The sequence below is a fragment of the Nelusetta ayraudi genome, unplaced genomic scaffold (genome assembly GCF_046127955.1).
Source record: "Nelusetta ayraudi isolate G7.1 ecotype Tasmania unplaced genomic scaffold, CSIRO-AGI_Nayr_v1 ptg000135l, whole genome shotgun sequence".
Lineage (NCBI taxonomy): Eukaryota > Metazoa > Chordata > Actinopteri > Tetraodontiformes > Monacanthidae > Nelusetta > Nelusetta ayraudi.
In genome coordinates, this window is record NW_027466185.1 from 17,907,563 (window position 1) to 18,195,000 (window position 287,438).

Consider the following 287,438-nt stretch of genomic DNA (forward strand, 5'->3'; position numbering starts at 1 on the left):
CCTCCTCCTGCTCCTCACCCTCCTCCTCCGTCGACAAGCTCGCTCTCGTCTGCAGCCCTGTCTGACAATGTGACAACGACGGCGTGCCGTGGTGGTGGGTGAGATGATGCGTTTTTTTTTTTCTTTTGTGAAGGAAAAAAAACCCTCAGACAAAAGAGCTTCATGAGATGAGGACTTTGCATGACAGCGGAGGTTGTCAGCAAGTTTGTCTTTTATTTTAAATTTCCAATGTTGTCCCCTTTTTCTGATCAAGCAGAGCAACCTCACTCTGAGAGATGTTACCCCATCCAAGGTCCAGTAAAAAAAAATTTGGCTTGATTTATGATTTGTATATTGGTTAAAGCTGAATATACTGCTAATAGAAGTATATAATCATAGTACAATAAATGAGCTGCCATCTTGCACCACCATATTTTTAAGGAAGCCTGGTGTGGGCAATCCAGTCCGCCGAATAGCGCATTTCGTAATTATGGTGAACGCTCACATTTTCACATAAACGGGTTTAATGCGCAGGCCACCTTGGTTCACTGGCAAGCTCAGGAGGGGGAGAGAGGTTGAAAGTCGCTGCAATCTAAAATTGAACCACTTGATGTCACTGTTTGTTCTTCAAAATCTCAAAATATTACACGCTTAACCTTAAACTACACATAAATATGGGGTCATTTTGACGTCACCCACTGGTTTTCGATCTCCCGTTCCCAAGCCTGGAGGTTGATTTCACGGTCAACACCGCCTCGAAATTTCAGTTTTTTTGTTTTTTTGTTTTTTTTAACTGGAACATGCCAAATTTGGAATTGTGGGTGGTAGGTGAGCAATGACTGGCACATGAGGGAAGCATGTGACTCAACACCCGGCCATCCACTGGTAAGCTGACTATGCTTGGCTACAACGTTAAGAGCAATTTTACACAAAAGATTTAAAATGGACATCACAGCCTATTTAACGTTTTCTCAACTGGCAATTCAGACCAACAACAACCACAGAAGCAGTCTGTAAAGGTACAACTTTAGTGCTCCTGTATTGACAGCCACACATTTTTAGTCCTTTTTTTGCAACCATTTTGAGCGGTCCCTGCTGGCCAAGTGACAGAATGCAGGTTTTTAGGACTTTCTAGTTGGTTTCTGTTTTCAAACCGGAAGCTCCATCCATCTTTATATACAGTCACTGCGTTGCACGAGGGGTTACGTCAGTCTGTGGCTTCTGGTAGGGAAGATTGACAGGAAGGTCTCCCAAACATTGCACTCAGACAAAATGCAATAATAGGTATGAATTTTCCAAAAAATCGTACGAGAATTGTACGTAGAATTGTTGCGCTGATCGACTGCATTTAGAGGCATTTAGAGGCTGTTTAAACACGACGAGCTTACGCTGGGCAATTCCAATCATCTCGCTGCTGGATCTTCATCGTTACCTTGAGATTGGGATTCATTTCAGAATGAAACACTGTTCTCATGTTGCAAGCCACCATCAGCTTTACCACTTAAGATAAAGTATTAAGTAAAAACCGGGCTGCAGAAATGCACCAAAACAGGCTTGTTAAAAAAAAAAAAAAAACTCTCCAAGACAAAACAAGGCAGAAGAAAAAGTCAAACAGCCTGAGGGCATGAAGAGGCAGAAGAGCTCGGCTGATGGAATGAAGGACTGTTGTTCTGGATATAGATTTTCAGGGCTGAGGGGTGAGAAGAGTCCCAGGAGCTGAACGTCTCCATAAATTGATGCTATTGTCAGGGGCCGAAGTGGCAAAACAAACTGAAGAGAGGAGCAGACGTGTCCCGGTGCCCTCTCCTACTGTCTTGTGGTCGGGCTTTGCCGAGGAAACAACCTGAGATAAGACCTTTAATCAAACGCATAGAGGAGCAATGACTTTTGAAATTAAAGAAGACCAATTTGTGGTGTTGGAGCGATAAAAAATCTCAGCAAATTGAGGAAAGTTATTTTCTGTCTGCATATTTATGCAGATTATTTTTTATTTCTAATTATACAATGTGTTCTCGATCCCACTGGGCACTCACAACAATTCCTTTAATAAACAGCACTATTACTTGAGAAACAAGTGAAAGTGTCTACAAAGTGTGAACAGACAATGGGCTACCAAGTGCTTCGCCATCCTACAAAGCCCCTCTTGCAATCGTCTTATATAGTGGGGTGTCATCGTTCTGGGGACCCTCTCAGTGTTAATGATCCCCCACGGATGGCTATTTCCTCTTACGGTTCCTCAGTGCCGTGCCATTTTTTATTTTATTTTTTCATTTTTAATTACTGACTGTTTCTGGGGTTGGAGGTGGGGGCGATAACCTCTATGTGTAATCTTTACTTTTATTCTACTTTTGATTGTTGTCAAGCACCTTGGGCTGCATTTTACACATTAAAGGTGCTACACAAATACAATTTGATTTCCTTTGATTTGATCGTGGAAGAGAGATCACGAAACAACTTTTTCCACCATTAAACTGTTGAGTGAGTTCTTAAATCAAGAGATCAAGGTGCCGCCATCAATAAATGGCTTTGAGTAGTTCCTATTGAGGGTTCTATGTTTTGACTGCTCATCAGTTTGTAACTGTTGATGCCATGCTTTTATTTTGAAGACTCTGACTTCCTTCCAATCTTCTGATCAGCCTGATGAGCTGGATCTGGCCTCCACGAGTCGGTCCTTCTTTTTTCCATCCAAAGTTCACGTTCCTCCTCCTCTATTGCAGTTTGTTGCTTTCAGATATGCTAATTGCCTTGGCCTATTTTTTTTCGTTTTCAATTACAGTTTTGGGATTGCTTCTTCTTCCAGGTCAGGTCAGACGTTTGTTTGTTCGGTCACTGCTCTGATTCAGTTTTAAGTTGAAATGTCAGCATGGGATTTTTTGGGATCTTTATGTTTATATATATATATATATATATATATATATATATATATTTACATTTTTACTTTTTTTTTTTCCTCCTGTGAAGTACAGAAACTCTGTCTGAGAGAGATGACTGAAGTGTTGCTCAGGAGCGTATTGATTGTTTTTATCTTTGGGAGGGCATGGCCAGAGATCAGGGCTAATCCCAATGAAGTCTTTCAGAAAAAAAAAGATCATTGCACTTCCTGCATACTAAGAACCTCCCCTGCAGGATTATGTGACCTACCCTTTTCTTAAACAGTGGAGCCAGAAAAGCAAATTACATTCAGGCTACTATTCCGGTCAGGTTTTTAACATCAGCCCTCTGCATTTAAATGGATGCACCGGCGTATGAAGTGATGAAATTTCACAGGCCTTCATCCCGCTTCTATAAAAGTCAGAGAGAGTAAAATGAAATGCAGTCCCAAGACAAAATTTCAGGGTGAAATTAATTAGACAGTGTTCAGAAAAAGACTCTCAGAGCAATTCAGCCCACTTTATTAATCCTCCATTTAATAAAGGAAGCATAGCCTAAGTGTGAAGGATCATTGACTTTTGTTAATTTTATTTGCAAGCCCACTTGGCAAGGATTAGGGAAGGACTGGGAACTCATGGGGTCAGAATGCAATGCAAGGTCTGCAAGAACTTGTTCTTGGGCCTCGCCTCAGCCCCAGCGTTCGAGTCCCTTTTGTGTGCATTTGCATATTTGCTTCAACAATACAATATTAAACAGATTGAAATGACTACACACTCACCTTGTTAGCAACAGTTGTGTTTTAAATGGGTCAGTGTCGTGATAGTGAGACTTGTTGCACATCTTGGATGTAAACACTGGTTATTTGAGTTGCTGTTGGTTCAGCTCAGTGGTCTAGTGGTGCCCTCGGTTTCTATCACCGTCCTTGTCCTACATCAGCAAACTGTAAGTCTTTCCAAAGTTGCCATGCCCGCAAGGCTGCCACCGGGGGGGCCAATTTTTTTGATATGGTTTGGCAACTCCGTGCTTCTCTCGAGGATTTCATCCGTCCCAGAACGGGCTCATTGCCCGTTGTTCTGATAAAACAACCTCTTGTCTCTGGCTGCTTCTTTTTTCTTTTGTTCAAAACGCCACCTGCACAGAAATTCTATTAAATTGAGGTGGTTGGGTCCTGCGTCCTCCCGCCACCATCACCGATCACAAATGTTCGGAGAGGTCACGGCTGCAAGACGCTGAATGTTTTGACACAAAATGACACGGGGTTGGATATTTTCTGTGCTGTGGTTCCATCAACCCGGGCCGGCCACCGTAATGAGGCGAGGGAGGCTGAGACTGGTTCCTTTCACAGGTCAGTGGACTGACAAAGCCCAGCGTCGCCGTCTGGATCCCCGGCCATCTGTATTCACCTCCATACCCCCCCAGCCTCCTCACACACCTCCCCCGTTTTAATATGGGCTGGCCACAGTCTCGCCCGATATCACCTGGCACCGCCGAGTTCATTCTTGCCGAGTGTTTTTATCAGCCCACCCCCCCCTCCACCCCTCACCCCTGGGGGTCCACGTGTAATTGCTCCGCGCTGATGAGAACAGCCAAGTGCCATCTCGCACCGCAATTACAGCCCTGGGTGCATTGTGGGGGGGGGGGGTTGGGACAACAGGAGGAGGCAGACTCCTGCTGAGCAGCCAGAAGTCAGCCTCCTCCTTGGGGGAGAAGGAGTTTTGAAAGGCCTTGGTTCTCCGTCCGCAGATGATTGACGTGAATGTCTGATGTTGGGAAGGGCTCCGTGTTCAGGTTTCCAAAGCAGCACTTTTTGTGTTTGTTTGTGTTCGCTGTGCCAAGGCTTGAAGCAACAGTGGTTTTTGCCTTTGGGAATAGATTTGAAAAATCATGATTTCTGAGTGTAGTAGGAAGGAATGGGGCACCGCAACTCAATACATCTGACAAAAGTCCAATCTTGAATTGTATTGCAGTAGTGTTCCTTCTCAACATGCCTCCAACTCCCATGATGCATCAGAATGCATCAGCCCATGGATTAGGATTGAAAAACAATGACTTACAAATATACAATAAGAACATCTGTCATGAACAATGACTTTGGTCGTGGACTTTGGAGGTGTCAATCGTTGCATCGGTTTTTAGTTTAGTAGTGCTGTCTATGTAAGAAATGCTATTTAGGCTGAACTACCTTAAGTGGCCACTGGGGGGGGGGGGGGGAATGCTGTGCCACCATATTGGAAGTCCAGCATCCAGTTTTTAGAATGCATCCATGAGAAGCACCACTACCCCGATTCTACATTTGGTATAGATCCAATACCAAGTAAATACGCTGCTAGTTGTGCCAGTACAGTACTTTTAAATAGTTTATTTCAGTTGGATGTATCTTGTTTTTTGCTAAATATGGATACGCTAGCGTTGTCCACAGCATTCACAGCATTTCTCACCTTAGCAACAGTTTTCATAAAGAGACAGCACTGAAAGATCTGACCAAATGTTTGCTGCCATTTGATGATGGGGCAACTCGTCAGTGTGGCAGGACAGTGGGATCAGTTGAAGGCTTCAATATCTGAGTTATACACAACCAAGACAGCCAATGAGGTTGGTTCAGAGGAATCTGAAAATGAGGTGAAGATGGTAAACACAAAGGTCTAATCGTGGACTACCCATTGTTTTGCTATCGTATGCCGTGGAAGTACAACCTCCTGACAGACTCGTACGCACACTTGGCCTTGCATCCATTGCTCACCTTGTCAGTCACTCAGGTAGTATGTGAGCGCAGCATTTAAAATTCATCAAGGACAGGCTCAGGAGCACTCTGTTGCAGCGGCACCTGGAGGCAGGTATGCAGATGACCACTCAGCAAGACGCTCTTAAGATGCTGGATTGTGAGGACGTCATTAGCTGCTATGTTTCCATTAACACTAAAATTGCACAAAGCCTAAATATTGCAATAACAAAGTGGTCATGGAAACTCCTAAACTTCGATAAACTTCTCAAATATGGCTCAGCGGTTTTGACGCTCTCATGAGGGTTTTTTTTTTTTTCAGACATATCCATATTGAGGTATATCACAAAAGTGTCTTGGAAACACTTTCCATTTTGATTTACACGTCACCAGACGTGATGTACGGGGTCACGTGACCAGTTCACGTCAAATAGCTGCTCCAAAACGCAAAATGTTTTTTATCTCCATCCCCCTCAAAGTGGGGTCAGCGGGACGAGATATTACGAGAATTATGGCTGATGCGCTTCACACCATTCAATTGAAACACCTTCAAATCAATTATAAGCAATTTTACTTTGTGGAAATTTTCAAAATAGTGCTTTTATTTTGCGAAAAACTGTCATAAAAACGCAGCTATTGATGGTGTTGCAGAGAGAAGTGTGCTGCTACTTCAGTAAGGTGATAATATGTTGACTATTATATTATGATCATTATTAGCGTGAGTTCAATGTTTGCCAGTCTTGCCACTATTAAGCAACTGTTGCAGACTATTTTAAGAAACTCTTATATATTTGTTCTAATAAAGGCCTCAGGTTAAATGGACTGTTATTATTCCTACAATAATGTTTGCATGCATATTTTTTGTCTCCCACATTTATGTGAACATATTTATTCCCCCTCCATCACCTGCCTCCCGCATCAACCAGCATCCACCTCCATCATCCGCCGCCATCATCCATCATCCGCCGCCTCGGCCCCTGAGTGGAGCAGTCAGGTACAAAATTCCCACGCCAATGTTTTATTTAGCCCCAACCCAAATCTATGGCTCATACCTGAGTCATAGGTTCCAATAAAAGGCTTTATTGAAACAACGCGGTTCAATGGTAAATTGTAAATTAACGCCCTCTCAAAATGATGATTAAGAATTTTCAGAAAAGATAAAAAACTGAACCAATCCATCGTGAAATGATATGGGGGAAGAAAAGATGGAAGGGGACAAAATGTATTACATTTTTGAGTTGGCTTAAGTAATAAATGACCAGTTGCGCTTTGAAAATTGAAATCAATCGACGCCAAATGTGACTGAAAGACCTTTACCGCGATTATACCTGGATATTTCCCGGCAGACTGTGAGGATTCTGCCAAAGACCTCTGCCTCCGGCGCTCCTCTTTGGCTCTGCCGTTCTCTCGCTCCTTGCACACCGTCGAGCCCCATTGATTGCCGGTGCGGCGCTGGGTCACGTGGCGGTACAATATCCAAACACAGCAGGAGCGGCGTGATGAGCGGCGCTCACACGTATTGAGGCAGCCTGCTCGTCTCTCCAATAAAGCCTGAGGAGAGAGACTGAAACTCCGGTATCGATCTCATCACGCTGGTATCGATTCATACAAATGCCAACATTATCGATATTTGGATTGACTTGAGAACCATTCTTCTGAATTTATGAGATTGAATGGTGTTCTTTTTTTTTAATGTAACAAAATGACTCATACAATTGATGATGATTGACAAGGCATACAGTCGTATGAAACGCAGGATCATAATTATATTGCCTGCATAAATCTATACCAATATATTTTATGCTGAAGGCTATATTCCCTCTCATCCTTGAATTGCATGCTGTATATAATTTCCCTGTATACCGTGTGGATATCTAGATTAACATGCGTATATATATTTTACTGGATATGAGGGAGGCTCCCATGTGTCCACACCCCCGCGCACTTCACCATCATTCAAACTAATTAGATGTAGATGCTTAAATTGTCTAATTTTACTGCTTTTTCTAAAAAAAAAAAAAAAAATTCAAGAAACTTGAGTTCAAAATGTGGCTTGTAAAAAAAAAAATCACGTTTCAATGGCACGTTTGTTACAGCCTGTAAAACTCCTCTTCTGAATAGTTTTTTTTATGAGGGAATTTACTTTGTGTATTAGCTCTCCAACTGTATATTGCAGTGGGGAATCCCTCTATGTCTTCAGAGAAGGCCTAGTCATTTTCTGGACCAAAAAAATAGCAGTCTAAAGTAAAAAACACAATTATTATTTTAAATTCTATAATAATAATATAAAAATTCAACTTACATTTATTTAATATTATAAATTCAATACATTTTCTCTCATTTCCTTGAGCTTACTGCCAAGTTCACATCAGAACTGAAAGGATCACTGTCCTGAAAACATGTTGTCCAATCAGAATCGTCCAAATGATCAAGCCCCGATAAGCTGGCTCATTCATCGGTTCGGACTTCATGAATCCTGGCGACGCGTGTGTGTGTTGATAGCTGATGAACTTCCTCGCCCAGTTGTGATGCCAGTTGACAGTTCACACTAGTCTGCCTATGAATGTTTTGGTGAAAGCAACGCAGTGTAACACATCTTTCCTGCCAACACAAGTCACACTCGTTATTTCCACACCGTATTCATAAGTAGCCTCCGTGAAAATGATGTTTCAGTTTAGCATTTTCAATGTGATGATGTCATTTGTTTTGGCGGTGATGGCTGGCGTGAAGGCCCAGCTGTGGTGCTCCTGGTTCTCCACTGGTGCGCTGCAGAGGTGGGAAGTAACAAATACTTTCTTCATGTACTTAAGTAGATTTTTCAGGTATCTGAACTTAACTTTACTTTTAGCCAGTACATTTGTACACAAATATCTGTAATTTCTAGTCCTCACATTGGAAAACCATGCTTGTTGCTTTTGTGTTTTAAGAATACAAATTCAAAGGAATCTACTTATCACTATAGTTGTTGCTTGAAGTGAAGCTTTTTGAACTGCGCTGTTGTGTAGTTAAATATAAAAGTGGATCATAATTTAGAGGGAGATCATTTTGGAATACCTCGGCTTATAATTGCAAAATAATGAATAATTTTTTCTTCTGACTTCTGTAGGTTTCACAAACTGTACTTTCTTCTGACTTTTACCTCAGTATAGGAGTCGTATCAGCACTTTTACTTTTACCAGAGTACTTTTAACACCAGTATCTATTCTGTACTTTTACTTAAGTACACTTAAGTACAATAACACTTTTTGCCACCTCTGGTATATTGTTCTGGCCTCTTGCGTTTGTAAGTCTTACACGCGGAGCGGCGGCTCACGCGATTGGCGCTCGCGGCCCGCCGACGCCCGCTCGCCCTCAGCTCATGAAAATAAAGGCTGACAAGTGTGTGTGAGCTCGCGTCGGGGGGGGGGGGGGTGGATTGATGGGGGTAGTGGAGGGGGTAGCTGGGGTTGTCAGGCTGGGAGGAGGGACGGCTCTCCCCGGGGGGCTGACAGGCCGACGCGCCTGGTTTGCATCGAGATGCAAAGGCCTCCGCAGCCTGCGGCTCGCCGCTCCCTGGAGCCCTGCAGGGGGAGCCGGAGCAGAGCCGAGGACGGGCGGGGGGGTGTAGAGGAGGGAGGGGGCGAGCGTGGCTCTGGGCCAAGGCAACACGTCTCCCATGATCGGCCCGGCGTGACGGGCCGCTGATGCCACCATGATGCTGCGATACTTCAGAACCGCTCGCGTTTCTCTCTGTCACCGCGCTCCTTCTCGCAGGCTCGACTCTGCTTTTGCATGCAAGGATTTTTTCATTTATTTATTTATTTTTGCTGTTGTTTTTCTCCCTTCACACTGGTTGTCAGCATCTGACTGTTGTTGAATTTTTGAGCCGAGCCTCCGCCAGACACTCTCATCGATGCGCCCTGAAAAATTGAACGTGTAGACTGAGCCCCTGCGTGAGGTTTTCTGCAAAACAGAAAAAAAAAAAGAAATCCAACTCATTCTTAAGCAGCTGCCACAAATTTGCACCGCCCGTCCCGTCGCTTGATAGGCGATGATGCAATATATCATTCATGAGTGTTCGGCGCTGGTAAAAACAGGTCTGCAGACACGCGTACGCTGCGTGAAGCTAAATGTTTGAGATCTGCATGTCTGATGTTCGCCGTCTCGGAGTTCCCTCACTGAAACGGTTGCACTCGGAAAATGCTTGCGAAACGCAGCAGCTGCCCGTTTCTTTCTTTCACAAACCAAAGATGTCGTAAAAATCAAAACATTGTTCCATGCCAGGATTTCTCCAGACGAGTTGCTTCAGAGCAAGAAGGTAGAAGGTCTCGGGTTGGATGGTTGTGTTTCTCTCTGTGGAGCCCTGTGTTAAGAAGTACAAGTACTTTGTTACTGTACAAAGTACTGTACTATACTGTTGACCTTTCAGGTAATTGTACTTTACTTGATATCTGTACTTTGTACATCTTATATGGGAAATACATGCTTGAAACTACGTAGTTTGTGTTGTCATTTCATCATTGACCGCCCGTACGCAGTGCAGTTGGGCTCTTTGCTATTTAACTATGGCGAATCAGTTGGTATCAAAGTATTTCCTTTCCCTTTCACTTTTAGTCAAACGTTTGTGGTAAAACTGTGAGTTTGCCGAGCAGCTTGATGTTATTGTTGCACTGTGCTGCATTTTAATCGTGACGGAGGATTTATACAAACTGAGGCGGCAAATTTTGACATTGAGGAGCTCCGGTTGCACGTACACGCAGGTTGTGCCAACTTGACACAACACCGTGTGACTTGTGTGTTTTTCCGTTGTCGCAGCGCGACTTTGCGGATCCGTCGCGGGGGAAAAAAAACCCGAAAAAAAACAACAACGCATTCTTTAAAAGAATTACCGGCGTGTCCCCCTGCCAGATGTTGCCTCACAGTGCGCTTCGCTGCTATCAGAGAAAAAAAAAATCTATAGTCTGCTGAGTGGACCGAATGTCATTAAACTCCATTAACAGTGATGAGTAACTCTGTACCAAACAGTACGCTGGGACAAACTGCAGTCCACAAGCTGTTCTGCTTGATAAATAATGTGTCAGCTGCTTGCGCCTCTGTATCCATTAGACACGCCAAGTAAAAATGGCCCTTGACGTGGCCAATAGTTGGAAAACAAAGTGCTCCGCCAGGCCGGGGTGATGCATTTTCACTGTTTTTTTTCCCCTAAGAGCTGCCTTCAGCTTGATGTGAATGCACACAGCGGAGAACACTTAGTTGCACACATGGCGTGCATACAAAACTGTGCTATCATACATCAGAGCTAATGAAATGCTCAAACTCTTTAAAAAGAGAAACCACTGACTGTATATAAAGGGGTTGGGTTGGGGGTGGCATGTGGTTTCAAGGAGGAGGCCGACGGGGAAGTGCCATACACCTGCATTCTATCATTTTGCCAGCAGGGGCCGCCAAAAATGGTTGCAAAAAGACTAAAAATGACGGATGGAATTTTTTTATTTTGGACTAAACTGCTCATGATAATACATTTTTCAATGGGCCGTGAAGTGAATTTTGTTCTGTTTGGTCTAATTTTCAGTAAAAATGGAGGTAAAGTTGTGTCTGTAGTCGATGATGATTTATTCATTCTCAGTGCTGCTGTGTCTAAACCAGTGGTCCTTTACTAGTGGAGTCTCAGGACCCACAATTTTTTTTTTCCTTGTCATGAAGTCGCAACCTAATACTATTCTACAGCGCTCAGATTTATTCCACAAAAATAAAAACGCTGGCTCACTTTCTATCGTGACGAGTAAATAAATTGTGAGTCCTGCAAAATAAATACCCACTCGATAAATATATATATTTTAAAATCCCTTTTTGAAAACAGGGATACTGGCCACAAAGCTGCAACCCACTTTTGGGTCGCGACCCACCCGTTGAGAAACGCTGGTGTAAACAATACAACGACCGACCGTGCTCAGTGTTTTTCACTGGAAAAAATCTCCATCAAAGTCGTTAAAAGAAATCATTGCGTTGCAGTGACTTAGTTCCAACATTCCTTGTTTCTTTTCAAACTGCCGTCAAAATGTTTCGAAGCATACGTAGTTCTGTCTGGCTGCACTCAGAATGGCAACTGTCAGCTGACTGTGAATGTCACATTTGTTCATGACGCTTGTGCCATTGTTTCATACCACGCTGCTAAAAGGCCGTCGCTGGTAAACGAGTGATGTCCAAGTCACTCGTGAAAATAAAGTTAGCTTTTTTTTTTAAATGGTCTTAATTAAAAGTCATTATCTACCTGCTTGCAGCAATTATTATTTTTCAATTTTCTTTTTTGTTTTATTCAAAGTGCATTGTGCACAACATTCACTTCAGTCTAATAAAGGTTGATTTATTATACAACAAGCCCCTCCCCCATAATCCTAACACCTTTAGGCCTAAAGTGCTTTAGAATCACATTCTGCTGCTCCTGATTACCCGGCGCCACGTTAGCCTCCTTTACGCGCTGCCTTGATTTCTTTCCTTTGACACTGATTAAGTTGGCCTGCGGGCCCAACGTGGCTTTATTGGAAAATGAACGCGTGGGAATGAAAACATTGTCCGCAAAATGCCACATAATTACAGCATTGACTTAATATGGGGTGGTGGGGGGGGGGGGGGGGGGTCGCTGAGTGGGTTGCGAGACACTAGCTGAGCAGCGAATGCTTGAAAAGCTTTAGACTGTGTTGCTCTGTGCCAACTTTGGTAACCTTATTGATTCTGTGTTCAAATTTCTCTTAGGTTGCCTATTGCCAAGAGAGGTAAAAAAAACTATATAAAAAAACGAAACAAAACCCCAGCATTGTATAGTAGCGTTGCCTTGTCGCGTTGGTGTTAGAAATCACATTTATTTTGATTTGCCTGAAACTGTGACACTTCAACTTACAATCAGTTTTGATCAAAGTTCATTTTGCACAAAAAAGCAAATTATGCTACATTTTATATAGCCTTTCTAAAAAGTGTACATTGTGTGTCAGGCCTTGCAGTGAACTCCCACACACAGGCCTCCGACTAGTGTGTGCTGCTGATGTGAGCCCACGCACGCACGTGGACGTTTTAGCAAGTGGACAAGACTCCAGCCGTATTGTTTGCAGTTTAATCAGTTACACATCATTCGTGGGTGTGAGAGTGAGTGAGTGAGTGAGAGTTATCTCCAGCATTTTATTTGTATCATTTATTATGGCCATTAAACTAAAATTATACTCAAGAAAAACAAATATTCTGACCCTGAACCTCAGTGATATCGTTACACATTAGTGTGCACAAAACCTGTTCTTGTGGTTTGTGAGAAACTTTCCTTCAGCGTTTTAGCACAGTGACAAGGTTTTTTTTCGATGAGCAGGGAAATGAGCGCAGAGTTTAACGCTGGCAAACGTGGGACCTTCTCTTGAGGAGGACTGAACAGCTTTTCAGAAACATTTGCTTCCACGTCTCTGCTTCCTTCCATAGTTATTTATTTATTTTTTTAGTTCATTTTGTTCTATTGTTTAACATTTCAACAATTTACAGTCGCAAACTCGGCACCTTTAAACTCACTTAAAATCCTCTTCCTCCCCGATTCTGATGCTGGCTTAGTTCTGCTCTCGGCTCCCACTAGATCACAACAAGCGTCTGCATTTGCTGTGATGTGATGGCCAATTAGCCGGCAGTGTAAATGATGTATGGGCGTGAACTGTTTAATTTCTAGCATACTACTATCCAAGCTGAAAACCTTTTTGTTGCACCTCATGTCAATGTTAATCCCCAATGCACATCAATTCTCCCTGTCAAGAAGTTCAGATTTTCTTTGTTGAAATAGCTGAGGAACATGGCAGACCTGGGGAGTCGTTCTCCCAGCCAACAGGTGACTCGACGGCATTAAAAACGATAGCGCTTGTTTTTCAGACGAACGTACGCTAATGAGAATGAATTATAAATGCAGCGATCTGCACACAAATCCTCATTACATCCTACACACTGGGCTTTTAATTAGATCTCACAGGGCTTGATGACTCGGCTGCATTTCTGCTGCGCGCATATAATTCGGTGCATAACGATGTAAACTGTCAGTTTGGCGGAAGAAAGAAAGCGAACGGTTCAGATGAGGGCAAGTCTCCCATTTCTCTGTTTAGTCAGGATGCACGCTGATGCTGTCCAGTGTGCAGGACGAAGTACCTGATGATGAGGTCATCGAAATCACGTCAAAGTTTCCTGGTGGTTGCCCCTCCCCCCGCTGCTCCTTGGCAGGGCAGCTGGTCAAACACGCAATTCTGAATTTGACAGGAGAACCAATCAGAAGCATGAAAAAAGAACCACACTTTCATCGGTGGGGGGGGGGGAAATTGAAAAGATGGTGCTTGTGCCAGTCCAGAAGAAACATTGTTGTAAACATTTTTTTTGTTAAATACAAAGCCCAGCAATTTTTTGGGGGGGAAAAAAAATTGGAAATTAAAAATTGTAATCATGAACAATTCAACAAGTAATTGTAATTACAAGTAAAAGTAATTTAATGACTTTTTTTCCCCTAGTCATGTGACTGATGATTTACTACTCTTTATTTCGAAATTGAATCGCATGACGACGTTGCATGTAACAAGCTACACGTAACACATTGCATGTAACACATGACTCCACCAGCACTGCATGCAGGTGGTACAGTGCTGTCCAAAGTTCAAATCCACGCTGTGCTTCACGGGCTGGCAGTCAGCTGAGGTTTCCCCCCCCCGCTCTGATGTCCAGGCAGATGCGCAACAATGGCTCATGTAGGGCGAGAACTTGTGGGTGGTGAACGGGTCAAAGTGTCAGCGAGCCTCTGGAACTGGCGTACATGAGGAAAACTTCACCTACCTGCGGCCGTGCGTGTCCTCTGCCCCCCCCGCAGACAGGTGCGAGTGCGCTGGCTGCGATCGCACAATCCAAGCCTACCTTTTTCAGGCTTCGCAACCAAACCTGCGGGAGAGGGGAAGTTTTCGGCCCCCGCTCAGCCACGATGGAGGAGCCGAGGAGTGTCGTTTTTAAAAGCGTGCGGTGGATTAAACCCAAGCCACCTTTGACGCGCTAAAAATGCAAATCCCCACCTGTAATGAGGGGACGACGGAGTCTCGGCCGCTGCCCCGATGAATTATGAAGCGGCGCAGGCCTTAAGTCGACCTGTGGCTTGTAACAAGTAAGCTGCTTGTGTACGGGACGCGCGGCGGATAATAACGCCGCTGATGCGAGCAAGGCAACGGCAACAAAGAGGAAAAAAAGTGCAGCAGCAGCAGCAGCAGCAGCAGCAGCAGCAGCAGCGGAAGGCATCCTGCTTGCTCCAGAGCTTCCTCCGCAAGTCCCCATTTATCTTTCAGCTCCCATTAGATCACAACAAAATGTAACGCTTACGACCAAGCAACTGTGACAGCGCCTCCTTCTGCCACAGCTCCCGCCTCGGCACTGTACTGCTGCAAAGTTGTCCTCATTTACCATGTCTAGCAAATGTAATTGCTGAAGAATTTAGATTTTTTTTTTTTTTATTCAAGTTTATCCACAGTATAGTTTGTTTGCATGTAAGAGGAATGTTCTCCAAGCCTGCCAGCAACAAGTCGAGTATGTTACGTCATGGTGAAATAACTAATGGTTAAATTAGTAAAGCCTAGAAGAGGCAAATTATTCCCATTTAAAACAAAGAACTTCTTCTTATATAGTGCAAGTCAACACTGTAGCAGGGTTTCCAGTTTCAACAAAGCTAAAATCAAAGCTGTGAAATGCCCCTTCAATGGTATCGCAGTTACTGGCATTACGAAGCCATAACACTCGTTTAAGAACAATAGGTCAGTTATGGAGTCGCAGAGCTTCACATCGCCTTTGTTTAAAGTGGAGGCCAGTTAATGTTTGCACAGTCAAGTGAGATCAGTCGCAAAGCAAAGTAAAAGTAAAAGTCGCTCCATTTAATTGACATTATGAAGCACACTATTTTCAACAAGCAACGCTCCAACACCCAAGCCAGCCAAGACGAGAATAGATTGGATGATGTTTCAGCTACGTGCGGTGTATTGACTCGCTTGTGACTGTGCGGAAGGTGATTAAATCATATTAATAGTGCAAGAAAGAGGCGCTGGCGAGTTAACATCGGAAAATCCTATTGGACCCCACAAAGCAGAGACCAGCAGGACGTGACACATTGATTCCCTGTCGATTGCTCGACTGAAATTGATTGCACGTCTCGACTGTTGGGCGGCTGCAACTGAGTTTGTCGCCAGCGACTGATAATCTTCAGCGAGGGGGTGTCGTCGAGTCTGTCGAGACAAACTTTGTGTTTGCGCCTGAGACAGAAGGAGCTCCATTAGCTTGATACTTTTTGAATGGCGAAAGAGAAGGGAAATCAAATCTTCGCCTCCGTCGTTCCTCGTGCGTTCGTGGCTATTGATTCACCGGAATACCAAAATAGAATCGGCCGACTGCGGAACAGAATAAATTGACGCGTCCCTCCAAATGAAATTGATTTCGGCGCCTGCCGGTGGGCGTTGCGCCTCCGCCACCCCCCCCCCGCCCCCAGCAGGGCCTCGGGGTTTACCACCTTTTCTAATTTCCAGCGCTATTACCGCGTGACATGGCTGACATGAAAGATGGCAGGATTAACACGGGCAAATTAACCGGTTATATAACTTTGCAATATAAGCGCTTTATGAGCGAGCCGTTAAGGTAAGCGGAGAGACAGTTATTGGATCCGAAGGGGGCGCGCGGCCTCGCCGTATCGCCGACGCCGATACATCAACCTCGCCCAATAGTTTGGAAATTCTCATTGAATTATTGCAGCCTGGCAAATGAAGCCGGCTCACAATATGCCCCCCCCGACCGCCGTCCCTCCGAGGAAATAAATATCTCCCAGACACCGTTTAAAAGCCCTGAGGCTACAGAATCAATATTTCATAGGCAGGAGGTGATAAAGAGTCCTGATCCGGCTCCTCCTGTCTTTGAAGCCACCGGTAGTCCAGTCAGCGAGCGAGCAGCGGGGATGGCCCGATGCCATCTGAAAACCGCAGCCAAGTGGATTTGGGCCGCTGCACAAATTTAACAGGTATGGGAGAGACTTGGCTGCACTTCAACCTGCACTGTGTTGATAATTTTTTATTTATCTATTTATTTCCCCCCAACCCCCTTGAAATGAAAGCCTGGGTGACCGTGACTGTGGGTGTGTGTGCTGTCACTCTGGAATTACCCTGTGGAGAATCAAAGGCCACGTTATAAAAGTGTCCTGCCCATGCTGGGTCATTACTGCACCTCTGTCCAAGTCACTGCAGCAGCGATCCAAGGGCAGTTTGGACCGAGGCTTCCGCTTTGGCCGACTGTGGCAAACTGGGATACAAAGAGGAATGTGGATCTTCTGCTCTCTCACGATTTGATTTGATTCTGATTCTTGGGGGCCACGATTTATTTCAAAAATCGATCCTGGATTCAAAAATTGACATGGTGCAGAACGCAGTTTGTACAACATATGATTTTTAAATTTGAAAGTTATCTCAATTCTCATGACGTAGATACACAGAACTTAACATTTAGTCGCGCTAAATTTTACACAAATAACATTGATCTTTCAGTGTCAGTGACTCCAAGAACAATTTCAAGTTGAATTTGAACTTCTGTTACACGTTACATCCTTTTCTCCCAGAAGCTTGCAAAAACAAGATTGTACGCACTTAACACAATTAAAAAGCGTTTTGTGTAATTTCTTTTAGTCAGTCTTCTCAGCTACTTATTCAGCTATGACAGGATGAAGTTTGAGATATCCTACATAAAAATAAAATTGCTAAAGTGAAAGCTATGGCTAGCGGAGGCAAGCTAGGAGGCTTATTTCAACTCTGGGTGGTTGTGTACAACCTGTACCCGGGCATTTGTCGTGCTTACAAAGTGCCTGACTTTCATTTTGCAAACCTTGCATATTGAATGACTCATGTTGAGTGTCTGCAGCGAGAGCAACTTAACAAAGTTAACGACATTGGGTGGAAGAAATGTTCATAAAGATTGAGTTTATGAATTCCAGAACAGTTCCAGAATCGTAGAGGATGAGAATGGCAATACATTTCATTACGTTACTTGATAAAAAGTAATTGTGGACCCTTTGTTGAACAGGTGACGTCATGTCTTGTCCGTCTGTCTTGTTGACATTGTTACTCTGGTGACAAGACTTGGTTTGCGGTCATGTGATCTATGTTGTCGTCATTTCATAATATTTCAGGAAATCTCCTTTTAAAAATGCAATGATCTGGAAAAGATGAACGAAACAAACAAACAAACAAACAAACAAAAAAGAAAAACAGCGGATGTGTCCATTAGGGGACCGCAGCACATCATCTGCCTGTGGTCCCTTGATTGAATTTGTTTGCGATTGTTGCTAGTAGCGACGCTGTGCGCCCTGTACATCATGTCCTAGCAGGCATTAGCTGAAAGTGCACCAATGATGAGGGAAATATTTCAACCCTACCTTTATAAATGTACTTTTTGCAAAAAGCTCGTGTATTATTTTTTCAGCAACCTGAATTTAATTTGCTTACTGACATGAACTTTATGTTTGGCTTTCTGCATTAAAAAAAGAACGCCCTGCCAAAAACACAAAACAAAACAAAAATAACGCGCTCACCCAACTGATCTTATTTACCTCCAGCAGGAAACATCGTCAGAAAAGATTCTAAAACCAGCCACTATTTTTCTTTATTTTACTTCACACTAAAATAGGGTTTACATAGCGTTGACTGAAGCGCGGCATAAGTGTTGCAATCTGGCCTCTGTAGCCTCATAAAACTGCTAGCCTAACTGCTGCGACAGAGATTAGCACCACAGGTGCTACTGGACGGGTCCTTTAATATATTTTCACTTTTCTCCTACTTCAGTTAGTTTTTGCACCTCAGTATGCTTCTAATTTCCCCTTTCAGGCTTGTTGGAGCAAAGTGAAAAATCCAAGACACAATGACTTTACTCTTACCAAAGCTAGTGCTAGCTAGCACCTCATATTTGCACTTTTCTCCTCGTAGCTTTGATTCAATATCTTCTCTAACTAATAAGAGTATGTCCAGTCCATTCCATTCAATTTATTTCTATCACACATTTAAAAAAAAAAAAAAAAAAAAAAAAAAAAAGCAATAAAGACACAACATGTATATAAAATTAAATAGCTAACAACGACATAAATGTGGCGACAACGGTCATAGCTGCTAGTGAATTTCCCCTGCACTGTACTTGGAGGCAAAGAAGAGAAACTGAGGTATTGTGCTTCGTGCTTACGCTTGCATTTCCAAGTTAGCAAATGTGCAGCAGCATTCTAAACTACCTGCCCCAGCCAACACGGAGGAGCTTTGCTTAAAAAAAAAAAAACAATAAAAAAAAAAACACAAACTAACAACAAAAAACAAAAACAAAAACACAAACTAACAACAACAAAAAAAAACAAAACAAACAAAAACAAAAAAAAAAACACAAGTTACCTCTAACTGGCCTGAACTGGCAGTAAAAGTCCGTTTCGTCCACATTATTATTTTGAATTGCCCGATCGCCTTCCACGAGTTATTTTAAAGGCTTCCTCCATGGCTTCCCGTGGTAAATTTGCTGGATTCTGGAAATCTTGGGAAATGTTTTCATGGTTCGGTGTGCAAAAAAAAAAAACTTTTGAAAAGCGAAAGACACCGGCGGAACGTGACAGCACTGTGACGCTCTTGACGTCTCAATCAACCGCGCTTGGCCTCAAGCAAAGACGACTCGGGGTTTGAGAGCGGCGAGAGTTGCAGTTCCCCTTTTCGGCCACGTGGAGGCGCCGCTGACCCGCAATCTCCCCCCACTGTCGCCCCGCTTGACGGTGCAAAAAAAAAAAAACAGAAGAAGAAAAGTAAGCAGAGCCGTTACGGGTAAAGAGAAGGGGGGCGGAGGAGGAGGAGGTGGTGGTGGGGGTCCTCTTTTTGAATTGCTTCAGCTGGAGATCAGATCCTCCCTGTGCGGGCTGCGGACTGGAAGCAGGCAGCCGGGTGAGCAGCGCTCCTCTGCGGCGGGACTCGGCGGTTGATCGGAGCCGAGCGGTGCGCACAACTTCTCCACTGCGCCGCTGCTGCTGCTACTGCTGCTGCTGCTGCTACTATCACCGGTGCTGCTGCTGCTGCTGCCGTGGCTGGACTTCTCTCTAGGATTTCCCCCCCCACACACCTCTTGTGACAAAACAAACCCAAGTGGACTTTTGTTTACTACTTTTCCCTCCGCCGACATGAATTCCGCAGCGCTGCTACTGATGCTGGTCGTCAGGATCTCCGCAGACAACGTAGAAGGACCAACAGGTAAGAAAGAGAACGAAAGACAGACAGACAGACAGACAGAAAATGGGGTGTTTGGTTTTGAGCGAGCACGCACGTTGTTGTTGTTGATGATGCTGTTGTGCGTGTTTTTTCTTCTTCAAATGTTGCTTTTAAAAGTTGAAAGCGGGCTCGCAACCTCTATTAAAAGTTGGTCTCCTTTGAACGAACGACTGACTCGGAATGGGAAGACGCGTTCACTGCCGTCAACTTTCTCCCTGCGCGCGCACCGCGTCCGGAGCGCGCGTCCAGCAGCAACAACGGGTGCGCCACGGTCACCCGCTGCGAGATGAACCGCCGCAAAGTTGAAAGTGAAGCCAATGATTATTCATCGATCGTGCCACTTTGTAGCTCCGCTTCCCGTTCTCTTGTCGGCGGCCAGGCCAGGCTGCGGCGCGTTGCACGCAGTCGGATCACATCATAGTAGACGCGGCGCCGCTTGGCGGCGGTGCGAATGAAACCGGACTTGAGCTGCGTTTTTGATTCTACTGTGTTTTTGAATCGGACGGTGTGCAGCTCGGTGGAAGGGACGGTCTCGCCGTCAGTGGTTCACTTCGCGCGTCTGTCTGTCGCCACGGTGGAGACGGACAGACAGACAGACAGACAGACAGGTGTAGCAGCGCAGCGCAGCGCAGCCAGCAAAGTCCTGCAGCGTCGGGTGAAAGCCGTGCGAGTCTTTTCTTCTGTGCGCGCTCACCGGACTGGAGGTGATTGACAGGTGCAGGCAGTTCGGGAGCGCGCTCGCAGGGGGGAAAAAAAAAGAAAAAAGTCGTTATCCGTGAAATCCAACACTGCCTTTAATCTGAGGCAGGAGTTTGAAATCCCTTCCACTTTGCCCTGTGGCTGCTTCAGCATTTGAATGAATGGATGAATGAATGGATGGATGTATTTTGGAAGATTTGAGAATCTCAGACCTTTTGCTCTTTTGAGGAAATGTGAAGAATGTGCTAGATTTGTGTTTCTCCCCACCACCACCACCACCAAGAGGCCCTTCTGTTACATGAGTCGGGTGAAAGTTGACAGTTGTTTGTCTCAAGAATGCTTCGCAACTGGTGTGTGTGTGTGTGTGTGTGTGTGTGTGTGTGTGTGTGTGTGTGTGTGACACAGAGAGAAGGAGCTTTTGCTCCCCAGTATAGATACTCCTGTGCACGGGTATCAGTTACCCGCCGACCCAGAAGCAGTTGCTGGACAGACGCGCAGTCAGCCCCTCCCTGCTCGCCGGGCGTCAGCTCGGCTTCTGGAGGTGAGACTAAGTGGAACAAGCCTGCCGTCCTCTGACATTACGCGGAGCAACGTGGAGGAGAGGCCGTCTCGGCTTCAGTCGGCCGGCTCTCCGCTCTGGTCTGTCGGAGATTCTGGCGGAAGGCAGCGATTTGACTGGTCGAGACCCAGGCGGCCTGCGCTGGACCGCTTTCTGCTTTCATTTATTTACTGTTGTCCATGTGTTCGTCGGTGTTGACTTGAGTGACGGCGGCGGGGGAAAAAAATAAATCTTCAGGTCTGCCACGGATGCCTCTCTCGTCGTCAGCTGTGCAAATCATGTCACACAAACAAACAACCAACCAACAAAAATGTCACTGCAGTCCAGCCGAGACCACAGCGACGTCTTCAGGTTGCTTATTTCCTGTTTGACACTCCAGCACAGTGTTAGTATACAGTATCTCAACAACCAAGATACATTTAAAGATTTAATCAACATGTTTTTCCCCATCAGAAAAATGACCCAAGATCAATAAATCATACAAGTAACATACCTTAACCCTCCTTGTGTGGTTATGGGTATTTTATAGGCATTCATACACATCAAGATTCATTTTATTTTGTTGTTCTTTCTGATGGCAAATCATAGCATTTTGTTTGCCGTTTTTCTTCTCAATGCTTCTCAGTGCTTCTTCTCAGCGCGCGCGTGCACATGTACACACTGTTTCACTGTATTGGTGACTGTACAATGGCAGTGAAGTGCCATTCAGTTCTATTCTATTTTCAAGATTTCATTTGTGGAGTTACAAAACCTTCCCATTATCAGCCGCCGTGAAGCTGCACTCCTTATTAACTGATTGCGCAAAGGGTTCCAGATGTGGCCGTTATTTTTAGAACATGCACAAAGCCCTCACTGCTCGCCTGTATTTGGCCATTCTACCCTTTCGTTCGAAGTCTGTGGCGAGAAGAGTGAGCGCAGGCCGGCCTGTGAGGCAACACGTCCTGTATTGGCAAAACGATTTCACGTATTCAGCTGCTCTCAAATCGTTTTGTGATGCGCAGCGTACCGCGCTGTTTGAACTCTCGCAGCGGGGTCTTTCTCAGATTAGCAGGTGTGAGCAAATAAGACGTTGCATGACTGATTGAAAGAAGTCATATCAATTAAACCGTGTGGAGTAATCCTGAGTCTTGAGGAGTTGTCCGATTTAGATCCTGTGATATAGAAAAGAGTGCATAGAAAACAGAAACGCACCTGCGTATCTTTTGGATTGTGTTGTTCATAAGGCCGCGTGCAGCCCGGATGATGACAATGCTGACTTCAGCTCTATGAAAGGACGTGTCCAAGTGTTATAGTCAAACGATTTCCATGGAGAGGTTGAGACAAATGTGCGGCGAAGGCCTGATTGGACACAAACTGGTGACTCCATGTTTTGTGTTCATCGTTTTGTGTGTGATGCATCTCAGAGTCCAGTCTGATTAACCCTGAGCAACTTTGCCCGCCATCACTTGCAATGAATGGGCCATTGTGTAGAAGTGCCAGTACTTTATGAGGCCGCTGCATTTACACCTTGTCCCCCTTCCACAGTTTGTCGTTCTGTCACCACACCAGCAACACTGCCGGACACAAAGGACTGTGCTGCGGCCTTTTTGGTGACATGATGCTGCGGTTGAATCTTTTTATAAGCAACAAATCAGCCGAGAATGATATACCAGACTGCGACGGGAATGTGTGTAATATTTTGCATTGTTAATTTAATCGGGACGTAATCGGCGCAAAGGATTTCATTTGTGTTTCTCTAACTGTATGTTATTTGATTTTATGATTTAACAACAGCAGGTAATAAATAGTAATAGTAATTTTAAATGGCATTTGACTTGCAAAACTTGGACTTCTCTGTTTTTGGTTGTGCATTCTTACTTCAACCACGGAGAACAGGGTGTTCCAAACATCATTGTTCGCCAATTGCTCAAATAATTTCCAATAATAATAATAAAAAGAAAATGCTTTCAAACAATCTCTCCATGTTTTGGGCCCACCCCAATTTTGTTTCGATTATTTAATGTTCGAGTGCGTTTGTTCCGACGTGGGGCTCGTGCAATTTGTCTGCAGCTGAAACATCCAATCCTGAGCTCCTGCGACTGGCCGTTTGCTGAAGTACATCAAATGTACCTCCACTTGGAGGTCTCCTGCCTTCTGCATCCCTCTCTCTTGCCCCTGAAATGGTGGGGAAAACCTGCCCCTTTGTTTGTGTGCACGCAACCCCGTGCCCCACCTGTTTGCAGGAGACCTGAGGAGTCGGAGCCCAAGGATAATTTAATCCAAGACCCACCCGAGTGAACCCCGCCAGCACCACGGAGAGCCCGAGACTGGAGGTCAGGAGGAGGTTGGCTTGAAAAGACCAGGCTGGGACGGTCGACCGACACGGGAAGGTGGACCTTTCACGGGCTGCTGGGACCATGTAGACAGGGGTCCTCGTTGTGTAGCGGCGTGGATCGGGCTCAGCGCTAATCCAACAGAAAAATGGCCCGCCGCGCTCGCACACGCGCACACGCACAGACACACACGGCTCTCCTGAGGCGAATGTGGAGGCAGTAAAATGGAGAAAATGGAGCGTATGCTCGCACAAAAGGGCCATGATGAAATGTGGCCGCTCTGGAGGAAATAACACAAGACCCCCCTTTCACGGAACAAAAGTGAATTGTGTAATGGCAACACGTTGTTTCGGGGGGGAAAAAATCAGCATGGTCTGTAATTACAGTCGGTGATAATGAGATGCCCATGAACAATGGTGGGAGGTTTTTTTTATATAAATTTTATCGATGGCCATTTAATAACGGAAGAAAAACCACAGAGGCTATCAATAACCGCATCGCACCACGTACCAGACAGTCCAGACCGCAGACGACTTTTAAGTGTCTGCTTAGCTTCAGAGAGGCGGACCCAATTAAGCTCAAAATGAAAAAGAAAAAAAAAAGATCAGTCTAAAACGCCTTTTGCGTCTCACCTCTCTGAACTGTTATTGGATGGATTGCCCGTTTTTGTCATCTCGGTTTAAACGGATGGGCCCAGGATTGAAGGTGTGGACACATTCGATCATTCCAAACAGCCCCGGAGGGTCGGAGGGTGCAAAGCAGCCCGGCTGCTGCATGGCAGTCAATAAGGCCTGCGGTGAAACACTGGCTCTGTTGTTGGTTGCCCATTTTGATCATCTTGGAAAGTGTCATGTTGACTTTCACGCTAAAGATTTTCTCAAGAACTCGACTCTAGCGAGTTGAGTTCTGAGAGACATGCAAATCTGGTGGGTTAATTTTTGGAAACCTTGGACGTCATTTATTTTAATTGAATTTCTTTATTCCTTTTTTTCTTTGGAAGAGGTTTTCTCATTATCACTGAAGATCAGCGCGGCTTCTGCCCTGTAGGATTTTCTGCGGGTGACATTATTACTTTTTCTTATGCGTTACCTTTCGTTTAATTTCCTGTGTCCTCCGTAGTCCTCGCTCTGCCCTTCTATTTTAATAAAATGTGGTGAGAAAATTGTTGCCATTGTCGCGTTGCGTACAGTCGATCCGCTAATGCAAGCCGGACTCGAGCGATGGAAATTGCCAAAGACACTGGAATGTAATCTGTACTTTTTTACTCAAGATTGTTAACTGATATTGTGATTCATGCTGAATATTGCTCTGGATTTTGCAAACTTTTCTTTACCAGCAGTTTCCCTGCAGTGGTACTTTGAGAGATACTCAATTACCATCTCGTGGACTAAGAAGCTAGTTGTGTATAAAGCTCCTGTGCAAAGAAAGTTCAGTTTGTCATGTGTTTGATAGTTGGCGCCTTTTAATCAACATAATATGGTTACACAAAGCTTAACGGAATGGTGGCCGCCTGCCAGAAAGCCATTGAACAGTTGACGTTTCTGCTGTGCCTTTTGAGGCACTTTGAAGATTCAAAGCCCCTCGCAAGCAGGTCAGCCATATCTGTGGTGAAAGGTTGCCACTTATTTATGAAATCCTGAATGCTGTAGTCAAGGGAACAGTTTGGGTAATTTGGATTCAGTCATTTACAGACGCCATAAAGCTTTTTGAAGGGATATAATTGGCCTGGAATTGCTGCAGAAAGCCAGCTGTTAGAAATTGTCAGTGTTCACTATAATGCACATAAGTCTAATGTGCATGTATAAGTCCATTGTACTGAGACCCCGAAGATCTTGAATGAGGATTGAAGGAAGTGAGTGCGAGGTTGGCTGTTGCAAAAGTAGCCGAGATGCTGCGGAAGCAGCTGATTTCTGTCTGTCTGAAAAAGCCCAGATAAGAAGAAGAAGGATAAGGGGACACTTAGCTTAGCGTTTGTGAAGAAAATGGCCTGCGGACCTGAGGCTCCATCCAAACGTATCTGTACCAGATGCTTTAATCTGTTCATGGAGAGGTATAAAAGGTGCTCAGTGGAACGTTGACGTCGCGGCTAACGTTAGCAACGACTACTTCGACAATCTTCTCCGTCCAATTTTTTGCTCAATTGTGCATTTGCGTTGCAGTGGTCCACTGCCAAAGAGAGACCTGGCGTGCATACAACAGCGTTTAGTATCACTTTTCCAGATCATATTACACTCCTATAATAACTAACATCTGTCATTTGGACATATAGCTGCCAGTCATGCTTACTGGCATCAAGTTAAAAATAATACTTTGGGAGACACTTAAACAAAGTCAGCAATTAATGAAAAACATCAATGTTGAAAATTAAATTAATCTTCCCTCCAGCTTATACTAAATGCTCCACGCTGAGGGTGTGTATTGCTACGACCTCACCTCTCTGCACCACTGTTTCTTACATTTACATTTCATGACTAATTCAGTGGGGCCTTCTTGGATGCCAGATGTCGGTCGGTGATCAGATCACCTTCATTAACACCTCGACAATATGCTGATGATGCGGCGCCGTGTTGCGTGTGCCTGTCACCTGGACCGCGGTACAAGTGGATGTGACGGCGCCGCTGCCCGGGCCCACGAGGCATCTTGACTGGGGCCGTCTTCTTGCCTCTGCAGGTGTTGGAAATCTGTTGTTTTCCTCCACATCAACAGCGAGTCATTATGGAAACAGATGGAGCTGTGCCAGGAGGTGTCGCACTGTCTGTCACGCTGATGGCGAAACGTGCTTGGACAATGGAGTTAATTTGCTCACTTTTTGGCATCCTGTGCCGACATCCCATGGACTGCCGTAGTAAATGCCAAATGCCAGTTACACAGGCTGCCATGGGCCACTATTAGCAATACAAAGTGAGGCAATGGTTACCTATCTTACTGCAACCCCTCTCATCATGTAGCGACATTCCCAAGGAGTCTGTTGAAGATGAGAGAGGGATGATTGTAGTTGCTGTGGCTCGACTTATTTCAGCCAGTTCGCTGCTCCATGAAAACGCTGAATAAATTCACAAAGGCCACCACTTGCCAGTCAGCAGCTGGTGGAATCGAAATGTTAAAATCTACCGTCTGCCGCGCTTTCTTTTTTTTTTTTTTTCTGTGCGCTGCTAACTGTGTGATTACAGTCCCAGAGGACTGACTTGCTGCTAGGGGGACCAAAGTCAAGGACTCTTTAAACACAGACATTGACTTGCGTTTTTTTTTTTTTTGGGCAAATCTTTAGAGAGAGGCTCCAAGTGCCTGAGATCCATCTCTGAGTTGTGCCAACGGCCCCTCTTGTTCTGCGGAGGGAGAAGAAGAGGGGCCGTCTGCAGCGTAACATGTCTGAAATTGTCCATTGGAAGCTGATTGTTGCAGCCTGATGCAGGGCTGTAGATTGTGGAGAGGTAATTGTGCTGGCAACTGTATTTGTCTCTGGACCATGCGGTGACACAGGAGAGCCTTGAGTCTTTTAACAGTCTCAAGCGAGGAAATATAGGGCGCGGAGGAACGCTTTTCTGTTGGTGGGGTGATACGGAAATGTTCTGGGTGCTGTCGTAAAACCACGGAGCACATTCTGAGGTAGGAATACATTTTAAAAAAGTAAAACTTTTAAAACAAACAAACAAACAAAAAACTTTTAACCATTGTCAATTGTAAAGCAACAAATGCCAAATTTTCTTTGAGCTCTTGCGAGACATTTTGCCAACAGACTTACCTGCTGCGAAAAATAATCAGCGGTTTTAAGGTCAAGGCAGCCCGAACTGAAACTGTGATGAGGCCCGTCAACGGCGAACGGCCCCAGACGTCGCATTAGCAACAGAGGCAGGCGAATCACCGCGACTCCTTTGTGAAAATTTGAGCCCAGGAACGCACTCAACGTGACAGACTAATGATAGATAACGCTACGGAGTTTGTGCGTGAGGAGGTTTTTTTCCCTCCTGCTCTACAAGGATGATTTCCCCTGAGGGATTGAAATCATGGCTTTCGCTGCATCGCCGCCGCCTTGTTGCGGGCGTGACGGCTGTGATTGATGATGTCCGATCCCGTCGGTTGTCGCTACGACTTTGCGATCGTATTAAGGGCGGATCGGACACGGCTAGCGGCCTCGGCGACAGTGCGACTGCTCTCCGGCCGCCGGCAGCCCCTTCATTTAGGCGGCTCCCCCTTCTCGCGTTCGCCCCAGCCGCAGCCGTGAATAATCCTTATGGATATTCCCTCTTGTCACCTTTTACCCGCGCAGACGACTGTGTGTTTTCACTCTGTGCTGCCGACCCAATCGCCCGAGCCGCCTCCACCTTCCTCCAATCCGTGAAACTCCGTCGTGGCGGATCCAGCCCCGACGGATGATGGGCTGACGGACGCGAAATATGTCGCGCGGTTAGCTCAGATGACCGAACAGCAGATTCAGCAGACGGCAGAAAGGGGTCAGCAATGGGATGATTTTTGTGTGTGTGTGTGTGTGTGTGTGTGTGTGTGTGTGTGTGTGTGTGTGTGTGTGTGTGTGTGTGTGTGTGTGGCGCTGTCAGCAAGTGTCGCTTTAGATTGAGATGACATCTGGGGCTGCAGGAATGAAATTTCTCTTGCTTCCCTTCCTCTGCAGTTTCTTGGGGGGGGGGGCCCTTGACGCTAAAAGCTATTTCTCCTTCAGCTCCGGTAGCTTCTTCTCGAACACCCGCCCACCCCTCCCCTCCCTCCCACCCTCCCCACCTCCCTCCAGTCGTTTTCGCTCCGAGGCTTATGTGCTCAGTCCCCCGTGTCATTAAAGTAGATGACCATAATGCTGATAAACTCGAGTCATCACAAACCCCCCCTCAGTCCAAATTTACTTTCTCGCTCCTCATTTCGAGAAAGATACCAAAAACCGGAATGGGGCGAAGAGAAGTGGAAGTGAAAGTAGAAGAAGAAAAATCAGCGATACGGAGCAAGACCGGTGATGTGGAGGTCCCAGGGTAGCCGGAGATATTGCACTTTTTTTTTTTTTTTTTTTTTTTAAAGTAGCTGTTTTAAGTTATCAAACCTGTGGGCCCTGGAGCGTCCCTGTGGCGCACAGGAGATATTAAAAGTTGGAGAGAAACTTTTAAGGAAGACAAAGTTTTAAAAAAAAAGAAGTTCAGATTATAAAATTAAATAATGTGACACGTCCCCCCCAGCGGCAGCGAACAAGGGCACTGCGGCGCCGCCGCCTGTCCACCCTGTCAAGGTTAGCAGTGACCCTTCTGTGCACAGCAGGGAGGATTATTCGGCACGGCCGGCAACACCTGCGCGTCTGCTAGCGCTGCGGGACGTCGGTAACACCGCCACCGTTTCCTCCGTTGCACCCCGCGCTCAGTCAGCCTGGACTTGTGCCACTTTTCTGACTTGATGTTGCTCTTTTTCCTCTGTGCGCTATTTCTTTTCTTTTCCCCTTGCAACGATGCACATCAAGCAACCGAGCAGCTGTGTTTTGTTTTGCGCGCTTGCAGCTTGTGCGCAACCTCTCCCTGCTGTGATTGTCGATGTTCCAAACCGTAAAAACTCTTGCTGACGTTAGAATGGAACGCCGTCAAAGCTCTGTTACGCCGTGCACCTCATCCTTTTCTGTGGTCATGGAATGACGAAATGATTAATCGATTAATCAACTTGATTCAAAATAAATGCCTCCAGTTTTCTGATCCAAAGCTTTGTTTCCCACATTTTACAACTGCTAAGCATCGGTTCCATTGTTCTTGCGATGAAATCGATTTTTTTTTTTCATTTTTAATCACCGGTCTTATAATTTGATTGAGATTCCATTTTCAGGACAAAGAGGAACCATTATTCAGATCGTTCTCAGGGGGTCGCATGCGAGGCACCGGTTGTGTCACTTCACGGAAACACTCGTAAAAGTTTAAGTGCGCTGCAGAGACGCCTTTCTGCATACCTCAGTGGTAACCACTAGTTATCTGAGGTTATTTGTTCTCCAACCAGTCTGTCCATTCTGAACTCTGACCCCTGACATTAAGAAGACATTTTCCTCCCCCTTAACCGCTGCTCACTGGATCTTTTCTGTTTATTTGGGACCACTCTTTGGAAAAACCGGACTATATGGAGAAAATGATAGTTGCTACTTTTGCAAGATGTCGAGAAAAAAGGAGCAAAACGAACATCGACGTACACGCAGAGGGAACTTTGCTTTTCGTCCTGTTCCTTTGCAAAGTGATGAATTACACGCTGAGCTGGCGTGATCACCCAAAAACCAAGTCACCCGCTCTTCATCTCGTTAAGAGCCGTCGCGTCTCATTCGCCGGGCGGACACCTCGGACGGAGAACTTCCATCGCGGCATCAGGAGGACGCAGAGAGGCGCCTTAGCCGGTTGCCGCGCAATTTTTCACAACTTGCGTTGCTCCCACCTCGCTCCCGAGAAAACTGCCAATTTGCCACGCAGTGTGTGAAGGCAGCCGCCTGATTCCTCCCCGGCTTTTGACAATTGTGACAGGGAAATTAATAAACACTTCCACAGTTGACTCCCTGCTGGCCACCAAAAGTGTAATTTTAGTGCAATCTTGATGGCTGCCTTCCTCATCCTAATCATTTCTACGCTCTCAACTCACGTCTCCTCTCGACGCCCCCCCCCCCCCCCCCACCCACCCACACACACACACACACACACACACACACACACACACACACACGCACACACCCCTCCCTCAGACGGGGGCCACCTTGGCAGAGATTCAGAGCGTGGCTGCGTTCTGGCATTTCTCAGATTTCACAGCACCTGGGCCAAACATCTGCTCCGTTCGCCCTCCAAACTTCCTCCGCTCGGCGGCAGCGTGCGCGGGGGCCGCGGCCCCCTCGCGGCCTCCCGAACCGACACAGATAAGCGTAAAGGATTACATTCACGAGCGAGGCGGCGGCTGAGGAAACGCTCCCTGCATGGGAACGAGGGAGCCGTGGCGTCTCGGCATTCGAGACGCGGCGTTGTCGGCCCCGGGGTCGGCACGATGAAATACATGGATATATGTACACACGCACACGCACACGCACACGCACACGCACACACACGCACACACACACACACACACACACACACACACACACACACACACACACGTTCAAAAGTTTAGGGTCACTGACTCATTTCTGCATTGAATTTCATTCAATGCACCAATTTTACTAAATAATGATCTTGAATGCTCTGCAGTCATTAACAGTGCACAGTATTATTAATATGGAAAAACTTTGGTCTTTATTGAAAACCATTTGCAATGTCTAATTAAAAGTGACTGAGTGAATTCCAAGTGTACAAAACTCTCACTGGAAGTCGGCTGTTCCAAAGAGCCTGAAATACAAACCACGATGCTATGTTGACTCTTTTATGCTTTAGCACACACAGCGCACTACAATACAAAGCTGTGCTTTAGAAATGTTTTTTTCAAGGCATTCAGCCACTATAGTGACAGCTGCATACTGCACACTTGATATTCATTCTCGAAAATCACATTCAATTAGACATTCGAGGCAACAACTGTCAAAGCCAATCATGTGTTCAGCTCATCCTTGCTGATTTTCATGCCAGTAATCAGTTTGTTTAATTTGGACTTAATTGTCACCCTCTGATGCACCTGCCGAGGAAACAGATGTGTGAAGATTTTTGCCTTTACGGAACTCAATACAGAAATGAGTCAGTGACCCCAAACTTTAGAACGTGTGCGTATATATGTATATATGTATATATATATATATATATATATATATATATATATATATATATATATATATATATATATATATATATGTATATATACATACATATATATATATATATATATACATATATATATATATATATATATATATATATACATATATATATATATATATATATATATATATATACATATATATATATATATATATATATATATATATATATATATATATATATATATATATATATACATATATACAAATATGTAAATATATTTATATATATATATGTATATATATATATTTATATAAAAAACAATCTCTCTCTGTTTTGGTAAAACTAAAGTTTGCTGCCACTGGAGGAATTGGATGACAAATTCAATAAGCGAGCCTGGTGTGCGGGTTCAGGAACGCGCAGACGGAAATGTGAAGAAAAGAAGAGCGGCGACCAAAAAAGATAATCGATCGGGGGGGAGGGGGGCGCAGGTGGTGAACAGCATGGAAAAAAATCAGTTGGCGGTCCGTCTCTCTCGTCTTTTCTGCTACCTTGAGCGTCGCCATTGATTTCTTCCCACCACCGCCCCGCCCCGACCGCCCCGCTGTCTGATGCGGCAAAGTTTTTCTGAGGTGAAAGTGACTCAAAGGCTGCATCTCCGCACTGGCCACCAGACACACACACACACACCCTTCCCTTCCACGCCCCTAATCTGGGCTTTAATCGAGTCGGAGCAGATGGCCGCGGCCGCCCACAACCACACGCGCTAATAATGGGGCGAGGGGAGGATGATGAAGCCGACCCAGACGCCAGAGGGGATGATGCCGGGTTGACCTGAGCGGAGTCTGGAAGCCGCTCCACTTTGTTTACCTTTTTGTTGCGTAAGGCAGCGGTTGACATATGGTGTTTTCTTTCTCGCGGGGGTCTGTGAGAAACGTCGACGTCGTCGACCCGGAGTCGTTCCCATTTCCCGTCCTGTCACTGCTGTTGAAGTCCTGGGAATGGAGGTGCAAAGGTCTGCCACAAAGAGCTGAAGCTTCTTGTTCACTGTATTTGATTGCAGTAGGATTATAACAATAGTAGCTACTGCTTTTACTTTATTTTATTATTTTTTTTTACGATGGTTCAATTCATCAGGTGAATCATTGTTGGTGATTATTGCTAATGAATGATGAATGTATGGGTGTACACATTAGGATTAGTATTTAATTGATCCAAATGTGGATGGCAGCAAAAGGATATAAAGTGAAGGCAAGGAAAACAAGTGTGTGTGTGTGTGTGTGTGTGTGTGTGTGTGTGATCCTAATCTCTTCGACACCAATCTCCTGTCTCTAAAATTACAAAGTTGTTTTGGCCAATTTTAACAAAAAGTAGCCACGGAAATAAAAGCTCGATGATGTTTTTTATTTCCTGTGTCATACACACTTATTTTCGGACCTTTAATTTTCCTCCTAAACTCCAGTGGGGCAGCCTCGCACTATTATCATCCCCCAAAAACTCCACTTGTCTCCAGTCAGACCGTCAGAATATTTAGCCCTTTGTTTGCTGAAGGGCATGTTTTTTAGCGTCCCATTGAAAAGGATGGTTGGGCCTCCTTGTGGGGGCCGAACCAACACGTGGCTATCAAGTACCGGATTGACGTCTCTTATTTCACTGACAGGTGCGAGGCGGTCAGTGATTTTAACATGAGGCTGGAAAGTGAGAAGTCATCAAGCGCCCGTCACTGCCGAGGACGTTACAGTTGTGTTCAGCGGAGCAGAGAGGAGTGTGTATGTAGAACAATGCCTGACACATTTGTCATTGTCGGTCCCGCAGGATGTGGGTTGGGGAGGGGGGTGCACATAGATTGGAATCTGTGAAGCTACGCCCACTGGGGGGGGGGGGGGGGGGCTTGGCTGCAGGTCCCAGACATCTCTAATTATATGCGCAGAGAATTAGGCTACGTATTGTTTTCATATCTCTTCAACCTCCCTCATCCCCCTCTCCCTCCCCCAAACTCCCCACTCGCCGACTCCGGTCACCTACTTTTCTGCCACAGGACGGCGGAGCAGTTGTTAATTAAACCTGACAATCACAATAGGGAAGGGGCAGGGGAGTGTGAGGGGTGGGAGCGAGCGGGGAGCCGCTCTGCGGTGACGGAACCGAGTCGCACCTTCATTTCGGAGGCGGCACCCAAGGACGTCGAGTGTGTCTTTATCCACACGGGGCGCCCCCCGGTGGGGGAGGTGGGGAGCAATTAACGGAGCGAGTATGTGGGCGGGATCGGCGGGCAGATTAGGGCTCCCGTCAAAAGTGACGGCTCTTCTTCAGTTTGTCTTTGGAGGAAGGAATGAAGGAAGGAGGTTTTTCAGTCACCAGGAGCTCCAGTGCAGCCCGGCACGCGGTCGTTAGGAACCCGGGGGGGGGGGGGGTTTGTTGTTTTTTTTGGTCGCTGCCATTGACCCCCATGTGTTTGCCGTGTATGATTAAAAATCAGCTGGAGAGGGATTACGGTACAAGGTCTGTGGGGGCCAAACAGTGAGAGCCTTAGTAGAATCACTAATTGAAGGCTCTAAGTGTAGCCGGACGGTTGCGCACAGAGTGGGTGCCGTGGCCTTTGGGCTTGGTATTGACAGCGCCACCCACTATCAGCAGAAAACTGCTGCGTTTTGTTGTGGTTTTTTGGTGCAAATCCTCGGCTAAGTGGTCGACGACAGACATGCGTCTGACCACCAGAGGCTCTGGACAACTGCAAGCTCTTATAATGTAACAACCATGGATACAGAGACCCTGATGATGATACAGCTCAGTGTGGCCTCTCAGGTCAATGCTACTTCCAGTTTCTTTGTCACCTCCCGCATTGGCTGGTTGGTTAGTTAGTTGGTGTGTTTCCATAAAATGTTGAGCCAATTTAAAGGTCCAATGTGTAAAATCTGGCTTCATTTATCATTTTTCTATTGCTAAAAGTTTAACATAACAACCAACAAAGTAGAAACTGTATCCAAGCTTCTGCTTGCAGGTCACCGTAGTTCACCGGCATGTTCGGGAGAGGGAAGGTATGAAGTCCTATTAGTGAAAGAACGCTGCAGTCTGAAATGTGACCACTTGATGTCACTGTTTAACTTAAAGACATCCAAATATTACTCACTTAACCTTTAAAGGGAAATTTCACTTTCAAGCTAAGTTTTGCTACTTGGCCCAGGGTTCCGTCATTTATAGATGAGGTATTTCACCGTCCGTCTCATCTACATTTCAAACAAGGAACCACTTCAAGTCAACGTAGCAGTAGGAGTCCCGGTTCCAGCAACGCAAATGCCAAAGCTAAAACCTTTGTTCGCCAACGCATTTGGTTTCGACTGCTGACACACGCAGTAGCGACCTGAGGCGACCTCCGAGTACGCAACCAAATGTTGCAGTAATATGAACAAAATAATAATAATAAAAAAAATAAAAAAAATAATAATATATAAATATGTATGTGTATATATATATGTATATATATATATATATGTATATATATATATATACATGTATGTATATATATATATATATATATATATAGATATATATATATATCTATATATATATATATATATATATATATATATATGTATGTATATATATATATATATATATATAAAAATGACGGAGCTCTCGGACAGAAGAACAACTCTGCCAAGCGCGAGTTGAACGTCAGAGTGTATTCGTCAAACTTGTAGCCATAAAACATTTTTATGCATCAGCCCTGATTTTTAAGGGAGGCTGAGGCCATTTTCTAATGCGACTCGTTCCTAATGCGCATCAGCGGGGACGCGTGGAGCAAAAACTTTGAGGCTATCTTTAGTTGCTGGGGAAAGATGCCGCATTGTGCCTCATTTACCCGGTGCTGTGTGTGTCTTTCAGTTTGGATGCTTGACAGTTGTTTTTTTTTCCTTCATATTATTATTATTGCTGGTCTCCACCAGCGCTGATGCCGCTTGCACACAATAATTCCCTCAGCGCTGCTCCTAAATTCTGCTGCCGCTACCACTAATAATTATTCGTTCCCTCCTAATACGACTAATTCCGGAGCTGCTGATGCTGCGCTCCTCTAATACCGCTGCTGCTGCTGCTGCTGCTGCTGCTGCTGCTGCTCCCCCTTTTACTAATGCACTTTTGATAAGATTCTGATTCCAGGCTCTCAAAGTGAGTGGAGGCCGCTCTGAGAAAAAAAAAAAGCCAAGCAAAGCTCGGCACCGCGGGAGGCAAATTAAGATTGCCTGGCTTGACGTTTCACTCATTTGCTGAGCGTAAATCTCTGTATGTCTTTGGCGTTTCACTTTGGTTCGAGGCTGCAGTGTTTTGCCCCACAAGTGTCATCGGCGTCGCTGATGGTTCAGTGACACAGTCACTGGGACTGAATGCGAGAATAAAAGCAACCCGTTGAACATTTTCTAGTTTACAACACACATTTTCAGTTCTTTTCTTTGGTTTTCAGTGGAGCCGCCTTGTTTGATAAAATCTCTGAAAGTGCTCTATAGACTCCTATTTAGCCCCGTGTTTACAGCCGGCTGTTAAAATCCAGGGTTTTAGCTTCCTGGTACGGCGGATGCTCTGTTGGGCAAAGTGGCAACATAAACAGAGGATGGAATGAAAAACAAGCTTGCACCCTATAGAGAGAGGTGCCGGTGAGGCTGGAGTGCCCGTTGTGACATCACAAATGGCAGAGTTCCAGAAAAGTGCTTTTCTGAAAAAGTGGAGCAAGCAAACAAATCCGAGGCTGGATCAGACGCACAAGGGGGCGAACTTTTCGCCTGCGTCCGTGCCTGAGCGCCCAGATTTCCAAACCCATCCCACCCCGACCTCAACAAGCCCCACCCCCCCCCACCCCCCACTCCCCCCCCCCCCCCCCCCCCCCTGCGGCCAGGACACCTGGGCACCTGAACTGACCTCCAACTTGTGCTGATGCAAAACAAGATTGTGTCGGCTTGTTTGGGGGCTTTCGGGGAGGCTTTGGTGGGTTCGCCAGAGGGTTGAGTCGGTGTTTGGTCTGTCTAGACACTGGCTCGGTGCGTGCGTGTGTGTGCGGAGGCAGGGGAAAGGGAGCCGCGTCTGAGTTTTTTGACCTCGCCTCGGGGCCCTGAATAGAAATGTCCGGTAATTGCCTGATTCTGTCACCGAGATCGTTACTGCAGGTGTTGCAGCCGCAGCAGACGGGTGGAGGGTGGCGGTGGTGGGGTGGGGGTGGGGGTGGGGGGGCAGGAAAGCAACACCCGTGTTTATTTTCCCATAAAGACATGTCATGGGGGTTAAGGGGAGGGGGGGGGGGGTGCCATCGCATTTTGACGGCCGGCCTTAATGACACTGACATTTCAAATATGCTGGGGAGGGAGAGTTGTTCTGGGAGAGGGCGGCAATCAACCCCCCCTCTTCCCGGAGTGTTTTGGTGAGCCACCTCATAGGAGGAAAAAAATAAATCATGAGATATGTGGAAAACAATGAAAATGAACCAAAGTGTCTTTGCAGCCCCGCAGTGTTTAGCTCCTTATTGAAATGACTCTTTAAAACACTGAACAAATGGATGAAATGCAGCTATTTTATGACTTACTTACTATTAATATCATTTCTTTAAGTTCGGCAGGCCGGATTAAAAAGCTTCAGGGGCCGCATATGGACCCCGGGCCGTAGTTTGGTCACGGCTGTTCTGCTGTTCTGGTCGATCAGGCAGCTGGAATCATCTTTTATGAAGGCAGAGGATGGGAGGGAGGACGCTGAAGACCCCCCCCCCCCCGAAGGCCTTCCTGGGTTCACCGCCGTGGCGCGTGCACGGGCAGCGGTGCCCCGGGTTCTCCGGGAGGCGAGGCCACAGGCTCCCCGGATTTATTCCGGCCCAGTGGGCCGCTGCAGCGGCGGCGGCGCCGCCGGAGGATTTCTCTCTGCCGCCGACTGGCAGAGAAAAGCAGGGGGGGAAGGAGGCAAAGCTCGTTATCACAGACGACGGGAGGCCGAGGCTGCGGAGGGAGAGAAAGGAGAGGGGGGAGGGGCTGGGCAGGGTGGGGGGGGGGGAGGGGCGGGGACGAGAGGTACGAGGTTCGGACGGAAGGAACTCGGAGGGACAGAGGGGGTCGTTGTCGGGCAGCGGGCAACAGCGGCGCCACTGTCCTGCAGCTGCGACAGGCCGTGCACGTCAGAGTGCACGCACGCACACACACACACACACACACACACACACAGGGGCCGGTATCGAGGCTCCTCCTCCTCCTCATTAACGTGTACGAGAGCTGCTCGTTCATCGAGGTGCCCGTCGCAGATCGAATCCCGTTCGCCAACCTCGGATTCCACAGACGCTTAACACTGCGTTTCTCAACTGGTGGGTCGCGGCCCAAAAGTGGGTCACAGAGCTGTGTTGATTGGGCCACGGCCTCCCAGTTTCCCTTCTTTTTTTAAAATAAATAGATATTTGCAGAGAAAATGTTGTGCGTTTATTTTTTGTCAGGAAAAACAATTCAACACATTCATTTCAATAATTGAATTACTGCACATGATATGAAGTGGGCTTGCATTTTTTTTTATTTTTGTAGAATAAATTTGGGTTGCGACCTCATGATGAGGAAGAACAATGCGGGTCCTGAGACCCCACCTGGTGGAGAAGTAGTGTTTTTAAAAGATTGTCGCTGAACAAACTCCCCCTGGTGGTAAAGGTGGGAAGAAAAAAAATCGTTCTTCACCGCGTGAAGGAGAGCAAAGTCTATTTATTCTCGCGGCCCTGCGCTGCCTCAACCTTCTGTCAAGGCTCCCCAACCCCCAAGAGAGGTGCTTTGTTTTTTTTTTTTGTTTTTTTTTGTTTTTTTTATAAAGCAGGTGCAAAAAGACACAAAGATGTTTTTTCCCGCTGTCTGCCGATACATGTGAAAGTTCAGCCGAGGATGTTGCCCCCCCCTTTTTGGTCTTTCAGGATGAGCTCAGCTCAGCCAGTTTTCTGGGGCGTCCTCCTGCAAGTTCCAGCCCTCTGGATGGAAGCAGCACGGCGGCAGAGAGCTGTTTTATTGGTGGGTGGGGGGTGAGGTGGGGGAGGCGGGGTCGGGGTGAGGTGGGGGAGGCGGGGTCGGGGCGGGGGGGGGGTTCTGTCTGCCGGGCCGCCACGGGATCAGCGGTGATGAATAGACGGGAGTCGAGCACCGTGTCGCAGGGTCGCAGCCGGTTCTTTTTTCTCGCGGGTTCCATCGCGGCGTAACCTTGGCCGGGGACGCGGCAGAGATGCTCAGCGCCGCTCTGATTGATTGTCTTTGGGCTTGACCTTTGACCTCCATCCAGTCCGAACAGCAAGGTTTTTTTTTTTTTTTTTTCTGCATTTCTGAAACACAGCTTTATCATGCTGTAAATAACAAAACGGCAGACTTGCAGAGACGCAAATTTGCGTGTGAAAGGCTTTACACTGGTGGGGAAAAAAGTTTTTGGACACCTCATGATTTGTCCCCCACTAACAATCAGTCGAAAGTCTCCAAGTGCAGTTTATTTTAGAGTGTAGTCGTTCAGAACTGGATGTTTCAACAAGATGACGTCGCTTGCAACACATCCAGAGTGGAAGAACTGCAAGAATTCAGTTTGTTTATTTTTGTCTTATTTGAGAACAGTAAACGACAAATTTGCATGTGTTTGTGCCTCTGATGCAGCCAAACCTTTTGAAACACACACACACACACACACACACACACACACACACACACACACACACACACACACCAAAATTCTCCTGCAACTATCTAATGAGTAGAATCTTGAGGTTGTTGGAAAACTTTTTCCACTGCTGTCTCGACAGACTCGCCGGCCACTTTCTCGGGTGAAATGTTTCGTTACTTGCAACACAAATAAGATTCAATTTCGGTCACCCAGACGCGTTGAATTTCGTAGCGTCAACAGGACAGGGAGAGGAAGGGGGTCGAAGTGACTTTCAGCGTGGATGTTGGCGTCAGAGAGGCTGTTCTGAGTGTTTGACAAACTGACGATCGAGTGGGATTTCCAGGCACAAGTGTCTTCATCTGGCAAAAACCAACGCAGTCACACGTCTCTCCACATGACTCCAGAATTTCCACTTTCCCCCTGGTTTGAGTGTTTGGGGATTTGATGCTTGTGGGCGAAGAAGCTGGAGGTGGAAGAGAACCACCTCGCCACAATTAAAGAATAAATAGATAAATAAATAAAATCAGAAAATTGCACCAAATTGCTAAATGTTAGCTTTTTGCTCAAACAATATGATGACGTACTTCCAGAAAGCTTTTAATTGAAAATGAAATCAACCTCTTTCTGTAGACCAGCTCCTCTGACGACCTTCAGCACGTCCGTGTTCCATATCCTAACTTCCCACTTCCCCCCAAACGCAGCGTGACTTTTTCACCTCCCCAACTTCGCACTTTCATTTATTTACTAATTTCGACTCCAGCCGCCGCTCCGTGTGCCGCTCCACTGAGTCCAGAACCCGACTCGGTGGCTCGTCCAGCAATGAGCCTGAGTACTTGAGCCACTGGCACAAGCGGCTCTGATTGCCAAAGACCGTCGGCCGTGAATGAGGGTGATTACATAGGGGGAGAAGAAGCGTTGAATTGCGCACAATAGTGGCGGCATAATGTGGCACTGATTTCCAAGTTTTGCTTTTTTTTTTTTTTTAAACTCATTTATTTATTTGATTTTATTTCCTGGAACGGTCGATAATAAGAGTCCGGCTCCGACGGATCAGCGGTCGAGACTTTTGAGTTTTCTTTCCTCCCCTGAATCTGAAATTCTGGACCCCATCAACGTGTGGGATGGCGGGTGGGCGTGAGCGACCATTATTGACGCTTCATTAGAAAAGTGATGATCGCCACTTGTTAAAGGAGCTGCCGGTTGCCGCTTGGCACGTCATCCCTCTTTGAAATGAATGAGCCACTTTCTCAATGACTCATGTACAATTGGCTCTAATTATAATCGTCCTCAGGAGGTTTTACTTTTCTTTTTTTTTTTTCTTTGGAGGAATGCATTATGTGGCTAAGTGGGCCTTGCCCGTGCTGAGAGACAGGAGCTGCGTTTCCATGACCCATAGAATTGTGCGAAACCTAAATATGGCAATAAAAAACCGGTCAGGAAAACAGCTGAACTTGGAAAAACTTCTCAATGATGGCTGAAAGGTTTTGACGCTGTCATGAGGTGCTTTTTCAGACGTGTCCACATGGAGGTATATCGCAAAAGCGTCATGGAAACACTTTTTTCGCGTTTACGAGTCAGCGGACGTTCACTTCAAGTGAAAATGGTGCAAATATGTTTTTCTTTTTTTTTTAACAAGTAATCAAAGAGAAAAATATAACAACCATTCTTGACAGAAAACAAACGTATTTCTTGTAAAATCTCACGGGACGAGATTTTACGAGAATTACGGTTTATGCACTTTGCACCATTCAATGGAAACACCTGCAAATCGCAACTGTACTTTGTTTAAATTTTGGAAATATTGCTTTTATTTTCAAATAACTGTCATGGAAATGAGGGAAAGAGAGAGATCCCAGGACGATGAGCGCCGCCCTGTTGCTTCGTGGTGGTCATCGCGCCCACCTACCTGTCGGTCCCACTTTGGCTTCCCCCTCTCCCTGCGATGTTTACAGGAAATTCCAGCCAATATCTTTGGAGCGGCATCGGGGGGGGTTGCGGGTGGGGGGGTGTTTGTAGAAGCCATCGGTCTGCTTGAGCAAAGTGTCTCCTGAGTGTCTTCACGCTCATTTTCCTCCCTTACTGCCAAAATGAAAGAAGACGCACAGCTCTGTCTGTCTGTCTGTCTGTCTGTCTGCGTGCGCATTATCCTCGGGGCTTAGTTTCTCCTGTCTTCTTTGATGAGATTGAGGTTGTGTGTCTGTGTGTGTCTGTGTGTGTGTGTGTGTTTCTTGGTTTATATGAGTCTGTACCTATCCGGAATCGCTGCACGTTTCAGCCACTGTGCTGACACCTTGCAGCAGCTGTCATGGAAACCTTGTGTCACACCTGGCAAAAAAGTCATACAATTATTTGACTGATGGGCTAATGTTCACAGCTCAAGTATTCCACATGTATTTTTTTTGGTTTTGTTAGAGGATGTGTTTGTGTCAGAATTGGTGGTAAATTGCCCGGCTGTGGAAATTTGCATGGTCTAGTTATTAGTCTAGTTTTCTGAATTCTACCCACAATTGCTTCTTTCTTTCCTTTCTTGTTCTTGCCCTTTTCAGAATACTGAGGGTGAAAAAAAAAAAAGCAATAATAGGCGCACACCACTTACATTATTCAGCGTTTATCATTTCAGTGGAAGCCAAAATGTGGTTTTAAAAAAAATAAATAATAAAAGAATGAAAAAAAACCTGTGAGGCCCACATCTGCTTTTAAGAAACAGCAAGCCGGGAGAGAACTATGGGAAAAAAACTGGCCTTGTTCTTTCCGCTTTGTCGTATTAAAATGACTAAACTGGAGACATTCATGCAGATGAGCGAGTCTGAAGGCGATCGGGCAAAGCTTGTTCAGCGGTAGGTAGCACTACACAATGTGAATGGTTCAGAGGGCAATCAAACGCACAAATGGCCTTGTGAGGCTGAGTCGAGTGGTTTTCAGTGAACGGCAACGGTGGCGTCTCTTCCACAGCCGTCATATTAGCATTTAGCACAGCGAAAGCAAATCGCCGGAGCAATTGGAGCAAAGAACCCTTTAGGTAGATTGTAAAAGCATTTGTAAATGTTATTTGTGAGTTAAACTTTAAGCAGTAATGTTCAAGGGATAATTGGAGCTAATTGTTAGCAAGAGCGGAACGCTAGAGAGATTTTCTCTTGAGCATCAAGCTAGCAAAATAACTTTTTCAATAAGCGTTGATAGGAGATAAAATGTCCCACAGAAAACCAAGGTCTTAGAGCTATGGAAACAAACTGCATCAATAAAACCAGCAGCTTTATTTCAGTTATAAGGACACAACAGACAGTAGCTGAGTTTCCATTACCCAATAATCCAATTATCCATTTTCCATTAATTGCGCAAAACCTAATTATCGCAATAAAAAAATGGTCATGGAAACACCTTAACTTTGAAAAACTTCTCAAACATGGCTGAAAGGTTTTGACGCCCTCATGAGGTGGTTTTTCAGACGTGTCCATATAGAGGGACTCGCTTTTAGCCTTGCCCTCTATGTTGTAGCCTGTCTCCCTCGCACTGCTCCCCCCCCCCCACGCACGCTACTGGCATTTGCAGCCAGCTGATGGATGGCGCCATGAGCGACTTTCAGCTGCGGAAGCTAAAACGTCTCGCTGGCGAGCCGCGCAGCAACAGTGACAAAGCAGCGTTTCATTACAGTATTTATCACCACGTTCTGCATGCTTGACACGGCTCCACGGCTCGGTTTGGTCTCGGCTGCCGTTTGCCACAGCTGTTTAATTTGCCACAGCTGTTTAATTTGCCACGTCGCCCTGATGTCGGCCAAGCCCGATCCTGCCAGGTTAGGTGTTGACCTGGTTCTTTTTAATTAAGGTGAATGTATCATCACAGCTAAATCTGAATGACATTTCTGTGATATTTATTTATTTTTTCTTTGGGTGGGGGGGTGGGGGGGACTCAGAACAGAATTTGGGCATTTTAAGTAAATCGAAAATACTTTTGAGTTGGTTGAAGAGCCGGTTGTTGGTGCTGCTGGTTGTTGTCCTTGACGTTGTCACAATCATCTCACGAGACGGAACAAAACAAACAAACAAAAAAAAACCCCTTTTTTCCAACATAATGGGCAACCTTCTTATTCATAGGTAGCAATTATTTTGTACAAATGCAATATCGAGATACAAATCAATGTCACTCTCGTCACACTAATATCGACCGATGCACATACCAACATTGGTGGAGATATTTGGATCACTAAAGGTCGGTCAAAACCACGTCTGACTAAAAGACAGCTCTAAGTCGACGCCCACTACTGGTGCCGCCGCTCTGTTCTCCTTCAAAACTCGACGGGCAGTGCGGCATCACAACATTTAGAAAACATTAGCTTCCTTTTTTTCTTTCCGCCCCTTGAGAAACAAAAGTTGGAGCAGCTGTCTGGAAGAATCACGCACGAAGCCTTGAGATGGCCACTGGCTCTTCTGTTTGTCCACCCCCCCCACCCCCACCCCCACCCCGCCCAAGCAGTGGTTACCTCGAGGATCGCCGCCTCATTCGAAGCGTGCTAATTGATCAGCGGCGTTGGGCCTGGACTCCCCCCCCCCCCAACCCTTCACTTCACTGCGTGGCACTCTCCCTCTCTTCTCTTGGAAACAACCAGCAGCCTGACAAAACTCCAGGAGGCAGCGAACAGGAAGAGCTGAAGGCAGTTTCCTCCTTCTCCTTCTCTTTCTTCCTCACTCGCGCCTCCACACGAAACAAAGTCAAATCCACACACGCCAGCGCACAGCCATTATTCATTTCTTTCTTTCTTTCTTTCTTTCTATTATTCGCTCCCTCTCTCTCTCTCTCTCTCTCTCTCTCTCTCTCTCTCTCTCTCTCTCTCTCTCTCTCTCTCTCCCGGAGCGTTGTTGTCGCCCACCCGCCTGGCTCGTCCCCGCTCCGCCCGTCCTGGCCGTCAGTCAGCCGCCCTGTCGCGCCACCGACGTGACGGAGGAGCCGTGGGAGCGTCTCAGTCAGGGAGAGAAAGGGGGGGGGGGGGGGGGTTGTTTGACGCTGAGGCAGAGTGGCAGAGCGACGGGGGCGAAGGCGCCAAACAAGCAGCCGGTAATATTGTCCTGTCCTTTCGCTTTCAAGCCGGAGTGATGACAGAGTGAGGGTTTGGTGGGCGGGAGCGGGGGGGGGGGGGGGGGGCACAGATCAGTGGATCATTTCACATTGAGTGAGTTCCCTGCTGTGTTTTTTTATGACGATACTGATTGCATACTGTATGTAATGATTCTTTAGTGACGCACTCGAGGTCCAGACATAAAAGACACACACAGAGTACAGACAACCCGAAAAGATGAAACATACGCACACACATGTGCCCCTCAGTGATTGAAACCCATACAAGTGTTGAGTCCAATATGTCCGAAGGGATGGATAAATATTGTTTCTTTGTTTGTTGATTAGTTTGTTCTTGTGGCGCAGCTTCAAACCGAAATATTGGCAAACGGCCAAACCGTATCCCACCCGTTCGGTGTGTGACTCTGCGAAGTCGTGCCCCCCCCCCCCCCCCCCACCACCAACTCCACCACCTGCACCGCTGCCACCCCAAGCGCACCCCCAAGTTACGCACACAGCTCCGGGCGAGGATTACGTCCTCAAACCTCCCACCACCACCACCACCACCAATTGTTTCTCAGCGCACGGCTGCATTGATGCGTGCGTGTCGCTAAAGAGGACGGGCCGATGCGCAGAGTCGCCCGGCCCCTTCCCTCAATCAGGGCCTGGATGATCCGGGATTACTGCAGATCGCATCCATCCATTCATTTGTCAACCCCCCCGCCCCCGCGGGACCGAAGATCTCCGAGATGTCCTGCCCAAGTTCGGACGCACTGATCACTGCAAGACTTGCGTTGGGGAGATTTCTAGGGGGAAAAGGGTGCGAGTTGTGATTTTCTTTTCTTTCTGGTTATTAAAAATGAACATTTTTCTTTTGTTCCAGGTGGTTTTGTTCAGGGAGATGCAATCAGTAGCAGTGTTCTAAATCTGCAATGTTTTCCCTCCCCATGTGCTTTTGGAAAAAATAAATCCACCTTCAAAGCCACGTCGACTTGCAGTCAGACTCCCAGTTTTTACACTGGAGGTTCAGAACGTCCCTCACTGGGTTGACTTGTTTTGTTTTTTAATTTCCAGACCATGTGACCGAGCGACAGCAGCAGCAGCAGCAGCAGCGACTCGTCTCTCCGGGTTATTAGGGCACAAAACAATTAAACCGCCGTGTGCCATTCTACAATTTACCGTGGAAAATCAGCCCCCCCCATTTCATGTTGTAAAGTCGCCATTGTCTTTCCGCTGAGTTGTGTTGAGCAGCGACAAAAGAGATTAGCGGGGGGGGGGGTTGGATGATGGTTGGGGGGGCTAATTCTCCTCAGAAATCCACTGTGGTGCTTCCAGAGGATCTCGTCCGAGGGCCGGAGCTTTTACATCCATGTAGCCAGACTGACCCCCCCCCCCGACTTCCCCTAAACCCCCCCTCAGCTTTACATGACAGGTGCATCTGATAGCGCCCATATGGGGCCGATGACTGGGATTACTTGACAAAGACCTTTTCCGGCTCCTGGAAGAGCTTTCAGGTTTCGTTTTCGTTTTTTTTTTTTTTTTTAGACGTCCGGAAGCCTGTAAAAGATTCACCATCCATACTAATGTGGAATAAAAGTGCATTATTCAATGGACTGCGGCCCTGGTTGCGCACTCCGCCGTGGCCTTTGACCCCGGCATCTCTCTCCCGAGCAAGATCCCGCAGCCACGCCGCTGCTATTTCTTTTTTCAGAAGTGTCAGTCTTCTGACTAAGCAGCCTTGTCCACTGACTCCCCTCTGCTGAGTGCAAGTGCCGGCGTTTATCGAGCCCTCACACAAACAAACAGGTTAACGTCCCACTGAAAGAAATTTGTCCTCCCCATCAGCAGCGGTGCTGCGCCCGGCAATCATTACGTGATCAAAGCCCACAGCCTCCCAGTCTTTGACTCACACTGTACCAGTAGGGCAATGGTTTTCAGACTGGGAGCTGCCAGTGAGGCAACAGAAAAAATGTGAATAAACAAACAAAAAAGATACGGAATCAAATTGTCTTTTAATTATTTTTTATTAAATACAATGAAGTTATTGTTTAATCATTATTATTAAATGTAATTAATGGTGTTGTGTGCGTGTTTTTGACAAAAAGACCAAAGGAACAGGCAAGCAGCCCAGCTGTGATAGACACTAATGCAAAAGAACCTAAGAATTGGACGACTAAATTAAGAAAATGTGAGGCAGCATGTATGAAGTATGGCTTTACAGCCATACAGAAAACTGGCCATGATGATCAACATGTCCGTTGGTGGTATTCTTATTCTAAACAACTAACACTCACTGAATATCAAATAGCAAATAAAACTGTAGCAAATAAAAGTAAGAAGAAACATTCAGAAAGTTGATGTTTCTTTCTTCTTTGTGAAGGCGGCCAGAAGCGAACGCTGTCTGGGGGGTCCGTGGCGTGGAAGAGTTTGGGAACTCCTGAGCTAGGACCGCCGCTCGCCACGCCAGCAGTGAATTATTCCACCCTTAATCGTGGTGGAAAAGTAGGAACGCGTCCTCTAATTGAGCGACGCCGGCGTCAGGCAGCTTCATAAATCATCTCTTGGTCTCACTTCAACGTATGAATCATACGGCAAGAGGAACTTAAACATTGTTCCGCCGTGTGGATCTTTGCATGGGGGCACCCGTGGCCGTGCCGAATGCTTAACAGGTATTTAATGGACCCTTTGGCGACGGCAGGTACTGCCAGCGGAGCCTCTGGGCCCGAGCCTCCGCCTCAGCCCGCCTTCATCCATCTTCTCAAAACCGAGAGTCGTCCTCTGTAGAGCCCCTCGCCCAGCAGTTCTTTCCCTCCGAGTGGGAGTGAATCATTTTGTTTCGCCGGGTGCTCCTTCTGCCTAAACGCAGCGCTCTGCTGGCAGGTGAGCCCGACGCCGCGCTCCTCTCCCCGCGGCTTCACCGTGCGCTCGCCTGAGGCGCGCGCACCTAAGTGGATTAGAAAATGCACTCACTGAGACAACGCCGTATGTTTCGGAAAAACCTGCACATCCTCTTTTGCTTTCACCGTGCCCAAGCACAGACGGGCACGTGCGCACGTGCAAAATTCCCACGTACTGCAGTTGAGGGACCCGCGCACGGTGAGGTCGACCTCTTACGTAAAAGGGTTTTTCGCTCTCAAACTTTTTTTATGGCGTCTGCGTGGGCTCACATGAACACCGCAGACAGTTTCAAAATGGCCTGCTCTGAAAGGTCCAGTGTGTCTTTTTAAGAAAGCCTGGTATTTAATTAAGCTCACCTGACAGTGCCCTAAATACGAAACTAAAACTAAATACGAAAATACGAAGCTTCCTTTAGATTTTTACACACTGGACCTTTAAGTTTCCGGCTGGTTGGTGTATCTGTTTTTCACTCTGTCCTGTCTGCCACCCTGGCTTTCTCTCTTTCTCTGTCTCTCCTCTATTATTGTATTTCACCCCAACTACTCATAGGCAGATGATGGCTCTCTGGAGTCTGGTTCTGCCCTAGGTTTCTTCCCACAGGGGAGTTTTTCCCAGCCACTGTCGCATCTTGCTTGTTCCGGGGGCCCGGTTGGTTCTCTCTGATTGTATAAAGCGCTTTGAGACGCCATTGGTTGTGATTTAGCGCTGTACAAATAAAGTTTTTTTTATTATTATTATTATTATTATTATTATTATTATTATTATTATTATTATTATTATTATTATCTCCGTATGCACTCAATCACTTTCAAACGTCACATTAGACTCACTTTGTCCATTGCTTGACTGATAAAGTGCATCTAATGGCAAGTTGTTTTTATCATATTTCATTGTCTTACAGCGCGCGTCAATAGCTGCGTTTCCATTACCCCTAGAATGGCGCAAAACCAGCTAATGTAGTTCTATGGTTCACCACTGCGAAAGTCAAAGCGAAAATCTTCGTTAGCTGATATGTTGAGTTTCACCGGCTAGCGGTGAAGACTTGCGTATTTCCTACATTATCGATCAAGCGGTGGATGAACGTGTCCTTTAACTAAGTCTGGTAGGGGGGCCTTTATTCTCACATCGCTAATCTCTAAATGATAGAGCAAGCAATTTGAATGAGGCCAGAGCCTTAGTGAGTGTGGCCATAAATCCCAGCAGGGTGTTGCGGGAAGCCAAGTGTGTGGCCTTGGACTGCTCCTCCAACCTGGAGCAAAGGCAGCAGCGCTGGCCAGGAGACTCAGATAATGCTCCGGTACATGTTGATTGTACTTAATTATTAATTTTTTTTCCACATTGTTATTCTGTCTGCCCTCGAGCCCTATTCCACAGGCATGCCATTAGTGGAATACGACGGTGGCCAAAGCCAATTTTTTTTTTCCTCCATGTTACAAATGTGATTCAATTTGCCCCCCCTCACCCCTCATGTTGCATCCATAAAAAAAAAAAAAAAATAGAAATGTTTTCATGCCCAGCAAAAGGAAGCATCATTATGAAAAATGTCCTATTCGTCCTTCGCGTAGTTTCCAGCAAGGTCCTGGCGGTCCTGGCGCTGTCTGCCTTAGACAACATATACCCAATGGCTCCCACGTACACAAAGGAAACACATTCATTATTTCACTATCAATGCCGCCTACCTAAAAAAAAAAGCCTTGTGCGCATTAATATGTGAGTGGGTGGGTTTTCTGACGTGGCGCGTCCTCAACCTTTGGACAGCGCTAGACGGTGGAAGGGCGAGAGGGGGGAGGAGGGGGCTTCACTTTATTCATTGACCTCATTCTTACATCTTGTTTACACGTCTTCTTCCCGCCGCTTGCCGAGAACCCCCGTGCGATGGCGGCCGGGGATAAACGCCGCTCTAGGGGGCGCCGGCGCCTGCTCCTTATCGCTCGTCCTTTACCGGGGGAAGGAAAACAAAGCAAATGTTGCGTCGGTTTTACTTTACATCTAAGGCTACAAAAAAAAACAAAAAAACGAAACTCAAGCGAGTCCTCGCCGAGCGGGTTTTCAAACTCCCTACTCGGTGATTGGCTGATTTTAGTGGCTGCATATCAATACGGTGCCCCTCCCCGGTGCTCACAGCGCCGGCGGCGTGCTATAGGATATCCATACATTGAACAGGCGGCGGTGGCTAAGCCAAAGCCACACACTCCCATTAAGCCCCATCACGAGGGAGAAGCAGGTATAGGTCACGTCGTCCGGCGGCTGACAGAGATTAATTGAGGCCGAGCGACTTTGTGGCCCCGGCTGGGGGGCCCTCGGGAAGCATCGCTGTCCCTGCCCTTAAATAACCTCCTGGTACCCAGCCACCTTGCCGCCAGTAACAGGTGAATATTTTATGAAGCCGAGGGATTTGATTGTAGCCGCCACCGTTTTTCCTCCTTCTTTTTTTTTTTTTTTTCCTCTCCCGTGACATCTAATGGCCCCCACCCGAGGTGAGGTCGGAGAAGTGTCGCAGTTTACTCTCAGTCAAGTCGATACAAAGATTCGGGTATCTTTCTTTCCGCAGGCAGTGGCGGCTGTCTCTGCTGTTCCAGTCCGGCCCCGGTGCTGGAGTTCTCCTCTTTTTCTTCCACGTCCGGGCAACTTTTGCAGATAAGAACACAGCAAACCTGGCACACAAGCGTTAAGTTCCAAGAGAGGCGCAGATGGTTTCCTGCCGAGGAAGCGTAATTGCGAAAGGGGAGATCGGAGCCGGCGTTTGTTTTTCCAAATCATCAGCTGTCTGGGACTCGGTCGCCGTCTGCTTATGTCAACCTGTCTGGTGCTGACGAATGCTGGGGGTTCGGGCCTCTTATTGTTTGCTGCCACAAAGCTTTGTGGTGGTGGTGGTGTGTTCACAATGGGACGTGGTGATTTTCTGTCACCAGCCCACGCGTGAAAAGACTTTGATCACACCCACACGTCATGCGTGGACCCGGCGTTCGACGCGTCCGATTTTGGAGTTCCGTCAGCCAATCTGAGGTCTTGGAGTGACGCCAGCATTGATTGGCTGATGTTGGTGACTGGTTGGAAAGAAATGAAGCCTCTGTATTGTTGTGTTTCCTTCACAAACTTCAAAAAATACTGGTTAAGACTGGATGTGGAACCTCTATTGCTGAACCCAGTGGTGCACTGTTCCAATTAAGAACATCAACACGACATTCGATGTGGGACTTAAATGCGTTAATTTGAAGGCATTTGCAGGCTTTGATTGTTTGTTTCAGGGCTCAACTCACTTGTCGGACCTTTTCGAGCTTTTTGGACTTGACTGGCCTGGTTTCAGACTCAATGTAGCAATAGAGCATGGCAGTGTGGGAGTTCAGATGTTGATTCAGGTTCAGGTTGAATGGCTAATCATGTTGATTTACACAAACATTATGTGACTCTGCCTTGAATCAACATCTGCATGCGTCTGATTCTGCCTGAAATGGCCCTGAATGAACTGGTCCGCAACGGCTAGACTGAAAATGGCACCCGTGCTCCTTTTAGTTTTATGTTATTATAGTGCGGTGGTAGAATCTTTAGTGTGCTTCAGATTTGAGTGCGCGCTGACAGGCCCGAGCCTTGAATCGACTTGTTCAGAATTTGTATGCCTCTTCTTCGTTTCCATTTATTTTCTGTCCTCATCTCTTACTTACTTACTTATCCTTTTACTCTGCTTGGACTGGTGCGCCTACTGCAAGGGTTACCAACGTGGTGCCCGTGGGCACCAGGTAGCCCCCAAGGACCGCATGAGTAGCCCGCAGGCCCGTTCGAAAAATTGTACAATTCGTTGAGCTGCGTCTAAAATTCCACTTTATCCAACCTTGTTAAGTCATCGTTGATAATTATTGAGAACTCATTAACTTCATAAGTGTCTTTGCATAGATGAGTATCATTAATAATATAGAACTCAGAGAGTTTGTTATTTCATTAGAGCCTAACAAACTGGTCGCCCTTCACATGACTCAGGACTAGGGATGTTAACAATCAATTGATTATCGATTAATTGTTGATTAAGAATTTAAACTATTAAATTACTCACAACTAACTGAACATTTTTTACACCGTTTTATGTTGCTGCTTCTCAATTCATGGTAAATCGATCGATAACGTCAATCAACTAACAAATAATGAATGAATTGATAATTTGCATACCTACTCAGGACCCATGAAGTAGCTCTCAGTGCTATAAAGGTTGGTGGCTCCTGGCCTATTGGTTATCTTGTTGGTCTTGGCTATAGCAACGGCTACTGTATGTCCCAAATTATTATCAAGGTTTTCCCTGCAATCTCTGTGTGCTGCCCTGGAGTATCGATCGATCGCCGTTCCGTCCATTTTCAAAATAACAAAATCAGGGAGTTGAAGTTAACCGTCACCTCTGCAGCAGAATATTTGACCCCGGAGGAAAAGAATTTGCCTCTGAATCTGCTTTCCTTTATTAAGCTTGCAAATGTCTCGACAGCGGCTGCTCTCACTGGCGCTGACAGGCCCACCAGAACGGCAAGCGAGGTCAACATGTTCACATTTTGAACACCATCCTGCGGTTTATCAAAGAAAGTCTCGCTGATCGTCTGCCTCCGCGTGCTTTGCGTGCGCGGTCCCATTTGGGCAGTGCGTTTCCACGTGCACGTGAACAGTGCGAGTGCGTGCATTTTTCACCCCGGCGAGGCGATGATGTGCACACGCTTGCCGACTAAACTGTGCGTCTTCGCACAGCTCCACGCCGTCAGGTTGCGGCGTTATGGATGTGTGTGCGCGCGCGTGCACGTGCGTGCACGATCCCATCTGTCCCTGTATGAATAAATCCTCGCTTTTTAAGATTACGCTCCATAAATGTCAGTGCAGAGAACATCAAAAGGCCCATTGCGCCCCAACACCCCTCCCACCTCCCCCACAGGCCATTTTACCTACCTGCTGAAATTGCGACCCCCCCCCCAAAAAAAAAAAAAAAATATATATATATATATATATATCTTGCCTCCATTCAAACTGAATCACCTTTTGTACACAAAGATGCGACAAGTCGTTGCAGGCGAAGCATCTCCGGTTTCATCACTCTTCTCCAACGACTCCTGCGGCCGTCCCCCTCCTCTCTTTCTTCTCTCTTTTTCTTTTTCCACCTCTCTCTCATTTCCGTTCTGATGAGCTGCGGGGGTGATGAAACCCGAGGGAGGAAGAAGGGAGGCGCGTGGATGGCGCCGCGCCGCAAACGCTTTTACAGCTGGGACGGCGGAGATGGGATTGTTCCTGCACGGTGGGAGGTTACGAGGATGGGAAGTTTCTGCTCGGCTTCGTGGGGTTTGTGGGCGGGCCGAGATAATTAGACCACATTTTAAAGGCGCGGGAGGTCTGTGGGGAGTGGCGGAGGGGGGCCATGAAAGGCTACTTTCCGCTGGTGCGACAAGATGGAGGTTTTTGCTGCAGAGTACAGAGAGCGATCTCGCTGAGAAATGTCCCCCGGCTTGACCCTTGGTGCGCAGGTGGTGCTGCCTTGGCTGCAGTACAGTGGTGCTCCACTAGGGAGCTTTACCTTTGAATTGGGTTTGTTGAAGTTAAAAGATAGACGAGACAGCACATGGAAACCCCAGAATTTCAAACCAAAGACACCCCTCCTGTGAAGCCGCATTAGCCTAGCCTAGCCAAGCTATTTACAGAAGGCATTTCTTGTAAGTAACTGCAATGGACGCTTTGTTCTTTTTCTTTTAAACTGACAAGAGGCTCACATTTGATGGCTTGCTTCAAGGTGAAGGGCATGTGAAGTATTTTCAAGTCCAATCCTTTCAGCTGTTACCTTCAGTGGTCGACGCGTTTAGCCTAGAAAAGGTTTGTCACACCAGATGCCCTTCCTGACGCACACCACGAGGCCACTGCCACACGCACAAAAAAAGAACAACGCTCATACGGACTCATGACAGCCTAGAGATGCAGCTGTATGTCGAGACTTAATCCAGCGCGTAAATATGACTAAGCCCAGAACAAAGCTGCGCGGCGATTAGCCTGAGAGGCGGCCGGATCAGCGAGATCAATAGTTGTGTATCGTTCATGCCGGGCTTTAAGTCGCGCGCTTGTAGGCAAAGTACAGAAATCGAAACCAGTCAGCTGGAGTGTGTGATTGTAAACAGTGCGGTAATATGAGTCAGTGTGTGAGGTTTGTTTTCTCCCCCTGTGTAACTAACTGACTGTATTGAAGACGAGTCGGACGGCGTTTGCTGTTTATTCAACATCGTTTTTTGCTTTGCTCTCGAACGAGTCACAGTTGAATGAGTTACTCGTGGTTTAGCAGCGTGCTCACGATTAATATGATTACCGCTGAAACAAATTGTTTCTTTAAATCTGACACTCTGAAAAATATCTTGCGGCTTACAACACCACGACTTAAAAACAGAGCGAGATACCAAATATTTAAATTATCATCAAATAGCATTACGTATACTATGTAATATAGATTCTTCAAAAAAACGAAAAGGAATAAGACAGAGTTAGCGTTCTTTAAATTATTTCATGGCCACATTACAGGCCTGTCGTGCAGATGCATTTTTGTTTTACAATTGGAGAATTGCAAAAATCAGATGAGAAACATTTCTGATGACAAATGAGGAGCTGTTGCTTCAAGAAATACCGAAAGAAATGAACCCCAATCATTTTCAGCTCATTAATTTATTCAGTAATTGGCGCAGTAGCGGTGGTCCTCGAATAGTCCCGCGCTTGTTGCATCATTTTCCTCGCGAATCATTTTCCTGCTGATTGCTCCCTCAATTAATGAATCTGCGCGTGCATCAAAAAGAAAATCACGGCAACGCGACGCAACGCTGTCTTTGCTGAACGCGCGGTATTCGTACCGACTTGAACTTTTCCGACCCGGCAGCTGCGGAAAGCCCCGGCCTCTCGACGCTACAAAGGCGCTCGAACTCTCCCGTGATGTTGCTTTTAACAACCGGGGCCGACTTCCGACGTCTATTCCCACACGACCCGAAGGCGGCTGCTGCTTCACTCTGGCGTCGTTCTTTCCTCTTCACTTCCTCTCATCAAGCTTGTTTCCCCACTCCTGACATTTCTGCCTCTGAAGATGACTCCAGCTCACCTGCAGGAGGCTCCCCCGAGCCCTGACCTGGCGCGTCGCGAGGGCCCGTCACTCTCTGATCTGCGTCTGTGTGTGTGTGTGTGTGTTTGTCTTAAGTGTCACGGCCTGAGTAAGTGTTTGTCGTCAGTGGAGGTAATTGCGGTCGTCGCCTTGGGGCTGGAATATTTTTAATTTCCTGCACACGAGTGTCCTCCATCTGGAGATTGGGTTGGCTAATCTAAGCAGCGCTCCTCTTTGCACTCAAGTCGCAGTCTCAAGCGAATAGCTGTAGAGGAAACAGGGCTTCTTTGATAGCATAGGTGAGAGAATTATTCCATTATTTGATTATTTTACAGTTTGATAGAGAAGATTTTTTTTTTTACCCAACTTTTGTAGTCATTGCTTTCTTTTGTTTTCAAAATGATCTCAGGATTAAACTTTTCAACAAATGTTCAATTTATGTTCACCATTGCACAAGCCTGATTCTGGGAAATTTGTCACTTTGATTAGCAGACAAACAATTATCAAAATAAAGTCCCCAGTGCCAAGCGAAAGTGGTGTTTTTATAAACTGCCTTTCAAAGTTTCCAACCATGTCTGCCCACGCTGACCTCTGACCCCCAGACGTCCAGCCAACATTCTCCGCACAGCTGCCGCTCACTGGATAGTTTCTCGTTTTTGGGGTCTTCCAACTCCAGACGATGGTTTTGCCTGAAACCAGAGCAGCAGTTTGGGAACCACTTGCAGCCCGTCTGGCACCAACGACCACATTCAAAGTCACCTCCTTCACCACTTTCTTCCCCATTCTGATGCCAGATTGGAACTACAGCGGGTCGTCTTCACTGCGTCTGCGCTTGTTGCTGTTGTACCTATTGAGGTGGTTGGCGACCTCACAGCGCCCGTCACCTTCAAAAGCAGCTTGTCCGTCTTGTTCAGTCAACCACATCATCGGAACGGAGCCTCACAATGTCTTTTGTCTCCACGATGTTCTCTGCACAAATATATTTTCACCATTTCGTGTTATTTATTTTTTTCTTATTGGTTTATTCCTTTGGCATTTTGCTGCAGCAGTGGCTCAGTTTACTCCAGGCGATCATGAAAGTTTCATCTGAACTCATCTGGTCCTCCTCCTCTCTTTCCCCTCAAAGAATTCGCCACATTCCTTTTCGGCGTGCGCACAGCTGAGCAGCGGCGCGGAGCCGCTTCAGAGGATGCGCCCGCCGAGCTTCTCAGATCATCGCGTGGCGCCGGGTTTCTGCCTGACATAGCAGAGGGAGGGTGTTTTTTTTTTTTTGGAGGGGGGGCTGGCAGACTCGATGATCCTCTGGGGGAATTTCTTTCCCGTGTTCTAATGGGGTACAACAAAGTGAAAATGTAAGACTGCAGTGTGCGAGCGGGCCTTATTTATTTTTTTTTTCTTCTTCTTTTTGTCTGTGCAAGCGCGTTCAGATCTGTAGCATCAAGCTGCCGCTCGGCGAATGACAGGCGAGTAAACAGTTTAGCTATTGAAAGGTGACTTCGCAGTGGTCGTGATTCCAATTTGTCAGATTAAAAACAGAAAAAAAAAGCTTAATCGTGCAACTGCATCGACTGGTTCTTCTTTTTTTTCTGTGAGGTAGGCAGTAACTGTTGAGCCCCGGGTGCTCTCGAACCAGTGACGTGCAGATTGGTGCCAGTTTGAACACTGTGTGACTCGGGACGACTGACTTTCTCCAACTCTAAACTCTTCGATCATATCAGCTTCAATTTCCCCCTCAATTCATGACTTGACTTTTGCATTTGAGATGATTGCCAAGACAGCAGACCTTGTTGCGTGACCACTGTATCCTCTGGTATTCTGATACTCAGCAAACTGCCATCAGCAAATTCAGAAAATAAAAATGCACGGAAAGTTTATCGGCCCGACACAAGTCGAGTGAGACAAAACTCTTTTTCCCGCTCTCTCGCACCCTCTCACGGACTCAATACCTGCGGCCAAATACCAGCATCAATAGTTGAAGTTATAAAAGTTTGATAGGCCACGACAACACACAATATTTTTTTTGTGTTTTCTGATGAAAAATAAATGTTATCTCCTCTTGCAGTTATGCTATGTTGTGTCATGGAGACCTTGTTTCTGTACTCTCTATACTCGCTGCTCTATTTTTTTTTTTCTATACTACAAAACTTTCTGTATTAGTTTCACATGCACTGCTCACAAAAAAAAAACTTTTGGCTGGATTGCTGAAAAATGTCAAATGTTCATGCTGCAGTGATATTATAGAAGCTTCATCTTACAGACTTTATTGAAACAAAAGCTAACAGTGGTGGGCAGAAAAAATCTCTGAAAATCCGATTAAAGAAAAAAATCTCAGTGTGTGTGGGCGAAATCGCCGTATTTGTATAGTTGAAAGGCTCAATGGTGCAAAAAAAAAAAGAAGCATGTTTTGAAAAATATCAGCATAGGTGTAGCCTGGGCCTTAGTGAGTATACGGTATGTATCCCCCCCCACACGTATGCGTGTACACAGTATATGCATATATGAAATGGAATCCCACCAGCCCTCGATCCTCTCTCCTGGCAAAACTTCATTTTGTTGTTGAGGAGCGAGAGCTGCAGATCTCATCACGCGGCGTTTCATCCTGGAAATGAAGACTGCGGCGTTGGAGAAATGGAACGCTCACATGAGAGGGGCGCTGGGAGCAAAGTCAGATTAGCTTTTCATTCAAATTGCCAAAGAAAGAGGTTTAGGGCTTCAGTGGGAGTGGATTCACATCCTGAGACGCTCACCAATATGTTGAACAGGAATCTTGTTAAATTAATCATTTTCAGGCTTTCTATTATTATTATTATTATTATTATTATTATTATTATTATTATTATTATTATTATTATTATTATACCCATAACATGGAAGGAAATAGTCAATCCTATCTGAAATGAGTTTCCACCTTTGATCACTTTATTTGTAGCAGGTATGCCACGGTTGCGCGCATTACATTTGCATACTAAGACATTTGATAAGAGCCCAGGGAGACGAACACGCGGTGAGTTTTGTTTGTACACTTTACAAAGAGTCAGATTGTCGCAATAAGGGGGTGAATTCATCCTCGGTGTGTTAAGAGCAGCTCTGGGGCTCACGTTGGTCTCGCTGCCTCCACATCATCGCCTGGCTTTCAAGCGCATTGAGGGAACAAAGTACTTCCACTTAGCAACGCAGTCAGATTCTGGAGGTGTGAAGCGAGCCTGATAAAGCCAACACTCGTTCGCCTTTCATGCCTATTGGTGCACGCTCCTCCTCCTCATCCTCCCCCTCCATTTCTTTTTTCTCCTCCTCACACATACATTTCCCTCTGAACTGAGCTTTAGAAACCAGTCAGCCACTTCAGAATGAACCTGAACTGGGCCGTTTGGACTGATTAGCCTTTGGAAGAGGGGAGCGCTAATACCCTCCCTGGTTCCTTATTCTCCATGTTCATCTAAAGCTACTTCAAGTTCGCTTGTTCCTCCCCGACGCCTCTCGTGCTCACTCTCACATACAAAAGAGGTCCTTCTCTTCAGTCACACCGACAGATGCGCGTGGACCGCTGGCGAGCGCTCAAGCAGATTATAGACGTGGAGGAATTCATGCAGTCTGAACACTCGGCGATCACAGTCGTTGCTGATTGTAGAGACGTGGGGACAGATTTTCAGTTGCATTTGTCCGAATCATTCACTGGCTCCAAATAACGATGACTGACTGAGCCTTTGTGACGTCGCCCATTGTTTTGCGAATACCTGTTTTGAAAGCTGGAGATTGGTTTAACCATCAGCGCCATCTTGAGTTTCTCATCGGTTTTAAAGTAGGAAGATTCCATCTTTGGATGTGTGTGGATGGTCCAGGAGGTGAGCAGTGATTGGAGCAGGTGCCCAAATGACTGCCCACCCGCCAGTAAGCCGCTTACAGTTGGCTACTGAACTTCAGCTATGTCCACACAACCAAATCTGACAAAATGGACTTAGGAATGGAATTAGGTCTGTTTATTTATTTTTCTTTTGATTTTGTGATTTGGATCAACAAAATGTTTTAACTGGTTGCAAACAGTGTGGGCCTTTCCGGATTGACAACCAGTTATTTCTTGTCTTTTGGCAACCACGTTTGGTGGCCCCCGCTTGCCAAACAATAGAATGCACTTTTGTTTGTGTTTTTTGGCACTGCTACATTGGGCCACTAACTTGAAACCCAAAGTTCCATCACTCATTTTGATGATATCAAAGTGACATTTCTGAAGACGGAAGAGCTCGCAGACACTTCTTGCAGAAATAGGCATGCAGAGGACGACTAATAGCAAAGGTTGAGAAAAATACTGGCTGAGAATACGAGAGAATACAGAAAATACAGAAAATAATATACCAATATCTAAGGTGTTGCAGGTGAGAACTGTTGGCTGTTTTCTGAAGTTGGAGGACGTTGAAGTACAAATATGCGACATGTTTGACATCCATTCCATTCCAGTTCGCTCCAGAGCTCTACTGTTTTGCGAAGGTGAAGGTGGGGGAAAGAAAAAGAAAAGATGGGGGGTGGAGGAATAACAGCTTTCATTGGAAATGATCTGCCTCCACGTGGTGATTAAGAGGACCCACGGGTGTCAGACTTGTGCGGAGGCAGAAAGCTTTGGGTTTGTTTTCCTCCTTTGGAAGCGCAGATCAAGACTGGATTGACAGCTCCTCCCGGTCCCCTCTCACCCCGGCTCTTTTTCTCAATGGCTCAGAACTCCTGGCCCCCCTCTGCACTCGCCGTGATGCACCCGCGGACAACCTCGGTCCGACGTGTCGTTACTGCCCGCAGGCGTTCCAGCGGTGCTCCGAGAGTCCTCTTCACCTGTCTCTGTGTTGCCAGAGTGCGAGCGAAGCCTCTTTGAGTCGGCAGTTCCTCCGGGCCTCTGTGACGCCCCCGCGGGAGGAAAAAAAAGACAAATCCGGTTGCTGCAGCTCCCGCGGATCACGTTCAAGGGTCCAGATCACTGGGACACCGAGGGTTTGAGCTGCTGTTGGACAAAAAGGAATCCGACATGTTGTCACAGTTTGAAACTGGAGAATATCAATGGCGGGTAGAGTGGTGATTCTGCGCAAGCCTCGGCAACATCGTGAAACAGCACAGCATTCCACGCTAAGGCTACAATGCTGAAGCACGAATAGCCACTCTTCCCACTGCCCCGACCCCAACGGGACTCGATCCTACAAAAACGTTTGCATTTTACTTTCCAAGACCTCTGTCTTTGTGACTCTTTGTCTTTGCAAAATAACCCAAATTGCATTGAGAGAATGCTAAAAGTAATTTTGCCTTTACATCACAGCTAAAGTGTCTGACCAAATTTGTGTGTGTCAAATTACCGGTAAACAAGGTGCTTCCCTCCACGGTCGCTCAGCAATTTGAAACGTAATCTGCAAAACGCAGACTACAATGCAAACAAACTCCCTGATGATGTAGTTAATCTCACCAATGACTGATGAGGATTTCCCACTTTCTATGTCTGAAATGGAAATTGCCGAATATACAAATGTGCAACAAGGCTAACATGTCCCGCGCTTTGACAGTCGCGTGCTTTTCCTTTTCTCAGATTCATTTTCAAAATAGTCAGCCCTTCGCAGATTTATTGACTGTGCGGGGCGGCAATTTGCAGTTAATCGTGCTGCAACGCGTCAGAAGACGCCTGCGGGAGGCAGCAGTAAAACACGAGAGACCTTCGAAACTCTGCTCGCTCACTGCAGTTCTCGCACCGCTCATTTCACGCCTTGTCCACGCTTTCGCACGTTCCGCGCAGGTGCGCGCCTGAGCTGGTTGCGTCGGCGGCCGTACTGTGAAGCTCGGAAAGAAACGCTCGCGCTAGTCGGATAATGCTGGCTTTGGGGGTCAAATGTGCTTGGGCGCATTTCGGATTTCCTAACGCGAGTGTGCCCCCGAGGCAGGATATAGAAGGAGCTCTTGAGGTGCACAGCTGAAAGAATTATTTATGACCCTTCTCACCTGCTGTACAGGGAATTTGAACTTTTAATCTATGAATCTATGAAGCTATTGAATCTTTAACCACACCTCCAAGGTAGATAACCCAAGGCCTGGGGTGGAGGCATCCATAAGAAATCTCTTCCAGGTTTCTTAGCGATTTACATAGTTTAAGAAGGTTATCCGACTTTGCCCAGTTGTTCGATTTGCAAAGAAAAAAAAAAATCTATTCGGCGTTTATCAAATGAAAGTGTATGAAAAAGAAAAGCGGGGCGCATTCGTCGTATTCCGTAATCCACAGTGCAGTGACCATTGCATACAAGCTTGCGGTAGCTTCATCTGACTGTCCCGCCTGATGAGTCTTGCAGTGAGGGCCATTCAAACTTGAAAGCTCAGCGTTTGATTGTTATTTGTTCACTTCGCGTCGCGCTTGACAGCTGATGTCTGTTCTTTATTTAGCCAGCGGCAATAATTTGTGTTTCATACATTTGAGTCCAGCCCTGTAAACTGTGTGATGTTGCAAGTTGGCAGTCTAATTAGGAATCAAGCGTCTCTCTGCATGCTTTTAAAGGTCATCTCACTTTAATCGCCAGAGACATAGTTAGTAATCAACCCACAGTGGCCTTTCTAGTTTTTTGATTTTTGTTTTTCAGTTGCTGTTTTTTTCTCCCTGTTTTCTAACTTCTCTGCTTCTGCTGCGATAATTTGGAATTTGTGTGACTCCGTTCCTCTTGCCTCGAGCGTTGAAGGTACCGAGGGGAGTATTTCTGTGGAAAAAAGCAGTCAAAATGAATATTGTTTACTCCATTATCATCCGTACCTCAGGGATCCGGCTCCGGATGTGGCCAGCGCGACATTAACCTCATCTGCTCTGCTCTTGCAATTTATGATGTGGTTCTCCCAGACGGCGGCTGTATGCAATGTTTACGCGGCGGGGAGTGGTCGAGCCAGTCTGACCCTCTCCGACAGGAGGGCGGGTATTTAATGGGAGGTCGTCCTCCTTTTGGTTTGACCGTTGACACGGACAATCTGAGCAACGGAGAACATATGGACGAGCTGTTTCCTCGCATCTTTTTTTTTTTTCCTTCGCTCTACCTCGGGGCTGCACGCTGTCAAGATGCCCACAAGCTCACCTTGGAAGGATGTCGTGCCCCACAAGTCTTTTCCAGGAAAGTATATTGGGGCGCATTTCGTATTAGAGAAAGCCTTTTTTTTTTTTTTTATCTTTTTTTTAGGGGGATTCAGTTGAATCAATGATTTTTTTTCTCCCATATATTAGAAATAGTTAAAACATAACCTGTGTTCAATGATGAAATATTAAATGCCTCCTGCTCAACTATTGAGATTCAAAATGAGTTGCTTTTGGTATTTTCTTCATCCTCTTTTGTGTCTTTTAATGGAAGCTAGCAGCAGTTGCGTCTCCACCGAAGTTGAATTGAATATGAAATATTTAGAGCAGCAGAAAACGCTGTGTCTAGAACCTTGGCAGGATGGATGAGGTCACATTTTAAATTTGGAATCGCAGCTAGCCAACTTAGTCACTGAATTTACGAAAAAAAAAAAGAAGGAAAGCCACAATTCCCACCAGTGCCAACCTATTTTTTGTACGTCCTATCGCACACTTGTTTTCCGAACCAACCGCAGCTCTCTGAGGTAAAGTGTCTATTTGCGTAACCGCTTTGTGACATCCTGGTTTTTCCCGTGCGTTTGTGAACAGTGGGTATTCTTGGCCACAAAGTAAGAACTTAACGGGCTTTGCTCCGCATTGCGACGCCCCCTCCCTGCTCCATGAACGCTGGCGGCTTAATAAAAGGGTGAATGTGAAATGAGGATGGGGTCCCGGGCTGCTGTGCCTGGGCGCCGGTGCTCCCCCAGCTGATGTATCAAGACTTCCAACATATTATTAGCATGGCAGCTCAAGTGGCGCGTAATAGTTATTACTACATCGTAAACTCTCACTCTGCGCCCAATGCTCCGAGGACCTACGTGTAAGCCTGCGCGCATGCCTGCACACAATTCGTCTGGGCTGGTGCCACAAGCGCACACACACACACACACACACACACTGGCATGACACAGGCTTCCAGGATGTAGTTAACCTCGACATGGTCCCAGTTGCACTCTTAGGGAGCCCAGATGGCCGTGTGGATGGCTGGGCCCGGCCTCAGTATTGACCACAATTATTATGCAGCACAAATTTCCGGCTCTTGTGATGTTTTTTTCTTTCCTCACGCTTGCTGTGAGGTTTTTTTTTTAACTCCTCCCAATCGAGTCTAAGGGCCTTAATATCTGATGGGCGCCTCTTGTGCGACCACGGCTAAGTACCTAATTATCAGCTTATACCGCCCTGCAGTGGAGGTTATCAGAAGTCGTTGAGCTGGGTGTGTTTTGGGGTCGGGGGGGGCGAAGGCAGGGCCAACATTGTCTTTGCCCTCGCGGCCGCTAAGGGTCCTTGTGAGGCCGTTGAGTGGGGGGGGGCTCTCTGAGCGCACAAGTGCAAGTGAAGGGGGGGCGGTGTGTCGCCGTAATTGCGGAAGCAACAGCATTGCCGACATCTCGGCCGCGATTGTTTTGCCTCCTCGTTCACGGTTGTTTTTCTGTGCAACGCATGTTGTCGGTGAAGCCGTTGGCGTGCAACGCCTTCAAGTGGCACATTGCAGGGAAATGCTTACCAATACTGAAAAATTAAGCTCGTTGACATGATGTCATCGGGGTCCCAGCACACCGAGAGTACACGGCACAGACGGATTTGTCAGAGGGATAAGAAAGCAGTGAGCTTGTTTTCTGCAAAAAGCACAGATTCTTCTGTGAAAACTGCCCCTGGCCAGGAATTCATTGACCGTTCACCTTCATTCTATTGACATTTGTGTGCCAGCCAATGCTTCTGGGTGTTGACTAATTTCAAGTCTGGCCAACCATCAACACTCTCACAACCAATCAGCATGTCTCTCTGATGGTGACGTTAACCAGGAAGTGCAAAAAAGTCTCTTGGTTTTGCTTTTTGGTCCTGACAGACCACAGCAAGCATTGCGTTGTCGTGGTGGCCCAGGACGAGTCACCCGTGCTGGTCTTGTAATTTCATTGTACATAATCTACAGTATGTTGACAGCAAAACTGCTTTTACTTTGCTTAAATAGACACCAAATCACCTTTTCAAATGCTTCCTTTGGCCTCTTTAACTGATGATGCAAGATGAACCCAACTGATTTAGAAAACCTTTCATCTGACGTGCCACGTTAGGCCACATTTGTGTGTTGTGAAAAAACAGCAAAAAATAAAAAGCACAAAATTGTCTCTAATGGTGGAAAGAGAACTTGTTTCCTTTTTCCAGTTATTTTTCTGGTATTAACCCTGGAAGTAACTGCTGCACATGAGTGTTTCATCTTTGTGCAGCTGTGAAGATGTCCCATTACCAATATTTTGAAGATGTTGCTGAGACAGGCTAATGGTTGATTTTCTTTTCTTTTTTTTTCTTTGTTTCTTACTGCTGTGGTGTAATGATGAGCTCTGTGTGTGTCGCAGTGCCGAGCCAGTCTGCCTCAGCTGTGTTTAAAGAAAATGTTCAAAGTCATCATGCCGCTGCACACGCTAATAGACGCTGTGTCGCACTCTAATGAAATGCTGTGCGGCGCTGCAGCCATCGCGTCGCCCTCTACAGTCTAGCGGATGTGAACTCCAGCGGCAGCATTTCCTCCCTTGAATCTCGGACTCCTAAGTTGCGGCGGCTACTGTCCACACTGTGGGTCATCAAGGATCCCTGGGAGCCAAGGGGAATCTTCCCCTTTGGCCCCGTTCACGCTAAGCCAAGTTTTCCTGAAAATGCCGAAATATCGGTTTAGTCGTTCCATCTTTACGAAACCGCACGTTTTTTGAACTGGGTTTCAGAGTGGCAAAGTTTGAAAATGCTGCCCCGTACCATTTAGTCTGGGAAACAATGTTGCCATAGCCCCATCATGCAAGTGTATGCGCATGTTCCACGTCTTTGTCACTGGTTTTGGGAAGTAAGTAACCTTACAGTGGTCATCTACGAGAAGCTTCACAGCGCCACATAAGGCCTCGCATAAGTACTGCAGTGGTTTGAGTCGTTTACAGTGGTTCCATCTAGGCGCAAACATTTTTGGAAGCGACTTTGTCCATACAAAGCTGCTTTTTTTTTTTTTTTAAGAAAATAGTCGGTTTGAAAAAATACTGCAGTTCTTCGTGTGCTCAAGACCTACAGTAAGTCCCCCCCTTTTTTTTTTTTTTGTCTTTTTGAGGAAATCCAGGACGGAGCAGTAAGAAGCGTGGGTGAGAAAACAGAAAGGTTTTCTGTTTTGGGCTGACCTCCACTCTGCCTTGACAAGTTCCATGAGTTCAACTCAGAAGCGTTAAATGTGTCATTCTCAACCCGACGCTCTCGGGGATTTCTTGCTGACGCAACCTCCTGTGTTCCACTCGTATTGTTTCGTTCCATTGTTATTCCATCAAGTGGGAACACAGCCGCAGCGCCTCCTCTGAAGCGTCGCACAAAAGAAACATAGTCTGTCTTAAGCATTGAGACGGAGAATTCTGAGCAGAAGCTCGGATGAAACATTTTGTTTGTTCTATTTGCCGCCGCAAAACAGGAAACAAAGCCGGGGCGACGTGTTGCTGCAGCGGTTTGCACGCTCGCCGACGCCGGGTTCCATCCCCAGACGTGGAGCCTCGCTGTGTGGAGTTTGCATTTTATCTCTGTGTGAGCGTGTGAGGGTTCTCTCTCGGGGTAACTTCAGCTTTCTTCCGCAGTACAAAGGCGTGCGCGCGTTCGGTTAACGGGCGTCTCTAAATCGCCCGTGAGCGTGAATGTGGATTGTTGTTTCTCTCGCTCTGTGGCCCGAGGCGGCTGGGACAGGCTTCCAGCACAGCGTGACCCCGAGTGCAAGAGAAGTGGTGATAGACTATGGATGGATGGATGGATGGATGGAAATAATGCTGGTGCTTTCATACCTGGGTCCAATTTTTGAGAAGAGTGCTCTACGCCTCAGCCAGCAGCTTCAGTCGAGCTGCCAGTTGATTAAAGCCAAGGAGGATAATTGATGGACCAATATCGGAATGACAGCAAGTCAGTTAAAGTTTGTCCAGAGTATGCATCACCACAAAGTATCTCATTTTCTGACACTGAGGTACATTGCTGGCGTACGGCCAGCAAGGTATTGGTCGCGGTCAATACAGCCTCGTCACTGTGAGGTTGCATGTGGTCAAGTTCGGAACAAACACTTGGAGTCCAAAGGGGCAGCATCACTTTGTCTCAGGATGAATTAGCATCCGAATAACCGTCTGATATGACGGTTATTCATAAAAACAATGTTCTAAGCAAGAAAACAAGAGCAACAAAACATTGTACAATAAAATATTTGTTCCAGAGCACTTTGAATTATTGCCCTTAAAAGTCGAAAATAGGAGACAGATGGAGTCATCGTCAGTATTCAGATTTTTCTCTCTCTCCTACTGGCTGAAAGCATTTCCAACTTTTATAGCAAAAAAAAAAAAAAAAGATTGTTTTGCAGCAAACTACTTGTGATGGCACCTCCAAACAACATTAATTCAAAGGAATTCAATTGCAAACTGGATGCTAGACCGAAGCTCTTACTCTCACTATTCTGGCATCAAAATCTTTTGAGTTGTTCTCGGATCACAGGAGTAAGTAAGAATGAGTCAGACTCGGAGTAAGCAGTCTGTGTGTGTGTGTTTTTTTTGTTCTTACTGGCAGAACACTTGGCTAAGTTTAGCAACGCTAGGTGGGGAGACAAACGCAACACCTAACGAGTGTCAGAGTGAGACTTGTCCTGTGCAGCGTGAACATTTTTCAACAGGGAGGACTCTCCAGTCGAGCGTCCCTCTGGAAATCCTTTATGTACCAACATGCAACGAGCGGCGACAATACAAGGTCTATAATAGATGATTACGGTCAATGTTTCACCTCCGAAGCCACGTTATCGCTCCAAGTCTCAATTCTAAAACCTTGCTTTTTGTGCAAGTACGAATCATTTAAAATCGGGACGGAGGCCTTGGCATGGCGGTTCCTCAACAATTGGACCAATGAATATTCATTCCGAATGCAAATCGACTTGTCATTGCACAGTTATTGGCTTGTGAATTGCGTGGCATGTCCTGAATAAAGAGGACGTTGATGTTTTCCCAGTGCGCCACCACTCCGTCCCCTCCATCCCTCTTTATTGTTTCCTCCGTGGAAACAGAACTTCCTCTAAATAACTTCCAGGCATTATGTCCCCGTGTGTTGGAATTAAGTTCCTCACAAAAAGCCCGCTAAAAGATTGAAGGGCAATTATGCCTGCATCTTGGACATTTGTGTAATTTATATATATATATATATATATTTTTTTATCTTAATAATGGACTGTGCTCTCACTGCTAAGCCTCTTATTACAAGTTCTCATTTAAATGTATATGGCATCGGAGCGGCACCGCGCATAATGTGATGTAAAGCCTCTTGTTGCTGAATAACACTTGGCGTCAACCCGGCTTAGCGGTAGCGGCGCGTGCGGCAGAAGCGGAGCAAAACTCCTGGTTTTTTCGTTGGCGTTTTCCGGCGCGAGTGGGGTGAAAACGGGAGAGACGTGAGAGGCGGGGAGGTACGGCGAAGGCAGGAAGGGGCTTAGGAGGAGACAAGCAAAGCGGCGCCAATGCAAGAACGGATCAAGTGTTCCGCGGGGCACCGGAATCACAGCCCTCGATTCTTCTTCTGCGGTGAGAGTGAGGAGGTGCGAGTTGTAATTAAGTCGGTGCGAACCGCCTCCTTCTGTCTAAGTATCCTGTTAGTTGGTTTACCATATTGTTTGCGCTCACTCACGGGGATTTTTTAACAGAGGGTGGTTCAGAATTTGGCACTGCAGAATTTTGATTTTGTGTTGCGTTTTGAGGGACTCATTTCTCAGCGGCAGCAAACTTCTACTTTGCTGTGGTTAGTAGCGTCGCGTAGTTTGGATTCATTTCTAACATTATTCTATCAGCACAGACCTTTAAGTCGATAGCCCAGCATTGTTATTTATTATTTATTATTTAGGGTTATTTTTATTGGCAGGATAGCAGAAACCATTGACTTGCACTAGCGAGCACCAGCGAACTCTGTTAAACCAGGAGGACTGGGTGAAATTTGTTGCAACAGTCCCAACTGATGAAGCACGCTTGCTAACTTACAAATGAGGTCCAATGTCCATAATTCTGACCCACCCCTAAAGTAATGGCTAAAGTAAGCTACTCCAACCGAAGCTCAAACCAAGTGACGAACAAAAAAAACACGTCTCGAAAGTGGATCGTTAAAAAGGAGCAGTTTCCTTTCCTGACCTCCCTTCCTTCCTTTATTTAGTCAGGAGTGAATGTTAAGTTTTCAGAGACTGTTCGTGTTGGCATGAAAAAACGAACGCTTCCGTTTTTGACATTTGAAAAACAACATTCGCTGTCAGGCTAAATTATTAAACAGTGGGGAAAATACAGTTGCCAACTATTTTGATGACGGTTATTTAATGTCATTTTTCCTCTTTTCTCAGGTACGAATGCTTGCTTGCTCTTGCTTTTGTAAACATTGTCACGGTAAAAGATAGACGAGGCTTTCTTCATATTTGTTAAATGAAGATTAATTTTAATGAACGCCACTGATGGATGATCCCAACGGATTATATGGCGACCTCAAGAATTCAATTAAAGTATATTACAGACCACAAGAGGACTTTTCTTCACAGAGGCCCCCAAAATGTTTTTGCATGAATTAATCGAATTTTATAAATCTTGCTTTTCTCCATACCGAAGATGTCCCCTAACGGACTATATAAAGTATTGGCCCTGCACCCTACGATGAAGGACTAACGCAGACTCCTCGCATGCAGTTATTGTTCGCTCAGTACTGCACCCACACTTCTACTCCAGCTGTGATGTGCCAACACTCATAAAGATTCAAACATAAACACACTTTTGTGAGCTTAAAATTTCGCTCAACACAGAGGCCTGATACAAGACACCATTAAAATTCAGGAAATGATTTTGGTTGGGTTTTCAAAAGGTGCTGCTGCATGAAACAGACACAAACAAATCCTAATAAAGGAACCAAAAAAAACCAAAACAGTTTTGACCTGGACAGAACAGTGCACACGCAGACGGGAGCATGTGCTCGTGCTAAAACTTAAGAGTCATTCTTAATGCGATGTGGCACAAATCCATGCGTTCCAGTGTTCAATTTGTTTTTCAGCCAACACTGTACGTAATTTCAGATCTAATACTGGCACATTGAGCGTGTCAACAGGGAGTTTGTCGGAGAGCGTGCAGCCTTGGCAGTGGGGATGAGGGCGGCGGGGAGGCTGTGCAGTCAGGGGCCTGGGCTCAGTAATAGAGGTCAGTACCGTGCGGCTGCTGGGAGAAACCCCGCGGGACCAGCTGCTGCAGCCCTGTGGCGCAGTGAAGTCGGAGAACGTTTGTTCATCCGAGTGTTTCTGGACACGTTCCCTTTTTCTGGTTCATTATTGACCCCGTCGTTGTACACAAACGTTCCAAGCCTAGCGAGGACGCGCGCAGCAGCATGGGGTCAGAAACTGCAGATGAGCAAAGAGCATGGATGCCCAGGGTCCTTTCCCGGATATTTTCCAAATATGCACTTTCGGAAATAAAATTAGTATCAGCCAATGGCGATAGTCTGCCTGACCAAGCTTGTTGTCAGCAAGAGCGCTAGCCAATGGCTAATTGCTAGCTAGCTAGGGTATACATTCTACCCGTAGACCACTGAGCTGGTCTGACCACTGAGAAGGAAACTTAGCTAAGTGTTGAACTTCAGCGTGCTGCCGCCAACGCGAATGCACATCAACATGATTGGATGGAATGTTGATGGAACCAATGGCTTTGCCCAGTCAGAATCCAGGAAAGTCATAACTTTGGTGTTGACAGAGTAGCAAAACAGCACAGACCTTTTTGATTTGCTATGTGTTTAGTTAAATTAGACCAAAGCAAATGGTCCCTCGGCGTTTGGCGTTCCCTTTAGAGATACGCACAGTGATGTTCTCCCAATAACGTTGTGAGAGTTCAGTGGTTTTCTGACCCCATGCTGCGCATGCATCTCTTCTTTGACGTTGCACTCGAAGGAGTCTATTTTTCCGTGCATCAGGCAAAAATAGAAAGAATAATAAAGAAATACCGGCATACAAATAGAGTTCCTGCGGCCAGCCGCCCGCCGCCAGCACCGGCGCTCGCTGCATTATGTATTCTGCCGTCGACATGGAAAATGAAGTCACCAATAAATAAGCGCCGCCGTCGCCGCCTCGTCCGCGGGTTTCCGCGCGACTGAGTTAAGTCGGCTCGGAGCCGTTCCTTCCGTCCTTCCTTGCGTTTTAACCGGCTGATTGGATGGGAAGGGACGTCGGAGCCGGCGGGGCCGTAGCGCACGTTGTGAAAAATCTCCGCGCAAACATTACCATGTCCCATGACGCGACAGACATTCGGGAGACAGCACACGCATCTCGAGCCTTTCACTTATTGATGGCGCTTCTCCCTCGGCTCGTCTACTTTATAACCTCGACCGCTAAGGAGTCGCGAGCGACTGCAGCGCCGGCGGGGGGAGCGATAATTTTCCCCGGCGTCGCCGCCGAACGCGGGACATAAAGCTTTCAACGAATGCATTTAGGTCAGCCCTGACATGAATTTTTACCCCTGTATTGCGGGGGTTGGGGTGCGGGGGGCAGAGACGACTTGACACAACCGCTTAATACGGCTTTCCACATGAAGGTGGGTGTGGGGGAGGTTTTTCCTCCTCCAGCACTCTTGATTAAATTTTCATATGTAACAGGAGCCGAGCGCGTCTGTCATTTTCCTCCCTCTGCCGTTTAATGCAGGTGCGGGAGAGGGAAAAAGCCGTCCGTCTTCGTTAGCGAGACTCGGACGAGACTTTTTTTTTTTTTTTTTTTTTCTTTTCTTTTATTCATCAGCCCTCCATTCATGCGACCCTCTCCCGGTGACATCTGCAACAATAGCATTAACTGGCTAAGTGGTTCCAATCCGCGAGATTGCGGGGAGACGGGGACGTCGCGGAAGCGGGGGGGCTTTTTTGAGGCGCGGGTCGGAGTGACATCAGGGGAGGCTGGAAATGAAACGAGGAATGAAAGGAAGAGCGTCCGCCCTAATGATAAGTAGGTCTTGGTCCACCCAGTGGTGCTTTGCGGGCGCTTTCTCAAGGCCCAAACAAATTCCTGGTGGAGGATTATCCGCCGTGCAGGACAAAAGGCCCGAGCGTATCTTCGCCGGAGCTCTTTTTTTTCTCTCCACTCATATCTATTTTTCCATCTCGGGCCTGCTGGTATATCATGCTGCCGCCGCTGCTTTAATCAGGCTTCGCAGGGGGAGCAGCTCATCTGCGCCGAGGTGTCAGGTCAAATTAAACCGATACTCTTTTGGCAGGGGGAACAAAAAGCGCAAAGAGACTTATTTTTCTCTTTTGAGGGAGATTCACCACATCTGACAAAGCACAATAGGTAAATCAATGACCCCCTCCTCCCCCCATTCAACTGTGGAAGGGGCGGTGTTGAATACTTATCCAGTTTGTGATGCAAGTCTTTTACCTGCAGTTAGCCATCCCCATTCATCTCGAGGTATACAAAGTTCTATTTGTGTCCAGTTGATAGAAACCGCAACCCAAATTTGCAAAAGTGCCATTTTAATGTCACAATCAACTGTGCCGGACAACTTGTTTTGGAAATCCTTAGAAAGTCCTGGACGTATCCCAAAGCAGGTTGAAAGGCCACTGCTTACTCCACAGGAACAAAGACATTTGTTCTCTCTCTCGGCTGCCAGAACAGAATGATGTCATTATCTTCTCGCAGCTTTGTTCTCAACAAGTCACCCGGGCAGAACTTTCCAAGGTGCTGCATCCAGGAACTGTTTGAAGTGGGCGAAAAATGGAAACATTGTCGTACCGCAATAGTTAATGCACGTGGCGCACGCTGCAGCCTTGAGGCCGACTTCCCAGGAGTTCTGCACTGGAGTTTCTCGTGATGTATGAAATGTCTGGAAGGAACCTCGAGAAAACAAACAAATTGCTCTCTGCTTGGAAAGCACGGTTCCGGCTTGATGGAGGAGAGAACGTGGCAACAAGTAGAAGGAGTACCGCTAGTAATGATGCTGGAAAGAACCTGCTGCTCGAACTTTCACTGTGCACTCCACCGAGGGTTCCCATATATCCAGTACAGCTCTCTGTAAACTGTACATAAAACAGGTGTCAACCAATACCAAGGTGGCAATGAATTTAATGGCAAAACTAACGCAAAGGCCAAATGTGGAAATACGGTGTCGTGCTGAGGTCCAACCATCTGTCTTGAATCCCCGGCTAAAACTTTGGCTCAGTCAGATCCCCCATAAGATGGTGGAGATCACCTCGTCTTATACGCATTCCGAAAAAGGTTTTGCGTAATCGAGCTGTAGTCAAATCCAGGCCATTTACCGTCGAGAAAGATGTTTTAAGAGCGCTCATCGACTTTTTCGAGGCACTGGCCTCGAAAACCTGGGCTTTTTGGGCGAGATGCAGCAAGGGACTGGAACCACTGAAGGACCAGTAATGAAACAATTTCACACAACAGCATATGCCCCGCAGTGCCAATCTTGCCACCCGAGCAGGAAAATTGCAGCACGCGCTTCGGAAAAAAAAAGGAAATTAGATTTCAGGTAGATAGGTAGATCGATGGGTCGGCGCCGCCGAGCAGAATGAAAGCAAAGAGGCACGCGGGCACGAGGGGAAGGACGAAAAAAAAAAAAAAAACGCTGGTCGGGAGATGCATGGTTCCCCCCCGATTTAACGAAGACTTATGTCCAGGTCGGGTCGGACGGCCGCGCGGGCCCCTGCGTCAGACCATTTAGGCAGCATCCCGTTAAAAGGTCACAAGAGCTGGAGAGCGGCCGAGTCCGTTGGTTCATAATTGCTGGAATGTCTGGAGTCAGATCTGCCACGCTGTGACAAATGATGATGGATGATGACTGTAGCCGCGCCGCCGCCGCCACCACCGCCACCGCCGCCAAGTACGCCGTGATCGATCTCTCCCGCATATGCAGTATGTTTACCTGCGCCGGGTTATCGCGTCTGGCACTCTCAATGACATCAACCATTCTGTCCCTTTTTTTTTTTTTTTTTTTTTCTAATTTAGTGACCGGCAAGGAGGGGGATTGGATTTCACTTTGGTTATGAACTCATGTGTCAGACCTCTGAGAAAGTTTAATCTAACTCCAGGGAAAGAGGGGAGATAATATGTGAAGCACAGAGGGAACGCCACTAAAGGGATGTTTTACCTTTTATTTTGGCAAGAAGACCCCCTGAAAAGGCCCTTCGGTGCCTGTCATTGGAAACACAGACAAGCGCCTTCTTTTAATTAGCACAGTTTCTCAAATCATCTGGGCTCAGAAGCTCACACACTTTAAATTTACGTCCCTCCGAACATCGCTGCGCTAACGAGATGTTTCGCTGTTCACTGTTTTGGAGGTGTTGCTCGCACCTTTTTGCTTTGCCACTTTAAATTTGCACCGCATGCTCAATTTGTCGTCAGATGATAACAAAAAAGGATTATGAGATTATTATTATTTATTTATTTATTTATTTATTTTTTGCGGGGGGTGGAACTGGGTCTCGAGCAGATGCTTTTCACACTGGGCAGACAACACAGGCTTGTACGTGCAAATGGAAGTTTCACTTTTTTTTTATCATTTGTTTCCTGATGAATGTGCCCAAAACAACGCTGACTCGAACAGCGGTGTCCCCGTGTCTCATTTCCAAATTTGCAACCTCCCCTTCTGAGCAAACTGACAAGAAAAAAAAAACAAAAAAAAAAAAAACGGCTGAGCGCTTGGTGAAAGCGTCAGCGCGAGCAGGACTTTCAATGGCAGCCCATCTGTGCCGTTTTCTCCAGTCAACGCAATTGTGCCCGCATTTAGAATCGACTGCGCTTTTGCGTCGAACTCTCTGCTCCGCCTCGATACTGTGCAAATCTGACACGTCGACGCCGCATTCGTAATCAATACGTTTGCTTTTCTCCCCCCCCCCCCGCGTCTCGCCGCCGTCTTTTCCGCTCCTTTGGTTTTTTTCTCCTCATTATATCGCAGCCTTCTCACCGCTCTGCCGTGCGTGCGTGCGAGCCGGGCCCGGCACGGCACCCGCTCTGAACTCGCGCCCCCCCCCCCCCCTCCTCCCGCGGGCGCTGCTGACCACCGGTTGCACCGCCGAGCCGTGTTTATATTAGCCGAGCCGCGCTTGTTTTGTTCATGGCCTGTCACCCGAGGGAGCACCTGTGGTGATTTTCTCCTTCGGTGTACTGCTTTTCATGTTGAGCACAAGTCTGAGGCTGTAACATCGTGTGCGGGAACGTGTGTGTGTGTGTGTGTGTGTGTGTGTGTGTGTGTGTGTGTGTGTGTGCGCCAGTAAGGCCAGGACCGCTAATGAATAATGGATGCAAAAATAATAAGAGCAAAAAACACAAGTCGCTTTAAGGTGCTGTGTGTGTGTGTGTGTGTGTGTGTGTGTGTGTGCGCGTGCGTGTGTGTGTTGCCTTTTCTTGATGGCTCCCAGTGGTTCAGGTTTAAGGAAGAAAAGGAAGAAAGAACGAAGATGCACAGGATATTATGACGACTTCCAAATATTGACTGTGGATGGCTATGCCGGTGCCCATCCTGCTTATTGCTTTCTGTGCTTTCTGTCAATCAAAGTCGTCTGCCGGCGAAGCCCAGCCAGGGCCGGAGCGCCGCTTCTCTTTAATAAAACCAACGGCGGCCCCTTCACTTCCTTCCTCTGCCTTCCTCCCCGTCATTAAGCCCATGAAGAAGTGGCGTTCTTCTGTCTGCCGCCTCGCTATTGATGGGCCTCGCAGCTGCGCCGCCCTCCCCCCCCCGAACCACCCACCGCCCCTCCACTCCTCACCCCCACTCCTCCTCACCCTTTAAGTAAACTTGTCAGGCCTGATGCATGGCCCGTGCTCGCTCGCATGCAAATCACGTGGCGGCGGCGGCGGCGGCGGCTTTATCTCAAACCAAACAAGAGAAGCTGCGGAACATCCCGGCTCCCGGCTCCCGGCTCCCGGCAGAGCCGCTCTATCTCGCCGCGGCTGTGATTAAATGAGTGCCAGCGCAGCTCCGCTCCTGGTTTCACAACATTAGGCGCTTTGCCGGCGGAGTTTTTTCCCTAATGCAACGGATAATGGGCGTAACAGGTAGAACTGGGGTTTATCGGCATGGGGGGGGTAAAGGTGTCGACCCGAGTGCACTTTTGATTAAAAAGTGTGATTAAAAAATTCAAAAATTGGAATATATATATATGTATATATATATATATATATATATATATATATATATATATATGTATATGTATATGTATATATATATATATATATATATATACATATATATATATATATATATATACATATACATATTTTTTTATTTATTTATTTATTTTTTTTTTACCCTAAGCCTCTATTTATGATCCTCTTTTAAAGCAATATGTGTCAGTAGCCCATGCAGCAAAATCCAAAGTAACAAAATAAATCTGTCCTTCACTTCTTTTGCTTGCTCAAAATTCAGGAAAGCCTTTGAGAAGGGACATTGTGACTTCACAAAGGGACAGCACCAACGACCAGGTGTTGGTTCCTCCCTCTGAGACTCACAGCCGCCTTATATTCTGCCAGATTCCCACCTGAAGCTCGGTTTCCTGGTCCGAATCAATACTTGGATGTTGAATTATTGGAACTTCCTACTTGGTCCAGGTTGCGTTTACAACGGCTAAACTCAAACAGTCCGGACGGATCTCACAGAGAAAAGTCATGTGACCGCCATAGTTGCTCGGTTATTGCCTACATGGGTAGACAAGAAATTCTGTTCAGTTCAGTTCAGTTCAGTCCGCAAACTCTCCGGGGTTGGGTTTAGCTGGACGACACAAGGCTACTGCGAGCGCACCCTGAGTCTCTTCCCCAAACATCTGGAAGGCCAAACAAGCCTTTGGAAATGAGGGTTTGTGGAGGAGGCTGGGACATGGTTTCCTTCAAACACGCTGTTTTCTGAAGATCTGCACAGCTTTTGTCGACATCAAGGCTCAATCATGCAAACCTGCTCCACTGGTGTCTAGAATGCAGAAAATAAAGATATAAAATATTGGTACACTTTGTTAAAAGGAGCACGGGGTCCCTCTCTCCGTCTCCCTCCCTGTTTGAGAATCCTTGCTCTTCGTCTCTTCTGATCTCTCGTTAAAGAGTTTTTTTTCGTTTGTTCGGCTGAGCGTGAGTGTGTGCGGCCGTTCGCGCCGGCCGGCGCCGATTTTATAACTAAGACAATCTGCCGGTTGTCACTCCTCCCCCCCTGCACTGCGTAATCACTGTTATTGCCGTGAGAGTGATTGCAAATGAGTGCCCTTGTTAAATCCGTACATGGATGATTTAAGCCTGAGAGCCGCGCCGGATCAATAGGAAAGCCGCCCTCCACCCAGGCGGCTCTGATTACCTCGCTGTGGCTTTTGTACATGGAGACGCCGAGCGAGTTCCTCCTTCCCCTCCTCTTCGTTTGATACGCGGCCTTACAATGGCAGACGTGCGTCGCTTCGATTCTGATCGAAAGAAATCACAATTCCCGCCCCCCCGCCCCATTCCCTCGAGGGAAAAGCCTGCAAACACGTTGCCGTTCCCCATCAAAAGCAGCTTTTGAGTGAGAGAGCACTCGAGACATTTGATCAAGTAACAAGGAAACCGATTACCTGAGTGTTTTCGCTCTTTCTATTTTCTTGAATTTTATGCTGAATACTTTGTTCTGCCCTCCTTCAGGCATTTCGGGCTATATTTTCAGTGTTTGTTGCTACTCAGGATGAAAGAATGAGAAAGATGATCTGGGATTTAGTGTCCCAGTGTAGCGGTAATTTAAACCAGGGGTTCCCAAACTTTTCCACACCGCTGCCCTCCAAACAGCATTAGCCGCTGACCAGGGAACCAACAGTTAATGTTACAAAATATGAAAAGAAATCAACTTTAAAAATGTTTTTTCTTACTTTTGATATTGAATAATTGTCACGTGTTTAGAATAAGGAGACTATCAACTAACATCATGGCCATTTTCCGTTCACTTAATGTATGCTGACTCATAGTTAATTTTCCTTTTGACTTTATTTGGCCAGTTCTTTGGAAGTGTCGTCCACAGCTGGGCTGTTTGTCTCCTTCGGCTTCTTTGTCTCAAACCCGTCTGTTTTGCACCACCTCGGCTCGCCCGAGGAGCAAATCACACTGCTGAACTGTGCAAAGCGGCGTGTGGCACATGCCATGAACGATGGTTTTGGACCGGCAGGCAATAATATGACATATTATTATAGATTGTATATATAATATATAATAATGATGAATAAACAATCATTTGATTGTATCTGATAATAATAATTAAAAAAAATATTTCATTCGATTTATTTTTGTATGTATGTTTTTTTCTTATAATCTATGCAGCACCTCCGTCTTTGAAAACCACTTGTTTATAGCATGCTGCATTTTTAAATTTTTTTTATTGAGAAGAAATCATGTCAAAACAGGAACTCACATCCATGGCTGCTGTTCTGTTGTTTATTTTGGTTTTGTTTGCTTTCCCTCACCTTTTCTCTTGCCACTTCTTCCTCCTGCCTCTCCGGGTTTCAAGGACTCTTCATGCGGCCCGCAGTTACTTTTTCCTCACCGCTCTCATTTATTCCCCCTCCCTCGGGCAAGGAGAGAGGGAAAAAAAAAAAAAAAAAAAAAAAAAGCAAAAGAAGCTTGTGTTCCCCTACCCTCTCCATCACGCCGTGTTTACGATTGCGCACGGCGGCCCGGCTATTAGTCAAGCCTCGCCGTGTCCCGTCGCAGAAATCAGCCAGGTTGGACGATCCAAGCCGGTCTCCATCACGAGCCACTTCAGCGACGCTTCCGCACGTTTCCCCCATTAATCTCCCTCCGGGGACTCCTCCAGCTGCCTCGCGGCCACTTTTGTGTGAGTGATGACGCTTCCCCCGCCGACTGCAAACACGCAAGCCCGGCGAGGCGAGGCGAGGCGAGGCGAGGCGAGGCGAGGCGAGGCGAGGCGACGCAGGGTTCAGTTACCTCCCGCGGACACTAGGTGACGTCGGACCCCTCGGTGGGTTTGGTAATTCCGGCAGTTTGCTGAGACGCGGGCGTGGCTGAAGGCCGCTCCGTCCTCTCTTCAGCCTCGGCCTGCGAGACGTCCTTTTCCTCGCGCCCGTTTGTCTCCCAGACAAATCCGAAGCCGCCGGAAAAGCAATTAAAAATGACTGAATCGAATGTAAATGTACTTATTTGCGAAGAGTCAACACAAATCCCGGCACTTTAAGAGTCGGCTAATCCGCTTTTAATGCGTTTGGTAGAAAGTACTCTTGGATGAGGCTTAAGCTGCCAGAGTTTTTTTTATTCATTCATTTTTCCGTTTATTTATTTTTTGCTGATATTCCATATGTTGAAATCACAGGGGCGACACGGTGGCGCAGTGGTTAGCGCTGCCGCCTCACAGCAAGAAGGTCGTGGGTTAGATTCCAGGGCCCGGGCCTGGGACCTTTCTGTGTGGAGTTTGCATTTTCTCCCTGTGTCTGCAAACCTGCACAACACACCAGTACAATGGATCGTTGAGTTCTGTCTCCACATTCAAAGCCTGATGTATCTGGAGATTTCTCAGTGTGCTGCAGTTGGACTGGCAGCACCACCTTCTCATGACAAACCTCCCGCTCCCAATACAGTGTTTTTTTTTAAATTTTAAATTGAAATTGTAGGTCCACGTAACATCTTTTTAAGGAGCTGATATGTACTAACATAGTTCCAAAGATTGTTTTTGTACCTGTTGAAGGTCAAACTGCTCGAGCAAGATTTGGGAATTTAGACAAAAAGAAAATTCTGGACTTGGACAAAAAATAAAAATGCTACCATTTAATTTCTATTAAAAAAAATGTTGGTTAGTTAAAACATTTCTCATTTTTAAATAATGTCAGCCCTTCCCTCTTATCTTATCACTAAAAAAGGTCTGAAAAGGAAGAACATTGGGTTCCCACCATTGACTCCAGACACATCAAGGGCCAGCGGCAAGAAAAGCACTTAAACTGTCTCTGATAACCACACAAAGGAGGCTCTCGGCGGCCTCACGCAGGCTTCTGCCGACTGTTTAGCGGAACCCTCCGACACCACAGAGAGGATTTACCCTGATCGGCAGCCTCATGTATAATTAGCAATAAGGAAATCGTTTTATAGCTTGCGTATGTGAGATCTGATGAAACGCCGCGGCGTAGCTTTGACTGACTGGGATATGAAGCTCTTGAATAAGATATGAGGAGCTGTCTGGGTTAACTGGGTTACAGGAGTCGGAGGGGCACGAGTTGCTCCGTCTCACCGCCGAGCTTAGAAAGTTTTTCCCGCTGCAACGTCTCGCTCGGAGTGCGTCGGCGAAATGTCGAGCGAATTCGAATTGAAGAGGTGAACTTTTCTCTTCGAAAATCAAGGAAAACAAAACTGACACAACACAAATGCTGTCTCCGTGAAGTGATTTGTTCTGAATTATCGAGCACACAGTCTACACGCTACCAGTCAAGAGTTTGGACACATACGTCTGATGTAATGGTTTTTCGTGACTATTTTCATTGTAGATTGTCACTCAAGGCATCAAAACTATAAACACATGGAATATGCATTAAACACAAAAGTGTGAAATAACTCAAATACTTTTCATATTTTATATTTTAATCTAGAATAGCCACACTTAAAATATATATAACCTAACATATTTAGGTATTGAACATTTTTTTATTTTGCCACATTAATCCGCATATCTTGGCGATATATGTAGTGTCTTCATTGTGTATCTACAGTCTAAAAAGCAGTCAAGATTATGAAAAAACTGGTGTGTCCAAACTTTGGACTGGTAGTGTATCTATATCAGCTTTCCCATTCGTTATGAACAAAACACAAGCGTCATTTTGCGCATTAGCTGTGATTCAAAAAAGTTTCAAAACATTTTTAATGCAACCGGTGTCTTAATACACCTAAAAGTTTTATGAAAACACACTAAGAGGAAGGACGATGGAAGGGAAGGTGGTGGAGGTGAGGCAGACAGGACGAGCCGAGCACAGATCACTCTCTCCGGGGCAAAGCTCGCGTCTCGTTGGCCAAATTACCGAGCATCACGTTTACTTCCTTCTTTCTGGCCCTTTCGTGCTCCTCCTGAAGAGAGACCCAGCTGTGACTCGGCCTCATTACAGTTATTGTTGACGCCACCGTCCACCTCTCTTGGTGCCGCCGCCACATTTGATGAGCAATTAGCATTCCCAATGCTGCTCTCTCAAATGATCTGGTTAATATTGTGTAAAAAGGGGGAGGGGAAAAACCTGTCTTAGCCTCACCTGAGCCTGGATTCCCCACCGCTGAGGTGAACACAAGTCATTTATTTATTTCTTCGTTACGATTTCATTCATTTTTAAGTAAACCTCGCGCGCACTTTCCAATGTCACGCGCACGAACGCACGCCAGCAGGGATGCGGCAGGAACGCGAGCGTGCTTTCCCTAATTACGAGGGCTCGACCTCCCGCCGCCGGAGAAACTCATTTGGCCACTTGAAGGAACGCGTGCGCAAGAAAGGGGAAAAAAGAAAAGAAGGACGAGTCTTAATGAGGAGGGAATCAGTGGAACGTGTCTGATGGTGACATTTCTCGGTGGAACCGCGGGGCTCTCGATGAAAGTCGAGGGGCCCTTTTAGCCGTGCTCCCCCCCCCCCCCCCCCCGCCCCCGCCGCTCCTCCGCTCGGCCCCTCTCCCACCCGCTCTGGCACGGGTTCCGCCGCAGCGGCCAGCAGCCTCCTCAGACGGGAGCCAATTAAAACTCTGATCTGCTTACACACCCGGAAACGCTCGCCTTGGCTGCGGGGCTGCGGGTTGGATGGGGGAGGGGCTTGTGGAGGAAGCGATCGTATTTGTTTGTCAGCAGGAGGCGGAAAAAAATAGAAGGAAACGCCGGCAGAGCGGTCGTTTATCGCCACGATATTTACTCTTGACTATCCAACTGACGCGTTCATGATGGAAACAGACTGCTTTCACGGCGTTGTGGGAGGAGGCCAAATGGGGAAACTATTAAGGAGGGAAGCTGGCACTCGGCCGTGCCAAGGCTTAACAGGATCTGGTAGCGGAAAAGGGGTCCTGGGACCGTCTTGGGGCCTTTTGGGGTTGAATGTGTCGTTTAAACTCTAAAAAGAACCAAAACCACAGACGCTACTGCTGCTGCCGCTGCTGCTGGAACTACCAAAGGAAATGTTTTGATTCCAGTTTTGTCGCTTGCAGCCACATCCCGATCACTTACGAAGCCTCAGCGGAGTTGCATCTGCTAAGCAGGGTTTTGTAAATCACCCAAGTGGATGTAACCCGACTTGAGTGGAACACAAGGAAAGTGTTTAGCAAAAGGGGAGGAGCCTTAAAAAAAAAGATAGCTTTTGGAAAGTGACGGGATCACCCGTCGGTCCCCCCACTGTCTCTTGCTGCTAGCGGAGCTTGCTGGTATTAGCCGGAAGCTTCCTGTTGGTTTCAGGGTTGAACCGTTCAGCAATGTTAGATGGCAATAAAGGCTGAAGTGGGCGTGGAAACCTGGAAAACCCAGTAACTTGATCAACTGAACTGTGAGCTCTGAAATGCTGCTGCTAAAGAGTTTAGCATCTCGTTTTTATCAAAAGCAAATATATATATTTTCAGTGTCAACAGGAGAAAACAAATTGAAACGAAAGGTTTTTCACAAGTGGAAAACGTTACAATGGGTCGAGGCATCCAATATTGATCCATAAATGTATAGGTATCGATAACAAATATGTAACTTTTATCTCACTTGAATCGTCCCTCCTAAGTTTAGCTGGAACATTTTGTTTTTTTTCAGCCTCTTGTCAATAAAAGCTAAATTATCCACAAAGGGTTTCCTGAATGGAAAAAAAATATCATTTTTACTTTCTACTTTACTTTAAGTACCTTTCAGAACATGTGCTGTGTGTTTCTTACTTTTATATGAATAAAGGATTTGAACCACTAGTTTTGCCCGTACCAGGTTTTTTTTTTTTTTTTTTTTTTGCGCAAGTATCCATATTTTTACTTCAGTACAGAATGTAAACACCTATGAGTGCATGGAATAAATTGTTCTAATCAAGGAGAATTCAAGTAGGTTGATTGTCCTGGTCAAAAATTGCATGTTGACTTCTTAATTGCATCATCACAATATATCTGGACGTTGAGCACAACCTTTCGGTTGTTGATAAAGTTCCAGGTTGATGTGCCACATACAGGCCAATCTTTGTGGCACAACTATTTCTGTCCGCCATTTTGACGACACTGATCCGCACAAACAAGGGCGCGCGCAATTTTATCCCCTCCACTTCGACAACTTTTGAAGATAGTTGCCTTAAAAGCCCGTGTTGTTGTTCTTTTCTTTTGTGTGTGTGTGTGTGTGTGTGTGTGTGTGTGTGTGTGTGTGTGTGTGTGTGTGTGTGTGTGTGTGTGTGTGTGTGTGTGGGGGGGTGGGGGTGGTCTAGACCCAAAAAGCGAACACGACCATTAGAGGCCAGACAGGGTTGGGTCACCTTCACCAGGCTAAGAGCCGAGCTGTTGCTGTCCTCCCATCAGCTGAAGAACCCCCACCGGCCGCCGAGGCCCATTATTTCTGGCTATCTGGATGACCTGTGGCTGCGGTGTCATTTTCACAGTGCAGGGCTAATTGCGGCAAATGGCGGTGGATTCGGAGGGGGCGATGGATGAGACGGGTAGAGCGCGCCGGCCCCCCATTAACTGCAATTTGCTTCGTAGCTGGCGAGATCCACCAGAAGGGGACGTGTTCATACATTTCCCGTACAGGGAAACCCCCCCCCCCCTCCCCCCCCGAACAATTACTTCCTGGTCGCGCCGCAAAGAAAGTTTCCTCAGGGATTCCTGTTTTGTGCGATTTTCTGACGCTTCTCCTTTTCATGACCCTTCTTCCTTTCTTTCTTGTTTTCGCTGCAGCTGGCTGCACTTTTGACGAGGACACCGAGTCCAGCTTCTGCGACTACCGGCAGGGTCAGGACGACGACTTCGACTGGCAGCTGATCAGGACCTACAACTGGCCGCACCCGACGCCGGACCTGCTGCGAGGTATGAGTCACGTCCGTCGACTGGTCGACTTGTAATGAGGTGGCCTTGGCACGCCGTGTAGCGACCCGACCGCAGATATCACCCAGACCTCGACTGCAGTTGCTCATTATCTGCCGGGTTTCTTTCGCAAATACGACCGGGTTATTTTTTGTCTTCGGTGCCGGACTGACAGGGAGCATCACCTGTCCGCTGTTAACCGCTGACCCAAGTGCACATCCACATCTGTTCCTTCCGCTGTGGCTGTGAACTGCACTCGCGCTGGACTGCCTTTACACAGTGAGAGGCAACAAGTGGAAATGAACATCTGTTCCAAACAGACTCTTTTCTTTGTATTTTGTGTTATTTTTTTTTCTCATCAAAAAGTCAGAATGCAAACTTGGAAGTGAGTTTCGTCAAGACTGTGGTGTGTGTTTGAATGTGTGGAGAAAGGCAGAAGACCAAATGTGGTGACATTTTTTTTTTCTGTTTCCTTTTTTCGCTTCCAATTGTTCATCCGACCATTGAAAAGATTGCATGCACGCAAAACAGATGAGAAAGAAAATCTTTTTCTTTTCCCTTGAGGGGCTCTTATTCTGCTTGACAAACACAGGACAAGTCACAGGTGTTGAAAAGTAATTGACTGACATCACACAGTAGCATGCTGATCTGTCAGACTGGTATGAAGCTGCATTTGCTTCATCAACATACAGTCACGCCTCTGACTGTTGTCAGTTAATGGGAGATGTGACTTCTGCGTTGACTCATTGACTGACTCATTTCAAACAGAGTGATCTCCTTTCCTTTCGTGCAACTCGTTTCGGACCTCCTCCGGCTCCAGTTTGTCGGAGTGGCCGCTTGGGGCTGGAAGTCCTACCATGAAATGACCTACAGCAGGTCGGGCCTCGCTACCTTGGAATTGTCACAGTCCACATCGCAACTGTGGCTTTGAATCCACATTTGAGCCGAAAGCGTGAATTGCACAAGAATGCAAACAAAGTCGAAGTACACGTGCGGCTACACATCACAAACGTCATCCTGGGCGACACGACAATATCCAATGCACAATTTGCTTTTGTAGTTGTTGCATGGCCGTTGTCATCTCTGCAATGCAGCAACTGAGAATCACCGAGAAAACCTGAGACACTCAGCCAATTTGTTCTAGACAGTTGCACCAATAATGCTATGCATGTTTTTACATCCCTCTATGTATTGTAGATGTCATCACAGTCATTTTTGACACAATCCCACCAGCGACCACCAGGGGAAAAAACTTCAGGCAAGGCTGTTACCCTCCCGCGGCATACTGTTTCAAGTCAGGCGACACAGTATGATCACGGTTGGTTCAAGTGACGCAAAACTCACGTTTCTTGTTGTTACATGACCACTGTCCCCTCTGCTGTGAGTGCAACTAAGATTTCATCATAAAAGATTGACCGTAACAAGTGACCCCCAAATAAAAATGTCTTCTTGATATTGTTTTCCTTCACACTGAGCTAATCCGTCCGGAATAGTTTCACCTATTATTATTTTTTACCATTTTTTTTTTTTTTACATGCAGAAAATGTAAACGCACTCATCGTTGATACAATACCACTAGTAACCACTGGGGGGGGGGGGGGGAACTCAATGCAAGGCTCCTGCTGCATCCTATGTCCTGCGCCCCCCGGAGGGCCGTAGCGCTAAAAGGCTTCTGCTTCCCTCGACCCCGTTCTTCTGAGATCACCTCCCGACTCCATTAAGGGTGGCGGAAGTACTTCATAAATAGCATTCCCGCCTCGTCGTAATAGCGGGCAAATTCGTGCCAATCACATTCTTGGAGCTGAGAGCCTTCAGACTGAAGAGTCATAATTTGAGTTGGAAATGTGCTAATTGATCTGGCAACGTTTCCAAGGGAACAGGCCGCGGCCGAGGGAGCTGCCACAGTCGTGAACAACAAAGTTTACCAGCATTTAATGAGGCCTAGTGGCCACCGACCCTGCCGCTCTCCGCTCCTGTCGCTGGGTATTTAAAGTCAAGGAGCGTCTTTCGACCAAACAAGGACGGCAGGAACTCCGAATGGCCGAACGTATTCACTACCCGTTTACATCAGAGTTGAAATTAACTCTGCTTTTGTACGTGCATTATAAAAGCCGAGTTCATTATGCGAGCGCCGTGGATGCGGAGGGCGAACAATAATGACGTATTTAATGAAAACAAACGCACCGCAAAAAAGCAACCGCGCCGGCTTCTGTCAATTGAGGCGGAAGTCTGAGTCTGAACAGCAGTCGCAGAGTCATTCTGCTGCAATCAAAGAGGAATACATTTATGCTTCAGAATGTTGGAGGGGGAGGGGTTGCAAAGGAGCGGAGCTACAACCTTTATCATCAGCCGAACTGAATCAAGTTGCTTGGAAAAAGTCAACAAGCGCGACATCTCAGCCGGTGAGGTGAAATCGCCTCATTCGCAGGTGTCAGGGTTTTGTTTTTAAGTAAATATTTAAATGGGCACAATCACAAATGGGACGTTGACATGTGTCGTTTGAAGGTTAATTTAAAAGAAGACAGTCAGTACTTTCACGCTGAATATGACCTTGAGAAGATGGATCGCAGCCTTGAGTCGACGTGGCTTGATTAATTTTTTCACAGGTGTTTTCCGACAGGAGTAGCTTTTACCTCCCAATCAAATTCCCACAATTGAATAAATTTTGCTGCCATTGTTTCCTAAGTATATCGGCTTATTTCTGCGGCTATAATAGTCAAGTTCCCCACTGCTGAGAAAATACAATGCAGTGCAAGCGTAGTTTTATTTCTTATTTCTAACATTTTTTAATTTTCATTCTAACTCAGACATTTAAATCAATAGTTGAGCTTTAATTCATTTGCCTGGAAAATAACATATATGACTTTACACATTGCGATTGCCAATAGTTGAACTGTAGCTTTTCTCACGTTTCCCTCCCCCCCCCTCCACGTCTGCCGCAAAGACACATGAACTCCTTTCGAGATCATTAAGTTGCTGACCTGCGTTTTGCCGTTACCTTGGAACCCCGCTGGAGTCATCAGCTGACTGACAGCTTGTTTTCCCCACTCCCTCGCTGTGCAGCTATTTAAGTTTGTCATGCCTCGATGCGGGTGGCCCGCTTCCAATCTTGCACAGACATTTTTACATGTTTATATAAAGTGGCTTGTGTGGGTTTTTTTTTTTTAGAGGCAGGCCGCCGTACCGCCGTACATCTAAGAAAACTGACTGTCTGAACAAACAAGCTGGCAGAGCAGGCAAATTTCTGCAATCTGAGGTCGGGAATCCTGCGAGATTCCCGGGATTTATCAGTTAATTCTCTGTTATCGACTTCTGGTCCCATCGTTCCTGGCACAGCTCCCCCCCTGAGGCGGCCCAGGGCACGTGAAGAATCTCTCCGGGACCAGCAGAGTCTGGCACGGGTCATTGCTGATTACACTTCCTGTTCCTCTGGGGGGCCGGCGGTGCCACAAAGCGGCGCTTTTCATCTCCTCTTCGTCTATTAGAGAAGGTCAATTTCAGCCGGGATGAGCGCACGCTTGGGCGACTCGCGTGTTTCTCTCAGGATGCTGCCGGGTAGGTGGAGGGCGGTGGGGGGAAAGATGTGATAGGTCTCAGCGTGGCTTCTCATGATCAGTGGAGCAGCTTGTGCGGTCCCTAATGGGGAGAGGTGGCGGTGGGAGGGGGGAGGGAGGTCATACATAATCCATAGCCCGCGATGGGAGAAGCGGGAGGACAGGACGCCAGCTGCGCTGAGCCGCTTTTGTCTCGGCTTTAATTCGAAGCATTTTGGCCTCTTGTTGTAACTTAAAATAGCACATTTTTTTAATTGATTTAATCCTAGAAGACTGCTTAAGGTTGAAAGTAGCCGAGCCCGGCAATGGAAACAGCAGGATCTGTTGTTAATTCAGTTAAATCCCCCCAAGAGAAAGGGAAACAACCTGTTGTATTTTCACAAAGCGTCGCAAAAACTTTTGAAATTTGCCTTCAAAAAACAAGACAATGAAATGCTGCGTTTGGGATAAGTGCTTCGATGCAAATGAACGAGGCTACGTCAAGTTGTCGTTGTAGCAGTCGCATCAAAAGGCCGATGCAAAACAAACAAAACCAGCAGAGGAAAGCAGAGAGGATTTCAGGAAATATTGTCAGGAACATGCTCTCATGAATCGTGCTGAGGAACAAATTTGGTCCCTGGTGGGAGAAGTCGAAGTACGTGAGTGTTCACCACATCAGAGTTGATTCTGCAGCTATTTTTGTGTTTCCAGAAAATATTTGGGGATTAGGGAAAAGACTAAACCAAGTCTAACCATAGCGAAGCAAACTCTATTGCAAATTAATAGAAGTCCTTTGAGATTGTGCTGCTTCCTAAAAAAAAATCCCAGATAAAAAAAAAATAAAAATAAAAGAATTTCTTCATGCACATTAAAAGGTTTTTTGGAGATATGTATGTCTTACCAGTCGAGACAGAACTCTGAAAAAAAATAAAAAAAATGACGTTACACCTTCTAAACCTGCTGTATTTCTTTAAGGAAAGATGGATTGTAGCAGGGGAGGAAGAGGCGTGTGTGTGGGAGAGTTGCGTGGAAATGGCTGCTTACATTTATTTATTCATTTTTTTATTTATTTAGATCAGAGTTGGGATATTTTTTTTTTTTGCTTGGTGGAAAAGACGCCCCAACTGGCTTCTGGTCTGGGCTTCGCTCAACAGCGTATCGCTGCTCGCCATAGCAGGGCTTTGTCACACTTCAAGTGTCAACCCCCCCCCCCCCCCCCCCCCCCCACCACCACCACCACCATTCCACCACCCCCTTGGTGCTAATTGGAAGCCTCCAACTGTCACAAACTGGCTCTGATTGGCTTGCTTTCAGTGTGACAGACGGTTTGTCTCTCCTGCGTCACACTCTCCTTTTTGTTCTTTTTTGTCTTTTTTTTTGGGAATGGTTCTCCTCATGCCAAACATTCTATATGGGCTCTGTATGGGCTGCAGGTGGAGAATATAGACATCTGGCAAGAGCAAGTTTATTTTCTCCTCAACCCCTTCATAGACGGAGAGTCTGAAGTGAGAAATCTCAATTCTGCTAACTAACTATCTTCTTCCTTTGAGGTTTTATTTCTCAAGCGTGACATAAACACTCATCAATTGGCTTTAGGTGGAGACTTTCAGTTTTTCATTCATTTGCTGTGAAATCCTCAAGCGCACACGTCAGATTTTAATCTCAGGGAAATTAGTAACCAAATGCATGCTGGTTATTGATTCAATTATAGCAAAAGCCAAAGTAAGGCTGTGTCCAAAATCTCCCACTGTGGAAGGAGAAGGAATGCTACATACACACAAGCCTCCACTGCTCAAAGAATGTCCCTGTCTGCTGCCATACAATGAATAAACGAACAAGCAATGAATGAATGAAAGGAGTAAAGCTTTGATTCGCTACAAAGTTACAGTGAAACGTTACAATAGATTTTTCTCATATCAGGTTTGGGTATTGTCGCACGTACAATAACTTAAAAGAATTTGCGTGATTCAGAAGATTTCTAGAAACACCAGCGGGATTGAGGAACAAGACCTTTATTGAAGAAGAAGAAGAAGAAGGAGAAGAAGAAGAAGAAGAAGAAGAAGAATGTATGAATTGATGCACCAGACTTAATGAGGCCCAGGAGACCAGAATGCAAGTAAATGATTGTATTCACACTTACAATTTCTATGGTCGCTTGAAAATAGAATCATTTCTTTTAGTTCACATAGATCATCATCATCGTCGTCGTCGTCGTCGTCGTCGTCGTCGTCATCATCATCATCATCATCCTGCTCATTTTATTGATCAAGTTTGTATAATTAATATTCCACATTTGGTCCCAGTCTAGTTTGATTTTAGTCCATCCTTGAATTGTTGATGATTGATGATGAAGTCCAAAAAAAGGGAAAGAATAAGAAAGACTGGTCTGGGGATTAAAACCTTATGTGAGCGGTCAAGCAGATCCTGTCCTACCACACTGGTGGACAGCGGATTCCATCTTCATTCGGATTCCAACTTTCATCATACACAACGCTCGTCTCCACTCGCCTTTTCTCTTCAGAGTGAGCACAATGCATGATGGGATATATTCCCGGGTTAGTGACAACTGGCTGACCACTACTTTTCGCAGTGCATTGTGGGAAGCATTGAGTGGACGTTAACTCAGAATTCCGACACCACTGCAAAATAGCGTCTTCCCTGTGTAGTGAGTCAGGCCAGGACTTCCTCGATGACAGGTGATATAAACCGTCTGTTTGTATGCCCTGTCTGTTCAGCCTCCTCTCACCCCATTCATTTTCACTTTTCACATTTATGCGACGCCACACGAGAGAGCGCCATTGATTTCCTGCCAAGTTGCGGGCGTGCTCCTCGTCCCCACCCACAGTGAGTGGAAGACGCGTCGCTCGGCACGTCCGCCCGTCCTTCCGTCCCGGAGTGTTAAGTCGACTTTTATTGGCGGCGGGAAAAACGGAACCTGCCTGCTTGAGCCTCGACTTCATCCAGCGACTCGGGAGCAGCAGTGCGCGAGGTCCGAGTTCCCCTGAAGCAGCCGTCGCCGCAAATGTACCTCGACCTGTGTGTGCCTGCGTGTACAGCAGCTCTAAATTCTTTCAGAGACACTAAAGAGACTGCGATTGAGACAACAACTTAGTTTATTGGGCAGCCGCAGCTCGATAGTATCGATTTGTGCGCCGCGGCCGCTGGAATACCAATGACGTGAAACATTGCGGCCTGGAAAAAAGAAGAAGAACATGTAACGCCCTTCAGCTTTACTGTCTCCCTCCCCGCGGTGTGTTTCTTTCTGGATCCCTCACGTCTGCCGGCCGCCGCGTCCGTGCCCGGAATGCGGGGTTCTGGGTAGAGGGCGGGGGGGCGGCACGATTAGCCGTGCATGATACACCGAGTCCCTCCGCCGTCCTTCTAATCGTCGGATTGAACAACTGTGCGCCGTGCCAGCCGACAGAAAACAGATTCGCTGGGGCTTGAAGGAGATTTTATCGGAGCCGAATTAAATTAAACCCCCAGAGGACACCTTTAAAAAAGAAAAAAAGGAAAAGAAAACGCCAATATCGGAACAGGGACCATTTGAGAAGTGGAAGCATCAAAAGTTTGGCCCCCGAAAACCGAAACTGGAGCCTGGAACCGCGCGGCCGCAGCCGTTATTTATTATTTCCTTTTTAAATTGCAAATCGTTCGACACATTTTTCTTTTGTCCTCGCTCGTTAAAAGCCGCTGCTTTTAATTTGACGACTGTTTAATCAAGCGCGCCGCCAGTAAATAGTCCGTGGGTTATGCCAATTAGCGTAATCACCCAATTTTGTTGGGACAATCATTTTCAGCTTAAGTGTGGCCACAACTCTATATCAAAGTGAAGGAAAGGTGGGGGGAAAAAACACGCTCCGCTGCTCCACATACATTTTAAAGGCGGGGAGGCCAGTCTGGAAACACGGGGCTAATTATCTGGACGTTGGAAGAAAGCTTTTCAAGGCAGCGCATTAATTAGACGTCAGTGTCGCTGCTGACAGCTCAATGCTGCAGCTCGTGTCTGCTTTGTCTGGGCGGAGGGAGTGAAAAATAAATAAATAAACTCATCGCCGTCTGCTCTTCATGAAAAGATACATGGAAATATAGGTGGTGTCTTTCCATCCAGGAAAAAAAACAAAAAAACAATTCCAGCTGCAACTGCAGCAAAGGACCCCGGTCCTTACAGCTGCCGGCACTGCTGTTTCACGGCCTCACGCGGCAGACGCCTCATCATTATCGGCATCTTCGCCTGAAAATAAATGAGTCCTAGCGGCAGCATTTAGGCCGCGCCGCCGCCTGAACTCATGCAAAAATACTGTTGAAGCCCTGCCAGGGTTTTTGGAACATGACGCTCATTTGCGGAGAGAACTTCAAACACGTTCACTGTCTGGGCCGTGGATGTATTATAAGAACTGGATTAGACTGCCAATCTGGTGATTTTTTTTCAAATCTAGTGGCCACTTGTGGTACTGCAGTTCAAACAGTAAGTTGAGGTCTTTCAATCTTTCTGCAAAATATGTAAAAGAAATCCTCAGAAAAGAGTTTATTTCCAGTAAGTACATTACCTCGGCTCGTTCTGATTGGCTGATGCATCATGATGCATCATGTGAGTCACAGAGGCATGATGGGAAGTGACCCTACGAATATAATTTGCATATTGCAGAAGTAACCAGGAAGCCAAAAACTTTTTGGGTGGATAGACCAAGTGAGCAACTCCATTGAAATGAATGGGCTGCCTCTTAAACCTCAGCCCCACCCATATCCTCTCTGATAGATATTATTATTATTATTATCAATTACTTTTTTTCCCCCAACACCGCCCTGGGCATGAAGATCCAGGTCCCAGACGTCGAACTAGCCGACTGGAGTTGGTCGAACGACTCTTTGCATTTAAATGGCACATTAGCAGGGAGCGGCCGCCATTGATCGCAGTGACTTATTTAAATCCATCAGTATCGGAGAACACGTTGCTGCGAGCCGACAGAGTCAATGGCAGCTGCGTGGAAGTCCGAGTGCTGCCCTGTTAGCTTAAGACCACAGGTTTACGTTTTTTCCTCTTCGACGTAAAAGCCGGAGCGCCGGGCTTAACGAGGTGAGGGGAGTCGCACACTTTGCTCACGATGCCTGTTTTCGTTTTCAGAAATTGGGAACGGCGACATTGTAAGACCCACTGGAGGAATTCAGTTTTTGTGAGAAAAAGAATAACGACAAAATCTTTCTTTTGAATTATTTACTGTATTTTTTTTCGACAGTCGTTGGAGGATTGCACAATCATAGAGCTTTTGTTTGGCAGCCGCAGCGACAAGAGAGTGACTGACGCAAGTCTTCAGCCAGCCGTCATATCAGACGGTCTGAGCAGCTTTTCGTATCATTTAACTCAGCTGTGTGGAAGAGGCCTTGCTCGTCCACAGAGGTGGAGGCCGGCGAAAGGAATCTCAGTCTTCGTCACCAAAGGGGGGGGGGGGTTTAATTGAAATGATTAAGTTGCATTGGGAGGGGAAGCAGGAAAAACATTTATTTTCCCCTTCAATACAGATTTCTTCCTACTTCCTGGACGGAACATTTCACAGGTTTCATCAGATTGTGGCCCGGATCAACTGCAGTGGAACCTTTTTCTGTCTCTCTCTTTGGCCCCAGTGGAACACGCCGCCTTCTCGGTTTGATAATGGGAATCTGGCCCTTTTTATCTCCCTCCTCCACATAGTGACACTCGTCATTTGCCGTTCCTCTCGCTTGTGAATTCACTCTCGCTTCTTTCGTTTATCCCCGGGGGGGACGTTAAGGGCGAGGACAATAAAGCATGTGTCCGCGTGGCTAAATACCCCGGGCGGGCGCCCACGGAGGGGGCTGGAGGTGTGACGGCAGCGTGAAAAAGTATATGTTGAGGGAGCTGGAGATGGTGAGGGGATTCGGGGGCGGGATGGAAGGGGGGTGCGGGGGGGGGCTGAGTGGGCTGACGGCAAAAGCGATTTATCAATGTAGCAGGGAATTCTCCATGTGGAACTTGTTCCGCCTGCCTGTTGCGCTCTTATCCCCGTGGAGCATGTGAGCCGATAAAGGTTTGGGACAAACATAGAAATTGCACTTTGACGTTGTGTGTGTGTGTGTGTGTGTGTGTGTGTGGGGATGGGGGTCGGGAGCTGGGGGGGGGGGTTGATAACGGCCATAGCCGTCAGACGGTCTTGCTCCGTTTTTCCGAAGCCACCCGTCATCCACTGGATAGTTATTATGTATTATAGATTCCTTCTATGCTTGCAACTCAGTCCTCTGATCCGCTCTCAAAATCAAAGATTCCGGCGGCGCAAAGTTGATTAGCTCAGACAAATACCTTATTAGCCGGGGGAGGGGTGGGGTCCTCCATCTGATTTGCCATTGTCTTTGGAGAGACGCTTTTTGTGACCGCTGCAATCAGTCGATTCAATAGGCCGGATCTTTATGTCTATGAACGTTTCTCCAAACAGATTGCAGAGCAGAGAGATTCCTGCCAGCTCTTGAAGTTGAAATACCCCATGAATACCCATGAATACACCTTATGAATTGAATGTCTTTTCTTTCATTCTCAAGACTGTTGACATTGTGGTTTCTCATTGAAGGCATCAAACGTACGTATGAACACACAAAAGTCTCAAATAACTCTAACACGTTTTATATTTAAATTCTTCTAAATAGCCACCTATATTTTCCTCTCGACCCACGTCACCGCCTCACGCTCAAACACGGCACATGGCTCGGCGTTTTCGCTGAAGGTGCCCATTTTGCCCTCGCAACCGCAGAGGGATTAACTCTCGTCGCACGCAGCGGCAATAGCCGTGACCGTCCCTCTGTAATTAACATGACGGTAATGACGGGGCCTGTAAATAAGGGGATGGTCGTGTCATTAGGACAAGCGCGTGGCTGGAACAGTCGGGGCTCCCTCGGCTCATTAAAGACGGATCCCCGCTACTTGTTGACAACCTTTTGTGCTGCCGTTCCGGGGAAGTAGAAGAGGGCAGGTGCTCAAGAAAAGTTGCTTCCAACAGAGGATCTGGATTAAAACAAGGTCTCCACATTAAAAAAAAAAGAAAGAAAAGGTTTATCATCTCAGTTCAGTTCACTTGGAGCATGAAATGACATCAGCTTGATTAGCCTGCCACCAAACTAACCTTGACTTGTGTCTTTAAATTATGCTAATGATCTCAGTGAAACACTATTTTTTGATCAACCGCTACTGAACTTTAACTTAACTTAGCACTACTTTGTCAAAATTTTAGAAATATTGCTTTTATTTTTTCAAAATCCTGGAATAGAAACGCAGCTATTGCATTTGTGTTTCATTGCTGCTGATCATTCAGCCAGCCAGAATAAATTTGCGACTCCAAGAATATGTTTGTAGCCGCGTTTTGGGTTTCAGAGCAAATGGGGATTTGTTAGCCGTTTGTTAGCAGTCTGACATCCTGTCAGCTAATCTTGAAAGCTAGTTCAAGTTCTTCTACTTTTTATTCCCTTAGTTTTTACTCCTTCTGTTTAAATTAGTCATTAGTGGAAGGAGTGAAATACCCTAAAAATATTTCCCAGTCCCGACCAACTCTTTTTTTTAGCACCCGTTTTTTCCTTTTTAAACTGTGCCTGGCCATGTGGCTCTTGAGCAGCATGCTAACAGGGGCTAAGGGGGTCAATCACAGCACCCTCTTTAATCTCTCTGGTGTGTATGTAACACGGAGTGGATTTGCATTATTCACTAGCTTCACCCTTTTCCCTTCCGACGTTTGCCCGAGCTTTAAATACCAGGTGTCAACGTCAGAGCGACTCTCTCTACAAACGGGTCCCGACGCTCCCAAATAGCCCCCCCCCCCCGCTACCCTCTTACTGCCGGCAAGTGCGGCAAGGCTGCCCGTGTTTACTGTCTCCTAGCCACAATCCATCTCTGCTGTGCAGACAGGCGTGGGGGCCGGCGTGCAGCAACTATTTTCCAAACGTAAATAGCCCGGACACATGAAATATGCTTAAACAGCAGTGCAAGGGGCGTGCATTTTCAAGCAGATGTGTATGTGAGTCAGAATAAAAATAAAACATCTTTATGCGTGCGCCGTTGACCTAAATGTACATGACGCGAGACATACCTCCAGGTGTATTTACGGCAACAGCTTGCTCGAATAAGGTGCGCAAACCCCTGCGTGGCACAAGTCAACACAACAGTTTGTGGGTGTTGTGAGTAAGTCTGCCCTCCTTTCCTGCAGCAGTTGCACCTCGTCGCTCATCCTGATCAGGATTCTTTATTATTTTTTTTTTTCCCGGACTCGGGTTAAGGCTCCCACTCAAATATTAATGCGCTCTGCGCAGAAGAACCTGCACCCTACGCTTGAATGTCAAACACCGCGGTAAAAATACTCGGTGATAAAAACTCGAGTTCGAGTTGGCATGAGGACAAAACTGAGACGAGTGAGGAGCTTATTGTGTCGGTTTGTTTTCTCGCGTTTGTCTCAATAATTTTATTCTAATAAATTAATTCTAATAATTTACGTCAAAAAATCAGGTGGGAATAATCGCCGTTCTTTCCTATTTCGATATACTTACATATTGTATAGGTCAGACTGAAATGTAACTGACACCTTCATGTTTTGACTTCCGCACTCAAAAGCGTAGATTGTTTTAATTTGTGCTGACTCACGGACTCACTCTGTTGTTCACCTTTATTTTTTTTTGTTGTTCCATCCCTATCTCTAATATATATCTCTATATATGTATATATATATATATATATATATATATATATATATATATATATATATATATATATATTACCCTTTCCCCTCCCCCCACCCTCTTCCTCACCTCCTCCTCTTTTACTCCACTCTGCCCCTCCCTCAGGTGCTGACGGGCTATCTTTAGGAAACATTTCCATATCCCCACGGCGCCTCTTTGTCTCTCTGTCAGTATAATTGATATATTTTACATTATAGGTTTCAGAGTTGGGGATGAGTCATTTGCATATAATGGGCTGATAACTGATGTAATAATGAAAGCCCAGAGCTGAGCCCTGGAAGAATGAGGCCCGCGAGACTAATGACCATTTAAATAATGCACAATAAGTGATTCTATTTTCCCCTCCTCCACCCCCCCCCTCCAGTTCGAAAACCTGTGGAGCTCAGCGCTGAGAATGAGATTGTAGGATTTCAGGTCAAAAGTTAAGGTTGTTTTTTGCAAATTTGGCAGATTCCATTTGAAAGTTGGAGTTAAGCATCCCCTGAATCTGAGAGTCTTTGCCTCTTGTGTCCACATGCGTGCAACTTCAAAGTATCAATCAAAAGCTCCTATGAAGTCATTAAAATTCCATATTAAAAAAACAAACTAAGGAGAAATTAAATATGAACTCACAACTGTGATATATATATACATACACATATAAATAATTTTCCCAGCACCAGAGCCTGACCTGACTTGACCAGTCACTGGAGGATTTTATCCCGGCCCAGGATAAACAGAGAATTTACCACTGGATCACTGGATGCTTAACCTCAAAGACCCAACACAAGCAATTTTCTTCACTTCTCAACCTGAAAGCATTGCCCTGTAATGCCCGGATGTCTGATGTATGAGCCCAGGGAGCTTTAACAGGCTGCTGGCATCGATGGGAAAGAATTTCTGTGTTGAGTCTGAATCAGCTGTCAGAGATGTGCATTTCAATCCTCTCAAACTGGCTTTTGAATATATATATGTATGTATATGTATATGTATATATATATATATATATATATATATATATATATATATATATATATATATATGTATATATATATATATATATGTATATATATATATATATATATATATATATATGTATATATATATATATATATATATATATATATATGTATATATATATATATATATATATATATGTATGTATATATATATATATATATATATATATGTATATATATAAAAATAGTGCATCTGAAAGAAAATGTCGGCATCTCGGCGGCATCAGTCGTTTTTCGTGTCGCCCGTCGCGTGTCAGTGAAATTGAAAAGATTGAAGATGGATCTCTAATCGACTGTGCAGCGCTCTTGTGGCATTTAATGCCCTGTATATTTCAGCTCGGAGGGCTGCTGGTGGCTCTCTGTCACAACACGACCTCAGTGACTATATCCAGAGGCCCCGTCTCTGTGTGTATGTGTGTGTGTCATGTCAAAGTTGAAGTTGACAGAAAATCTGCTCATTAAAAAGACATACTTCTTCTGCCAGGAGCGATCAGGCCCGCGCCGCTCGGCTTTATTGCGGAAGACGATTGTATTTTTTCGTTTACACTCATGGGTCTGCCACCCCTTGAGGTTCATGTGAGAAGACGACTAAAGTGCAGGTGATAGTCACAAAGAGGCCCTAACCAATCATTGGAGACTCAAGTCATCTGACCGACCTGTGAGTCTGTGACTCTTCTTCTTCAACTTGTGTTGACGGACTGGACTCACCCCCGCTACTTCTATGGCAAGACAATTTGAATTTGTCCAACGGCTGTTTCAACTGAATTTGTTTAGAGTATATCAAGTGAATTGGCGTATTGACTCTTGTTTCCCACCCAAAAATTAGGAAGAACTGTGACCGAACCAAGAACAAATTTCTCATTTGCCTGATTTAAAGGTTAAGGTTAAAGGTTAACATTTGGAGATTTTGAAGAAGAAACAGCGCCATCAAGTGGTTACACTTTAGATTGCAGTGTATTTTACCCTGCTTCCCCTTCTTCAGCTTGACAGTGAACTACGGTGGTCTCCGCACCCAAACCTGGATACATCGTCCACTTCTTCATTCGTTAAAAACTTGGTGGTAAATGTGGAGAATATGTCGTAATGCAATAAATCAAGTCGAGGTCGTGCCATCTCTGAGAAGGGCGACGCAGCAATAAAACATTTTTCAGGTCCTGAAAGTGACAAGTCTTAAATAATCCTTGGCCAATGTGAAGGACTTGAAGTCAGCAGCCAGCTCTACCCTCAGGGCACAGTCACACAGAAGATTGTTTTTGGATCACAGGATTCACTGATGGTCTGCAATTTATTCCAACCATCATATGTCATCATCGAGGGCATTGGGTGCTAGTGATTGCGCTTGATGTCTGGTCATCAAGCTGTCTTTTGTGTGCTTGATCAAGTTTCAGATTGATGCTGATCTGAAAAATAAAAAACAAAAAAAAACAAAGAGGAAAACATTTCCGCCGTCATTCCACGAGCTAAAGTGCGTCTTTGAATTGCAACTGTGCACACATTATGAGTTGCCGGCACTCCGTGTTTTGTTTTCCTCGCCTCAGTCCGCTGCTCCAGACCCCCCACCCTCCACCCCACCCCCACCTGCCCGCCCGACCATCCATTACATCTGCAGCCACCAAAAACGCCGGGTGATTTATCGAGGTAAATGCTCGGCACGTCAGGGCTTTAATTACTCTGAAGCTGCTCATATCGTGGGAGAAATTCTCGTCTCCTTCCCCCCTTTTTCCCCGTCTTGAAGCGGCAACCAGAGCAGAAACTTTAATTAGCTGGTACGCTCTGTCAAAAAAAAGAAGCTAAACAAAACATAACAAAAAAAAAAAAATCCATCATAATAAATCAGACTTGATTTATTATTCTAGTGTGTCGGGCTGCAGGTTTTCGAAACTTGGTTCAAGCAAAGCGTCAGGGCCCTCAGGAGGATTTGTGCCTCTGTAGATGAGTAATCGGCCGAGAACAGCTGCAAGTTGCACATAACAAACAGAAATTGGTCTGACCCACTCTCACCTTTTGAGCAACCCCCTCCCCCCACCGGACTCTCTTGCATCAGCTCCGTTCCCCAAGTCGAAGCCAAACGACGACTGAGGAAAATATTCCCGTTTCCAGCTCACTCCAATTCAACGTGAAAACTCAATCCGAGGATGGAAAACTTGACGTCTTTTTTTGAAGCACTGAAAGTGTGACTCCTGCTGCCGACCTTTCGCTCCACTGACCTTTTGCTCCACCGCACTTAATTTTTGTTTAACTTTCTTTCCATTGTCATTTGTTTGTCTTTATCTTTGCGATTACTGTGAGCAATGTCAAGGTAGTAATACATTATTTTTTAATTGGGATTTCCTGCATCTTTTCAAACATCAAAGTCAAGGGCCTTTCAAAGACTTTGCGGGCCCACATGCTTTGCACACGCGGCATTGATCAAGATAGCGCTCAAGGTTAATTACGGCCCAAGAATAAGCCTCAGTCTTTTCTGAAGCGCTCAGGTTTAAATGCAAATGTCTTCCGAGCCGTTCGAGGGATGTGCGTTTTTTTCCCGTAAGAGCGTGAGATTTCCTCCATTCCTCCTTGTCTTATCAAGCTGTTACAGGCTCTACCTGTTTTCGATTGAGGAATGATTAGTGCAAAAAACATGCTAACCTGTCAGAGTGAGTGTTCCCACCCATTGGAATTAACCAATTATATAAAAAAAGAAACCTTGAGCTTTCTCTTTTGACATAGTGCAGAACTCTTTTCGTGAACCTGAAGGAGCCGTCATCGCCTGTTTCCACCTGTGTCATGTGACGCAGGCAGCGACTGTGTTCAGTCGTGGTGAACCAGCACCAGCAACGCTTCCTCGTTTTTCTCATTAATCATCCACTGTCGGCTCCACTTTGCGGCGATGGGACCCGCCGCTGACAAGCTGGTGTTAATGGAACTCAACACTTCCAACACCTATGTAGCCTGGCTTGGAGTGCCGTAGCATCACGGAGGACAATGGTGGGCGATGACGGGCTGCGTTTTTTAATGGTTGAGTACGTAATATTTGAAGATTTTGAGAAGAAACAGCGACATCAAGTTGTTTCATTTTAGACTGCGGTGCGCTTTCACTCGCTCTCCTTCTCCTGAGCTTGCCAGGAGAAGGAGAACAAGGTGTCCAGATTTGGGTGTGCAGGCTGCATGTATATATATATATATATATATATATATATATATATATATATATGTATGTATATATATATATATATGTATATATATATATATATGTATGTATATATATATATATATGTATATATATATATATGTATGTATATATATATATATATGTATGTATATATATATATATATGTATATATATATATATATACATACATATATATATATATACATATATATATATATATATATATATATATATATATATATATATATATACATATATATATGTATATATATACATATATATATATATATATATATATATATATATATATATATATATGTATATACATGTATGTACATGTATGTATATATATATATTTATATGAAGAACCGAAACCAACCCACCTCCCCTGTCAGAGGCGATGTAGTGGTCCCTTGGTGCTGAGGGTCCAAGCTCAGAAGCAATGCGCACCATTTTCATCCTCCTCAGAATGACCCAACCTGGTGTCGAACACCGCAACCCACCCGTCTCAGGAAGGAGAGGATGAAGCCTGACAAGGGATTTAAACGCTGTCATATTTTGAATCTCAATCTGAGGTAAAACTGCCAGTTGCATCAACTGCTATTAAAAAAAAAGGGGGGAAAAATGTAATTGCAGATGGTTGAAAACCTCGTCAGGTTTGCAACTCCTTTTATAGCTTGCTGCCTCATAGCGCTCTCCTTCCACTCATCCAGGCAGATATAACCTGCCTGAAAAAAAACTAAAAAGGGATAGAAAAACAACACAAACAGAAGAGCTCCACGTAAATGAAGCCTTTCACTTGGAGGAGGAGTTCTCTAGGAATTGTATTGATGATAACTGAAAGGGGCCGGGAAAATAAATCTGAAATTAATTAGTGTACTAAAATAGAATGCTGTTAACAGAGAGAGAGAGAGAATGAGAGAGTGTGAGACAGACTGCAGATCGGCAAGTGTACTAACGAGTAAAGTTAAAGTCCCAGTGATTGTCACATCCTGAAGGATGCAAATTTTGTTCTCTGCATTGTACCCGTCATCCCCTGAGGGAGCACTGGGCAGCAGTGGTGCCGCGCCTGGGAATCATTGGGAGATTTAACCCCCAATTCCAACCCCGAATACTGAGTGCCAAGCAGGGAGGCAATGGACACCATTTTTACAGTCTTTGGTATGACCCCACAATCGAACCCACAACCTACCAGTCTCAGGGCTGACACTCTACCACTAGACCACTGAGCTGGTAGAACAGTAGACCAGTAGAACAGATGGACAGCCATCTGAAAAGTATTCCAAAAATGTTTTCAAAACCTTAATTTGTCTCACGAAAAACATTTGTCTCCTGCAATTCTCGTCGTTGTGCCACTTCTTCTCGGCCACTGTCACGCAAATGAATAAAAAACTTGCACTCGGCCCTTGACGGGTCAACAGTGACTTCTGCCCACCGTCTCCCGCGCTTGTTTGGTCGCCTCCGTCTTTGAGTTATCGCGCTGCGGCCCCGGCGGCGCCCGTCAGTGTCAAGTTGAGTGAACGGGGCCGCCGAGCGCCGCCAGGAGCCACGAACCCCCCCCCCCTCCCTCTACCAACCTCAACACCCCCTCGGCTTCCTCGCGGTTCCCTTCCTCGGCTTTTCCTGCTGTGGTTTTTTTTTTTTCTGCTTTTTTCACGCTGACAGGAAGTGACACGCTCTCCTGGAGCAGCCGTCGAAGGACGAGGCCGTAGCGAGGAGAAAAAGCGACTCCGGGATGTTTGCTGCTCCAGGTTTCTATCGTTAACCTTGAGGGGGAGGGGGAGGTGTGTGTGTGTGTGTGTGTGTGTGTGTGTGTGTGTGTGTGTGAGTGTGGTGGTGGTGGGGGCGAGTGGTAGTGTAAAAACTCCCACCGAGGAGAACGGGGGACTTTCATTGGGCCGCCCACACATTGGTGGAAATGTTTCAGCCGGAGCTGGAGGCTCCCTCGCTCAATCGCTTGCTCGCTCGCTCGCTCGCTCGCTCATTCGTCCGCTCGCATTTTTTTTCTCTTTTTTTCTTTTGACTCCCGGCCAGATTGAAACCGCGAACAAAGGGTCGCGACCCCCCAGAGCTGCCCCCTCGGCTTACGCGAGTCAGGAGACTTCTTCTTCTTCTTCTCCTCTTCGCTCTACTACCACCACGAGAACAAAGACCTCAAAGAGATTGTTGCGGAAACGAAAGAAAGGAAAAAACAAATTCCTCTCCTCGCAGAAAAAAAAAACTCCCAAAAATCCTTCTGAGAAAAAAACCCAATTAAAACTGCGTTTTCTTTTTTTTTCCCCCCGTAACGATAGCCTGGATAAGTCCTGATCTACCCGCTGCAGGTTTTAATTGGCTGCGGTGACGATCCCATGTGATTAGAGCAGCGTCTCGCTTAGTCAGAATGCGGTTTTGGTGGATGTTGGTCGTGGGGGGATTCCGGGAGGGGATTGGGTGGTGGTGGTGGTGGGGAGGGGGGTGGGTGCTGTCCAACGAAGCCTCCGTCGACTGCTGAAAGGGTGACGACATCCGGGGAGACGAGGGAAGTTGATTCTTTTTCCCACCTCAAACAGGCAGTTAATGAACTGGACGCTGGGGAGAGAACTGTGTGATCCTGTTTTTCCACGACCCTCAATCACCCCCCCACCTCCCACCCCCAACACACACACACACACACGCTGCGGACCCCCAGGGCACTTTCAAAGCCCAGACCGGACGAAGTCCACCTCTCTTCTGGCGCTCTTCTCCAGCTCGGCTCTCTCGCCCCTCCCCCACGTCCCCTCCCTCCAGTCCTCGCTTTGGAAAAAAAAATTCAAAAATCATAAAAGCCGGTGAAAGATAGAGAAAATGGGGAGCGATAAAGTAATTAAAAGTCGCGGGAAGTTTCTCACGGCGTCGCGCGTCAAATTAGTTTTTTTTTTTTTTTTCCCCAGCAATTTTTTTCCACCTTCAAGTGCTCCTCTGAATGCTGCATTAGCCGTATCTCCAAAAGGAGCTGTAATGAATTAGTATTAAATTTGTCGGGGGCGGGGGGAGCTTCATTTTCATTGTTCAGCCTTTCTTCCGCGTGCGACAACGGGGGTGAAAGTATCGTTTTAAAAACCGCGAGGAGAGCTAAAATGGTCTGGCTGATTCCGCCTCCCCCACACCTCCACCCTCCACTCTTTTTCTTGAGAAGAGGGACGAAATTCTCAATTTTAGAACTGTTACCCGTCGGCCCAGCTGCGTTAAGGAGGCGCACCTGCCAGCCCGAGGCGCGCACGCAGGGCTCGATTATCCCCAACGCCACTGCGAACAAAAGCTGCCAAACAAATAATGAAATACAAATTTGCGATTACTCTTTTAAGAAATAATCAGCACCTGGGATGAAAGCTCGGGCTCAGTGGATTCCTTAAAAACAAATCCATCACTGTTCAGATGCTGGCGACTCCTCTTGGTTGAGTGAATGAGGCGTGGCAAAATGGCACGTGGAAACCAAGGTTGTGTCCGTGTTCGAGAACCCGAAAGCTCGTGCGCTCGGAGAAATCTCTCAAATATGGATGAAAGGTTTGACGCCCCTGATGAGGTGGTTTTTCAGATGTATCCATACAGAGGAATATTTCAAAAGTGTCACGGAAACACTTTTTTCACAATTACACAACAGCGGATGTGCCGTAAGGGGTCACGTGACCAGTTCACTTCAACTGAAAATACTGCATTACGTTTGGACAGAAGAAGAGACGGAATATTTCAAAGAGTAATCAAAGAGAACAATATGAATTTTGCTTTGGGGGAGTTATGACTAGAATACAAAGAAATGGGTGAGGAAGAGCATCGTCCAAATATCAGATTAATAGAAATTTATGAAAAAAAAAATGCTATTGAGGAGTTTATTGTCTTAAAATAATGTTGTTTTTGTCAGGCGGAGGCTTGATTAAAAAAAAAAAAAAAATGAAGCGCTAATTGACTTAGCACAAAGAACAATCCTTTAGTTCCGCCTCCATCACTTTTATGTTGTTTTTTCACACCCTTCAAAAACATTCAAAGTAACAATTTAATACAACTTTAATCAGCTTTAAATGTTCATTATTCTATTTCAACCTGTAACATTTTACGTTTCCAGCTTATGCTCCTGGCCCAGCTCGGTCAGCACAAAATGTCCCACAACAAGGACTGTGATCACCAGCGGAATTTTTCATTTCGTTTTATCTAATCGTAAGCCGCTACTTCTGTGCGGCAAAGCTTCGAGTGTTAACAATCGCTTTGTGCTGCAAAACCGAAATCCCACCGTCTTGCCAAAACCCAGAGGTTCCTTGTTCACGTGCGCTCTTGAAGTTTTGCACACTAACCAACAAAGGCAGAGAGAGAGATCTTTCCTGAAAATCTTCCGTCTCGGCGAGATTAAAGACGTGCTTTTGTTTTTTCGCGGCTGCTTAGCTGCGGCGGCGGCGGCGGTGCCTGTGTTTTCTCATCTTCTCACTCTGAGCTGCGCCGCTGTTCAGAGTGCAGGCTGTGATCAACAGACCACAGTGTGCCGAGCACGTACTGTTCTCCTTAAAAAAAATCTAAATAAGCCTTGTGCACCATATGGTATGCTGGGGAGAAAAAAAATAACTCCCTAGACTAGAGCACTATAAAGCTATAAATAAGTTGTTTCACTTCTTTCCCTGTTTCATTTGATGCATATCACCGATGTAGCCTTTGTCAAGAATGTCACCCGACAGACTGGCGCAGCAGGAAACGTGATGTTGGCGTTTGATCGTGCTAATCGGCCAACCTCAACCAGTGGAAATGTTCTGCAATAAAGATACGGAAACGGTCGGAGCGAATGAAGGAAGGCTCTGTTGGCTCGGCTCGCTTAGCTTAGAGTGCCCCAGATTTTAAGTCACGCAAACCCAGCTCACCGACCTCCGAGAAGAGTTGCCAGCCGTCCCTTAAAAAACAGAATAGTCCTGTATTTGACAATGAAATGGTGCGTCCCATTTTGAATCAATATGGGACGGGGTTGGTCCCGTCCCCTGAAGTGAACGTAAATTTATTTTCCACCCAAACTCATTCACAACAACTGCGCACTGACTGCGTAGTTTGCGTAGAGTAGGCTCTGATTCGGGAGCGATGATTGTTATTTTCAGCAGCAAACGGGAGTGGGAAGATTCAAATGCTTGGCTTAATGCTGTGAGAGAAATTGTGTTTTCTGTGCTACAAGAAGTGAGGGGAAATACACCTGGGAAAGTAGCTGCGTTTCCATGACAGTTTTTTTCCCAAAATACAACATACATTATTTCTAAAAATTTCAACAAAGTAGAATTATGATTTGCAGGTGTTTCCATTGAATGGTGTGAAGGGCGTAAACTGTAATTCACGTCAAATCTCATCCCGCGAGATTTGACGAGAGTTGCGTTTGCTTTTCTTTGTTTACATTCGTTTGCTGTCACGCATGGTTTATATTGTTCTCTTTGATTACTTGTAAAAAAAAAATAAAAAATTCCGTCTCTTCTTCTGTCCATACATAACGCGCCATTTTCAGTTGAAGTGAACTGGTCACGTGACCCGTACGGCACGTCCGCTGATGTGTAAATGCGAAAAAAGTGTTTCCATGGCACTTTTGCAATATCCCTCTGTATGGACACATCTGAAAAGCCACCTCATGAGAGCGTCAAACCTTTCATCCATATTTGAGAGATTTTTCCGAGTTTAGCTTGATCCATTACCAGTTTTTATTGCCATATTTGGGTTTTGCGCAATTCTAGAGGTCATGGAAACGCAGCTATTGCCGAGTGGCCAATGTGCGGGTCAGGAGGATGCATCCATTGGTGCATTGAACACATGTGAAGTGTTTGTTGATGTTTTGTGTTTCCACAGGCTCTTTTTCTCATGGTGCCTTGTTAAAGCTGTGCTGTTGCCGTGGATTTAGGAAGGTCGTGTCCGCTCCCCTTATTTTTGGTCTTAGCTTTAATTTCTCTGGGACCAGAGTTCACACATTACACACAGAATCCTATTTTCCCACCCTCTCGCTCTCGGCCTTTTGTTGGGAAGCTGTGCTTCAGAGCCTCCCGGGATGTCACTGAACCCTCCCACCAGCAAAATGTTATTATTTTCAAGGTGCTCCTTTTGCCGAGCAAAGCGCATCAGCGGACACTGCCACATTTTTTTGTTTTTGTTTTGTTTTGTTTTTAAAGACAAAAGAAAAACAGTTTTTGTCCTTGTGCCACAGTAGCGATTGGTAAACTACAGAGTTGTGTCCAAGTTAAAACTGCAGCATAGATCAAAAATAAATAAATACATTAAAAATACACAGCTGCTGTTGGAAGAGAAAATAGTTTCCTGTCACTGTAGTTTCGTGAGCTACTTCCAAGCCCTCAGTCTCTGTGTGATGTTTCCAGGGGGTTTAAAAAAGTGTTGTTTTATTCTTTCACAACAGACAGAAAATTAAACCCAAAATTGTCTTAGCTCAGATTTTCTTTTGAGGAGCTCGGGCAAATTTGCAAGATTTTGATAGCGAGGTGCCGACGTCTGTTCAAAGAAATGCAAACTTCTGGCGAGAAGGGTGCGTGTGTTTGTGTTAGTGTCATGGTCAAGACGGCACCAGACCAGAGACCAAGACATCATCAAGACTAGAGAGTATGGAGACCAAGACCAGACCAAGACTTTATATATCAAAGAAGAATAACAACAAACAGAGCGTAAAATGTCAGCAGCTGGATTATTTTCCATTATTATCGTGTCATTGTAGTGTTGGCTGAGTCTCCACTGGTCTGGATCGGATCAAAACCGCAGAGTCTGTCCAGTCCGAGACCGAGACAAGACCTGGTAAAAATGCCTCCGAGACGAGACGAGACCGAGAACCGTAAAAAGTGGTCTGGAGACCAAGACCAACCTCCCGAACTACAACACTAGTTTGTGTGTGTGTGTGTGTGTTTGTGTGTGTGTGTGTGTGTGTGTGTGTTTGTGTGTGTGTTTGCGTGTGTGTGTGTGTGTGTGTGTGTGTGTGTGTGTTGGAAAGCAACAAAGCGAGGCGAGATCACCTGATGGCTTATTATGCTAACAGGGAGAGTCAGCGACTTCTACACTGTCTGAGCGCTTCGCTAATTCATCACTGTCGCCCCGTTAGCCGCGTGTTAGCGTTAGCCGAGTGTTCTGATTGATCACCACGCCTGCAGGGCTACAGGAGCTCACGGCCTGGGCCAGGCTGCGCCCCGCCGGCCGCCTCCCAGTCGTGATTGAGGCAGAGACGACGGCAGAAATAAGCCTGACCCTCAGCGTTTTTTTTTTTTTTTTTTTTTTTCTTTCTTCCTTCTCGCATTAGATTAAATGATCTGCCCCTCCCCCACTCTTTTTTTTTTCTTCTGTTTTGGCCATTTTTTTGCTTTTGATCCATGTCACTTTTCCAACCTTGTAACTTTCTGTCCAATATTTGTTGCCTTTTTGAAACACGTCAATCAAAAGCATTAATCTCTGCAATATTTTTTTTTAGCATGATCATCATTTTTGCATCCTCACAGTCGGACGCCTTTGCAAGGTTCTTCCTTTCTCGGGAGCCGTCTAAATGTGACGTTCTCGTCTTGCCACTGCATAAAGAGTTGCCAACGTGGTGTGAAATCTGACATATGGGAGATTAATTAATGCTCAACTCCAATGAGTTACGTGCAGCTCTTCCAGCTTTCCTGCCTGGCTGTTCATCAGCAGAACGTCAAGCCGATTCTCTTTCGCACCTCGTCCGTACGTCACGGTTTATGAAGCTCATCGCAACCAAGAGAATTCTATTTTAACTACTTGAAACATTAATAATAATGGAAAAAATAATATATCCAACAGACAGAAATTATAACATGATTGCCCACCGCAGACTGCAGAAGAGAGCTTTTGTGTGCTGACGTGGGAAATAATACTATATAGATGCAATATTTTTGGCTTAAAATGCTTGATGTCCACATTTCAAATCAAATTAGACTGCCGAGCCTGAGCACACATGGCAGTACGGAGACTTGTAGAGTTTTATTTTGAGTCCATTAAATGGTACCTTAATGGTCTGTGACGCTCCAGAGAGATGATGTTGGTTAGAAATGCGCAGCTTTGAAAATGTAACCCAAGTCTCCATCAGTGGTGAGAAGGAAATCAATGTTGAACATTAATTTTTTATTTCCCTTTATGTAACTGCCTGCAACAGGTGTGGTTACATGGACTGTTCAGTTATCGGATTAAACTTCGACCTGATAAAAATCTCGCCGTTTCTCTCCCATCATTGATTCGATTACCAGACCTTTATTCACTTTGCAAACAAGCCTTGAAAATTTTAGGCCAGAAACCACAAAAATTGCACCACTTGCAAACTCACTGAAAAATACGATTTGTTGGCTTTTTTCCAATTTTCCAAAGTTCTCCTTCCTAAAAGTTGTTTTTAAGTGTTTAGATGGACTGGCCCCACAAGCGATGTCACAGATCTTTAAAAAGACAGACAACTCCAGGACAATGACGAGGAGCAGAACCAAGCAGAACTGTCAAATTCCAAGATGCAGGACAACATGACCCCGTTCAATAAACATTAAAATGAAATAAATAATCAAATTGGCTCGATCCGATAGAAAGGATCCAGCCGATCTGAGTTGCGCATGTGAACGGTACGTGGGATTGAAACCCACAAATCAATCGGACCACTTTAGTCAGTGCTCGCGGAAACGGGGGAAATCTGATCCTTCAATTTGAAACGAATCAAATCCGATCGACCAGATTGAGCAAAACTCAGGAACGAGTCGTCCAATCAGGGTCCATCCATCTGTTTTCACCATGTAAATAAGCAGCAGTTACACAATCAAAAAGTCATTACTAGCCATCTGCCTAAGTCGCGACCGTCTCCTCCCCCCCCCCCACCACCACCACCACCACCACCACCAACAAGCGTTGGCACAGCACTCAGGAAAAGCTGCAGGAGCTCCAGCAGCTGAGGTGGACATGGTGGGGACGGGAGGGGGGTGAAGGGGAGGGAGGCAGACGGACGGTTGACGAGCCTCTTGGCGACAGCTGACAAAACAATGGCAGCGAGGGGGCCGGCCGGAGTGATCGTGTTTCTGATCGGCCCGGTCAGAGGTTGCGCTGAACGGAAAGCATCAAGCGGAGGCCGTGACTTTGACGGATCGCGGCTGCCACCTGCTGCGACGACGCCCAGCAGTGTTAATCACCATGACTGAAGAAGGAGAAGAAGGAGAAGAAGACCATCATCAACATTTAATTGCTGCCCTCATTCATATTCACAAACTCTAAAGCAACATTAAATAAACACGCAGCTCAACACAACCAGTCAAAAAAAAAGTCTTATTTGATTTTTACAACCAAACTTTATTTACAGAACTAGCTTGAAGTTGTGCATATTTTCATATAAACATACATTTTTGAGTAAATAATCAACAAGTTGAGAATAAACAGAAAGAGACAAAGAGAGAACGGCCCAAAAGAAACATTGTGTTTCAGAAAGAAATGACTCATTGTTGAAGACAAGATGTTTTTGTGGCACCAGATTGAGGGCTTTCATCAATTTACAAAAAACAAATTCTGACTTCATTCTGCAACAAAGGTTGCAGCGCCACGCTAATACGGAGGAGGAGGAGGAGGAGGAGGAGGAAGAAGGAGAAACTGATTGAACTTCCCAATCTTGCTTTCTTTTTACCTTCCCTTCCCCTTTTCCCTCCCTTTCTCTTTGGTCTGCCGACCCCGGGAGCCGTGAGTGACAGCGGTGAATTTGTCTTCTGTGAGAAACCCGTCGGTTTTCCCCGGGAGTGTCGCCTGAGTCGGCCGAATCCTCCGGCTGCTGTAGCGTCCCGCGGGCGCTGCATTATTCATCGTGCCGGCTGACACCATCATCACCTGGTGGCTGCCGTACCGCTGACATCCCTGCTGTCATCCCCAATGCGCCCCAACCCTCCCCCTCCCCCCATTGTTTTTTCTTCATTTTTGTGCCTCTTTTTTTCTGCACGCCGCGGCGCCCCCTAGTAGGAAAACTGGGCGGTGGATCGTATTTCCTCCTTTTTTTTTTAAATGTCATTCGTACGTAGCGTTCACTTCGAGAGTGTATTCGCTGTGGTGGATGTGGGCTTCCGCGGTGGAAATCGCCGGCCGTAGTTTGTGCACGTTTGTCGATTTCTGACCAATCCGCTGACAATGACGGTGGCGCGGCACATCTGCAGCTGTTCGGTGAGGAAACTCGTTAAATTCAAGACCAGTACGGACGCAACGCGCTCCAGCTGCTTAGTTTAAAAAGGGTTAAACCGGAAGTTAACACGCTGAAAAGACGGGAAGAGGAGAAGTCCGATTTGACGAGAAAAGTATGATGTGGTGCATAACTTTGAAACTCGAAGATGAGCACGAAAGCAAATTTCATTTTGTCAAAGTTCTAATGATTATTCTTATTGTACAAACATTATTAGAAAGACGCTGGGAGACGGTGTCCTTGGTGCGAAGCCATATGTCTGCTTTTTGATGTTCTTCGTCCATATGTATCCGTTAATTACGGTCGGAATGCAATTCAAGTCGAACTCCAGATCTGTTTTTTTTTTTTTTTTTTAGTTTTTTGGCTCTGCTGCCCCATCGACCAACATTCCGAAAACGTCCGTTTATTCTCCAGCAAACATGTCGTGACCTTGGCCCCCAAAATAAAGGGTGGCCGCCACAAATCCTCACGACTTTTGGCACTCAGACACACACGCACACACACACACACACACACACACACACACACACACACAAACACACACACAAGTCAAAGGGCAGCGGTGTGTGTTCTTGGGCCTCTCGGGAGAGGTTTTTTTTCTCTGCAACCGTCTCTTTCTGAGTGTCCTCCAAACAGTCTCTCTCTCTCTCGCTCTCTCGCTCTCTCGCTCTCTCTCTCTCTCTCCCTCTCTCTCTCTCTCGCTCTCTCGCTCTCTCTCTCTCTCTCTCTCTCTCTCTCTCTCCCTCTCTCTTTCTCGCCCCTGTTTTTATGGATTAATTGGATTTTTGACCCACTTCTTCCAGTTTTGCTCTCGTCTCCTTCACACTTTGGGCTCCGCCGTGGGATTTTGTGTCTAGTGTGCCGGCGAAGTGTGTGTGTGTGTGTGTGTGTGTGTGTGAAGTGCTATCAAACGTGCAAGGATTCAGCCTGTTGTGGGCGGAGGGTGGGGGGGGGCTACCTCCCTTCACTTCTGTTCAGAGCACCCCCCCCCCCCCCCCCACACACACACACACACACACACACACACACACACACACACACTCCATCCCCCAGACCCACCTCCACCACCCCCGTCGCCCAACGGCCGTTGCACAAAGCTCCGCCGGCCTCCTTTCTCCCTCACAAAGACCTGATCCCCCCAAGACCCCTCCCCCGCCCCTCCCCCCTCTCTCAATTCCAGCCACTTGCTGCCTTGATACAACTCTTAACAGCCGCTGCTCCCCCCCCCATCTCCCCCCTGCTATTGTTCTTCTGACATTCTGAGACCGCGCACCCGGAGGGGTTTTGTGTGTTTTTTTTGTGTCCCACCGGCATTAAGTTCATCTGCAGTGCAGCGCGGAGGGAACAACCACGGCGAGCGGGTCTCTGTCATGACGTCATGGCGCTTCTTGCACCGCCCAAACGTGTGTCACTCCTCCTGTCCCAGTCTGTGTTGCTTGCTAATAGTATGCCAACTGTTCGTAACCTCTATTTTTAAATCACCTACATTAATTAGGTATTAATGTACCTTCTTTTAGGCCCCTTTGCTATGACGCCATGATATGGCAACTTGTCATGTCTGTTTGCACAGTCAAAGGTTTGGACACACCGTGTGAATTTGATGTCTTTTCTTTCATTCTCATGACAATTGACATTGCAGTTTCTCATTGAAGGCATCAACACTACATATAAACACACATGGAATTATGGAGCAAAGAATAAAAGTGTCAAATAACTGAAACACGTTTTACATTCAAATTATTCAAAATAGTCACTTTTCATAAAAAAGCATATTTAGAGTTATTGAATGTGTTTTTCTTTGCTGCATAATGACATATATCTTGCCCATATGTTTGATGTCTTCAGTATCTGTCTGCAGTGGAGGAAGTTGGAAAGATTAAAAAAAAAAAAAAATGCGTGAGAAGGCGTGAGAAGTCTTTGGACTGGTCGTGAATGTGCCTCGTTTTACTCCTGACTTTTATTTTAAATGGACTTTCTTTCCCCTGTAACATCACGGCACAGGGACTACGCATGAAAACTAGCTTTCAGGCTTTATTTTAGTTGTATTGATGCGCACTGTCCCCAGTGAACTGAACTTCATTGAGACTGAAACGCAACGGTCGCATCCTCACTCTTCATTTTGCTGTTCCACCTCTTTTGCACTAGACCCCCCCCCCCACACACACACACTCACACACACTCACCCTCCACTCTCACCCTTCGCTCGCCTTAGTAAAACGGAAGAGGAGGCCCCGCCGGCCGTTGTCACCCTGGAAAAGTTCTCTTTGTCTGGGGGAATTTCCCTCCTGAGCCTGTAACCTTGGCGCCGGCACCTTCTCGCAGGGAGGAATAACGAGAGCGATCGCTGCGAGTTTTCGCAGATACCTTCCTGGTACCGTTTCCATCTGGGTTGAGCTTGTAATTACCGAATATGAGGTCGCTGCAGGTAGCCGGGCCGGCCCTCCTTCATTGGGCGTCTGTCCTGATTTGTTAGTCCGTCGGTGCGGCTCCGCTTCGCCCCCTGTTAGCAGGGGCAGAGGATTAAGAGTTCCGCTCGTAAATGTCAAATGATAGATCTGAGAAAAGCCCTGCCCGCTTCTGCTCGAGCCGCTTATTATGCTGATTTATGACTATTGATTTGAATTTTTCCAAGGCTTTATTTGCCCGAGGCCTCGCCGTCATGACGCCGTTATGAACGAGACCCCTGTCATGAATCCAAAATCGTCTGGAGGGGGTTAAGATAGCTTCGCTATTTCAATATAAAGACCAAGACCCGCAAGGAAGAAGGAAAAGTTTGAGGGCCACAGATCATTTTTTCAATGAGTCAAAGGTCCACTTGTAGTAGTCAGGCAACATGACATTATACTGTAATATTCAAAACAAAATGCCCTTTTTTCATTAAAAACACCAAAAATACAATAAAAAATTAAATGTTATTTCCATTTTGGCATAAATAAAAGAGAAAATTACCCCGGTCATTGATTCAAAAACCAAATATGTCAGAATGGAGGTCAAGAAAAAGTTTCTTTCGAAATACAAAACAAACAACAAACCAAGAACCACGAAGGAGAAGGAAAAATTTTGAAGGCAATAGAAAATTTCTTTGAGTCAATGGTCTACATGTGATTATACTGTAATGCACTGTAATAATACTGTATATTACAAAGCAAAATGTCCTTATTTCATTCAAAACCACAAACTACAGTGATACTAATGCAATGTAACTTTCATTTTAAAATAAATTAAGATAAATAGTCAAATAAAAGAGAACGCAAACCTAAACGGGGGTCAAGAACACTTTCTAAATAGAAACACAAAGACCTACAGGGCAGAAGGAACAATTAAGAGTAGCTCTCGTAAATGTCAAATCATAGATTTAGAACGGCTTCCCTCCCAGGTCGGCCCCAGCTGCTTATTATGCTGATTTACGACTATTGACTTCAATTTTCTGAGTCTTCATTTGCTGGGCGGCCTCGTCGTTATAACGGCGTGAATCAAGATCCCGGGGATTGCAAGCACCTCCTCAGTCGTATCTGGTTGAGCAACGGCTTTTTGAAGCAGCGGGCCTGCTTTCTCTTTGGCCAGTTTAAACGCCGCAGCCAGGCGCCCATTGGTTTTTTTGTTGTTTTTTTTTTGCCTGTGCGCATCGGCAGCCAATGGCAGCCAAGTGTGGGCGATTTGAATGAGTCAGCCGTCGCCTCATTGTGTGCGTGTGCGGTGGGTTAAGCCGTTAGTCCGTTGCTTTTCACCCGGAGAGAGGATCTGAAAAGGCCTCCCTGTCAGTTGTAACGGTCGCCTCTTTTCAGTGACACATTTAAAATTTAAACCACCCCTGCTTTTTTTTAATCCCAACAGGCTGCCGTGAGTCTTGGCTTCAGATCGGGGACACTCGGGCGACAGGCCCCATTGTTGCCCGAAGAGGCCCGGTAAATGTTGTAGCACCGTGAAAAGGGGCAGCATTAGTGCGCCACCTACTGCCAAAAAAAAACAAAAAACACCCCCAACCCAGCTGGTTCTAACAAAATGACTTCTGAATGGTTAGTTATTAGGTAATGTTGGAGAATTTTGATGAAAAGATTTAAGCCAACCTGAAAACAAAAACATCCTCACAGTATTAACAGTTTAGGTACTTTATTATTAATAGTCTTTATTTAAGGGTTTTTACTGCCTGCTCTCCATGTGACTTTTACTTTTAAAAACAAACAACGGTTTTGTTAACAAACAAATAATGATAAAATATTCTGCTTTTTCTATTTCAAACCCCTTAAAAGGGCTGTACTATTTTTGCAGGTGCCTCATGCTCTCCTAGTGCGACGTGTGACTTTGCAATTAAAAAGCTCACCATAACAACAAGTTTGACTTTTAACGTTCCATATTTTTTTTATTTTTTTTTATTGAACAAACACCAGAAAGAAGCTGTGGGAAAGTGTCCTCGGTGCAAAGCCATATGTCGGGTTTCTTCTCCTTTATGCATAATTACAGCCCTCACCGTGACGCAATTCCAGTCAAATTGCACATTGTTTCAATAACTCACGATAGGGATGTGCATTTACAATCGTGTCCATTTTATTTTACTTTCTCTATTCACTACACTGTTTTGTTCGAGGCCCTGATACCTATGAAATACCCCCGTGCCAAATCCCTTTTGCCAGTTTCACATCTATCAGGCAAACACTGCCTCATGTCAAACTCAAAGGCTGCTGCTGCTGCTCCTGTTTGTTTTCCACGTCCAACATTTCAACAAATTTCCAGCCCGGTAGCATCTTCGGCTGACACATTTAACTGGCGGTGAGGGGCTCCACGGCAGGGCCGGGCAGGAGAAGTTTCGGTTCGCGGGGAGATGAGAGTCTGAAGGCGATGCCGAGCAGATGGTTGCCTCCTTCCTTCAGATGCACTTAACCTTTCCATATCCGCCACTGGCACTCAGTGGGACTGTAAACAGATACGGCCTTATCGGAGCCTGTATTTGTGTGTGCGTGTGTGTGTGTGTGGGGGTGGGTTTTTGAAGGCAAGGGGTGGGCAGGAGTGGGACCTGCAACTGGGCTGCGATCCAGGCTGGAAGATCCAATACCTCCTCGGTGCACCAGGGCTGCAGTGTCTGTGCTGATCCAGCTGATGGAAATCTGATCCCCGGCTATTGGCCTCGAAACCTCCCACCCGTTTCTCACGGTTGCCATCAACGAAAGGCAAACACAGGCCAAAAGATGGGACTTATCTGGAGACGAGATGGTTCAGGGGATGGTTTGTCTTTGCCAAGCAGAGTGAAAGCTGCCGCGGGTTCCTTCTGCACGACCAGGTTTTATTCATCTGCTTCCCTCTTTTGTCTGGCTCTGCTCAGAGCGCCCGCTCTCGTGTCGCTTTGCGTGACGTGCGTGGACGGCATGTGAAGTCGAAGTTGATGCCTCGAAGAGCTCACAGCAAAGAATGAGAGGCTACATGCAGCTTTTTGTTTTTCCAAATTGGAAATAAAACCAAGAAGGACTTACACTGCAGTCATGAGGAAAAAAAAAAAACGATTTTCCGACACTCAATCCCAATATGGTCGTTAAAAATATTTGCCAGATCTTTTTTTTTTTTTTTTTTGCATGTTTCAAAAGGTTTGGCTGCATCAGAGGCACACAGGCAGATTGAATTTGTTTGGTTGTTCGTTGTTAATAAGGCAAAGTTATAACAGCGGTTTATTGTAATGGTTTGATTTACATTCTGTGAGCCTGAAGTCATGACTTCAGTTGCCAGTGCTGCACATTTTAACGACAGACATTCTACCCAGTGACTATTGATAGAGTTAAAATCTCCTTAACAGAGACCAAGATGCTACCAAGACCATGACTTAGTCATGACCAAGTCTGAATTAAGTGTTAGAATGCAGAGGACGCTACCACTTGCATGGAATGAGTGATCTCATTGGGTCACTCAGCTCATGAAGAGATGAGACAGAAAAACAAGGGGGAACAATATGTGAGGCAGAAATAGATTCCTTCTATTGGTGGACCAATTAGATGTATAGGACCAATGGTAAGAAAAGTCTCAAGACCGGTCTCGAGTACTTCAGCTCTATCAATTATAAATATGTTTTTCATCAGACTCCAGGAGAGCAGCAGCCTTGCATCCAGTAAACAGTATATTTAGCCCTGTGTTTACAGCCACCTACGTAAGCACACACCTCAAAGGTTCCATCTGTTCCGGGGCATGAACCCTGATGAGAGCAGAGAGAAACTAGCAGGGCTGCGTTCCGTGTTTACTGAGTCACGGCCGCGAGCTGGAAGGAGGAAAGCAGCGAGGAAAAAGCCGAATGAAAGGTTGGAGAGACGGTTGTTTCCCCGGAAAGGCCTCGGGGATGCCGAGATGAAACAAAGAGTGAGTCCCAGGAGCCGGGGTTGGGTTGCTGAGGGCGGCCGGGGCAAATATCACGATGCTCGGCGGTGCGGAGGAGAGCCTGGAAGTGCTGCGAGGTGGGAGAGTCGGCCCACACGTTTGTTGCGTGGAGGGCAGCTAATGCACTATTGATTTCTGCCACCGAGCAGATTCCCGCCCTCATTCCGAGTCCACTCTCCCCCGCTCGGGGTCTGTCAAGCCACCTGGACTCTGGGATGCGGGAGCAGTTAAACGGGGCTGAAATTACGGATCGCGGGCTCCATCTCATTTTCAGGCGCTGCTGAATTGGAGGCTGCCAACAGCAGCCGCAGCAGCAGCAACAACAACTACAGCAGCAGCCGCAGCAGCGAGAAGGCCACCTCTTATTACTTAGTAAGCACTGCTGCTCCCGAGAGATGCTGCCGGCTTTTCCCTCCTCCTCCTCCTCTTCCTCCTCCTCCTTTCTTCACGGTCATCAGCCACAGGCAGCCAATGGCATTGCTCTCATCCTGCTGAAACAGGATTGTGTTTTGCAACAATAATTGAGCCTGCCAGGTACAAAATGAGCAGAAAATGTTTACGACAGCCATTCATACTTCCTTCAATTCAGGAAGTAAGAGAAAGGGAGAAAAAATGACACAAATGTTGCAGCAGTTGCCCTGAAAAGCAATTGGAAGTCGTTTTTGGGGGCGACCCTGTCTTTGCAGCATTTCTTTAAGTCTTTCAGGAGCGCTCGCCGTGCTCGTGGAACGTCTTGCTGTGAGCCATCGGCGAAGTGCTTCTGTCCTCTGCATCTCTCCATTCATATGGACAATGGCTGTCAAGCCACTTCTTGTCCAGCTTGGATTGGTTGTTCTTTTGACAGATGAAACCTTGACAGGGCCGACGCACTGGTGCAGTGATCAGCAAGAAAGTTGTGGGTTCGATTCCCCGAGCCTGCATGTTGTCCCTGTGTCAGCGCGTGTTCTCTCAAGGTTCTCCGGCTTCCTCCCACAGTTCAAAAACATGCACATGAGGGACATTGAGAACTCGGAATTGTCTGTCGGGGTCTGTGTGTGAATGGTTTTGTCTTCCAGTGTGACCCTGCGGTGAACTGGCAACCCACCGCGACCCTGACTGCAGGAGAAAGTGGCGATAGAAGATGGCTTGGGTTCCAGGTCACATGATGAAATGATGAAAGTGGGCGCAGTCTTTCCTTCATAGTTTCAAACGACAATGAGTTTCAAACGAGTGAATCATTGACTGCATTTGTTCTGTTAAAACTTACAGTTCTTGAATATGCCCTGAGTGATGTCACACAGGGCAGGGACACCCCTACAAGGTTTGCGTGAAAGCCTTCAGAGACCTTGTTTTTGCCCCAGAGAGAAAGAGAGAGAGAGAGAGAAAGAACAAAACATGAGTTTTAGCAGGAAGCTATTCTAGAACTGAGTCTGTGAGCACAAGCGTGAATAACGCTCCCTTGAGGACTGGCCAGTAAAATAATACAGGCAAAAAATACATATATTGGGGCTGCTCCACTGAAGTTTACGAGGAAACAATTAAGATTTAAAAATGGAAATAATATTGAACCTTTCCGTGTGTTTTGATCGATATTTTAAAAAAGAAAAGAAAAAGTAAATAACAGTGTGTGTGAGAAGTGAGAAAATCAGTGAAGTTTGACACTTCGTCTCCAGCAAAAACCGCCGCAGTGGTGCCTCTCAACATTACTTGGCAACCGCTTTCCGCCCGACTGCTGGCAGCCGTCAAACATTTATACGGCTTTGACTCGCCAATAAACGCCTCACACTCGACGTCGGCGCTCCGGCCGGGCCAATCGATAGTGCGGATATAAACTGTGCGACCCGGGGATTTGCGGGCGCAAAATGAAAAGGTGAGTTTAAGCACTGCTGGCACGTATCGCCCCGCGAGCGGCGCTAAATCGGAAGTCGAGCACTCGGTGGGAAAAACCGAGCGACAGCGGAGACCAGCGGGAAGATAAAAGGCCCGTCGCTGTCATCCTCGCCACCGCCTCCTCCTCCGCCTCCTCAATGATTCTTAGTTGCAAGTTTGCGATAAAAGCGGCCGGACCTGTGACTCGGGTTCCCGCCCCACGTCCTGATACGAACGCAGGCAGCCGAGGCCGTCCCCTTAATCTCTTAATGCGTGTTCCCTCGCCCTTGGCTGGGTCATGGGAGAAATAGATGGAGCCTTATCAGCTTTCATGGATTTATGGAGAATTTCTCTCCATTGGCTCTTGGTGGGTTTTTTTTTGTGGCACCAACCTCCGTTTGTGTGTGTGGGTGTATTATGGCCCGAGGCCTGCGTGTTGCACCCAAGAGGATGTTAAATCAGGTTATCAGCGCAGGAAATATCTGGATGAATTTTATCAAACCTTTAATTACCGCATCAATCATGTCGAGATAATATCAAGATTTAAAAGGAAAATGATACTGTATGTCAGGGTGTGTTTCTGGTCATTGTGTGTACCTTTTGGCTGCTTTTAATCTGACACAAATTATTGTTATCGTCTGGAAGACACAAAACCCCGTGAAAATAAAGGAAAATAGCCCCGGAATATATTTTGTCAGCAGCGGTTGAAAGCTCTCAAATGTGATCTTTATTTTTCCTCACAACAACAACAGCAACAACAGCCAGAAGGTCTGCACGTTGCTTTTGGTCAACGTGTTATCAAAGGATACAACCGAGATATTTTGAGAGTATCAGAGAAGCGGAGTGAAAAACAACCCTCCGTCACAACTCCTGATTACATTTCATCAGCTTCCGTTTCCCTGCTTAGATCTTAAACTCAAGGCCGTCGGTCCGCACATTCACATTCACGTTGCATCAGTCGCTTTGGTGAAGATGAAAAGCGAACCATCACAATCATGCACAAGGTGAATAATGAATTACTTCATATTTATTCAATCAATTTCTAATTATCACACAACAGATGTTCGGCTAAATATATCAGATGTTCCGTAAAGTCATATTAAACAGACAGGAAAAATGTTTGCTTCAACGTTTTTGTAAATAGGAAAGCGAACAGCATCCTTTGAGGAGACTTTAAAACAATATATGTACATATATATATATATACATATACATATACATATACACACACGTACATATATATATATATATATACACACACACACATATATAAATATATATTCTTCCTGCAATAATTGTTCATTTTTGAAGTTACTACTTACAAAACAAAACAAGGGAAAAAAAAAAAGTTTTCATCCCAAGCGATTACTTGATTACTCTTCCCGCCACTAGGTGTCCTCGAAAAAGCAATCTGCTGCGTCCAACGGAAAAAGGATGCAGGCCATGCGTGGACGTGTTTTATGAAATAGTCGCCGGGAGATATCTGAAAATAATGAGACGAGCAGCATCGGCCCAATCCATATTGCTCCGCTGCCTCCCTCGCCGGTACCAATACCGTCCTGTCGCAAGGACAGCTGGAGACTTGCCCTCCAACAATGAGGGCTCTGCGTCTCGGAGCCGAAGAATAAGAGGAAAAAAAGGAAAAAAAGAAAAGCAATTTTCACCACATATCACCCCCCCATCCCGTACCCCCTGAGAACCTGCACATCAAAGCAGTGGTGGGGAAGCAGGGTGGTGGTGGTGGGTGAGGCGAAAGCCAAAAGCCTGCCTGGCCAGGTGAAGGGGAAGGAGAGAGATGTCGACGTGCGTCAGAGAACAGAGACGAGATCCTCGTCGGGGAGCAGCCGCTTGTTCTCACAGGACATTTCTGACGCCTTGCCCGGGCTCCGAGGTGCCCGAGGGATGGAGGTTGGAGGGTCTGGAAGTGGTCCCGGGTTTGGAGGAGGGGTCTGTGATGTGCATTTAAAAAGAGGGTCTATGCGACGTTTTCGACCATAATTTCAACCTCCTTCCCGAGAAAACCAGCCTGGTGACATCTGGGGAGGCCGACCCGACACAAGCGCACACCACCAGCGAGGTGCTTAAAAAAAATAAACAGAGATCTGCGCTTATGACCTCAGTCTTTTATTTATTTTTCTGTTATGTCTTGTTTTTAACAGATACGACTGCACCGACACACGCTTTGTCAAAGGATACAATGGGATACCTGTTAACTCCAAGGATTAGCTCTAAGTTTTTTTTTTTTACAAGTCTGACGTTTACTACGAAGTTCTATTGAAAGAAATCAGTGAGCAAAGCAGCATAGAAGCAACTGACTTGCATTGTTCCCCTTTAAACAGTGCTACATCCAGTACTACACGAGTCTTCAGCACTGTTGGGCAGTTTACTTTGCAAATGTAATTGGTTTCAAGTACAAGTTACCCTGTTGAAAATGTAAAACTAGTGTAACTATTCTCATTGCTTTGTCAAAGTAATGTAACTAATTATACTTGATTACATTTTGGATTACTCTTCTAAATTGAATACATATGTTTAGACCCAACAGTGTTAAACTCAAAACAACAACAAACATATGTATATATATATGTATATATATATATATATATGTATGTATATATATATATATATATATATATATATATATATATATATATATATATATATATATATATATATATATACATACATATCAGATGTAATTGAAATTGCAATCATGAAGAATTCCACAAGTAACTATAATTTAATTACACATTTTCCCCAGTAATGTAACTGATTACAAATATCTTAATTTTGTAATTCAATTACGCAACGTTACTTGTAACTGGTTACTCCCCAACACTGCTTGTCAGCAGCCCAGCTCAAACAAATGACACAATTTTAAAAACACCCCCGACAGCGACTCCTCGGAACTGCACCTAATCTTGATGAAAGCGCCGTCCCGCGGCTCCAGGTTCACTTTGAAGGGCGCTCTTCTTTTATGTATACATTTTTATTTTATTTTTTTGCTTCCTTGTCGACAGAAAGCAGGTGGTGCGACTCGGTGCTTCAGATTGTTCACTTGGAGTCTCTTAAAAGAAAACAATCTGCTGAAGGCGAAGCCACGCGGGGGGGGTGACAGAGGTGAGTCGAGGAGCGGGTGGTGGTGGAGAGGAGGGGAGGAAGTGCGGAGAGATAATGCGAGGAGGGATGTTGAAAGAGGAGAGGAGAGCAGGGTCGGGGGGGTAGAGATGACGCTCGTGCGCACCCTTGCACGCACGCGCTGATGTGTGTCCCTCCCGCGTGTCGGCGTGCGAGTATTACAGCCATCTCTCCGCTTTAAGCGCTCCCTCGGCTGCCATTACCGCCCTAATAACCGTGTCGGCGTGATTAATGGCGAGAGGCCCCCGCTGCTGATTGTGCTCTCGCTCAACCGCGGCACCTCGGAAAACTACACTACCCGCGACTTCCCCCCCCACGCTCGCTGGCTCCCTCTGTCTGCCAAAAAAATAACACGCTGGATTGCGAAGGTTACGCAGCTTTTGTTCTCCGGCCCCCGCCGGCAGCCTTCAGAGATGAGTTCCGACTAAAAAGGTCGGAAGCTTCGGATCACTGAAGGGTCCTTGAAGGGGTCCCGAGGCGATGATCACAGGCGGCTAACCGACGATCCCTCTGTGTCTATCCTCGCCGTTCAGCGTTTGAAGTTGAAGGAAATCAAGACTTTAAAGGAAGATTTCCTTGAGTTAGTTTGGTTTAATTGACTCGTAGTGAGGCATTATGAGCTTGAAAACAAATGTTTTCGAGTTTGTTGACTTGCAACCTTGCAAACGCCCCCCTCGCTGCGACTGCAGAGCACCTCGATGATGGTTTTTACAAAATTGTCTTAGCGTGTTGCATGGAATCCAGCTTCCTCAGGAATGTCAACAAACTCCAAATCAACACCGGGTTTTCATATTTCAGCAAGTGTGCGACTCTCACCCTGCAATCCCGGTAAAAGACGCGATGCCTGTGGCGTCGTTTCGATTACTTGGCCTAGCCTGGAGTCACGTGACAAAAATAACTCCACCCATAAAACAAATTGGTACCGATTTTATGCAGTGATTAAAAAAAAAAAAAAAAAAATCAGAACCAGAAAAAACAGCCTGCCTGATAACACGTGGAGAACTTTTAACCCAGAGTCCAAAAGCTAGTATCTGTGCAGAAATGCTGAAACGCCAGGCCAGCAGGACGTGGGAACTTGGTTCGCCTTATTTGAACTACACTCCAGAAAGAACAAACTGACTGTTGTTTCATCAATGTGTAATAAAAAAAGTATCTCTGAGCATCATACCTTACGGTAAAAACAACAATATGAGATCAGCTGCCGCGTTTGAGGTGCTCAGGGAAACAAGTCCTGGGTAAGAATGAAGTCTGTTTGACTGCCATTTACTATTTTATTGCTATTCATATTTCCCGTGTTTTCCGTGCAGGCCAACCAGTGCAGTGCTGGAAAACAAGCGACAAACATAAAGAAAGTGTCTGTCTTTTTATCTGTCTGTCGATATATAAGCGATTCAAACACTGACTCATATGCGTTTCAGCCTCAGTGTTCAGATTTTCTTTAGTTTCTGAAAAGAATTGGACGCCAATTTATCATGATTGACTTAATTTACAGCTTTTTCTTCTCATCTGGTGCACCTCGCCAGGAAAGTGAGTGACTGAGGTCGACTCTGATGCTCTGCCCTCATTTGGCTGCTGCGCAGGTTCTTCTGTGTGAATAAATCTGTTGGTTTTACTCAAACTTTATACCTTCACTTTAAACTGGACTTCACAGTGCGGCGAAGGCCACAGTCAAAGGCAGACCCCTCCCATCCTCCTCCCTGTGCTCCTCCACCAGGGCCGGGGGGAGGGTGGGAAGGGGGGGGGGGGGGAAGGAGGGATGATGCCGCGGTGGTGGCTGGCAGGATGTGAGAGGAGCCCTGCGTCCTCCTCTGTCGAAGCTCGGCCGCCTAAAATGAAAACCGCAATCTGACACCCGCTGCTTGGAGCGCGGCGCATCTGAGGGCGGGCGCTTGTAAAAAAAAAAAAAAGTGATGGAAAGGCTCGTGACAGCGGGAAGTGGGGAGAAGTTGTGGCGCCTCGACCAAATAGCAGACAAATAGCCGAAGAGGATCGCGCAGACGTTTCTGGGTAACAACCTTGAGCCTGTCAGCTTCTGGCTCTCAGGGTTGTTTTGTTGTTGGTTCTCTTTCTTTTTTTCATGACCTAAAAAAAAACGAGAGAGAGAGAGACAGAGAGAGAGAGAGAGAGAGAGAGAGAGAGAGTGAGAGTGAATTGTTCTGCCGCGCCTCAAAACTAACATGACATGTCTATCCCGATCCAGGCTCTTACCAAGTGAAGGCCAAACAGTTGGGTCTGATTATTTCTTGATTTCAGGTCAGCCAGCATTGTTCAGAAGATGGATGTGGAGAAATAGATGTAGGAGGGCCATTGACTGAAACCAATGTTAGCTGTTTCCATGATAGTTTTTTGCAAAATAAAAGCGATATTTCCAAAATTCCGACAAAGTACAATTGCGAATTGCAGGTCTTTCCATTGAATGGTGTGAAGCGCAGAAGCCGTAATTCTCGTCAAATCAGAATTTACGAGAATTAGGTTTGCTTTTGTTTTCTCCTCCGTCAACATAACGCGCCACTTTCACTTCAAGTGAACTGGTCACATGACTGAAAAAGTGTTTCTTCATGACACTTTTGCGATGTAGCTCCACATGGATCCGTCTGAAAAACCTCCCGATGAGAGCGTCAAAACCGTTTGAGCGTTTTTTCCAAGTTATGCTGTTTCTGTTGCCAGTTCTTTATTGCGATATTTAGGTTTTGCGCAATTCTGGTGGTAATGGAAACACAGCTGCTGAGACCAGGGGTTTAATAAACTCGATATTTCTCAGTATTTCACCCTTTTCGCTGCCCTCAACCCCCTTTTCCCTCAGGCCGTTATTGTAAATAAGACTTTGTTCTTAATAACCTGCCTGATTAAATAAAGGTTAAATAAAATGAAAATAAATAAATAACAGACCTGTCCTCTAATAGTGTGTTGTTGTTGTCCCTTCATCCACCCAGGCTCCTTCATGATGGTCAACTCCTCGCAGCACTTCGGAGGCCAGCGGGCTCAGCTGCTCCTGCTGCCGCTCAGCGAGAACGACACCCACTGCATCCAGTTCAGCTACTTCCTGTACAGCCGCGACGGCCACAGCCCCGGGGACCTGCAGGTCTACATCCGCGTCAACGGGGGCCCCAAGGGCAGCGCCGTGTGGAACATCACGGGCTCCCAGGGCCGCCAGTGGCACCAGGTGGAGCTGGCCGTCAGCACCTTCTGGCCCAGCGAATACCAGGTGAGCGGGTCGTTACTCACCTTGCTGACACGTTTCCACAAACTTCTTGAATGAACGTCACCCACTGTACATGCAAAGGCGAGGCAGCTTTATTTTTTTATCACGCATTTCATACACACAGGCAACTCAATGTGCGTTACATGATTAAACGTTTATCATTTTTAAAGCATTTAAATAACACAGTATTCAGGGACAAAGTGCAGAGAAAAAAGAAAGTTTAAAATGCATAAATAGAGCAGTAATAAATTAGAATAGAAATAAAAAAGATGATAATAAAATATAATAATGTGAAAAAAAAGGGGTCAACTCACCTGCAACCTGCTTTTGCAGCATTCATAGAGCGAGCGACCACATCTGGTCAGTTCCAGAGGCATATTATGATACATGATAATATTATAATATATATGCTGTCACAGGGACTTTTCATGCTACGAGGATGTTGTTGCTTTGTTTCCTGTTTCCGTGCAGTGAGAAGCTGAAGGTGTTTTCACGCTGTGTCACGAACCGTTTGACTCATGAGAAGTTCCTCATTACTGACTGCATATCTTAGTGTGCGAAAAGACAAAAATATTCTTGTAATTTCACGATTATTCTCAAAATGGAGGAGGAGGAGCTGTGAATGAAAACTTCTTTGACTCTAATTTAGCCTAAAACTGAACAATTTTCACGTCAATCATGGAAAGTTATGTTCTTGTATCGACTGTTGAAAGTCTCGAAGTCCAATATATTTAATATTTCACTCCACTGCGTGCCCTATAAAATGTTAAGCAAGGTTGTTGCAGCTTGAGGGTTCCTGTTAGTGCAAGGTTGGGCATATGGGGCCGTCACCTTTTCCATAAAACATCTATATCATGACATTTCTCTGACTGGAACGAGCAGGCAGTGGGACAATCCTGCAAAAACTGATGTCTGGATGTTTTTTTCAGATGTCACCACGAGCAAAGTTTCACACCTCCTGATTGTCGAAGGTGGCAAAGTATCTTGTCAGAGACGTGTCGTGAACCAAGTGGAAGTGCGAGAAAACTTGAAAAGCAGCAAAAACTCAGTTACTGACAAAGGTGACAGAGAGCGGAGGGGAGGAAAAAGGTCTGGAGTGCAATGAGTTCAGTTTTAATAGGTCAGGGGACAAAAGCATAAAGAGAAGTCTAGACATCGAGAGACCTTCGATCAAACGTTCAACTGTGTCACCTTCATTGTGCGACAGCAGCGAGTTCCTTTGAAAAAAAACCCCATCTGGTCGTGTGACTGGGTTTATCCATTGTGCTTGTAGTCTGCTGTCCTGCGTAACCCAAAACGCACAACTCGCTGTATAGATTGTGAAAACTGAGTGGGTGATTATTTTCCGCCTGCAACCACTCGTGGGAGTTTCGTGAACGTGCGTCACGGCGGCTCGATCGGTGTTTAATTACAGCCGGCGTGTGTTTGCGTTGCGTCTTTATTTATTGGTCTATTTCCCCTGGCGGTCGTAATCGATGGCGCCCGCCGGCTCCCCCCACTGTCTGTACCACGTTACTACGCCGCTGCGATTTCGGACGAGTGGTCGCGGACCCTCGTCCCACCTCATTACGCCCCCTAATTCATCCGCCAAATGCTCCCTTTTTCCGTCCAAGTAAACTTTCCCGCTCTAAAACGGGTGTAATTGGCAGGGCGGGCGGGTTAGCGGAAGGAATTGTGAGTGGGTGGGTGGGTCGGGGGGGATGTGAGGGGGTGCGTGGGCTCGCCCCGAACAGTCAATTGACCTCAATTCCATGCGACCCTCGGCGGCGGTGGCTGGGGGTGTTTTGCTTCCGTAACCTTGGTGGAACCCCGGAGCCCCATCTCAATAAATCAAGAGCCAGTTAATGAGATTAGAGGGCCGGCAGATCAATGAGGACGGCCTTCGTCTTTAAGCATCCTCCCCCCCTCCCCCTCCACCCCTCCCCATCCTGAGCAACTCCCAGCAGCCGCCCAAATGATTTAAAGTAATGATTTTTCCAACGCTTCCGTGTGGATGTTAGAAGTTTGTCTGTCGCAGCCGAGGGGGAGGAGGAAGAGGAGGAGGTTTCAGTTTGCTTTATTTTGTTTATCTGGTATGTGTTCAAAAAAGTAATACTGATAAAAAAAAGATTTAATTATTAATTAATAATAATAATAATAATAATAATAATGATAATAATAATAATAATAATAATAATAATAATAATAACATAATAATTAAATAATTACATGGACATGCGGTCACATTTAAGAAACAAAATGAACCAGATCAGAATCATTAAACGTTTTCACTTTTCAAGTACATCATTCAAATCAAGGTTTCCAAGTTCAAAATAGGGGAAGGAAGAAGTTCAACAAACTTTACCCCCTTTTTCCATTACTTAATATCCGGAAATGCCAGGTTTAAGTACTGGAATTGATAAATAATATTATAACATACATGATAATACATATACATGTGTACAGGCAGGGATAAGAATCAATCACACCTAACCTGAACTAAACATCCACTTCCTGTGTCAATGGTTCACATGTTCACATCACACATCACCCACTGACTGTGATAAACCAGACCAAAACAAAAAAAATCACCTTCAATCCGTATCATATTCATTAAATGTACTGATTTCAAAGAGTCTTTTCAAGTTAATGACTGTCTCGCATGTTTTCATCTCGTCACTGCAGCTCCTCCACACACTCACTCCTTTAGTTGTGGCGCAATTGCTGTTTACAGTTTTTTCCAATTGCTAAAATACAATTTAGCAAGCTAGCCTCGTTTTACCAAAACACTAAACACAATTCACAAAACCACACACCCAAACTGCAAAACACCTCAGATATCCTGCAAAATGAAGCACTGCAACCAAAACTGCATATACCATTATCAAAATCAAACCATTGCACCACATGGCACACACTTCATTCATATTACCAGATTTTTGTCTAACCAGCTACACACTGTTGGGCAGAATGAAAAGCGCTCTCATCTTTGGTATGCTTTGCCATGATGTGATAGTAATTGTAGAAAGCTCTTAGATTGTTCACATGCACATAAATATTTGTAGATCCACACGCATGCTGTTGAAACATTCATTTATTTATTTTTTGTTGACCAAACAAGCAAATGTATTTACACTGGAGTGAGCAAACATATGCTCACAATAAACAGTTGACAGAAAACAAAAATTGCAGGAAAAAAAAGGCAAGAAAAATAATTAGGCAGCATCTTGCCGCATGGCTGGGTCTGTCCACGACGCCTCGTCCACATCACAGGCAATATCTTCCCTTGCCAGACATCGAGGGAAGAAGTGCCTTGAGAGCGTTATCCATCCTTGAATCGCACCCACATCAAACTCATCACATGCCTCTTCCATAGCCTGCACCAGAGGCATGCACACAAAGGGCTGCAGGTCATATACTTTCCACCGTCATGCCGAAATGAACTCTTCTATTGGGTTCAGAAATGGTGAGTATGGTGGGAGGTAATGCACAATAAATGATGGGTGGTCAGCAAACCAGTTTTGGACTGGGGCTGCACGATGGAAGCTCACCTTGTCCCATACTACAATGTACCGGCTTTGATGGTTTGCATCATTCATGTGCTGTGGTGGTAGTATGGTGTTGTGGAGTCTGTCTACAAATGTGAGAATGTGGGCTGTGTTGTATGGTCCAAGGATGGCATGACGGTGGAGGACACCATGCGCACATAGTGATGTTCCCACCACGTCTCTCAAAAAGTTGTTTCATCCTAATTTGGTTCCACTGTGAAATGTGAGCCAATGTGGACAGGCTGACTCGTTGGATGTTGCTGAATACGATGTTGTCCTGGATGATGTGGCTTTGAATTTCTCGTAATCGGATTTCATTCCTTTCCAAAACCAAGTTTACTGTGGCAGCTTCCTGTACCCCAGTGAACATTTGGCCCCTCCCTCCACCATGGCTGCGTTTCTCTGTCCTTTAGAGAAACAAAATGATAAAAAATATAGGGCTTGGACAATGAACAGTAGAGTAAATTGTACAGGAAACTTGCACACTTACTGTAGTGTATGACATCAGCCATTCACGAAGTAAACGGGTGTCACCCAACTGATACACTATGACATGAGGTGTCTTTTTATAGTGCTTACTTCCTGATTGAAGTGTTAAGAATTAAGCAATGAGGTGTTTAGCCAGGTGGCACATATGTTGTCCTATTAGCTCATGTAGTGTCATTTTGAATGGCAGTGTTTTGAAATGGCAAACATGTGACTTTCTGTTAGATTGTCGTGTCTTATGCAGCAAATTGTGTTCAGTGCATTTAAAAAGTGCCATTTTGAATTGCAAAATGTGTGTAAAGCAGAAAATGTGTTTAGAGTTTTAGAGACTTGAGAAGAGGTTTTGCTTTCTGTGTGTCAGTTTAAATAATTGTGCTATGCATGTCATTTTAGTGTGCTAGCAATTGGAAAGAAAACTGTAATATATGTTTGCATGAGCTGTTCTTTGTTTCAATATACAACTTCCAAATCATTTGGAATAAAACACCTGGATGCCGTCGTGTCGCCGCGGACTGTGAACTCGTTTCATGACTTGAGCTATTTTAAAGTTAACGTGGCACCAACAGGCGAGTTTGGCCCTGGCGGGGGAGAAGGTGACGGTGTGTGTGTGTGTGTGTGTGTGTGTGCGTGTGCGTGTGTGTGTGTGTGAGAGAGAAGGGTGGGGGATTTGTTCAGCGCGCAGGTGTTTGCAGTCCTGACAGGCGTGCATAAGTAATGTAATCTACTGCCACTGTGACATACGTCCACCAGGGTGTGTGTCTGTGTGCGTGCGTGCGTGTGTGTGTGTGTGTGTGTGTGTGTGTGCCTGACTGATGAGGCGACGCTGTTGTCTAACAGATTGCTTCATTTATCCGATCAACCCGGATGATCGGCAGCGCATAGCCAAGCAGGTGAGCTTGGAAAAGTGTCTCTGTTTGCCGGTTTGAAGACGGAGGCTCCCGGAGCGACGCTCCTCTCCCGTCCTGCTTTTCTTTTCCACAGGGCTCCCTCCTCCACTCCTCCACTCCTCCTCTCCTCCACCCCTCCACTCCTCTACTCGTCGATAAAGATCGGCGTCCGGTGGGGGCGGGCAACAGCGCCCCCGCAGGCTGCCCAAGGAGCTTTTTTGAGCATGTGCGCGTGCAGGCCGGGCGATTGTGTCGTTGGCTCCTGTTGGTGCAGATTAAACGAATAAATAGATAAATAAATCCGGCAATCAGGAAGCATCAAGCGCCCCCTCAGGGCACGTTGGAGATCTGTTGGACTGTGATTAGAGGGGTTGCTGGCCTTGGGTTTTTATTTATTTATTTATTTAATTGTTTATTTTTTTTGGCTTTTGGGTTTTTTACCAATGTTCGTCACGTGACGAAAAACGTGATGAAAAAAAAAAAAAAATCATCCCTTTGTGACATCACAAAAGGTGCCTCCCCCAGGATGGAGTTCATTGCACCCCCTGAGATTTTTCACGTTTTGCCTCTTTTTTTTCAAGAAGGATGAAATCCTATTGCATCGTGTTTAATAATGTTCAGGGTGCTTGAAAATGTTTTTGCCCCGGTATTATATTATGAAATGTGACAGTTATGGTGAAAATTAATAAATGAATAATTCATCAGTGGTATGAATCAGGCAGTTATGCCATTCCTCGTCAGTTGATTCTCTTTGTTATGATGAATTTATTATTATTCAAGTAGTCACACTTGTTTACGACAGTTCAAATTTAATATAGTTGCATTAGCTCGTCAACTATATCAAACATCGGCAACAAGGCAGCTGGTGGAATCAGGCAGTTGTGCCATCCTGTGTCATAGGATTATTATTATTTCCAATTTAGCCTTTATTCATGTTGCCGAATCAAATTGCGTTTTTTCTTCTTTCTTATCAAGTGAAGGAGTAACGATGGCTGAGAGTCCAACCTGCTGCTGGAAGCCTGCAGGGGAAAAAGTGACAGAAAATAAAAGATGGGACGACGGCCTCAGTGGGGCGCCGTGGAGTTGTTGGTGCAGTACCTGTTGTTTCTAATCAGGTGTGCACGGTGGGCTCATGTGTCCTGGTGGGACCCAAGTTGTTCTCCAGCCTTCCTCCTGTCTTTTTGTTTTTCTTTTCTCCTCATCTCTGTAGTCGGCGTCACCGCAGCCTTGTTGGACTGAATCTGAACAGACAGTGAGTGAGTCGAGTTTCAAGAGTCATTTCGGTGAAAAGCACCGTGGGGCTTCAAAAACACATTTTGTTGGAACTTTGCTTTTGTTTATTTTCAATTGACATTACAACACGTTTTTTTACCAGCCACCAGCCCAGCCCTGGTTTAGAACAATCCTCACTACTGCATTCACTCTGTTCCTTCACAAGAAATCGCTAACGCGCTCGACTTTTGACCCCCGTCCGCGTGTCCGTCCTTCCTTCTATCACATTCTAGTCTTTATTAGGTCACAAATCACGTTTTCATTATTTTTCTATTGCGCTTTTCACTGCTAATTGGCCAAATTCTCGCGCGGCGTTTTCTTTCACCATCTGCAGCTCGCGCCGCTCCGCTGTCCTTCAGCGAAGGGGACGGACGCCGCCGCACGTCGTACATTTCAGCGTTTTACAGCCTCGCTGCCAATACGGGTCGATAGAACCCTTCCCCCACCCATCTGAGGGAAAACTATCGAGCGGGAACATTGTCGCAGCTCTCCCGCCTGCCGCGCTCTCCAAATTGATGGCATGTAAATAATTAAATGAGTCAACGCGGCGGCCAAGATTGATGTCGTCCGCGGATCAATTGGAGAACTTTATCGTTCTCCGGGCAGACACACGCGCCCGCCCGCCCGCCTGCCTGCCTGCGTGGGTCATTTTCAGCTGCAATGAAAAGCCAAAAGCGGGAAAACATTAATTGCTGCGCAGATCTTGTTTTTGTTTGTTTGTTTGTTTATTCTAAATGCCGTCACTTTTCAGATTTTTTTTTTTTCATGTTATTTTCTTGGATGTATTCACGGTGAGGCCTCCCGGGATGCGGTATGGATTTTGGTTCTCTGCTCTATCAATTTTGCAGCATTGAATTTTATGAGGCAAACACGATGCAGCGGGAGGCGAATATTAAAAAGCAGGGAAAAAAAACAAAACAAAACCAAAAACAACCCGGCAAATTGCGTGTTTTTTCAAATCAAACTTGACCGTCCAGCTGCTTCCCTGTCTGAGGTTCACCGTTGTTGCTGCTGCTGCTGCTGCTGTTGCCGCCAGAACTTGTTTCGTACGTCGGGTTCTTTTTTTTTGTTATTATTTTTTTCTTCCTGACGCTGTTTCCTTTGGTTGCCGCACTCAGATCTCGGGAGACGGCACCCTGCCGTTTTCAGAGCTGCAAACCTCGATTCACACTTCACAGATTTTCTTCCCCCCTCTCTTCCACTGCAGCCCTTCTTTTTGTCTCCCCTTCTTTTTTGCGTTATGTGTGTGTGTGTGTGTGTGAGAGCAAAATAAATAAAGAAATAAAGAAATACAACTGGAATGGGATGGACGAATGCTTTGCAGAATGACTTTACCTTGAACTGGATATTATCAATTTGACAAACTCATCTCTTGTGTTGTAAGCAGAGATGGATTTTTTTTTTCTTCTTCATCCCACATCGCTCGTTCTCGTGCAAGTACTGTATTGGGAAAAAAAAAAAAAAGGTGGAAACTTTGCTATCATTTATTAAAGCTGCTATCAGAGTCGAGTCTTGACAGACAAGATCGGCGTAGCTTAAGCCTCAATCTGCCCTCACTTCCTGTGCAAGGTGTCGGTCCCCAGGCTTTTCTCTGCTCCCCCCCTCCTCAACCCCAATGCATCTGTTATGTGTCTTCAACCAACAGTAACCTTGATAACACACCGCAGCATGGGGAAAAAAAAAACCAAGAGCAAAGAAACAAAACAAACAAAACATGAATTAAATTCAGGGTAGAAAAAAAAACATACAAGAAGCAGTGTTCATTTTGTTGATGTAAAATTTTCATCATAATTATCGTAAGCAACCTTTTTTTCTGTCTAAAACGAGATGATAACTTAATAAAAATTCATCCAGAAGCACTAAGACGACAACGAGGCGTATTGACATTTTCATCAACGGATAAAAACGAGACGAACGTGTCTGACAGGGACGAGATCCAATCAGAGCTCATTTCGTTTGTGGAAGGAAATGAGGATTTAGAAAGTGGCGGGAGGAGTTGGGAAGAAAACCAATCAGAGCAGCGTGGTCATGGATGTTCCGTTCATACGGACACACAGATTATCTGGTACAGACCAGTTTGAGACCAAGTGTCAACACTGGGGAGGCAGTGGCGACATTTGGACGCATGCAAAAATGTCAGGAATGGACTTCATCTACTGTAATTGTAGTCGACCAAAATGGTTATGATATTTCGTCAACGAAAACTGAAGCAATTTTGATGATTAAATTACGACTAAAACTAAATAACATTTTAGTCAAAAGACTATGAGTCAAACTCAAAACAAATCGAATTTTGCTGTGAAAAATTACCACTGACAAGAAGAAATAATGACTGGCGGCAGACACAGACTTGAATACCCTGCTGACGAAAAAGGCATAAAAGTACATTTCTTTGTGTTTTGCAGCTGCATTACAGGGTCAGAACGTTCTCTCCGGCTGCCGAGCATTTGTGTCTGTGTCGCACGGCATTCTGCGTGGAATGAACCCGCCTACAGAGCAAATTATTTTATTCAAAGTCCCTTGAACCGGCTCCCTCTCCCGGCAGCAGGTCGGATGAGGTGACTCACTGCAGGTAATTGGCACAGCCTTTGTCATCCAAGACATAAAGGCAAAAATAAACGAGACAGAAGTTATGTCAACACCTAAAGTGTTTTAATCATTCATGTGTTTCACTCAGATTACAGAATCAGGTTTTTGACTCGTTTGAATCATGGAGTCAGTCGACCAGAGTTTGCAGAAATCTGGATGCGCACACAAGCTCCACCCACTTGCCCACTGACTTGAAACATCAAAATGATCAATTTCATTGTGTAATGTAGTTTAAAGATGATGAATTTTCAAAGGGAACAATATGTTTCTCTCACTTTCTAAGGTGAGTGTTTTTTTTTCCATTGTTAGCACTGCAATTGAATGGTGCTTTCCTTCACAGCTCAGCTGCACTTTCGGTTTTAGGATTCATGCAGTCATTAAGTTGATGTACTATTAGTAATGCGGTTAAGGCAGCAGTGGCACAGTGATGGATGCTGTCTGCTCTCTTCTTTGCAGTTTGCACCCTGGCGATGGGATGAGTTGTGAACAAGTTAATGGAGACTATCGAGATTTGGACAATTTGTTCAGGACTTGGGAGTCACTGTCCCCCATGATGCATCATTTCCTGGTTTGGACTTCCTCGTGGGTGCCTTGTTTTTGTTCATTTCAACAGAAATAGCCTACAAAAGCACAATGTTAGATGTGATTTCTCAGATGTCGCCTACTTCACTGCAGTGCTGTACAGATTTTTAAAAGATCTGTGCTTATTCTTCTGCAACAAAGTCCTCTGCAACAATGGGCTGCTGGCAGAAGGCACTGAGTCACTGCGAATCACGGCGACTTCCGCCAGCTGTCAGACACATGAAGGCACGCTGAGAGCGGGGAGGTCTGACGAGAGCTCGGCGGCAGTTGCGCTGCCTTTTCCACTTCAGAGCGTCGCAATCTGAGCTGAATGTACGGCGTCCCACAAGGGCTGATCTGATTTAAAGTTTCTGCAAGTTCCTTCCTTCCCCCAGTTCTTCTCCAACTGAGGTTCTGCTGCAGTTGCTTATTCAGCCCTGACATGCAGGAATCCCAGAGGGCTCGCCACCAACCCGACCAGACCCAGTTCTGCGACAAGGTTTCTTTTTGGGTTTACCTCACGGGAACCTCGCAGAGGTTAGAGACCGAGCTCCGTGCCATGTGGAAGACGGCATTTTCTCCTTTTAGTCTTGTTGGACGAGCCAAGCAGCAGTTTTACAAGAAATCTTAAACCTGACATTTTAGCTAGAGGCTGCAAACAGTGGGCTTAATATGCCTTTGTCTTTAACATCTCGAACTCTCAAGGCGTGAGTTCAGCAGCTATTCAGGAAATGCATGAAGGTCAACACACGTTTTCCAATCTACTGAGGTGAAATTTTCCAAAAATTCCTTCCCATTCGGATGCACTGAGGCATCGTCAGAAGGTGCAACCACAGTCACTGTATGGGCCTCAGACTCCAAATGGTGGAGGAGGGCACAAACTCCGCTTCATATTGTCCTGTGAAGAGCCTTTGTGTCCATCATCAAAGGAGGATGAGAAAAAGCCCATCAAAAGAGTTTACCTTCATTCATCCTGGCTGTGTTCTGTGTAATCCAGCAGGAGGTCTGGTTCGTGCACACGTGGACATCAGGAGGGTCTGATATGCTTTCACAGCCTGGGTTTTGAGTGTGCGCTGCCACTGCATTCCAAGGTCACCCGTACTCGCCTCCCCTCGCTCTGTCCTCCAACACGCTTCCCTCGGAGCGAGGCGGCCGGTGCGGAGGCGCCTAATGACGGCTCGGAGCGCCGGCCAATCGATGGTCGTGGGTGCGCTGATGCGTGATGAATTGAAGAGCTAATCGGTGAGACGTCTCCGAAGGGGCCCGGAGTTGCAATGAAAAATAAAAATTAATTAGTTGAGAGAAAGACCCCCCCTCCAAGTCTGTGTCCATCTGCCAAGGCCTTCAGCGGTATTGATTGGACCCCAAGCACTTTAAAGCCTGATGCATTGTCAACACTGGAATCTATTGGCCGACTGAGTGCGCCCGTCGCATGTTCCCACTTCCAGCGGAGATAACGAGCGGAGGAAGTGAGTTTGCCTCGCATACGTCTAGCGTTGACTTTTAAACAGTGACACATTGCTGGATGTTAATGCACACGATCCCTGTAAGTTCGGAATTGAGTTGTGGAAAGTGCAAAGTCAAGAGTTGAATTATTTGCGCTCCACTTAATGGAAGAAGGCGGAAACCAACACCGCCTTTGTGGAATTCAAGGAGCCTTTTTAAAAAATATTTATTAATCAGTATTTTCCGTTTCCTCACCGCATGTTCCCACTAATTAAGATAAGTGACAGAATAATTGGAACTGTGCTTGAAGACACCTGCAGCCACTCCCAAGGGAGGGCGTTTCAAAGAGTAGAGAGACATGGAGTGGTGCGGAACGCTGGCTTTCTGCAAAATCTTCTTAGGCACGATTATATGGCAAAATTTGATCATGTTTTGAAAGCAACAGATGGATTACAGACTGGTTCAGAGTGTCTCCCGCCTCACGCCAGTCAAGCTTTTAAGGATTTTTCTAGCAACAAGCGCACAACGAGATACAAGTTGTATCTCGTTTTGCTCCTCGATCTCTTAAAATGGAGGAGTTTCTTTTTCCGATTAGCAACACAGACGATCCATTCAAGAACATAATTTTTCCTTCTTCCTGCATGTCTCCAGCCGTTCTTAAGTGTGCTCTTCATTAGAACTCCAACCGGTTCCTGTTATTGTTCTAAAAAGGTTTTTTATAACCGTAACGGAAGCAGAGCACTTGGTTAATAGCCCCTCGTGGTGTGAGCTGAGAGTGCGGTTTAAAGGTAATGAAATGCCATGTTGCAAATGGCGTAGACGGCAGTCAGGACCAGCAGCACTAATAGAGTAATGCTGAGTGTGCACGTTCACACTGAAAGCACAAGAAAAGGTGCGACACGGGTACAGGAAACACACGTGCGCACATCTGTTATTTCTTAATGATTTGTTACTTTAAGCAGGGGCAATTTCTCAAGACGGCAAAGGAAGCTCAGCTTCACCTAAAATGTCAGGAAAAATAAGTGGTCAAGTAAATGGTCACACATGTACCTTTGCGTTTAAATGTCATTGTCTGAAACCGCATTAGAATCTGTTCTAATCTGATAAGGGTTTTCTTCACAATCAGAAACTTATCTCATGAGATTTTCTTCTTGTGTTTCTTTTGTATCTCTTTCCATGAAAGTCCATTGAAGTTGAGCTTCAATGGACTTCGACGGGGCGGCGTATAATTGGTGAAACTCCATGCTCATTAGATAAATGGTGCGGTTAGTCCCGCCCCTGGATGCTCAGCTTCTCTGGGAGTCAATGGACCTGGACGTTGGGATTTTCATGTATCATTTCATTTCATGTTTCATTGGAAAGTCTGAATTCCCTATTTGATTGACAGGTTGCTGGAAATACACACAAACAGTGGAACAGTTTCGAGTGCAGATTTAGATGGACGACGAATTCAGTCCAGCTTTTTGATTTCCAGTGAATACACTGTAGATAAAACACAATCATCACCCTCTTGCTTCTGTAGTCACAGTTGTTCATTAGAGTTAATATAGTTGTGTTAGCACCTATACAACTGTAGCTTTATTCATCCTGCAGGCTGGATCGGCAACAAGGCAGCTAGCAAGCTGCACATATTGACAGACAATAGACCTACAAATAAATACAAATAAATGGAAAAATTGTATGTTGAGGCCAACAATGAGCTTTCCATCTTAGAAACAGCAGCAGCCGCCACTGACTGAGGGATAGCACTAAATGCACTTTGGAGTTTTTGATTTTCTTTTCCCCGAATGATGCAGCATTGCTACATTTTGGGGACGGCTCAGGTCTCAAGTGCACCTTGGACTCAGAAAGTTAACTCGTCCATTTATTAATCAAGCAAGGCCCCAGCAGTCTTTGAATCGCGTCCTTCACGCTTTGCGGGTCGCATTAAACTTTAGTTAGATGGAGGACAAAAAAAAAGTGCAGGTCTGGTTTAATGATATGGCTCGGATTGTGACTGCCACTTTAATGGTGGTGTCAAGTCTAAAAAGTTAAACTTCCTTTTACATGTGCGGTTGAATTAATGAAAAAGTGGCCGCGTGTCCTCGGTTGCCTGGGCCTCCGGACCCGGAGCCCTCAATTTCCTGCTTTGCCAATCTCCTTGCCACTCAAAGATGTAATGGTCTGAAAGCATTTCATTTATCCATTTTCTCCGCAGGTCATCTTTGAGGCCACAGTTTCCGAGGAGCGACAGGGCTACATCGCCTTGGACGACATCGGCCTGCTCAATTACCCCTGTTGTAAGTACCCGCTCGGCGCCGCTCGCACTCGTACCTGCTGACCTTTATCCGAGGTGGAGGAAAGTATAGGGTGAGGCCGCCCCGTTTCAAAGAGCCCAATGGATTTGCTGAAGATGGCTTGAGGCTAAAGGGGGCAGCTTTGGGGGAGAGGTGAAGGTATGAACCCATTCCTTGTCCAAGGGTTGAGCTGGAATTACCAGCAAAAAACAAGAAAAGAAAAATGTCCCTCCTTTGTCGAGTTTGAAGGGATGACCTTTCCCTCCACCGATGGCTCTGCCCCCGACTGAGTGCTATTAAGGCTATTATGATGTTAGCGGCAGGAAGGGACAGCTAGTAGGTATACTTTGATTCTTGGCGGGTGTGAGAGTTTTTTTCCTTCACTGCTGGAAAACGGGGATTTTGTGGCGCTTTATGAATGCTGGTAATATTACGTTATGTTCTTTTCTATTAGGTTTACCATTATACCACCCCTCGCCACCCCCCAACTGTCCTTTCGTTGTCCTGGCCCTGTGCAGACACCACTCCTGTCGTAACAAATTCTTTTCTTTCACTGTTCCGCGGCTCCGACTTTATGATATAGCGCAAGTAAATTTGATGCGATTACTTTGTCTGGAAGGGGTTTTGCCGTTGCGAGAGCCGGACTGAATCACGGAGGCCTCCAAACAAAAGGCTTGACCTTCCTAACAGTTGGGTAATTTCTCTGAAAATGTGATGGAATACTTTTGCTCTTTCTACTCTGGTTCAGCTGTTGGTTCTCATCCATGTGTGTAATAGTTCGAGTATTTGAAGAAGAAACAGCAACATCAAGTGGTTACGTTTTAGATTGCAGTGTCTTTCACTCTCCCTCCATTCCTGGGCTTGCCAGTGAGCTACGGTGGCCTGCGCACACAAACCTCACTTTCTTCTTCATTGGTTTATTTGAAGACACGAGCAGTCATCCCAATTACGAAATGTGCTATTACTGTCATAACTATATTTTGTAACCATTATAACTAACTAACTACTCTATTGTGATTAAACACTTTTATTAATGTGTTTATGGACAGTATATTGAACTTTTACCAATATAAAAATCATAAATCAAGCCAAATATTACACACTGGACCTTTAAAGGTGACCTATTCTACTAATTTTCGGGCGTTTGTATTTGATTTCTGGCCCCTCCAGAGCAGCAACACATGGTCACCCGCACTACAAGCTTTGTAGATCTGTGTATCTCGGTGCTCGTTTCCTCGTATTTCCTGCATCCCGCAACGGCAAACTTTAGGAAACCGGCACAATTTAAACACCTTTTTTCACCCTTTAGCAGCTGTTTAGCGGCTAATCCAGCTTCGTACGGACCCAGCGCGGGGTTAGTTATGGCCGCGAGGCGGACCGAAGGTCCCTGGATGTCTTTTGTGCCTTCCGTGTCCCCGGAAATATATTTTACTTTGTGTACTGACCCTGTTTTTGTTTTGTATTTTTGCGAGACATTTTAATAGGGCTTAGAATAATTTGGTTTCATACTGTTGACTTGTATCAAAACACTGTCCTAGCAGAGAAAATATGTACGCCTAAACGATCACTTCAGTCATAGAGGCGTTTATTATTAGACAAGAATATCTGCACAACTTACGTCCACACCAAGCTCAAAGCAGGAAGAGCTCTATGCAACCCATGTTACCATGCTGGCAGCGTGAACATCGCTATAAGGAGTGAAACTTGCGAGTCAAAATCGCTGCCTCTTCAGTTTCGCTGCCAGCGAACACAACACACATAACAAGCAGAGCACGGAGTTAGCGGTGGTGGCTAACAGTTCATCAACACGATTCAGCGGTTGTACGTTGCAAGTAGTCTTAAAACTAATGTTGCTTGAGGTCACAATACACTCACAGTCCTCATACATGTTTTCAAATATTGCCATGGCTGACTATTCTCTCGTCGTCCACCAGGGGGCCGAGTCGAGCCCGTCTCACTCCCGTTGCCGACCGGACCGGTGTTCCATCGCATCCGCATTAGGCAGAACAAACCTCCAACATTTTCTCTGTTCGTTCCACTCCGATGGTTGTGGTCCTTGGTGCTTCGGTAGTCGCTCAGTATTTTTTATTTTGTATTTTTTAATTTCCCTGACACCGAAAAAACATTTTCTTGGAGCAGCGCATTGCGACATCACTTCCGGGGCAGAGCGGGGGAGGGCGGAACCAGTCCGAGAGTGTGTCTGAGCTTGGCCATGAAAGGAGCTCCGGAACGCAATCACGTCAATGTGTTCCCAGTGTTAAAAAAATCTCAGTGAACAGAGCGTTTAGAACCATGCCCAACAATTTGCAGGGCTCACGTCCAAACGCATGAACGTCATTATTTGACGACTTCGCATCGTTTGATACCAGGGTTCAATATTGTAACAGTATTTAGAGCTCAGAAAAGGGGAAAAGCATCATAGGTGTCTTTAAGGAGGGTCATTCAAGTTGAAATGTATTATTACCACACCAAACCCATGATGATGTTCAGCCTCATTATTTCGAGAGCGGTACTGCTCTTAATCAACCGTTTATCGTCAACATCATTTAGACCTGAACTGACATTAGCAGGAAAATAGATTTTTCTAGTTTTTCTTCTCTATTTATTTGCCTCCACTAGAACAAGGGAAGTTCAGCCAAGGGAGCCAACTGACTGTGAGAGATTAAAAAAATCCACTGCACTGCAGCAGAAATCCAGAACTCTCCATTCTGTTTTGCAATAACGTCTAACAGCTGTAAGTCTTAACAGACGCCAAAGTGACGACTGTGGCCCTGTTTATTTTCTGTCCCCGTTTTTTGAGGCTTGAACACGAGAGCCACTGCTGCTCATCTGACTGACTGGGACTGGGACTAAAAAGCTTCGTAATGACAATCTATAGTGATGTTATCACCGTCGTTATCATCATTATCGACTGATATAATATTTGTCTGAGATAATCAAGCGGGCGGTGAGGGGAGTTTAATTGCTACATTTATTTTCCAAGCTACTGATAAAAAGTCGTCCTCTTGTGGGTTTTTATAACCTTCGCTCTGTTTGTGTGCAAGCGGGCCCTGGTTAATACTCACTTATTCAACGTGTATAAGCTCACCTGGATAGTGTGCAAGAAAACCGAGCATCCAGGTAGACAGTGAAGATCTGTTTGTTTTTTTCCTACTTTCATTTTCAGAAAAACATCATGTTGCCAAAGAGAATATTTGACATAAACCTGGCCGCTCAGTCAGATTTACCTCAAGCGTTTCAGTTGCAGTGTGGAGGCCATGTGCTCGTGATTCCTCAGCCAGTGGGGATTTTTGCAAAAAAAAAAGCAAAAGATTACTTTCCATTGAGTAGCCAAACCTGGGCATGAGTGACTGAAGCATCGAGCACATTATTATTGGAAATTGTAGCATGTACTGTACATGCAAGTGTTTATTTAACAATTCAAAACGTGCGGTACCCTTTGAAATAGTGGTTACCATTGGTTGTGTTCCACCACCTGCTATTATATGGAACACCCAACAGTCCCACCAAGACACTTATCACTCCCTCCTCCAGGCCCACACAGATTCCTGCTACAGCTGCTATTGGCTAATGCAAATATTATTAATATTATTATTTTTTTGCAGCAGTGTCTCATTTATTTAGCTTGTGGCTGCATAGTAGCTTTTCCCCCCTAGAGATAATGTCTTATTTTTCAAAGAAACTGACAACTTCAATAGTGAAGTGAGATAATTTCCAGCGAGTGGGCACAATTACTGATGGATCGCTGTTTCTCGTATAGCTGCTAGTGTCCTTTGTAATGAACATATGTGTTCCCTGCGGGCTCGCGTGAGATGACTTCGTAGTGGTTATTTCAAAACAAACAAACACATAAATAAATAAAAAAAACAAATAAGGAACGTGTGTTTGGTAAGATCAATACAAATGGAGCGACACAGGATTACACAACTCATTTGCACCAGTACGTCTTAGCATATTACATAGAAATGTGCCTGATTGGCCTGTTTGCCGTTTGGCTTTGTGAGTAGCTCAATGCAGTCAAAGGAGTTGCTATCTGACCCCCCATTGGCAGCTTTGCCTGACCGAAAAGGTAGAACAGGAAAGCTCTGCACCACACATGGGCTAAACTACGGCCTAACTTGACGGAATTATATTAATAGTAACCAAGTAACCATTTTTTCAGTGTTTTGAGACTCATTTCAATAAAGAGCGAAATACTGTGGGGCTTCACAGACAGATATTTTGTTGGAACACTTTTTGCTCATTGTCAATTGACATTAAAGTACATGTTGTTTTTTTTTACATATCCCATGATGTATTTTTTTCCTCCCATGAGGTGGGTCACCAGAACACTCCATCCATCTGCTGCTGCTCCGGCCCCGCTGTCAAATTTTTACAACCCATTGCAGCCCCACCACTCAAAAAGCTTGCCCACCCCTGCCCCATACAGAAACTGTCTTGAACCTTTATGTCAAAAGGCTCTTGTCGTGGCCGCTGCAAATACATTTCCTGTCCAGTTACCTCGGCGGCTTTAGAGTGTTTCTCTGAAGCTTGCCAGTGGTCTTCTGTGAAAAGGACAATAGTGTTTAAAAGTGGTATGAATGTAGAAAAATGTTAATCAATGATAATCGAGGGGTATTCATAAGATCATGAAATTCAGATTTATTTTATTTTTGGGGGGGTGGCGTATTGCAAAAAGGAACAAAAAAAAAAGAAAAAGATGGCATGCTGCTGCACGTGATAAATCATCGAATCCTCACTGGGAAAGCAGGGAGAGAAACCGAAATAACCTTTTCTGAAACCGCCAGTTACCTCTCCCCTCCTTCAATCCCTCCATCACCACCCCCCTCTATCCGTTGGCCCAAACTTATCTCAGAATTCGTGACTTGCTCCCCCGTCACCCTATCCCCAGCGCAGACCAATGCATTTCCATGGTAATTCAGGACGGGAGCCATTTTCAGGGATTTTCACTCGGACGAGGCTGAACGCCTCCGTTGGTGCAGATGGTGGCGCTCTAAAACTCCCGTTTGATGCCCGTTGTCCCTTGGGGGGTTTCCATCATGGACGCGGACTATGAATGCGCGGCTCTCGGGCATTTTGTTTTTTTTGTTTTTTAAATGTGTTTTCCAGTAAAGACTGCGAAGGCTCATTCCTCGTGCGTGAAACAAAGCATCAAAAAAAAAAAAAAAAAAAAAAAAAGGAACGGAAAAACACACTCACATGTGCGCAAACTGTCGCGCAGCAGCTGCCGCGGCGGTTGCAGAGAGCCACCGGAAGATGTGAGTCAACATTAGAGAGCGGCTTAAATTTCCCCCCGCGTGCGCCTTGAGAACAACAAGACCCAGAGGAAAGATTGGGAGTCAAAGGCAACTGCTCTCACTTTGCAGTCCCACTCGCTTGACATCTGTGTTGTTGTATTTTGTTCACTTTTTTTTTTCTCCTCTCGTACTGATGATTCTGAACACGCGTTCGGCGAACGGAGCCCTCGTGCATCTGAAATGTGAGGCGGCGTCAATAATTTAGGGAGCCAACGTCCCAGCAAGGCAAAAAGTGCATTCGGGCCTCGAACGTCCTCGTCTGTGTTGATGTTCAGGGCCGTTAATTAAGGTTGGACATGCAGCACATCCACAGCTAACAAGGCACGGATGTCCATGTAAAATGGCCTTCTCCTTTAATGCCGCCACTGGACAGGACTTTTAATAGACGCTTCTAAACTATCAGGACATTTAAAATTGATGTGAAATTTTTAATTTATTTATGATATTTTTTTCCCCCTTTTTTTTAAGGAGTGGACATCAGCCTTTGTGATTGGTTTAAAATCACAAAGGCTCACAAAGGGCTCATTACAATTTAAGGGACTATTCCAGCCAAGCAATGTTCCCTGTCACATATCCAAGGGGAAGTCTCGGAATTTAGTCTTATTTCTTCATAATGACCATAAACAAACAACAACCAAAAATGTTAATTTTGTGTTTGTTCGATACAGCCACAACGTAAATCTTAAAACATTTATTTTGAAAATATGCCATGGCAACATTTAAAACGGTATTAATATTTTATATTTAAAACATGCAAAGGACTCCAAATGCTATATAGATGCGGTTCATATGTTAAACTGTTGAATGGTCCTACAGTTGGAATTGCAGCTTTATGTCTAAGATGTTCAAAATGTACAATAACTAGAAACTCGGGATGCAACAATTTTAAGGAACACTAATACTAACAACAGTCCGACCGCATGGAATTACATTATTTTTTTATTCCAACTTTTGGTTTGAAACATCATGTTCTCAGTGATGCACACTTGTCATCATTATAAAACCAAACTGAGTTAAAGTCGGTTGGTACAATGCTGTTTTTGGCTTCTTTGCCAGGTTGTCCTTGAAAGGGCAGTCGTTTTAAGCCGAGAGCTTCAGCTTATTGCATTTTGATTGAGTGCTTTATATTTAAAATGCACATTATTTGTATGCATTACTGTCAGGACCATGTGACCAAATGAATTTATTTTTTGTGGGGACAAAATGCAAAAAAGAAATGTCTTTTTTTTCACTTCCTTCCTAGGTCAGCCCTGTCTGCAAGGTTTGTGGAATAGGCTGGCTTTTCGCTGTAAGGCATGAAAAAAGTAGAAGGAAAAGGAGCATTAGATAAAAATTTCCGATGCAGCTTCTATCACCTCATCCCAGACCAGATGTAGCTGCTGGTCACTGTGTAAACCGACCACGAAAGTGGCCTCTGTGTTGATGGCGCCTGCCTGATAATTAGATTTTCCTGTTGGTGTTTGGTAATTTATTTATTTATTCCGCCCCTCCTTTGGATGGGGACCTTCCTGATTTGACTGTAGCAGAACTTCCAGCTATACTTGCTCATCTTACACGATGGCAGTTGTTCTTATTTTCTCATTACATTGTCATTTGTTTGTTTTGCTGAATGGGGAACCTTCACAGTGTGACAAAAGCAGTGCATTTGTTTTTTTTTCAGATGTCCTGATTCGAAAAGAGTTGGACAAAACACTACCATAGATATTTCTTGCACTTATTAAAGGTTCACTTCATTTTCATAATTAGGGTGACTGCTCGCATCCTCAAATAAGCCAACGAAGAAGAAGGTGAACGAGGTATCCCGGTTTGTGCTCACAGGCCTCCGTAGTTCACCGGCAAGCTCGGGAGAGGGAGAGTACAGAGTCCCTAAGGGGACTTAAGTGAAAGAGCGCTTGATGGCGCTGTTTCTTCTTAAAAAATCTCCAAATATTACACACTTAACCCTTAAATCTACTTCTCATACTCTCAGCAGCCACTTTGTTAGGTCATGTTTGGTTGCTTGGTAGCAGTCAAGTTTATTTACATTGCACATTTCAAGATAACCATTGTTGGGCAAATGCAACGAGCAAATCTGTCAAAGGCATAGAAGAAAGGGAAATCAAAGGTTAAGGTTACATTTCAGATTCCAGCATCTTTCACTCTTCCTCCCCTTCCTGAGTTTGACAGTGAGCTACGGTGGCCTGCGCACTCAAACCTGGATACTTTGTTCACCTTCTTCACATTGGTTTATTTGAGGACACGAGTGTTCACCCTAATTACTCACTGTCAGCCGGGCTGGATTGTACACACCAGGCTGCCTTAGAAATATGGCAGTGCAAGATGGCAGCTAACTGTGAGCAAGACCCTTATAGAGACTCTTGTATACAATATATGAGAACCTTTCTAAGGGTAGGAAAACCAAATTACATTTGTTGTGCTGCAATTATACACTTTTATTAATGTATTTATGGGCAGTATTTTTAAGCTTTTACCAATATAAAAATTATAAATAAAGCCAAATATTACACACTGGACCTTTAAGTGACCGTGTTGGCGGAAAGGTTGTAGAATAAGTGTACTTCCAATTTCAAGTGTGTCCGTCTCTACAAATCGGCAACCTAAGATTTTGTGAGCGACAACTTGAGTCACTCGCTGTCTCTGTTTTTTTTTTTGTCTGTTTACATTTGGTATGTGCTTTGAAGAGGCGTCGCGCTTGTTTTTCATGCCTCCTCGCCGCAGTGTGTTCCGACAGCCCGCGGAGAACAGATCGGCGTAAAGGCTGTGAGTCAGGTGAGGTCAGGTGTGGGCTGCGCTCGCAGAGATGTTTTCATCAAACAGCTATGGAGGGATGTCAGAAATGTTTTTGTTTTTATTTTTTTGTTTTTTTGTTTTTCATTTTGTTTTTCCTGAGCCGAAATAGCTCAGACAAAGTGAAAACGGGAGCTCTGTGTGCCGCACGGGGCTGATGTGTGGGTTTTTAGTTTCAAAATAAAAGGGAATAGGGCTGAATAAAATTGATGTGCATATCGGTTGGTTCCTGCCAGCCGGTGGATGTTTTGGCTGGTGATTTCGCTTCGCATCAGACGTAGCCTCATTTTTTCCAAGCTCTCTCTTTTATATGGTTATTGTGCTGAGTGCACTAATTCAAATGAAACATTCAAATGTGGATATATTGCTTGAAAAGTTCCCTTCTTACATAATTAATTTTCCGCTGATACTAGTTTAGAAATTTTTCATGCAGCACAGATACTTTTTGGATTGAAATTGTGGCCGTTTTTATTTCTCTTTCTCAGGTCACTTTAGCATCACAACTTCACACCTGTTGCGTCCATGATGACTAGTATACTCAAGATCAATTCACTCCTGAGATTAAACAGTGGCATAAATGTGACTTTGCAAAATATGTGGGTTATACACTGTTTAGTTGAGAGACTCAGGAGCTGAACCTTTTTTGCCAAAATTACTTTGGTTTTCTATTTGGTATTCTAGGAACTGTTTGTGCTAATCCCACGATTGCTAATCAAAATGTAATCGCTTTTTGATTAAAATGTATATTAGATTTAATTTAATCCTTCAAACTTTAAAAACACTTCCGCCCATGTCCGTTTAAACATCCATAGTTATGCAAATTTCAATGTTTTCCGACAACAATATGCGTCTCAAGCTGGAAATGAGAAGCATTCGTCCCTAAACTCCCACTTATGTGTAAGGTACACCAAAGAATCAGTTTTAGTGGGAGGATGTAAACAGAGGGTTCAGTGGATAAAATGCATGACCTAACACAACTTACTGAGGAAATGTGCTTCTCCTAGATGGCTGAACACACAAAGTTGGGGCAGTACAACAGTTAATTAAACAGACAGTTCATTACTTTTATTAGGCTTTCCAACTTCTAATGGGAGACCGGAGCCCCGGTAAGAGCGACACAGTCCGTGAGCAGGTGTCGATGCTGCAGCCCAGACAGCAAGAGAAAAGAGGAATAGACGAAGACTGCGCCCAATATTTACAACGAGATGGTCGTCTAAAACCGCTCTACCATCACGGCTGCGCTACCCTTTAATCTAATGTCAGAGGATTAGAAATATATAACAAGATAATTGTCCAATACAAAGAAAACTAGCATTGGGAGCTTGACATATGGCCAAGTGTGACATTAGCAAAATTGCGACTTGCAGATATTGAATGGAAATGTTTTGACATGCGGGAGCGGCAGAAACACGGCAATACATAATGAAATGAATGAAGGCCGCACACCATTTAGCTCACTCACATTCAGGAGCCGCATTATTCACGCCGGCTCGCTGTCGTCTCAAATGCCATTAGCAACACGTGGGCTTGCGGAGCTCAGAGAAGTTGACACATCTGCTCCCAAAGTTAAAGTTTCCAACATTAAAATTGATTTTAAAGGAAATCTTTTAATGGAAGGATGCCGTATCAATTATCTCTCCATGCACTGAATATGATATGTATATACATGTATTTGCAGTTGTGGAAAAAGTATTTAAACACCTCATGCATTTGCATTTGTGCACTTTTGCGAAGAATCAAATTATTGTATCATCACAGTACAATAAAAGTCATTTGGTGTTCCTGCCCTGAGAACGGTCCTCATGAGATTATAGATCGAGCAATAAGACTCTTGCTCCTGCTTAGCTGCCATCTTGCGTCGCCATTTTTTAAAGGTGACCTATTCTACTAATTTCTGGGTTTTTGTATTTGATTTCTGGCCCCTCCAGAGCAGCAACACACGGTCACCCGCACTAAAAGCTTTGTAGATCTGTGTATCTCGCTGCTCGTTTCCTCGTATTTCCTGCATCCCGCGAAAACGGTCTGTTTTACTTCACTCCACCCCCGGCTTCCTCCGTGTACGCCCCCCGCCCAGCCCACTCCGCTGTGATTGGTCGCTGCTGAGCCTCACTTCCTCAGTGTGCCGGTGCAGGAGTTCAGAGTAAACGGCAAACTTTAGGAAACAGGCACAATTTAAACGCTTACCGTCGTGAAGGCTTCACTCTTTAGCAGCTGTTTAGCGGCTAATCCAGCTTCGTACGGACCCAGCGCGGGGTTAGTTACGGCCACGAGGCGGACCGAAAGTCCCTGGATGTTTTTTGTGCCTTCCGTGTCCCCGGAAATATATTTTACTTTGTGTACTGACCCTGTTTTTGTTTTGTATTTTTGCGAGACATTTTAATAGGGCTTAGAATGATTTGGTTTCATACTGTTGACTTGTATCAAAACACTGTCCGAGCAGAGAAAATATGTACGCCTAAACGATCACTTCAGTCATAGAGTCGTTTATTATTAGACAAGAATATCTGCACAACTTACGTCCACACCAAGCACAAAGCAGGAAGAGCTCTATGCAACCGATGTTACCATGCTGGCAGCGTGAACATCGCTATAAGGAGTGAAACTTGCGAGTCAAAATCGCTGCCTCTTCAGTTTCGCTGCTAGCGAACACAACACACATAACAAGCAGAGCACGGAGTTAGCGGTGGTGGCTAACAGTTCATCAACACGATTCAGCGGTTGTACGTTGCAAGTAGTCTTAAAACTAATGTTGCTTGAGGTCACAATACACTCACAGTCCTCATACATGTTTTCAAATATTGCCGTGGCTGACTATTCTCTCGTCGTCCACCAGGGGGCCGAGTCGAGCCCGTCTCACTCCCGTTGCCGACCGGACCGGTGTTCCATCACATCCGCATCAGGCTGAACAAACCTCCAACATTTTCTCTGTTCGTTCCACTCCGACGGTTGTGCAAAGCATCATAGGTGTCCTTAAAGGAAGCTCGTCTGACAGTGCTCTAAATGCAAGACACTCAGTCAGACAGGCTTCTGTAGGTACCGGGCTTCCTGGAAAAAAAATAAAAATAAAAATAATAATTACCCACCTGACCTTCAGGTCTTGAAGTGCCGTTTATTTTAGTGCAGTCACTAACATTCGCCCGCATGCTGCATGTCCACTGTTCCATCAAGCAATTGAGAACAGGATGTTTCAGTCAGATGACATTTCTTGCAGGGCATCCAGAGTACAAGAGGTACTGGAATTGACCTTTCTAAATCTAAATCCCAATCTAAATCTGGATTTCTGAACAAGAAAAAAATAATAATTAAAATTTTTTGTGTGCCCCTGATGCTGCCAAAAACCTTTTGAAACACCAAAACAGTCTCAATAATTGGGATGAGTAAAAATTGAAGGTTGTCCAAAAACGTTTTCCACAATGGTATTTGTACAGTATGTGTATATATGCGTATGAATGTATGTTGATGGATTTTTTTTAATGAGGAGACACCTTAAAATTGCATGTGCTAATTTGGATCCAGCAGGGGAGCTGAAGCTGATACTTCTCACCTGCCTGTAGTAACTAGAGTGAAACACCAGATAAAAGAAAAAAAATTTAAAAAATAGTTATTTCTTTTTTTTTTTAAAGAAGCGCACACCTTACAACCTTTTCATGAGCAGTTCTTACATGTCATTCTCTAAAATATTCTGGATATACTGTATGGTAAGCAGGGTCTGTTACATAGCACTGTTTTTTTTTTAGTTTGTATGAGTCACCCATCAAACCATTGGGTGTTTGAGTCATTTGAGTCCCTGAGTTTCCAAAAATCCATAGGTGCGCACATGCTTCGCCCACTCCCAGAGCAACTTTCATTTCATGCCGGGCTGCTGTTAGGAACTGAGTAGTTTGTTTGTCCGTTGCTCAGCCTTATTGCCAGTTAGGAAAGGATGGACTGAGTTAAAACCACTGACAGTGTATAAAGATGGACGGAGTCATTGTGACTTCACTCGCTGGTTTGCAAAAACCTTTTCTGAAGCCCTAAAGATTTGTTTCACGGTCAACGTCATCTTGAGTTTGTGGTTAGTTTTGGAAGTGGAACTTTTGGGTGTGTGGGCGGTACCGTAGGTGAGCAATGATTGGAGCGTGAGTGCAGCATGTGCTCCAATGCCCACCCACCCTCTGGTAAGCCGACTGCTCTTGGCTACAAGACTTTAGCTGCACCCACCACTTCATGGCCGTTTTACCCAAGATTAGACGAAATCAGACAAAATGAACATTAGAACCCAATCGTGTTTTTTTTTTGTTTGTTTGTTTTCTCCAGATTTAGACCAAAAAAAACAACAACCAGTCTGTCAAAGTGTGACTCTAGTGCTCCTTTCCGTGTCGTCAACTGGTAATATTTTGTGTTTTTGCAACCAACTTTGACAGTTCCTACTGGCCAGTTGATAGAATGCAAGTTTTTAGTACCTTTACGGTGCCCGCCTTTTTACAGTCAACAATTTAATGCAGTTGGTAACCTGGTAAATACAAAGTTTGTCACAAAAGCAGTCTCTTCTTTAGAGCAGGCCAGCGGTAGCAGGAGTAACTCAGTCACAAGTTCATGGAGACGAGAAACCCTCAAGAGAGAAGACTCCTAAAACCACTCTCAAGTTTTTAAACACTTCGTTCAGACCCGTACATGTACTGTTTCACGCACCTTTCGTTTGATCTTCCTAGGAGACATAATGCGCTCAGTGTGCAACAATAAACAGAATGTAAACAGCACAAAAAAGCACACCAATGTATTTAAAAAAAAAAGAAACTCATTCATCTTCTCTGCTTGAGCAAGCGCCTGCCTTGAAAGCCCATTTGAATAGATTTACATGAAAACCTCCACATGAGACACAACTGTTCTGAACTGCTCGGATGTGGATGCCTTTTGATGGTCTGCCATATGGTGCCGCAAATGTAAATCTAGCGCACACCGACAGTTCGCCGCAGGATTCGTCTTGGGAAAAGAGTGCATGGCTACAGGCGTTCGAACATCAAGCAGCTCATATGTGTTTTTTTTATTCATCTTCTTCATTCTGCCTCCCTGTTTGGCTGTGTTTGACTTTCAGTAAATTTGGAAGCAAAACTTGTGGTCAAACAGTCGCGCACTATGACACAACACAAGGTTGAATTTTTTTTTATAAAGGTCCAGCACTTCAAAAAACTCAAATTGCGCCGTTGCCCGAAGTTATGATTTTCTTGCAGACGTTAGCTTGACAGACTTGCGTTTCCTCGGCTCCGCCAGCCATTATCATTGGGAGAAATACCCTGTGAAATGGTGGTCGGGCCATTTGCTTCTCAGTCCTAAAAGCGGTGTGGCTGCTGTTGATGTTGGCTCACAGTTTATCCAGAGAGAACCATTTCCTTGGCTGTTTTTACCCTCAAAACCTTTTGCTGCTTCCGGTGGCAAATTTCCTATTTGATCAAAATGCCTCGGAAAGGTGTGTAATATTGTGTTTTATTTATGATTTTTATATTGGTTAAAACGAAAATGCAATGGTCCTCAAATAACCAACAAAGACGAAGGTGGACAAGGTACCTATCTAGGTTTCGGTGTGCAGGCCACCGTAGTTCACTGACAAGCTCAGGAGGGGGAGGGAGAATGAGAGATACTGCAATCTGAAATGTAACCACTTGATGTGGCTGTTTCTTCTTCAAAATCTCTGCACCTTTAAAGTCCCTCAAGGGAATTCTTTCAACAAAAAAGATGTGACCTTCGACATTTGTGTTGACGATCTACTTCAAATAATCGCTAAACAATGGTTGTTTTTCTTTGTACAATCGCCCGTTCAGAAGACTTGACTTTATGGCCATTTGCGGACTTGCTCTTGAGATCCTCCATACCGCTCAGACTCTGAATACATTATCTATCAAATCTTGGTATATCTTGATATATCTACACAGTGATATGGCCCTCCAGATGTGCTCCTTTTACTCATGTGTGTGTGTGTGTGTGTGTGTGTGTGTCTTTGTTTGTCTCCGTGTTTACTTCCTCAGACAAGGTGCCTCATTTCTCTCGGCTGGGTGACGTGGAGGTCAACGCCGGGCAGAATGCCTCGTTCCAGTGCGTCGCCACCGGCAAAGTCTCCGAGACCGAGCCCTTCCTCCTCGAGGTGAGTACGCGTCGTCTTTTTTATTATCCGCCGCGCCAAAACAGTCAGTCAGCATGTCAGCACCCGGGTAATAGAATCAGGCTGGAGATGTGTGCGCAAAGAGGAAGAGCAGGAGGAGGAGGAGGAGGAGGAGGAGGCAACAAAAAAAGAGGATAAAGAAGTTGTTTTTTCGCGTGTTCTGCGTTTCGCTGACGGCCTCATCCGAGGAGAGCTCAGAGTCGTATTATTTGCATGCTCAGCCGCTGGCCAAACTCCCACATAAGTTTTTATATAAGCTGCTCTTTGCTCGAGCTTTTTCTCGCAGCGCAGCCAAGTCACGTGATCCACGACTGTTGCGCCGGAAAAATAAAGCTTGCGCGAGCGCGGCGGCTAACATAAAGTATCCCGCCAGCCGGCGGGGAAGTAGGAGAGTCTGTTTGGTCCTGCTTCAAGTGCTGTCTCCTTTTTTATGGAATGAATTCCCCTGAGGTGTAATTCACTCCAGCCACCCAAACTGCATTGTGAAAAAAAAGAACATGGGGGAAAAAAAAAAAAAAAAAACTCAAAATGCGACTGGCAATATCAGACTATTTCCAGACTATTATTGCGGACCTGGAAGAGAAGGCCAGAAAAACTGAATTTAATACTGGCGCCTGATAGAGTAACCTTGCACAGCAGCTACATCACAAAGGTTTCAGTTGTTATAAAGCTCATCCAGTCGTCCTCCAAAAGATTTTAGCTGCGTTACGAGTGGGCTTCCACTCTTAGAATTCAATTACCGAGTGGCTTCCTCTTCGTTGTGACTAAACCAGGAAGCCAATACTGGATGCTGCCCGTGAAAAGCAGGAGAAGAGGAGGACAATAAAATGCAGGGTGCTGAAGCTGTATCGCTATTAATATCAGAGTCAGAATCAACTTTATTGGCCTAGTTTGTGCACGCAAACAAGGGATTTGAACCAGGTGTGTCTTTCCAAAGAGGCTCCAAACTGAATGCTTCGGAAAGAAAGTAAAACATTAGATACACTGGAATGTGTCAAAAAGTGCAGCTATGACAAAATGCAAGTTCAAGATTGGAAGAAGTGCAAGTATTAGGTTTAGGTTTATTAGCTATTTCAACAGTAAAAAGATACAGTTGATAGGAATGTGTTGGTATGCTCACAAATTACACAAGTGAATGGCAACACAATATAGCAAGACTGCAATTGAGAGTAATGCACACGTGATTTACAATTGTGCACAACTGTGCACACCTCCTGGTTTAAAAAAAAACAAACTAAAAAATGGTTGTTGTTTTTTTTTACCAGATGGTTAAAAAAGACACATCCAAAGGATTTTGCCAAACCCTCAAACTGATTGACGCAACTTGTGTCCAAGTGTTCTGGTAACTCACCTTAAAAAAATTCAAAAGAGATAAAACGTGGGGGTGATGCCACACCTGAAACTTCCCCACATGCTTCCTGAGTTTTACTCCTTTGTTCCACAAATGGCATCAGTTCAATCAATCAATTTCAGCCTGTCACGCCACTGCTGGCGGGTGGCCTCCACATCTGCTTCCACGCTTGGCGATCTCGGGCCACATGGGTCCACGCGTTTCCGGCCTTCTCTTGTTGTCATGTTGTGGGATTGAACCTTGCTCACCACGCTGGTTCAGTGCAGGTTGGTGAGTGCCTGTTGTCCAATCGCTTGGGCAACAGGACTATGCAGCAGGTAGTACGGGGTTACATTTTACCCCATAGCAGTTCAATAACTGACCTGACAGTCAGTTATTGAATTGAATTGCACTCTTCCAATGCATGCAACATTTTCAGTAAAAAAAAAAAAAAACGCCTCACATGAGCTCGAGGGGTTCTGAAAGCTTGTTGCCCAAGTTAGAGACTTGAAAGCGTGTTTTTCAGAGGCTTCAAGGTTTTTTTTTTTTTTTTTTTTTTTGATGAAGAAGAAGGAGATGCAGCAGTTGCAAACGTGGGTGTGGGACTCGGCAGAGTTAAACCGGGACATCTCGGCTCCCGCGCATCGTCTCCCGCTGACAACGCCCACACGTGCTCCAACATTTACGGGAGCGCAGCACTGAGTCACGAAACGAGGGAGAAAAATAAACTCACCTCATCTGATCTGGAGCCGTTTCACCGTAACGACGTGTTTAACGATGCGCAAGGTGAATGAACCAGGGTTCAAACTTGGCTCATCGGTTTTACCGAAAGAAAAAGTTGCAATAATTGCTTTCGTTTTTCTCTGGATTGAACGCAGGGCTAATATTAGTCTTCAAAATTCCTCCACTCTTCGTCCGGCCTTGAAACCTGCACATCGGAGTGCGTTTGAAAAACGACGGCTGCGGAAGCCTTCTGAAGATGGCTGGCATGTGAGAGAGTCCCGTTTTACTTAGCCACCTTGTTGGCTGAGCTGAGCTGAGCTGAGTGCACGGATTGAGACATGGATGAACATTCCAAAGATTATTATATGCATAGTTTTTTTTGGTCATTTGACAGCAGAGGTGGCAAAAGTATTCACATTCTGTATTTTAGTAAAAGTACAGATACTTGTGTTAAAAAAATACTCAAGTAAAAAAAGTACTGATTCAAGTCCTTTACTAAGTTCTCAGATGTGGTTATAAGAAGAAGTGCTTTTTGTTTTTTTTTTCTATTAATGAAACACTACATTTATTAATGATTTTGCAAAAATGAAAAAAATTGTTTGACCAGGATCTGGATCACAGCTCTGCTACTCTCAATGCCAGGATTTATTGTTACTTTTTTTCTATTTCAACTGCAGCACAAGCAAACTGTAATCAGTAATAGTTGTGAGCCATTATTGGATGTTGACACACGAATAGACAATGTTACTCTCTACATTTTAATTTTTCTCTGTCCTGAAAATGTACTGAACAGTGACCCAATGCCGAAGTTTTCTCTTTAAACTATGATCCACTTTTATAATGAGCTACACAAGAGCAGAGTGCGAATGGCTCGACTTCAAGCAGCAACAACCACAATAATAAGTGAATAACTTTTCATAGAATTTGTATTTTTCAAACACAAAAGTAACCAGCATGTTTTTCCAACGTAAGGACCACAAAGTACGGATGTTTGTATCCCAACATCAGTCGTCAGAAAGAGAGAGTAAAGTTCAAATACCTGAAAAATCTACCATCGTACAGTCACAAAGTATTTGTACTTTGTTACCTCCTACCTCAGTTTGACAGGAGGATGTACATGAACTTCTCTGCCCAACTTAACACCGACTTTTGTTGAGGCTCATTAAGGGAAAAAAAAAAAAAACTCTGCTCACAGCTAAAATAAAAGAGAAAGAAAGAGAGAGAGAGAGAGAGAGAGAGAGAGAGGGCGAGAGAGAGACGTATCTCCAACCATTAGCGCCTTCTGTTCCTCCATTTGTTGTTGGGGGGCCTGTTTGATCATCATCACCGAGGCTGCTAATTGCTGCCTCCTCTTTGATGTGGCTGGCACCGCCGAGGTTCCTCCCGGACCGGCCCGCGCTCCTTTTCCATTTAGGTCGTCCAAACAAATTGTTTGCGGAAGGCTTCTTAATCAATTAGCCCGAGCGTCGCTGGTGGTGTCAGGAAGGAGACGGCCTCACGCGCTGTTTACATCTTGAACATCAACGCCTTCCCGCCGTGCAAATAAAACACGGGGAGTCAGTCGGGTGTTCGGTCGGTCGTGGCTCCAGCTCTTAATTACGAGACGACGCGAGGGGGCTCGCCGCCAGAGCGACCAGAGTGACGCCGCACTTGGCAAGCGGAGGCGTTTCGGTTGCTTTAAAGAGGCTGCAGGTGGGCGCTTCACGTTCGCCCGTTTGAAAATAGAACAATTTGCCCGTCGCTCCACTTGGCAAACGTCGACGGGGAAGGATTCCGCGGGGCCCTTTTATTAAAGAATGGACGGATCAGTCGAAACCCCAAGAGGGAAAAGCGAAAAACAGCATTTAGCTTCGTCTCTTCCGCTCGACTGAAGAAACTCAAGCCCCACACTTGTGAACGTTGATCAAACGGCTTCGTAACAGTTGCTGTTCTAGTTTCAACTCTGCCTTACGCAGAATAGATCATAAAATTGCAGTAACGAGCAATTGTAAAACAATCGTATTGTACGTATCGTATGTCATTTCACAGTATAATAATAGTAATATCACTACTTATGAAGTACTGAAACATGCAAAAACAAGTAAAACACAGCAACATGCTCACTGCTTTGTGTGTAAAATTGTTGCTTCAACCGAGAAAATCCGTCTTACTTAAATTTGACTGCTTTACTCACTTGTAGGCAGCGGTGAGAAGTAACGGAATACTACAAATACTTTGTTACTGTACTTCAGTTGATTTTTCAGGTATGTGTACTTTACTTGAGGTGAGACAACTTTTTACTTTTACGCCTTACTTTTGTACACAAATATCTTTACTTTCTACTTCTGACATCGGAAAACAGAAAACATGCTTATTACTTTTGTGTTTAAAAGATTCTGTTCAAATTAATTCTCTCATTATTTAGTATAGTTGCTATTGCCCGAAGTGGAGTTTAATATAAAAGTTGATCATGTTTTAGAGGGAGGTTATTTTAAATGACCTCGACTTTGGGGTCACAGATAAAAATGTAGGAAACTTGGTTATAAATGATTAAAATCGCAAAGTTTCAATAATGGCTCACTGACTTTTACTAAAGTCTAGAATCTGACTAGTTTTGCCACCTCTGCTCGGAGGAGAACGGGGCTTTATGTAATGATCTGCTTATTATGCCGGGGAGTTTGGTGCACAGCGGTGGCAGGCGGCCTGAAGCGTTTGACACGTTAGCCCGGCCGCGGATGCCGAGCTGTCACTTCCATCCTTTCGCCTTTGCTGGAAACAGCAACCCGGGGAGCCGCGAGTCATCGCCACCTTTTTTCGAACCGGTGACATTTATCGCATTCATTATCTCGCCTTGCCATGTTGCTAATTTAAGACATTATTTCCTCCTCTGCCTCGTCGCCTGCTTTACAGCCTGTCCAAACCCTTCAAAATGCTGTTAGGGCAAACGCACTCTCACCGGGTTCCCCGTCATCGTTCTGCGAGCTGATATCTCTCTTTGTGGTCTTTTGTCTGGCCGTCAAAGCGGAGGAACGGCGCCGTGCTGGACACTCCCGCCTTGGCTCACCTGAGCCACAAGCGGCTGATGGCAACGTTCCACGTGGAGGCGCAACGCGGCGAGCAGGACCTCTACCGTTGCATCACCTTCTCCCCGCTGGGCGCCTCCATCTCCAACTTCGGGGAGCTCATCGTCAGAGGTGAGAGTCCGAACCCCCGGGGGTGCTTTGCTTTGCTAACAGCTTTGCTCCCGTGATGCAGCGCGTTTTTTTTAATCTGGCAGCCTGCAGACGACTGCGGCCTCTCAGCCTCCCACGTTCCTTTCACTGTTTGTTACAGCATGCAGAAGACAGACGAAATCACAGACAGTTTGCACTCTTCAAAAGGTTCGCCATTTTGAAACCGGTTTCAAAGGGAAGTTTTTGCAGGCAGAACAATGGAAATGGGAAAGAAATACTGTTTTTTTTTTCCCTAGCACAGAAATGCGTCTGAGGAACGAGTGGTTAAAAATAGCAAATATCAAGTCTGTCGCTTCTGCTGCCGCTCTCAGGGTCGCGGGGGGGTGGGGTGGTGTTGGGTGGCGGTGTTGGCGAGGAGGATTGGGGGGGGGGGGGGGGGAAGCGGACGGAGTCAATCCCGGCCGTCTTTGGCACAAAGGCGGGGGGGTCACAGCCCTGGCAAGCCGCCCAGTTTATCGCACATAGAGACAAACAGCCGTTCACACTCGGACACCTAAGGACAATTTAGAGCTGCCAAGTAGCCTAATGTGCACGTCTTCACAACGTGGAAGAGAGATGAAGACGCAGACACAGGGGGGCGCTATACTACACACAAAGAGGCAACATAGCAACTACGCTTTAAAAAACGGACAAAATATTTGCTGAATTAAATTCATTCCGTCTTTTCTTGCAATTACTTTCTCGTTGGTTCTTGTATCTCAGACAGGTCAGGTAAAAAAAAAAAAAAAAAAAACTTAAAAAATCTGTCTGAGATATAAAAACCAACAAGACAAAATATGACAAAAAAAATATGACAAAATATTCCCAAAATAGGATGAAAAGCATTGACGGTTCATGCAGAGAAATAAGCAGAAGTCCTAGTAGGGCAGCATCTTCATCCACAGCCAATCAGATATTGACATTTTGTGCCCTCATCACACAGAGACAGTCTTTGGAAAGCGCATTTAGTCTGAAGTCAGGAGATTTCATACATTTTCATACATTTACAGGTTACGTACAAATACTTGCATTGGAAGTAAACTGCGTCCTCCCAACTTTGGTGGTTTTACTCAAAAGTCGTTTCTTTTTGACCTACCTAGATGATGGTGAGTCACGTCAGCGAGGAAGGAAGCAGAAAGAAAGTGAAGCAAATCGGCTTATGCCCGGAAATGATCAGTCTTTAAGTTGAAATAGCTGCAGTGTCTGGAATCGGCGCGCAACCTTCTTCTTGGTCCACTCGCAGCTGTCCTCTCATTGGACCTTTTTTTAATGAATCGACTACGTTTGCTCGGTTTGATAAGTAAGGGCCATATTATTATTCATCAAGGGTTTTTTTTTTCCTCAGAAGGGACAGAATTAGTCATACTATTATTCATGCAAATCAGCTCTTATTCAGCATCGTTAGAGGGAAAATTAGGAATTTACAGCCTTCAAAAGAGTCTCCGTCTCTCATTCCCATGCGATTATTATTATTTTTTTTTCCAACTCAATGCTATAGCGGAGCAGAAATAATATGATTGAAATGACTTGACAAAAAAAATGGAGAAATGAGTGACAGAAATCCTTGACGTCTGCCCCTTTCTAAAATGATTTGCCACTTGTTTTGCGCAGAAAATAACTTTGACTTTGGTTGATGCCGCTGTGTCCAGGGGGGGCTGCGGTCAAAATGCTTCATTCTTACACTTTCTATTCATCTCGCAGTTCCCCCGACTCCGATCGCACCGCCGCAGCTCGTGCGATCGGGCTCCACGTATCTCATCATCCAGCTCAACACCAATTCCATCGTGGGGGACGGACCGGTCATCCGGCGGGAAATCCAGTACCGCGCCAGCCATTCCATGCTGACCGAGACCCACGGCGTCGGGTCGCTCACCTACAAGGTGTGGCATCTGGAGCCGGACACAGAGTACCGCATCAGTGTCCTGCTCACCCGGCCGGGGGAGGGCGGCACGGGGGCTCCGGGGCCGCCGCTCATCAGCAGGACAAAGTGTGCAGGTGAGTCGGGTCGAGACTCAAATCTCTTCTCCCGGTTTAAAGTGGCATCCATCAAAAAGGACTGTGATGAGGTTCTGTAGTTCAGTGTCGGTGTCTTCAGTCCAGTCAGTGAAAAGATAGAAAAAAGCACTCCGCAAAGTGTGCTACCGCTGACTGTATCACTCAAGGCATCAAAACTATGAATGAACACAGATGGAATATGTGTTCAACAAAAAATTGTGAAATAACTCATACAAGGGTTGCTATTCTAGATTATCTAGAATAGCAACCCTTCATATAAATGATATATAACAAAACATAATGAGGTATTTAACTTTTTTTTTCCCCACAGTAATCCACATATCTCTGTCATATATTTGATGTCTTCAGTATGTATAAAAAGATCAACCTGCATTCTGTCATTTGGCCAGCAGGGACCGCCAGAAATGGTTGCAAAAAGACTGAAAATGAATGAATGTCAATACAGGAAGGAGCATTAGATTCTTCCCTTTGCAAACCTTACCTTCAAGAAAAGTAATTGAATGGGTTGTTTTCTTCGATTTGGAGTGTGGAGTTTGCATGTTCTCCCTGTGTCTGCGTGGGTTCTCTCCGGGTTCTCCGGCTTCCTCCCACAGTCCAACAACATGCATGTGAGGTCAATTGAAGACTCTAAATTGTCCGTAGGTGTGCATGTGAGTGTGAATGGTTGTTTGTTTCTATGTGGCCCTGCGATGAACTGGCGACTTGTCCAGGGTGTCCCCTGCCTTTGCCCTATGACAGCTGGGATAGGCTCCAGCAGACCCCCGTGACCCTGAGCTCGGGACTAAGCGGGTATAGAAGATGAATGAATGAATGGTTGGTTGCCAAGGGTAGTCGGCTGATCAGTGGATTGACGGGCATTGTGGCACACACTGCATTCCCGCTCAAGTCATTGTTCACCTCTGGTACCACCCACTTATCAAAATATGTAATCTTCTGGATTCAAAACCAACTGGAAGCTCAAGATGGCGCTGACCATGAAACCAATCTCGGGTAATACGCAAAACAATGTCTGGCACCATGATGACTCCTATGCCATTTTGCTTATCGGCCTTTTGTGATGTTGCAAAGGGCACCAGTATCCTGCTTTGGTTGTTTGTTGTTCCTCTGACTGATATGGCCTCATGGCCATTTTCTGTCAGGTTCCAAACACGTGGTGGCTACAACAGATGATCAGTTTTGTTATCTAAGGCTGTATGGCTATCACTGGGTCTTTGTATTTTCTCTCCAAACTAATGAATGGATTGCCTCAAAATTTGGTTCGCTAAAAATAATTCCTCATCTGTCAATGTTCTGATGTTTTGTTTTCGTGTTCCATTTCAGAAAATGTTTTTGTTTTTGACTTTTTCCAAGAAGCATGTATCAATAAATCAGAGAAGTTGGAAGGATGTGTTCTTGGCAAATGTCTTGACACATCAACAAAATTTTCCGAACTGCTAGCATTCTCAGAAAGTAGGTCAAACCTGAGCCAGTCGCACAGATTATTATTTTTTTTTCCAAGTCAACAGACTTTTTATTTCCACTCGTCAGGTTGAATTGTGAAATTTACGCTGTTGATTGATCAGTGCACACAGTCTGAGGTCCTGTCCACACGGGAACGTTTTCTGGTGGAAACGGTTAAGTATTTAACCGTTATGGCGTTTCGTCCATATGGCGACGGCGTTTTTGGTCCTCCGAAACGGTATTTTTTGAAAACGGGTCCCAGAGTGGGAAAATCGTTTCGTCGTTGTCACATCGTTGCCATCTGGACAGTGAAAACGGCTTTTCCTTGTAAAACTATGACGTCGTCGCACAGTCACTGTCATGTCGTCCGGAAAAAACAAGGCATGCAATGCGGCAGCAGCGGCACAAACAATAACGATGGCGGCGAGCGGATTTATAATCCAGTGTGACAGTAATTCCACCTCGTCGTCGGTCCACACAAGAGACTCAGTTTTTTTCCCTCCACTCGCCATTGTTTCTTTTTTGTGTTTGGCGTGTAGCGGAAATGGGCTTATTTTTATATTCTGGGTCCGTTGCCTGTGTCAGCATCTAACAGCGCCACGTTTCGGTGTGGCATACGCATTACATCGTTTTCACCCACCGTTCCGTTTCCATCTGCCAGCGTGTGGACGCAACTTTTTTCGACCCCGGGAAAGAAAAAAAAAAAGGTAACGTTCCCGTGTGGACAGGACCTGACTCTGTGGGACTGTTTTGACATGTTGGTAGTTTTAGTCCAGTGCACATGCGGTCAGGTAAAGTTGCCGACATGCATGCGAACCTGTAGGAGCCGAGGCTCTGTGTACTCGCAGCAGGCGTTGATGTTAAAGTTGAAAATCAAGACATTTTTTGTACTGTTTTTTTTTTTTTTTTTTTTTTTTTTTTTAGTGCTGCAACAGTGTAGCTTCCCAATTTGGAATCAATAAAGTACATCTATCTATCTATCTATCTATCTATCTATCTGTAAATCTCCTCTTTCAGTTCCAACATCAGCAGCATCTTTCCACTCACATACTCACTGTCCCTCCTCTGTCCAAACCATCTCACTCTGCCTTTATCTTGAAAACATCTAACACGCTCTGTCTCTCTGATGTCCTCATTCCTGATGCTGTGCTGCCTGGTCACTCCCACCTCCAGCTCCGCTTCCTGTCTTTTCCTCGGTGCCGCTCACTCTAAACCAGACAACACGGCAACCACGTACACGTTTTCTTTCACTCTTTCCCTTTTACCTGCAAGCACATCGCACCCATGATCCTGTGGTTGGTTGCTGGTGATTCAAAGAGGGGAAGCTCATTTTTGGCCTCAGCATTCAATTTGTCCATTTATTTTTCGGTCTATCTTATGAACAAACCAATTAAATTCAAACTATTATAGACAAGTGTGCCTACTGAAGCAAGAGGACAATGATGGTGTTTTATTTACAGTACATTCATCGGAATCAAAAAGCAGATAGGACTGAATGAGCAGCGGTTCTTCTCTGACTAAATCCAGGGCGGGGCTAAACTCAAAACAGTTAAAAAAAAATGATCATGCGCTGCGCTGTTGAAGACCATTGAAGCTCAGCTCCAATGGACGATGGCGCTACGGAAACACAAGGGGGGAAAAAAAAATCCTGATTCTGCTGAACTCGTCTTGAAGTTGAACACATTCTAATGCAGTTTTGATGTTAATGAAATGCAAACACAACAGTACACATTTGACACATATTTCCATCCATCCATTTTCCATACCCGCTTAGTCCCAAGCTCAGGGTCACGGGGGTCTGCTGGAGCCTATCCCAGCTGTCTTAGGGCGAAGGCAGGGGACACCCTGGACAAGTCGCCAGTTCATCGCAGGGCCACATAGAAACAGACTGATACATATTTATTTATTTATTTTTACATTTAAGGGGAAGCTGAGCTTCCCTTGCAGTCTTTTTTAAATAAATGCCCCCTGCGATGATCATATCTCATTTTCCCTCAATTGGTTCTTGTTTTCTTCAAGTGTTGACTGTATTTCCATCCAGTCCACAAATAGTTTTGCAGCTTTGCACGCAGCAAATGCAAATATAGCGCTGCTGAGCATCTCTCCCTGGGTGCTGTTACGTTAACGTTGGGAGCCTACACCCCACCCACCACCACCAATGCCTCCGTGATGCTGCGGCAGGTGCGAACAGGTAATTGGAGAACGTGTACAGGCAAACTGGTACATAAAGATGAGCATCTCGGTGGTTTTCTACTATACAGACACACACACAGTGGCAGAATTCCTCTTATTTCGCCAAATGGTTCTGTTGGAACAATGCCGCTGTATTGTCGTGCGCCACACCATCCCGCTTGCAATCGCCGCTTCTCCTGCGTTCAGGGTCGCTCGCGGCGGGTGCTGGAGCCTTCGCCAGCTGTCTCAGGGAGAATATTGAACTTCGGTAACAAAAAAATAAATAAATCTGATATCATTAAGGAAGGAATGAAAAGAGTGCCTTTTAAATATGGAAAAAGTTGCCGTTTCTGTTCTTTATCTCGCTGCACGACACGGATTTTAATGAGTCCCCTAATAGGTGTGCGAATGGGGGGGGGGGGATCTTGAAAGAGTCAACAAACTGTTTTCAGAGTCTCTTTGTGCTCTGACGCTCGACGATGCGCCCGGCTGGAAGCTGCCTCAGAACAGCTTGTAGTTCGCCCTGCAGCAAAAGGTGTTTGTTATTTCAGCGTGGTGGGGTGGGCGGCTTTTTGAGGCTCCCTCCTTTTTTTCCTCTCTCTCTCTCTCTCTCTCTCTCTCTCTTTTTTTTTTTTTTTTATTGATCCCAGTCTTGCGTGCCTCGAATAAATAAATAAATAACCGCCCTCATCTACATGCAAGGGCTGCAGCGCGTAGAACAGCGAATGACGTTAAAAATCGTGTCGAAAAAAAAGGGAAAGAATGCTCGGTCGTCTCTTCTCTTTCATGTGTCTTGTAGCACCGGCTTAAAAAAAAAAAAAAAAAAAAAGAATAAAAAAAGATAGAGACCCTCCTGCCACTCTGTCAGATGGACGACGTGACACCCCACTGTCACCTGCCACGCTCTTTGATCCACTCCCTCTCTCTCGTCAGCGGCTTTCGCTCACCCACCTCCTGTCAAATCCGATTGCTCTGGTCTGAAGCGGCGACGTCCCCGCGGTGGCGGAGGCAGCCCCACCGTCGCTACAAAACGGTGGACGGCTTTGACTTTGACGTGCTAATGTGTCAGCGAGATCAATGTACTCGCGGCGCAGCGACTCGTCGGCTCGCCACGACTTTTCCCGCTGACTAGCGGCGGGACAGAAGGTCCGATGAGGAGCTCGTGTCTGCTTTTTGTTAGGGCGACTCATTGTTACGCACGAGGGCCTTTGTGCGCCTTCAAATTGACGCTTTCTTGCACGTTAAGAAGATTACAGCGGCTCATAAGTGACGATCGAATGAGCCTGAGCCTCAGGTGACATCATCTTCGGCTCCCAGTGCCTTAATTTGCTCAGTCAGAAGTGAACCTGCCGCTTTATTGAGCCAGGCCTGTAGGACTCACCAGAGGTGGCCAAAGTATTACACTTACTAACAATAACTAATGTAATTCTCCAAATGTTTGGTTTTCTCTGTACTGAAAACATACTGAACAGTGACCCCAAAGCGAAGGTACTTTCAAATAATCTACCTCTGAAATATGATCCACTTTTATACTTAACTACACAGCAGCATAGAGGAGTTGCTATTGTTTAAGTGGATATTCAAGCAACAGTAACTACCATGATAAGAAGTGGGTTATTTTTAACAGAATTTGTTTCTTTTGAAGACTTCAAAACACAAAAGGAAGGAACATGATTTTTTTCCCCCCACCAAATGCAAGGAGTAGATAGTACAAATGTTTGTGTAGAAATGTTAGAAAGTAAAAGTAAAAAGTTGTCAAAAAATACTTAAATACAGATACCTGAAAATGTACTCAAGTACTGTAACAGAGTACTTGTACCTCCTTACTCCCTACCCTTTGGAACTTCCTACCCTTAGGACCTTACTACCTTTCAACTACTATTCAGTTGACGTGAGCGCATTAAGTTTCCATTTATTCAAAATTCATTCTAAAGTCACAGAATAGTGAAGTTTAATGTCGCAATGGTTTCAGTCTGAGCTCCCTCTCATATGATTCTCGCGATTGTGAAGCGAAGAAACAGCGCTGCTTGCGAGAGTGAATTGCATTGCATCAATGTGTGCCATAGGCTGTTGTATAAGTGGTTAGTAGTGGTTGAAAAGTGAAGCCTCCTGCCATAAACTCTTGCATGAAGAAGATGTCAAAGAGGCGATGAGTAGAAGAGAGATTCTGCAAAAATGGGAAGAAATGAAGCCTGTACCTCGTAAATTGACAAGCTAATTGGACAGAGGAGCTTTTCATTTTGAATACTGATTGAATCCAAAGACTATAAATCTGGGAATCCTTGCCTCCCTGCTTGGCATTTAGCATCAAGGTTTGGACTAGAGGGGTTGTTTTGACCAGCCAATGATACCCCAGCACGGCACTGCTACTGCTCCACCCTCCCTCAGGGGAGGGGTCAAATGTGGGTGAAAGATTTTACACACTTATAGATATATGACAATTATTGGGGCTTAAACTTTTAACAAGAAAAATAACTTTCCATTTGACTAGTTTTGACATCCTACCTTGACCCATTTAAGGGTATACCCAGTCACAGACCTCTTTGTTCAGTTTTAAGGCACAAGCATCACATGGTGGGGCAAAAGATTGACACTCTTTTTTTAATTTGAGACTTCTTCTATTTCGCAGCTCAGCAAAATCCAGTTTCCCCACAAAGTTTCCAACACGCCGGGGATTGTCAAGATTATTTAAATATCAGGAGCTCCATCTCGACAAATTGACACCTGCAGAAATTCACACAAATTAGACTCGTCAGCGGACCAACCCGGCGCAGCTTTGTTCTAAGTACCGGGGAGGGGTGCACCCTGATGGTCCATCATAATTCCAGCATTGGCTCCTGGCGGGAGGGAATGGCAGCAGCTCACTGAGGCAGCTGTTAAAGACGAGGGGGATGAGATGAAATGTGCGCAACCCACAGGGACTCTCCCTCATTCATGTCTTCAGCTGCTCATCTCTGCTGCCCCCCCCACTGCCGCCACCACCACTGCCGCCACCGCCTCCTCCTTCCGCTCTTCCCTCATGCCTCTAGCTAATCCCTCTGATTAGGCTAATCAAGCTGAATGTCAATTTGGGGCAGGGGCTGGTGGAGGACTGACGGGCGGAGAGGACAGGGCCAAGCCTGCCGCAGGTCTTGCTGTAATGATGACTAATGGTGTCTGAGGCTGAAACTGTTCACTCAGTCGAGGAGACTCGCGGGGCAGAGCTGCCACCGCTCAGAATGATCCAAGTCCGAGATTTGTGCAGTGTTGTGCATGTTTGAGAAATAGATCTTTAACCTACTTAGATGTTTAACCGACTAAACAGCTGAGCTGGAGCACGTTCTTTATGAATTATTTCTCTTTTAGTTGGGTTGTCCCTACCTCACCCCTCAGTCTTCCAAAGTCTTAGTCGAGCATCCCTACAGTAGTTAGGTTGAACTCTGTGGAAAGCAAGACATTGTATGAACATAGCAAAGAGACAAAGCTCAAGATTCATGAAGCTAATTGAATTGAGACGTTCCACCTGTGTCCGTGCAAACTAGGTTGAGGCATTTCCAGAACCTCAACATTGATTGAAAGCAACTTGTTCTACCGACTGTCATATGTCTGATCAGACGATCTCAGTGCCGTGAGAGAGACCATGTGAACTGCTCCTTCCCGACCAGAACCCTGACGGACTTCAAAGGTTGTCAGGAAGGTCAATATCAATCATGGCAAAGTTTTTGACATGCTGGACTTTCGTGACCGTGGTCATGAGGCGTCTCTGACACCAGATCAGAACATTGGGCTGAGAAGATGCAGTTTGACCCCGATATTGTTTCCCTCAAAAAATTCCCTTGAACGTAAATGTCTCCAAAATCATTTTTGGTATCAGCTGGTGTAGGCACAGAAAGAACCCCACTCTGTCTGTTTCGTTACATCCCTGTTGTGTGTTGTGCCCCCCTGGGGGGGTTCCCCAGGACTCCTGTCTCCTCTCTGCCCCCCCATAGCGCTGATGTCTCACTCCTGACATTGCTGCGAGAACGTACAAGGCAGCTTTTGATCAGGGTTTAGCGAAGCAGCACAGCCGAGTGTAGCGCCCCCAGCAGTCTGCAGCTCTGCGCCGCCGCCAGGCTCAGGCGTCCGCGAGGTTTTTATCTGACGTCTTGGCAAGACGCTCAGAGATTCGGGGTTGACTTCCGGACAGAAATAACCCCCCCTGCTGCGCGCCATGGAATTGGACATTTTGTCATGACAGGGGACATTGAGATGTGCAATTGCAGCTTTCACACATGACAGCATTAATTTGGCTTGAGCCTTTCACCGCTGATTCCTTTGCAAATGGCGTGCACCGGTCCCCCGCGGGGCCTCATTCATCTTCGGGGTGATGGAGACGGTTGCGTCGCGCTTCCTTTGTGTCCAGAGGCATGTTTGCCCACTCATTCACCCCTCTGTAACCTCGCAGCCAAATCCGAATAAAAGTCGGGCTAACTGTCCCCTGTTTTGAAGGTGTCCCTTGGGCCAAACTGCCACACTTTACTGTTGAGCTCCTCTTAACTATTCTGTCATCTTCATTTCATATTTTCCTATTCCTATTTTCCTCCTTCCTCTTTTACTGGCTCGTCTCTCGGTCTCTGACTGGGCGGACTCTGGGTTTTTGATCAAGACTGGTCAAGACTCAGCCAACACTGCAATGGCATGAATACAGGCATCGCTTATTAACTACCTTATTCAAGTTAATTAATCTTGCAGACCAGTCAGGCCTTGCCAGGGCAGGCCAACTCTTGTTAATTCACCTGCCTGCATGAATTGTTCTCAAGGTAATTTCAAGTCATGTTATGAAACCTTGTGGAATGTGTCATTTGCAATGCCGGTAAAGTAAAAGTGTGAATTTATGCCTTCTAGATGGGGATGATAACGATATACTTATTTTACCATTTCACGTCTTTAATGGATCACTCAGATACAGAGCTAAATCAATCTTGTGAAGCCCAACTCTATTTTTTTTTTTTTTTTTGATTCGCAATAGTTCTTAAAATTCCGACTCATTTCAGCACATTTCTTGTTTAAGTCAAAACTGAATGGCTTTTCATTCATTCATTCATTCATTCAATAATTTATTTATTTATTTATTTATTTAAATACATTCTAAGAAAATCATAAAGTCAACAGTGATGACTTGATGACGTGATGCACCAAGAATGCTGGTTGAGTAACTCTGATTGGTTGGCCTGAATGTGGTAGTTGAGGCAGTCGTCTGTCACATTCAGTCACCTGAGTAACGCTGGTTCAGTGGCATTTAGGTATCAGGCCAGTAAGTCCGGTGCTTCTGTCCTTCCCTTTCAGAGCCCGTGCGTGCCTTGCGGGGTCTGACGGCCACAGAGATCCAGCCGCGCCAGCTGTCTCTCCAGTGGGAGCCGCTGGGCTACAACCTCACCCGCTGCCACACCTACTCCCTGTCCCTGTGCTACCGCTACTCCATGCCGACGGGAGGCAACGGAGGGAACAACGCCACCGTCCGAGAGTGTCTGTCCGTGGACCGCAACACGTCGCACTTCACGCTGAGGGACCTGCCGCCGTTCCGCTCCATCCAAGTGCGGCTGGCGTTGGCCAACCCAGAGGGCAAGAAGGAGAGCAAAGAGGTCACCTTCCAGACAGAGGAAGACAGTGAGTGTCCACATTTAACTCCGTCCACCTGAATACAGCAGCGGGCCCTGCGTTTCACGTCTCGGCCTTCAGTGACATCGTACTTAGTCCTACCTAAATTAGATAGATAGATAAATAGATAGATAGATGGATAGATAGATAGAGCCGCATACAGTGTGCGCCATACACAACGTAGCACTCTTAGTCACCCTTAAAACCACAATAAAGTTGATAAATACTAAATTATTGAATAAATTAAAAAAAAAAACTGCTATCAGTACAATAAAGTGCACATTAACAAGGTCCGTAGTGCAGTCTTATTGAGCCAGAACAAATGACCTTCTGAACCTCTCAGTTCTGCAGTGCATCAAGAACACAATGATGCACCTCATACTATCAATACTGTCAAAACTCAAAAATAAAGGTTGATTTCAAGATATTAGCCAACAAAGTCCAGCAAAAGCACGCTATGTGTGCTTAAACAAGTTTGTCCAATAAACTGCGCATTGTTGTCGTTTCATATAAGACACCAACAAAAGAATAACGAAAAAAAACGATTCAATGAAAAAAAAATTGTAAACAGATTGTTTGCATTTGTTTTTGAGAGTATGACACAGCAAAACAATTGAACAATAACGCAGCACGTACATTTACATTTCAAATTGTAGATGATTGGGCAATTGACCTTCTCCTCCTTTCACCATTGAATATAGTTCAGTCTGTCCAACTCTCACGAGTGCTTAGCCAATCACAGTTCAGCTAGCCGTGGCATTGCCAGTTCTCCAGTTCTGTTTGGCTGCAACTGACTGTGGCACATTCACTCACGGCGCACAGGCTCCTGCGCATTAAATGTTCAATATGACATGAAAAAACTATGAATGTAAACTTAATTATCATATTTATGGTGGGAGAGGAAGTAACTTTTCTAAGTACTGTATATTTATACCAGCAGAGAAATCCTTGCTGGCCCTGACGGCCCACCACTGCTTGATTATGGTCGGGGTCGGAGAATCCGCCTGTTTGGCAAAAACCGTGCAACATCATTATGAAAATATGGTTCATTTGCGTGGATTGAAAGTCCTTTCTGTCGTAGCTACCTGGCCCGACCCCTCTAGATCTTTGAGGATTTCTCCAGGTCTGTGCTTCGCTCCTTCATGCTCAAATAATTATTGTGCACCGCTCCCACAAATCCATGCCTTTAGTCATTCAGCACCACACGTGGAGGAGAAAAATAACAAATATTGACTCACAAAGTAAGCTGGATCAGCGTTATAGGAGATCAGAATTTAAATGGAGAGCAGTGGAACATTAATCAGCGCAGGCCGTAGCCAGTAGCAAGAATAGGAGACTGATTATGCCCGCTCTCTCGTCTTAATATTGCCCCGCGTTCGTCAGCACATTAGGCACATTTGAATGCGCGAGTGGGAGTAAGAAAGGTCAAACACGGGTATTGTTATGTAGATTCAGCAATACTTTCCGATGTAATTGAATACCAACCTGGGATGTTCTTGACCCGGCAGACCGAGTGAACGGGAATGGCAGGTGTGACTGCGAAATTGCCCTTTCAAAGCGAATTACCGCTGTGATATTGTTTTACATCCAGTCTTACACCGGCGTTGGGCAATACCTTCGAGGGAAACGATACCAAGCACACATGCCCTAAATTGTCCTCACCATGTCGAGTCATGGTTCCAATACGAGGGTTGACATTAAATTTTGTGAATTTGTTCCAAATAATTTGTTGTTTTGAAAGTGTCAACTTGAAAAATATGGAATAAACAAGCTCCGAGTTAGTTGCTGCCAATTCTTTTCTCGATACTTTTGGGTGTCGGCGCAGAAGAAAAAGTTTTGGCTTTTTGAGCCGCTGAAGTCGAGTCTGACAGGCCCCAATCGGCTTGTCGACAAAAGAGCCAGCGTCATCATCAAAACTACAGTAATTGAGCCACAGCTGGTGACAGCTCCTCCTGCCTGCTTCCTACTGGGCCCAGGAATCAAAACACAGCAGCAGTGCGTCTGGGCTTTGTCTCAGCTGCACACTGAAAGCAAAAATTGGCTGTCTGGGTTTCATGGATGCAGCAGGATTTTCTTCCCAACCTTTTTGAGGCTCGCTAGCCCACATATATTGGTGTTGCCATTCTGGATTGAAGTTGCTTTTTTTAAAAAAATCAGGGCAGCAATACAATAAAAAAAACAACAAAAAACAAAACAAAAAAAAAACATTGATTCTTAAAGAATCCCTCGTCCTTTGTTTCTAATAAGTGCAACTCAAACCAAAATTCTGATGGAATCATAACCCCAAAGTTAATATCTGAAATCTGGACTTCTGGTAGCAAACAGAAGCTCTGAGACAACCTTGCACGTGATACGAGACCCACGTCAAAGGAAATGTCTGGCGAAGTTTTCATTCATTACTTTCCCATAAATTTCTGTTTCCATTTCCACCACCAAAGCCAGATTAAGAAGTGACTACATGAACAGTGAAGGAGGTGTGTGTGTGTGTCTGTGGGAGGGAGGGGGTGTCTACCAACCGGGCTCCTGCCTGAGGGCCCAAACTTTCCACGAGGGTTAATTGGTTTTTGAAAACTTGAAAGTGCAACGTCGGCGGAGGTGGGCCCAGCTTTATTAGCTGATGCTGCTCTGCATTAGTCAGTCTTATTATTTGGTCTTCTCATCCCTGCCTGAGGCTACATTAGCCTTTGCTTTTCTGATGCTCCGTAATTATCCAGGCAACAAACTTATGGCAGTGAAGTAAGAATAAAAAGTGTGGCCTATAACACAGCCCTGGCATGATCATGACCCGACTGTCTCAGGGTGTGTTCACACTGCGGCCAAAAGTGGCCCAAATGTGATTGTCACAATTCCATGCTGGGGGAGGCGGGATCGGACGTGACCACATGATCCGGTGCAGCCGCTTGCGGTGGTGCTGATTAACTCCTGCCTTTCCAACGCACTGAATAAAATCTCACACAGGGTTTCCACTCTTCAGGTTCAAATGCGTCCATCATTTTAACTGGACGGGTTTGCAATTTGTCCTTGTCGTATTTTGCTGTTTGTTGTTTGGGTGGCACTACAAAGCATCAACAACAACATCAAACTCATCAAACAACAACAACAACAAATTGTTTGTTTGTTTGTTTGCAGAGTTACGTGGGAATTTCTTTTCAATTTTTGTGTCGTGATACTGACCAAGTCAAAAAACAAAAGGGAGCAACGTCCTCTGTTTCACTCTTGCTTTCTGTTAGTAAACTATGATGTGTTTGGAATTTCCTGACAGCGTCCCCCTCGCACATAATTCTGCTTTTCATTCTTTCTTTCTTTTTTTCTTTTTAAAAAAAAATGAAAATTGAAAGTCATGTCAAGTTTGCTCAGTGCAAACACGTGAGACCGCATCACTCTCATTTCCTGTGTCAACCTCACTGTCTCTATATGCTCTAAGGAAATGTGTGTTTGACACTCTGGGCGCCGACCCGTCCTCCTTTGTCACACTTTCGGTGGGAAAAGAAAAGGTTCATACCCCGGTCTTTGTGGATTCGAAACGCGTCAATTGATGTTGCTACCAAAAGTTTTAGAACTTACTTCTTTTGAAGTTGGAAGTTTGGGAGGCGTCTCGTTAAGCAGAGCAACAAGCGCCGGTATGCAGAACGCTCGGGTAGTTTACCGGCCGGATTACTCGGCCAGTTTCTCTGCAAGGTGATTGAGGTGGTAAATAAGAAAAATTGACTGTCACCCTCTGCGACGCGGCAGTCTGTTATCCAGCGGCGGGAAGCCAGAATCTCAATTTGTCCCGAAGGTTCCGAGCAGACCCCCACCAAACCACCACCACCACCTCATCACCTCCATCCTGCTCCCGTCTCTTCCCACCACCTCCTTCTGTCTTCTGCCTTTGCCCCCCTTATCTATCTATGTATTTATTTTTTGGGGCCTTGGCCCTGTCAGTGTGTTTTTACCCCTGGGAAAACGGGGCCGCGGGAGTCCATGAAAGATTCAAAGATTTTTATTTGTCACATGTCACATTACATGGCAGTGAAATGTTGGTGTGGCAGAAGCCGACGGGATTTTTCAGTAAAGGGTTTTGAAAAAAATGTTTTTGAAAAGATTTAAAAAGTGGGACGTAAATGTAAGAAGGGCATGTCTTTCTAGAACTTGGTGACTGTCACAATTTCCACTGCAGTACAAGCACAAATGTAACAAAATTGTCTTATTGTACATACATATACAACTGGTATCAGTGTCGTAGTATTGGCACATATTTTACGAGTAGACTACTCGACCCCAGTATTGGTACCGATACTTGATACTGGTATTGGTATGGGTGCATAAAATTCATATATTACATATTCAAATAATATATGAACGTACATGATAATGTCTTTTACGTTTCAATAAAGTGCCAGTGATTGTTGTGTCAAACATCGTCTTCTTTGGCTCAAAGCTTGTGTGTTTTCTGCTCCGCAGTCCCCGGTGGCATCGCTCCAGAGTCTCTGACTTTCACCCCGCTGGACGACATGATCTTCCTCAAGTGGGAGGAGCCCGTGGAGCCCAACGGGCTGATCACCCAGTATGAGGTGGGTGAGATGAAAAACCCCAAAAAAACAAAAACAACAACTGGAAGCTGCGTCTAATCCTAATCCTCTGCAGGTGTAGGCTGCTGTTTTTCTTTTCTTCCTCCCTTCGCCAGTGTTTATTTTGTTCACCCTCCCTCGCTTCGCTGTGATGACTCCAATCGAGGGTATTTCTCTGCCCACCACCTTCCCTCCCACCCTCCTCTATGGGCTTTATCTCCCTCTTCTTTGTTGCTCTTTTTGCTCCTCTTTGCAGTTCGCAGGATCGACTGTACTGCGTTCTCGTTGTAGTGAAGTCGCAGAACTTCGGGGCTGTAATTATATTGGGGGAGGGGGGGTTGGGGGACAACGACTCTAATTACTAATTTGCCTGAGAGATGCCTCTGCGAGGGGGCAACTTTAAATGCTTCTAATTAATTATTGAAGGCCCCCATATCAACCTCTGGACCTTTCCGGCGTCTGCGCCGCTGCAGAGCCGTTTCCCCGCGAGTGGGACGTGAGGACGCACTCGGCGCCGAACAGATGGTCACCTGATGGGGAGGGAAGCTGCTTTCCATTGATAAACAAAAGCAGGGAAAAGTGCGACGTTGGCGGCGACGGGCAGACTATTGAGCAGCGCTTCTGCTCCTCCAACAGATGAGATGTCCTTGCCTGTAAACCTCAAACTTGACAGACAATGCTGAGGACTTTGGGGGGGATTTTTCAATGTCGCCACACTGTGTTTGACCAGAGCTGCTTCTGCTGATGCTACACGCCCGCGTCACGGTTGGTGTTGGTTGTTGGCAGATTGCAGAGAACTCCGGGTTGCAGGTTTTCAAAAGCTGTTTCTTCAACTTCATGGGAAGTAAATGGACGGAATGAGCATCGTATTCATTGGACAGTGCGGCCCAAACTTGAGCGCTTACCGAGAATGTTTTATTTTGTCTGAAAGTTCTGTCTTGCAGTTGCAATGATCAGTATGCGTTCTTTATTTGTGGGGGTGTTATATGCACCTCAACAAATGTAACCTGTTCACAACAGCGAATCCTTTGTCGGCGGTCCCACAGTGCGACGCATCGCTGTTCAGAACAGCATCAAGGTGCGAGAGGGCGATGGAGTCAGAATGCGCTGCGATTAACGCAGCTATTGTCGAGAACGCGAGTCAGCAGTCTCACACACGCAAGTGCTTCTACTTATGGCAGTTGAGACTGATGGGAAAAAAAATGTTGCACAGGAAAGAGTGACGTCTTACCTGTGCAAGATATAACATTAAGCTTGATCTGGAGTGAAAATGTATTATTCTTATTTCTTTGGTGAATGGCAAATAAATAGGACCAACTGAACAGGCCTATTGTGATGGAATCCTTCCCCTCTGTGAAACCCCTGAACTGTTTTTAGGTATGGGAGTAAATAAATTAGCAGGAATGATGAACTGCAATTACACTAATTGCTTAAGTTTTTGTTTTGTTTTTAGGAATTCATGCTTTCTACATTTCATTTAGCGTGACACGGTTGTGCAGCGGTTAGCGCTGTCGCCTCACAGCAAGAAGGGCTCCAATTCCCTGCTTTTCATGTTCTCCTGGTGTCTCTGTGGGTTCTTCGGATTCCTCCTCCAGTTCAAAAACATGCATGTGAGTCAAAGTGAGTCAGGGGTGTTTTAGGTTCTGGGCAGCCGACCCAAAAAGAAGACAGTTTTCAGACTGAAACATATTCCTTGTAAAAGCAACTGCTGCTTTGTTCATTTATCCTCCTCCCCCCTGTGGCGCTTGATTTTTCTCATTCTCTCTGCCAGCGAGCTGCCAAGTGACACTCTTGCATGACGAGACCGTGGCACAGAATCTTCCCCGAGTCTGATTATCAGTAGCTAACTGCGGCCCGAGATTTATTAGATCTGCTCTGCAAGATGACATCTTTTTTTTACAGCGGGCTGAAGATTAATTGAAAGGCGTCGCTTGCGAGAAGGACTTTTTAATAAAACGCCATCGAAAATTCCCGCTTTGAGGTGTGAGTCATAAATGAGCTGCGAGTGGTATGAGGGATTTGCCTGCAGGCTTATGCAACGTGGACACGGATCGGTTCTGACCCAACAGCCCTGAGAGTTGAGAAATACTGACTGTGACCTCGTTTGAGAAAAAGCTAAATCTAAAGTTTAAAATCCGATTGGAGCCGTTGGAAAGTTTTATCGTGTACATCATTTCAAGAGCTTGCGAAGGTTTTCATGTCCTCTTTGGAAGCACTACATGGACTAAGGTGACGGCTGGATGGTAGTCAGTTCACCACTTAAAGATCAAATGTATAAAATGTGGCTTGACTTATTATTTTTATATTGGTAAAAGTTTAATATACTTCCTATAAATACATTGATATAAGTGTATAATCGCAGAACAATAAAAGTAATTTGGTTTTCCTACTCATAGAACAGTTCTCATTTATATACAAGAGTGTGAATATAGCAAGTTAGCTGCCATCTTGAACTGCCATATTTCTACGGAAGCCTGGTGTGGACAATCCGGTTGCCTGACAGCGTGTTTCGTAATTATGGTGAACACTCGCGTCTTCTAATAAACCAACAAAGAAGAAGGTGGACGAGGTATCCAGGTCTATGTTGCAGGCCAGACTAGCTCACTGGCAAGCTCAGTAGGGGGGAGAGAGTGAAAGACGCAACATGTCGCTGTTTCTTCTCAGGATCTCCAAATATCTTTAAGTCTTCAATGAAATTATCTTTACCTTCAGATGGCTCCTCATTAGATTCAGCGGTGATCCTTGAGCAACCCCTGGGATAAATTGTTGTAATTTTGTTTGGTCAACTGGTTATTTTTGAGGAATTTTGTTTCATTGTCAGATCTTTTGATGGCAAAAAACAGACCTGCATCCAACATATAGAACTGTGCCAAATGAAAAATGGTTTAGTTTCATTTTTATTGAACAAATTTTGCTGAACAAAAAGTCAAATCTAGATCACAATTTATGGTTATGCATTGCATAATTTTAGCTAACATTGGCACGTCCAGCTTGTTTCCTGGAAATTCAGATGCTTGCGGCACTCAACGCTTACATCATCATCACAGCATTTGTTGCTTGGCTCACCAGGCTGGACAAAACTTTGGTATCATCACTGAAGGTTTGTTTCGGTGATGAACCTTCTGTCTGTCATCACCGAAACCAAGATGCTTCACACTGGGTTGGACTCCTATCTGTGAGTGTCGCTTTCGCCGTCCCCTTGCAAACACTTTCCATCTGCTCCTGACCAGATGGACTTTTGAGTTGAATCCAAAAAATATTTTTCCCAGTTTAGCAGCTTTTATAAGTACTTGGCTGCTTTAAAAAGCTTAATTAACCACCGTTACATCTACCAAGATGAGTCTTGACTCATTTCATTAGTGCTCTGATAAGCACTGGCATTTAGCACAAAGCATCAAAATGTCTTAGCAAGTATTCCCACCCTGACTTGCAGATCAGCTACCAGAGCATCGAGTCGTCCGACCCTGGTATCAACGTGCCGGGGCCTCGTCGCACCGTGTCCAAGCTGAGGAACGAGACCTACCACATGTTCTCCGGCCTCCATCCCGGAACCACGTACCTGGTGTCGGTCCGAGCGCGGACCACCAAGGGCTTCGGCCAGACGGCGCTGACCGAGATCACCACCAACATCTCAGGTGAGCGTTTGGTGGAAATTTCCTTACCCGTTTTTGTTTTTGTTTTTTTTACTTCAAAACTGAGGAAAATTGAGATGAAAACCAAAAAAAAAAAAAAAAAGTTTTGATCTCTACAGACGATGGCAAAAAAAAAAAAAAAAACCCTAAGAACAACAACAAAAAGTGTACGCAATGTCTTGTCGCACTCGTCTGTTTCGAGGAGCGTTTTGATTGAATATCTCATGCCGCCAAATTATACAAATTATCTTCACTTTCCTCGCCGCCGAACGGCTCTCGCACCTTCCTTTGATGAAATAATGGTGCACCTGAATTATGGAGGTGCTACAAGTGTTCCATTTGTACGCTCTCCGGTGGAATCGGCTTTGTTCAGCCGGCATCGCGCCAGTCGGCGTGTGTTTACCATTCAAAGGCGGCGATTGAGAAATTGGAGCAGCGGCACCAGCAGTGAGGGATAAAGGTTGCCGGTATGGATCTTCAGATGGGCGTGCAAATGAAAAAAATGTGCGTCTCCGGGGATTGTGGATGACACGCGTCTACAAATGGGTGTCTGCAAGCTGTTTTTGCTAATTGTGTTTACCCGCCTGTAACGAGTTGCAGCACTGTGATGCCTCGCCGTGAGAGAGAATGCAGGGAGTAAGCAAAGCGTGTGAATGTGAGTTTTTATTTTTTTTTTATTTTTTTTTTAGTTCAGGGGAATTCATGAAGGGAGTAGCAGTGAAATAGGCAACTCTTCTGGGAAAACTTTGGCGTGATTTTTTTTTTTTTTTTTTTTCACGCGGGCCTTGGAGGAGAGCCAGATGAAAAAGTCAGAGGAGCAGTACTTCCATTTTTTTTTTTATTGATTTTTTTTTTTTTATTATTTATTTATTTTTTTATGAGCAGACTAAAATGCCAAAGGGCCCTAGAATTCACGTCAAGACTGGCCTTTTTATGCCGTGGATGGTTTCTGTTATCAAAAGAAAATGGTTTCATGGAAAAAAATAATAATAACGATGCAAAACTAAAATTCTGAGGCGTCTTTGAAGAAATGTTTGTCCAGTATTCTGCTATAATCTAGCAATGCCTTTCAACAGTAATGTGTCCGAATAATGAATTTTACTGTCCAAAACACACTAGAAATCAGCCCTTTGTGATGTCATAAAGACGTCTGATACATCGCTCAGATTAGTTACTTTGTGTAGTTTCCTGCATGAGACAATGAGTCTCATGTAGTAGTGCACTCATTGTGCACCACTTCCATGTATATTATTTATATATTATGCATATTTATGAATTCATACAGATATAGTCAGGAAGCATCAGGTTTTATTTGATCTTTTTTTTTATTTTTATATCATTTGTATCTCTATTTTTATGTTATACCGTGTCGTTGTCTCTCTTTATGCTATAGTTGAGCTCTTTGCATGCCTTTTATTTATTACACGAGTTCCCTTGTAAAGCTGCAAGAAACGCAAATTTCTCCTGGATATCAATGAAGTCTCTCCCTCTCCCTCTCTCTCTCTCTCTATATATATATATATATATATATATATATATATATATATACGATGACTGCTCTTGTTTTGGCGGTGGTGGTGTTGTTGCTGCTGTGTGTGTGTGTGTGTGTGTGTGTGTGTGTGTGTGTGTGTGTGTGTGTTTGAACAAAAATCACACACACACACATGGCAGCGAGGCAGCAGCGGCAGCGGCCCCTACGCAGAGGACAGGATGGAGCTGAATTCACAGAAAATGCGGCAGTGCCTTCCCACAGAGTCGGTTTTTGTGCCCGAAGATTGTAATCAGCAGGATTCAATCGCAAACGCATTTCTTTGATTCTCCACGGCTCTCCCGTCGCCGCTGCCGTCTCTCCGTCTCTCGCTCCCTCAGACGGAAACGGGAGGTTGGCGTTAACTTTGAATAGTGTTTTCTTTTTTGTTCACCAGCAGCTCCTCGTACATTCTGCACAGGATGCCTTTTAAAAAAAAAAACGGAGGCTCGCGATAATGAAATAGCATTTTAATTTCACCTCCGAGCTCCAACCCTCACAGCTCGCACTCTTTTACTTTACTTTTCATTGTGCGAAAGGCCCAGAGGGAGTTTCGCTTTTGAAAAGTGTGGAGAGAAAAAAAAATAATAATAAAGAAATAAATAAAAAAGATTGAGCACCGTGTGAAATTCAGGCTTAACGTGGCAGGATGGGATGCACTGTACAAATTCATGTAATCACTGCAGCCGTCCTCCTTAGTCCTGTCTGGAGAAATATTCCAGCGTTGGACAAAAGTTTTGGGACACCTCATTCATTTGCGATGTACTGACTTACTTAATGTGCTGACTACATGAGTTTACAAGTGCAAGTTTATTTTAACGAAACACACCAGCATTTATCCACGCGCTGCACGTGCACCGTTCACTCCAGCTCAGTCAGCGCTGGATGTTTCAGAGAGATGAAGACGTCCCTTGTGAGACGTTCAGAGTACAAAAACAACAAGTTCATTTTCTTCATTTGACAACAACTGAACAATAGTCATTTTCAGTTTGTGTGCCGCTAGGCAAATATTTCATGAGCAAAATTTTATTTAATTTGATACCAAGTAACTTCCCTGACACAAATATTGATACTTTTTGGCTATAAAATGAAAATGGGGGTTATTTTTTCTTAAATTATGTAAAAAAAAAAAAATGGGCATGGCTACTTCTTGATGAAAACAATATAATCAACATATTTTTTTTAGAATATGGATTTTGAAAAAATATGTTTCCCGAATTGAAGTAAATGATTTTCGATACAATACAATGTTTCATTATTTGAAATTATGATGCACCATTGGTGGTGAAAAGATGTTTCACTGATATCTTACCCCTCCAAAAAAAAGTCCAGTTCACCAGTTGGAGCAGGTGTGGTGCAGCCAGTCGAATCATATCTGTGAATATCACACGCTTCCCGAAGAGCTACAAAAAGGCTTCACCTGCGAACAACAAGATCAGCAACCCGACTCGAAATCAGGAGCGGTATAAAACAAAACAAAGACACCCCGCCAGGTTCACATCTGTAGACTTTTCCAGCTGGGATCAATGGTTGTCGTAGCGCCAATACGCGTAGCCGTTATTTCCCCTCTTGTTTCCGTAGCACCTGCAGTCTGCAAGTCAGATGCTTTTCTAAAGATTTTGTGGTGTTAGTTGATGTTGTTAGTTGTGTTGATGTTAGTGTCCCAGCATGCCTTGCGGCTGCACAGGTGCATCACATGGGGCTGTTGGCATTTTCTGCCACAGTGTTTTTCAACCTTTTTTGAACCACGGCGTATTTATTACATTGAAGAAAACCCATGGCACACAGTCAACCATTAATATTAGAAATTGACACTTTTTAGCCCAATAATGACAATGTAGTCTTTTGATTTATTCATACTCACTCAGTTTGAAACCTGGACTTGTTTACATGCACACAAAGCTGATCTCCTGGTAGGAAACCAGGCTGACATTGCTTTTGAAGCGCAGTCACTCCACAGTGGAATGATACTTTTTTTAGACCAATTAAGTGAAATTGGATGATTTTTCACAACACACCTGACATGAGTTGCGTTTCCACAACAGTTTTTTTTTTTTTTTTTTTTTTTCGCAAAATAAAAGTGATATTTAAAAAAAAAAACACACACAGTACAATTGCAATTTGCAGGTGTTTCCATTGAACGGTGTGAAGCGCATTAGCCGAAATTCTCGCGGGCGGGCGGGCAGCCCAGGCCCCGCTGGAAGGTCATAACAAAAGTTAGCAGACAATCTGGCAACGAGTGAGTGTGGGGACCAGGGCTTATATGCAGCAGTGATGGCAGAGAGAAAGCAGGTGTGTCAATCAGGTGGAAACGTGCCTCAGCTGCACGCCAGCCAAGGGCACACTGAACCCAGCAGGCAAGATTGACAGGCGTGTGACAAACGCACCATTTTCACTTGAAGTGAACTGGTCATGTGACCCGTATGCACTAACGCGGAATGCGAAAAAGTCTTTCCATGACACTTTTGCGATATAACTCTGTATGGATACATCTGAAAAACCACCTCATGAGAGAATCAAAACCTTTTAGCCGTATTTGAGAGGTTTTTCCAAGTTCAGCTGTTTCCATGACCAGTTTTTTATTGCCATATGTAGGTGCAATTCTTAGGGTGATAGAAACGCAGCTACTATCTCGCGGTTGAAAAATTCCGTCCTATCTGATGCACAATCAGAAAGAAACATTCTGTCCTGGTGAAAAGTCTTTCCGGTCGTGACTCCCAGTGCTTGAAACGATGCGTCGTGCCTTCATCATCTCTCCCTACCTGAGTTCCATGCGGCTCTCCGTGCGTGGGCTCTCCACGTATGCACACACACACACACACGCACACGATCCAACACGTAGCGTCACATGACCTTTCACCAGGCTGAGCTGTGGAAAAACAAAACGCAGATGCAGCGGCGGTGTGAAGCTGCGCTGCTCCGGCTGCCGGAGCGTGAAAGCTGAAATCTGTTTTCCTTCCTTGATAATTCACGCCGGATTACGCCACCTAGCGCGTAGATTGCCGACCTCAGCTGTCGAGCATAAAGGTTCCGCCGCTGCCAGGTTACACAAGCGGGATGAAATACGCCCCCGGCCTGTGAAAAAGAAAGTAGAAAACACTCGCCACCTCCGTTCCCTTGCCTTCTCCACGTAGCCGTTCGCTCACCGACACACTCCAGCTGATTCACCCTCCCGGCATAAACACAAGACACTCGACCTCCTCGTCCCCGGGGCTTTTTGCCAAGGTTGTTCAGCTTCGAGATCCGGGCCTAATTATATTATAAGGGCCTCGTGGTTTTTTTTTTTCTTCTTCCTCTTCCTTTACCCTCTGAAGTCGGCCGCCGTTTCTTGTCATCATCAGTCAGTGGCGCTGTGTGGGAGGCCTCGGCACGGCGTTAGCACACGGGGGATGCCGCGCCGGTGATGAATAAAGGCGGCGTACTCTACATATTTTTTTTTTTTTAACGTAAGGCTGCGAAATTGCGGCGCAGCCCCCGTTTCCTCTTAAACTCCGGAATGAACGAGGCGAAGTGCAAGTAACGCGAAAAGAAAGTCAAAAAGAAATGTGTTGCTCCCAAACTGCTCGAGGTCTTGCGTTCCTCCTCCACAGGTTTTCCACATTTTTATTTGTATTATATTTTTTTATGTATGATATTTTCTTGCTCTAACTCTGCTGTGACCCCCCCCCCCCCAATGTTTCCTCTTTTCTCAGCTCCAGTCTTTGACTATGAAGACATCCCCTCTCCACTGAGTGAGACGGAGAGCACCATCACCGTGCTGCTGCGCCCGGCGCTGGCAAGAGGAGCCCCCGTCAGGTACGGCTGATGCAGCGCTAATCTGTTTGAATGCAATTTACGTAAGACGAGAATCATTTTTCTGTGCAAATAATCTGCCATGTATGAAAAGTGACAAAAGTCAGTTTCACTCACTCATTCCTGCATTGAACCCCAGTATAACCCGTTGGGTGAAATAATGATCTTGAAAGCTCTGCGATCACGATGAGTGCACGGAAATCAGTCATGGGAACATTTTAGTGTTGAATGAGAATTCCAGGTGTGCAAAATACTGTGTGAACACACTGAAAGTCGGCTGTTTTAAAGAGCCTGAAATATAAACTATGACGCTTGCTTGACTCTTTTATGTAGGCTGTATATTGCACACTGTATAGCCATTCTCTAAAATCACATTCCATTAGACATTCAAGACATCGCAGAATGTGTTCAGCACATCCTGACTGATTTTCCTGCACTAGTATTGTTCTTACAGCATTCCACTAGATTATTCCATGAAGCTGCTTATAATGGAGCTCAATGCAGGAATGAGTCAGTGAACCCAAACCTTGGAACGGCGGTGAAAATCAATCCATAAGTGGTGGTTTGTTCTTCTTGCTCCGGTCTGTCCTGGATAATGCGACCACGTCTGGGTTGGGCCATTGTTGAAAAGCAAAAAAACAAAAAAACAAAAAAACAAATCTCCTCCTGAGTCCTGACTCATCATGTCTGACAGTCTGGGAACGACAGCTCGCGACAGGCGCTCAAACGTCGGCCGGCTGACAGCCGTGTCACTTTAATAGGCGCCCGCACAATGCAGAGCTGAGGCAGGTGCGGGCGCCGCAATGCAAATATACTGACAAACGTCTGTCAGCAAAAAAATAAAGATATAAATAAAAACACAGACACCGCCTCCCCCAGTGGCGCTCGTGGCGTCGCTTGGGGGGGAGGGGGGGGGGCACTTTTTCAAAAGGTATTGATTTCATTTTAAAGATGGCGAGCGTTTCGGAATTAGAAGTGACAGAAGCTGCAACACAACTCAGTCAGACACCCAGACGGGCTGTAAACAAGCCCGCGGGGCCTCGGCCAAAGCTAATGATTGCCCAAACTGTCCATCACGGTTACCTGACTGGCTGACTGACGGCCCTCCCAGGATAAAAAAACAAACAAACAAAAAAACCCAAAGGCCATCAGAACTCTGAGAAGAATCATTTCCTTCAAAACCCCCAGGGCAAACTTCACTTGATTTTCTGTCTCTGCCTCTGTCGGTGAAGTCCTCAGATATAAGTGCATGTCCACCCGTCATTTCAAGGTCCAGTATGTAAAATTTGGCTTCATTTATGATTTTTTTTTATTGGGTAAAAGCTTACTGGCCATAAATACATTAATAAAGGTGTATACCCACAGTCCAATAAAATAAGTCCGTCATTTCTTGCTTTCATCATCTTCACTCTTATTTCCTCTTCATTTCCACTTCCCATTCCTCTGTAATTTGGGATTTTCAACATTGTCATATATAAGGTTAAAAAACAATGGGATGTGAAGATCTAGTGGAGTTATTTCTTCTGGGTCAGAGCGTCACATCACGCACCCTCTCTGTCTCTTATCGCGTCTTTTCCTTTTGTTTTCATAGCCAGTGAGGCCACGCGTGAATGTTACTGCACGTGAATCTCTGTCTCTTCCTGCCCACCAGAACAGCTGCATTATCACAATCATAAATAGTGAGAAGCAACGGCTCTATGATGGGCTAACGTGCAGCAACTTCAGAAAACACATGCAAATATGAAACAGGCTCCAAATGAACACTGGCATTAAAATGATGCTGAATGCAACCCTAATCTAACCCTGTCTGAGTGTGATTGACCTGCATCTGACAGTGGAGTGAAAAGCTAAATTACACAAGTGGTTTAGTTTTATTTTACTTGAATGAATAAAACTAAACAAAAGGTTTAGGTCCGTCACTGATAGTGGTCCTCTTAGAAACATGACATGATGGGAGTACTGGTAATGGAAGGTGACCCTCCAGATTTCGGGTTATATCCAGCAGAATTTCAGCTCACATTATCAGGTCCAGTTCAATGTATTTTGAGTATCACTTAACATGAGAAGAAGTCTTCACTGTTAAAAGCAAACTGATTGGTATGCTCATATTCTTACCACCTATATTAATATCCATAAATGGAAGGTAGGTTTAAGAGTTTCTAGATTTGTGACCTACGGTACTGTGACCAAGCTGTCTGGTGACAATAACCTCTTGCTGGTTTCCTCTCAGTGCCTACCAGGTGGTGGTGGTGGAGGAGGACGGCTCCCGCAAGGTGAGGAGAAGAGAGCTGGGCTCCGCCGACTGTTTCCCAACGCCCAACTCCCACAGCGCGCTGCCGAGCAAAGCGGCCCCCCACTACTACACGGCCGAGCTGGCCCCAAGCAGCCTCCCCGAGGCCACGCCCTTCACCGTGGGCGACAACCACACGTACAACGGCTACTGGAACAGCCCGCTGGACCCCACCAAGAACTATCTCGTCTACTTTCAGGCCGCCTCAAACTTCAGAGGGGTAAGAACCGTTATGTACCGGGAGTGCGGGGATTGTTTCAATGGAGCCTTTTAGGTTTTCTGCAGCTTTGAAAGCCAATTTCCATTTGTGTGGGGCGAGTCAGATGGCAAGAGGCAGGATGTTGGCAGCCTGCAACTGAAAGTATTCCCTCCGTATAAACAGGGTTTTATCTAACGCCAATCAACCTGCGTAGGTAATGCATTTTGTTTTCCCTTTTGCAAGTCTCTGGTTGAGTGGTTTTCAAAATTGGGGCCACTGGTGGGCGCTAGAGGGGGCCGCAGAAAATTGGAGACAAGATAAGAAAACAGATTCAAATACATAGATAAATAAATAAACAATCAAATGGAATTATATTTTAATTGTTTTAAAATAAAATACAAGTATTGTTTAATCATTATTATTGAATATAATCTATAGAATAATATGCCTGCCAGTCAAAATCATTGTTCAAGGTGTTGTGTGTGTGACGTACCGGTTTATGCCATTTATCAAGGTGATTTGCTCCTCAAGCTAATCTAGGTCGAGCAAAATGAACAGGTTTGTGACATAGAGACCAAATGAACGGACAAACAACCCAGTTGTGATAGACACTGCTGCAAAAACACCTCTGAATTGGCCAACTGAAGTAAGAAAATATAAGGCAGCATACATTAAGTATGGCTTTACAGCCATCCAGAATAAGGGGCCATGATTATCAACATGTTAGTTGACAGCATTCTTATTCTAAACACACGTCTAACAGAGTAGAAAATAAAAGTAAGGAAAAAACATTCCAAAAGTTAATGTTTCTTTCCATATTTTGGAGCATTGTCTGTTGGTTTGTGAAGGGGTGCCCGGCCAGAAGCTTTTTTGGGGGCCATGGCCTGGAAAAGTTTGGGAACCTCTGGTTTAATTGAGAATTTGGCTTATCCCGCTAAGGATGCACGTTTTTTAAAATGTATTTACTTATTTTGTGAAAACAAAATGTAAGAAATCTGGAAGGCCTTATTGTTACAATAAATGCAGAAAAGCAACACAGTTAGCCAGACATCAGATCGCCTCGGATTTCGATCCCTTCAGTCTGCGGGTGGGGAAAAAGTCGCTCGTTTTCTGTCTCTCTCGCAACAGAAAGCATCAAAAGAGCAACTTACCGTGGCATGAATAAGGGATGTGCGCAGGAGGCGAGAGAAAGTTTGTTTAATTCATCAGGCGCACATTCGCTCCACCAGATTTTTTTTTTCCCGTATCGGACTCGTGAGAGAACGCCTCAGGTTCCTCTCCCCGCCCGTCCGACGGTCTCATGAGGCACATGAGGTCCACAGCGAGTCGGCGGTCGGCCCTGACTGAAATTCAAATTCAACTTGTCAAAAATTCAGCAGTCACTTCCTGTCGTCGTTGAAAGCAGTTGGAATTAATTCTGTGTTCGGACCCAGTAGAGGTGGCGGAAGTATTCACATACATTATTCAGTAAAGTACAGATACTTGTGTAAAAAAAAAAATACTCGAGTATAAGTGATACAACTCCTATACTCAAGTAAAAGTAAGAAAGTACAGGTTCTGCACTCACCCTCCCACTCTTGATCTTGCCAGTGAACTACGGTGGCCTGCGCACACAAACCTGGATACCACTTTAATTTATGTATTTATGGGCAGCATATTAAACTTTAACCAATATAAAAATCACAAATCAAACCAAATTTTACACACTGGACCTTTAACAGAATTTGTATATTTTAAACACAAAAGTAACCAGCATGTTTGTCCGACGTAAGAAGTGGAAAGTACAGCTATTTGTGTACAAATGTAGGAACTAAAAGTAAAAAAGCCATCAGAAAAAGAGAAATCTGCTTAGAGTAACAAAGTATGTGTACTTGGTTACTTCCTGACTCTGGGATCCAGTCAGGAACTTAGCGAGTTTTGGCAGCTGTGAGGCAGGAAGGCCAATGAGGCAACAGAGCTGTTGATCTTTAATGATGATTTCCTCTCCGCTCTGTTCAAGCAAACAATTTCACCTCCCTTTGTGCGGCTGAAAGTTGATGGGTGGTGTAGAAATAAAGGCAAGGCGAGGGGTCTTTACAATTACGGTGAAAGAAATTAGCTGCACAGGGTGCATCGTTGGCCGTGCTGTCCCTGAATCGGAGCGGTAATTGCTTCGGCAGATATGATTCCAGCGAGTCGCGCTGCCAAGTTTGTTTGTTTTTTTCAGTTTTTTTTGATAAACGAACAGGAAAACAAACCCACTGTTTTTCCTCTCTGTCATATCCACCATCCACTAACCAGAAAAGCGCTACTTAGTGAACGTACGACAGCATTACCGACATGCTGATGTTTCTTTTTATTATAAACGTACCCTCGGGGGGATTCGCCCAGCACTGTAGCTGGCTTCTGGTCCGATTCAAACTCGTAGTTGTAGACCTGCGAAATATCGTCGACCTCAAAGCCGAAGAATTCGTCCTGTGAGGAGTTTATCGCTTACGTGAGCGACAGAAAAAAGGCCATTTCTTACAATTCTTAGTGTGCGCTAACATTTCACCGATGAAGATAGACGACTGTAAATGCATATATGTATACTTGGAGCTGTGCGGAATCACAATGATGCCCAATCGCAGAGTCTTAAACCCCACTGTCATTCTAAACCGTTGTGGATTTGTCGCTGTCCAAGAAAACAAGCCAGACAGACAATCTGACCCAATTAGTGTTCTTTCCCTCAGTGCTGCATTATCACTGACTTCAGTTCAGACTAATGCACTTTAAAAGCAGTTCGGTACGTCTCCAGCTCCTCAGAGCAATATGATGTGTACAAGTGCAGCTCTTGCGAGCGTTATTGCTGTTGCTTTTTATAGCGTAGAATAAAAATAAAGCTCTCCTTGTACCAAGGAAACATTGGAAAGGGACGTCAGTCAGGGACGATTTCTCTCAGACTTAAAGGGAAGCTCAACTCCCTTTAAAATGTAAAAATAAAATAAATGGTGAAATATATACTGTTATACGTATTTTCATTGTCTAAGACCAGTCGGAGACCTGTTCATTCAGAATCAGAAACTTCTCTCAGATAACATTTTCTTCCCGTGTTTTCTTGGCGTCTCTGTCCAGTAAAGTCCATTAAAGTCCATTAAAGTCGAGCCTCAGTGGGCTTCATCAGAGCAGCATATGATTGCTTTTTCTTTCACTGGAGTGAAGCTAGACTATCATCGGGTAAAAGCTACATTGAGTCCCGCCCCAAGGTGCTCCGCTTCCCTGGGATGCTGCGTTATGATTGGATAGTCTGAAAGCCTTTTTGATTGACATTTAGCTGGAAATGCACACACGGACGGCGGAACAGTTTCGGGTGCAACCCCACTTTAGACTAGATTGACAACAAGCCAGCTGCACACAGTGACACACAATAGACCCACAAATAAATACAAATAAATGGACAAATTGTATGTTGAATCCAAAAATGAGCTTCCCCTCTTTGAAACACAAGCACTGGCGCTGTCACATCGATGGAGTGATGGTGCAGGCAATGGCACGTTGCATGTTCCCCTACATGCGGGCCAGAAACATGAGCTCCCTCCCACGGTCCAAACATGCACATTAACTCCCATCGTTGACCCCGCTTGCAATTGTGAGCGAGATTGGCACGAGTGTTTAGCCGCTGTTTTCGAGCGGCTGAAAACATCATTACCGCTGCTTTTAAGCTGTACGAGCGAGTGAGCGAGCGCTTGACGATGTGAATATGCATGAATCAGGAAGTAGGGAGAAAATATCCAGAAATATATATATATAAAAAAAAAAAAAGAGTTAAAAGCCTGTTGGCGGGAAACAAATGGTGCAAGTGTTCTGGTCTGTTCTACTTCTCGCCTGTTTTATTTTCAGGCTGAAGGTCAAAGTTTTCAGCAGTTATTGACCCACGTGCCGATCCAGTTTGTGCAGTGTTTGTTGTTGTTGTTGTTGTGCTAGCTTTCTTTCTTTAATGAGAAAATACCAAGAGCTCAAAAATACATTGTGCTATGGGATCGTTTTTCGCAAAATAAAAGCGAGAAGCACAATTGCGATTTGCAGGTGTTTCCATTGAATGGTGTCAAGCGCATCAGCCATAATTCTCCTAAAATCTTGCGGGATGAGGTTTACGAGAAATATATATATTTTTTGTTTGTTTACGTTTGTTTGCTGTCCAGAATGGTTGTTATATGTTTCTATTTGATTACTTGTAAAAAAATATATATATATATATTTAAATATGTATATATATATATATATATATATGTATATATATATATATATATATATATATATATATATATATATATATGTATATATATATATATATATATATATATATAAATATGTATATATATATATATATATATATGTATATATATATATATATATATATATATATACATATATATATATATATATATATACATATATATATATATATATATATATATATATATATATATATATATATATATATATATACATATTTATATATATATATATATATATATATATATATATATATATATACATATATATATATATATATATATATATATGTATATATTCCGTGCTCCAGAACGCACTGTTTCCACTTGAAGTAAACTGGTCACATGACCTTGTACGTTACGTCCGCTGACGTGTAGATGTGAAAAAAGTGTTTCCAAGACACTTTTGCGATATACCTCAAATATGGATACGTATGAAAAACCACCTCATGAGAGCGCCAAAACTTTTTAGCCATATTTGGGAGGTTTTTTGAAGTTTAGGTGTTTCCATGACCGTTTTTTTATTGCGATATTTAGGGGGTCATGGAAGTGAGTGTCAAACTCGTCTGTTGAGTTCAATCGCCGCTATTGGGGAAGCGCTGTTGATGTTGGCAATCCCAAAAAAAAAAAAAAAACTTAAAAAACTCACCTTGACAGAGGACGCGCTGCCAGCCGCCACTTCAATGACCCCGTGGCCGGAGTAAATATGACCTCCCTGTCAGCGCGGAGAGATGAGCAGAGACACAGTCTCCCCTCGAAACAGATTTCCAATTAAAGAAGGCAATTTGGCAACCGTTCTCAGGTGAAAGGATTTTTTTTTTTTCAACTCCAATTTCGGAGCACAGATTAGCATAATTGCCCATAAAGGCTGATTTAGCTTCCTTAAATCTTAATTTGGGTAACATGGCCCCTTCATCTCACCGAGGTGGCACTTTTTTGGGGGGAGGGCGGCGAAGTCAATCAGTGAGCGCCAGGTGCGGGACTTCACACGGCGGAGCCGGAGCGAAGGTCTCTCATATCACAAGGAGATGTCACCCACTCGGAAATTTCAATTACTTCCCCTGCAGCAAAAGGTCTGGATGACTTTGACACTCGCGTCTGCCTCCTCGGCGCGCTTTCAGCCATACAAACTCTGGTATAATTACCTTTGCACGGTGGTTCGTTTTTTTGCATTGTGTCCTGCTTGAATTTGTATCCAGCGGAGAAAATTAACTTTGATTTAAATCTATTTTTTTCTCTCTCTCTCTCTCTCTCTCTCTCTCTCTCTCTCCCTCGATGACCCGCAGGAGACCAGAATAAACTGCATCCGGATTGCTCGAAAAGGTATAACATGGCCTTCTCCTTATGTTTAAAGTTGCAATTGAATTCTCGCTTTTGATCGGCATCCGATTGACCGTTGTTATTGTTTTGTGATCAGACACAGGCCCCTTTTGGTTTCTAATCTATTTAACGAGGTTGCATCAGCGTCGCTGACTTTCAGTAAAGCTCAGGACTGGAAGGAAACTAGAACAATATTTGGAGAGCAGACTATTTCGGATTTTTGTAAAACCAAAAAGCAGAAAATTGGACCACCAAAATCTGACCACAAAATCTCCAGGAAGCCTAAACTTCTCAGGGGGAGAAAAAATGAAAAAAGGACATTTTCCCTCTAGATTTTGTTGACTTCCAAAATGGAAGTGACTGCCCAACATTTGAACACACACAGTGTCTCTTGTGAAAACCATTTAAGTCCCTCTGTTACTTTTTAAAATAATTGTACTAAAAAGAGAAGCTGGCAAAAAGACAACCTTCATGGCAAAAAGTTTTCATAAAGGCAGATATTTTAATATTACCCAGACCTGAAAACCTGCTTTTAAAAATATGACCTTTTTAGGAAACGCATTGCTTAGTATGTCTGACATTTAGTTTATAGAAAAGAAATACTATATTTAATATTGTATAAAGACAACATGTTGACAATACAGAGCAAATATGTGTGTTATCTGTACCAGCTAATGGAGGCTGTGATTAGCATAAGCATCCATTGGTTGGAATTCTCTTCATTTGTGACATTCCAGAAGAGTTTATGAGGATCAGTAAATATTACCAGAAGCCACCAGCCACAGTGTGGTGGTAGTTCATGGCTCAAGTTTGAATTGATCAAATTCATCTCAATTAGTAGTTTCTCAAAGTACTCGTACCTGTTTTGCAGTTACATCCAAATAATATATATGTATATATATATATATATATATATATATATATATATATATATATATATATATATATATATATATATATTTATTATGGCTTTTATTTTGTGAACTTGTTTGGATGCTTCGCCCAGACTTTTGTCTGAGACCCTCAAATCGACAGTATCATACAATGGCAATGGATATTGGGTTTCAAACTGGCAACCTTTCAACCACTGGGCTGGTGCCCCCAGCATACCATGTTTAGTTGTCAACAAGCTTGGAAAATCCCGACAGAGTTCAGCAGTTTTCTGACCACATGCTGCGCATATATGCACATATTGCACGGGCACACGTTTTCTGTGAGGTTGTACTCAAAGAGGTCTACATATTTCTAAAGTTGTGTCACAGTATGTCAAATTATTCAGGGTTTCCTGTCTTACGCACGGGTCCTTTGACAGTTTGTCTGCAGTGTTTGGGGATCAAACCAACAACCTTCCAACCTCTGGAACCTAGATTCCAAAAAGCCCACTTCGGTGTCGCCTGCCGTGCTGAAAAAGTAAAAAAAAAAGAAAAACTTTGAAAAGTGAAGCGCTGTAAGGTGGAAAGTGTAAAATCTCTGGAAGCTCAAACCTCTGTGCCCCTGCTGTCCGTTGGAGGCACAACAGCAGACAACCAGACACGTCGGCGGTGATCTCGGATCAGGCGGCTGTTTAGGAGATTCTGACGCCGACTCGGTGTTCTCTTCCTCAGGCGACCAGGGGGGAAGTTGGGCGGGGATGAGGGGGCGGGGGACGTGCCTCCGTGTTCCCATTGTCTTCCTGGCCGTATCGCCGACGCCTGACATTTTGCTTGGCTCCTCTCGGGGCTCAGACGCCTTTGAAATCCAGAACGCCTGAATTGTATCCCCTCTCTCTCCCTCTCTCTCTCTCTCTCTCTCTCTCTCTCTCTCTCTCTCTCTCATGCACTTCCTGTGCCCCTTTTGAGAGGACAGGGCGACCAGGAGTGTTTGCTTGACGGACTCGCGCACTCGCCCACACACATGCGCACGCACGCACACAGATGGAAGCCTCTCCGTTCAAACAAGAAGGGGTGTCAGAGGGTTACGCTCCCTTCCCTTCGCTTCTCTTCTCTGCTCTTCTCTCCCCTCCACTGAATTACGTCTCAGATCTGGAGTGTTTCTTCAGAAAAGGTGGCAGTTAAATTGGATCCCGGAACTCTTAGCCACCTCTAGTGCAATGCCGGCCTCGCTGTCACCTGGCAGCGAGGCCAGAAATGGGTAGGAGGTCGACTTTGGGCATATTTCAGCAGGCTTTATTCATTTGTTTTTATTCATTTATTTATTCATTGTATTTTGTGAGCGTTTCCGTGGTTACGAATGTGGCAGGCAGACCTTGGTGGAGGTGGATGTTACACGATGTTACCCCTCGTTCCCTCTGTGTTGGCACCGAGGTCGCCTTTGACAGTTTTTTTTCCCCCTATTGTCCCATACACGCACTGACTCATTTTATTTTTTTTGTTTGTTTGCCGATTTGTTTGTAGCCCCCCCGGTGGAACATGTCCAACATTACATCTGACACTGTGGAACCGTCAGAGCGCATTATACATCAAATCAGCCGGAATGATTCTGCCGCAAGACAGCACTTTTGTTTCGCGGCGTCTCCGTTTGCGGGGAAAAACTCGACGCACTCGGCATCCAGCTTTTTCAAAAGCACCGTCCGGGGAAGAGGAAGAGAAAAATGAAATGAAATTTGTGTCGTAATTTGCAACATGCCTTTCTCCATATTTACCGAAAAAGCGTGGGGCGACGCAGGGTGTATAAATATTAAATGCACAACATGTAGATTGTGCTGCCGGCGGCCTCGCAGTGAAAAAAATGAAACAAAATGGATAAGCAGCGAGGGGTCGCGGGAATTGTTGTCAACGTTGTTCAACCAGCGTCAAGGCTGATGAAGGAAGCCCCCCCCGACGACGCTCGGTCAGACGCGTTTAAAGTGTTTTGTCCATGTCGGGTATGGATGCATTTGCAGAGTTCGCGTTTCACATTTTGAGTCGACGCACGAAGAAGATCTTTCTGGAAAGTGAAAGTCTTAAAAAACAGTTTTGTTAAAATAGTTGGAGCAAATTCAAAAGAGAAAGGGTTGGAGTTGGAGTATTTCTTTAAATATGTTCTTTTCTTTATATATATATTGAAACATGTATCGCTGAATTAATTTATTGCCGTGGGCTCCGAGGTGCCATTTTTGTTCCCAATCGGGCAGAGCCTGATGAAAAATTAAAGGACCTCTCGCAACTTCCCCCCCATAAGTTTTTAATGTGGCGGATTTCTAGAAAGTTTGTTGATGTTTGCCCACTAGAAACAAGCCAATGGAAAAGTTCATGTCACTGGTTTAGAGAAAATGTATGTTAATTCCGCTGCACTAGACGTATATAGAGTGAATAATTTGATTAAAATATTTATATATTTATGCATATTGTATATATGCACACACTATCTCTCTCTCTCTCTGTCTATATATATATACATATATATATATATATATATATATATATATATATATATATATATATATATATATATATATACATACATATATATACATATATGTATACATACATACTGTAAATACATACACACATACATATATGTGTGTGTGTGTGTACATATATAATCAAGAACGTGTCTCTCGAATGGAAGTACTTTACATTAGTACTTATTAGTGCAGTCAAATCAGTTCAATATAGTTCCAACCAATGATCCAACATCATGAATTCAGTGGTCGCATGAGGACAAAAGCTTTACGTAATAAATTAGTTGTTTTTCCCCCAGAACTTAAAGTCGAAAAAAACCTTGTTGTGACACTGTTTCTCAGGGACTCCGTACAGAATCTTCCTCATTATAGACAACGCCGCTCCTCCCCAAGTCCCATTTCCTCCGCAATCAATGTATACCCCGCGTGTTGCCTGATAAACCGCAGATAAATAATGAATTATGATTAAAACGCCGGCGTAGCCGATTACCTCTCCCACCTTGCGCTGCTTCTCCGCGCAAGCCGCTGCTCGGGGATTTGTTTGGTGCAGTGTAATTAACTGTGATGGCTGCTCGCTAAATATGGCCCCAAAAAAGAGGAATGACTCAGCAAGCGCGATTTGTGTGATTATGGTAAAATCTGTCGAGCTGCGTTGTCCGCCGGCAGCAATAGAATTCCCTGGCAGCCAGGGCTTCTTGTTCCACCGCTCTAATCACAGACGAAGGCAGTTGCTCCCCGAGCGAGGCGTTGTTGCTTCGTTAAAATTAAAGGGGGCGCCCTTGACCGCCCTCGTGAACCTGACGCGATTCTCCCCGTGTAGAGTATTTATTTTTTTTGTTTTTTTGTTTTCCTATCATCTCTTTAATGAAGAGCATGCAGCCAAATGCTGGGAGAAATCGCTCCTTTCATATATTTGTGCTCAATGGCAATGTTTCACCTTCTGGTGACGCGCCGCAGGGAGCCCAAGATGATTCATGGAGAGGAAAGATTTCCCGCTCTCGGCGAGCCGGTGGAGCCGATACGGAGCGGGACCGCAGCATATGGGTGGGAGGGGGGGTGACGCATCCGTCTGCTCTCTCCGAAAAAAGAAACAGAGGCCGTCGCTTTTCGAGTTGCGTTATAAAATGCTGCAACCGGCGCGGTGACGAGAGTTGACACTTCCTCTCACGGCGTTTGGAGAGAGTTTTCACTCTCGTAAACCCGTCTGGGTGCCTTTGTCGGGGGTGTGTGTGTGTGTGTGTGTGGGGGGGGGGGGGGGGGGGGAGCTCAATCAAACAATGTTGTTTGAAAGTGTGGAAAAAGTGGAGCCCAGTTCCACAAAGGATGGGAGCAAATTCACAGAGTTTCTTGCACCTGCAATGAGAAGTTACACGGACGCATGACTGGGCCACTACAGCAGCTACAGTCTGCGCTGCCAGTAATGATAGCAGTAATAATGATAAGTTCTGTTATAGGACGAGGTCAAACAATCTCTTAAATGAAGCGTGTATACCTGAGCTGAGTGGTGATGATGCATCCGTTAGAATGGCTTCAGGGTTACGGTGGAGGGAGAGAAGAACGGAACAGGAAGCAGGGAATGACAGGGATATAGGAAGAAAGAAAAAATAGAACATTTAAATGCCTATCCAATTACCTACCTCATTGGTAACCCATGATGGAAAAGTGTAAAAGACCCAAACCAGGTCATCACGGAAGGTGACGCTGAGGTCAAATTGCGTCCTGGGCGTGACATGAAACTGCATCCTGAGGCACGGGTGGTAATGATGCATCCATCAGAAATGGCTTCAAGGTTATGGTGGTGTATCCCAATCTTTTTATACAGTCAGCGACTAGTACCACTACCAGCTAGTAGTTATTTTGGAAACGCTTTCTGGAGTCAGCAATATTAACTTTAACATGAACATTGTGTTTACGTCCAGGTAGCATCTGTGACAACTACGCACTGCTTTAGATTTGATCTCACTGTGTCGCCCTCCCTCTGCTTCCCCAACTTTTTTTCCATTGTCCAGCTGCCTGTAAGGATTCCAAGCACGCGCTGGAGGTGTCGCAGCACGCCGAGGACATGGGCCTGATACTGGGCGCGTGCGTCGGCGGTCTGGTGGTGCTCATCCTGCTCCTGGGGGCGGTCGTCTTCATAGTCAAGAAGGGGTAAGCCATTCGAAACAAATGACCTCCTGAAAGTCCATCCACCCATTTTTCTATCACTCGCTTGCCCTGCACACAGGGTCCTGGTTGGTACCCATCCCAGCTATCCTAGGGGGGAAGGGAGTGGTGGACAAGGTGGACAAGTTGCAGAAATACACAATCAGCCATGGTCACTTTTGGTTAATTTAGTGATGACAAGTAACTGGAAGTGCATGTCTTTGGGAGGGAGCCAGTGTACCTGGAGAGCAGGCAAACTCCACGTCACCAGGGCACAAGTCACAATTTGCTTTTGATGCAACAACAATCATGAATCATTTGAAGGTATAAAACAGCTTTTGGTCAGCAGGTACATTTTACTATTTCTTATTTTTTTGGCTTTGATAGCTTTGTAGGTTAGATACTAAAGAGTTAAGTGATTTTAACTGTTGAATAGTTAGGTCCCTGGTAAAGTCGGTTGTCCTGTCAAATTCCTTGTGACTGTCCTCTTTAATAGTCAAAAATCCTTGAAACTCTGCCGCATTTTGAAGTTTTTCCAACGTTGCGCACATTTCATTTCCTGTTTGGGGCGATCTGATCCCACTGCAGTGAGTTGCACAGGTGCATTAGAGAGAAGGCCAATCTTGCCCAAGTTTCGTAGCTCTTCCAGCAGTATTTGAGGGGTTATTGTTCTTAGTTGACCAGCCGCACCATATTGGGCCGACTGAGGAAAGCATTTGGACGATAAGTGTGAAGTCCAGCAACCGGAGCTGGTTAGACGGCACAGCATTAATCCTTTAACTCTGCCTCTGCTGCCGCAGCCAACCTTTTTTCTCTTCTCCTTTCACGCCCCCCCCCTCCCCAGTTTTTGTTTCATCTCATCTTTTAATTTCAAGGTCTGTGCCTCAGCTGAGCACATTCAAATGTAGCCGCCTGGCGCCGGCAAACCTCTGGCTGCTTTCCACCTGCAAAATTACCTCTGTCACCCATCGCACCTGCAGTGTATTCTTCCTCCGCTCGCCGGGTAGCGGCGGAGGCACTCATCTGAGTGTGAAATATTTCATCAAGGGGCATGTTATTCCATTGCCCACTCAATTACATGAGGCGAGCAGCTGTGAGGTGCCAGTGGATGGGCTAGTAATTGGTTAGGAGGGTTGTTTTTGCTTCTTCTTCTTTTTTTTCCCCTCCCTCCCCGCGCTGAAAGGAACTCTTAAGCCTGAGGAATTTTCTCTCCGAGAATGGATGGAGGAATGAATGGGATGTCTGGAGGAAGGCAGTGACTGATAAGATTCAGCGGGCCAATCTCGCAGGCACAATAGGGAGTAGACAGCCTCACGGGAGAACGGGAGCCGCCAGTCACCGTACGGATGCATAAAGTGCCAGACTGTATATCTATATATGGTTAAAAGGCTCCTGCTCTATTGACTGTTTTGGGGGAAAAAAGCAACAGCTTGATTTATTCATGTTGGCTTAATTAGCAGATGCTCTTTATTCGTGTCCTTGCAACCAGAGTGAATCACTGAGGTTTCATCTCATACCTCCATGGTGCCAGGCTCCAATCTGAAGAGTTTGTTCTGTTTTGCAGAAGGAAACAAATAAAGGGACCAAGGCCTAGCTTATTACTGCTTTGGCGGGACCCAGCAGTGTTTTTGTATTGAACGTAAAAACAAGCCAAAACACACTGAAGGTTTTACCCTGTAGAAAATATGCTTTTGATGTTGCCACTTTCCTCCCTGCTGGTTTTGCTTTTTGCTTTCACGACTCGCCTCACTGTGATGATCCACATCCAAGCACTGTTGTTTATCAAATATGATTGAACATCAACATCAAGTCCATCCAATCACTTTTAAAATATAGACAATGTTTAAATCTACCGCTCCTCTTTTTTCTCCCAGCACTCCACATGAATGCATAAAGTGTATCTGAGTTATACTGTATCCGTCAACATTCCCTCTGATGCGTCAGGTGTGTTACATGTGGACGCACTCGTGTTTACTTTATCACAACAAGGGAATGTCAGACACAAGAATACTGAGATGAATTTTAACAATTCAGCTCCCGGACCTTTGCTCAAATACCATCCTGGGGCCTTTTTATTTTCAGTTACTGCCTCACAATACGCACTCCATGCATTATGTATTTCCGCGAGCACGAGTGCCAAAACAACCACTCCACTTTAAATCAGCTCGTGCATTTTATTTATGATGTTTTGGCACTCCGGCCAATGGATGAAATTCATGAAATGCATGTTGAAGTTCGGCTGCTGGGTTCAAAATTGAGTGAGCTAAATAATGTCATGCAGGCGCTGCCGTGCGAGGCCTTTTAATCTTGATCCCACTGTCAAATTAAGTTGTGTTTTCTTCCGTTTCGCTTTTATTACTCTGCATGTGCAGATATGCAATATGTGTATGTATGTATGTACGTATGTATATACATATATACTATGATAAAAAAAAAAATGCTAGGTGTGCAAAGTATCTTGACTTTATAGCACAGGCAGGTTTTCGATGTTCCGGCTTCTCCTCACTGTTCCCGCTCGGATCACCACGCATCATGACGGCTTTGCCAAAACATTCCAGCTGCGGCGAGCATCCTCATCAACCGTTGATACGCCATGGTCACCTCTCTATTTTTTTTTCTCCCCACTCTCTCTCTGTCTCTCTGCCCTCTACTCCTCCCTCATGCTAATCAGAAGGGACTTCTATTCTTACCCTTACTACCCGTAAGTTACTCCTCACTCCACCCAACCTCTCAACCCCCTTCCACCACCACCACCATCCTGGACCCCATCTCCCTTCCTTGCCTGCCCCCCCACCCCAGCATCAACGCTCATGTGGCTATCAGCATCGCTACCTCCTCCCAGTCCTCCGCCATTCCATCACTTCCGCCTCTTCTTTTGCCCCATCACCTCCTCCAGGACCCCGCCGCCAACCCCCCCGCTGCTCCCGCTGCTATCACCTGATCGCAACTCCCCCGCCTCCCACCCCAACCCCCTCCCCCCTGCCCGCCCTTTGTCCAGTTTCGATCTTGTAGCCTTTTATATTTCCCCACCTCGGCCCAATTTCTCCCCTTATCTCTTTGCCTGCCTTTCTCTCATTCTGCCCCCCCTTCCCTTTTTTTCCTCCGCTGTCCTCTCCTGTCTCTTATTGCTTCCTGCCTCCTGTTCTCTTCCTGTCCTCTCTCTCTCCTGCTCTCTCTCTCTCTCTCTCTCTCTCTCTCTCTCTCGCTGCATCCCTACAGTAGGAAAAAAGTGGCAATAAACAAGGCGGCCATGTCCTACAGGCAGGAGAAGAGTCGCAAGCTGAGCTCCATCGACTGCAGCATGACGGAGCAGAGCACTCTCCAGCAGGACGAGAGGATGGCCCACTCCTTCATGGACGCCCACGGCTGCAACTCACGAAGTAAGGCGGCGGGTGGGGAACATATGGGGGCCCTCTCTTGTGAGGGGAGCGACCTGGAGAGACGGTGCCCACCTCCTCCTCTGACCTTCAGCCGCGCTCGCATCTCGCAGTGTTACCCAATCTGTTCCGACCAGCCCGGCCATAAGGTGCTCTCTGCTGAGGGTTCTCCTGCAAGTGTGTTGTCTGTTTAAATATTCCATGGTGCCAGTCAGAACCCCCCCTCCCGTGCCGCTGCGAAAAATGTTGTTTTTCTTCCTCCCTTCTCCTCGAAGCTGAGAACTTTGCAGTGGAGTTTACATGGATCAAAAGAGAGCTGAGTTCGTGTCAGTCGCAACTCCTGAACCTTGCATTGCGTGTTCGCCGGATGAGCCAAGTCTGTTCATTTAAGAGGAAAAAAAAATCTAATATTAAAGGGAAACTGCCCACTAAGCCGCAATCCGAACAAAACAGCTCCGCAACCCACTTTTGGGTCGCGACCCACCAGTTGGGAAACACCACTATAAAGGCTGGAATTGTATTTGAAAGCCAAATGCCCTCAACGTTTTGTGAGTCACGTGAATGAAAAAATCTTGCACACTTAGAAATCTCTCAGTCACTTTTAATTAGACATTGGAACTGGTTTTCATTCAACACTAACGTGTTCCCATCCTTGTTAAGCACAACTTGACTGATTTCCATGCACTCATAATGATTTCAAAGCATTCAGGAGTATTGGTTTATACAACTTTTTACAAGATGTGTATAATATTGTATTATAATATTGTGACTAATGGAGTTCAATCCAGAAATATTAGTGCAGTTTACGTATATATCAAAAGAGAGCCGACACTGTGTTTGTGTGTTTGTTTGTGTGTGTGTGTGTGTGTGTGTGTGTGTTTGTGTGTGTGTGTGTGTGTGTTCGCCGTTGACCAGCTGAGCAGCGCAGCTCCGTCAACGAGTCCAGCAGCCTGCTGGGCGGCTCGCCGCACCGCCACTGTCGCAGGAAGAGCTCCCCCTATCACACTGGCCAGCTTCACCCCGCCGTCAGAGTGGCCGACCTCCTCCAGCACATCAATCAGATGAAAACCGCCGAGGGGTACGGCTTCAAACAGGAGTACGAGGTGAGTGGGAGGCGACGGTATTAGCTTCGTATTATAATCACTCTTAGTTGTGTGTGCTAAGCCACAAAAGAGTAAATAAAGCATTGTGTTTTATATTTTAGACTCTTTAGTGTATTTTGCACACTTGGAATTATCTCAACCACTTTTAATTAGAGATTGGAAATGGTTTTCACTCAACACTAAAATGTTCCCGTACTCGTGAGGTTCATCTTGACCGATTTCCGTGCACTCATCATGGTCACGGAGCTTTCGAGATCGGTATTTCACGAACCTGGCTACGATGGAGTTCAGTGTCGAAACGAGTCGGTGACCCCAAACCTTTGAGCGCCGGTGCATCACAGTGGGCTCGCGCTGCCTTCAAGCGTCCGGAGTTACAGTATTCTCTGACGTGGAGAAATAAAAATGACACACGGCTCTCCCCGAGGCGAAAACAACAACACCACCAATCATCGAGCCACTCCCTTTCGAAAGCGCAGCGCAGTCTCGCACGGCTGTTGTAAAACAGACAAATTAGCCTGTCAAGCGAGCGCATCTTCCACACAAGTTTTATGCGACATGCAATCGCGTGTTACCAGAGTAACAGCTCGGAGGTGCTTGAGCGCTGTTCTGCCATTCCGGTTCCGGTCATTATGATGTTTGACAATTTATGTGTTGTTCGACAAAAGCCACCCATAATGGCTTATTAAAGCAGCGTTCCTCCTGACAGCTGCTGAATTACTGCCTTTCAACTGAGCAGCAAACTTCAGAAACGCTTCCTCCTCCCCCTGCCCGCGTTGCCTCAACAACCGCCTCGGCTCATTTGTGGCACTAACAAAGCGCAGATAAACGGAAAGCAAAATGCACAAAAAGCCTGTAGAATGAGTTCAAAATGGCTGCACCAAAAAATGCGTCGCCCAGTCGACACCGGCGGCAGCGACGGCATACAAAGACGATGCCGCCAAACACGTCAAGCCCCGTTTTTGTTTTTTTTTTATTCGTTTTGAGAGCACGTCGAAAAGGTCACGCAGTTTTAATGCAACTTTTGAATCCATAACCTCGGGGGCCCTTCCTCACAACCTCAACTTGAGAGAACATTTAGTTCAGGCTCCGGCGACGGAACATTGAAGGCAGGAAAGTCGCAGAAAAAGAGTGACAGAAGTTTTCCAGCCGGCGAAGATCCGAGTCGCACTTCAACATTGGCCGCGTCATGTGACCTTTTTGTTCGGCCGTCGTCTTGCACTGATGGTGTTGAGTGAACAGATGATGATGAGTGTGAACAGCAGGATGAGGAGGACTGAGATATCTGTGATTTTTGCAGTTGAGCGACATGTCAGAGAGCCGCATGCTACGCCAGCACAGGAACAGTGAACAGTCGCACAGAAGCAACAGAAGCTTTTCTATCATATTTAGTAAATAAATGATTAAAATTGTTGAATTTAATTGTCTTTCCTGCAAAATAAATGTCCAACATTTTCTCCATAAATATTTATATTTTAGAATCATTTTAATAAATAAAGGGAAACTGCCTACGAAGACGTCATCCAATCAAAACAGCTCAGCAACCTGCTTTTGGGTCGCAACCCACCCGTTGAGAAACGCCGCTCTAAAGACTATAGTGCATTATAGGTGAATTCTGAAATGAACATCTGAACCCCCCGCCCCCAACGTTTTGTGAATGAAAAGCAAAGACTTTGTTTTGTAGAAGCCACCGCGAGAGGTTTGAATCAAGTGTTCCGCATTGACAAGGAACAGTAGAATCCTCTTGACCTTATTTGCTTTTCCGGAGATGGCAAAGATCCACCGAGCTAATTACGTTTTATGAGAGAAGCAACTTTCGGCCTCCCTGTGATATGAACCAGTGGCGAGAGGCTCCCCGTGCACATACACCTACAAGGAGCCAGATGCCCATTTTGATTCATTAAGATCCCTGTGGGTGAGCTAACAAACCCCCACCCCCACCCCCTCGAAAAAAAAAAAAATCAATATATCGGCCTGCTTTCTCACTCCGCGACCCGACTTCCCATCGCCTGGAGAAATAAACAAGATGAAGGGGGAGCAGCGCGCACGCCACTGTCAGACTTCATAACCCTTATTTCCCACAGGGTCGGGCTGCCGGCATTGATCAGGGGCGTCACGAGGCGTTGTGGGCGGCCCGGGGGAAGGGACTCGGGCACCTCGGTGTGGGTGGCGTGTTGTGCGGGGTCGTGCACGTGCAAGCCAGCATCTGTCGCTGTTGGACTCTTGTTGGAAAAACGGCCTATCGATGCAAACTGTTTGCTTGGAATTGGATTGGAAGTCCGTGATTTTTTTGTTAAAAATGGATGAAAAATGGATAAGTTGTATGCTTTCATTTGCTAATCAGGATCTTTGATATTTGCATATGGAGGAGGTCCATTTGTAAGGAGGGGGGTGGCAGATGTTTTGCCATATATCTGCAGTGTAGCAGGAACTTGCATGTGCTCCTCAGGGTTTTTTTTGTGATTTTATTTATTTATTCTTCCATTCATACATTTTCTATACCCGCCTCCTCCTGCACTCAGGGTCACAAGGGCTTCGCCGGAGTCCATCCCAGCTGTCAGAGGGCGAAGGCAGGGTCACACCCTGGACAAGTTGCCAGCTTATCGCTGGGCCACATTGAAAGACAAAGAACCAGTCAAACTCCCACTCACACCAATAGCCAGTTCAGTGTTCCCAAAGTGCCTCACTTGCATGTGAGACTGCAAGAGGAAGCCGGAGAACTCGGAGAGAAGGAAATGATTTGGTTGCTTTAACACAGTCACCCAATCTGGTTCGGCAAAAGATGTGAGATCAAATTGGAAATCAGACAACAAGGAGTGATGTGACAACCTTTTTCAACATCTCTGCTTACCACTAGATGGTGCTGGATCTCATACACTGGGCCTTCAAACCAAGCTGAACTCATCATAACACAACAACACATCAGCATTTCCAAAAAACAAAAAAAACAAACAGAGACACACACACAAAAAAAAATCCTCCTTTTCATGCAGTTCCCTAAAAGCCATTGTGTTTATTTTTGTCTCTAATTGAGTGTTTACGACCACAGCAGGCAGCCATGTTTGGCCTAAAAAAGCCCCCCGACAGCTCGAATATTCCACTTCCAGCTCTCCGCTGATCGGCGCCTCGCTGGGGAACACAGAGAGATATCCAGTCTGCGTAGACCAGAATTAAAACAGCATCAATATTGGACTTGCATTATTAAAAGGCCAGAGGCTTGACTTGCGCAAATATAATTACGGCGTTTACTGAAAATAATTGGAAGTTTCAGATCTCTAAATCAGTTGGAGAAATCAGAAAAACCCAAGTACAACTTGTAGCAACACACTTTCAGGAACATTTGTGACTAATAATAATAATAATAATAATAATAATAATAATAATAATAATAATAAACAAACAGTCTGGCCTCTTCCAGATCGAAATCCCTGAACTTAACACACTTGGATAAACCGTCATCCCTCTTAGCTTTGCAGTTGCAGTGGTTAAATCCTAGGATAAACCAAGATAATTAGACAGTTGCAAGTCTCTGCCCATTCTGTGAAAGCATTTCACAGAATTTGAAAAATTAATTGACTGCATCTTTAAGGAACAACGAGGGAGACATGCTGGCAGCTTAACAATTTGAAGAATACATCTCAGGCCGGTGCTTTTACTGAAGGAATGATGTCTAATACCTTGCTGACACTGGCGATGATGGAGCTGGCAAACTGGCTAACATGGTCACAAAACACCAAATGGCCCTTCTGGATGTGTTTTATGTGTATGTGTGTGGGCACACTTGCATGTCGATTAATCTTTACATTCTGCACATGCGTAAAAATGAAGTGGCTCTCACCATCAACACATCAAAAATGTTTGAAATTTGCAAATCTTTCATGCTTGCTTGCTTGGTTTAAAGGTTGAATGTGCAATATTTGGTGATTTTTAAGACATCAATTGGTTACATTTTAGATAGCAGCACTCTTTCATTTAAGTCCCTTTTGGGACTCCATACCTTTACTCCTGAGCTCGCCAGTGAACCACGGTGGCCTAGATCCACCTCGTCCGACTTCTTCTTCGTTGGTTTTATTTGTGCGGTCAGGCGGGCTGGATTGTCCACACCAGGCTTCCTTACAAATATTTTGGTTCATATTGCAGCTAACTTTATATATGTATATTCTTATACACATATAAAAGCCGTTCTCAAGGTCGGAAAGCCGAATTACTTTAATTGTACTGTGAATACGCACTTTTATATGGGCAGCATAATAAGCTTTTACAGATCTAAAAATCTTACATTAAGCCAAATTTTACACACTGGACCTTTGAAGAGCTTGTCGCAGGACTGTTAACATCAAATGGATTTTCAAAAAAAATGTTAATAATGAAAATAATTAAATAATAAAAGCTCCACTAAGGTGCCCAGAGGTAGGCGGACTTGTTAAACAGGATTAGATATGGTATTACCTGAGCAGGTTCCAGCGCCAGGCCTAATCTCCTGATCAGCTTGCTGTGTGAGACTTGGCCAGGTCGTCCTGGGGGGTGTTCCAATTTGGACCCTAACTCACTCAGAGACTGTCGGTTGGTCGCAGATGAGAAACTCTCGCAACCAGATGCGAAGGAGCCGGGAGATCAGGCTGCAACTGCTGAATATTTCTGCTCTTTTCTTTCCCCTCCCCTCCCCTCCTCCCTCCCCGTCTTCGCTCCCAGTATCGATTGCTCATTCAGCGACTCATCTCAGGCGCTACAGTCGATTTCGAGGATGGCTGTCATCAACAGCTGTCGCACAACGCAGCTGTTTAACAGTTAAAAAAAAAAAAAACTGCCTGCTTCTGGAAGGCGTCTCGCCGCGTCCAAGAGTTGTTAGAAGGACTCCGGCAGTCAGTCGTTCCGCCGTGTCACGGCAGATGTCTGTTGATGACTTGGCAGCGATGCCACTATAGTAAAGTGACTCGCGCAAATCTCGGTTATTTCCGCCGGGAAGCACCCCGCTGATTTCATTTTTTTAATTTCGTTTTTCACTAAACTCACGATTTGTCATTTTTGCAGAGTTTTTTCGATGGCTGGGATGGCACCAAAAAGAAGGACAAGACCAAAGGAAGACACGACAGTCTGCTGAGCCGTAAGTGCTTCCACTTCAGATTGGTTTGGGGGAGGGTCTTTACTACTTTGTGCGCACAGCTTCCCATGCATGCACCGTGAAATGCATTTCAATTCCACAACGCTGCCGCCTGACAAGCTCGCCGAGGCCACTTTATGATTATTATTACTCCCAAATGAGTGGTTGTGAAGTGTAATGAAAGCACGACTAGTTTAATATGGCTTAAGAAATTGATTGTTGTTGTTGTTGTTTTTAATTGCTGATTGCACGCACGTGCGCACACCCACACACCCACACACACACTCACACGCACAGACCAGAGCTGTTGTAAAACGTAAGACTGAACATTGCCTGAACACAAGGCACAGCTTGATGCTGATGGAAGAAATGCGATCGTCATAGCACGTAGTCCCGCCTAACCAGGCATCAGAAGAGCACTGAGGCTTAGTGTAAGTATGTTCAAGAGTGTTAAGAAATATATAATTCATTTGAATCGTATGGAATTGTAGAGACATTGTGACTCAAAAGCCTCTCTGTAAGGTGACTTGGCTGACTCACTTTCTCAGGAACTTGTGCTAAAAACACAGTTCCTCAAAAGAAATTGAACTTTGTGATGTCATAAAGGGCAGATTCGGAGACAAGCTTTTATAGCTGGCTGTAAACAGAGGGCGAAATATACTTTTTCTTTTCATGAGCGCATTTAAATTTGCTTACAAGCTGCCCAACACGTCTTCAAGTTAAAGAAAAGGAAAAAAGACCGTTTGTGACATGAACCCAAGCAATCGCTGTCTTGCTTGGGCATGTTCAACGTCCTCATTTGAGCGCAAAGACAGGATCTCGCTTACAATGCGTCGCGTTTCCAGCGTTATTTTCACTCTTGATTTAAAGGAAAAGAAAACCTCCATTTCATTGATTTTCAAATCAAAGCCAAAGAAGTTTGTCATCAGGGGACTTTGGTCACGTACTACACACATTTCTTCTCGCTTTTATTCTACACGCTGTCTTTTTATGTACTGTATCTATGTTTGAACCCATGTCAAAAAAAAAAAATAAATGAATAATAATATAACTGCCTGTTTGCCATTCAGATGACCGACATCGTGTCAAGCTCCACTCTCTGCTGGCCGACCCCAGCTCTGATTATGTCAACGCCAACTACATCGACGTAAGTCCCATGGGCCCCTCTGCATTGGCTTCTGCTGGGCTTCACGCCAGTTGTTTTGCCATTACTGTACTGGGGTTTGAAGTGTCTGCACACACACACACACATATACAGCCTGGATCTGACTGAGCTCTTTTAACTCAGATCCGACTGTGGTTTTTTTTTTTTGTTTTTTTTTTGTTCCTGCGCCCACGTCGTAGCATTGTGTAGCTAAAAATGTGCAGGCTTCACAGTCGGGCGATTTTTATCTGGGCGACTTCAGAACTTCAGAGATCCAGAGCCAGAGCGCTTTCAGCTCAGGAATCGCCGGGTCGTCGAGTCACCCGAATCGGACATAGTGTGAGAAATCCAACCTGATCTCACCTCGGCACCAGCGCTCGCTCCTGTCAGACCTTGAGACGAGATAGAACTAATTTCAGAGACACAAAGGGGCCATAATTTTCCATCCCTCTTCTTCTGCGTTCTCGTCATGTCGTCATTTCTGTCCATTATCGTTTGTGCCATGACAACAGGCGACCGGCCGGAGCGGCCGAGGGTGCCTGAGTCAGCGGGCGTGGGCAGTGTGGCTGCTTGAAAGCGGCACATTGATCCCCTTCAGTGACCTCTGAGCGGCTGCTTTAGCGCCAGCGCTCCGAGAAACCCCTTTGAGACGTTAACCGCCACCACCACCGTGGTAATGGCGCCACCTTAAGGTCACGGCAAGAACCTTCACCCCAGCTTCCAAGGTTGCAGCGAAGGAAGGAAGGAATGAAGGAAGGAAGGAAGGATGATAGGAAAGAGGCCAGCCAAAAACTTAGTTCACTGTGTCGTGTGACATGCTGATTTGCGCAATTATTTAGGGTGATTTGCTCCTCAAGTTAGTGTAGGTTGTGCAAAATGGACGGGTTTGTGACAAAGACACCGAAGGAGCAAATAAACAGCCCAGCTGTAGAAGAAAACTGCTGCAAAAAAAAGCTTTAGAATTGGCCAACTCAAGTCAGAAAATATGAGGCAGCATACATTAACTAAGACACAAAAATGTCCATGATTATCAACACGTTAGTTGGTAGTTCTAGACAAATGTAACAATTATTGAACAGTAAATAAAATAAAAAAAAATAATAAAAAAGCTATTTCTTGAGATATTCAGTGGGTTTGCGAAGAGGCTAACGGGGAGTCAGTTGCGTCATCCTCACTCTGCTGGGATGGGATTGGGATGCATGCGAGATCAACACACTGTTGGAAGTGTAGAAAAAATGCTTGGAGACATACAGTGTGCAGAAAATGGGCAGTGGTGGCTGTATTTCACTTTTCCATCTACATGGTCTTGTGTGTACTCTGCAGACAGTTTTCAAATTGGCCAAGTGGACAGGAAAAAAGGTAGAAAAAAGTGAAAAATATCCCCTTTAATCTCTGATAATGCAAGATTACCATTAGCACAGCTTTGACGGGTGCAGGTATGTTGCGACAACCTTCGCTGCTCATCGTTACCACAGCAAGAAATAACAACATAACCAGAGATTTAATACAGAATGTGTCAGATTTTGTGACAATGCAAATCCAGCAAACCGGGTGCTTAATTGGATTCCAGTGTCACCAGGTGATACTGTATGTCTTGGAGAACTTTATGCTCATAATGATATTTGATTTTTCTTTCTCTAAAGTAAAAATGTAAAAAAAAAAAAAAAAAAAAAAACATTGAAATTTTAATATATAACATATGCATACATTTTAATTCTTGATAATAAACCTACGAATTAAAAATATTCATTCATTCATTCATCTTCTATACCCGCTTATTCCTATTCAGGGTCACGGGGGTCTGCTGGAGCCTCTCCCAGCTGTCTTAGGGCGAAGGCAGGGTGACACCCTGGACAAGTCGCCAGTTCATCGCAGGGCCACATAGAGACAAACAACCATTCACACTCACATGCACACCTACGGACAATTTAGAACGTTCAATTGGCCTCACATGCATGTTTTTGGAGTGTGGGAGGAAGCCGGAGAACCCGGAGAGAACCCACGCAGACACAGGGAGAACACGCAAACTCCACACAGAAAGGTCCCAGGTCCGCGCCCCGGAATTAAAAATATTATTTTTGCTTTTAATAATATATTAAGTTCAACCTCATTATATTTTAATGGCTCTGTAAACAAAAACATGTTGTTTGTTTTAAACCAACAAATAACCTCCTGGCTCCCTGCCAATTCTAATAAATACACACAGACTCCTGACAGTCGTACACAAATACCCCAACCTACTCCCGGTCCAACTCCGACACTGTTGGCTCACAGTTTCCCCCATGCGCGGATGACTTGCAGTCAGTTGTTTTGGGGTAGTCTTGCACTGAAGTGTTTACCACAAGCGTTTTTGATCACGGGGCCAATTTGTCAGAGCAATGTCGACGTGTTGTTGTTTTTGATTTTTTTTTTTCTTTTTTCTTTTTTTTCCCAAGATGTGAAGATTGAGTTGCACAGCCCGCTGTTATCAAGTGTTATCATTTGCATACAAACATGGGAATTGAAGGCTTTGAAACATTAATCTCTCCACAGGTCCCCGAGGCGAGCTGCTCTCTTTGCCATTTCATTACCCACTACTTCTCCTGCTCTTTAATTACAGTAACTAGCTCTTGTTTCCCCCCACCCCACCTTTCCCTCTTTCTCTCTCTTTCTCTGACTTCCGTCACCCCCCCCCCCCCCAACCCTCACCCATTCCCCCATCCCCTCCCCCTCCCCTCCCCCCGCTCTCAACCTTTGGGCTTTTTCTTAGATTCGGATAAACAGGGAAGTAAGTACATTGCTTCTCTTCTCCTTCCTTTCTGCTTTTTTTTTTTTTTTCCCACGCTGACCCCGCCCCCCCCTCCTCCCGCTCCCACTACACCCCCCCTGCGCCCCCCTCCAATCCCCCCACCCCCACCCCCAACCTCACCCTCGTGCTGCCCCGTGCCCGCCGTGTGCACCAGTGCAAACCTTTTCCCACATGTTCTGCTCCGAGCTGCTGCTGAGCCTGTCTGGCTTTCTGCCGCCTCTCCGCCCACTCCAGATTTGGTGTGGTTTTATTTATTTATTTGTAATTCAGACCCGAGCGCGCTCGTCTCTCTGTCCTCCTGCAATCCGGGGGTCGGGGGAGGGGGAGGGGAAGGGGGGGGTGCGAAGCAGCAGTTGCTCGAGTGCGGAACTTGAGCTCTCGCTTAAGCCCTGTAGGATTTTTGTCAGAATAAAGGGCACGTTTTAAAAGTCGAGGCAATTAAAGTCTGCTAATGCTACGTCGTTTGGGAAATAGATTTTTTTTTTATTTTTTTTTTTTTTTCGAGAATGAAGCAGATTAGAAAAGCGAAGCATCCAACAAACTCCAAGAGTAGATTACATTATATTACACAATAGTAGACCATTGGAATTGGACAGCGAGGGAAAGGAAGCAATTACACTACCAGTCAAAAGCTTGGACAAACCTTCTCATGCATTTTTTTTTTTTTTTTTTTAATCTTTACAACCTTGATAGATACTGAAGAAATCAAATATATGAGCAAGTTATATATGTAGACATAATCATACAAAGAAAAACACGTTAAAAAAATAAATGAAAGGTGGCTATTTTGAAGAATTTCAATATAAATTGTGTTTGAGTTATTTGACACTTTTATTGTTTCCTCCATAAATTCCATGTGTGTTCATGCGTAGTTTTGATGCCTTCAGTGAGAAACTGCCATGTTCATAAATCATGAGATTGAAAGAAAAGACATTAAAGTCTGAACTTTTGACCGGTAGTGTTGACAGTGCAAGGCTTCCAGTGTTTAATCTCTCTGCTAATTTGGCTGCCTTTGTATGATTAGTGAAAATGTTTTTTGTGCTAAAGATTTGAAGTCAACATAACCCACAGTTATCAGTCCCCCTTTTTTTCAAGTTGAGCAGTAACTGCCCAAAACTATCTGAATCGAAATTGATGTACAGTTTTTCGCCGAGACCACCTCCCGTGGCTTCCATTCTGGGAAACGAGCCACCCAGTGCGCAGCGTCTGTCAGAGGGGCTATTTTCTGAGACGCACGTTGTCACAAGATGAGGGGAATGAAAGATATCAGAGTCGGAATTAATGATGCTTAAGGTACTCTGACACATTGTCCAATTTCTACATTGAGTCGACTCACTTTTTAATGAACATTAGCGCGGCCGTCTTTGCAGTCAATGCCCAACTGAAAGTTAAAGAGTCCAAAAGAAACATTGGCCTGGTTGCCTAATCACAGACATTTTGTCAGTGCTCAGTTTTGAGGCAGCACTGCAGAGAAGATGATTAAACTATAAGGCAAGACGGTAGCTTTGTCCTGCAAATGGGAAATTATTATTAGGATTATGTGACGACAAGAAGGGTGGCGTGGCGAGGCTGTTAGACCAGGCGACATAGCCGTGCTGCGCTAGTTAGCTTGATATTTCTCCCACAGAGGGTGTTTTATTTTATATTTTACCTGCCTGTAAGAAAGCTAGCTTGCCCAGAAGTTACATTCCCCATTATCTCTTGCCTCCGGCAATCAAAAGGAGCAGTTCCACCTCCAGCTCACCAGGGTTTTATAAAATTAGACTGTGTGGCAGTTAATGCGCGGCTGTAGCTCTCCGTTAGCTTAAAGGTCAGCACTGTTACGAGATTATAATTGACTGCTCAAAGTTGTGCTTCAGAATTCCAGACACTAAACTTGCCAGAAAACCGCTGTTCTTTTTTTTTCTTTTTCTGTAACCTGTTGATACCGGTGCCGCAGTTCACCCGAAAGAAACTCAGTTTGAAATTTAGCCGTTAGCAATCTCCTGAAAGCATTTTCAAAGTGTACAACTCGTGTATTTTTATTTTTTGCTACATTTGTGAATAGATACAGAGCAAACAATGCTGTTAATAGTATTAATACTCACTTTCCAGTGAATTTAGTGAAACGGTCATAGTGTGAAGCTGGTTGTTAGGGTGCTAGCTGGCGAAAAAAATGCAAAGAACAAGTAAACACAACGTTGTGTTGAATACATTTAAAAGCTTGATATGATACTGTAAATGGCAAAGACGCGATGACAACATGTCGTGGCTTTTTTTTTTTGTATTTGTTTGTGTTGGTCCAAGAAACTAATCTTCAGTAAAATAGCAAGAACAAAACCACCGCTATGTAAGCGTTAGCGTCCATCCTATAATAAACGCTACTCTACTTTTTCCTCATGTCTGAGTTTAACGCTCGCTTTAATGAACTCAAGTTCATTTTAAGAAGCCAGCTTCTAACGCAGCCTCTCAGTTGTATGAATTTTTGACTCGACTATTTATAGGCTGGACTAGATTGTCGAGGGTTTGCAGGACCCCAAAGTCATTTATTTCCCGGCGAGGAAACCAAAGAATTTCCTTTTAAAGTCCTGCTGCACGCTTCCAAGATGATTTATAGAGAAAGTGCCGCTGGATATACAATACCTACATAATACATCGGCGCAGTGGTTAGTGTTGACTTATATTTCTGCATAGGGTGGGCCACGGGTTCTATTGGGAGGAATTCAAACTCGTCGGAACAAAAGAAAATTGGCGTGCCGCTTTTATTTTGTGTGTGTGTGTATGTGTTGTTGTTTTTTTTCCACATGGAAAAAAAAATCCCTCCATGTCTCAAAAGACTGCATGTTTTCTCCTGTCGTCAATGTTGTTGTTGCTGCATATTTTTCATTTGGCTCCACTGTGAGTTCACGTCGCTCTGTATTTTTATTTTTATTTTATTTTTTTGTTGTTTATTTTTTTTCCCCCACCTGCCTGCTTATGGAAGACGTAAGCGCGCTGGTGTGACGGACAGGAAACTGTCCGGCCCGGGGAACCCTGGGGAAGCTTGCGCTTGTGGGAAATGGGCAGCGGGAGGGTGGAAGTCAGGGGTCCCTGCGGTCTTCCACCTCCTGAAAACTTCCCCCTTGTTGTGGCATGACAGCTGTGGAATGTATGTGCGTGGAATGTGGCAGAGCCGCACGCAGGCCCGGGATCCCGGCCTCTTCATCACCACGGGCTGCTTTTGCATTCAGCGCTCGGCTCTGACCTGAGTTGGGTGTGCGGGACGGCCCCCTAATAGCCTCCCGCATGGCGCGCAGCATTATACCTGCACTCACGGCCAAAGTGAGAGCCTGGAGAAAAAAAGGAGGCGGGCCAGATCAGTCAGTGTCACTCAGGCTGAATTACTCAGAGGGCTGAAGATCCTTCACTTGTCAATCTCCCTTTGATCAGCCCGGGTTCCCGGCTGCACTGCTGCATGCAGAGCACCGCTGGCCAGCCAGCCAGCCAGCCAGCCAGCCAGCCAGCCGGCTGGGCCGGCCTTTGAAAAGTGCCGCGGCTCCCTTCAGCGTGCATGTAATGACCTGGCTCAGAGACAGACAGAGTTGAGGAGGGGGAAGGAAAGTAAAAAAGAAAAAAAAGTTGAATTAATGCCATCTCTCCACACATTTTAATTCAAGTACCATCCTCTCCCAGGCAAAGAGCCGCAGCTCAAACATGGCAACAGAAGTCTGGGCCCCGGCTCGACGCTAATGCTAATGTACTTTTGAGAAGAGTGTCATGAGCCGACAGCGCAGCTGCAGATTAGGCTTTTTTTTTTTCGATTTGACTGGAGGGGGCAGCGTTCAGACAGAGAGAGAGAGAGAGAGAAGCAGAGCGCTGATGTCAAACCCAGTGCTGAGATTGAATAAGAGATGATTCCGTGGTGAAAGAGGAGAAAGAGGGCGGACGGTCCCCGGCTATGACTTTATCCTGGACTTTTCCTAATCATTAACTCTCTCCACCCCCCCCTTCTCTTTCTCCTTCTCCGCTCTGTCTCTATCGCAGGGTTACCAGCGATCCAACCACTTCATCGCCACTCAAGGTGAGTGTGAGACACCCTGCCGCCACTGGTCAATGATGATAATAATGGCAACAACTATAACAATAATGAGTGGTGGGACTTGATGAAGAAAATCAATAAAAGTGATTACAGCCTTTGCAATTAATTAATTAATTAATTAATTGCATTTTAATCAACGTTCGGGTGGGCGACTCCCCTTCGTTGTATTGGCTGCTAGCGCCAGTGCTCGTGCTAGCTGCGACGTGTTTCAAATTCTGGTGATACCGGAGGCCTGAATAACCGTAAATTTTCCATCCACTGAGCTTAGCAAACCAGGATATCAGTGTCGTTCACAGGTAACTGGTTTGCTCAACTACAAGTTCACCTTCCACTTCTCTGATATCACTCAGTGCGTCGCTATAATCCATATTGCCAGAAACTCACGTACTGAGAAACGTTCCATGTTGTGAAGAGTATATATAAAAAAAAAAATATTGCTGGGATTTTTTTGTGTGTTCATTATCGAATTAACACTATAAAGTCCTGGCCTTAATAATAGAGGGGTTACAAATGTTTAAAGTATGGACTCTTGGTCCAATTCGCGCAAAAACTCTTCGCCTTCGCTGAGTCCCACACACACTGGGTGGTTGACCGCTAACGCCTGCGTTTTGCTCGGCGGCGCCCCCTTTGGCGGCAGATGCTAATGCGCCGACACCTGGAGTCCCGCCGCCGCTGCAGTGCGTCACCGTCTTTCCACCGTCTGCGTGTGAAGGAGAACGAAAACAAAAAGCAACGCTCAACCACAATCGCAACCGACTGCATCTGCCAGTCATCCCCCGCCGTGACCGCAGCGAAGTGCCACGGTTGTGTCTCTCCTCCGCCGCCATCTGCATGTGTGGCGCGTCGTCTCTCTGATGTCGGTTTGATACGCTGCATAGGCTGCGTTCCCCACGCGCGAGCACTCTCTCTCTCTCACACACACACACACACACACACACACAGATAGAGACACAGAGAGGAGAGAAATACGACAAGGCGCTCTCTTTATTCTCTGCCGACTCTGATCCTGTTTATTCAGCGAGTGTGTTTTTCACTTGGTAATCCCCTTCTGATTTCCTTCCATCTCTTCACTTTGGTCTCAGTTCCGCAGCCCCACAAAAGTAACCTCCCAGAAAAAATAACATAATAAAATAAAATGAAATGAAATGAAATGAAATGAAATGAAATGAAAAGTCTCCCCCTTCCTCATGTTGCTCCAAAAGTTGTTTTTTTTTTTGTTTTTTTTTGCCAACCAGGGTGCAGAGAGGGTGTGCACTTTTCTTGCCGAAAACCAACACTCAACTGTATAGTTTGGTCATTAAAGAAGAAGCAAAGCAGCTAAAGTTCAAAGTTTATTGTGTATTGTTTAATTATTTATTTCAGCATTTTCAGTGGGATTGATTTTTTTTCCTGTATTCAGATGTCTGATAAAAGTTCTAACAAAGTTTCTATGCTGGAAGCTGATTGTTTTCATTTGCCTGCCAAAGTTGGCTAATCAGGAAGTCATTATAGTGCTGTTTTGCTTTCTCGCCAATTTACTGCCGCACGCACTTTAAATACAGAAATTTAGGACGTTCATTATTTAGATTTGACGGAATGGCAGGTGGACCGTCAACAAAGCAGGTGTGCTGGTACCTGAGGCACACCGAGCTTCCAAGCCTTTAACACCACATGTAAGCGCTCTCCCGGCCCCCGTCGCGAGCAGATAATCGTTCGTCCGCACTATTGTTTATTTGGTTTTTTCACACCAATATCCCCGTTCGCTAAGTGCAGAACAGGAAATTGAGATTCAAAACAAGCGGCCGCTTGAGACGCCAGTTGAGACGTTGTAAGGGCAGGAGTGAAGCGAGGCACTTAGCACCGTGCGACTCGTGGTGAATGTGAATTCCGTGTCTGAAACAGGCTCCCGTTGTTTCTCAACCCGGAGTGCTCAGTTCATTATGGATTCATGCGCCCGAGGGGTCCTGAAGCGCGATAAATACAAATTCCTGCTCTGAATTAACAGACTCTCCCACACACACACACACGCGCGCACACACACAGACACACACACACACGCGCGTGCGCACACACACATACAGTGGCCGAACACGAATGTTTGGATATTAACAGAGGTGTCAGAAGTATTCACATTCTCTACTGAAGTTAAAGTACAGATGCTTGTGTGAAAAAAATACTTTACATACTAAATGTAAAAGTCAACCTATTTACTCAAGAAGAGAGAGGATGAAAGTGCATGTTGTGAACTAGGTTTAAAAGAGAATAAGAGGAGGTACTCTAAAATAATCTCTCTCTAAAATATAAACCCTGTTTTAGAAAGGTTAAGTGTGTAATATTTGGAGAATTTGAGGAGAAACGGCAACATCAAGTGGTTAAATTGTAGATTGCAGCTCTTACACTCCCTCTCCTGAGCTTGCCAGTGAACTACGGTGGCCTGCGCACACAAACTTGGCTACCGCGTCCGCTGTATTCGCTGTACTCTATTGAACTAAACAACAGCATAGTTCAATTGGGTCCACTTCAAGCAACAGTAACGATAGTAACAAGTGATTAACATTATTTGTACCTTTAAAACACTTAAACAGAAAAGCAACAAGCACGGGTACAGCAAGGCACAGATATTTGTGTACAAATGTAGTAAAATACAAGTAAAATACAGATACCTTCAAAATCTGCTGAAGTTCAGTGTTACCTCCTACCTCTGGATAGTGAGACAATAGGGAGACTGTGAAGCGTAAACAGGAAGTGAGGACACAGACGGCGGTCTCGGCTGAGATCCATGGCATCTCATCAGAATCTAAAGGCCGCAGGTAGCAGGTGCTCTGGGCAAACTCTCTTATTATATCCAGAGATGGAATTGCCTAGCGTGCTCTTAGAGCCTCCTTGGCGCCGCGCATACAGATCCGACCTGAACACCACCCCCCCGTAGCACATCATCTGTCTCTCGTCCCCGTGGCGATACATTAAGTCGGGCTTCATCGCGCTGCTGCTGAAAAATTTAACTCTCGTCTCACATTGCCGACACTCGTAGCGACGTGATTGCTAACAGGGGAGGGAGCCACGAATAACCCCGTGAAGTGGAAGGAGAAACAGTGGGTTTAAAGCAGCGGCCCAGGAGGGGTCGTCCTCAGGTCAGGAGCAGCAAAGACCGGAGTCTCACTGTTGTGAAGGCCGTGGCTGTTGTCAGGCTCCGCACATCCCCTACTTTCCAAACAGGCAACTGAGGTTCTTCCCCCTTCTCCACCACCACCATTACCGCCTCTTCATTCTGCTACTATTGTATTTCTCAGACTTCACAGGTCTCTGCGTGTTTACCCCGGGGCATGTAGTCAAATGTACATCGTTTGATTCCCTCTTGTTAAGACAAGAGAGAAGCGGCGAGGAACTAAAAGCAGACTTGTGTTCTGCCTTTGCCTTTGTTTGTCTGGAGAGATAAAGTTCTACAAATATATATATATATATGTATATATATATATATATATATATATATATATATATATATATATATACATATATATATATATATATATACATATATATATATATATATATATATATATATATATATATATATATATATATATATATATATATGTAGACATAAATATATATATGTATATGTAGAACTTTATCTTTTTATCTTTTTTTTTTTCACCACCCCTCTCACATAAAAGATTTTTACACAATGGATGATTTTTTTTTTTTTTTTCAATTACACTGTGAATGAGCGCATAGGCTTATCACAGTGGCGCTACGGAAACAAAAGTCGCCTCTCCCGCGATGACATCACTGTGGATGGATGGATGGATGGATGAATGAATGATGATGGTAAGCGGATGGATAATTTATGATAATAGTCGATGGGTGGATGACAGGTGCAAACTGGATGGGTAGATGGATGAACGGATGATAATAGTAGACAGATGGATGACTGATGGACATACAGATACTCGATGGATTCAGGCAATATCATGCAAGTCTTTTCTTATATTATATATGTGTATGCACTTAAGAACATTATCCATTTATATATCCAAGCCTCTTCTCTCTGGTTTAGTAGCAGGCATTAATCAACAAACTGGACACACTTTGTGAAGCAACATATGGCAAAGTGTCGCTGATCAGCTCGTAGCTCCTCTGTCTTCCCAGATGAGGCGCCAACATCTGTTAGGGAGCCTCCAACTGTCCAGCCACGTCCTAACACACAGTCTCAGCTCATCTGTGAGGAGGTGAAGCTCTTCCTGTCTGTCCCTTATTTGTAGTGCAAGATCAGCTGAACCCTCTAAAAAGTCTCCTAGACACTAGTCAGTAATCCTGTGTTTCTGTTGCAAATACGAGCTGCATCTTGTGCGAACATTGGATCTTTTCTCAGTTTAGCGTCATATTTATCACAGATCCAGCCTGTAAAGGTCTTTCGCCTCAGCCAATTTGTAAGACACGAACCTCTGGCATTTGTCGAAACTGAGCAAATGTGTCGGCTTCCCTGTTATGGTAAGGATTTTTTATTTTTTCAGTTCCATCTTCACAAGGCCCTGTTTATTTTGCCACGGCACTTTAATCCCCAATCGTATCAATTCCATTCTTTGTTTATCCAAACAAGGAGATGTATGTTTGAAATTGTGTGTTACCCTAAGCTGGCACTCTACATGTACCATTTCCCACATCCTTCGGATTAACTCACAGTTCGAATCTGGTAAACAGCCTGGTGAAAGGGAAGGCGGAGATTCAAAGTTAATACCATGACGAGACTCTTGTCACTGTCTGTGGTAAAGCAAATCAATGTTGGATAGCAAATAAAGATTCCAATGTGTAAAATTCGACCAGATTTATGGTATTTACTGTATACTGGTAAAAGCTTGATATACTGCCTGTAAATACAGTACATTAATAAAAGAGTTTTCACAGAGTACAATAAAAATTACAAAGTTAAAGTTAAAGTCACATCCCGAAGGATGCAAAATATGTCCGCTGCATTTGACCCATCATCCCCTGAGGGAGCGGTGGGCAGCAGAGGTGCCACGCCTGGGAATAACTGGGTGATCTCACCCCCCAATTCCAACCCTGAATACCGAGTGCCAAGCAGGGATGCAGTGGGTACCATTTTTACAGTCTTTGGCATGACTGGGATCTTATTTGGTTTTCTTACCCTTATAATGAATCTTATATATAAAATAATATACCTAGATCAAGGGTCTTGTTCCATCCAAAGTTGCAGGGTCCAAAGCTGCCATCTTGCACTGCCATATTTCTAAGGAAGCTGGTGTGGACAATCCAACTTCCTGATATCGCATTTCGGATTTTGGGCTAACGCTTGTGTCCTCAAATTAAGCAACAAAGAAGAAGGTGGACAAGGTATCCAGGATTGTATGCACAGGCCACAGCAGTTCACTGGCAAGATCAGGAGAGGGAGTGAATTCACTGCACTGCAATCGACATTCGACCACTAGATGGCAGAAATATTCACACCGTACCTTTGCATACTAATCACTTTCTAAGTATTAACCAGACCTATACATTGTGTTGTACACTAATTAGTATCCATGCTAATCTCTTTCATTGTCGCGATTGTTTACAACTGGCGGTAGCTTCTATTTCCGGATCTTTCCCATCAGATAGGAGACGCCACTTCTCGCCCTTCCACTGAAATAGAAAGGTTTACTGAAAATACTCTCTAACGGCAGTTGGCAAGACAAATGAGCAAAGTTTTTTACGAGTCAACGTACGCTCAACACTAAAGAACGAAAAGGGGATGGCGCTCCCACGTTGGGAAGCAATGTCGCAGCTTCGCCGTGGGCGATGAATGAAAACATCAGGGCGCGTTGGCAGGAAGATGAAATCCCAGCATCCACTCGAGAAAGATTAAAGTAAATAGAATGCCGCCTGCTTTAAGATTAAATCTTACCCCCCCCACCCCCCCCCACACACACACACACCCTCCTACTTTGTATTATGTTGTATTTCCATACTCTGTCAGCAAAGGTCGCGCATGAACCGCCGTCTTTATCGTCTTATCGTCCCACCCGCGCGAGAGCAATCGTGCGCTACCAAATGAACGTGAAGTGGATCAATTAGTCGACAGCGGGGAGAAGCAACAAAAGCATTTCGCTGCCACCGGCAAAACAAAAACACACGGGGAGCCGCGCCGCATCTCCTTTTTACCCTTTGAGAAGCGAAAAAAACAAAAAAATACAAAAGAAAAAAACTAAAGTTGCGCCAGTCTTTTACAGGAGAAAAGATAACGTTTCCAACAAATGAAGTGGGTGGGGGCGACGTAATCGGAGACGTCTCGTTCACTTAAAAAGAACAAAGGGCTTTTTTTTCGTCGGGGGGGGGGAGTCGGCGCGAAGGACGACCTGGCGGAATCGATGAGGTTGTGATTTTTCCGTCTTGCACAAGAGGCGGTAGGAGGATTTGTGGGCCGTATTGAAATGACATTTCTGCGCAGCGTCGGGAGAGCATGGTGTGGGGGTGGAGGGGTGGGATTTACAAGGCGCCTCTACATTCATGGTTATTGCCGCTGCTTTTACTCCCTGACTTATGTCCCTACCACCCTCCTATCCTTCCTCCCCCCCTTTGCAACTTCTCCTCCCCTTTCCGCCTCCCTGCGTATCCCCTCCACCTCCTCCGCAGGCCCCAAGCAGGAGATGATCTACGACTTCTGGAGGATGGTGTGGCAGGAGAACTGCTTCAGCATCGTCATGATCACCAAGCTGGTGGAAGTGGGCAGGGTAACGTTTCCGCTCCCCTCACCCTCTTTTTACATGGATGGATGGATGGATGGATGAAGGGATGGAGGGATAGATAGATGGATAGAACTTTATTCCAGAAGGAAAATTCAAATGTCCTTGCATCTCATTACTAAACATAAAAACAACGGTTCAAACGTCCACCTCAGGCAGTCATAGTACATATTACATTAGATTTTGTTAAACAAATAAATAAGGCCAAGCAAGTAAGGTATGTGCAAAATAGCAGATAAAAAAAAAAAAGCCTGCATTTAAATAATATTTCCCTGGGGGGGATAAAGTTCTACCTTGTCCCGTGACCTCACCGAGAGAGACCTCCCCCACCAGTCCACCCCATGAAGATGGATGGGAGGAATACACTCCCAGAGATCCCTTTTATCATCCGCTATGTATCGGAAGAGATGCCGCGGCCCTGTTTTATGGGGGCGGGTGGAGGAGGAAAAGGCTGCTGCTGTCTTGACCGTGAGCGATGGCCTTTTTCCATTGGTTGGCCGGAGCTCTGAGGTCAAAGCATTTGACGTGCATGAGGATTCATGGGGGCCTGCGTGAGGGAAGACAGTGGGTTATTGTTCTGCTTTATAAACCATGAGTAAAGTGCATAAAACAGCCACTTTATGACTTCAGAAAATTGCAAAAAGTCAGCTTTACGTGTTTGTATCGAAAACATTTATTGAAGAGGAGAGTTCACCCGTAAAGGTGGAGCAGGTTCGACAGTGCAACATCTTTTAGTTTTTTTGTTTTTTCTTATCCTGGAAATACAGTTGTGTAGCCCAAAGACGTACAACACTTATTGTTATTTTTTTTTGTTTAAGTGTGGTTTGACATCGATTGGTCCAGTTTCATACGCTTGGCATGGCATCTTATTGGGTGATGCCACAGCAAGGAAGTTATCAGGGGGTTAATTGTGCATAGTAATGCACTGAACTGCGTGCTCACCTCCCTGGACTGTGGCTGTGTTGCTGCAGATGAAGTGCTGCAAGTACTGGCCCGACGACACCGAGCTCTACGGCGACATCAAGATCACTCTGCTCAAGACGGAGACGCTGTCCGACTACACCGTGCGCACCTTCAGCATGGAGAGGGTGAGTCACACTCTTGCGTCACTCTGACCTCCACCTGCGATTTACAGTGTCTTAGAGCTCTGACCATGTTTGATTGCTGATTGCCTGTTTTTTTCTTCTTTTTTTTTCCAGCGAGGTTACCCTGCCAAGCACGAGGTGTGTCAGTTCCACTTCACCTCCTGGCCCGAGCACGGCGTGCCCTACCACGCCACCGGCCTGTTGGCCTTCCTGCGCCGGGTCAAGGCTTCAACGCCTCCTGATGCCGGGCCTGTGGTGGTCCACTGCAGGTAACCAATCATACATATGTGTGCGTACTGCCTTGTGATGAGCGAAGGAACGCAAACAGATCCTCAACCTTCGGCGTTTCGATGGTTGTGTTGCTTGACGTCTGCGAGGACAAAAAAAACAACAGCAAAAGAACAAGCAAAAAAAAAGTCAAGGCAGGATGTACGCTACCGGTCAAAAGTTTGGACACACCTCCTCATGCAATTTATTTTTTTTAATCTTTACAACTTTGTACACTGCATACTGAAGACATCAAATATATGAGCAAAATATATGAAATAATGCAGCAAAGAAAAACATGTTCAATTTATTTAAGAGTTATTTTACACTTTCGTTGTTTCCTACATAATTCCATGTGTGTTCATACGTAGTTTTCATGCCTTCAGTGAGAAACTGCAATCTCAATAGTCATGAGAATGAAAGAAAATTCATAGGGTGCGTCCAACCTTCGACCTTGATCTTCCTTTTATTCCCCCTCATGATGCTTTCTTAGTTTAACAAACAGAACACTTAACTTGCTGCTTTTCAATGAGATGAGGTGAAGTTCCACCAGAGACCCTCTATAAGGAGCCAGACTACTCATTCAAAAGAGAGGAGGGCAAATATGCCACTTCTCCCATCCCCAGTCGTCTGCAGCCAAGTTTGTTTGTGCTTGTTTCGTATGCGTTGGGTCGCCAAAGCATTAGCTTTCACGTTAGCTTCATCTCTCACAATATAGAACGACTCTGATCTGGCCGCCACGGATTATGACTCTGAGTGAAGATAGTGTCATTAAAAAAGGACTAGTCGTACAAGTAGTGGCGGTGGTGAACTGAATTCCTCACTGTGGGACTGTGAGCAGCAGATAACGTGGCTGGGAATCAAATCACCTCTGAGTGTTTGCACATCAATCAGACAGCTGAGTTATTCAGCATTCACCAGCAGCCCCTGGCCTTTTTCCTTTTTTTTCTTTTTGTCCTGTTGCTGCAAATAATTGATTGGCGAGATCCAGAAGTGTGAGCGGGAGGAATGACATATTGCTGGCTAACAAACGTGGCGTTTGCAAGAGGGGGAGCCAGGACGAGAAGCGTCTCTGGCTAATGGACAGAACATTGTTGACGTTGTACCGTCTGCGCTTATGTGCCCGATCATACAAAAAATTGTGGCCTGACATAAAAACTAGTATAAGAAAACAGGCTGCAGTCTTTTTTTATGGTCCCCCTCTTTTTCAAGATTCCGTTTTCTTGTCCCCCTCCCTCTCTGACTAATCGGGAAATTGGTGTTGGCATGGATATTGCTTTATTGGTGTATCAACCTCATAGATTTTGAAAATTGTACAGCCAAGGTTGGGATTTTCTTTTATTTATTTATTTTATTTTTTTAAATTTGACTTCATTAAGGAAAAAAATAAAAAAATAAATAAACGCCACCAAACTCTTTTTTTTCTTTATTTCAAAATCTGGTTTGCAGCGACGCTCACGTCAGCGAGAAACGATCGGCTGCCAGTTGCCCTGGAATTCCAGACGTGACTCAGCTAAACAGCAATGATGCAGGGTGACAGACAAAAATGTCAACTCACCAAGTCATCCGTCAGGGTGTCTCATCGGCTCACAGCGTCTGCTTTTGACTCTTCAGAGCCGCAAAGCAGGTTTCTTTTTTTATATGCGCTCTGTTTTTCCACGCGTGTCGGGGCACCTTGGCAGCCAACCTCTTTATTTCAGGTACGACAACAGCCGTGGAAGTCTTATTATTATCATGATTATTGATAATGATGCGCGCCGTCTCATTAAAAAGTCAACATTTGTTCCGGTGGTGATGACGCAAATCCGGCAGGGGGGGATGAACCTCTTTGTGTGCTTTGCTGGAGATGGATTGGAGCTTTCGAGTGCGTGCGTCACCCTAACCCTTCACCATCATCTTGTTAGATGTCAGTGACTGAATCAAGGGGTGGATGGATGCCTTTTACAATATAAGCATTCAAGGTCTAGCAAGTTTAAAAAAAAACAAGTCAGGGTCCACCTACTATGCAGTTTTAGGGGCCTGGCGCATCATATCGCCAAAAAAAAAAAAAAGAACCTTTTTTTATCGTTATTTAAAATGTGCAGCTGTTCTGTCACTTCAGCTTCAGCTTTCAAAGAATACAATGCGCTCAGAATTGAGAGGTTAATGCATCAGGGCAAAAATCGTGAAACCATGAGCAGATCCAATGCCTGAGCTACGTCAGAACAATGGAAGGTCCAATATTAACTGACGATACAAGACAAAGTCCGTATCGGATCAATTATCACAATGAAGTGTGATAATGTAATGTACTTTTCCAGTTCAAAGAAGACTGATGCCTCCGTCCTTGTCTTTTAACCGTCCAAACAAGACGCGTGCCTTTCTTTTATGCGGAATATTTCCTGTTCGGAAGTCTGAGGGTCTTTTGATGGTTGAGTGTAAATTTTTCAGAGTCAGCTTTGCGGAAAAGCAAACAATATTATCAGCAGTTTCGCTTCAGCTATGATTTTAAAGCACCAATTTTTTTTTTTTTTTTTTTTTGCTTGGTATCACATTGGAATGGAAATCAACCAAATAAGTATGAGAACCCACAGTGCAGCCGTCCCACAGAGGATGGTGTTTTTAGCGAAAAATCCAAGTCTTTGCCTGAAGTGGGCAGCGAGAGATTCAAAAACACCCACACTTGACTTTATCCCAGTGTTTACACCTACAAGTGGAATTCATAGCAGCCTTCGACCGGCTGGAGCCGTCTCAAATTTCAACTCGATTCAAAAAATTTCTTTTGATGCCAGAACATAATGGCCCTGGTATTTTGTATCTGTCTCCGCCGAGCAGAGGCCGTCCATTATACTCGACTCTGGGCTCAGTTTCACAATCATTACCGAGTCGCCCCCCCGCTGAGCTTTTCTTCTTTTTTTCTTTTTTATGTCAGTGGGCGCAATCAACCGCGTTGATCTTCTCTCTCTTCTCCTCCCTGCAACCAGCATGGGGGCGGGCAGGACCGGCTGCTACATCGTGCTGGATGTCATGCTGGATATGGCCGAGTGCGAAGGAGTGGTGGACATCTACAATTGTGTCAAGACCCTCTGCTCCAGACGTATCAACATGATCCAGACTGAAGTGAGTGGGAGAGGCCACAAGCTCTCTGACCCGCAGAGTGCGGGAGCCGCTCTGTGGCGGCGCCGCTTTCCCTTTGTTTGTGCGTGGGACCATTCTCGCTCATGTCATCCGTAGCAGTTTATCCTCTTTTGATGAAAAAAAGAGATTTGACCTATGATTTTTTTATAATTATTATTATTATTATTTTATTTTTATTATTTTTTTCTTTTGCAATATATAAACATTGATGAAAAAAAAAAACAATACAAAAAACAAATGCTGTCATCAAGATAATAACACGCTGGTTTGCCCTGATTGTCTCCACAGTTCCAGGTCCTTGTCCTGTCGTTGATGGATAAACACTCCATTTCTCCCATTTTCCTCGACACTCCTCCTCTTTGGTCTTATGAGTCACTTTCTCCATAACTTATATTTCAGTCACAATTTTCAGCAAGTCATTTTAATCTGGTTTATACCACTTCCTCGTGATTTTCAGTAAATATCTGTCATCTTTTAACACACGTCCTGTCATATTGCCAAAACACAATGACATACATTCCCTAGGTGCACCACAACCCAGATTTCTGACAACAATTCAGTGAATATTTTCCCAATAGGTGACAATTTTTGAACAATGTCAAAAAACATTGGAGTCATATAATTCTAGAGTAAACATGTCAACCAAAGACGAAAAAATGCATCTCGGAAACCTGTTGTTTTTGCATATACAGCAGAACTTTGCAAAAGACCACAGATTATTATTATTATTATTATTATTATTATTATTAACAATAATAATAATAATAATAATAATAATAATAATAATAATAATAATAATAATACATTTTATTTGTAACGCACTTTACATTTGTGGTCAAATCTCAAAGCAACAGAGCTAACATTAACTAACTTTAAGTAACATCTGCTCTGTATTAGATAGCTTCTGTCTGTCAAAGCTAAACAATCCCTGCCTCTTCTACTCAACTGAGCTACTGCATTGGATTTTACTGACACCGAATGCTTATCGATAGATTTATCTTTGACCGCCACATATCAAATTTTCAACGAAAAGTTTGCTGCTTCAGATAAACGTCGCCTATGTGCGAGATGAAAGCAGTTTGTGCAATTCACTTTCATGTAATTTGTTTTGAAGTGTACTTATGGCGAAGCCCCTGCCTTCAAATTTTACTTAGGCTATTAAAAGTTTGACGCACACCTGCCTGTAAACAAGTCTGGGAGATGAAACGGCGCGGCAAACTCCAGCACAATAACATTTATCTCCATTTTAATTTCATCTTTTCACCTCTCAGCCAGAGCCAGATGCATATTTTTTGCAAATTAAGAACTATAAAGAAGTTGGAAGCGACACAGTTTTGCGCCTTCCAATCTTAGCCAGGCCTGTTTGATCTTTTGTTTGGTTGAATGTCAAAACAAATTTCTCAGCTTCCTAGTTAATTGCTCAGCTCGTGGTGTTTTTTTTTGGAATACTCTGTGTGGGTAGTGTTTTTTTTTTTTTTTTCACTTTTTATTTTTTCCCAGCGCTGATGTGTAATTTCTGTAATTCTTTTTTCCCTCCACCATCTCATCTCGATACAATTTTCTGCTCAGAGACAATGCGGGCATGGCGATGTGAAGAATACCCGACGGCTATAGCCATTAGTCCACATTCAGCAGCTGTAATTAAATTCGGCATTGTTTTTCACAAGTGTTCAATTAACGGTTGGGAGGCGCATTAGTGCGTTTGCGTGACTTTGCAAATTTACTTTGCGTTTTCCCTCTCCCCCCCTTTTGCCGACTGTCTCTCAGGAGCAGTACGTGTTTATCCACGATGCCATCCTTGAGGCCTGTCTGTGCGGAGAGACCGCCATCCCTGTTAATGAGTTTGCACTCACCTATAAGGAGATGCTGAAGGTTGACTCGCAGAGCAACACCTCGCAGCTGCGAGAGGAGTTTCAGGTAATTCTTGCAATGTATGAATCGTCTCATTAAGCAGTGTGCAAAATGTATTAATTCAATGTGTAATATCTGTCTTTTGTTGGACGTGGAACGTATTGTTACCTAGCTAGCATTGTCTCATCTGTACCTAATTCCTTCTTATTTATCTGATTCCAATGTATGTTACATCATGTCCATCTTTCCATCCCTCCATCTTTTGTATCAATCTATCGGATTATAGCGTCGCTGCATCTGCACCTAATTCCATGTGATTTCCATTTTGCAAGGGCTTTTCAGGCAAAGCAGCTGTTGAGCTGCCTTGGCTCTCACACACACACACACACACACACACACACACACACACACACACACACACACACACACAATACTGTAAAAGCCGCAATCTGTTGACCCGTCCACCACAGACACATCCGAGTTGAACTGATAAACGGAACTTCCCAATTAGATACCGTCGGGAAAACACTCACGCGTGGCATTAGCATTTACACAATATTTGACATTTTACGAGGGAAAGAAATCATTAGCTGTAATGAGCGTACGTTCCACATCTCGTCAGTTGGTACGGAAATTCCCCCCAGTGATGCAAAACCAAAAAAATGACACGTTGTAGACATGACCAGGGTCCTGCATTTTTAGTCCGCGCGACGTCATGCAGCCAATTCACTTTGTTCATCCACGCAAATGCCCATTTCTCCACGGTTCATTGATTTTCATTGGTGATTTCAGATCGTCTATGACTCAGCTCCGGATGTTTCATTTTTCTTTCTTTTTGTTACAAGTGCTCCTTGGCCGCCTGTGCACACTCCATCTACCTTTCAGCGCTGGCTTCCTCTGAAGAGAAATTCCCCCGACCGTTAAAGACAAATGGCCTTTAGCATGAGAGCGATGTTGCTTTTCCAACAGTGCTTGAAATAACATTTGGCCCGACGGGAAGCGCTAACACCACGGACGGAACTCGCTCGCGTAATTAATGCCGACTCCAATGATGGTATCGATTGGCGACCTTTGCTCGGCGCAATTAGACTTTTTCTTTGCAAAAATTACCTTCTTTCTTTTCTTTTCCTCCGCGGCTTCCCGCCACAATATTCCGCCAACAAGCTCCATCCGTTGGGTTCGTCTCCAATCCTACAGACGCGAGTTCGATAATTAGTTCATTTCAATTTCCCCTCGCCGCCTTAATGCGCTTCCTTCGATTCGGAGAACGCCGAGCCCAATGCGTTGTCTCAGCGTCTGGGCTCGTAATTAATGCTTTGAAAGTTTCCGGAGATCTTTCGGGCGATAGCCCCGCCTGTCCACCGTTTGAACGACCGGTCCTGTTTGAGCGGAAGGATGTTATCGCCGCCTCGCTTTGATCCCGTTTTCTGTCCGACTGCGTCTGTCAAATCTTATCGCCGTCTTCAGTCTCACTCTTCCGCCTATTTACATGCAGATGTGGGAAATATCAAAGTACAAATACTTTGTCACTGTGCTACATCTACTTTACTTGAGTATTTCTTTTTCTGACTGCGTTGTTTACTTTTAATCCCTACATTTGGACACAAACATCCGGAATTTCTACTTCTTACATTTGAAAAACATGATTGGTACTTTTGTGTTTGACAGATACAAATACTGTTCACAGGAATTCATTTCCTGTACTTTCTTTCTTTCACTTCAGTAATGGATTGAATAAGTCATTTTAATTTTTCCGAGTGTTTATTTGCACTGGTATCCGTACTTTTACCGGAATATAGAATGCAAATACTTTCGCCACCTCTGTTTCCATGTTTATCTCCGCATCTTGCATTCTGCAATTACCACCAGTATCTATCTATCAATCTACCTATCTATCTATCTATCTATCTATCTATCTATCTATCAAAAATTCAAACTCTAAATAAATAAATAAAACTCCCAAAGTTAACTTGTTTGCGCTCCCTGTCCTCTTCTTCCCCCTCCTCTTCCTCCCTCCCGTCCAAGACTCTGAACTCAGTGACGCCTCACCTGGACGTGGAGGAGTGCAGCATCTCGCTGATGCCTCGGAACCGCGAGAAGAACCGCAGCATGGACGTGCTGCCGCCCGACCGCTCGCTGGCCTTCCTGGTCACTGCCGACGGCGAGAGCTGCAACTACATCAACGCGGCGCTCGCCGACAGCTTCCTGCGGCCCGCCGCCTTCGTGGTGACGCCGCACCCGCTGCCCGGCACCACCACCGACTTCTGGAGGCTGGTGTATGACTACGGCTGCACCTCGGTGGTGATGCTCAACCAGCTCAACCAGTCCAACTCGGCCTGGGTGAGTCAACCGAGAATTTCTTTTGTTTTCAATGATTCAATGATTTTTTTTTTTTATTTGTCACATGTCACGTTACGTGGCAGTGAAATGCTGGTGTGGCAAAACCAGATGTGATTGTGAAAGCGATTGGCAGTCAAATATAAGTTTAACAAAAATACCAAAGTACAAGTTAAAACGATAAAACGATCAAAAGTGGCAAGTACAGATACGGGTGTTTGAAGTGTTATGCAGTACTATACGCTATAATGATATAATTGAATTAGTTGCAAACAATGGAATGCAAAAAAAGACGCGAAACTGTGCTATTATAACATATAATCATTTTATCAACAATATTAAAAAGAATAATAGCATCAGTGAAATAATCGTGTTTTTTTTTTGTTTGTTTTTTGAGGGTGGATTTATTTTTCCACTAAGGTTTAATCTCCTTATTTAAACCTTGTTCTATCGGCAAAAGCAGGTGACAGCTGCACCGGTGCATTACGTCATCAAAGACCTTTACACATGGGATGCGTAACAAATCAATCAATCAGTCAATCAATGAAGGTATTATTTATTTGCAAAGCGCTTCCTCGCAATCCGAAAGTGTCTTTGATGCTTTTGCGCAGTCAAAGAGCAAAACCGAATGATCCCTCCAGAGTGGGGATCACCAACACGGTGCTCATAGGCACCACGTACCTAAGACCACGTGAGTAGCCTGTTCTAGAAATAACACAACTCGTTGAGCTGCGACTAAAATTCAATTTTATTCAACAAAATCAAACAACGCATTTGGACGCATTCTTCCACATAGGCAACCTATTTGGATGGAAAACCCATTTGTCTTCTATTGCCCCTTTTGTTGCACTCAGGGTGATGAGCTTCTCTTAGTTTTCTAGGGCAAGTTAGCAGTTCCTCGTAGGTTCAACAACAATCACACACATTGCTCATAAACACGACACTTCAGAGTTCCTGATTTGCCTTACCGACCTATCTGGACGGAACCCACACAGACACCGGGAGAATGTGTAGGAACGTTCCATGTTTGTCAAATTGCCCATTAAGATGTTGACATGACATTGGAACCAAATAAAATAATGTCTTAGTCTGACTATAAGTGAAATGTTTGTTCAACTGTTGTTCCTAAGCTGCAGTTAAGATCCCTATTCTGGTCCCTATTCCCGTTTGCCCAGAATTGCAAACAAGGTGTTTGTATTGACAGCAGCTGTTCCAGATTGGATATTAAACCAGAATACTTCAAAAGGAGACATCTACACAACTAGTAGGGCAAAAAGCATTGTGACGTTGGCAGCCAGGTGCGCTGATTCTTCGGGGTGTTTTGGTTGTTTTTTTGTTTTTTTGTTTTTTTTTTAGAAGAAAAAAATCCCATCCCAACCCTCCAAATGAAAGCTCTTCACTTTTTTCGCACTCCTCTTTGGCTCCTCCACATCACAGCTTCATGGAATGTGAAATGAAATGCTATCCGGAGCGTGTCTCCTTTTTTTTTTTTTTTCCACCTTTGAGTGTCTGCTTGATCTCAAAGAACATCCGGGTGAATGAAAGGCATCAATGAAACGGCTCCGCGAGCGTCCGTGAGTCTTTCCCTCCGGCTCGGGAACTGCCGCCCTCGCCATCGCTGCCGTCTGCCACATCGACGGCGTCGTCGTGATCAGAACAAAGAAATGTGGAGCGAGTGAAAAATAGACTAACGTGCGAGATAATAGTCGACACACAAGAACTGCACAGCCCAAACCACTCAGGGCTTCGTTCTCCTCTGCCATGTAGCCATATGAAGGGAGAGCCATGGTAGCAATGCAGCTCTTTAGAAGGCTGCTGCTAAGCCTCATGGGAAATAAGAAAAGAAGTGTGTCATATGCGCAAACTACTAACTGTATAAAAAGATGGGCAGAGTTTCAAGTATCAAAAAGGAGGCCGACATGGAAGTACCAAAGACATGCATTCTATCGTTTGGCCAACAGGAGCCACCAAAGCTGGCTGCAAATAAACTCAAAATGTCTGGCTGTCAAAATGGGAAAAGGCACTAAATTCATACCTACAGAAATGTGTTCAAAACATTTTTGGGAGGTCTACATTGCGAGTAAAAAAAAATCTCTCATGTCTTTTTTCTGATTTGGTCTCTAATATTGAGTCAAAAATGACATACAGTTGTGGGCGTGGCTTAAGTTTAGCAACTGTAGTCGGCTTACCTGCGGATGGGCAGATGTTGATCATTGCCAACTTCTGGTACTGCCCGCATATCCAAATACGGAATCTTCCGGGTTCAAAATGAAGCGGAAACTCAAGATGGCGCTGACGTTGAAACCAAACTCTCGGCTTCAGGACGGGGATTTACAAAACAGGTGGGTGACGTCACCGTGACTCACAGTTCCACATCTACCCAAATAAATATGAGGTTGTTGTTTTTCTTTCCTTGAACAAATTTGAAGAAAGAATGAACTGACAAAATAATCTGTCAGACAACAAAGGGCATTTTCTGCTGCATTCTCACAGGATGTTGACGCACATCATGTGTGTCTAAAAGCCCCCCCAAGAAGAATTTCCTCAGATGGCCTCTATTTATTCTTAGAGCTGGAGGAAATGGAAAGCCTTTTACACAATTTAAGCTGGACTGGTAATTCCCCCCCCCCCCCCCCCCCCAAATGGGTTGATGTTCCACTGAAATCCTTTCCTGGAATAAGTAAAAAAACTAAATTGCAATATTTTGTTTATTTATTATTGTCAGAATTTTGTTTTATTTTTCATACTTTTGTTTGGCATTGAAAGATGCAAATGAGGGAAACATGATAAACAGCTTCGGCGTCCGTGCCAAGTTCCTGCTGGTATGGAGCTCGTCGTTCCCCGTGTCCATCACAAAATATTGTTTGGCTTATTTCCTTTTCCACATTAGCAGCTAATTTGCATTTGCGCTCACAGGTTTTTTTTGAAATGCAAGCTAGAGTCAAGCAAGTTTTGATTCTAGCACATGCAACAAAAAAAAATAGTAAGAGAAATAATCTTGTGGAAATCCATGCAATGATGAAAATATATATTAAAAAAAATTGGAATCAAACTAATTCTATAATGTGTTATAGCCTTATCAAGTACTCCGTATGTGTATCGGCGAGTTCTGAAATGCAAGTGCTCGTACTTTACTCGTTCTGCAGCGCTTTCTTTAATAAGACGGGCTGTTTCCACGGCAGCTTCCGTCTTCTTCAGGTCGCACGATGAACATTGTAAAATAGCCACGTGTCTGTCAGAAAAGAAAAATGCTTATAATAATAATATGTATATACCTTATGAAGACACAATTAGACACAATTAACTTCATTCAGCTTGTACAATAATTTAGGCGAACCCGAGCCCAAGGTGGCTTCTTGGTATTTACTGTGTGAGATGATGGGTTTTTATAAACTAATTCAACATTTTTTAATCAAAAACATGCAATTTGCCTAAACAAACTTGTCGATTTGACACGCGGTGAGGCCCTTCCGCCGCCACTCCCGCCGCTGCGCCTCCTTTAATTTACGCCCCGTCTGCTGTGGCATTCGCGTGTCCTTATCGTTCCCCCCCCCGCCCCCCCGCCACATCCGCCCGGCCTGTTCTCCGCCGTCCTCCCTATCGCCCCGTTGTCACGTCAGATTCCCTCCTGACGCCGCCGCCAACCGCCTTCTGTCTGTCCTCCCCCCTATCGCTCCCACCGCCGCCGCCATCGGATTAACAGTTTGCCTCCCGACGGACCCCGACTTGAATCAGCCTCCTGTCTGAGGCGTATAAATATTTATCTCGCCTCCTGCCCAATGTCACCTGTTAATGCCCCTCCGTCCGTCATTCTGAAATGCCGCCGCCGCCGCGTCCTTTTAGTCCCGAGGTCTTTTAAACCCCCGAGCAGCCGGCAGGAAAACATCTGCATGTGTAAGAGTCTGCTTTCGGTTATTTATTTATTTTACTTGCTTGAAGGAGAAAATATTTTGATGACGGACAACCAGGACACTTGGCCCTGCAGTGACGTACTCATATCATTGCAGTTAAATAATACTCAAAGTTTAGGGTTACAGTTAGGGTTAGGGTTAGCATTAGGGTTAGGTTTGGGGTTAAGGTTGCTTTGTTTTAGGTGTGTATGTGAATGCAAATGGTTGTTTGTCCCCGATGTGGCCCTTTGATGAACTGGCCACTTGTTTAGGAAGAAGCGGGATTAGAAATGGATGGATGGATGGATGGATGGATGGATGGATGATGTAGAAGGGTTAAGTTGAGGCAACTTGGCTAGTTTTGCTATTTTTAAGACACTTCTTCTCTCATCCGAAAGGCGCCTTGAGTTTTAAAAAAGAACTGAAGAAGCCAAAAAAAAAGCAGTCCAGTTGCAACAACTTAACCTTATACTAACTGAGAATTACAGGTATGGCTCCTCTGTATGGATAAGAAATTGTTATATTTCTTACGACAAAGACAATTTAGTCATTCAGGCTTCTTGACATGTTCACAATATATCTTTGACAAGTTTCAAAGGTGCAGAAATAAAAACTCAGGAATGGGAAAAGAAAAATGATGACAGATGTGATGTCTCTTCTGCATTAGAAACTTGCACGTCAGAAAATAATTGCTGTCTTTTCAAATGTTACTGGAAAAAAATGAAAGGAAATAATAATAAGTAATATGCTATTTTAGCAAATCAAACTTACGGAAAGTAAGTTCTCAACGCAAAGATGGAAATAAAAAATAAAAAAACAGACTTCTTTCATGAAAAAACAATGAAAAGCAGAGCATTTTCATCACCTTATGAAAAAAGGAAAACAGGACACGCAGGACAGGATGTGAAAACAGGACATGTCCTGGGAAAACAGGGCGTTTGCTCAGGCTAATTTATTTATTTTTTCTAATTTACCTCACAATCAGCGGGTGGGGACGTGTCCGTTGGGAGACCTTGTCTTTCTTTCTTTATTTTGTGAGTCCCTGCACCTCCTGGCAAACTTCCTCTTCCTCTCTCCCAGGCATAGCCAAGGTCTCCTCCTCTATTAAATTATAATGTGCTAACGGTAATGATTTTGCGCTCATGAATAATGCAGAGCCGGGTGACCGCGGCTTACGCAGGGGGGCGGCTTCCGGCCATCAGCAGTTTTTTTCATTATTTCTTTTTCCCCCCATTGTTGTTTTGTGACGTTTCATCTAATTTACCGTCACAACGGCCCCGATAATAACGGACCCTGTCATCAAAGGGGCTTCACCGTCGCCGCCTTGGTGATGTTATAATTTGTCCTGTTTGACAGTGAACGTGGACTAATGACCTGTTTTCCTTCTTTCTTTCCTTCTTTCCTTTCCACTTTCCTTCCTGCCTTCCTTTCCTTCCTTCTTTCATTCCCCCTTCTTCACTCCCTTCTATCCTTCCTACCTTCCTTCCCTCCCTCCTTCCTTTTTTCCTATCCTCTCTGATTCCTTCCTTCCTTCCTTCCCTCCCTCCTCCTTCCTTTCCTCCTTCCTTCCTTCCTGTCCTCCCTGATTCCTTCCTTCCTTCCTTCCTTCTTCCTTCCTTCCATCCTTCCTATCCTCACTGATTCCTTCCTTCCTTCCTTCCTTCCTTCCTTCCTCCCCCTCCTCCAGCCTTGTTTGCAGTATTGGCCCGAGCCGGGGCTGCAGCAGTTCGGCCCCATGACGGTGGAGCTTCTGTCCCGGACGGCTGACGACGACGTCATCATCCGCCTCTTCCGGGTTCAGAACATCACGCGGGTGGGTGGACGAGCCCAAAGGGCTTCAGTCACTTAGATTATTTCTATTTGCCATAATCTGTCTGGCCATAATGACAAGTAGGAATAGTTCTGAATGTCTTTATGATTGGCTGACGGATTTTATTCTCAAAGATACAGCTTGTGATCGGTAGAGTGTGAATCACTCAGGTCGGTTCAGGAACGACCTGTTGAGTGGTTTTATTATGTTAATAATATGCATGACAAGGACTGAGGAAGGGAGAATCTAGGTGAGAGAGATATAAAGGCAACACAATACATTTCTGTGGCATTAACAAAAGCAGATATTGAGCGGAATCAGATAATTCACAAAGATTAATGTGCATTTAAGTAAATTTAATTTTTTTTTTAGTTTTGTAACTTTTAGACATTCCAGAAAATATAGCTAAAAGCAACGTGCATTGTCATAGGAAGTCCCTCCTTGCAGTGAGTGGATGCACTGACAGACTCCATGATTCTTCATCTGATCATTTCATTTGAATGAAGTTGCCTGAAGCGTCCTTGTTAATCTCATCATGAGCCCAGGAGCACACCAGACATCTCTTAGACTGACTCATTATTGTCATGTGACGCTGTGACAAACACGCAGGTGTGTTGAGTTTGACTGTAGGAAGTGTGTATTTGCCCTGGGTCTTGAGGTAAGTACGGTCGCCAGGCTCCAGCTCCTCCAGTAGAAGCCCCACTAGTCTCCTCCAGACGCCTCCTGCAGCGAGCCGTCCCTCCCCATGACTCCCTCTTGTCCTCTCTCCAGTAGCGGACCACCTTCCCCTAGTAGCTCTTCCGCCAAATTCCCTTGTAGCATTGAGAATAAAGCAGTTTTTTAGCAACTCCTCTCCCCCGCTCCCGTTTCCATCGTCGGCTCCCTTCAAATATCTCAAATTCAGATGAGAAACTCTTCCAACGTGGCTTCTCCGCAGGATTCCGAGGAGACAGAACTCACAGAGCGAGACACTGATAGGCTCTGTCCCGAAAAGGTACTTTTATTTGTCCTGTCAGAACAAGCAACAGCGCTGTGAAAGTGTTGAGCCGAAGGATTGTGAGATGTTTAGTGTGAGATCCCTGTTTTAAGGTCCCATTTTTTACGATTATACAAAAGTGCAACTCAAATGATATTGCATTCAAGACTTTATTATTTCACATTCATGGAAATCAAACCAGCCCCCTCCCATCCCTGAGGATGCAGAGAAATAATCTTTTTGTTGGGTTTCTGCGACTCTTTGGTGCTTGAACTTTGAGAGGATGGAACGGCAGCACTTCAGAGGAGCTGATGCGTTACTGTTGTTGACACGTGCTGCAGATTTAATGGCTCCTCCCATTATATGTATTTATATATATTTCTAGGAACAATCCCGTTGAGATTCAGATCTGTCGCGTGGGCGGTGATCTTTATCAAAACATCAAAGTCAATCAGAGAGTTGCCCTCACATCCAGAATGCATGACGGAAACAAAACTTTTCAGCCTTCCAGCCTTGAGCACATCTTGAATGTTTTTTTCGGTTTCTCTGCACATCTTCAGCGGGTCTATCTCCACTTGTTTGAATCATTTACACTGACCCCTTCTTCCTATCCTTTGTACTGCTGCCTTCAGGGGCCGCCACAGCCAATCATCTGCCTCCATCAAACTGTCTCCTCCTCTTCATCATCTTCTCTCACACCAACTAACTTCATGTTCCTCTTTAACTACATCCATCAAATCTCCTCTCTGGTCCTCCTCTGGATCTCCTCTCTGCTAATTCCAACCTCAGCAGCATCCTTCTACCCATATATTCTCTGCTCTGTAACTCCAAAACATCGAACTTGCTCTGCTCCTCCTCATTCTGTCCATCCTGGTCACTTTCAAAGAAAACTTGCTGAAACTCTTTTATCTCACATCACTCCTTCATCTCCCCCATTTAGTTGGGGGGAATAGAAAAACCAGCAGATTTTAATGGGCAAACGGCACCACTGAAACCGTCCCCTCCGTGTGTTGTGTTGCAGCTTCAGGAGGGCCAGCTGGTGGTGCGTCACTTCCAGTTCCTGCGCTGGTCCCCCTACCGTGACGTGCCCGACTCCAAGAAAGCCTTTCTCAGCCTCCTGGCTCAGGTCCACAACTGGCAGAGGGAGTGCGGAGAGGGACGCACCGTCGTCCACTGCCTGTGAGTCCTGTCTTTGTGCATCTTATTATTTCCACTTTCTACGCTGGAATCGGCCGGAAATGTTTTAGATGGGAGCCAAGGTGGATGGATGGGCAAGATCACTGGTTGGTGTTAACCAGCAATCTTATTTACAGTATTAACCAGGGGTGCACCGATACCGGAGTTCAGTACTCTACACGTATTCGTAAAATATGTGCCAATACCATGACACAAATACCAGTTTATATGTATGTATATGACAATTTTTTTTGGGGGGAGGGGTTCTCTCACTTCAGACTGAGTCAGACAAAGGCTTCTTTTGTCAAGGCCTGGACAGCTCAAACTAGGAGTTTTGTTGACCTCACAAATCTTATTTGGTGTCGAGAAGTAGACCAACAAAATCAATTGATTAAATCTGGAAATGGCCATAAGGCCTTAAACTTTTAAACCCCTGTTTCACTGTTAATGCCAGGGATGCACCAATAACGTTTTGTTACAGAACGAGTAGAGTACGAGTACCTGCGTTTTGGTATTCACCAATACCGATACTTAAGTACTTAACCAGAGAAAACCTGTTGAGATCAGGATCTCTTTCAAGATCTCAGCAGTCATAGAGAGCGACAGCATAAAATGAAACATCATTTTACGGGTGCAACAGTGTTACCAAGATTGGAAGTCCTTCCTTCCTTATTTCACAAAAAAAAATAAAGTAAGGTTGGCGCTTGTACGTAGACAAAAGTTGAAAAGCGCCTTTTTTGAAAATGATTTTTGCTTGAAAGTGTGACGACGCTAGAAAACCTCATTATTAGTCGCACTGCCCCGACTCCACTCGACTCTGCATTCACGTCATGGTCTCGCCAGAGTTCATACATCTCATTACCTCCCGAGTTTCCGGAGCAAAGAGGAAGTAACTTCACATTAGCCGCTTCAACGGAGAGTCGCCTTTCCTTTCCATTACGTTTATCTCCATCTCCGTGTCGGGGGTCCTCTGATCTCCGGGGGTCAGGCGGCGTGTCAGACGTCTCATATCTGATTAAGTCGCCGTCTCCCGTATTTTAATGAGAACGTTACTCAGATATTCATCTTCAACGTCTGCCATTTGGCCTTTTTCTGACAGCGGGCTTGATCCGCGCTCAGTCAGACTGTGACATTTCACTCCGTGAGCCCCCCCCCCTCCCATCCCCGAACCCCCCCGAGAGGCCTGTCTGACTGCACGTCTTTATTAGGTCACGCGTCCTCACACTTCTCCAATGTGTGTCTGTGTCCGTGTGCGTGTGCGTGTGCGTGTGCGTGTGCGTGTGCGTGGCAGGAACGGCGGCGGCCGCAGCGGCACTTTCTGTGCTTGCACCATGATCCTGGAAATGATTCGTCACCACAGCGTGGCGGACGTGTTCTTCGCCGCCAAAACATTGCGCAACTCCAAGCCGAACATGGTGGAGACGATGGTGAGTAACTGCGAAAAAAAATGAGGTGGCCGGTTCTGCCAATTAGGACTGGGGGACTGGTGGGCCACAATGGGTTCTAGCAGCAGCAGACGGATGGAGTGTTTTAATGAGCTGCCTTATAGGAGAAAAAAAACACATCATTGGATACGTAGAAAACACGTGCTTTAATGTCTATGGAAAATGGACAATAAAATATGTGTCCTTGAAGCCCCAGAGTATTTAGCTCTTAGTTGAAATGATTATTAATGGAAAGAATTAATGAAATAAATTACTATTGATGTCATTTCTCTGAGTTTGTCAGGCCAGATTAAAAAGCTCACCGGGCCGCATATGGCCCCCGGGCCTTAGTTTGCTCATGCCTGCTGTAAATAGACCTACCTATGATGTACCAGTTTCACTTCAGAAGTATTTGAATATTATATTAAAGCACTGTTAGGGTCAAAATGGAGAGAAATATCAACACAGCAAGACATTCCTGTAAATCTTTCTTCGAGTAGCGACAAACAAGGAGCAAATTGTGTATTGGACCAGCACAGCTGTTTGCTTTCACAGATAAGTTGAGTTCAAATGGAGCCTGTTGTTTTCATTACTTGACAAATTTCCAATCCGTCCCACGGGTTCGCTTCTGTTGTACTTTTTTGTGAGGATAAAACAACAACAACCTGGAAATGGCTAAATGCTAAAAACTGAAGCAGAACTAAAGGAAAATTTAGTCTGATCAATCCTGAGCTAAAACTCTGGGCACTGTGGTCCGCATTGTGTGTTTGCCAGAAAAGTGTGCCGTTATTTTTTACCACCAAATAACAAGGATGAGGCAAAAACAACGTAACAATGTGGCTCATTTCTGCACAGCCCGGGCAGCAAAGAGGAAGGACAATTACCACACTTTCTTTGTGTTTGACTTCGCGTGACACAAAGTTTGACTTCAGTTCTCTCTGTGAATGTTCCACGTTACTGATGCATAAGTGAGACTGCATTCATCATATTGTTACAACAGACGCTGGAAAGCTAATTTTGATAAATACGCTTCATGAACTTTTCTAAACATCAATTTAGTTTCGGGGGATTTTGTTTTTTCAGGATCGTTTCATTCATACAGCTAATCACTTTAGCAACAGCTAGGCTGTGTTGCTTCGTCTCTATTCTGCTTCCCTCTTTTTTCACCCCTAGAATTGCGAAAAAGCCTCAATATTGCAATAAAGAACTGGTAATGGAAACACCTAAACTTTGAAAACCTCCCAAATATGGCTAAAAGATTTTGACACTCTTATGAGGGGTTTTGTTCAGACATATCGATATAGAAGTATTTCGCAAAAGCGTTGTGGAGACACTTTTTCGCATTTACTGTATCACGTGATCAGTTCACTTCAAATAGCTGCTCCAAAGCGGAACATGTTTCATACCTCCATCCTCCTCAAAGTGGGTTTCTCGCGGGACGAGATCTGACGAGAATTACGGCCTGTGCGCTTTGGACCATTCAATGGAAAGTCGTGCACTTTGTTGAAATTATAGAAATATCGCTTTCATTTTTCAAAAAACTGTAATGGAAACGCAGCTACAGTTAAGCCATTGAACCATGTGGATTTGGCCCTCGGACAATTAGCGAGTCAACTGCAAGATGTGTCAAAATGTGTAAACTCCTGAAATACCAACGGGCCAATCAACTGCTCTTGTTCCAGGAGCAGTACCGCTTCTGCTATGACCTGGCCCAGGAGTACCTGGACTGCCTGGAAGTCAGATAGCACCAATCCCCGACGCCTCACACCTCACTGAGCGGAGGGCGTCTGTCCTGGACCCCCCAGACCACCTGGACGTCCTGGACCCCTGCTCCTGCTCCTGCCTCCTTAGTCCATGTATCCAGCTCTGGTTGTCTCTCCGCCATGCCTGACCGAAACGCCGTCTGCCATAAAAGACCGAAAAAAACGAGAAAGCTCCACAGGACGACTTGTAACATACTACTGACGAACCCCCTTTTTTGTTTTTTGTTTTTTTGCTTTTCTCCCTTTGCGCTGGGCTCCGACCCGTACTCCTTTGTGCCACTTTACATCCGCCTGAACCAGAGGACACGTTAAGAAAACAAAACGAAAGAAAGAAAAAAAAAAACAAGGGTTGGAGTCCATTTTATACGCGACGCTGGCGAGGCAGCCGGACGCCCTGTTTTTGTTCCCACCTCGACGACAGGATTCAAAGAGCTCAGCTGTCCACCTGCCTTACTAGGAAAAACAAACACTCGGAGGGGAAGCTAACAGTTGGCGCCAACCAACCGGGTGATACTTTTTTTTTTTTTTTTTCCTGTTTTTTTGTGTTTGTTTGTAACACTGTATAAAATGGTGCAATCTGCTGTCGGTGAATATTCCATGTCGTACTGTACTATATATGAACTTATCGCTCGCGAGGGGGCCGACGAGCTGAAGGTGGAAAGCGGGAGCGACGGGAGTGGAGAGGTCGGCCGTCACCTGGTGGACACATCTGTACAGTAGAGTTGTCTTGGACCTAATTTCTCTTTATTTATTTTTGCCTGTATATAGATGTGTTCCCAACCCCCCCCCCTACCCCACCGCCGGTGTGTTTGTAGATGTTCTCGACATTTTATCAGTGTGCCAATCCATTCTCTCTGTGTCTTGTAAAATGGGGGACCACTTCAGCATCTGCATGCCCAGTCAGTCCTAAATGTGTTTTTTTTCATCGCAGCGTGTGGCCCCGAGTTTGCTTTTTGGGTTGGATCCCGTGATGCAAAATTCCCTCCGCTAGTGCCGAGAGAGCTCTGCAAGAATAGCCGTTGAGAAAACGTGGCAAGAGATTCGTCTGCTTTCTAAATTTGTATTTATTCAATGTGTTTTATTTTCTAAATAGTGTATAAAACAGGAAGAGAAATAAAATGTTGTTGCTTAACAGCCAAGCCTTCTGAGAGTTTTTGTTTTTTCTCCTCACCCTCCCCCGCCACGTCTTGGTGTTTTCACACCTGGATTAATTGGGGGGCGTCGTTCTGAAGCGTGCGTTTAGGGTTAGGGGTAATTTCCTCTTCGGATTGCTTTGTTTGGACATATGCGCGAACTCAACGAGTGCGCCGCCGACATGGAACAGAACAAAACAAAACCCAGCCAAGAGTGCAGAGAAGAGGTGTTGCTGGCCCGGTTCCATTTCAACCCTGGAGCCGTTCCATTTGCAGCGAGAACACAACCAATTTAGCAAAAATGCTAGAAAAACAAAAAGACGCTGCCTGCCAATAGAAAATCACAGAAAGATTGGCTCGTCAGTGGAGTTCGGTCTGGTGGTGGCGCTGTTTTGGAGTTTTCATGGATTTTCCAACTCCATCTTATTCTGCCACTGTTTTCTTCTGTCCAAATGTCAAATGAGGTACTTAACCCCCCCGATGCACTCATTTGCCGGCCTTTGTTGCTGTAATGCTGTGTTCATGGTTTAAAGAGGCCAGGAAATGAACAAGCGACGCTGTAATCAACTCACACATTTACAGGTTTAGAGAGGCAACTCTCCTTAAATTATTTCCCCAACAAAATAGCCATCATAGTCTATCCAAACAAATCAATCACATTACACTGACGGGGATTTATACTCATGGCAACATTTCTCTCAAAATGATTGATATTTGGGTCGATGCGTCCTCCCCAACTACCCACCATCACTACTTTTAAGCAGGATCTTTTTGACTGAAGTGCAGATTGTCTTAGTCTCAAGAAGTAAAACTATTTAAAACAGTGCCCCTGACCCTGTTTCACCATTTCACTGATAGCTGCTCTTTGCAGAAGTATTTTAAAGCTTTTAACGCGTTTGTCACGGTGGAGCCGCTGACAGTTTCCCTCTTGGCGCCACCCCAGCACCCAACTGCTCTTATCCAGCTGGTTTAGGAAGAAAAAAAATCCCCACGGTTCACTCACTTGACCTGTGTTTTAATTTACGCTTATCATTTAATTAGCAACTTTAATGGACTTTTCGTTATCATTAGCACCAAACGGAGCCTCCAGGATCAGGCCACCTCTTTAATTGGAGACACTCGATGATCCATTGATCAAGGGAGCCGGTGCACTTCATCTGCACGTGGTGCCTTTTGCGAGCGATGTCACATCCAGTTACTGTGCACCATTGCCGTGTTTGGCAATTGACCGTTTGACACCCCGCCCTCAAACCCCACCCCCGTTCTTTTCGAAGTCTAGCTCCTCATCAGTGGCCCGGCCCCGCTTCTGCTGCCAGTGCACTTTTTAAAAAAAGACGAACGCAGAACCATGACAGACCATTTTAAAAGCGTGAAGAAGAAGATTGAACTCCAGAAATAGTTCCACTGCAAAAGGTCAAAGGCCATGTTGAAAAGGCCTGGATTTCCCTTCCTGTTTCCTTATGTTTACGCTCAGAATTGGAGGTTTTAGGGATCACGGTTCTACGTCTAAAGATAGAGATTTGAAAGAGATTAAGGCGGTGATGGTCCATTTGAACTCGGCTGGGAATGATGCCGCTTTCTTCTTAGGTTTGTCTCTGGTTTAGTCCTAGATTAGCTGGTGAGATTCCTCTCTACATTGCTCATCTGTAGCTCAAATTCTCCACTGGATATTAAACCCTTCGACTGTCAACAAGCTTTGCATTTGGACTTCCATCCAGTCCGGGTAAAGACAGAGTTCTTACCGACTCTCCACAACGATTCAGATTATCCAACCACTTAAAACACTGTTTTCCACATTAGATTATTGTGTGGTTTTCCTGCATCGCTGAACATGGCCAATTATGTTTTCCCTCTGAATTTCTGGAGTAGTAGAACTCTCTGCAGTGCATTTGAAAGACGATAAAAGTTACACAATGTGTGTCGGATGAAAAAACACAATCACTATTGTGCCGAACGCACAAAGACGTCGGGATGACGCTTTCCTTGTCATCTGTTTACGTCAGATTACAGAAAACTGAAATTGCCCACCCCCCTACATGCGTCGCGGCAAAGAGATTGTGTCGTCTCAGATCTGTTGCCTCAACCTCCTCCTTCGGTCCTGGATGCCCAAAGAGCGCTGCCTTTGTCTCATTGTCACGCTGACAGCGGCTGTAATTACGGCAGGGCCCATTGTTTTGCGTTGAAAAGACGACTCAAGTGCTGTAACTGAGACTGTGGAGACGGCTGACTGCAGTGGAAAGCAGAGGCGAAGCTCTCCCGAAGATCTCATTAATCACATGACATTTGATGTTCATCCCTGGCCATCAATGGGACCATTCCACACATGAAGTGGGGGAGAGGGGGCAATATAACTAAGTATTCATGTCCGAGGTTACCTGCAGTCACTTCAGCCCTTCAGCACATGAATCCTTTATGATTTGCCCTTTTGTTAGATTTTTCTTGCTCACGCTCTGCTGCAAAGAGAGCATCACAACCAAATAAAGAAAGCTTTGCTCACACCTAACTCATAAATTCCACATACAAGAAGTGCAAACACTGAGCCTGTTTCCAAAGCAAACGCAACCCAGCCATTGATTGCATGAAAAGATTGGCAGTTTCTGGCTTTAAAAAGGAAGACAATGGGGAAGTAACAAAAACCTGCATTCTATCGTCTGGCCAGCAGGGGCCGCCAATGTTGGTTGCAAAAAGACTAAAAATAACCGGCTGTCAATACAGAAAGGAGTTCAGAGAAATTCATATTTGTATACATATATATATATATACATATATATACATATATATATATATATATATATATATATATATATATATATATATACATATATATATAAATACAGATGCATATTCTCCTTTGAAATCAATCTCTTACGCATTATGAACCTCCAGTCGAGAATGCGTCATACAGCTGATGTTGCCCCTTGCACCAGTTGAACTTGAGCATCTCTGGTATGAAGCCTGATATTTTAGCACTTGAACATGGTAGACAGTTTGCTCAACTACCTCCCATCTTTCAGTATTCCTCTTTACCAGATGTATGTATGGAATGTTCCACATGGCTTCCCTGACCGGTTTAACATAACGCAACATAAAGACCTGAAAATCCGTCTCCTCTGTGCCATCAGTGAGGAACATGATCCTGCATGCAAGCGCTCGAGGGCCAAATAAGCCGGCGGGATGCAGCGGCATGTTGGGAGCGTCAAGTGCTCTGCGCTGGGAAGAAGCTGTGCAAACACACACCACGGGGCTCGCATCCGTCCCGGCTCGATGAGGCTCTGCGCCGCCAGTGCAGGTGTGCGGCAGAAGAGACACATTGGCGACACTCCCACATACAACCCCACAACCCAGCCCCCCACTGATGGCAGATTCAATTTGAGCTTGCTTTATCTCCACGCAGATTCGCCTTATCTCTGACACGACGACGCTTTGCATTTACTGTAATTAGGTGGCGCCGAACAGGAGCGCGCACCGGCGCCTCCAACTGGTTTCTTTGCGTGGCTGAATCGACTCACAGGGGTCTGCGGAAATAAAAAGGGAAATATCCGCGGACGGCCGGGCTGCTGACAATAAAACTCTGTTTTTGAAGGAAATGCCCTATTCGCCGAGACGGTCGCCATTGATTATGTCGAGGCCGGATGATGGAAGGTCCGCGAAGGCGGCCGTTAATGGCAAATATGTCGTTTGGCAAAGGAAGGCTGAGAACCAGGCAGGTTGCCTGTGGCGCTGTTGGAATCATGGGAAAGGAGGAGAGCGGAGGGGGTGAAAAAAAAATGATGAGACCGGCCTCCCGCCCACCCACAACATAATCTATTGAAGTTGGAGGGAGGATGCGAGGTGATGGCCGAGGGCAAGTCAATAATGGCCTCGCTTTATCCCAGTGGCCCGCAGTTCACATGGCCCGCATCTTCATCTTCTTCCTTTCTTCCTCGTCTGAAAATAAGCTGAGAAGGATGGGGGGTGAGGGGAAGGGAGGGGTGGGGGGGGGGGTGAGGGGAGGGGAGGAGGGTTGGTCAGGGGTTGTTTGAGGTCGTGCATCCTGCACACAGACAAAATCATATGCAATCATTCAGTAAATTGAAAATAATAAGTCTGAGTAGTTTGAACTAAGTCAATAGTACATGTAAAGAAAATGATCAAGTACACACTATTCGATTGTTTCAATTGTTTAAACTCGTGCGTGTGAACTCTACTAAAGAAGGGCTGGCTAGTAAGACTTACAATACCTATTTCTCTTTAATTATTATTTTAAGTACAATCAGTTTGCATGATTTATTGACAGTAATGATAACCAATCAGATTTTACAGTGTGGAATGACCCTTCAATAACAGTCACACTTTTTCCCGGTGGCCCACACAGTACATTTCACATGTAGTGATTAAGTAAATTTAAAATAGTGAGTCTTGAGTAGTCTTAAGTAAGTCAGTAGTACGTCTTAAAGTGAAACACAAAGTGCACACTATTTGATTGATTCATTGACTCATGTGCAAGTGAACTCTACTAAAGAAGGCTCAGCGATTAAGACTTAATATACCTATTTCTCTTTAATTGTAATTTAAGCCCAATCAGTTTGCATGCTTTTTTGAAGTGATGAAAGCTAATCAGATTTTTCAGAATGACCCCTCGATAATGGCCCCTACTTTATCCCAGTGGGCTGCAGTTCACATGGCCTGCATCTTCATCTTCTTCTTTGTTGGTTCTGGGGTTGTTTGAGGTAGCTCAGCCTGGAACGACCTTTCGTGCCCCCTATCCTCCCTCCCCCCGACTTGAGTGAGATACACTCCAAACTTGAGATGAATCAAAAAGGAGTCAGAGCTCAAAGTCGAGAGTTTGGAAGTGTTTTTTTTTTTTCTTTCACTGTCATCGCAGAGAATTTTGCTGAGGCACACAGGGAGATAATCGCGAGATACAATGAGACATTTTTGTCAAGGAAAAAAAAAAATCCCATCTCTGTATCTAACAGACGAAGCAGCTGACACATCTGCACCATAATACGGAGATTAATACGGAACTCGGGCTAATCAAGTCGTGTTGTGTTGTGACAGATCGGGCTCGATTTGTGTCAACTAGGCATTTGGCGACTGACGCGAACCGCCGTCGCGTTTCCGGCTCTGTTGCCACTGACTCGTCTGAGCAGAAGTCACAAATCATTTCCATTCACCAATCAATGAGAAAAATAAATAAAAAATATTGAAGGATGCTGCACGGGCCGATGAACCTTCTGCAAACAGAGCAGAGCGCATTCCACTGCAGTAACAGGCAGTAACAAATAAGTAAAGTTCACCCGCTCAACAGTAGGTGATGCACCGCTTTTACTATCTGCCATAATAGCCGCAGAATTTTCAGCACTCGTGTTCACAACTGTAACTGATATACACTGCTCTACAAAAAGTCAAGTATTGTTAACGTTGAGGTGAAATTCATGGAAAATTTAAAAGGTTTATGCAACTCTGACAGAATTTCATGAAAGTCGGATATTTAAGTAAAAACATGCAATGATTTTTTGCTTCTAGAAAAGTATTAATGAATTAAACTAAGTATTCAAACAACATCTAAAAACATTGGAGCATCAGAAATGTGATAGTAAGTGATAAGGAGTGTTTTTTGGGTATTTGAAAAACCTTTTATTATTTTGATTTCAGGGTTTATTTTACTTTATTATTTTTTTTTACGAATCCATCATTTGTCTCACACAATTTGTCTCGTTTCAAATTTGTTTTCTGCCAGTGGCCACTCAGGGAACATTGCACTCTAAACCCTTTGAATGCACTTAATTAAAGGGTAACTATGATGGTAATTTCCAACTTTAATAAATTGGTTTTGTGGGTCTACTTCCAACAATAAACAAGGTTAAATGAGTTTGAGCTGTTCAGGCCTTACAAAACAAGCATTTGTCTCACTCAGCCTGAAGAGGCTGTTCCAGCTCTCTTCATCCCCTCCCCTACCTGTCCCATTTGTGGCCCCGCCCTCGGAACTGCCCGGTCCTTTGTGATTGGCCTGCCGCTCTTGGTAAAACCATCTGACAAAGAGTGAGGAGTGTGTGCTATGTGTGCACATGTATACAATGATAGTCAGCTGGACTTGTGATGTTGACAGTTTTTTTAAAAAAAGGCTTTTTTTTCTTTCTTTTTTAATAATAGAATCCCTCTCAACTCAATTCTGAGCTCATATACCGATTCTCCAGCCTCAATGAAAAGAGCTTTCATAACACCACTTGGCACTGATAGTCAGATTTCCAGGAGCTCACCCACACTCACACTCTGGAGGACGTGACCTCGCCAATGGCTGAAGGCTTGGCAATGTCCCGGTTCCATCATTGCATCAATGTTCCACACTGTGATGTAGAAACACATCATTTCAACCTCACTGCGATTCTGCTTGTAAGAGGGAGTGTATTTTCCCCACACGTTGCTATTATTTATGCAGTTTGTCAGTTTGTGCGACTCCAGCCAAATGCTCTGTGCAGTTTGAAGCTTCAATTTACTTAATAGGGGGAAAACAGCCTCTAGTAAAGTTTGAAGCACACAATTAATGGGTAATGTTCCAGACCTAATGTACCCTTATGTTCTACTCAGGCTGTTTTTCACAGAAGACATTTCTGCGTATCATTGCAGGTACAGCACTATAAGGCTTTAATTCAACAGGTTAATTTGACATCTTGAATCTAGTGATGGAATATCACCACTGATGAACGATTACCTGATGTCCCAGAGCTTTTTTTTTTTTTTTTGCCTGAATTTAATTTCACAGGTCTACTTTTCAACCAACCAAAGTACTGTATTCCAAGATATATTACATAAGGACCCAATAATTCATCAAAACAAGGGGATTGAGCCAAAACACCAACATTTTAACCCTGAGCTAGTTTCGATTGGTTGGAGATTCTGGGGACTTTTTTCTCTTTTCACCGCAAATGAACAGCACAGGAGCAAATGCATTTGACCCTGTTGTCTCATTGAGGACATGACTGGGCCAATCAGCAGCCCTCTATGGCCAGATTGAGGGTAATGTCAGCCAGGGTCAAGTCAAGAGACAAACAGGAACCTACTTTTAGCTTGTAAAAAACAGAGGCTACAGTGTGGATGCTGCAATGTTTTTCTTTCTTGACAAATGGCACACCATTCCTTTGAGCAAAAAAAACAGGCATTTTTCTCTGGTTTTTAAAAAAGTTTATTTGAATGTTGTTTGGCAAAGAACAGGAGGAAAGTTTTTTTTTTTTACGTAGTGCGAAACTTTATTACGGTGCTGCAGTGTGACCTTGCAGGCCAGATTTTGGGACCTGCTGCGCAACTCCACTGATAATGAGGACATTTATGAACCCATGTTGAATGTGACTGCCTGAGCAAAATATTTTTCTTTTTCAGAATTAGAACTCTTCCAATAAATTGGAGGACTTCCAATCAAGAAGATAAAATGAAAATAAAAATTCTGTGAAGCCTTGTTGTCGAGTAGGAGTAGATTTTCTTCTTCTTCTTCTGAATGTCAGGCCGGGACTTGAGGCAGGACTCAGACGCAGAGGTTTACAGGAATCAAGCAACTTTATTCCACAAGCAATTGATCTCTAGTCAGAGCGATCAAATAAACAGGCTGTAAAACTCCTACTCACTCAGGGCATCGGGAATAGCTAACTAAGAACAAAAACAATCACTCCTAAATCTATTCTAAGATATCATAATCACTCGCAAGGAGGAACAAGACTGACTAACAAACGAAACACTACTCTAATAACAAAACTTAGCATAAACAAAAAAATCACTCGACCTTGAGGAACAACTGTCTTGCTGTGAAATCTTTAGGCTGTGGCTGTGAGCGGGTTCAGGGCTACAGGGTACAAGGGTAACGAGGCACAGGTGGAAACAATGGGTAATTGGGTCAGACGCACAGGTGGAACATGAGGAGGGGGGCGTGATCTGAAACGAGAGGAAGCTGAGTTAAGCTGTCAAAGTAAAACCGGAAATGACGAGACAAAACCTCACCACGGTGTGATACTGAAAAGGTTCTCTGAAATATGCAGCTCCAAGAATATTCTATGCGATTTTTACATATAAGTTATTTTTTCACAGATATAGCTCAAGGTCAAATGTTTAATTTTCATTTATTGATTTTATTAATTCATCTATGTTCTACCCATGTATGTATGAGTGGGTATGTGTATATTTTTCACCTATGCTACCATGATTTTGACCAACTTCTTTCCCTTTCATTCAAATGACAAAAATTACTAAAAGTATGGTTGTGTTGTCTTCTTCTTCTTCTTCTTCTTCTTCGTCTTCTACTTTACAAAAAAATCATTCAATTGAACTTGTTACACCCACCTTTGGCTATATTATAATATATATATTTAAGAGTCCAAACTGATAATTTCTTTTTCCTGTGTTGATTTATGGTGGCTGTTTAAGTAAACAGGCGGCCACACCCACAATACTAAACAAATATTTTTGTGGATGGCATGCTGAACAGAAAGAGCTCATCTTACAGAAGAAGCAGCGGCTAAATCTGTCTTCCTTCACACCATTCACTTGCTTTTTTGCTTGGTGGCGGATGAACACCCCGCCTCCCGCGCCTCTCCGCCTCCCGCGCCTCTCCGCCGCTCTTTTGATTTCTCTGTGCCATTTAGACGAGAAAGGAAGCGAGCCGACAGCGGACGGTGAATGCTAATACCGCGTCGCCATTCATCAAACACTGGGATCCTCTTCTTTACTTCGCTTTAGTGCCACTGCTCAATAGCCCGGGATCCCGGGGTCCTCGGGAGGAGTGGGGGCTAGCGCGTCCATTGTATGTATATCACCGACCTTACCGCAAGGGTTCCAGTCAACACCTACTCAGAAAGTGCTCTCCCATTGAACCACTTGGATTGGATTGTTGAACCCGTCTTGGCGCCTGAGCATGACGGACAGCCCGCCAACGGCAGCTGATAGGTTGCTCCTCACCCCCCAACCAATCCCCCTACTCCCACATCCTGGAGGTGGAGGACGGCAGTTCAGTGTGCTGTGGACGGCTGAGGAAGAGGTACAGACCAATCTGGCCCGCGGATGGAAAAATCGATAGCCAATCACTCGTAAAAGACACGAATTGGTGTAGTTATGTCACCGACCTCCCCCCCGAATGAACAAATGTTTCCATTCCGATTAAGCTCGCAGGAGCGATCGCCGTTTTCTAGGGAAAGAAATGCTTTCTATTATCACCTGAATCGAAGACGGGTCGCTGGTTGGTCATGCACGTTCGCAAAGAAACCGAAACCGAGCCCAAAGGCCTGGAGATTGACCCGCGGGGAGGGTAGTGTTAACGGGCAGGTGCTGAGAACACAAAGGCAGCGTGATCGATGTCTTTTTATCTTCTCCGCCAGCACGCCGCTGCTTTCCCGCTGCAGGCCACGCTTCAAAACCGCGGCGACGAGAGGAGGGAAGAAACAACAGAAGCCCCGCTGTGCCGGATCCGCCGCTACCCTGGTGCATGCCAAATATCCCGGGGGCAAAGATACAAATACTTTGTTACTGCGCTACAGTAGATTTTTCTGGTATCTGTACTTTACTTGAATATTTCTTTGTCTGACGGCCCGCTAGATCTGTACACATTTATCTGTACTTCTTCCATTTGAAAAACGTAATTGGCAGTTTTGTGTTTAATAACGTTTAAAAAAATACACATTTTGTGAAAGGTAATTCACTGGACAGTCGTTTGAACTATGCTGTAGTTGCACTAGTAGTAGTTCAACAGAGAGAATAGAGTACCTCGGCGTTGGAGTCACTGTTCAGTATGTTTTCAGTACAGCAAATAATAAAGGATCCATACTTTTACTTAAGTACAGATTATAAATACTTTTGACACCTCTGCTAAAATTCTACAGTTAGTAGGAACACAAAAAGCCCAGCGTTGCTAATTGACTTTCTATTTTTTGTTTCCATCATAATCAATATCGACGATGATGAACTGCTGATCGTGTGATTTTGAAGAGGAAAAGAGAACGTTGAAAACATTTTGTTTTCTTAGCGAGGCTGAAGTGTAGCATGAGCTTGATTCGGAGGATAAAGGCGGTAAATCTCTGTTGTTGGCGGTGAAGATGTGGATGTTCTTTGTTCCCCCTTTTTTTCTAATGCTGTCACCAACAACACTTGAGAAGCAAACAGCAAATGAGTTTTCATGTGTCGCTTCTCATCCTGTCCATTTAGTGGAAAAAAAACAACAAACCAATTGGCATGCACTGAGCGTAAGTTTCTTGTCTTCACTTTCCTGTTATAAATGAGTATTTTCCTATCTGCTGATTTACCTACTGATCTGTTATGACTGCAGCATTCACACTGCGGTAGCTACCTTTCAGACGCTTCCAAGGGTTTTAACTGACCCAAAGCTACCGCCTGATAATGGGTCACTAGTTGTTCTGTTCATATTTAGATTAACTCGTATCTTAAATTGAAGATTCAACATACTACCCATGGATGTATTTGTGTAAGTGTGCAATCGCTGTTAACATAAGTTGTTTGGTTTTCCTACCTATGGAGCAATCCTTTTATATACACACTGCCATGTTTGGAAGGCAGCTGGTACAGACGGTCCAAAGACTTCAAAGAAACCAAACACTAAGAGGAAATGGTTGTTCACAGTGTGGGATCTTTTGCGCATACTAGATATAATCGTAGCACTGACTGAAACATATAACCTATATTTACAATTCACGTTAAGTCCCACCCCCCCAACAGCTACTGTTGTGATGCAAGGCCAAGCTTTCACTGCTGCTCTATTCACGCCGGAATGCCAGCCTGCACTTTTCAGCAATTTCACGAAAAGTGTTTTCGAGTGAAATCAGTCCTCTTTCTAGGAGCAACACCTTGGAAATATCAGAGGGAACCAGACAGAAAGGACTGCGATGTACACTTGAGCAGCGCAGTAATGCGAATGAAGATGACATTCAAATCAAAGGCTCGCCATTCTAATTGCAGACAAAGGAACATTCTTGTATGCAGCCGTCGAGCGCCAGAGCTGAAAAATCAGTGCTTATCTTTTGCCTCTGGCGAGTCTGTTGTGAGTTTGCTGCTAAACCTACTACACTCTCTGTCGAAACCAGGTTTGGACAAACTTTTTGACTGATGGGCCACAATGGGTTCTCAAATTTGACAGAGGGGGCAGGAGCAGCAGCAGATGGATGGAGTGTTTTGGTGACCCACCACATAGGAGGAAAAATATATATCATAGGGTATGCAGAAAAGATGTGCTTTAATGTCAATTGAAAATTAACTAAAGAGACAAAATGTGTCTTTGAAGTCCCATTGTATTTAGCTCTTTATTGAAATGACTCTTCAAACACTGGAAAATATGGATTTAAGCTATTATATGACTTACCTACTATTAATATAATAATAATAATATATTATTATTATTATTATTATTAATAATAATAATAATAATAATAATAATAATAATAATAATAATAATGTCTTCAAGTTCGGCGGGACGGATTAAAAAGCTCAACGAGCCACATATGGCCCCCGGGCCTTAGTTTGTCCATGCCTGGTCTAAACACATCAAATTTAAAATAAATAGAAATAAATCTTAATTTGATCATAGCTCATACAAAGAATAAAATAGCATCAAGACATGCACTTGGCATTGGCAGTATTTGTAAAATGGCCTTTCACAGTGACAATATGCATTGAGTTATTTCTACTGAATTCAACAACATTCGGTTTTCTATCGCTCTGCTCCTTTAATGTGGAAGTTACGGACTGTTTTGGTTTATAAAGCGAGGGGAAAAAATATTTTTAAAGCGAAACTGTGAAAAACGTTTATCTTATTTCGACGCGAGTGCGGCTTCATTGGACAATTGACAAAACTCTCGTGTCAAGTGGACACCGCTGTGATTTCGCACAACCGCTTGAGGTCCTCTGAGTCACTCATGCTATTGTGTTAAAAACCCGGCACTGTTTGTGTCTTTTGTCTACATTACCTGAAGTGAGCAGCTCAAAGAGCATCTCTCCCCCCCTGCGGCAATGGAGGAGACAGTTTCAGAGATAAAGAGTGGGAGGAGGAGAGATGGAGATTAAGAGCCCCCCCCCCCCCCCCCTCTCATCGGGGAGGGGTTTCGCGAAATCCTCACCTTGAACGCAGAACTCGAGTTGATCCTGCCAAGCCATTGGCGATCTAGTTAGGCAAGTGTTTCACAGCAATCTTCCCTATCGTTGCCCGTTTGAGCGCTTTAATTCGCCTGGCCGAGGCCTCCATGCGGATCCGCTAATGAAAGTGCCTTCAGGATGCACTGACAGAGCCCTGGGGGGAATCAGTCCTGCTATATCTCTTAAGATATCCTTAAGGTTAACTTTGACTCTCAGTAATTAAAGTAGATTTTTTTTTTTGGGGGGGGGAGGCAGGCAGAGGTAAAATCAATGCCACCCTGTTCATTTCAAACTAATTGGGGAGCAGTGGTTGATTTTCTTTCAGGGATCAAAGTCATCCATCCCAGTCTCCCCGTCTGCTTCCCTCGTTGTCGACTGCACGCCGGCAAGTCAGGGTGAAATATTTGCATGTTTGTCGACTCCGTCGGCTGCGTGCGAGACAGCTTCGGGACATAAACCAGCACAGCCGGTTAGGAGATAGCTGTTAGTGCTGCGGCGTATCAGTTTGATGAATAATGACTTGATACTTTTCTGAGACATTACCCTGCGTCTTTGACTGTGTTTTTGCTACAAATCCTAGAATCTGAGTGATGCATCGCCAGTTGTTTCCCCTCAGACCAAGCTGGCATCTATAAGTGGAGGTGTTGCTCCATCCGCCCAGAGATGAGAAGTAGCAAAGTACAAATACTTCCAAAATAGATTTTTCTGATATCTGTACTTTATTTGAGTATTTCATTTTCTGAATTTTTTTTACTTTAACTCCCCACATTTGGGCACAAATATCTGTATATTCTACTTCTTACAGTTACAGTTGCAATGCTTGAACGAATGGTCACTGTGCATAAGAGAAAATCAAACGTAAAAAATAATTATTGGTGGAACTTGGTCGCCTTTTCTCCCTGAAAAGATTTAGCACTGACTCTGAAATAGTGGGGAGCACTTGGCGCCCGTCCTGACTCTCCAGCGCCTCAGCCTTGCCAGGCTAATAAAGCACACTAATGCGCTCGGTCGTAGGGGTCCTTGTCCTGCACTCTTGATCGTGCACTACACAGGTTCATTAAAACTAAACTTAATGAGTCATTCACTGCAGACCGCCCCGGGCAACACCAATTAGTCTCTGTTTTGGCGAGACACTGTCTTCTTAAAAAGCCCAGAGCTGTTTGCGAAAGATCTGAGGGTTCACTTACACGTCGGCGCAGTGGAACAGATAGCGCCGCTGCAGCACCTCCACTCTTTGGAAAAGGGGCCAGTATCTTGGCTTGGCTTGGCTCAGGCAAAAATGCGGTCAAGGATCAAACAGGGCAACGTCAGAGCGAACTTTGAATTGAAGTTCAGTTCATTTGAAATGCTGAAGTTTCATGTCTGCCCCAAAAATCACTTGAACCTCAACTCAGGGCCTCAGAAAAACAGGAGGGTGATGAAGTTAAGTGCACTGAAACTGCACATTTTCATTTTTTTTTTTTTTTTTTTAAAAAAAAACCCAAAATGATAGCAAATGCTGCATCAAAATGAAGTGACTTTTTGCAAAAATAATTTTGGATTGACAGTGCCAATTTCCAGTTCCCAATTTCCTTTTTTCTGAATGTTTTTAAATTGTGGGGAGGAAGCTGCAGAACCTGGACAGAACCCACACAAACACAGGAAGAACACGCAAATTCCAGAAACAGTTGACAGTTGAATTTCCAACAGGCGTTTATACCAGTCTACCAGTCTTGCGATCTTATTGTCTTTTTCTTTTGTTTGTGGTAAAATTCGACTTTTGTAACGCCGGTTTGTTCATATGTTGAATGAAAAAGCAATGAAAAGGTGAAATTTCACGAAATATCTATCTATCTATCTATCTATCTATCTATTTACAAGTTTGTCATTCCCTTAAGAAATGTGTTTGTGAGTACGCAAAAGCTCCGGTGTTGCTCGTTTCACCGCTGGAAAGTCAGTGGCAACAAGACAGCCACCGACCAACTTCCTGGTTGACTTTCTGAGTTATTGTTTTAAGTACCAGCACAAAATTAAAAGAATGAAAAAAAGTTCCAAGCATACTGTGTTGGTTTGGTTCCTTTATCTTAAAAAGTTTTAGTAACAGAAAAAACAAGATACTTGGTACAGAGCTCCGGAGGCTTAACCCTAACAACAACAATGTGTTATCAGATGCCAAGTCTGATCTATCTGTCCCTTACGCCATCTTAAATACAGAAACAAACAGTAATAAAATATGGAGATGTCTTCTTCCATGTCGTCCTCCTATTGGCTGTCCGGTGGTGTAGCCTTCCCTGTTTTAGGCTAATTTGTGGGAGGAAACAAGTCCTTATTTGGCCGGGAGCCAAATAATCCGTCCTCCTCTCGATGTGGTCTGCTGGAAAACTTTCCTGCCATAAAACCCTGAGGTGAAAAGTTTGTATTCCCGTGCCTGCAAGGGTCATAAACTTTATGGGGGTCGCAAATACAGTTTCTGTGTTCACCCCCACTTTGATCACCCCAGGTGACTGTTCTTGAGATCACCCCAGGTCACTGTTCCTGAGGCTTAATCAGTTAAACATTACATTTAAACATTTAACTAACTCTAATACTTCTAACACATACATACAATATTTGCTAATATACTAACTCACACAGCTATAATGCATTAAACTAAATATATAATCAAAACAACTGCTACAGCACACTGGGTTACTGCCACGAAACTAATTCACAACATATCAGCTGAATGTCAAAGACGCTCAGCAATATTGCTAATTTATTCCCCAATTGCTGCCCTTTTGACAAATAATAATCATAAATGCTATTTTATACAGCACCTCTCACACAATGATTGTAGCCTTGCACTTCACAACAGAGAAAGGGGGAATAGTTAAAACATGGACAAAGGTGAGAAAATTGCTTTGATTCTCGCAAATATATTCCTCAGTCTAACTCTGCCACAACAGGTTGAAATATCAGGCTTACGGATGGGCTGTCAGACTTTTAAAACACTGACAATACACATTATTCTCCCAGTTTTAATGCCACACTTACAACGGGTGCGGGGCCAATCCTCACCTTTTAAATTAACATAAAATTTTTAGGTTTAAAACGATAAAATGCAGCACAGATTGGAAATGAATGATAATTATCAAATATAATGAAATACAAAAATACAATTTGAGTTAAAAACTAAAGTTGAAAAGAAAAGTTTTTATTTTATTTTATAGATCCACTGAGCTGTTTCTTTGATATATAAAGGTGTAAAAGAGAGGGGTGTAAGTCACAACGGCGGCGTCTTAAAACAATTTTTTTTCCAGCTGTGACAGGGAACTTGCAGTTAACCAGCAGTGGTTTTCTGAAGGTTGCCTACAACAGTCTTAATTTCAGTAACACTGGAACCTGGAAATTGGAAGTTGCATCCCCTTCCTTCATCATGTGACTTGAATACTGAAGTTGGCATTACTTTGTACATTAAGGATTCAATGCGTTTGTGTTTAATAACCAATTGAAAGTTTAGCGTTACTTTTTGATGTAACGCTGATATAACGATGTTTGACGCAAAAAAATTCAAGCTGGATGTTGCTGCAACCCATAACTGAAACACAAATGCACCACAACCTGGCGTCTCTCTTCCAGACATCTCTCCTTCTCAAAGTTACCAAAGCCTGAGATTGAACTGCCTTGTTTGGTTTAACTCTATTTAATTTTCACACGACACATTTAAGATTCATACTAATGTATGAATGCTCTCATTCATACATTAGTATCAGTCTCAGCGGTTGGCTTTCAGGGATTCTAAAGCAACCTTCTTAAGGACATCTAATAATAGTCAGTCAGTAAACGTGAAATCCAATATTCATTAATTCTCGGGAGCACAGAGAGCAAATTCAGTTAAGCTTGCCAAGTGCACTGCATCTGGCTTCAACCAACGTTGACCAGGATTATTCATGTGATTTTTTTTTTTTCCATTTTAAAGGGCATTTTTAATTTTTTTTCTTTGGAAAAAACTTTGGCTCAGTTAAACATCAATACAGCGGTGGCCACGGAGTCAGAATCATTTATTTATCACTGTGCTGCAGCTGCAAGATTATGCAATGTTCACTTAATGGACTTTACACAAATTAGGTTGTGAGTGCATCTCTCGCGCGATGCATAATCAGACACTTCATCAGCGGTGCAAAGTGCAGCTGATGCGGTTCAGCGTGTGCAACGACTCCGAGGAAGTTTCAAGACAAATCTCGGTGCTTCAGTCCAAGTCCCTGGTGGGGGAGCAGTGTAATGTTTCTGCAGAAATACTGTCAGATGCATGTGCCATAATAAGTTTACCATCATCAAGTTCATGCAGTTCAATCATTTTTTATTAAATAAAACAAAAACAAAACAAAACAGAACACGCTGGCTGACAAAGACAGCTTCATTTTTCATGTTCATGCAGTATATACATAAATGTTTCAGTGCCCTTTGTGATGAATGTTATTTATTCAAAAATGCATGTGCCTGGTGATATTTCTCTTTTAAAAACAAATGTTTTTAATGGCTTCAACTCCTCCAGTTTTAAATTTCCAGCACTGGGACAGTGCACCAATAATCAAAACCACGTGGGAATGCAGCAAAATCAGCTAATGTTTCCCAAACATTATTATTTGTAATCATGTTCTCCTGTGGTGAGCGCTGAACTGCTCCATGTTGTCAAGAAACTTAGCCATTAAAAAAGGGATGGGACATCTTAACTATCTGCCTGTCAACAGCCCCCATAATTGGACATTTTGTCATGGAAATAAGGAAAGTTCTCAAATCAGTTGGCAGTTGCCTATTTAGCCAGTTTGACTCGGACAAGAGCCTTCAAAAGTGATATGTGGAAAAACAGGAGTGAGGCTAACAGTACCGCAAGCGTAAACTGGATTCACAACGAATTACGAAACGTTTTACGAAACGTTTTACGAAAAAGTGCACGTTCAAGTCTTCCCCGGTCAGTCAGTGTGAGAACATTTGGTACAAGTAGAGGGATTTGTGGGTTTTCTCTGCTTTTTCTTTTTTGTGCAAACAGGTCAGATTCACCCAGATGGGCCCGATGCCACTTTACATGGCCGCCCGCTGGATTTCAGCCCGTTGGATGCTCGTCTTGATCATAAATCTGAAGGCTTTCTAATAAAGCATGTTTTTGAAAATCCTTTTGTCATTGTGAGCTGCCTTCTGCGCTGGGATCTAGTGGAGGCGCAGCAGCCACAGCCTTCCTGACCTCTCTTTAACGTTGCCGCTTCAGCGAGACAATGAAAAGAAGTCGGGGATATAAGTCCAGGCTTCATTGTCAAGCAAAAACCTCTCTGCAAATTAAGAAAAAAAAAAAAAAAAGAAAAAAAAAAAACAATCTCTCGCTCTGCCTCTTTGACTTTGCTCGATGATGCTGTAGGCAACACTCCAGCCTCATTCTGTCAAAACAGTGTTTGGCAATTTGGTCACACTGAAATGATGGAGGAGTTAAGTGAGCGTTTTTTTCTTTCTCTCTCTCACTCTCTTTTTTTTTTTTTTTTTTAACTGAAACACCAGTAGCTCATTTCATCGTCCTGAGACGGTGGTGTGATAGAAAGTCCCGGGGCCAGAGCAACACAGCGCGCAGATGGATAGCAGTGTGTAACACCGATGACTGATACAGTAAACGCTTCACTCGGTTCCGTCTGTCGAAACTATCGCTGAGGGTTCAAGTGTGATGCACTGTTGTCAGTTGTGTGCCCGGATTGTTTTTATTCCTAAGCGGGGATGAGCCTGCCAACATCAAAACCCCGAAACAACTCCGCTTTAGAGTTTGTGAACCCAGCTGAACCATCTGCCGCTTAACATTTATCAGATCGTCCGTCCTCTATCCGCCGATGCAGGCGCTCCTCCCACGCGCACTGTAATCTATGACACCTTATCAAAAGGAGCCGACTCTCGGCTGGAGCTGCCGGTGTAACTATCTGGCAAGGTCCCGACTTTGCACATGAAAGCCCCGCCTCGAGGCCTCGTCGGGCTCGCGCTTGTCTGAGCCAGCGGTTACGGCAGAAGGCCACGAAGGGAATACGAGGTCGCCGCAGTACCATGAGGGCTTTTAGGTAATCACTCCTTTGACCAATCCCAAATCAGCCCCTTCAGCCCTACCTCTCTGTTTTTGTGCTTTCTGGCTTTCTGTTTCTGTTTGCCAAAATGTGTCTTTGGTCCAGTCCAAATTCACCCTTGACTACTATCCCTCCGTTTGGTGCGTTTTTCATAAGGGGCGATGGGTGTCCTTGGGAGGAGTAGGGTGCAGTGTGATTGCTGAGTAGCCCTTCAAACTTAGATTTTTCAGGACTATGCTTCAAACGGAGGGGTTGGAGATATTACCCAGACACGATGGCAGCTCAATCGTCTCAAGTGTTGAAAGAAAAGCACACATTTTCAGTATTTTCTCTGTTCATGAGTACTTCAAAATGACGAAAACATTGTGTTGTCTTAGTTTAATATTATGCTGATTGTCAATGGTCCTCTTTCTCATAAAAGCCACCTTAAAGAATTGCTAGTTTTCTCTGATTTGTCAGTAGCTTTCAATCGTATTTAGATGTACGGTAACATACTGTAACCTCACATCATTATTTTTGCTCTGCTTGTCACAGTTCCATATATGTTGTATTTTCATACCACTCTCCCCGTGTTTGATCGTGTTGAGCAGTTTATTAAATGTGCAGTGCAGACGGCGACATGGTGGCGCAGTGGTTAGCGCTGCCGCCTCACAGCAAGAAGGTCGTGGGTTCGATTCCGGGCCTGGGACCTTTCTGTGTGGAGTTTTCATGTTCTCCCTGTGTCTGTGTGGGTTCTCCGGCTTCCTCCCACACTCCAAAAACATGCATGTGAGGTCAGTTGAACACTCTAAATTGTCCGTAGGTGTGCATGTGAGTGTGAATGGTTGTTTGTCTCTATGTGGCCCTGCGATGAACTGGCGACTTGCCCAGGGTGTCCCCTGCCTTCGCCCTAAGACAGCTGGGATAGGCTCCAGCAGACCCCCGTGACCCTGAGCTCGGGACTAAGCGGGTATAGAAGATGAATGAATGAATGAATGTCAGTGCAGACTGTCAGGTCCGCTGCAGAGCACCAACAACACGCGGATCACTGGCAAGAAACGTCCCAACCTGCCCATGTACAAGCCTTTGTTGACTTCTGATGACAGAGTCTTTATTGCGTTTCCCAATGCAACGCCTACCACCTGTGAGTTGGTCCCAAGGGCCAAGAGCTCAGTTGTAGGGGTAAAAATGAGAATTGGGATTGGCTCCTAGTCTTCAGATCTTGAAAGTACCGCAGACCGGGACTGTTAGTGTAAAGGCGGGGTGTGAAATAGCCCTGAAACATTGTGACTGAGAGTGACCACAGAGTGAATCAGGCCACGACGAAGCAGTTGGTTCCACCCGCAGCTCCGTCCCACTCATCTGTCCCTTATCATTTCATTTTGCTGCTGGCCATTTGTATTCGCACGGCGTCCGAGGAGTTTAGACCAACAGCCCTCTGGGCCCATCAACATGTATTTCATGTACTTCTGTCAAGAGTGTTTTTTAAGATAGAGGACACTCACCGTGGCTGGAGTTGATAATGTTGCTGAAAGGCTCGATGAAGAGCTAAAAATAGCAGCAAATAGCGTCCACAACTTTGTTTTTCTTCTCTTGTTTTATTATGCATAAGCAACATAAGAACTGTTGAGCAGGAATAATTCAGATGAGAAATCTTCACTCTGGCTGTTTGGCAAAATAACCACAGACATTTCAAATATATTAGAACATTTCGATAGGCAGATTTTGGATTACCATATTGTCCAAAGAAGTGACAGAGAAGACGTGTCAGGGGTTGAAACTGTAAAAGCTTTTCCATCTCACTGGTGCAGCAAGCACAAACCCATCGAACTGTGACGCACATTTTCCCTGGATGCAGTTTGTCAGTGTAGGTGCTCAGTTCTCCTGTAATAGCAGATGATTTGTTCGCGGCTGGACTTCACTTCACTTTTCCTAAACTATGTATTGTTTACTGTCCTACGTAGTGGAAACTATTTTTTTCATGCTGCCGGAACTGATTGAGGAGTTTTACTGTCGAGAAATTTCATAAGCATGTGATGGATCGATGGTTTGCAAAGTCCCTAGCCTGGCAGAATTAGGTTGTATAGGCTAGTGATGTGTATGCAACTATTATATTGTATCTTTCAATTTACGATACGCTTTTTTTTTTCCCCCTGCGAGAGAGCATAACAGAGCACAACATTTAATTCAAAACAAAGAGACTTGACGTTCACGCTCCTCTCACCCGCCCTGACCGAGGCTTTGTGTTTTGTGTTCAAATCCAATTCAAATATAAAATTAAACCACTCGCGTATTTTAGCTCGGAAACAACATTGTAACAGTTCTGCAAACTGAGAGTGACTCTCCAGATTTAGGGTTATAATTTTAGCTAAAGTTAGTATTACTTTGGAGCATGTTTCATGCTCTTTGCATGCATTTTCTGTAAAGTTAGCCCACCACAGAGGCGGCAGGGTAGGCCGTAGGGCAACATGCACATGCAGCTGGGCCGGCTTTGTGAACAAGAGGACAGAAATGACTTTAAATTTTTCAGACATGTAGGTCAAAATGCATGATGTGCTCACATTTTGACCTGGGTTGGCTGGTTACTCAGAGCGTTTCTTCAAGGTTGCAGATCTGATTTGGGGGGGAAAGGCGGACAGAGGCATGTTCAGACAAGTTCATTGCAAATACCTGTGCCTGCTAAAATGTATTGGTATTTGTTGATATGACCTCATAATATTTGTCACGTTATAGCCAAATCAGGAAATGGCCATTATTTCAGGCTCTTAAAACTTTAACAGTATCAGCAGTTACATACAAACAGTCTGATGCAAAAGGTTTTGATGAAGCTGTAATTTTGTACATGGTTCCATTCAAGGTTAAGGTCGAATTATTCACTCACTGATCCAGTGCTGTACCTGACCGTATGCTAAGTGAAACACATTTTCACATCCTGGTAAAATGCGAAAAAAGTCAGCAGCCACTCTTTCTTCACATTTATATCTTACCTTCTGTGGTCCTCAGAGAAGAACAAATCTTTTATATTGCAGTCCTGTGTTCAACAAGGACATGCACAGTACGTTTAGAAAAAAATAAAACAAAGAACCCCTTCCTGTAAATGTTGTTGAATTATTAAGTTATCTGTTTGTTATTTATTTCTCTGTCTCAGGAATGACTGGCAATAGTGCAGCAGTCTGATGCAAAGCAAGACTGTCTCCATTGTTAATGAACAAGTTAGAGGTAGGGAAGGATCGATATCATTTGTTGCATTAAGGAGGAATACAGTCATAGCTTCTCTCTTTTTTTTCTTTTCTTTCTTTTTTTTTTTACATGAAAATGTTGAGATTCTCAGATAATTCAGTCTGAAACTGGGAAAGGGGATCTTGCATTCTGTAAATGTCCAAGATACAAAATAATGCATTCACTGTTTGATATTTATGTTCTAAACCTCATTTTTCACTTTCAACCTGTGTGATAGAACTTATCGATCATCATTTATGCTAAAGGGTAAGGAAAAGGGATTTGAAAAAAACAAACAAACAAACAAACAAACAAACAAACAAACAAACAAGCGCCAAGAAAGAAAAAAAAAAAACACCAGGTAGAAACTGTTGTCACCAAGATACGAGTTTGGTGATGAACACAACTTCAATCTTTTTCTTCCTCATCTTTCAAGTGTGACCTTTAGACAAACCACCGCTGTTGCGGAGCGAATTCTCAGAAAAATGCTCTGTTGTGTTTTGCCAGTTTTCAGACACACTGAGCCAAATGGAGACATTTAACATGACCATCACTTATAGAGGAAGGGCAATTTTATTGTGATCAAATGGACTAAAAGCACCACCTGTACTAATGCTGAGAAAGGCTACTGATGTCAAAAAAAAAGTCGGGCCCACGTGCAGTTAAATTGACAAAATGAAAATTATGACAAACAAATTTTCCGTCACACAACAAATTGAAATGGACAGGCTGGGCTGCAAAGCCTTTTTTTTTTTTTTTTTTTTTTAATTTTTTTTAATTTCATTTTTTAGAAATGTTAAAAATATGTATGATAAAAACTTCAAATGATCAAATTCACATTTTTTCTAGCAACATCCAAATTCATACATTTTCCAAATTGACCTGTGATGATTCATTCACAGGTCAATTTGTTGTTAAAATGACAAACTTTTGATACTGAAATAAATTACATTGAGCCATTAGCACATAACCAGGCAGTTTTTCAAGTGAACTGAATAATATTTTGCCAACTCCGTATGAACATTAAACATGATGAAGCTTATGCTTCTCTATTATGAAAGCCAGGAATTTCAGCAAAAGCATGCAATTGTAAGCTCTCCATTTCTACCAACCCTTTCTGTTATTGCTTCTCTTGCGCTCTGGGGTCAAGTGGGGTGCTGGAGCCTAAGTTACACCCTTAACAAGTTCCCAGTTTATCGCAGGGCCACATAGAACGACAAGCAGCCATCTGCACTCAGACGCAGTCCTACGGCTAAATTTAAAATTCTTAATTCACCTCACGTGCGTGTCTTTGGAGTGTGGGAGGAAGCCAGAGTACATGGAGAGAACCCACACAGACACAGGGAGGATATGTAAAGAAAGACCCCAGGCGATGGCATCAGACTGATGGAAAAATCCTGATAAAACGCACATATGATGGTCTTGTGATAGCTATGAGACAGCCATATAGGAATCACAAGACCGTCATATGTGCAGTCATATCTCACGACCTTCATGCTGTGAGGCAAATCCTTTCCCCAGGATCACACTGGGGTACACATAGCCGAAGCCCTGCTGGAGGCTCAGCTCAACAGGACTGGCTGCTATAACCGCTGAGAACAGGACTAATGTCTTCAAAGCTGTGCAGCTTAACAAGTAGCTGAGGATGCAATGTTTTGGTCACAGACTTCATCTGGCCTTTGGAGAGTGCAATATATTGACTAAAGTGATACATAATCAGAAAAAACTTACAACAAAACTTACTTTGTGGAGAGTAAGAACTACACCTGGAGCAAATGTATCGGTATCCAAACTATTAACCACAAGATGCCTCATACGGCAAACTCCTCTCACTTTCCATTGGTTTTGTTAAATTGTCAGACGTAGATGTGTGGGATAATTTTGAAGTTAGCCAGTCAGAGAATTTCATCCAGTCTTCTAGCTTAGCAGGGTTTGCTGGTGCTAAGCTAGTGCAAGTCAACGGTTTCTTCTGCCCTGCAAATAACAACAGTCTAGCAAGTGCTCTCGCGACAATCCAGTTTACAGTCTAGTAAAAAGCTTTGCCCTTGTAGCAATGACAGTGGATGGTAAATATGAATAAAAGAGCCGGTAGTGTTGGCCAATATCAGTGCGCTGCTGCCCTTGCCTACCACCAAGGACAGGAAGTACCATTATTTTGCTGCAGAGACACGAGTCCCTCAAAATGTTGTTTCAGAGTTGTTTCATTTGAAACATTATTCTATCAACACAGACATCAGCTGCATTTCCATTATGCCTTGAATTGTGCAAAACTTAAAAATTGCAATATAAAACTGCTAATGGAAACGCCTAAACCTCGAAAAATCTCTAAAATATCGCTGAAAGGTTTATACGCTCTCATGAGGTGGTTTTTCTGAATTCCCAGTAATTTTCATTATTTCTTGTAAATCTCGCAGAACAAGATTTTACGAGAATTACGGCTTATGCGCTTTGCACCATTCAATGGAAACACGTACAAATTGTACTTTGAAACTGAAATTTTAGAAATACCGCTTTTATTTTGCAAAAAAAACTGTAATGGAAACGCACTACTTACATCGGTATCCTGGTGTGATGATTTATTTGCCTTGTGTGTCCTGTGGAGTGAGTAAGATTGTTTTAATTGGCAGGATAGCAAAAACCGTTGACTTGCGCTGGCCTGGTGCAACCTCCAGCAAACTCTGCTTAACGAGAGGACTGGATAAAATCTCTTTAAGCAGTCGCCACTAAAAATAGCACAGTGGCTAACTTGGAAGTGAGGTACTGTGTGCAAAATTCTGAACAACCACTTTAAATACTAAAGTCTGAGATTGCGCTAATCTGCAGCTATACAGCTGTTGCATTAATTTTCCGGTGATTTTTCCAAAGCAATCTTAACTAAGGCACGATTTAGAGTTCACACATCATAAATCATGGTTTGCATAATGAGATTACCCCTGTGCATTAACTTTAAACAAAACTAGATGTGATTTTTTTTTTTTTGCCTTTGAGTGATCTGTCTCTTGGCATAAAAATGCCAGAGATTTTTTTCAAGATGTGTTTCGGGGACGTGGTATGGATGACTCCTGCGTCACCTGTGCCATTTTCCTGCTTAAGAGAATTGTCAACGGCCTCCCCGATAGCTGGAGGAAACAAAAAGAACTTGCCGAAGCACAGACGCAGCTGTGTTTGCCAGGTCACCAGCTTGTCACTGAGTCAGCCGCTCGCTGAGGATCAAGGCTGCCGATGATTGATGGGGTCCTGGAGCGGGAAAGAGCACTTGCGAAAGCCCTGTCTGCTGACAAGAACACCAGACCTCCTGTCCTCACCTTGTAAGACACGTAGGTCTCGGAGGGCGCACAGAAAAGCCCTGAAACGCCTTCAGGGTTTGCTGACACACTCTCAGGAGAGAACTATGTCATCCTCACATACGTCAGACCTGTGCTACACCTGTATTAACGCCAATCTCCTGGCACCTGAAGTGTTGGGATAGTGATCGGCGTAAATCCGTTAAAACCCGCAAAAATCTTTTACTGATCCACTATTCAGGACCAAATGCATGCCAAGCGAGAAGGGACATGCGCTAAAAACAAGGAGTCGTCATGGAGCCTCTGCCAACTGAGAAGACGAAATTGCTTGCAAGCGCCTTCAAGCACCACACCGTCAGCAGCACAACAAACACTCAAAAGAATAGGGGAGGATTTCATCAGCTACCTGCAGTCGGTTTGTGATGAAGGTGATGCTGACCCACTCAAATGGTGGAAAGAACATGAAGCCTTTCCAGCACTGAGCTGCGCAGCCAAGACATTCCTGTGTGTGTGTGTGTGTGTGTGTGTGTGTGGGTGTGTGAGTGTGCTTCTGAAAGGGTTTTCGTTTCCATTGGCAACATTGTAACCCACCACCACACGTCTCTGAAGCCCGACACTGTTGACAGGCAGGTTTGGTGTTTTTCTGGCACCAAATCTATGAGACATGCAGTGGTTGGTCTGGCCTGATGTTATTTTTCATCTCTTACAGTATCTGCTGTTTGAGATTTGCACCAAGATAAGAGATGCGCTGCTACTGACGCACATGAGTCATGGATATATGGTTCAACAAACTTTGAACGATCAAACCAGCCCGTTATTTTATTTGTGCACATTTTGCTTCAAAGATGTTGTGCAGCTGCGCAGCTGGCCTTTCATAAAATAAGCAATGTGGGATTTGGCACATGACTTCGATCTGCAACTGTCAGCTTGTTATTACGTGTTTCCATTCAGCTAACATATATCAAGATAGAAGAGATTTGGTCAGATAGATCAGTGTTTTTCAACCACTGCGCCGCAGCACACTGGTGCGCTGTGAGATTGTCAGGTGTGCCATGTAAAATTATCCAATTTCACTTAATTGGTCTAAAAAATCTAAAACTTTTGAAATTGTCAAGTGACTGTGCTCTGAAAAGCAATGAAAGCCTATTTTCATTCATTCTTCCGAGGATAACAGCTTTGGGTGAATCTCAGCAGGCCCAGGTTTCACGCTGAGTGAGTACCAATAATTGAACAAATTTAGAGACTATATTGCCATCGTGAGGCTAACCATTAGGCTTTGGTTGGTGGTGGGCCATGGGGTTTTTTCAATGTAAAAAATGTGCCGTGGCTCAAAAAAAGGTTGAAAAACACTGAGATAGATAGAAAAGCTGCAGTTCACAGGAAGACCAATAGGGGGCTACAGTCTTACTTCGGAAAAACTCGACTGCGAAAAAATGTTACAGCAATAATTACAAGTCCCTAACAGAACGTCTCTATGGTGGCCGATCAAGTCCTGGTCACGTCCCCTCTGTCTGGTCGTAGCCGTTATCCTCCCCACTCCTCCGGTCGTTAATCAGCGCGCCCTCACCGCATGAGGTGTTAATAACTCACAACCCCTCCACTGGCAGCGGCGAGATTAACATAAACAGTGCGCAGGTGGCTCGCCCGACACGCCGCGCTCTTTCACTCACCTGCTCCGCGGTCCTGTGGGCCTCTGACGTGCACATTATCAGTCAAGCCGCTGAGCCTCGCTGCCTCGCACAACAAGCATTTCAAGTCAGAAATGCATCCGGGGCCGACTCTGAAGGACCGCCAACGCCCCAATCTGCCCTGTGACAAATGACAAATGTTTAATCCCGCCGCATTTTGGATTTCAGAACTGGCGCTCGGCATTGTGAAGGTGAGACGAGAGGTAATATGTCACGAGATTTACATATAATTCCCGGCGCGAGTCGGAGTGCGGCATGCTTCGCTGGCTTTCCCCCTGCTGACTGGAGCGATTAAAGCGTCAGACAGCGCTTCTGCAGCTACAGTAGGAAGGGAAAACTCATAAAGAGAAGTGATGGAGTGAAATAATTTAGTGGGCCCGCACTTTAAATCGTGTTTGGCAGTAACCTTTGAGGCTGGAATTGCCTTCCGAATCTGCACAGATTAATAAAAATGTCACTTCAGATCAGGACTTTTATGAATAACAGCCCATATACTCGGCCCAGTGTTTTGCCGATTCAGTCAGTTTACTCACATAAGACTCTCGCGGTAATCACAGTCTCCGTCATGAACGTGCAACGGAATTAAACCAAAACCAGCAAGTGTGATTTTTTTTTTTTTTTTTGTCTGTTTGCGGCAAGCTGCGAAGGAGGTGATAAAATTCCCATTGAAATAATTGTCGCCGCTTGTGCTTCAAACAGCTGGATCTCACACGAATGAGGGAGATGCATCACTTAATTAGGTTCATCGGGACATTGTCTGCCAAACAGCAGCGGCGTTGATAAAGACAGACACCATGTCTCCTCACAGATCACATTTCATTCGCTTTCCCGAAATGATAAAAACAAGGCAATCAAGGTAAAAACAATGATGCTGCCTATCGAGGGGGAGGGGGGCCAGCGGGGGGTGGGTTGGAAGGTGTCGTGTGTCTGCATCCCAGGTAGTGGTGTGAGATTGGCAAAAATGTGGTATCGATTTGATAACAGGTAAATAGACGGCCGGTATCGCCAATATCAGAGGTAGAAAGTAATGAAATATAAATAGTTACTGTACTTAAGTAGATTTTTCAAGTAAGAGTGCCCAATATCTGTACTTTCTACTTCTTACATTGGAAAAACATGCTTGTTCTTGTTTGAAGTGGAGCGATTTGAACTCTGCTGTTTTGTAGTGAAATATAAAAGCCAGGTCATATTTTAGAGGGAGTTTTACTTTTACTTAAGTACCTTTTAGAACCTCTATTCTCTTACTTGTACTTGAGTAAAAGAGTTTAATCAGAACGGTTATTTTTACCAGAGTTTTGTTTTTTTAGTATCGATACTTTAAATTAAGTACAGAATGTAAACACTATTGCCCACTCTGGCGGAACTTTTCCATTAAGATGGGTGTATTTACAAATTGCTAAATTTGGATGATTTTTTGGGGGCCAAAACAAACGAAACATATGTATTCTTTAAATGGGCGACGGGCAACCCTGCATGAGTTCAAATACAGTCATCATTACATGGAAATACAACATCTAGAGACAAAGCACCAATGGTGAAGTGACAACATTAGCATCAACGTTATTGATATTATTGAATCGATACGCCCACCACTAATCCCAAGAGTCAGTCTGGGATGCGTACACATTGATTGGAATCTCGGGTGAGGTCGGGATTCCACCGCGTGCACGTGTGTCCTGGAACAGCTGCGCTGGCGTCTGCAACATACTCCAGCGTCACCGTCCGCCGGCTGTGTTTTTGTGGTGCGGCTAAAGGTGTCTCCACCGGACAGCTTGAGTCCTGAGATTAACAAGCTCCCACTGTGATTCATGAATTCACATCTGGTTGTGACGCAACATCAAATAATTCAAGCAAACAGAAACTGAGGTTATTTTTTTTTCCCCCCTCATTTCGGTGAGCTGATGAAGTACTGATGCGATGTTGCGTCTATTTTGGATAGAGTTGTGCCGCTACATACATTACTTCCTTTTTCTTCTCTTGGCTGCTCCCTTCTTGTGGAGCCATAGCCAATCATGTTCCTCTTTCCCTACATCCATAGAATTTCCTCTTTGATCTTCCAATAGAACTCCAATAGACCAACGTAGCAGCATTTTTCCACCAATTTACTCGGCCTCCGTCCTCTGTACTTGTCCAAACCATCTGAGTCTGGCCTCTCTGGCTTTACAGCATTTCCAAAACGTCCAATCACCCTCTGATGTCTTGATCCTGTCCATCGCGGTCACTCCCAAAGTGAAGCCCAACATTAAATTTCTGCCGCTATGATTTTGCCCTTCTCTCTATTTTATCCAGAGCAGTCACAATCCACACGCAAGCAGGCTGCATAATGTATTATTACCTCATTAGGATTCCCTTTACGGTCCTTTGCTGTTTTTTCTTTTCGTCTCTGAAACAGCAGGTCCAACCCAAGGAAATTTAGACAATCATCTGCCCAGCATGTCAAGCTGGTCAAACATAACAATCACATCTGAGAAGTGAAATAATCTACTCCCCCGGCAGGAGGAGGAGTGGAGGATGGGGGCGGGGGGGCACTGCAGCGTAAATGACTTTGTGGATCATTTGACGTAACAAAGTATGAGGCGCGATGAGGAACAGAGGACAAGATGTGAAGAAGTTAAACTCAGAACTGACCTATTCATCTCCCTGAGATTTTCGAGCCGGCGCTGCAAATGTGACATTATGCAGCCTTAAGTGGGTTTGATTTTGTACGAAAATTAATAGAACCTCGCGGCACTCGAGGGGCCGATATGTTATTTTCTGCCATCAGGGCCCATTCAAGAAAGATGACTGACTATCCCACGGACAATTTAGGAGTCTTCCATCTGCACTTATTCTTTAAAAAAGCAATTTTGGAGCCAACCACGCGTTGCACAGTGAAGGTCAGGAGCATTTTTAGTGTGGGTTTTTAAAGTTAGTGATTTTTTATTTATTTTTTTTTCCTAAGTGTGTGCAAATAACGGATACGTGGCCAAAGAGCGACTCAGTAAAGCAAGCAATGTTGTGTGTTTATCGCAGTTGTGCAGTGACAGAAGCAGAATTCCATGCACTCGTCACTCGATGTGCCATGCTGCCTTGCGAGGGCCTCCAAGATTTCTGTTGGCGCTGTTGGGTTGTGGGGGTGGCGAGGTGCGGGGGGTGGGGGTGAGGGGTGGGGGGGTTGATGTGGCGCCACGCTATCTATTGACGGCGCATTTATCACACTTTGTCTCTGATTGCATTCATTTGGGCACATCTCCAGTCATGTTTGCCGGAGGTTGTCGTGCCAGTGTGTTCATTTCTTGTCCCAAAGCCATGTAAATACACAAACATTTGCTCGGTGCCAAGCAGGAAAAGCTGTTTAGCTATTATACGGGGCTAAAAATGGCAGGGTGTCATCACTTATTCCCCGCCATTATCCCGGGTAAATGTTTACATGCGCTGTCACATCAGCTTCCTGTGATGTTCAAAAGCGCATGAAAGAGAAACATTTGATCACTTTGATTTTAGTAATGGGATTATAAGAGGGGAAGAACACTTTTCATATTACACATAATGAAAGAGTCATTATGTGTGCTTTTCTTTATTTAGATACGACTGCATTCAGCAAAGGTATCTTTTTTTAATACAGCAGTCTTCCCAACAGTATAAGGGGACATTGGTACCTTGAAAGCATTTGCACCCTTGAAGTGTAACAAATGACATCATTATAATGTGAAATATTCTGGTGAAAATGCAGGTCAAAACTGCGCAGCCCCAACAGGAGTTTACAAAATAAACACGAGAAGAAATTTACAGACAAGTTTGGACCGGACAGTTTAAAGGGCAAATGTCACAAAGAATTGGTGTGTGAAGCTCCGGTGTTATTTCCACTGGGGTAAATGGTCCAGCTCCAAGTGAAGTTGTAAATGATTGGATAGCGAGTTGGACATGCTAACATTTCATGCTGGTAGGAAGGACTATGCTGAATACGACCCTAAATCATGAGGGTCAACTTCAGTGACTGGGACTGTGTCACCATGGCATGTTTCCTTGGGGACCACTAACGGTGATGGACCTGCATCTGACACAGAATCCTGTTAAGAATGCCTAAGTGGTTTTAGTTTGCTTTATTTTCATTGACTTTGGACAAAGAACACTTAGTAATAAATAGCATGGTATGAGAATTCTGTGCTGACGGCAGGTCCGTGACTGATCGTGGTCCTCTTGAGACACAACGTGGTCACAGGGTTCTGGTAACAGAAGGCGACCCTGTGGATTTATATTATTTTAATTTCATTTTAGCTGATCATCGCTCAACATGTCCCTTGCTTGTCAGTGGGTGTTTGTTGCTCCGTCTCCCAGACTATGGAGGAGGTGGACCTCTGAAACCTCTTTGTCCTTGGTACACACGCCGTGCTCTGCTGTGCTTGTTGCCCCTTTCAAGGTTTTGAGTATACCCAACACACAGAGTGGCGATACAGAGGGAGTGTTTCAGATTTTAATCAAAAAGTTGAAACGGTACCACAGTGGAATTATGGGATGTTGGTGAGGCAGTTCGGGGCATTTTTTTTTTTACAGATGCCAGGCACCACAGTGGAGATGATAGCGTCACAAAGACCTCACTACCCGATTCGGCCAACCACCACAAACATGACTGAGTAATCGGTCCTCTTGCAGTGGGAAAAAATCATTAAATAGCCTTTAATTTACTTGCACTTTTAAAATGTCTAAAGATTATGAAAATGCTGACAATTTTGTTATTAATGGAGGGAAAAAACCTTGCTGTCTTTTTAACTTTGAGCCTGAGTGTGTCTGGAATGCTCAAACAGGAGCAGATAACGCAGGGGGAAAAAAAAAGGTTTCGCAGCACAAAATCCATCAAGGGTATATTCCTGGACTACTTGATTGAGAGCAGGAAGTATCGTCAAAGCACTTTTTCAGGCTCTCGAGGTCTTTTTCCCCCCGAATCCACCAGCAGAAATAGCCTTCGCAATATATTACAAAGAGAGAGTACTTAGTACTATTAATATTTGTCTCTGCTTTCTGTATTGTTTAAAATTAGACAATGCTGAGCGAATGACTCTTCCATTACTCCTCGAATTGCGCAAAACCTAAATATTGCAATAAAAAACTGGTCATGGAAACAGCTAAACTTTGACAAACCTCTCAAATATGGCTAAAAGATTGGACACTCTCATTTAGTGGTTTTTCAGACGTATCCATATAGAGGCATATATTGCAAAAGTGTCATGGAAACAGTTTTTCCGCATTTACACGTCAGCAGACGTGACGTACGGGGTCGAGAAATGTCACTTTTATTTTGCAAAAAAACTGTAATGGAAATGCAGCTATAGACTGCAAGTTGTAAGTCCTTAACATCCAACTGGTAAATAGGGCCGCAGGCACATCACAACGTCCAGCTGCATCAAGGCTCTCGGTACATGGTTATTTATTAGGATTTGTGAAAAATGTAAAAAAAGAAAAAGTAAAATGACATATGCTTTGGCCGGTCTAAGACTCTTTTGGTTATGAACTGAAAAGAAAATATTATAGTTTGACTGGGATGGAATTAATATACTGGTTGCATATACATACTTTATCAGTATCGTATATCGTCATTGAGAGACAACACAAAATCATACCTACTAATTTGTCATTACTCTCACTACTAACTATTCCCTGTGTATCTTCTGGGGGATGTAAATGTTTTACCACGTTGACATCCGCTATGAAACTCTAGGGGGAGCTCTATAGACGAAAACAGTGAAGCATCGACCGACTTGCATAGTTTCCTTTTCATGATCTTGTCAATCAGTATTAAAATTCTGTAATTTTTCTGCCGCTTGAGGTAATTTACGTTACAAACCATTCAACCATTTTTTTTTTTTTGGCACGTTACCACTGTTGGCTCTTCTTCAAAGCAACAGCTTGAAGCCGTTTATGGTTGTCATATTTCACTTTGTCATGCACATGTGGAACACACAACACAGGCTTTTATCTCTTTATTACATAATTATTAAAATCTTTGAATGTGTTTGCATTATTCCTTGGCGTTTGTAAGCCGTAATCCCTTTAATACATATAAAATAGTTTTTCCTCCTTTGCACTTCAAAGAGTCGGCATGTTGAAGTATTGTTTTTAAGGTTTTAATTTCTTTTGGAAAATGATTCTTTCACCAGCTCAAGAGCCTTCAATAAATATCGCCACAAGTTTTGATTAGGCACAACGTGCAATCACAAATGCATGAGCAAAGCAAATTCACAAAGAGGAAAAAAGGCAAGACTGAGAAAAGATTGAAGTATTCCATGATTAAAGTGCAGTTTGTCTCTTTGTTCTTTTTGTGATTATTGTATTGAGTAGAATAAAAGGAAAAAACTGATTGTTGAGCTAAAAGCTGAATCTGAAATATGTGCTGTCCAAAAAGTAAGAAAATAAAAAGGTACACATCTCAACAACAGACTACCCAAAATCTACAGAAAAAGTCCAGGTTGGAACCATAGAGGTTGGAACCGCCGTTTGTTTACCTGTAAATCCTGTGGTGCTCTTTATTACCATTTGGAGAATTGAATGGAAAATATTAATGCTGATCAGGGTGGTTTTCATCACCCATTTGGGAGAAATCTCAAGCCAATGAGTTGGCCAACATCTTCCAGTTGCAACAATAACACGGCAGCCAACAACACTCGGCTGCTGTGGTGCCGCCGCTGCTTTTACTGCATTTCAAGCAGGACACTTGGAAGAGCTTCCATTTTTGCTTGGAGGTCTTCATATACGGTTGCATTAAGTTTCTGTCTTTTTAACGGTGTGTTTCCATGTGATGTATTACCTTCTCCCGTTTGGAGGTTCATAGAAACCAAGTGAAGCACCTCAAACATTTCCAGTCAATTTTATTTATTTATTTTTTTTGAAAATTTTGCTCAAAATTGATCATTTGCCATTTTTTTTCTTCCCTTCTCTGGTTTGTAATCATGATTCATTTGCAAAATGCTCCCTACCCTTTTTGTCCACTTGACAGTTTCCTCAGATTCAGAGCGTCGACGGCAAGCCCCCCGTGGGAGAGTTCACTAGAATTTTGCCAGAGCTTGTGTAGGTTCCAACAATGCTTGGCAATGCAGCATGCTTTTGTGTTGATGGGCCCAGCGGTATTTCTGGTGCATTCACTGAGTTGATGTCAAAGTGGCACAACGGCGAGGCACCTCTGGCAAGCACATTAAATCCAGCGATAAAAGTTCAGTTCTGAGCAACTCAGTCCCACCGTTGATGCTCAGCGGGTGGATGAGCTGATGTGAGCGTGCCCGATTGATGTTCCCACCAACGTGGCTTGATAAAAGGGGGCAAAATGTGCCAGTACTCTGTTAGAGACTGCAGGTTCCTCACAGAAACAAGGACAAGGACTCAATTCCGATGGTCCTCCTGGGTCTTTTCTGGGTGGACTTTGCATGTTTCTCCCCGTGTCTGCCTCGGTTCCCTCTGGATACATGGGTTGATGTGAGGCGAAATGAGAACTTTAAATTGTCCCTGAATTTGAATGGTCGTCTCTCTGTAGTCCCCTTCCGCACAGAGGCCAGCTTTTATCTCCCTTTTAGCCGCTTCGCTGTTCTGTTTGAAAGCAACCAAGGCGTATTAGCAGGTGGGAGTTGATCTGGCAATTAGCCGGCTGCAGAGGTCGGAGGCGTATGAAAGGTGAGTTTCCGTCTCTCGCGTCTCGCTTGGCTGGAGGTATGAAGTTCTGATGAAGCTCTGTGTGGTGCGACTTGCCCCCCTGGGATGATTTACAAAACCATGCAGCGTTTTGCAAATATACGAAGAAGAACTGAAGGCAGCTTAAAGGCGAATGACCTGATCTGTTTGCAAAAGGTTTTTGTTGGTCCTCTGGTTAAGGCTTTCAGCACCCTCTAGTACATGACTGTTGAAAGAAGATGGGTAGATCAGAGAGTGCGGTCATAATGGTACTAAATTTGTGAGGAATTTCCAGGAAGCGCACAACTGTTGAGGGTTCAGCTACAGCACTTAGATCATGGAGGGCATGATCTCAGCTAAATGGAATGCTCCTACCTGGAGACGTCGCTGTGCTGAAAGCTTGTTATTCACGGTTCAGCGTGAGTCCAGTCCAGTAATCTCGTTCTCCCCCATTTTCTTTTTTTTTTCTTTCTGAAAGTTTTTGGTTGAGTTCCGTTTGCGAGATCATAGGGTCAAAGAATGTAAAAGATAATTCATGAGGAAAAAAGCTCAACAGCAGGCAACTGTTGAAATTCTGGTAGAAAGGGTGAAAAAGAAATATGTTGGCATTTGAGGCGGTGTTCTGCATGGATGTAACCAGTGTTTATTTGAGTTACTTTGCCTTTCTGTGATCTCCAACCGGTCTGCCCATTCTGACCTCTGACTGCATGACATTTCTGTACACACAACTGCCACACACTAGATGTTTAGTCTTTTAGGAAACATCTCTGAGACGGTTGAATAGCAGCAGTTTGTGAAACACTTAGATCAGGAACCAACAACTATTCCAGCGTCACTGGAATCCCTTTCCTCCCACAATCCTGTTTGAACTCCAGCAAGTCCTCTTCAATACAATTACATGTTCATCTTTGCAGTAACGAGCCGTTGAACACTTTGCCTAATAAAGTGTCATTTAAGATTTGTTTTTCTGAGTAAAATTATCTTTGCTTCGCATTTAAAGGTCTTTTCCATTCAAAGCAATCCAGTCAAGCATAGCAATAAGTACACTGGTGACATGCTGAACGTTGAGATGGATAAGCGACGGACTGCTGATGAGTGATCGTCACTGAGAAAGGATCTCTGTCTGAGTTTCCCAGAGGATGTTTGTTCACACTGTTTGGGTCCAAAGACAAGCAACTTCTGCTGGAATCCGAAAAGTTCTTTTTGAAGAATAAGAAGTGAGCCGCAACATGACTGAAAAGGGCTCTGCCAGCGTCAGACTGCAGGTCGTTGAGTTCAAACTGACCATCACCAGCCGCATTATTCACGCAGCAAGCCGAGGGAGAAGCAATCTGGTGCATTCAGCTCTTGAAAAATCCTTACAGCGTCTTGATAACTCTCCATGTGGTGCCCTCGGACATGGATAAGTGGAGACCAGTGGGTGGTGTTGCATCTCTTCAGTGCATGTGCGTGAGAATGTCGTCCGTTGACTCATGAAAGTCTCCACCAGCCTTCGAAAATCGTGACCTGCCCCGCCATTTCGGTATTTACTTCATTCATTCGCGCAATCACGGCAGGAGAAAATGCAAGATTAGCCTGCCAGTCTGCATCTGGGCGCTCTTGGATGTCTTTGCTCTCACGAAACTCTTGAGGCTCGTCTCTCAGATCCCAAACGCTTTCAAGTCTTCTGCTATGTAGTCGCTCATATCACCATGGTCCTCCACATGTACAGTAAACTGCCCGAGATCCATTGCACTTCTGCTGATGAACTAAACAACTTTAATGACAGCATCAAAAAAAAAAAGTGCCATATTTGAGCTCTGGTTTATCGCTACCTGATTCACTGTGTAATACATTGCGAAAATAATTCCATCCCGGCTCCACTTCAGTGGCTTTTTCTCTTGTCCTCCTCAGGAGACACACCCGCTCTCTTTGTATCAGCCGTCATTTGTAACATTTTCCAGTTTTTCCAATTTCAGTCGCAGCTTGTCCATGTGTGCGTTTGCCTCAGGGAGCAGATTGTCTGTCACTCTCCTCTTCATTGACCGCACTGCTGGTAGCTCCTCTGTGATCCCAGAGTCTTTTGTCATCTTACATTGGTGAAAGAAAGAAAGAAAGAATGAGAAAAAAAAAAGATATCTGCACCATGTCATTAACATTGCAGCTCCTGTCCAGAGCTCAGGAGAGAGGCTCGTTGTTGACCCTTTTAAGTTGAAGTTCCTGGTAATTTGCAATGGGCTTGATTGTCCTCCTAGACCTCCTGTCCCACTGCAACTCACTCTGGCCTTTCTGCCACCCTACCTCTACCTTTCCCTCTGTCTCTATCCCTTCATTTTTGGATTTCTTTTTCTCCCCTATTTGACAAAGCAGACAGCCACCCTGCAGAGTCGGGGTCTGCTTGGTGTTTCTTCCCAATGGGGAGTTTTTCCTGGCCTCTGTCGGTTCATGCTTGCCCTGGACGGATCAGTTGAGTTCGACACGCCTTTGGATGTGATGTATTGCTTAATTATTAAAAGTTGATTGATTGACTAATTGATTTATTATGGAAAATGTTTTTGTGGTTTTAGTGGCAAATCACAAAGTTTGATTTTGGTTACCCCAGCCCTGGATACATGATGATTTATTAATTTGCAAGAATTTGTCGCGCATCAATGGACAAATGTACTAACCCAACCCGTCTCTTGTTCCCAACGCTATGTGAGCTTAGATATTAATTATTTTCATTGCGTAAGTTTTAGCTTTCATCGATGCATTAGCGTCACACAGAGTTAATTAAACTCGTGAATAAGTGAATGGCAATGATAATAAGTATTATAATAAGAACATTTCTGAGAATTTGATATGGCCGACTCCTTGTGCAGACACACTTAACGATAAGATGAAAGACTTTCCAGTGAAGTTTGTTTTTGTTTAATTGTTCATTTACCCCCCTGCCTGTTGGTGTGGAAAATAGGAAGAAAATTTCACCAAAACTGAAATCAAGAGCTTGAAGTGAGTCGACTCAGTTGAATTGCTTCAGACTAAGTTGCTATTAGACACGTAATTGTTTTCGGTAAATGATTATTCTTTTTTTTTCCCTCATCACTGGCTGGCTGTCTGTGCTTTCTTGGAAAGCCCTAGCTGGGAGCAAAAGGTGGCTAATTATGGCACAGGAGTGCAGTGGGAGTATGTAGCGGACTAGCGCAATGTTTCTGGTGGCCATAGATATGTGAAAAATCAATTATTAGTGTTGTTGTGGGGTTTTGTCACATTTGTACAGCAATAAAAGCTAGAAAAATAGGCAAATGCAAAATTTGACAGTACCCAATGTGTGTTCACATGAGAAGTGAGCGATCATCTTGGCAGCTATTCAACTTTTCTCCTTTGAGGGTGGATACCTGACCTGTGCCGGATGGGTATGACTGGATGTGAATAAATATTTTCACATATTTTGTTTAGATTTGGATTGGATTCAGTCTTCTTTCAGTTCTTTCAAAGTAAGATATTGCTCTCCGTGCTGCTTACAACGTTTTTTGTTTTTTTTAATAAAATAAAATAAAATAAAATGCCTGTTGGATACGTGCCAGCCTGGGTTTTATTGTACTCTGTCCAACTAAAGACAATCATTTATTTATGATATACAATCCGAGTTGCAGTCTTTCTCTTTCATGCCACAGCCTCAGGAACTCATGTATGAAATTGTTCTGCTTTTGTTGCACTTTTAGACAAAATGAAAAACACAATCCTTTTATCAACCAGGACATAGACTGTGATGAGTGGATTTACATCACTGTCCATTGAAATGAAGGACACTCGGAACATCGAGGGCAACCTCTGCTGCCATGTAGATTCTGCTGTAACACCGACTCGCTGCTCTCAGGCAAATTATGTTAAGTGAGGGAGATTTCTTTAATGTGCATTTTGGTGCATGCTCCATTTAGACACTGTGTTGTCAAAAATGCCATTCCTGACAATATTTGCAACATACCAACCAGAATGTTTCAAGTATTCATGGTACAGTATAAGCCTCACATTTCACTGTGGGAACTGGCCCCATAAACATCTTGAAAAGTGAATCAGTTTATAAACAAACCAAAGCAAAAGAAAAAATAAAGACAGCATTTTTCCCCCTTTATTCCAAACTCATCAATCAGTTGTCTTCACTGCCAGTAGTAATAGGACAACACTTCTTATTTGCACAAATGCACCCTTTTGGAAGCACGGCGTGTTTATTACTTTTGTCAACTTATCTCTTGTTAAAGTCGGGTCCAATGTATTTTTTGACCAAATTAAAAAAAATCTTAAAACAAATAATAATGAACAAAAAAACTACTTTTGAATTTACAATAACAGCTGTGTGTGTGTGTGTGTGTGTGTGTGTGTGTTCGGTATTATTCAGCCAACGGTAAAACGTTTTCAAACAGAGGGAAAGTTCTTGTTTTTTCTACAGATTATTGAGCAGCTTGATGTTGGGGTCTGGAAAATATTCCATTTGTTTCTCTTAAGCTCTGCTGAAGGGTATTGCTGGGAGATGTAAAATATTGTAATTTTGTTTGTTTATATTCTGAAATGTCTGGGTTTTCTTTTCTACTCTAAGGCGGTGTGGAATAATTTGGTGGAGACATTTGTAATTAATTTATTAAGGAATATCAAAAAAATTAATGAAAGGATAAAAAAAAAAAAAGTGCTGTTAAAATAACGTGGGCATTACCTTTTGCCTTCTTTGGGAATGGCAACAAATGGAAATGTTAAGCCTGATATCAATACAGAACAATGCTTTAATGGACAGTCTGGCATTATAATTTATTTGCCTGTGGTGTGGGTACAATTGTTGTTCTTGGCGGGCCAACAGGAATGGTTGACCTGTGCTAGCCTCGCCCTACTGACAGCTGCACTTGAAAACTGGAGGAAATGTGTTGAAACAAATCTGAATCGGATTATTGGCGTTTGAAAATGTTATTGACGCGTTCTAATTGTTCTTGATTCGAGGTAATTTCGTTTTAGCATACCTCTTCTGGATTGTAGGGTAAAGTTATCATCACACATCTTTGGCTGTCTCGTGAGATTTTATTTTTGCAGGAATACTTAAAGCACATTCTGTCAAAAACCACCTGGTTTGTTTGCTTGCAAAGTTTGGTTCATTGGGGTCGTCGAAATACACAATCTCCGACGCTGACCGACAAAGCAAATTCTGGTCTGACTCAAAATATAGGTCACAGTCCACATACATGTAAGGTGAAACAAATGCAGGAAGCAGATGAAACCGCAGGGCATTGAGAGTTCATTGTTTGGTCTCTACGTCACGTAAGGATCCAAATGAAACACCAGATGGGGAAGGAAAGGATTTATTTATGACAGTTAGCAACCGTAGGCTAATGCTCGTGGTCAGGGACGGAAGGCGGGTCGATCCTCCGGGACGGCGGCAGAGCAGGCTGGTCGGGGACGAAAGGCGGGTCGGATGTCCGTGGCGGAGATCGAGGGTTTGTTTCCAGGGCTTTCCAGGTCGGCAGGAGCAGGGCAGGAGAAACAGGCTCGTGGTGGGAAACAGTAGCGAGGTCGGGTTACGAGGTCGGGTTACCAGGACAGGACGCGGGTCGGGCGGGCAGGGGCCCGCTGTAAGGCCATAACAGGGTTAGCGGACAATCTGCCAATGAGTGTGTGTGGGACCAGGGCTTATATGCTGCATTGATGGCAAAGAGAAAACAGGTGTGTGAATCAGTTGAAACGTGCCTCAGCTGTGCACCAGCCGCGGGCACACAGAACCCAGCAGGCAAGACTGACAGGCATGTGACACTCTAGTTTAGTCATTCTTGATGCCGCGGAACCCGTCACCTTAAAAATACGTTACACCGTACTGATCTCACTGATGCGAGGCACAGAAAGGGAGCGAATACCGGGAATCTCTTCTTTCCAAATTTTACCTTTCAGGGAATCATCCTACCGGTCATCATGTTCTTAGCACATGTGAGGCTTTTTTTTTTTTTTTTTTTTAGCCTAGCTGTCTCTGAAGAGCCCTTTATTCAAGCGCCATTATCTACTGAGTGCAAAAAAGAAGGAAGGAAGAAAGGAATCGCCGAGACATTGTAAACTGAATAAGAGCCTGAAATGGACCAAGCGACATCAAGGGCAGTTGGATGACTCCCCAATGGGAGGAGAAAGTGTTTGCCTGATGTGACCATCTGCCGTTGAAGGCAGGAAAATTATCTTAAACTACGACTCTCCTCTTGTTGCCGCTCGACTCGTGCTGTGTTGTTGCAATTTCTTGCCTCACACACACACACGCACGCACAACACCAGCGCGTCCATTTCTGAAATGTTTGCGGAGCGGAGCGAGTGCGTCGACACCCAGCTGCGGGCGCTTGAAATGCACGTCGCTCTGTCGCGCGACCGCTCTACCGTTTGCCGTCCTGTCGCCCATCCAGCTTGGGCCGCCGCGGGCTACCGCCACCGCCCACCCCCTTCTGGACTTTTTGTGTGCCGACCGTGAGCATTACAGCACGGCTCTTGATTGACTGTCACTTCTTTCTTTCTTTCCCCTCCCTTCTTCCCAATGATAATTGTCTACTATGATTGACAAAGAAAGGCGGAAAAGCCTGATTACGAAGCTTTGCACTGCGGGAAAAATAAATGTCACCCCGAAGAGAAATATCTGTCTAAGTGCTGCCGAGCCGGGAGCCCGAGCGCAAACACCTCCGGAATTGAACGTGCGAGCGCCTCTCGACGTCTGCGCCCCCCCCGCCCCCCCCCCCACACACACACACACACACACACACACACACCCCCACACCCCCACACCCTCAACTCCCCCAAAAGCATCCGCTGGGAGTCTTTACTCATCTAATCACTTCACTCCCCCGAGTCGGAGCGGTAATTAGGTCTGAAAGATACATCATAGTTTTTTTCTGGTCTCTTTAATTAAAAGTTGATGGCACTTATTCAGCTATCGACCGCTCGTAAAAAATAACATAAAATAATAATAACAAAAAAAAGCGTGGTTTTGAACGATAGGTTAGGGTGGTGAAAGTGTGGGGTTGATCTGATGGCCATCGAAAGGCTACGTTTGTGGGAGAGAAATAAAACAGATCCATCACTGACCCCTTGCAAAGAGCGCGCATGCGGCTGCGCGAGAGGAAGAAAAAGTCCAACAAACATGATGAAATCGTTGAAGAAAGTAAAGAGATGTGCACAGGGTAATTATTTTCGGCACCGAACGGCAGAGTGCGCGCTTAGCATTCAGCTTTGCATTCAAATAAGCACTCGCGGGGCGCGGGGTGGCTCTTACTTATTTGATTTTTTATTTTTTTTGTCTCCCAAGGTAATGAGAAGGATGTAAAGTGGAGCTCGGGAACAAAAAAAAAAAGTTTCTGAGCATGCAGCCAGCAATGGCATGATGAATGGAGAGGTGGGTGAACCTGGTTAGCATTCATCATCCACATAAGGTCGTTGTTAAAGGTTCCAGCTCTGGCTTGATGCCGTCTCAGTGCAAACTGTAATTTAGTGTTTTGTTTTGTTTTTTCGAAATTGCAGCGGCAGAGTGTGCGGGGAGAAGAGGTGGTTTCGAGGAGCTTTGTCATTTGGACATGTGTCTTGCAAATTGTGTAACAGCAGCTTTTAGGCTATTATTGACCACCTGCCCCCTTTCATATCACTAGCTGCGTTTCCATGACAATTTTTCCCAAAATAAAAGCAATATTTCTAAAATTTTCGACAAAGTGCAATTGTGATTTTCAGGTGTTACGTCACGTCCACCGACGTGTAATTACGAAAAAAGTGTTTCCATGACACTTTTGCCATATACCTCTACGTCTGAAAAACCATCTCATGAGAGCGTCAAAACCTTTTAGCCATATTTGAGAGTTTTTTTAGCTGTTTCCATGACCGTTTTTTAATTGCGATATTTTGGTTTTACTCAATTCTAGGGGTCCTGGAAACGCAGCTAGTGTGGATTCTCGACGGCGGACCAGCACGAGAGGCTTTCACTGGAGTAGTTCTGCATCCGAAGGAAATCGATACATCCGGTTGATCATTTTTTTGCGTATTTGTGTTCAAATGCGCAATCTATGCCGTCTATTGTTAACATTAATGACGTTGTTACCGTGCTTGAGCGATTGTTGTGCGTGCACTATGGAGGTATTTGCCCTTCGTCTATTTTTCTCCTCCTATAAGTTTATTCTATACTTCCTCAGTTAGGCCTCACTCTCGCTCAGGAGCCCGATCCCCCCCCAAACCCCCTTCATCCCACCCGCCCATCCTGAGAATTGTGGAGGGCAGTCCCGAGTCAAGGTTGCTGATTCCCTGCCCAGATTATCTTGTAGCGTGAGTAGCTGAAAGATCCAATCTTAACCTCCCCAATCTGCTCGGATGGAGACTGGGCCAAGACGATTTGTATCAAACATGTTCTATTTCCTGGACTGAAAATCCAGAATATGACGTCACCGACGTGGGAAGACTGACTGTTTCCAAAGATGGACGGAGTCGTGGTCACACATTGAGTTGGACCAGTTAAAAAAAATGCCAGTCCAGAAGACTAGAGATTGGTTTCACGCTCAGCTCCGTTTTGAGCTTCTGGTCCATGAAACCTAATTTGGATGAGTGGTAGCCGCACCAACAACTTTAATCATTTGACTTGAAATTGGACCAAACCACTCACTATTGAGACCAACAAGATGCTTTAACATAGTTTCTAATGGTCGGAATTGAGATATTCTTTCCGTATTGACAGCCAGTAATTTTTAGTATGATTTCAACCATTTATGGCGGTCTCTGCTGGCCAAACGATAGAATGCATGTTTACGGTCCGTTCGGCCTCCTGTTTGAAACCAGAAGTTATCCTGTGCAGTCAACCAGTGGAAGAAGACAGAAGTCTTGAGAGAGGACAATAATGATGACGATCACATAAACAATCTGCATCAGTTGGACAGTTTATTCTCGTAAAATGAGTCGTCCACTTTATTTTCCTGATATTATGACTCTGTTGCTTTTATTAAGAAAGATTCATTCATCTTCTATACCCGCTTATTCCTATTCAGGGTCACAGGGGTCTGCTGGTCTGCTGGAGCCTATCCCAGCTGTCTTAGGGCGAAGGCAGGGTGACACCCTGGACAAGTCGCCAGTTCATCGCACCACATAGAAACAGACAACCATTCACACTCACACCTATGGACAATTTAGAATGTTCAATTGATGTTGACACTGGAGTGTGGGAGGAAGCCGGAGAGCCTGGAGAGAACCCACGTAGACACAGGGAGAACATGCAAACTCCACACAGAAAGGTCCCAGGTCCGGGCCCCGGAATCAAACCCACGACCTTCTTGCTGTGAGGCTGCAGCACTAACCACTGCGCCACCGTGTTGCAATATTGTGACTTTATTCCAGAACTCATACCACTGTATGAGGTCTGGGATAAAGTCACTTTATAATAAAGTCACTTCATTCCTGTAAATGTCTTTTTTCTTCCAGCCCTAATACTCAGTGGTACTTCTGTTTCTCTGTTTTTGTGACAAACCACTGGCTCCCCTGCTTGTGACAGCTTCTCAGTGAGACAAATTTCTCCCTTTGGCATAGCAATCTCAACAAACCCCTGTGGTGTGTGATGTGGCAATATATTCGGATTGTGTAGCGTGTGCATGTTTGAGATTGTGGAGAAGATGATCTGTTCCGATTCTCCTTGTGTTTGTATGTTGTGGCCTTTACAAAAAGAAAGAGAAAATAGCAGAGAAAGACGCACAGTTCAGGGCTCGTCTTCCAGCGGTCGTACTTAACCTTAAGTTTGTATAACACAAACCAAAAATCATACATCTAAGTCTGTGACACTCAAGTCTCAGGACCACAGTTTGTATTAACTACTATCTACAAACTACTATTAACTACGCATTTCATCACACTACACACACTAAGTTCACCGGCACAAATTTAATACGCAAACAAAAATGTGTAAAAGTCATTCAGTCCAAACAAACTGCAACCACAAACAAGCAGTTATTAATGAGATGCTTCGCGAAGGTTATTATCTTGTGGATGGTTATGACCTGTAGGAGAAAATGGAAAATGGTGAGGAAAGAATGCTGACATCAGCTCTTCACTCACTTATATTAAGTGAGTGAGAGGAGCTTGGGATGTGTCAGATTTTCCCCTCCAAGCAGAGCCCTGAGGTATCACCGCTCACCCACGCACAGAGCACTGAAGCTCATCAGCCTCCGCAATATAGCAACTTCTGAAAACTGAAAACAATTTTAAATTCAACCTGCCGCACAGTGCAAGATTTCTAAATTCCTGTAGTGTTAGCCTGGCCTTGCTACTCAAAGAGCAACGGTACACAAATCAAATTCCTTGTTGACTTCTACAAAATTGGCCAATAAAGCTTAGGGAAATATTTTGGCAATATCTACTAAGTGAAAAACAAACACCCACTGCACAAGCAAAGTAAATCTTGAGTGATCTTTCAGATATATCATGCTGCATGTGTGTCCATGTGGAGTGAATGTGCTGGACATAATCCTAAATCCAGAGGGTCATCTTCTGTTACCTCAACTCTGTTACTGAGGAGAACACAATCAGTGATGGACCTGCCTCCCACTCAGAATTCTGCTCAATGACTTTGTTGATTTTATTCACTTGAAATCAGTTCTAATTTAACAAAGCCTCTTCTTTGACAGATGCTGGTCCCCCACTTTCAGTCATCCTCCACAAAAGGCGACTCCCAAAATTTAGGCTTGTAAGCAGCATGATTCTATCTATCATTAACGGTCATTGGAAGTATGTTTGAAGTTGCAGTGTGTTACTCTGCTGTAGAGGTTAAAGTCGCATCCATGTGCATTATGAGTGCATTTTTGTCATTTTTCCAATTGGGTGTTGTTGTTAGATGTTCTGTACCTATTATTGTGTGTCTTTTGTAGAATTGCGATAAAAACAAAACTATTTTGTATCCCCTCAAAAAGATTTTCTTTTAATCAGGTATCTTTTAAATATTTCGGCAGGCATGCACATCATCTCTTTGCAGTGCTTTTTTTTTTCTTGACGTTTTTTGCCCTTTGATCGCACAACTTTTAAAGATTAAGAGCACTTCTCTAAAGTATGACACCCATTTGGTGGATGAATCAGTTTCAAAGTACTACTGACCAAACAAGAAACACCAGTCAGCCAAACATAGCTTTCAAACTGGCATCCTAAATGGTAAAATGTAGCCCTTATCCCTCCCTCTCCACCCCTTCTGACTTGATTCCAAGGGGCAAGAGCTAAGCGGTAGGGGAGGGAGTAGTGGTAAACATGAGATTTGGGATTGAGCCATCAACTCCAAAGAGCAACACCCCCCAGTGCTGAAAAGCCTCCGATCCCACCACGGCGGACAGCAGCATGCCGATGTGTTCCTCCCTTTAGTTCCTCCACTTCCCCGTTTCTAGAAATCTGATATCTAAATCTGTTTCATTCTGCAGAACCGAAATTATCTCCAGCCATTAACATTCCAGCACGCATACCATCTGCTCTGTGCCTGTCAGCAGAATATTTTTGCAGAGATAAGAGTCGAGCCATTTGCTTGAAACAACTCCTTTTCTCTCTTTTTTTTTTTTTTTATCTCTCAACATTTTCATTGGAGGGAAAATTAAATTGTCACTATTTAATCTGTATTCATGAATGAATATAGTTTTGTTGCATTTGCAAATTCAACTGGATAATGACGCATATGGATAAAATACATTACTTTGCAGGACAGCTACAAAGCCTTTTTTTTTTTTTTAAGATTTCCGTCTCTTCTCGGAGTTGGTGGTGGGGACCAAATATTTTGGCCTCCCAGACACTCGGATGGCACCAGAGAAGGATCAACAGTCATGCTCCCGCTCGTCACAACCTGCACACCAGTGCTGTGTCTCAATTCAGGGTCTGCATCCTTGAAGTATGTATTTTGAAAGGAAGTTGCGTCATCGAACTGCGCAAAGGCTTGTCCCAATTCCCAAGGGTGCTTAGGACGCTCAAAATGCGTACTCGGAAATACGCACTCGTTTTAGCCGATTCCAAGGATGCACCACTACTATCCTTCGCGTACTTATGTATCCCATGATGCTTTGCGTGCTGCTGCAAAGCATCGTAGGATCCTGGAAAGTCAGCTGAAATTAGCGGCATCTACTGGCAAAGACACTTCGTATAAATTTAAGTATTGAAGTGTCACAGAAAGTATCCAGTTTTTAACATAGGATTTTACTTACTGATCATCCAACGGCATCGTTAGATGGCGAACCAATGGTTAGCTTGATACTATAAAAACGTCACTTCCGGGGTTGGCCAGCCGGAGGGAACAACGGTGACGAAACGAGGAAATACGCCGAAGGGTAGACCGTCCCGTGTGGTTACGGGGAGGCGGGGTTCGGTCCGTCCTTCTAGGCTGGGTCCTCGAAGAACGCTTCCTTCAGACAGAGGACACTCGGTTTGAAGGGTGCAGACCCTGAATTGAGACACAGCACATGTGTACACACGGCCCTGTGCACTTGCAGGCAAACAGCAGCAGCTCTTTGCTGCATCCTAGCTTATATTCATGATTGAGTACAGCACTGGCTCATTGGTGACTGATGGTTGATGCAAAGTGTCCCAAATTAGAGCTTTTTTCCCAACATGTTTTTATATCGTTTTGGTTGTTGATGTAATTCACATTTGAGTTTGCCCACATTTGAGTTTTGAGTTTAGTTCCTTTGCCAAGCAGCAGTTGCTGGAAGAGTCGAGACTCGTCAACTGACAGGATTTTTAGATATTGAATTTTTTATGCTTTATATAATATTTAGTTTTATCTATGTGTAAATAAATCACACTTGTAATTACAGCCTTCAAAGCACTCATTAGACTAGTATGGGCTCAGTATTGGCTTTCCAGTTTGTAGCCAGACAGTAGCTTTGATTTTTTGCGCTTCTGCGTCAATTTCAAGACGTGAGTGCGGCTTATTGCGTTGTGAAATAAAATCAAGTAAACAATATTGAAACACTGCCTCCTTCAGGACCTAAACTGTGAGGGTGTCCTTTGAAGATTATGTCTCTCATTGGAATGCTTTTTCTGCGTTTTGGTATAAATGTTCTCCTTATGTCTGTGTGCGTTTTTCAGTGCAAAAACATGCATGTCAGGCAAATTGGGAAATCTGAATCAGCCGCAGTCAACGTGCCCCTGCGAGGAACTGGCCTCATGACCAGGGTAGACGGTCAAGGTTTTATGATTATCCTGTCCGAGAAGATTCTCTTTGTTTACACTGTCTGAGTAAAATTGAGCTGGCGCCAATATCTGTTTACGTTAAACCAAACATTTTGATACATTTTTTTTTTTTTTATTCCAACTGTTCATGACTTGCTATTGGTAACACTGAAAATATTAGAGCACATTGCTGTATGGTGGCTAACAGTTGTAGCCTGCGCAATATCTGGATTTTTTGAAGAAGAGACAGCGACATCAAGTGGTCATGTAATCTTGCCAGTGAGTTACGGTGGCCTGCGTACACAAACCTGGGTACCTTGTCCACCTTTTTCTTTGTTGGTTTAAGAACCTCACTAAACCTTACTGAACCTTACAAAACCTTACAAAAGTTTAAGAACCGTTCTAAGGATAGGAAACCCAAATTACTTTTATTGTACGTTGATGATACACTTATATTAATGTACTGTGTATATGGACATTTTGTTAAGCTTTTACCAATATAAAAATCATAAATCAAGCCAAATACTACACACTGGACCTTTAAGGTGCTTAACTACCCTCACTGACTGCACAGGTCAAAAGAAAAGTCTTTCTTTCAGATGTTGGCTACATGGAGATCACAATTGGAAACTTGCATTCTGCCGTCTGCAAGGTTCGAGGTTGCCCACAGCAGATTTCCTTTTTATCGAACCCTCTGAAAGGACAGGCTGCGTTGTCAAATAAAGTGAAGGCATGGTCCACCTGGAGTGGACTACAGGAGGCATTTTGCTGAACTGGAGATGCTCCAATTCAATCAAAGCCTTGCTTGTTTCACATTAACACCCCTGGAGATCCTTTCACGTCCACGTTACAGCCTTCAAGGCGTGACCCGGTCGTGATTGATGGGACAACAAGGCCGAGAGCAACCAATCACTTTGCACTTTATGAGATGGATGTGCAGGTCAACCGGGATTGCAGAAGGACACCCCCCAACTCTTGGCTACACCCATTGTTGGATGCGTTTTGGTCTCGGGACGGAGATCAATTTATTACCAGCGCCATTCATCACCGCAGGGACACTTCCAATCAACTTTAAATCACTTAGTGCTACTTGAAGCATTTGTCCCACATGAAATCCGCTGAGCCTGTATGCAGGCAATTTAAAAACTCATTTTCTGCACACTATTAGACCATAACCTTTTTAGTCATTTATCTGGAGCCTGCTTTTCTAATCAGTCCCTGTGTTTCTTCTTCTTCTTCTTCTTCTTCTTCTTCTTCTTCTTCTTCTTCACAAATGTGGGGGAACGCCATCACAGTAAAGCTTATGAACAATGCACAAAATAATTGTGTCCAGTAGGCTAACAATTTTCCCATATCCCAGATATAATTTTCTGTGATATGCCTCACAGATGGGATTGAAAAAAAATAAACAGAAATAAATGCAGCTCTG

The 287,438-nt window shown here is 44.8% G+C and overlaps 1 protein-coding gene across 8 annotated transcripts; it reads left to right on the forward strand.

Moving 5' to 3' along the window:
• Positions 1-19,624: 19,624 nt before the first annotated feature.
• On the forward strand, positions 19,625-238,929 carry ptprua (protein tyrosine phosphatase receptor type Ua). Of its 8 annotated transcripts, none has more exons than XM_076011676.1 (32): positions 19,625-19,830; positions 81,734-81,862; positions 122,701-122,972; positions 135,935-136,016; positions 150,100-150,215; positions 155,288-155,459; positions 157,179-157,472; positions 166,410-166,730; positions 171,165-171,274; positions 174,705-174,906; positions 180,124-180,226; positions 182,454-182,733; positions 188,252-188,288; positions 193,677-193,815; positions 196,481-196,510; positions 197,029-197,189; positions 198,102-198,289; positions 203,318-203,390; positions 204,458-204,534; positions 207,281-207,298; positions 211,322-211,358; positions 217,986-218,083; positions 219,067-219,183; positions 219,295-219,449; positions 222,411-222,546; positions 224,332-224,481; positions 226,441-226,755; positions 232,330-232,455; positions 233,390-233,446; positions 234,450-234,607; positions 235,896-236,031; positions 237,711-238,929. In XM_076011676.1, exons 1-32 carry the CDS (start codon positions 19,761-19,763, stop codon positions 237,771-237,773), a joined length of 4,422 nt encoding a protein of 1,473 aa, XP_075867791.1. In that variant the 5' UTR covers positions 19,625-19,760; the 3' UTR covers positions 237,774-238,929. The 8 variants fall into 8 exon arrangements, with proteins under 8 accessions (XP_075867791.1, XP_075867794.1, XP_075867795.1 ...); XM_076011679.1 differs by having other exon boundaries at positions 197,071-197,189; XM_076011680.1 differs by lacking the exon at positions 233,390-233,446.
• Positions 238,930-287,438: the final 48,509 nt, after the last annotated feature.

Excerpts from the sequence above, each read along its gene's own strand:
- ptprua (XM_076011676.1), top strand. The coding sequence starts at position 19,761 with ATGAATTCCGCAGCGCTGCTACTGATGCTGGTCGTCAGGATCTCCGCA. Across the intron at positions 150,216-155,287 it reads CCGAGCCCTTCCTCCTCGAG|CGGAGGAACGGCGCCGTGCT; the intron begins GTGAGTACGCGT and ends TGGCCGTCAAAG. Across the intron at positions 196,511-197,028 it reads TATTCTTACCCTTACTACCC|TAGGAAAAAAGTGGCAATAA; the intron begins GTAAGTTACTCC and ends GCATCCCTACAG.